At 43.4% G+C, this 288,358-nt stretch overlaps 1 protein-coding gene across 2 annotated transcripts; it reads left to right on the forward strand.

Moving 5' to 3' along the window:
• Positions 1-45,627: 45,627 nt before the first annotated feature.
• On the forward strand, positions 45,628-152,053 carry VCAN (versican). 2 transcript variants are annotated; one of them, XM_069751279.1, is made up of 15 exons: positions 45,628-45,803; positions 50,923-50,998; positions 73,875-74,252; positions 74,486-74,660; positions 75,433-75,560; positions 80,704-80,991; positions 87,098-89,491; positions 100,527-107,768; positions 108,394-108,510; positions 110,579-110,692; positions 121,670-121,828; positions 121,923-122,005; positions 146,927-147,071; positions 148,565-148,747; positions 150,453-152,053. In XM_069751279.1, exons 2-15 carry the CDS (start codon positions 50,929-50,931, stop codon positions 150,581-150,583), a joined length of 11,607 nt encoding a protein of 3,868 aa, XP_069607380.1. In that variant the 5' UTR covers positions 45,628-45,803; positions 50,923-50,928; the 3' UTR covers positions 150,584-152,053. The 2 variants fall into 2 exon arrangements, with proteins under 2 accessions (XP_069607380.1, XP_069607390.1); XM_069751289.1 differs by lacking the exon at positions 45,628-45,803 and adding an exon at positions 48,103-48,327.
• The last annotated feature ends 136,305 nt before the right edge of the window (positions 152,054-288,358 follow it).

A 288,358-nucleotide genomic window follows, 5' to 3' on the forward strand; every position in this document is an offset into this window, starting at 1 on the left:
TTTGTTATGTTCCTTTGTTGTTATTATTATTTATTGTTATATACGTTATCATTTCTTATGTATTATAATATGTGGAGCAATGATGAATTTATGTTTATTGATTAAGAGATGTTGTTCTATGAGGGTTTTTCCCTCTGTATGTGCTCCTTCATTTGGTTCCGGTTTTCTCCCGTTTACTCTGCCCTGTTATGTTCATGTAGACGCTGCCCCTGTAGTTTGCGGCCGCGGCGTTTCCGTCGCCATGGATACCGGATCACGTGGGCCCGCGTGTTTCCGGTTCCGGTTGGCGGCGTGTGCGCCGTGGTTGGCAACAGCCGCCGATGTCGGCGTCCTCGCTGCCGCATGGGGCTGTATCACGTGTTTTTACACGTGTTTCCGGCTCCGGCGGGTGGGGGTGGCTCCGTGGTCGGCGGCATATGCAGGTGCTGCGTCTCTGAATGTGCAGGTAATTATTTCTGGGTTGGCCTTATTAGAGAGTGTGTATATATAGATGGCTGTCTCTGTCTGTTCCCTGCGCCCCCTGAGGAAGGAGCCGGTCTGTGGCTCCGAAACGCGCGTTGGGGTGGGCTCTGGGTCCCCCGTTGCCAGGCATACCAGGTAATGTATGTCACTCTGTCCTGCTACATTGTTGGTGCCTAGTTGGATATCGGGTCATGGTACCAGCATTATAATTGTATGTATATACATACTTTGCCCATACTTATGGATTGATATCCTTTATTTTTGGAGTATGGTATGCTTTGTCTATGGGTGGGATCTTGGGCCCTTTGTTTTATGTATTATCACTTGAGTTCCTTTGTCCCCATACTTGTGTCCTTTGTATCTGTTCTGGTACACTTTTATTATTGCATATTAATAAAGTTATATTTTTATGGGATTTTTTCTGCATTTTTTTGTGGTGATTAGGATAACTGGTAGGTTCGCAGCTGTCCCTATATAGTCCTCGACATACATACATGGGGTACTTTTTTGTGTAGTCTATATTTACATAATTGCATATTCTATTTTCCCTGTATGTAAAATGCGAGTTACAACTCTATTATCTTTCAAATATCTATCAAATATTTAATCTACAGCAATTTATACAATGTGAAATTTTTAAGATTCGCACAATATTTTACCTATAGACTCTTCCCCTTAATTACCAAATAACTTCAAACTATCTAGCCTTTTTTGGTACAGCAGAAAACATAATATTGGGTTTGGCGCCATACAGACAAAACTATCCAAATAAATTTGGCTTCCTAAATATCAGCATTTGTGCAGATCACCTATACAGGAGAGGGTTGAATATTTGTTTGAAACATAATGAAAAAAATGTGCTTTTTCATTAGCTTGCTTATTATATTGTCTTACCACTGTTTACTATGTTTATTAAAATTTCTCATGTTGCTAAGTGCAAGTGAGGCTTACAATGACCTATCCCTCAATTTCCCCTATTAATAACTTTTGCCGCATGAACACTACATTGTTTGTAACCATAGCTACACAAAAAATAATCCATTATATACTACTCTGTTACTCATTCTGTACAGCATGATGTAATCTTCTCTTACTCTTTAATCTGAATTTCACTGTCATGGCTGAAGGGATATTATGACAATTCGCAGGACTAAAAGGGAAAGAATTGCAACAGTCCATGAAATGGATACCAACTATATATAACTATAGTTTTGTATTATACATTTTCTTTTCTTACATGTATACTTAAATATATACAGAGAGTAATCATGCTCTTTACATTTTTGGAACTTCCTTTCAAGCAAATAAAGAGAACAGCGGCTATTCGGCTATGTCCCCATTGACAGTGACGTGTGATGGGGCCCGTATTGCAGGACATTTATGGAATATCCTGTTGTAATGTTTGACATGAGATCAACCCTATAAAGGAAAAAAATTGTGGTCAGTAGGTTCACACCAATGTCTGTGACACATCTTGACTTGTAACCAGCAGTTAGATCTCTTTCTAACATTTTTCTTCAAGAGTTGCTACAAGATTTTATAGTTGTCTAGGAGTACATTACGTTGCCAGAGCACAATGGTGGGAAGTGTGGTCATAGGAGTAGGCCGATTAGCTCTTTTAAAGAAATCCTGTCAGCACGATTTTACAAGTTAAGGTATAGGCATGGCCATAATAATCCCTAAAGATTAAATTGATACCTTTAGGGAAGAAATCTGCATGGTGGTTCTTTAATCAGCATTTGACGTTTTGGTTTAATAAGCTTTAGGTGCGTAGGGATGGGACTGTGGGTAGGGTCTTCAGCTCCTTCCTGCCCCTGCCACTCCACCTGCCTCTCGTGTCTGCTTTCTGTTTGTAAGTTTGCGTCGGCGCTGTCTTATCCCCCGGTGGCACTTGTGCAGATTAGGGTTGAGCGAAATGGATTGGACAAATTAAAAAATCGCTGACTTTCGGCAAAGTCGGGTTTCATGTAACCCGACCCGATCCTAGTGTGGGTTCGGCCATGAGGTCGGCGATCTTCGAGCAAAAGTCGCGTTTCATATGATGCGTTCAGCGCCATTTTTTAGCCAATGAAGGAGGACGCAGAGTGTGGGCAGCGTGATGACATAGGTCTCGGTCCCCACCATCTTAGAGAAGGGCATGACAGTGATTGGCTTGCTTTCTGTGGCGTCACAGGGGCTATAAAGGGTCGTGCACGCCGACCGCCATCTTACTTCTGCCAATCGTAGCATAGGGAGAGTTTGCCGCAGCTTCATCAGAAGAAGGGATATAGTTAGGGAGGGAAGATTAAGCCCCGAAACTGCTTGTGCTGTAGCGATTTCTACTGTCCAACACCACCATTTATTTGCAGGGACAGTGGAGGCTATATTTTTGTGCATCAGCTCTGTAGCTTATTAGGCTGCCTTATATGGCTCCCTGATAGCTGCATTGCTGTTTGTACGCCGCTGTGCAAACCAACTGCTTTTTTAAAAGCAAAAATCCTGTTGCTCCTTTCTGCACAGTTATCTTGTTTATTTGTCCACACTTTTGTGTGCAGCAGTCCTTTTTATTACTGCCATACTTGTCCTGAGATCATTGTAGGGAGATTGAAATTGTACTACAGTCCTTGTATTTTTTCATATATCTTCCAGCCACTTTCTGCCACTTACATTGTGTTGTTTTAGGAACAGAGCCTGAGGTTTAGTTTAGTCTCCCCCCAAAAAAAAGTGAGATTCAAATTATCACAAAGTGGATATTTTTCAGTCCTGTTAGTTTGTGGTATATCAGCCAGCCACTTTCTGCCACTTACATTCTGTTGTTTTATGCACAGGGCCTGAGGTTTGGTTTAGTCTCCCCCCCAAAAAAGTGAGATTCAAATTATCACAAAGTGGGTACACTGCAGTCCTGTTAGTTTGTGTTATATCAGCCAGCCACTTTCTGCCACTTACATTGTGTTGTTTTAGGAACAGGGCCTGAGGTTTGGCTTAGTCTCCCCCCAAAAAAAGTGAGATTCAAATTATCACAATGTGGATATATTTCAGTCCTGTTAGTTTGTAGGATATCAGCCAGCCACTTTCTGCCACTTACATTGTGTTGTTATATACACTGGGCCTAAGTTGTGGTTCAGTCTCCCCCCAAAAAAGGGGAGATTCAAATTCTCACAAAGTGGATATACTTCTGTCCTGTTAGTTTGTCGTATATCAGCCAGCCACTTTCTGCCACTTAGATTGCGTTGTTATATACACTGGGCCTAAGTTGTGGTTCAGTCTCCCCCCAAAAAAGGGGAGATTCAAATTCTCACAAAGTGGATATACTTCTGTCCTGTTTGTCGTATATCAGCGAGCCACTTTCAGCCACTTACATTGTGTTGTTTTTGCACAGGGCCTGATTTTTTGTTTAGTCTCCCCCAAAAAATGGGAGATTTAAAATCTCAACACGTTTATATACACCTTCTACCTTGTTTTACAGTACCATATAACGGTTGTTATTTTGTTTAGATGAGGAAGTCAGGTGGAAGAGGCCGTGGGCGGTGGTTGCGAGCTGGTACTGATGGTGGTGGTGCATCTGGTGGTAGTGGCAAAAGCACAATAGCACCTAAGGCTGGAGATGTTGAGCCAGCGTCATAGTCTGGCTACACAAGGCCTTGAAGGCTCCCTGGGAGTTGGAAAACGGCTTTTAAAGTCGGAGCAGCAGGAAAAACTTTTGGCTTTCCTTGCTGACTCAGCCTCTAGCTCTTTCGCCTCCTCTTCAGAAAGTTCCAAATATAAAAGCAGCGAGTCGTCAGTGGATGCTCCGGGTCAGGGACAAGACGTTTCCTTGTGTCCTTCACCCAAACCAAAAGTGAAGGATGCGTCAGGCAACACTACAGGTTACTCCATGGAGCTCTTTACACATACCGTGCCTGGGTTAGAGAGGGAAATTGTTAACTGCCCATTACAAGATGAATCAGACATGGAGTGCACTGATGCACAGCCACAGCTAGATTAGATGCTAGATGCTGTTCCATTGACTCAGATCACTACATTGCCCTCCCAGTGTACTGAGCCAGAATCTGACCCTGATGAGACTATGGTGCCCGGTCCTGAACGCTATAGGACCTTACAAGGTGACACAGAGGAAGGTGCACATGATATTGAAGAGGAGGTGATAGGTGACCCAGTTGTTAACCCAGATTAGCAGCCATTGGGGGAAGAGGGTGCCGCTGCCAGTAGCTCAGAAGCGGAGGAGGATGATCCGCAGCAGCCATTTTCATCGCAACAGCTGTCATCTGGCAGGCCCGTATCAGGCCAAAAACGTTTGTCAAAAACAAAAACAGTTTTAGGACAGCGTGGCCATCCGGTGAAAGTAGCACAGCCTGAAAAGGTATTCCATAGTAGGAAGAGTGCAGTGTGGCAATTTTTTAACCGAGATCTGAATGATCAGTCCAAAGTTATCTGTAAGACATTTAGCAGAGGGAAGAATCTTCAAAATTTAAATGCAACGTGCATGCTTAGATATTTAACCAGCATGCACTTGCACGCCTGGACTAACTACCAAACGTAGTCAGAATGAAGGTAGTCAGCAACGCTACATTGCTTCCCTCACTGTAAGCCCACCGTTTAGGACACCACCAGCATCAAATGTGGAGGTATCGTCGCAGGGCCAAAGCAGTTAGGGAATCACAAGGTTATTGGTAGGAAACACTGTATGTAGGCCAACATTGAGAATACCATCACCAACCCTCTCTCAATCAGCAATGTCCACCACCACCACCGCTAGTTCCACCATATGCACCTCTCCAGTCCAGCTGACCCTACAAGAGACTCTCGTTAGGAAAAGAAAGTACTCATCCTCTTATCCGCGCACACAGAGTTTGAACGCCCACATTGCTAGACTAATCTCGTTAGAGATGATGCCCTACCGGTTGGTTGAAAGCGAAGCTTTCAAAGCCCTGATGGCCTATGCAGTACCATGCTATGACCTACCCAGTCGACACTTCTTTGCGAGAAAAGCCATCCCAGCCCTCCACCAGCATGTCAAAGACCGCATTGTCCATGCACTGAGGCAATCATTCAGTAGAAAGGTGCACCTGACAACAAATGCATGGACCAGTAGGCATAGCCAGGGACATTACGTGTCCATCACGGCACACTGGGTTAATGTGGTGGATGCAGGGTCCACAGGGGACAGCCATAGTGGGACAGTTCTGCCTAGCCCACGGTCTAGGAAACCATTGGCTGTAGGCGTTCGCCACCCCTCCTCCTCCTCCAGAAGCGAAAGCTCGTCCACAGAGCGCAGTCGCACAAGCACTCCATCCGCAGCTGCCAGTGTTGCACACGAGGTGTCCCATTATGGAACAGCTAGTGGTAAGCACCAGCAGGCTGTGTTAGAAATGAAGTGTTTGGGCGACAACAGACACACCGCGGAAGTACTGGCCGAATACTTGCAGCAAGAAACTCAGTCATGGCTGGGCAGTGTACATCTTGAGGCAGGCAAGGTAGTCAGTGATAACGGAAGGAATTTTATGGCTGCCATAGCCCTTTCAGAACTGAAACACATACCTTGCCTGGCTCACACCTTGAACCTGGTGGTGCAGTGCTTCCTCAAAAATTATCCGGAGTTACCAGCCCTGCTCCTGAAGGTGCGAAGACTTTGCTCGCACATCTGCCGGTCGCCTGTACACTCCAGCCGTTTGCTGAACTATCAGCGATCACTGAATCTTCCCCAGCACCGCCTAATAATCGACATTGCAACAAGGTGGAACTCCACACTGCACATGCTTCAGAGGCTGTGCGAACAGAGGCGTGCTGTAATTAATTTGTGGGAGGATACACATACACAGGCATGCAGTTGGATGGCAGACATGGAGTTGTCTGGTGTGCAGTGGTCGAAGCTCCAAGACCTCTGTCAAGTCCTTCAGTGTTTTGAGGAATGCACACGGCTGGTAAGTGCAGACGACGCCTTCATAAGCATGAGCATCCCACTAATGCGTCTGCTGATGCAAAGTTTGATGCACATTAAGGAGCTGCGTCTGCAGCCAAGAAGGAGGGAAGCCTTGATGACAGTCAGCCATTGTCTGCTCAGGGAACTCTCCTGGACGAGGTGGTTGATGAAGAGGAGGAGGAGGATGATGGAGATGAATATTTATGGGAGGAGGATGCTTAACAGGGGGCAATAGAAACTGGTGGCGTTGCAAGGTCAGGTACAGGGTTTTTGCGGGACACAAGTGATGTTGATTTGCAAGAAAGTGCTCCTGAACCCAGCACAAGCAGTGAATTGACACCTGGAACATTGGCTCACATGGCTGAGTATGCCTTGCATATCCTAAAAAGGGACCCTCGCATTATCAAAATGATGACCGATGACGATTACTGGTTGGCCTGCCTCATGGATCCACGATATAACAGAAAATGACAAAATATCATGCCACATGAGAACCTTGAGCAAATATTGGCTACCAAACAAACAACTCTTATAGACCGTTTGGTTCAGGCATAGGGGGCAACATGGCAGAGGTGTTAGAGGTGCACAATTCCGAAGTGGCGTTGGACAGAGGGGTTTTATGACTAGGTTGTGGAGTGATTTCGCAATGACCGCTGACACGACAGGTAGTGCTGCATCGATTCAAAGTGACAGGAGACAGCATTTGTCCAGTATGGTAACGAACTACTTTTCCTCCCTTATCAATGTTCTCCCTCACAGGTCATTCCCCTCTGATTACTGGGCATCTAAAATAGACACCTGGCCTGAATTGGCAAAATATGCATTACAGGAGCTCGCTTGCCCTGCTGGTAGTGTGCGATCAGAAAGAATCTTCAGTGCTGCTGGTTCAATACTGACCGAAAAAAGGACACGTCTGGCTACCCAGAATGTTGATGATCTAACCTTTATTAAAATGAACCAATCATGGATTTCAAATTATTTTGCCCCACCTTCTCCTGCTGACACGTAGCTTGCCTGAAAAATGTCTTGCTTTTGGCCTCCTCTTACTGACTTCTCCAATTCCGCCATTTGCAGCTGCTGAATGTCCACCAGAGGCCATTTTTATACCTCCCTAAATGGGCTGACTCCCCCCACAGAGCCGTAGTCACCACCTGGCGCAAGCACCTGTGCGAGTGCGGTTTGCCTGGACACGTGGGTGTGCCCACTCTTGGGCGACGGCACTGGCACAGGGTCCCTCATAGTACAATGAAGTGTCTCTGACGGTGGTGGTGCACAACCAACGTCAGACACACGGTCGAAATATGAGGGGCCCTGTGCCAGTACCGCCACCCACGAGAGAGTGTTCCCCCCAGCTCGAACAGTGCTCTACCACTTGCAATACTTACCTCTCCCTGCTCCACCACTTGCAATACTTACCTCTCCCTGCTCCACCACTGTGTAGTTTGTGCTGTTAAATCCTTCAATGGCACTGCCAATACAAATTTGTTGAAATGATAGATGATAGTTAAAATATACAGGGGCCATGGCCTCCATTTACACCAGTTAATACTTTGCGCCTACTACCACTGTCTGCTACTCAGCAGAGGAGCCCACCCCAGTACCTAGCTATGCCGCCTGTTTAGTCCTGTTACCAATTTTGAACTGCATTTAGCCTACTTTATTATTTGGGCCTACTAACTGTATAATCGCCACTCATTACAGTTGTCCTCCACTGAACAAAGCTATGCCGCCTGTTTAGTCCTGTTACCAATTTTGAACTGCATTTAGCCTCCTTTTTTATTGTGGGCCTACAAACTGTGTCTGCGCCACTCATTACAGTTGTCCTCCACTGAACAAAGCTATGCCGCCTGTTTAGTCCTGTTACAAATTTTGAACTGCTTTTAGCCTACTTTTGTATTTGGGCCTACTAACTGTGTCTGCACCACTCATTACAGTTGTCCTCCACTGAACAAAGCTAGGCCACCTGCTTAGTCCTGTTACCAATTTTGAACTGCATTTAGCCTACTTTTTTATTTTGGGCCTACTAACTGTGTTTCCTCCTCATCCTGCCCATTGCCCAGCCACTGCTAGATGAGTCTGCTCGTACATTGACCCAGACCACTACATTTCCCTTGCACTCTACACAGCCAGAATCTGACCCGGATGAAAGTCAGGTTCCCTTTCCTGCATACTATACCACCTTACATGGGGACAAAGAGGAAGGTGCAGATGAAAGTGCAGGTTCCTTCATCAGGTGGGGGGGGCATACTCGTTGGCGACGTCACTGGCACAGGGCCCCTCATAGTACGCAAAAGTGTCTCTGGCAGTGGGAGGTGCCACCCGCCGTCAAACACACCGCCGTACTATGAGGGACCCTGTGCTAGTGCCAAGTGCCAATGAGTGGACCCTCCCTGCTTGCTCAGTATCACAGCACTTGCAAAGTTGAAATACTTACCTCTCCCTGCTGCCTTGACGAATTCCACATTTCCTGGGCCCACGAAAATCTTGAGCCAGCCCTACCCCCCACTACTTTAGCCAAATGACCCCCTGTTTTCAATGCCTAACTATTATTATAAAGTAAATTAAGATTGACAAGCTTAAGAAATAAGAATTGATGTTTTTGGCATTAAAATGGACACTGTAGGTGTCCTCCACTCATTGCCGACTTTGATTCCCCATTGACTTGCATTGGGATTCGTGTTTCGGTTGGCCCCCGACTTTTCGCAGTAATCAGCCGATTTCGCCCGACCCGACTTTTGACAAAGTTGGGTTTCGCGAAACCCGACTCGATCCTAAAAAAGTAAAAGTCGCTCAACTCTAGTGCAGATTGATCTCCTGGCAGTTTTCAGTAAAATGCCACCATTGGCGGCACTAACGCAGATTGAGAACTTGGCTCATTTAAATCTCTAAAGGATGTCACTGAGCTGAGATTATAATTTGAGCATGCACTGCCAAAGGTGAATTTTTTTATCAAAGCCCACCAGGAGATCAATCTGCAAATGTTTCAAGAAGGGGCCAGTTCACTCACAAAGCAGTGACTTTTCATAGAGACACTAGAAGCAGGTGGAGAGGCCGAGATTAGAGCCAAAGACTCTACCCACAGTCCAAGCCCTATTTACCCAAAGCTTATTATTCCAAAATTTCAAATGCTGATTAAAGAATAACCACAACATGGATTTCTTTACTAATGGTACCCATTGAATCTGTATAACAGCGCTATTATGGTCATGCCTTTAGTTTAACCCCTTCATGACATGAGCCATACATATAGGGCTCATGTCGGGTTTCCTGCTTTGATATGGGCTCCGGCACTGAGCCCACATCTTTCCTGACACATGTCAGTTGTTTTGAACAGTTGACATGTGCCCGGACCAGCCATGGGTGGAATTGCGATCCACCCGTGGCTGTTAACACATTAAATGTCACTGTCAAACTCTGACAGTGGCATTTAACATGTGCTATTGGTAACCGCGCCGGTAATCGTCACGTGATTGTGAGTCACCGATGGGTGGGCATGACAACCAGAGGTCTCTTGCACACCTCTATGTTTGTCTCTGCTGGATTGCTATAACCACTTCCCAATGGTCAGCGTTCATAGCAAGTGAATAATTCTGCTACATTCAGGTGATCTGATCATCACCCGAAATGTAGCAGAGCCGATCAGGTTAAGGGCGGTTTCCCATGTCCAGATATTTCCGGTACTGGAAAAATTGGTACCGGAGATATCCGTGTCCATGTGCTCACGTGGTACATCCATGTAACACAAGTGCAGCAGACGTGTGCCGCCTGTGTGTCGCATCAGGACCACACGGACGGCCACCAGGAAGCAGCACTACAGTAAGCGCTGTTCCCATGTGTGTGGTGCTGAAGCAGGCTGTGATCCACTCTCCCCTGCTCAGCTGAAAACAGCTCGAGCAGGGGAGAAGAGATGAAAGAAAACCCAATGTGCGGTCCCCCCTATAATTTCCATCCAACACAGCAAAACTCACAGGTGTGGGCTGCTATTCTCAGGCTGGTATTAGATGCACCAATTCTGGAGCTTTGCCCAGTTCTTCCCACTTCCCTGTGGCATTGGCATATGGGGTAAATAGGGGTTAATGTCACCTTGCTATTGTAAGGTGACATTAAGCTGGCTTAGTAATGGAGACACCTATCCATTACTAATCCCACAGTTGAGAAAGAGTTAATAAAACACACACACAAGAAGAAAAAAATATTTTAATTAAATAATGAAACACACAGGTTTTTAATTTCTTTATTGTATGCTCCATCCAAGCGAAGCCCTCGTTTTCCTGTAAACAATTTCAAAATAAAAAGCAACAATATTCTATACCTGTCCGCCGTACAGTCAAGTCCCATGCTGTAAATCCATCTCAAGGGGTTAACTAGTTTACAACCGGGAGCGCTGCCAATTCGGCTGCTCCCGGCTGTAAACGACTGGGGAATTAATGAAATGCAGGGGGTAGAGTTTCAGTGACTAGTGTTGTCGTCACCAAAGCTGCGCCCCCCTGGCGGCATGCTGAATGTGCGTTGGAAACATATGAGGAGATCCAGGATATGGCAAGGTCTTTGATGCCAAAGGAAGAGAGGATCTGTAGTAGGAGGCACTGGTCAATTGTGTCAAAAGCAGAGGACAGATCTAGAAGGAGGAGTACAGAGTATTGTCAGTTAGCTTTGGCTGTAAGTAGGTCATTAGTAATTTTGGTCAGGGCAGTCTCAGTGGAATGATGAGGATGGAAACCAGATTGTAGATTCTCAAAGTGCAGGTTAGATGAGAGGTGGGAGGAAAGTTCAGCGTGGACGTGCTGCTCCAGGAGTTTGGAAGGGAATGGGAGCAGCAATATTGGGCGATAGCTGGACAGAGTGGTTGGGCGGAGGGTTGGCTTTTTAAGGATAGGCGTGATTGAGGCATGTTTGAAAGCAGAAGGGAAGGTACCAGATGTTAGTGATAGGTTGAAGAGATGGGTTAAGGATGGGATAAGTGTGGTGGTGAGGTTGGGGAGGAGGTGTGATAGGATGGGGTCTAGTGCACAAGTGGTGAGGTGAGATTTGGAGAGGAGACAATTAAGCTCCCCTTCTGTGATGTTGGAGAGGGAGGCTATGGGGAAGGGCATTGGTCTGGTATACAAAGGAGTTGTGATGGTTGAATAATAAAGACCTGCCTTGTTTGGTTGATCTTATTTTTGAAGTGTGTGGCAAAGTCCTGAAGTGTGTGGCAAAGTCCTTAGCAGAGATGAGGGAGGTTGGAGAGGGCAGTGGTGGGTGGAGGAGGGAGTTAAAAGTTTTGAATAACTGTTTGGGGTTTTAGGATAGGGAAGACACAAGGGTTATGAAGTATGCCTGTTTAGCAGAGGTGAGGGCAGATTTGGAAGCGAGTGATTCTTGTGTGAGGGCAGTGAAATCATCTTGTGAATTTGTTTTCTACCAACGTGCTCTGCAACCCTGGAAACTTACCGGAGCTTTTTAGTGATGTTATTGTGCCAGGATTGTCTATTGATACGTCACACTCTGCCATGAACGAAAGGGCGACCGTGTCAATAGCTCATGCAAGAGTGGCATTGTAGAAAGCAGTGGCACTGTCTGGGTTGTCGAGTGTGGATATGGATACCAGTGCTAGAATAGAATCAGAGAGCGTGTGGGTGTCTAGATGTGTGAGGTTTCTATGGGGCTGTGCATGTTGCTGGACATGGGTGACAGGTGAGGAAAGGGATTAGAAAGTGAGTAGATGGTGGTCAGATAAAGGGAGAGGGGAGGTTGTGAAGTTAGATAGAGAGCAGAGACGGGTGAATATCAGGTCTAATGTTTGTCCGTCTGTGTGGGTGGCTCAGTAGGACTACTGAATAAGTCCAAAAGATGAAGTAGGGGACAGGAGTTTGGAGGCTGTTGACTGAAAGGTATCAGTAGGGATGTTGAAGTCACCCATAATGATAGTGGGAATGTCAGTGGAAAGAAAGTAAAGAAGCTAGGTAGAGAATCAGTCAATAAACGCAGTGGCCGGGCCCGGAAGTCGGTATATGATGGCCACTTGGAGGTTGGAGTGAGAGTAGATGCAGACAGAGTGGACTTCAAAAGAGGGGAGGATAAGGGAGGGTAGAAGTGGGATTGGGTTAAAGCTGCAGTTAGTAGAAAGGAGAAGACCCACTCCTCCACCAAGTCTGTTGCCAGGGTGAGGAGATTGGGTGAAGTGGAGGCTGCCGTAACACAGTGCAGCAGGGGAGGCAGTGTCGGAGGGTGTCAGACATGTTTCTGAGAGGCCAAGGAAGGCAAGATTATGAGAGAGAAAGAGGTCATGAATCGTATGAAGCTTATTGCAGATGGAGTGGGCAGTCCAGAGTGCTCCAAAGAGAAGGAGCAAGGGGGGAGGGCGTCAAGGTCACAGGTTTTACATTGGAGAGATTGTGGTAGTTCATATTAGATAGGGAGGGGTAGGAGGGGAAATTAATGGGAAGTATTAGCTGTGGGGGTTAAGGATTGGGAGATATGTCGCCAGCAGTTAGGAGAAGCAGGGAGAAGGAGAGCAGGTGGGAGAAAGAGAGTGGCCAGCTTGTTTTATGTTTTATTAGGAGAGATCTGAGGTTGAGGATCAGGTCAGCAGAGGATGTCAGGTGGGGAGGAAAGAGGGAATGGGAGATGATTATTTGGTTAGAGGGTGCTGGGGTTTGTGAATAGCAAAGGAGAGTGAGGATTAGTGGTGCAAACACTGTAAGGGCATATGTAAACATGGTGAAGGAGTAAGATGGGTTAATAGAAGAGCTTGGTCGCTTGGTCCAAGTAACATGAAGTGCTTACTCGGCAGACATACCCAAAAGAGACATACATTGTGTGGGGTCCTGAATCCTGCCGTGACTAACTGCCGTTAAATTAACTGCAGCTTCTGGATACTTAACTGCAGGTATACTTTGCTGCAGGGATGCGTGCTTGCACCCCACACGCATGTACCCCTTAAAATGCTACAAAATTTAGCAGAGCAGAGGATCAGGTGAGAGGGATTGTGGGAACAGGTTTGGCATAAATTAGCAGCTGGCCAGCACACCAGGGATTGCACTTTTTTTGCAATTTCACCGCACTTGGAATTTTTTCCTGTTGTGCAGTACACAAAATGTTAAAACCAATGGTGCCGTTGAAAAGCACAACTAGTCCCACAATAAACAAGCCCTCACATGGTCATATTGACGGAAAAATAAAAAAGCTATGGCTCTAGGAAAAAGGGCAGCAAAAAATAGAAACGCAAAACCCAAAAAGGGCTCCATCATGAAAGGGTTAACATGCAAACCTATGCTGACAAGTTCTATGTAACATGCGTTGTGACTTTGATTGCTGACAGGTTCGTACAGTAATAAGATTTTTCGATTATAAAATATATTTTTGAAAAATTACTGAGGCTTTAATACAAATATTACTAAGACTGTGGAGGTTAATAATGCTTCTCATTTTGTCTCCATGTGCAATACAAATTGTTCTACTGGCCAAAATAAAGGCATTGTAAACAAAAATGTAGACATGAATTTGATTAAAGTTTAGGTACTGGAGTTGGTCTACTGAAATACAGGTCCTTCTCAAAAAATTAGCATATAGTGTTAAATTTCATTATTTACCATAATGTAATGATTACAATTAAACTTTCATATATTATAGATTCATTATCCACCAGCTGAAATTTGTCAGGTCTTTTATTGTTTTAATACTTTTGGCATACAACTTCTGATAACCCAAAAAACCTGTCTCAATAAATTAGCATATTTCACCCATCCAATCAAATAAAAGTGTTTTTTAATAACAAACAAAAAAACCATCAAATAATAATGTTCAGTTATGCACTCAATACTTGGTCGGGAATCCTTTGGCAGAAATGACTGCTTCAATGCGGCGTGGCATGGAGGCAATCAGCCTGTGACACTGCTGAGATGTTATGGAGGCCCAGGATGCTTCAATAGCGGCCTTAAGCTCATCCAGAGTGTTGGGTCTTGCGTCTCTCAACTTTCTCTTCACAATATCCCACAGATTCTCTATGGGGTTCAGGTCAGGAGAGTTGGAAGGCCAATTGAGCACAGTAATACCATGGTCAGTAAACCATTTACCAGTGGTTTTGGCACTGTGAGCAGGTGCCAGGTCGTGCTGAAAAATGAAATCTTCATCTCCATAAAGCATTTCAGCCGATGGAAGCATGAAGTGCTCCAAAATCTCCTGATAGCTAGCTGCATTGACCCTGCCCTTGATGAAACACAGTGGACCAACACCAGCAGCTGACATGGCACCCCACACCATCACTGACTGTGGGTACTTGACACTGGACTTCAGGCATTTTGGCATTTCCTTTTCCCCAGTCTTCCTCCAGACTCTGGCACCTTGAATTCCGAATGACATGCAAAATTTGCTTTCATCAGAAAAAAGTACTTGGGACCACTTAGCAACAGTCCAGTGCTGCTTCTCTGTAGCCCAGGTCAGGCGCCTCTGCCGCTGTTTATGGTTCAAAAGTGGCTTTACCTGGGGAATGCGGCACCTGTAGCCCATTTCCTGCACACGCCTGTGCATGGTGGCTCTGGATGTTTCCACACCAGACTCAGTCCACTGCTTCCTCAGGTTCCCCAAGGTCTGGAATCGGTCCTTCTCCACAATCTTCCTCAGGGTCCGGTCTCCTCTTCTCGTTGTACAGCGTTTTCTGCCACATTGTTTCCTTCCAACAGACTTACCATTGAGGTGCCTTGATACAGCACTCTGGGAACAGCCTATTTGTTGAGAAATTTCTTTCTGGGTCTTACCCTCTTGCTTGAGGGTGTCAATGATGGCCTTCTTGACATCTGTCAGGTCGCTAGTCTTACCCATGATGGGGGTTTTGAGTAATGAACCAGGCAGGGAGTTTATAAAAGCCTCAGGTATCTTTTGCATGTGTTTAGAGTTAATTAGTTGATTCAGAAGATTAGGGTAATAGGTCGTTTAGAGAACCTTTTCTTGATATGCTAATTTATTGAGACAGGTTTTTTGGGTTATCAGGAGTTGTATGCCAAAATCATCAGTATTAAAACAATAAAAAACCTGACAAATTTCAGTTGGTGGATAATGAATCTATAATATATGAAAGTTTAATTGTAATCATTACATTATGGTAAATAATGAAATTTAACACTATATGCTAATTTTTTGAGAAGGACCTGTACATGCGCCAGATTGCTGCCTCAATATGCCTTTTTTACATTCCTTGTGCCTCATTTATTAGGTGTATTTACACATATTTTTGATACACATTACCCTCACCTACTGTATCCTCACCCATCCCTTGTAGATTGTGAGCCTTCGCGGGCAGGGTCCTCTCTCCTCCTGTACCAGTTATGACTTGTATTGTTTAAGATTATTGTACTTGTTTTTATTATGTATACCCCTCCTCACATGTAAAGCGCCATGGAATAAATGGCGCTATAACAATAAATAATAATAATAATAATAACAGAGTGTTAATGGTGGACCAATGTAAGCCAACTAACAGATGCTGTAGATGATGAAAATTTTGTCAGTTTTCTGCTGTCAAAAAAGTCACTTACTTTGTGGCACCCAATTTTTATGCAAAATTGTGTAACTTTTTGCTGTTTTCTGCTAGTTTAGCCGCTGTTGAAAAGTGAGTTTAAAAGACCAAGTGGAAACATCTCCTTAAAGGTTTTAAGGCAAGGTTGAAAGCTATCTCCTATCCACAGAATAGGGGGTAACTTACTAATCATTGGAGGTCTTACCAACGAGGGATTTGCAGAATCCTGTCTAAATGAAGCCGCAGTTGGGCGTTCCGTCCATTATCACCGACGTCTTCTGATATAGCTGAGTACAATGCACAGTTATCTTTGACAATGAATGACGCTGTGGTATGCGTGATCAACTGCTGCTTCACTCAAATGGGACACTATGAAACCCAAATTTTGGGATTGCTGGGATCCCATCGGTGAGACCCCCAGCGATCAGCAAGTTATAAATAACCCTGTGAATAGATGGTAACTTTGAAACTTTGTACAATCCTTTAAATTCCACTGTAGCAAATATATACCTCAGGTACGGGCTATACATTGTTTAATTTGGTGATATGGAAATATTCGTACGTTTCAGAAATGAGGCAAAAGAAAATTCTGTAAAAAAAAGTGTAATAAATAAGAATGTTCTACGACTTAGTGCTGCTTATTAAAGGCAGATACAATATGCTGCCAATTTCTCGTGACTTCCCTACTGTAAAAATTGTCTGACCTTAAACTAGGTCTTAACTATGGAAAGTATGAGATCTCTTAGTCATTTTGTAGGAAAATCCCTATCATCATGTTTCTGGGTTTGTTTTATTCAGCTTTATAGCTAATACAATGAGTCAAAGAGGAAGGTCTCGTAGACTAAGAATAGAGTCACCTTGCACAATCATTTTTCAGTAATGTACTTATCGGAAACAGAAAGTGTACTAAGCGTAATATCTGGCATGGTCATTTTGAAAAACCTTATCCACCCTAACAAAACAATATACTTTGTCTTGACATTAGCCTAACAATTTCAACATGTGCTGACTATAGGTACTACTGTCTATGCGTGTCAGTGTTCTAGTGAAAGTGACCAAATCAAATGTGGGACAACCCCATCAATATGTCCTAAAAGGACACATGGATGTTCTAGAGGGTGTGCTCCATCTATTATCTTTACTTTAAAAGGTACGATTAGAGTTGAGCCAAAAGAGTCACAGGACCCTGGTTCAACAGCAATGTTGTTAGTTTATCGCCACCAGACCAGAGCCCTATAAACCTTTTCCTACCTACCTCCTCCTCTGAAAGTAGGCATGGCGTGACATCATGCGTTCACCACACGAAAACAATTACTTTGTGGTGGGCCTGTTAATCATAAGAGGAGTTGCCAGTAGATAGGACAAGTTTTACAGAGCTCTGGTCCAGCTGTCACACTCGGACTACCAGGGCTGATGCACCAAGTTCCCGCAAAATCTTTTTGTTAAAATAGGCATGATTATGTATTACACAGCTGCTTCCTTTAGTATATATTCCACTCTGAAGGGGTTTGCTTATGGGATTGACTGAACTACTCCGACAAACTTTAGAGTAGCTCAGTGGTTAGTACTGTTGCTTTGCAGCGCTGGGGTCCTTGGCTCAAATCCCACCAATGACAATATCTGCAAGGAGTTTATATGTTCTCCCCATGTTTGTGTGGGTTTCCTCTGGGTACTCCAGTTTCCACCCACATTCCAAAAGTAGGAAATTTAGTGTTAGGCGACAGGATTCTCCCACTGCTCGGGATAGATCCCAAGCTTTATCTGCCTCTGCGGTCTCCCTTTCGGGCTTTGCCGCTGTGTGTGCTGCTCAGCATAGACATCGGTCCCAGCATCTTGCTCAGGCTCGAGATATCTGTTTGGTTGCTGCTGGCTCCCCAGCCAAGTCTAAGGTAACTAGGGATAGGCACCTGCGGCTTGACGCTCTGGAGTCTAAGTCCAGAGATCACCTTACTGAGCATACCCGTAATGTGGCAGCTTTTCATTGGTGATTGATAGTGTGCTGCCCTGGTGACATGGCAGTTCTGTATTGGCCCACAGACGTTGCCTTGGTCGACTGGCATGAGTGTTTGGGGTGGAGCCTAAGGTATAAAAGACCCCCAGCGGCACATGCGGGTACGCTAGTAGCATTAATGTGTGACTATGTTAGTGGAAATCCTACCACTCTGTCTGCATGTGTTGTATGTTTGCCTAGCTGTGGGACTGTACACGTAAGCAGGCAGCTAGCGTCAGTGGGGGCAATTAGCCACTTGGCTTAGCATTTGTTTCTTACATTTGTGTGGTTAGCACAGTAAAGTTACAGAGCAAGCTCCACCCTTAGTCAGGGACGGGGGTTATACTCAGCCTCTGTTTCGTTTCTGTGTGCAATTGACAAGGTACGGTTGCAGTGCGAGTTCTCTTCTTGTGCTTGTCCTTTGACGTTAAACAGGACATGGCACTTAGTACTTGTTTGTACTGTTACTTTCCTGTTGTGTAACTGAGCTTGAAACTCAGTGTGCATAAGTATTCGCTCGCTGTGTGTTCCGTCATTGCTCACTAGCAGCAGTTTAACATCTCCGCACAGTGGACCCCGGGTTGCGATTGCACATTATTATTTATTTCATTTAGTGCAATCCACCAACCCTAACATTTAGATTGTGAGCCCCAACGGGGACAGCGATGCTAAAGTCTGTGAAGTGCTGTGGAAAAAGGTTGACTCAACACCCTGCATTGAATATTTCTCTGAAAACATGCTAACAAAATCACCCCTGCCTTCAGTTTACATAATTTAGCATCTCATCAGTGAAATACATTAAAGGCAGCCATACATATTACATGAACATTGGTCGTACACACCAACCATCTAATGTGCACAGTATAGAGGTCTCCTGACCATGAACCAATGGCAAACACTGGAAGAAAGTAGAATTTGGCATGCTGGATTTCTACTTGTCTGATCTTTGTCTTCTCATAGTAGGTATGTAGCCACACGGAGCGTTTGGCAGCTGAATAATCCACTCTCCCCATTGTCAACATATGCACAGCTGAGAATTTCAGGAGGAATAAACAATGAAAACATCTAAAAAGCATACCTGCATGAAACGTAATGTGATTTCCTGATACATTATTGTGCAGTTGATTTTGAATAAAAGATCAGAAATTATTTAATTTGCGAAAATGCCTATATACTTATAAGAAACTAGATGGTGGCCCGATTCTAACGCATCGGGTATTCTAGAATATGTATGTATGTATATAGCAGCCACATAGTATATAGCACAGGCCACGTAGCAAACAGTATATAACACAGCCCACGCAGTATATAACATTGCCCAAGCAGTATATAACATTGCCCACGTAGTATATAACACTGCCCACGTAGTATATAGCAGCAACGTAGTATATAACACTGCCCATGTAGTATATAGCAGCCATGCAGTATATAACACTGCCCACATAGTATATAGCACAGCCCACGCAGTATATAACACAGCCCATGCAGTATATAGCACAGCCCACGCAGTATATAACACAGGCCATGCAGTATATAACACTATATAGCACAGCCCACGCAGTATATAACACAGGCCATGCAGTATATAACACTATATAGCATAGCCCACGTAGTATATTGCCCAGTCACATAGTATATAACACAGCCATGTAGTATGTAGCACAGCCACGTAGTATATAACACAGCCACGTAGTATATAACACAGCCATGTAGTATCTTGTCCAGCCACGTAGTATATAGCACAGCCCACGTAGTATATTGCCCAGCCACATAGTATATTGCACAGACACGTAGTATATTGGCCAGCCACATACCATATTGCCCAGCCACATACTATATTGCCCAGCCACGTAGTATATTGCATAGACACGTAGTATACAGCACAGACACGTAGTATATTGCCCAGCCACGTAGTATATAGCCCAGACACGTAGTATATAGCACAGAAACATAGTATATAGCACAGACACATAGTATATAGCACAGACACGTAGTATATAGCATAGATACGTAGTATATTGCACAGCCACATAATATATTGTACAGCCATGTAGTATATAGCACAGACACGTAGTATATAGCACAGATACGTAGTATATTGCCCAGCAACGTAGTATATTGCCCAGCCACATAGTATATTGCACAGACACGTAGTATATTGGCCAGCCACATACCATATTGCCCAGCCACATACTATATTGCCCAGCCACGTAGTATATTGCATAGACACGTAGTATACAGCACAGACACGTAGTATATTGCCCAGCCACGTAGTATATAGCCCAGACACGTAGTATATAGCACAGAAACATAGTATATAGCACAGACACATAGTATATAGCACAGACACGTAGTATATAGCATAGATACGTAGTATATTGCACAGCCACATAATATATTGTACAGCCATGTAGTATATAGCACAGACACGTAGTATATAGCACAGATACGTAGTATATTGCCCAGCAACGTAGTATATTGCCCAGCCACATAGTATATTGCACAGACACATAGTATATAGCACAGAGACGTTGTATATAACACAGCCCATGCAGTATTTAACACAGGTCACGCAGTATATTGCCCAGCCACATAGTATATTGCACAGCCTCGTACTATATTGCAAAGCCACTTAATATATAGCATAGCCATATAGTATATAGCACAGAGACGTTGTATATAACACAGCCCATGCAGTATATAACACAGGTCACATAGTATATAACAATGCCCATGCAGTATCTAACACAGCCCACGTAGTATATAGCAATGTGGGCACCATATCCCTGTTAAAAAAAGAATTAAAATAAAAAATAGTTATATACTCACCCTCCGTCAGCCCCCTGGATCCAGGCGAGGTGTTTACCAATGCTGCTCGCGACACTCTGGTCTAAAGAGTGCATTGCGGTCTCGCGAGATGATGATGTAGCGGTCTCACGAGACCGCAATGCATGGACCGGTCATCGGAGCGTCTCAAGGAGCGGGAAAGGCATCGGTTGGATCCGGGGGCCCACGGAAGTTGAGTATATAATGATTTTTTATTTTTTTGATTATTTTTAACATTAGATCTTTTTACTATTGATGCCGCGTAGGCAGCATCAATAGTAAAAAGTTGGTCACATAGGGTTAATAGCAGCATTAACGGACTGCGTTAGCCGTGGCATAACGCGGTCCGTTAATGCTGCCATTAACCCTGTGTGAGCGCTGACTGGGGGGGAGTATGGAGCGGGCACTGATGGCTGGGGAGTAGGGAGGTACTAGTTCTTGGCCGGACTGTACCCGTCGCTGATTGGTCACGGCCGTACGGCCGCGACCAATCAGCAACGCGGGATTTCCGGGACAGACAGACAGACGGAAGTGACCCTTAGACAATTATATAGTAGATATTGCTATTTATAGCTGGGCATGTGATGGACATATAAAAATATGTTACAACTTGTCACTTATTGTAATACAGAATTGTTACCATTATAATTTAATAAAAATGTGTCCTTACTAATAATATTAATTGTATTGTTTTTATGTTTTATTGATACTTCTACAATTGGAATAATTTATTTATGCTTTTCTTAATTGAATGACTTAATTTATTTTTAACTGCTAATTAAATTAAAATTGGATAAATTGATTATTTATGAATTAAAAAATCACTGGAAATTGTGAAATGTAAATATTAAAATGTATGGACTGAAATCACATGAAAGAAAGACCCATTCATACAATCTGGTAGGATAACTTGTCAAGAAAATGATTAGCATGTATTGGCATGTATGGTATTTTTTTTAACAAACTGCCAATTAAGCCTAACAATTACATTGCTGCATGCATGATTGGAATGGGAGTGCAAACCCATCTGCAGTCCTCGGCTTTGGCTGCTTCATGTCATTGAATGAGAATATGAATGAATGGCTATGTGAGTATATGGGTATAAATTGGAGTATGAGTGTAAGAATTAATTATTATATAAGAGTATGTATTGACATGTATATGAAGTAATAATTATATTATTGTATATGTGTTTGAATGAGTGAGTACATGAGTGTCTCTATAAATGAGTGTATAAGTGGATGAATTAATGTGCACATGGAGTGTGTACTAATGGGAGTGTTAACGAGTATATGGAATAGGTATGTATGGGATATTGGGTGTATGAGTGGATGAATTCATGGATATATGGTGTACATGTGAATGGGTGTATGAATGAATAAATTAATGGGCATATGGAGTATTTATGAAGGCATGTATGAGTTTATGAATGAATGTTCAAATGAGTATGTGTATAAATTGGTGACTTAGAATAAATGAGTATATACAGTAAGAGTATGTATTGATGTGTATAAGAGTTAACAAATATATGAGGACATGTATGAATAGGTATATCAGCATATATGAGTGGGTGTAAAAGTGTTTGAATGAATGCACGAGTGTCTGTATAAATGAGTGTATGAATTAATCTGTATATGAGCATCTATAATATAACGCTGGGAGCGTCACTCTGTCCGAAGCTTTTATAGACTGCGCAGGGGCGACACTCCTAGCGTTACATTATAGAGTGTCTGGAAAAAAAAAATGGCGCAATTTGTTACTTACGCCATTCCTTTCCGCCGCCATTTTCTTCGTCCTCCTGCTGCCGGGATCGGGGCCTGCGCAGTCCGCGCTTTCCGGCGCCATTTTCTTGAAGACACACTGCAGTCCGCGCTTTCCGGTGCCATTTTCTTGAAGACACACTGCAGTTTGTCTTCAAGAAAATGGCGCCGAAAAGCGCGGACTGCGCAGGCGCCGATCCCGGCAGCAGGAGGACGAAGAAAATGGCGGCGGAAAGGAATGGCGTAAGTAACAAATTGCTGTGGCATGAAGTGCCACACAGCATAATCAGGGCGCAAATATGTGCACAGTGTCCCCCTGCTCCCGACCCCCTGCTCCCGGCAGTCCACGCCTTCCGGCACCATTTTTTTTTCCTGACACTCTATAATGTAACGCTAGGCGCCGATCCCAGCAGCAGGAGGACGAAGAAAATGGCGGCGGAAAGGAATCAGGTGGCGCAAGTAATAAATTGCTGTGGCATGAAGCTGTGGCACTTCATGCCACAGCAATTTGTTACTTACGCCACCTGATTCCTTTCCGCCATTTTCTTGGACCTGCTCCCGGAATCAGCAACTGCGCAGACGCCGATTCCGGCAGCAGGAGGACCAAGAAAATGGCAGCGGAACAGAATCAGGTAGCGTGTGCACAGGATCCCGCCCTCATTACGCTGTGGCACTTCATGCCACAGCGATTTCTTAATTTTAGGCCCCCTGACTCCGGGCCATGAATTTCTCCCTGCTCCCGCAATCGGCGCATGCGCAGTCTGCACTTTCCGGCGCCATTTTGTTGGAAACCTCAGTGTGTCTTCAAGAAAATGGCGCCGGAAAGCGCAGACTGCGCAGGCGCCAATTCCTGAAGCAGCAGCAGTGTACGGTGCATATAATATGGAGCATCTTATGGGGGCCATAAACCTTTATGGAGCAGTGTATGGGGCATATACTATGGAGCATCTTATGGGGGCCATAAACCTTTATGGAGCAGTGTATGGGACATATACTATAGAGCATCTTATGGGGTCATAAACCTTTATGGAGCAGTGTACGGGGCATATACTATGGAGCATCTTATGGGGGCCATAAACCTTTATGGAGCAGTGTACGGGGCATATACTATGGAGCATCTTATGGGGCCATCAACCTTTATGGAGCAGTGTACAGGGCATATACTATGGAGCATCTTATGGGGGCCATAAACCTTTATGGAGCAGCGTATGGGGCATATGGATGGGAGCAGCAAATTAAAGAACGGTGGTGCAGGATGGGAGCAGCACATGACAGAACGGGGGCGCAGGATGGGAGCAGCACATGACAGAATAGAGCAGCACGTGACAGAATAGGGCAGCACATGACAGAACAGGGGAGCAGGATGCCAGAAGCATATGACAGACCGGGGGTGCAGGATGGAAGCAGCACATGACAGAATGGGGGAGCAGGATGGGAGCAGCACATGACAGAACGGGGGCGCAGGATGGCAGCAGCACATGACAGAACGGGGGCGCAGGATGGCAGCAGCACATGACAGAACGTGGGTACAGGATGGAAGCAGCACATGACAGAACGGGGGCGCAGGATGGGAGCAGCACATGACAGGATGGGGGCGCAGGATGGGAGCAGGAAATGACAGAATGGAGGTGCAGGATGGGTGCAGCACATGTCAGAATGAAGGCGAAGGATGGGTGCAGTACATGTCAGAATGGGGTTGCAGGATGGGAGCAGCACATGTCAGAATGGGGCGCAGGATGGGAGCAGCACATGACAGAATGGGGGCGCAGGATGGAGCAGCACATGACAGGATGGGGGCGCAGGATGGAGCAGCACATGACAGGATGGGGTCGCAGGATGGAGCAGTTCATGACAGGATGGGGGCAGAACATGACCGGATGGGGACGCAGGATGGAGCAGCACATGACAGGATGGGGGCGCAGGATGGAGCAGCACATGACAGGATGGGACGCAGGATGGAGCAGCACATGACAGGATGGGGTCGCAGGATGGAGCAGCTCATGATAGGATGGGGCAGCACATGACCGGATGGGGACGCAGGATGGAGAAGCACATGACAGGATGGGGGCGCAGGATGGAGCAGCACATGGCAGGATGGGGGCGCAGGATGGAGCAGCACATGACAGGATGGGGGCGCAGGATGGAGCAGCTCATGACAGGATGGGGACGCAGGATGGAGCAGCACATGACAGGATAGGAACGCAGGATGGAGCAGCACATACCAGGATGGAGGCCGTATACCAATATACAGTGGGGCAAAAAAGTATTTAGTCAGTCAGCAATAGTGCAAGTTCCACCACTTAACCCCTTCATGACCCAGCCTATTTTGACCTTAAAGACCTTGCCGTTTTTTGCAATTCTGACCAGTGTCCCTTTATGAGGTAATAACTCAGGAACGCTTCAACGGATCCTAGCGGTTCTGAGATTATTTTTTTGTGACATATTGGGCTTCATGTTAGTGGTAAATTTAGGTCAATAAATTATGCGTTTATTTGTGATAAAAACGGAAATTTGGCGAAAATTTTGAAAATTTCGCAATTTTCACATTTTGAATTTTTATTCTGTTAAACCAGAGAGATATGTGACACAAAATAGTTAATAAATAACATTTCCCACATGTTTACTTTACATCAGCACAATTTTGGAAACAACATTTTTTTTTGCTAGGAAGTTATAAGGGTTAAAATTTGACCAGCGATTTCTCATTTTTACAACGAAATTTACAAAACCATTTTTTTTAGGGACCACCTCACATTTGAAGTCAGTTTAAGGGGTCTATATATGGCTGAAAATACCCAAAAGTGACACCATTCTAAAAACTGCACCCCTCAAGGTACTCAAAACCACATTCAAGAAGTTTATTAACCCTTCAGGTGCTTCACAGCAGCAGAAGCAACATGGAAGGAAAAAATGAACATTTAACTTTTTAGTCACAAAAATTATTTTTAGCAACAACTTTTTTATTTTCCCAATGGTAAAAGGAGAAACTGAACCACGAAAGTTGTTGTCCAATTTGTCCTGAGTACGCTGATACCTCATATGTGGGGGTAAACCACTGTTTGGGCACACGGCAGGGCTTGGAAGGGAAGGAGCGCCATTTGACTTTTTGAATCAAAAATTGGCTCCACTCTTTAGCGGACACCATGTCACGTTTGGAGAGCCCCCGTGTGCCTAAAAATTGGAGCTCCCCCACAAGTGACCCCATTTTGGAAACAAGACGCCCCAAGGAACTTATCTAGATGCATAGTGAGCACTTTGAACCCCCAGGTGCTTCACAAATTGATCCATAAAAATGAAAAAGTACTTTTTTTTCACAAAAAAATTCTTTTAGCCTCAATTTTTTCATTTTCACATGGGCAACAGGATAAAATGGATCCTAAAATGTGTTGGGCAATTTCTCCTGAGTACACCAATACCTCACATGTGGGGGTAAACCACTGTTTGGGCACATGGTAAGGCTCGGAAGGGAAGGAGCGCCATTTGACTTTTTGAATGAAAAATTATTTCCATCGTTAGCGGACACCATGTCGCGTTTGGATAGCTCCTGTGTGCCTAAACATTGGCGCTCCCCCACAAGTGACCCCATTTTGGAAACTAGACCCCCCAAGGAACTTATTTAGATGCCTAGTGAGCACTTTAAACCCTCAGGTGCTTCACAAATTGATCTGTAAAAATGAAAAAGTACTTTTTTTTCACAAAAAAATTCTTTTCGCCTCAATTTTTTCATTTTCACATGGGCAGTAGGATAAAATGGATCATAAAATTTGTTGGGCACTTTCTCCCGAGTACGCCGATACCTCATATGTGGGGTAAACCACTGTTTGGGCACTCGGCAGGGCTCGGAAGGGAAGACGCGCCATTTGACTTTTTGAATGGAAAATTAGGTCCAATTGTTAGCGGACACCATGTCGCGTTTGGAAAGCACCTGTGTGCCTAAACATTGGAGCTCCCCCACAAGTGACCCCATTTTGGAAACTAGACCCCCCAAGGAACTTATCTAAATGCATATTGAGCACTTTAAACCCCCAGGGGCTTCACAGAAGTTTATAATGCAGAGCCATGAAAATAAAAAATAATTTTTCTTTCCTCAAAAATGATTTTTTAGCCTGGAATTTCCTATTTTGCCAAGGATAATAGGAGAAATTGGACCCCAAATATTGTTGTCCAGTTTGTCCTGAGTAGGCTGATACCCCATATGTGGGGGTAAACCACTGTTTGGGCGCACGGCAGGGCTCGGAAGGGATGGCACGCCATTTGGCTTTTTAAATGGAAAATTAGCTCCAATCATTAGCGGACACCATGTCACGTTTGGAGAGCCCCTGTGTGCCTAAACATTGGAGATCCCCCAGAAATGACCCCATTTTGGAAACTAGACCCCCAAAGGAACTAATCTAGATGTGTGGTGAGGACTTTGAACCCCCAAGTGCTTCACAGAAGTTTATAACGCAGAGCCATGAAAATAAAAAAAAAAATTATTTTCTCAAAAATGATCTTTTAGCCTGCAATTTTTTATTTTCCCAAGGGTAACAGGAGAAATTTGACCCCAAAAGTTGTTGTCCAGTTTCTCTTGAGTACGCTGATACCCCATATGTGGGGGTAAATCAGTGTTTGGGCACATGCCGGGGCTCAGAAGTGAAGTAGTGACGTTTTGAAATGCAGACTTTGATGGAATGCTCTGTGGGCGTCACGTTGCGTTTGCAGAGCCCCTGATGTGGCTTAACAGTAGAAACCCCCCACAAGTGACCCCATTTTGGAAACTAGACCCCCAAAAGGAACTTATCTAGATGTGTGGTGAGCACTTTGAACCCCCAAGTGCTTCATAGAAAATTATCATGCAGAGCCGTGAAAATAATAAATACGTTTTCTTTCCTCAAAAATAATTATTTAGCTCAGAATTTTTTAATTTTCCCAAGGGTAACAGGAGAAATTTGACCCCAATATTTGTTGTCCAGTTTCTCCTGAGTACGGTGATACCCCATATGTGGGGGTAAACTACTGTTTGGGCACATGCCGGGGCTCGGAATTGAAGTAGTGACGTTTTGAAATGCAGACTTTGATGGAGTGCTCTGCGGGCGTCACGTTGCGTTTGCAGAGCCCCTGATGTGCCTAAACAGTAGAAACCCCCCACAAGTGACCCCATTTTGGAAACTAGACCCCGAAAGGAACTTATCTAGATGTGTGGTGAGCACTTTGAACCCCCAAGTGCTTCATAGAAGTTTATAATGCAGAGCCGTGAAAATAATAAATACGTTTTCTTTCCTCAAAAATAATTATTTAGCCCAGAATTTTTTATTTTCCCAAGGGTTACAGGAGAAATTGGACCCCAAAAGTTGTTGTCCAGTTTCTCCTGAGTACGCTGATACCCCATGTGTGGGGGTAAACCACTGTTTGGGCACACGTCGGGGCTCAGAAGGGAAGTACCCTAATCACAACCCTAATCACAACCCTAATTCCAACCCTAAGGCTATGTGCCCACGTTGCGGATTCGTGTGAGATATTTCCGCACCATTTTTGAAAAATCCGCGGGTAAAAGGCACTGCGTTTTACCTGCGGATTTTCCGCGGATTTCCAGTGTTTTTTGTGCGGATTTCACCTGCGGATTCCTATTGAGGAACAGGTGTAAAACGCTGCGGAATCCGCACAAAGAATTGACATGCTGCGGAAAATACAACGCAGCGTTTCCGCGCACAGCGGATTTGGTTTTTCATATGTTTACATGGTACTGTACACCTGATGGAACACTGCTGCGAATCCGCAGCGGCCAATCCACAGCCAAATCCGCACCGTGTGCACATAGCCTAATTCTAAAGGTATGTGCACATGCTGCGGAAAAGCAGCAGTTTCCCATAAGCTTACAGTTCAATGTAAACCTACGGGAAACAAAAATCGCTGTACACATGCTGCGGAAAAACTGCACGGAAACGCAGCGGTTTACATTCCGCAGCATGTCACTTCTTTGTGTGGATTCCGCAGCGGTTTTACAACTGCTCCAATAGAAAATCGCAATTGTAAAACCGCAGTGAAATGTGCAGAAAAAACGCGGTAAATCCGCCATAAATCCGCAGCGGTTTAGCACTGCGGATTTATCAAATCTGCAGTGGAAAAATCCGCAGAGGACCAGAATACGTGTGCACATACCGAAACCCTAACCCTAGCCCTAGCCCTAACCCTACCCCTAACCCTAGCCCTAACCCTACCCCTAACCCTAACCCTACCCCTAACCCTAACCCTACCCCTAACCCTAACCCTACCCCTAAACCTACCCCTAACCATATTCTAACATTAGTGGAAAAAAAAAAATTTCTTTATTTTTTTATTGTCCCTACCTATGGGGGTGACAAAGGGGGGGGGGTCATTTATTATTTTTTTATTTTGATCACTGAGATATAATCTATCTCAGTGATCAAAATGCACTTTGGAACGAATCTGCCAGCCGGCAGATTCGGCGGGCGTACTGCGCATGCGCCCACCATTTTGGAAGATGGCGGCGCCCAGGAAGAAGACGGACGGGACCCCGGCAGGATCGGTAAGTATGATAGGGTGAGGGGGGACCACGGGGGGGGGACCACGGGGGGGGGATCGGAGCGCGGGGGGGGGGAATCGGAGCGCGGCAGGCGTGGAACGGAGCACGGGGGGGCTGGAACGGAGCACGGGGGGGCTGGAACGGAGCACGGGGGGGTGGAACGGAGCACGGGGGGGTGGAATGGAGCACGGGGGGGTGGATCGGAGTGCAGGGGGGGTGATTGGAGCACGGGGGGAGCGGACAAGAGCACGGGGGGGAGCGGAGCACTGGACGGAGGGGAGCCGGAGCAGTGTACCGGCCAGATCGGAGGGCTGGGGGGGCGATCGGTGGGGTGGGGTGGGGGCACACTAGTATTTCCAGCCATGGCCGATGATATTGCAGCATCGGCCATGGCTGGATTGTAATATTTCACCCGTTATAATGGGTGAAATATTACAAATCGCTCTGATTGGCAGTTTCACTTTCAACAGCCAATCAGAGCGATCGTAGCCACGAGGGGGTGAAGCCACCCCCCCTGGGCTAAACTACCACTCCCCCTGTCCCTGCAGATCGGGTGAAATGGGAGTTAACCCTTTCACCCGGCCTGCAGGGACGCGATCTTTCCATGACGCCACATAGGCGTCATGGGTCGGATTGGCACCGACTTTCATGACGCCTACGTGGCGTCATGGGTCGGGAAGGGGTTAAAAAGATGAGAGGCGTCTGTAATTTACATCATAGGTAGACCTCAACTATGGGAGACAAACTGAGACAAAAAAATCCAGAAAATCACATTGTCTGTTTTTTTAACCTTTTTTTTGCATGTTATGGTGGAAAATAAGTATTTGGTCAGAAACAAACAATCAAGATTTCTGGCTCTCACAGACCTGTAACTTCTTCTTTAAGAGTCTCCTCTTTCCTCCACTCATTACCTGTAGTAATGGCACCTGTTTAAACTTGTTATCAGTATAAAAAGACACCTGTGCACACCCTCAAACAGTCTGACTCCAAACTCCACTATGGTGAAGACCAAAGAGCTGTCAAAGGACACCAGAAACAAAATTGTAGCCCTGCACCAGGCTGGGAAGACTGAATCTGCAATAGCCAACCAGCTTGGAGTGAAGAAATCAACAGTGGGAGCAATAATTAGAAAATGGAAGATATACAAGACCACTGATAATCTCCCTCGATCTGGGGCTCCACGCAAAATCCCACCCCGTGGGGTCAGAATGATCACAAGAACGGTGAGCAAAAATCCCAGAACCACGCGGGGGGACCTAGTGAATGAACTGCAGAGAGCTGGGACCAATGTAACAAGGCCTACCATAAGTAACACACTACGCCACCATGGACTCAGATCCTGCAGTGCCAGACGTGTCCCACTGCTTAAGCCAGTACATGTCCAGGCCCGTCTGAAGTTTGCTAGAGAGCATTTGGATGATCCAGAGGAGTTTTGGGAGAATGTCCTATGGTCTGATGAAACCAAACTGGAACTGTTTGATAGAAACACAACTTGTCGTGTTTGGAGGAAAAAGAATACTGAGTTGCATCCATCAAACACCATACCTACTGTAAAGCATGGTGGTGGAAACATCATGCTTTGGGGCTGTTTCTCTGCAAAGGGGCCAGGACGACTGATCCGGGTACATGAAAGAATGAATGGGGCCATGTATCGTGAGATTTTGAGTGCAAACCTCCTTCCATCAGCAAGGGCATTGAAGATGAAACGTGGCTGGGTCTTTCAACATGACAATGATCCAAAGCACACCGCCAGAGCAACGAAGGAGTGGCTTCGTAAGAAGCATTTCAAGGTCCTGGAGTGGCCTAGCCAGTCTCCAGATCTCAACCCTATAGAAAACCTTTGGAGGGAGTTGAAAGTCCGTGTTGCCAAGCGAAAAGCCAAAAACATCACTGCTCTAGAGGAGATCTGCATGGAGGAATGGGCCAACATACCAACAACAGTGTGTGGCAACCTTGTGAAGACTTACAGAAAACGTTTGACCTCTGTCATTGCCAACAAAGGATATATTACAAAGTATTGAGATGAAATTTTGTTTCTGACCAAATACTTATTTTCCACCATAATATGCAAATAAAATGTTAAAAAAACAGACAATGTGATTTTCTGGATTTTTTTTTCTCAGTTTGTCTCCCATAGTTGAGGTCTACCTATGATGTAAATTACAGACGCCTCTCATCTTTTTAAGTGGTGGAACTTGCACTATTGCTGACTGACTAAATACTTTTTTGCCCCACTGTAAATGCTCGCCACCCGGGCGTAGAACGGGTTCAATAGCTAGTATATGAATAAGTGTATAAGAATTTGAATGGATGAGTGCTTGAGTGTCTATATAAATGGGTATTTGAGTGTGTGAATTAATGGGCATATGGAGAATGTATGAGAATATATGAATGGGCGTATGAATATATGAATTAATGGGTATATGGAATATGTAAAAATAAGTGTATAAATGTATGAATTAATAGAAATTTGGACTATATATGAATGGGTGAATGAGTGGAAAAATTATTGACTGTACGGAGTATATATGAATGGGTGAATGAATGTATGAGTTAATGGGTAATGTGGTATGTATGAATCAGTGAATAAGTTACGGTAATTTGCATTTAGAGTTTGTATGAATGGGTGTATAAGTGTATGAATTATTGGATATCTGGAGTATATATGAATGTGTGTATGAATGAATAGTTATAAAAAAGTATGTATGAATGGGTGTGTGTATGAATAGTCGGTATGTAAAAGTATATATGTATAGATTTATGGGTGTATGAATAAATGGGTATATACTCGTCATGTATGCAGCAATCCAGCTGTGTAAGACCTTAATAACTGAAAGACAAATGTAACAAAATAACAAAAAGATAAAAAGAACACTACATCAAGTCCTAGTACCATTTTATTTTGTAATACCTATATTGTCCCCAAATCCACTATCAATCATGTCACTTGTCAGTCACCAAACCCCTCAGCCGGTGATAATTGAATAAACAGACCATCTTCTTGGGTGTCCAGCCAGGTTGATTGCAGAGCTGCTGAATGTCGTTAATGCCACAGACAGATAGCATGTGGCCGGATTTAGTTGTACAGTGATTTAAGTTGCTTAGTATGAGTGATGTGGTTATACTTTACATTTTATTGTTCCTGACAGTTACCACAACTGAAGAAAAATAATGTCTCTTTCTGTGATCACAAGGAGGACAGGAATGCTCTTGTAGAAGACTGGAGAGAGCTTAGTTACCAGAGGTCTTCTTATTATGATTGATCTATAGTTCTATAAAAAGCATGTGCTGTCAAATCAAGCTTCGATATGCTTCTGACCCCTAAAAATTGATTCTAAGAAAGTAAAAAAACAAACATTTTGCACCTTTCTTGTGACTATCAGTCACCAGGATCCACTACTGCTTCCTGATGGCAATGTGTCTCCATTACTATGCAAATCTACCATGCAATCACAGGATGCAGCAGTGACAGCACAATTAATGCCATTTTTTAGGCCATTTAATTACTTGTAGTAAAAATGTCTATTCTATGGGTACCTTCACACTGAGCGACTTTAGAAAGATAACGATAGCGATCCGTGACGTTGCAGCCTCATGGATAGCGATATCGTTGTGTTTGACACGCAGCAGCGATCTGGATCCTGCTGTGACATCGTTGGTCGGAGCTAGAAGGCCAGCACCTTATTTTGTCGCTGGATCACCCGCTGACATCGCTGAATCGGCGTGTGTGATGCCGATTCAGCGATGTCTTCACTTGTAACCAAGGTAAACATCGGGTTACTAAGCGCAGGGCCGCACTTAGTAACCTGATATTTACCCTGGTTACCATTGTAAATATAAAAAAAAACACTACATACTTACATTCCGGTGTCTGTCGCGTCCCCCGGCGTCAGCTTCCCTGCACTGTGTCAGCGCCGGCTGGCCGTAAAGCAGAGCACAGCGGTGACGTCACCGCTCTGCTTTACGGCCGGCGCTTAAACAGTGCAGGGAAGCTGAAGGCGGGGGACGCGACAGACACGGAAGGTAAGTATGTAGTGTTTGTTTTTTTTTACATTTACAATGGTAACCAGGGTAAACATCGGGTTACTAAGCGCGGCCCTGCGCTTAGTAACCCAATGTTTACCCTGGTTACCAGGGGAGTTCGGCATGTGTCTGTGTGACAGCTCTCCAGCGACCACACAACGACGAAACAGCGACGCTGCAGCGATCAGCATCATTGTCTATATCGTTGCAGCGTCGCTTAATGTGACGGTACCTTATGTCTCTGAATGTGTTTTTTGCAGCATGTGCATGAATTTCTACATTCAGCAGAATTTTCTGCAACTGTGAATATTTCCCTTAACATGATTTTTAAGAGTTGAAATCCTGTGCATGTACAGATCTGAGAAATTGTCACTGGGAGAGAAGGGCATTGAAGATACACGGAGTATATATGTAAAAGAATATGTAAACTATACTCCCACCCCAAAAAACCACAACTAACATACGGTATGAACTGTTTAGAACAGAACATAATTTGTAACAGATCACATTTACTTTCACTAAATCTGTCAATCTTTTTTATTTTTGTTTACCAATTCTCAAAGTTTAATGTAACAAAGACTGACCAATGAAATCAATGGAGGCGCAAACAGAATATGTATGATGGAAAACAAAAACACAGACACTTGGGGGAACTAATTATTATTATTATTTATTTATATAGCACCATTGATTCCATGGTGCTCTACATGAGAAAGGGTTACATACAAATTACAGACTAATCAATCTACTATGAAAAACTAGTTTAGGAAGGTCATATATGTTTGTTCAATTCAGGGAGAACTCCTTAAAAGGGGTATTCTTATTACAAACATTTATTAAATATTCTTAGGATATGTCTTAAAGGGAATGTGTCTCTAAGATCAACCCTCCTAAGCCAGCTATATGGATATACTGGTCATTGGAAGCTGAATAAAATGATACCTTAATATCCGTGATCTGATATCTTATTCCTAAGAAATTCGTGTTTTTCTTATATATAAATTAGCTCTTCCAGGCTCTGGGCAGGACGTTGCCTGGAAGATAACTCTGCCTCCACAGCTTGTTTTACATAAAAGAGAGTTACCAGTGTGAGACAAGGAACTAACACAGAACATTAGAAATTAACTTTGTCTTCTTGCAATCACATTTTGCTTCTCTCTGAGCTCTGTTGTATTGCAAAATATTACAGCCCTGTCTGCCTGTGAGCTGGAAGCTGAAGCTGAGAGGAACCTGCAGATGGGTCAGGTATAATCACACTCAGCTCTGCAGTGAAATCGGGAGAGCAGAGGGCGGCCATTACACATCACACTGGTAACACTGATAACCATTACACGTTACACATCACACTGATAACACTGGTAGCCACTACAGATCATAAAGGTAACTGCCTCTTCTTGTAAAACAAGCTCTGGAGGCAGAGTTATCTTTCAGGCAGTGTCCTCCCCATAGACTGGAAGAGGTCATTTTCATAAAGTGCTGAAAGATGATTTCTCAACAAGGCATCTGATATGAGACATACAGGTATCACTCTAATCAGTAGTGTATAGCCTCTGTATGACTATATTCATAGTTTAGATAGGTCAAATGTGGTGACAGATTCCCTTTAAATATACATAAACCCTATTTGCATTTTTTAGCCCACAACAAGAAAGAAGTGGAGAAGTGGCCACGTTTGTACATTGCTTCCTTGAAGTATATGAGATTTATAGACAAGCAATGCTCTCTTAACTCTTAATGGCATTAGTCTTGGGGGTCAATTAATGAAGTATGACATTTATATAGTTAACATATGGTGACTGCAGACTTGAAGTACAACAACGTATAGCAATTGATCAGGATGCAGTCTTTGGCATGAACAAGGTCTGGAAAAGCAGAGTCATCAGTCTTGCTACCAAATTAAAGTTGGTCAGCACAATTGTCTTCTCAATAGCAACACACAGATGCAAGATATGGACAATCAAGATGACTGAGAGGAACAAAATGTGAACTTTGGTGCTGGAGGAGAAATTAACGGATTCCATGGACAGTGACAATCACCAACAGAGACATCTTGAATCAAGGCAAACCAAAATTGTCACTGGAAGCTAAGATGACCAATCAAAAATTAGCGTATTTTGGCCACAAGAAGAGGACGGTCAGGAACCTAATGGAACAATACCATCAAGAGTGACATGGGACTGACCATTGCACACTGAAAAAAAACAGGGTGGGATAGGACTGCCTGGCAAGCGATGATTGATAGATTGATAAGAGAGAGAGATAATGAATATGCTGAATATTTTTATGATGGGAATATCCCTTTAAAATAGTAGAAAGGTCAATTTTAGTGTCTCATATGCATATTTGAGGCTATTGAGTTTGAGGCAGAATTCTCATGGCTGGACAGGACATTTAGGCTCATACTCAGACCATGAATGTTAGATACGTGAAGCCAACCTTGTTGAAAACTATTAACCCCTTAACAACCACCAATATGCCTTTTAATGGCGGCAGTTATGGGTACTTATACCTCAGCGCAAATTTTAAATGGCGCTGAGAAATAAGTGTATAGCGCCCCCAGAGTCGAAATTTCTCTTGGGTCTCAACTACCTCCGGTGTCCCTGCATCTCCCTGTGAAGTCACCTGAGCCAATGGCATATTCTTCTGGGAGAAAATTACGAGCACATGTGCAGTGCACCCACCGAGATCTGCCGGCCTATTGGTTCATTTTCATCACTGCGATAGACTATCACAGTGATCAAGATAAAAAAGGATAAATCAAACCCCCCATTTATCACCCCCTTAGGTAAAAAACATAAAATAATTTTTTTTTTTAATTTCCATTTTTCCATTAGGGTTAGAGTTGAGCTAAAGTGAGTTGGGCTAAAGTTAGGGTTAAGCATGGGCTAAAATTAGGATTAGGGTTGGGCTAGGGTTAGGGTTGGGCTAGGGTTAGGGTTGAGCTAAAGTTAGGGTTGGGCTAGGGTTAGGATTGTGGTTATGGTTGGGGTTACGGTTAGGGGCGGGATTAGGGTTAGAGGTGTATTAGGGTTAGGTTTGTGGTTAGGGTTATGGTTAGGGTTGGGATTTGGGTTAGGGGTGTGTTGGGGTTATGGTTGAAGTTAGAGTTGTGGGATTTCCACTGTTAAGGTACATCAGGGGGTCTCCAAACGCAACATGGCGCCACCATTGATTCCAGCCAATTTTACGTTCAAAAAGTCAAATGGTGCTCCCTCCCTTCTGAGCCCTGCTATGTTCCCAAACAGTGGCATTTCCCCACATACGGGGTATCGGCGTACTCAGCAGAAATTGCACAACAAATTTTGTGGACCTTTTTCTCCTGATACCCTTGTAAAAATAAAAAAAATCGGTTCCAAATTTATTTTTTTGTGAAAAAAGTAAAATGTTAATTTTTTCCTTCCACATTGCTTCAGTTCTCGTGAAGCACCTAAAGGGTTAATAAACTTCTTTAATGTGCTTTTGCGCACGTTGAGGGGTGCAGTTTATAGAATGGTGTCACTTATGAGTATTATTATATTGACCCCCCCAAACTCACTTCAAATGTGAGGTGGTCCCTAAAAAATGGCTTTGTAAATATTGTTGGAAAAATGAGAAATTGCTGGTCAATTTTAACCCTTATAATGTCCTAACAGAAAAAAATATGTTTCCAAAATTGCGCTGATGTAAAGTAGCCATGTGGGAAATGTTATTATTAACTGTTTTGTTTCACCACTCTCTGATTTAAATGTACTAAAATAAAAAGTTTGAAAATTGACAAATTTTCAACATTTTTGCCAAATTTCCATTTTTTTCATAAATAAACGCAAGTTATATCAAAGAAATTTTACCACTATTATGAAGTACACTGTGTCATGAAAAAAACAGTCTGAGAATCAGTGGGATCCATTGAAGCGTTCCAGAGTTATAACTGTATAAAGTGACACTGGTCAGAATTGTAAAAATTGGCTTGGTCATTAAGTACAAAATTGGCTCTGTCGCTAAGGCCGGTTTCACGCATGCGACAAATACGGCCGAGTCTTGCATGTTAACACCCGGCATTGCCGCCATCACTCAGGAGCGGAGCGTGCGGCCGCATAGCAATACATGCAGCCACACTCTCTGCTCATGAGTGATGGCAGCAATGCCGGGTATTAACATGCGAGACTCGGCCATATTTCTTGCATGTGTGATCCCGGCCTAAGGCTAGGTTCACATTGTGTTAATGGGTTAACGCTAGCGGACTCCGTTACATGGCGAAATTAACACCATGCAATGGATCCGTTAGCGCACCCATTGACGGCAATGTGCTAACGGATCTCTAGCGCATTGCTAGCGCATGCCATTTTCGGCACGCGCTAGCGATGTCCCGTTAGTTTCGGACGGACCGCGGACGCTGCTTGCAGCGTCCGAGTTCCGTTCCTTGCTAGCGCAGATCGGGTATCTGCGCTAGCGGTATTGGCAAACGCGATCCCTTTTGAGACATTGCGTTATTTAGCGCAGTCCGTGGCGCTATGCGCCCTAACGCAATGTGAACCTAGCCTAAGGGGTTAATTTTTGTTTAGGTTTATCTGTGCATGATTATCTAGAGAGAATTGTGCTGTGACTTATATGGTCTAAAGAAATACTACTGCTACTGCTAATGATTACTTGATTATGGTAAGTTATCCAGATAATTGTAATTCCTGATACATTTTCCTTGTGGGTCACTTGGGTTTGAATGATTATCTCAAAGCATGGCTAAAAGATAATTAAAAAACGACAAACAGCAATGTCTTACAGTAGGAGAACGCGACATTATAGCACCTGGATGAAAGGCTTGCAGGTATTTTACTAAATTCTGAATGAATTTTTCGGGTAAGTAATGCTGCCAAGTTTTCGCAAACCTCGGTGTATGAGGCACCCACCTTTCCTTTCTGCCTGGGTCATTGTACTAGGCAGCCGCAGTTAATGGGAAGTAATTAGTGCTCAGGAGATACAATAGTGTTTGATTGATGTGACTGGATGACTTGATGCAAAACGGGAGACAGAGGAGACAAAACCCTGAGCTCAGGGTGTGTTGGGATTTGTGGAGAAGGGAGATTAACAGACAACAAAGGACATGAAGGGAAAGAGAGGGAAATGTTGAGGAGTCTGCTTTTCAGTGCGTTAACCCTTTAACTGCCTCCGTCATAAGTAACCTCGTCATTAATTAGCCATGTGACATATATAGGAATGGCCGCGGGACGCTGCATGGGGGAGCGATCTGTGTTCTGCCTCGGTAATACATTCAGTCGGTCTCTCTTTTCTCCGGCTAGTTTTAATTCATGGGGTTCCCTCAGCAGCAGGGGAGGGTACAGTTAATTGCTAGGTACAGTGAGAGCCAAGTGGCCTCTCTGGTCTTTTACAATGGAGAGGCAGCCTTCTGTTTTAAGATCTCTGCTGCATCCTTGTGTTCAGATGCAGGCCTAGCTCACACTGCTAATAAAGAGGAAAACTGGAGAGAGGGCTCGCTGAGCGGCACAGTCACCATTCGGGGAGGCGTCCGCACTTTCCTTATGTTCCTGGAGTAAAGTTTTCGGTTCATATTAATGGCACTTTAGTGATATAACAAATATTGTAGCCTTACATGTAAATATTCACATTAACTGTTCAAGGAGATACAATGTGGCCGGATCAGGAAACTCAAGATGTAGATAGACTAGGGATTGACAAAAAGCATACAGAGGACATTAACCAAATAACAAGAAGTTTTACGCGTTCTTTTCGTGCTCACTTTGTGATGATGTAAAACCACAGCACTTGCACGGCACTTTCCAATCAGCTGCTAAAGCTGCTAAAGTCCACTCTCCTCCTGTACCAGTTATGACTTGTATTGTTTAAGATTATTGTACTTGTTTTTATTATGTATACCCCTCCTCACATGTAAAGCGCCATGGAATAAATGGCGCTATTACAATAAATAATAATAATAACAATAATAATAATAATAATAATAATAAAGCTCCGCTTGTTGATATTTACTGAAAGGGAGAAATGCGGGTGTGCTGCGCTGCTGGTGAAGAACTCACGGGATACAGATGGATAAAATGTGTTTCTGGGTCGAATGGACCTCATCCTCAGAGGAACCGCAATCATAAAAATAAACTAACATGTATTGTGGTTCCCTTGAGGAAGAAGTCTGTTCAAGCTAGAAACACATGAATTCTTCACCTGCAGCGCAGCACACGCACATTTCTCCCTCTCGGTATATTTCATTCTTCAGTCATATGGGCTAGATACATAATAGATAATACAGGGTGGGCCATTTATAAAGTTGGATCCAAAATAGCCAACTTCAAAATGGCCTCCATGGTCATCACCCATCTTGAAAAGTTCCCCCCTCCCATATACTAATGTGCCACAAACGGTAAGTTGATATCACCAACCATTCCCATTTTATTTAGGTGTATCCATAGACATGGCTCACCCAGGTGTATCCATATAAATGGCCCACTCTGTGGATAGATAGGATAGATAGATGGTAGATGGATGATAGATGATAATCTTTATATATAGCGTCAACATATTCCGCAGCGCTTTACAGTTTAACAGTTCATACACAAGTCATAAGTAATAACATTAAAAATAAACCAATAATGCAAAATAAGACAATAGAGATAGATAAATAGAAGATAATAGATATGAGATAGATAGATGGATGGATGGATGGATGGATAGATAGATAGATAGATAGATAGATAGATAGATAGATAGATGCTAGATAGTAGCTGGATATAGATAGGATAGCTGATAGATAGATAATACAGGGTGGGCTATTTATATGGATACACCTTGGTGGGTCATTTATAACGTTAGATCCAAAATGGCCAACTTCAAAATGGCCACCATGGTCATCACCCATCTTGAAAAGTCCCCCCCTCCCTAATGTGCCACAAACAGGAAGTTCATATCACCAACCATTCCCATTTTAGTTGGGTGTATCCATATACATGGCCCACCCTGTAGATAGAGATAGATAATAGATAGATAGATAGATAGATAGATAGATAGATAGATAGATAGATAGATAGATAGATAGATATGGGATAGATAGATAGATAGATAGATAGATAGATAGATAGATAGATAATAGATATATAGATAGATAGATAGATAGATAATAGATAGATAGATAGATAGATAGATAGATAGATAGATAGATAATAGATATATAGATAGATCTGTAGATAGATAATAGATAGATAGATAGATAGATAGATAATAGATATATAGATAGATAGATAATAGATAGATAGATAGATAGATAATAGATACATAGATAGATCTGTAGATAGATAATAGATAGATAGATAGATAGATAGATAGATACATAGATAGATAGATAGATAGATAGATAGATAGATAGATAATAGATAGATCTGTAGATAGATAATAGATAGATCTGTAGATAGATAGATAGATAGATAGATAGATAATGGATAGGTGATAGATAATAATAGATAGAAAATAGATAATAGATAGATATTAGATAGATAGATCTGTAGATAGATCTGTAGATAGATCTGTAGATAGATAATAGATAGATAATAGATAGATAATAGATAGATAGATAGATAGATAATAGATAGATAGATAGATAGATAGATAGATAGATACATAGATAGATAGATAGATAGATAGATAGATAGATAGATAATAGATAGATCTGTAGATAGATAATAGATAGATCTGTAGATAGATAGATAGATAGATAGATAGATAGATAATAGATAGATCTGTAGATAGATCTGTAGATAGATCTGTAGATAGATAGATAGATAGATAGATAGATAGATCTGTAGATAGATCTGTAGATAGATAGATAGATAGATAGATAGATAGATAGATAGATAGATAGATAGATAGATCTGTAGATAGATCTGTAGATAGATAGATAGATAGATAGATAGATAGATAGATAGATAGATAGATAGATAGATAGATAGATAGATAGATAGATAGATAGATAGATAGATCTGTAGGTTGATCTGTAGACAGATAGATCTGTAGATAGATAGATAATAGATAGATCTGTAGATAGATCTGTAGATAGATCTGTAGATAGATAGATAGATAGATAGATCTGTAGATAGATCTGTAGATAGATAGATAGATAGATAGATAGATAGATAGATAGATAGATCTGTAGATAGATCTGTAGATAGATAGATAGATAGATAGATAGATAGATAGATAGATAATAGATAGATCTGTAGATAGATCTGTAGATAGATAGATAGATAGATAGATAGATAGATAGATAGATAGATAGATCTGTAGATAGATCTGTAGATAGATAGATAGATAGATAGATAGATAGATAATAGATAGATCTGTAGATAGATCTGTAGATAGATCTGTAGATAGATAGATAGATAGATAGATAGATCTGTAGGTTGATCTGTAGACAGATAGATCTGTAGATAGATAGATATAGACAGACAAATATGAGACTAATACAGTTACACGTGCCCTTGTTGTCTCCAGGGTATATTAGTGATTAGGAGCTTATCTGGATCTGTACAGATTTCCTCTGGTTCGGTTGCCCCCTATCTGCACACTCCACACCATCCATTGATTAACCTCTTGTATTCCATGGATCAATGGCCATTAGCTCAGCAATAAGACGACCAATGTCATCCTCTTATCTAAACTTTAAAGATAAGAATGTTTATTGAATGTCGTGGACATCACTGAGGGTCCAGGACAGACCCCATACTGTACATTTCCACAGAACGTGCGGATATTATCCGCCGCCTGCGCTTCCTAGCGCTCTGTATCTGCACAGACAGCGTGTGACGTCATTACACCTATTAATAGCGGTCACTTTCGCTTACATGACAGTTTAGACTATTTCGGGAATCAGGGCTGGCATTTTCCATTGTTATAATGGTGTGTGTGAGACTGGGAGAAGCTGGTGGTCTGTACTGTGTTCCAGTCAGAGACTGTGGGAAACCAGTTGGTGACAGAAATTCTACGTGGGAGGTCGCTGCCAGACCAGTCTCTGACATCTGTCAGAATCATTCATCCCTTAGATTTTCCTGCATCTTACCGTACTGGAAATAACTAAGGACTCAACATCAACAATATGTCATAGAATCAATTCTGCATTGTGTGTGATATTCACCAGAACCAAACTGTGCAGAGCTACTAACAAGGGAAGGAAGCCTTTACCTGTCCTATGTGTGTCCTCAAAACGTGTCAGTGGGGCAAAACCGCCAATTATTAACTGGTGTTTAGTAATATTGCTCTTCTCATTGGGGCCAAATGTATCTTTTAGGCCCCCCAGACTCCAGGGTCCAGAGGCAGCTGCAACCCCTGCGCCCGCTATAGTTACACCACTATTAGAAGTAAGACCCCACCAGGAAACTGGTCCTATCTTTTGTGGAATTTCCTGGCAGATTTAATTGATTTCAAAGCAATAAATGAAATCTGTGGCTGAACTCTGCACTAAAATCAGCAACAAAATCCACATTTAACAGAGGTATATTTCATTGCTGATTTTTAGGCTGGATTCACAGCACAATTTTTACATTGAGTGAACAGATACCCTTTTGGACAAATTGGTAGAAAATAATCAATGATTTAATATTTATTTTACTCACTTATATAGCGCCATCATATTCCGCAGCACTTTACAGACATCATCATCGCTGTCCCCATTGGGGCTCACAATGTAAATCCCCTATCAGTAGGTCTTTGGAATGTGGGAGGAAACCGTAGAACCTGTTGGAAACCCACGCAAACATGGGGAGTAGATACAAACTCCTTAAAGATGTTCAATGAGTCGTTAGTATAAAAACAGGCATTTAAATGTATCAATAACTGTATTTTGTTGTAAAGACCTCTTGTAACATCACTTGTCTGTCATATATCGCTCCCCCAATAACATTTATCAACACTTTGATAAGAGATTTGATCGCTGATAACTGATATTTCTTGCTGACGACTGCAGATATTTCCACTAGCCAACTGGATCTTCTTATATTTTAAGCACCATGGTGGCTCAGTGGTTAGCACTGCAGCCTTGCAGCACTGGGGCCTCGAGTTCTAATCCCACCAAGGACAACATCTGCAAGGAGTTTGCATGTTCTCCCTGTGTTCGCGTGGGTTTTCTCCAGATTCTTCCCACACTCCACATACTGATGGGGATCTAGATTGTGAGCCTCAATGGGGACAGCGAGGATGATGCTTATAAAGTGCTATATAAGTGGGCATACTAACATTACACAGAATAATCGCACATGTAGAAGATTCCTCACGGAATGAATGAGGAGCCTTCAGCCAACATCTGGAGCATCCACCTAATCTGCGATCATCTGTGACTCACGCTTTGGTAGTGTCTACTCCATTGTGCCGCAGGGCATAGAAGGATGACCACCAGACATTCCAAGGCTGTTTACTTCCAGGTATATGTGATCAGCACTGCTTGCCTAACCTTCCTGGTATAGGGCTGTAAGCAGGCACTGAATGCTTTACTATATGGGCCTGGGTGGGGGGATGAGCGGCTGTAACCACTGTCACTAAATCCATTTATTTGTTTACGCTGTTTTCACTCCAACAGGTGTGAACACAGCCAGGCTCCTAATTAAAGGGAATGGCTATACAAGGCCTGACTATAGCAGATAACACAATGCAGAGCTTCCCATCTCATCATGTGTATTGCCACCACAGTGGTCAGATCGCATCTTCAGGCTGAGATGAATGAATCCAAAGCGATTACACGACCGTCCTGGCTCCATTCCCAGTCTTCCCTCTGCGGTTACACAAAACTCTTTCTTCTACAAGATCATTGGTTTATCTAGGTGACAGCTGAAAAGACTCAGGTTTCATTAAAAACACATTAGGTGCATAGGAAAAATCATCCCATTCATCTATGTTTTCTAGCAGGAGGTGCTGCCTCAAAGAAATGCCAGAGCTATGCTGCCAGTAACTATAGCCGGCAGAGACAATCCGTACATCATGGGAATCTAGTCTTTGCCTCCCAATAGAAAGTGCACGCAGCCTCTATGGAAATGCTGAGAACCGACGGCTGCCAGGAGTTTTAATCACCAGATGTACGAAATTTGTAATACAATAATGTAGAAGCCAGAAGGGATGGGGGGGACATGCTCTTGGCTCCAGGTTGAGAGTTCTGGGCGTTTTCTTGGACTGTCACACAGGAGATGATAAAGAGGCTATCCCAAAAAAAGGGGTGAAGGGGATTCAGACGAAATGAGAATACCGAACAATCTTCATAAAAAAAACAAACAAAAAAAACGATAATTAAGAAATGTTTCGATCAGCGTCATTTCCGCTAAGCATCCTATAAATGATCGGTCGTAAAGAGCCGCGGATGTCTGCTGAACTCAATAACCATTATCTGATTTAATAATAATGGGCATGACACGTCTGATACACTTTCTGAATGAATCAATGGATCATATGGGGCGATTTTCATTTTAGAGTGTGAAAGAGGAGAGTGGAGAAAATTAGAGAAAGTAATAGAAACTTCACAATGATAAACAGTAATATTGGAAAATAAATATAAAAATAATATCAGTATTACTAATGTAAAAAATGAATATGTCTCTAGATATTGATATGATTGGATATAATAATAATAATAATAATAATCTTTTATAGCGCCAACATATTCTGCAGTGCTTTACAGTTTAATAGTTTATATATATATATATATATATATATATATATATATATATATATAACTGTTTCCTCTTCAGTCATAATAATATTTCCATTACACCAGCTTAGATTTATACTAATCTTCCATAATGAGAAGCATATATAGTTTAATATAAATATATATACATATATATATATACTATATATATATATATACTATAGCTATACTATATATATGCTATACTATACTATATATGGCGCAGTGGATAGCACAGCAGCCTTGCAGCACTGGGGTCCTGGGTTCAAATCCCTCCTAGGACATCTGCAAGGAGTTTGTATGTTCTCCCCGTGCTTGCGTGGGTTTCCTCCGGGTTCTCCAGTTTCCTCCCACATTCCAAAGACATACTGATAGGGAATCTAGATTGTGAGCCCCAATGGGGACAGTGATAATAATGTGTGCAACCTGTAAAGCTCTGCGGAATATGTTAGCGCTATATAAAAATAAAGATTATTATTATTACTATACGTATATAATGAAATTTACACACACACATATATATATATATATATATTTATTTACACATATATGGAAAATAGCAGCACAGTCCTAGTGTTTTGGAGCAATAATTCCACAAGCAGTCTGCCATGAAGCCTCCAAATGTAGAGAAGATAGATGGGAAGCCGCACTCCAATGGGAATTACTGGAGGACTTGGACTTTGTTCACACAGATCCCTGTGACGTCACGGCTCCTCACTGCTTGGTTACATATATATATATATATATATATATATATAGTCCAGCACATGTGCATCTTATTAGGAATGATTAGTGTCACTCTGCGCTGACCTGGTTACACATTCTTATGATTAAAGGGGGAAGCTAATGCTAGCTGTGAGGGGATGGAGCAGTGCAGGGTCTCTGTGGGGGGCTGGCATCTCCCGGGAGGTGAGTGAGCCCTCCTCTTACACCGAGGACCCTCCTTCCCACTGTGCTGACGGTGTAATGATATAATCATGAGGGGTGTCAGATCCCGCATTTGAACTTGCAGCCAAGCAGCAGACTGTGGTTCTTCTTTCCACCATCAGCTGCCACCTGGAGCCTGGGAGAGACCCCCAGCATCCCGAGCAGCAGCAGGACCCCTGGACTACATCCCTGCACGACCCTGGACTGGATGAGGCGCAGACACTGAGCACCTTGGAAGGTAACAGCGCCCTGTATTCCTGTGCAGTGAGGGGGGATAATACGAATCTGGGGGGACGGGGAGTGGGCTGGGAAGGGTTAAAGGCAGCATAGGGAGAACACTGACGGTTGCTTTCAACTTTTTTTTCTTCTCTATTGTTCTGTTGAACAAAGGACAATATGTCAAGGTGCCATAGAGATGTGTGAGAGGTTCTGGTCAATGTCTGGGCAGACCTGATAACTGGGAGGACTGGGAGGACTGGGAGGACTGGGCTGCTGTTCCTGGAAAGCTCAGTCCATAAGTCTAAAAGGATATATTAGAGAAAGCAACAGGGAGCACAGACAAGGGAATGGAGGGGTCAATGGACCAAGGGGTAAGTGCACCAAGCAGGGGGACACAGAGACTCTGGGGAGGGGAATGGGGACATCTTCACAGGGAGAGGAGGCTCTGGAGAAAGTGACTTGTACCCCTGCACTCACAAAGTTGCCATTGCTGCTGCCCCAGGAGTGCAGGGATGGGCAGTGGCTCTATGGAGTTTGCTACTCACCACGTTAACTATTGCTGCTCCGAATCCTCAGCTCCTGTCCCTGAGTACACGTCTTCTGGATCCCCCCACTCTGTGTACACATGCTGTGTGAACAATGCCCGATCCTTACAGGCAATATTGACTCCACAGATGTTACACTGTGTTGCTGCATTTCAATGGAGCCTTGTAAAGTAACGGGAGTCAATTGAAGTGGAGCATTTTTTTTTTCCGTTCTGTGTGACTTAAAGATTTACTAAAAAGAAAAGAAAAAAAGGATGTGCTAACAAAGAAAGTGAGCAGCTCTCTGAGTCCTGTGGATCGGGCTCATTTCTATGGGAGTCGCAGCGCTGTATTGTTCTGGATCAGCCCCTGGCACTGGGATGTCTAGGAATGCTGCTCTACTAAGGGGAGGCGCGACCTCTGCTGGACGAGACGAGAATTGCATTCCGCAGCATCATGCAGCAAAGCCATCCCGACACGAGGTTTTCACACACCCCCTTTGTGTCAGGCATCACTGAGCTCTTCTGTCTAGTGATCTGCACGATGGAAGTCAGTGCATGCCATTATTTTACTATTATTACACTATTGCATATTTATTATATTGTGCATATTAATTAGATGTAAGAGATCTTATGTTCCGCTCATTGGTGCTCTAAAAATAAATAATAGTGAGGCTGCGTCCCCTTGGAAGGGTCACGGGTCGGCAGACACTTGAATTGTAGAGCCGATGAATGTTATCGCATGCTGGGACTTGTAGTGCCACGTTTGCTGTAAGAATAGCCATGTGTGTGTGTTACCTTGATTTCGGCATCTGCGAACCATTAACTTTGGCGAGTAGCTGTGATTTAAGGCATGTTACATGCAGGGAGGAGCCCAGGAGTGTATATAGCATTAATCCCATTGAGGTTGATGTGATGAATGGTAAAGTAAGCAACATGACAGGGAAAGGCGACAGAGCGGAGGTGTCCTGTGAACGCAGGGGCCGGGTGGATGTGATTTCACCTCTGAGAAGATCAGGCTCACGTAACAAAAGCCAGCTGTCTCCATGAGCCACAGATAGGGCGGTGACTGGTGGGAGGGAGGCAGCGCTGGAGAACGGGGTCCATATCATCAGTCGCCACGTGGACTCATTCAATGTCTGCGGGGATCACCTCAGAAAAGATATCATCTGTTTTTACCAGCACTTTTTATTAAATGCCTCAAAAAGAGCCACGCATGGTGTCCCGTGAACTGAAAAGTGGTCTTCTGCTTCTAGGGGTCAGTACACTTAAAAGAAATCCGGTGAGGAGAAGGGGCGTTCTTCTCAAATAGGTGGTCTTCTTATTAACAAGTAGCCAGATGTGTTTCACCAAATGATGACAAATAACCTAGAAATGGTGGTCAGGAAAGAAGTCTGCGAATATTGGGAAACAGAGAAAGTGTTAACATTGCCCCTTTAGCTGCCTAGAGGACACATCAGACCACCAAGGGCACAGTGTGTGGGATCAGTTCCTTTAGAGAGGACACTCTCCTTGCCCCCAATATTCTCGCTTATTCAGCAATGTTGATGGAGCCAATTACCTATAGTGAGTTATTGTGTAACCAGAGTGTCGGGATCTTGCATTGGGGTCACTACCTTTGGAAATGCACAGACATGAAATGCCCATAGAAGTCCTCATCATCACCACCCACTTAGAGGAAACGACAGAGCTTGACAACTGCTTATTGTTAAAGACCACCAGTAAGCAGCTAAGGAGGGGGGTGTGTGAACGTGCAAACTTAAGGAGGAGGTTGCTAAGGGGAAAAAAAAGGATCAGAGCACTCTTCATCCTCTACAAGGAGAGGTAAGGATTAGACTGGGTCAGTGGAGCAGCGCCATTGATGACACTGCTTCCATAGCCTACAAAGAAATGGCTGTCACTTAAGGATCCTTAAACAGCCAATATGTAGGACACTCAATGAATGACCCTGACATCAAAGGCTTCAGTTGCATTTTACAGCTGGATTGAAAAGACATCGCTTATACTATAAAGACCAGAGGTAGGCAGACGATTGTTTCTTCAAAGCCCTCAATGTATTTGCCAAGAAGGCTTGAATGTTATCTGAGGGGCGCCATTGTTTGGACATAACTTTGGAACAGTGAAGAAGGTTTACCATCAATGCCCTTCTCAACCACCGATGTGGTATTCTATGGTAGGGCATCTGCTTTGGGTTTTATTCTTATATGTTCTTGTTAGGCTCAGTAGTGCTCCAAGTTTTGACTTTATAGCAAGTGGGGTAAATGTTAAAAATGTGTTTGTTCAGTATTCAGTTCCTATAATGCTTATTGTGCTATTTTAGATCATGCAAAAGGAAAGCACTCACAATATGTGTTGGGCGTCCCACTAGTTTTCATTGGCATGGCCTGATGGTGATAGCTTAGTACATTGTGTAATGAAGCGAATATACATTATATTATATACCACATATAGAATGTGATTTGGGGCATTCTGCCGGGTCCGCAGTAAGGGTGCTGGAGATGTCACTTTCTTTTGAGCTGCCCGGAACCGAAACCAATGATGGTGACCACAGATATCGCCATCGTCATAGAAAACCACTTCATGGATATCAAAATATTACACATGATCTGAATAGAGCTCAATGAATGTATTGATTTGTGGTACATAATTAGCCATATCTGAAGATGTGCAATAGGCACAGCACTCTAGATACATCCATCTTCTGGTTGGCGTTACAAATCACTCCACTTCACTTTTTACAACAGTTAGTTTAGTGTTTACTTTTATAAAATTATAAGAAAGTTGTAGTTTTGCGTCCTTGGCCCTTTTCTGCCCTAAGTTCAGCGATACTTCAGCTTTGGGATGACAAATTTAGGACAATCTGGTTGATAGAGGAGTGCAGCCTACTAACCCTTTAAAAAAGACTATGACTGTTGGGTAATATACCCAGCAACCAGTCTGTTCTATGGGGCTCTTGTCTTTAGCTGAAAGCTTCCTTTACACTATGGCGGCAGACGCGAATTCTGATTTTTAGTGATTAAACCATTCTTTTCCCTTATCAATTTATGCTATTCATGATCGTTTTCTTGGAAAAAATCAATTATACTCAATTTGCACCATAGAGCTCCCGCACATAACCATTTATTAATGGGAAATTCTCACCCTAGACATTTATGCTACTTTCCGTAACCCCATAGTCTTTCAATAGACAAGCAGGACCACCTGTCATTGGAGTTTGTGAACACAAAACATGGACCACTAGACTTCTGTTCTCCCAGTAGGTAATCAGGTATTTATGGCATATCCTGTGGATTAATGCTTAAAATGTTAATATCTCTTTATTACTATTGCCGGATACTTGGGACACAATGCTGAAGACACTAGTGGTAAAATGACCTAGTCTACGGACCTAGTCTACTCTATATCAGGCTTTACTTTGTGGGGGTTTGCTTCAGGAATTTGTAAAATGTAGAACATGATAGAGAAAGGGCAGCAAGTAGAGAAGAGACTTACTTGTCAAATTTTCCACCCAAGAGTCGGAATTAATCCTTTGTATGAAGAGTTTTTGCTGGAGAAAACTTTCTTGTAACTGTAGAGAGTCAGCAGAGAAGCACAAGTGATGACCATCCTAACTGCAGATGTGGTCCATAATGGAAAAGAAATGGCTCCAGCTTCTAGTGATGACCAAATTCATACCTCTCGTAAGGAAGACTTGGCTTTATGTTAATCTGATCTAGCCCTTAATGAAACCAACCACTTTTTTGTGTCACCTTTTCAATGTTTATTTTTCTATACCCATGGGGCCATAGTGGGCCATTTGCAGCAAGATCATTCATGAAGAAACAGGCAGTGGGACCATCCATCTACTGTCTTGGCTTGTCCATGTCCTTATGGGTACAATGCAATGCTACGTCTTTAGTTCTCTAGTTTAGGTGTAGCTTTTGATATAATAGTATCTCACTTTGCCGTTTATCAATTTTTTAAACGTTTCTGTCAAGAAAAAAGTATCTTTGTGTCCATAGGATTTGCATGAAGGATGGTAAAACACATTTTTTAATTAATCTTTTCAGTAATCCATGCCGGCCAATATGGTAGTATTTCTTTCCTTATGTGTTTTAATAAAGCAGTACAAAATGCATGTGAGTTCACTAATGATCTTTCATGGTACTTATATTATCATGTATACAGTTACAATCCAAAGTTAAGCTTGAAAAGCCATCATCCGGACACGAATCTTCTCCTATTATTATTGATGTTCTGTTTCACAAACTGTGATGCACTTACATACTTGGCCCAGTTTTTTTAATGAAATCAGCATCAATGGCCAGACTTACTCGAAACTTCGATTTTTTTCAAGGTGTTCCCTTTCCTCACATCTGTTTATTGTCAGCGAGCAGAACACGAGGTTCTCAGCCGTCCTCTCCCTTAGCTCACGTCTCTGACATCATCATGGGGAGCAGGCCAGAGCAGCTGATTGTCAAGAAGTCTAGGGCTCCCACAGACCGGTTATTGTGAGCGAGAAAATACATGCGCGCTCCGAGACAAAATAACTAAATTGTGCTTGTTTGTTACTGAAATGTCACATCTGGGACTTTGAGTCATTACTTAATTTAATTACATTTCTATTTCTTTCCAGGTCAATATGTTGTTAGATCTGAAATCTATCTTTTGGATATGCTCGGCATTCCATATTTCTAACGCATTCCGTGCAGGTAAGATTTTATCTTTTCACCAAAATGTTTTATAAATTACTAGATGGCAGCCCGATTCTAAAGAATCGGGAGTCTAGAATCCATATATACTTTATTTATTCAAATGTAAGAATAATACAATTAATAAATAATAGTAAGAAAGAACAAAAAATGGCTGCACTCACCAGCTCTTGACAATTCTTGTTATTTAAGGTACAGTTACACAGGATCCATGAACATGCTTATGAGGGGAGGGATGAAAGACATCAGACGACAACTTTGCGTGTTGTGGGCAGTGTCAGGTAGTAGGAAAATAGCCAGTTAATAATAGGCAATAGTTCTTTGCAGGAATGCAGATATTAATAAATAGGCAGTTTATATTGCAGAGAAATTGCTGGGCAATAATGGACAATGTCCTTATGTGGCAAATAATAGAGCAATATACCCAATGTGGCAAAGAAGAGGTTAATAAACGGCAGTCTCTCAGTATAACAGTCAGTGAATAATAGGCAGTATATGGAGAAAACACCAAACAAAAGTTCAAAATTGGTGTGAAAATGTCACTGAACCACTTCACAACTAAATATATATAGTTTTGGTAAATGGTATTATCATTTTTTTGACGAAATTCGGCAGGAGCTTGAAGAGCAACGTCACTGGGCCCGCCTCCACGCAGTAGAAACTTGCTGTGAGGTAAAAATTCAAAAATCACACCAAAATGGCGGGCGGAGTGTGTCACAGTACGGCACGTTTCTGATTGGTCGCTCGCAGCAGGCGGCAACCAATCAGACACTGGACACTGTTGACGTCACTTATCTCCGGACATTAGCTCCGGACATTAGCTCCGGACATTAGCTCCGGACATTAGCTCCGGACAGGAAGTTGGCACAAATTGCAGGAAGTAGTATTCTAGGCAATTATATATTAGATAGATCGGAATTTTTCCTAGGTCAATTTGGTGACTATCATAAAGTGGTCTGTGGCTATGGGACTCTTTGCTTTTACGTAACTTAAAATAATTTACAATCTCTACAAAAACCCCTTGTTTTTACAATTTCAAAGCCAGTAACAGGGAGGGTCTTGCTATGGACCACTGGAGCGGAAAGTGGGGCCCAATTTAGACTTTGTGGCATTACCGCTGTAGCTCTCCTGCCATCGGATGTGGGACAAGCTCTCTCTTTTGATTCTTCTTCCATTCATCCCATATGTTGCTGCAACATACTGGGTGCTTTGATTTTGTAAATAAATATAAACATTAATTTAAAGGGGGTTTCCGCCTTTTTTTTACTTAAATGTATGTATTTTTGGTTACAAAAAAATCATTTTTGAAATTGGGTTTCATTACAAATTTTGCACCGTTTATCTTTCACAGCCCCTGTGTTACACTGTGTATTGCTGCCTGCAGAATGGGTTAACTGGGAATCCATGCGGAAGCTCAATCTTAGGGTCCAGTGGGAGAGTTTCCAACTCTTTTATCTGATTTATGAACACAGACAACACCAAAGTTGAATGGGTAGGGTAATAAAGTGTCTGTAAAAGAAATATGGTGCAAAAAACATAAAATAACAAAACTGATTTAATTTAAAGAGAACATTTGGTGGATTACATCTGTACTGTAGGCTGTCCATACATATTAAATGAACACTGAATTTGGTAGGAACTTCTTACTGTCCATTGGGAATGGGAGCTTCACAACTCTTTCAATGGCAGATGTTGAAGGAATGAAGGATTGTTGTGTTAAGGTACCGTTACACTAAACGATTTACCAACGATCACGACCAGTGATACGACCTGGCCGTGATCGTTGGTAAGTCGTTGTGTGGTCGCTGGAGAGCTGTCACACAGACAGCTCTCCAGCGACCAACGATGCCGAAGTCACCGGGTAACTAGGGTAAACATCGGGTTACTAAGCGCAGGGCCATGCTTAGTAACCCGATATTTACCCTGGTTACCATTGTAAATGTAAAAAAAAAAAAAACACTACATACTCACATTCCGGTGTCTGTCACGTCCCCGGTGTCCGCTTCCCACACTGACTATCAGCGCCGGCCGGCCGTTAAGCAGAGCTCTGCTTTACGGCCGGCGCTGACACAGTCAGTGCGGGAAGCTGATGCAGGATAACGTAACAGACAACGGAATGTGAGTATGTAGTGTTTTTTTTTTTTTTTTAACTTTTACAATAGTAACCAGGGTAAATATCGGGTTACTAAGCGCGGCCCTGCGCTTAGTAACCTGATATTTACCCTGGATACCAGTGAACACATCGCTGGATCGGCGTCACACACGCCGATTCAGCGATGACAGCGGGTGATCAGCGACCAAAAAAAAGGTCCTGATCATTCCCAGCGACCAACGATCTCCCAGCAGGGGCCTGATCGTTGGTCGCTGCCACACATAACGATTTCGTTAACGATATCGTTGCTACATCACAAAAAAAAAAATATCGTTAAAGAAATCGTTATGTGTGACGGTACCTTTAGATTTCAACATGTCTGATCCTTTAGTTCTAAGAGGAGCTAAGCCGCCATCAGTGGTGTCAGCCAATCATTCTTGGTCAAGCCCAAAGTGCATTGCATGGGAAGGGCCAAGATTGAAGACGTATAGCCCCCTATTCATAGTAGAACCTCTAAGAATTCGTATATGACTTATAACTTACTATATGGCCATATAGCAGACTCCTTCCTGATAAGAACTCACTAGTTTTTCGTGGTAAAGATATTCTTTAAAATCATTGCTTGCTTCCTGAAGAGTATTGAGATCAGATTGGAAGGTGACGTATAAGTATATAACTAACTATAATATGCCATAAGCATACGTTGTTCTTTCAGTGCAGCTCATACATAATGTGACATTTGGAAAATTATTAAAATATGATATTTCTATAAGAATGTACAATAAGTAAAGTATTCCATGGCTTATGCTCTGGCACTTACTGTTACATTCATGCCAAGGAGAAAATGTTTCCTTGCTATCTGGAAAACTAAACTGATTGTTTGAGCGAGAGGTACTAGACACATTATTTCCAATTTTGAGTGTGTTATATATTTCCATTCTGGATTAAACACACAGAAGTTTTGTAAGAATTGAATTAGAACTCAGAAAGGTAAAAATTGCGGTGAACTTTGTATTCTCTTCTATATTCTTTGGTTAGAACTTTCTAGGAAGGAAAGGGAACATAAAGAAGTTGTCTATGTTGGAAATCCTACTTAGTAATCAGGAGGAAGTGAGCGGCCAGCCGCAGCTCTCACTCCCTCTTGATTATGTATCCGTCCGAAGACAGGGATAGTGGTGCCAGTGCTGATTGGGCGCCGGGACCACATGTCATAACAACCGCACATAAGTCCTGGGAACGCGAGAGCCTACACTCCTGGAACAGTGCCGCTACTAGAGGTGAATATAATTGTTGTAATTTTCATGGTGGCAAACAATCAGATTGAGAAGAGGTTGTCCTTGCAGTGGACAACCCCTTTAGGTACTCTAAATAAATAGAAAAGAACCAGAACAAAGAGATGCAGATTCAGATTAGTCTGAATACTGTTTTAGCAAAGTTTTTAAGATTCATGTACAAAGTAGTGCATCCAACAAGTAGAGTATTGGTCCGTGGCAGCTGATCACATCATGGCAAAAATTAGACCTGGAAACTCAAAATCTAGATGAGCCCAACAGTGTCTGGTTACCTAATGGCTGTGTAGAAATAAATGGAAATAAATATGATATACCCATAAGAGACACTTAGCAGTATAAATTCCATCTTATTGAAGCTGCATTAATGAGTTTAATTAACAAAGAAATATGAGTAAAATTGAGTGAATCCTAATAATCGTGTTCATATTTGTAGTACCGATTGAATTATCCATGCAAGAACCAAGCCTGTAATTCAATAATAGACAGAGGTCTAGTTAAAAGGACTAAGCATACCGATTTAACCACATCTATTAAATGAGCTACAATAATTCCTCAAATGCTGGATCGCGAGAACAATTACATTTGGCAGAAATGAAAGAAAAAGATCTGTTCAATAATTAAGCAACAGAGGATTGGGTAAAAAAAAGCAGTTCACAAAGGAGCTTAATGGGCCAAAAAATGTCTTTAGTTCTAATTAGGAAAAACAAAACACTTTTCTTAAAAAGGCAATTGTGAAATCGGGAAAATGAGAATGTGGTCAGGGAAAATGTATCATAATTATCTGGCAGCGAGATTCCTGCATCGGATTCCAAAGGGAAAATACTGTATACTGTTGTTATTCTGCGTTCTACGAATCTTCTCACTTTCTGACTTTACTAAAGTACAGCTTAAAAAACTTTTCAAACTTTTAGTCAATAATCAGTGGTTTGAGTAGTTCCTGGCAAGAATGTAATGCAAATTTCCATATGTATGGTTCTCACTGGTGGCATGGAGGGAACTCTTCTCTGCTTGCAACGTGTCATTAGAGATCTTGTTCCGGTAGATCATTTTTTTCTAATAAATGGTGCATGGGTTAAAAAGAAGCATTACTCTTGTCGGCAATTTCCTCACTGTTCCAGGTTGAGCCCTGCCAAGTGCCACAAAGGCTTCAATGGCTATCTGGGCTTGTCTTGATTTATAAGAAATGCCTGTTCCAATCTATGACCATGGTGTGGATTTGGCTCAGCTAGTGATTGGCTTCTCCTAGCATTTCCTGCATATTGAGATGATCAGGAAGTAGAAAGGGGGGAGTCCTGAGGAGCATTGGAATCAAGGTGGAGGGTGATCAGTTAGGAGAGTAGTGTTTTTTTTTCTTATTCTGAAACATTAATAAAAAATTACCTTCCTTACAACCACTTTAAGGCTTAGTGATCTCTCTCACAGACAGAAAGGTCCTACGTACATGTAACCATGGAGCCAATGATGGTATCTACTAGGTTGGCATGAACTATGAAAATCAATGACAAAAAAAAATTGGTATCAACTGTTATAAGCTGGTAAATTATTAGCAAAAGAAATAGGAGAAAATTGTGATTATCGTTCATGGTAGGAAGGCCTTTAATGTCAGATGATGACGTGATTCGCTCTTACAGAGCATATGGTCAACATTTAGGCAGGCACAAAGCATATACTAGAAAAAAGCAGACTTTTAATGACCAATGTTAAGGAAGTATTGACCTTATTGGTGAATTCACAGCCGGTATAGTAATGGTTTTTCTTACGAATTGTTCTGTCTCTGTAGTAGCCTGGTTCCTTTGTGTATTAATGAGAAGTACTGCATAAAAGGATTGTCAACTGCTCGATACTTACTTCTTTGATGTTTTTCAATGGCTGGTCCTCTTTTTGGGAACCCTACTGTGATCAACGAAACATTCAATTTGAATAGTGAGAAGACAATTGTTCCCTATGTTTTTTGAGATGTAAGGATAGAGTCTGTTTTGCTCAAGAATTAGATATATATGGTGTATTTTACATTTTCTGACATAAGATTTGTGTGATTGCCGTGATGTTATGAAATATTAAGCCAAGTAAACTTAATTATTGCATTACCTGCTTTGCCTACTACTCCAGAATAGGAGATTGAAAGGGCAAAGTTTCTCCTTGTAGAGAGTACCATGTCGGTGTAAGGAGTCTTATAAGCCAAGCAGTGTTTCTTTAAGGATTTAAATATGCAAATAGCCTCATAGCGAGGAAGAGGAAGGCAACTCTGGTGCCACCTATTGGGAGTAGCAGTCCTAAAAGTCAATATAGAACCTTTAAATGGTCTTCTTATCTTAGTCATGTGGCAAAGCACTTTACAGGGTCGAAATTGTCTCTACTACTCTGAGACCTATTTTCATATCTAAAATAGGAGATAAGCTTTGGCTTCAGTATCCATTTTATGTAAAGGGGTAGATGTCGTATTGCTATTACAATGATATTCTTGTTGGAATTAACAGATCTCTATGAGTGCTAAGCTTTCCTAACAAAGAAGATAAATCTAATCTTATCAGTGGAATTAAAGCTAGGATGGCTAAATTGATCTTTTTTATCACAAGCGCCATGCGATTTACAGGCTTAATTGCAAAACATTCAGCAGTTGTCAGATACATACTGGTCAGCTCAGTGTTGTCCATATAATCTTTCTGATAACAAGCAATCAGCACAATTAAACTGGCAATCCACACATGTCAAGCCATTTTGTCTGCAAGAAGACTTGGACACACAAATGATGAATCTTTCTTTTTCTTCTAACTGAAGCCAAAGCTTGAGACAAACTAACCATATGATTTGGTTTGATTCTAGTTGTAATTGTTGTAAGATATCAGTACAATATTGTCAAACTTATAATTGTCAGATCTCAAATGTGTTTCGACCTAGCAATTCTTATTTTTCATTAATTTATGGAAACTAAAAAAGTAACCATAATGCGATTGACCTTCCCAAGTACCTATCACAGGCATCTCCTACACAATAATTGGCTCAAAGTCCCAGCAGAAGACAATGCAATTTGGCTCTGAATTTGCTCTAAATGTTTAACTTTTTGCCACAGGAAAAGTGATTATGGATTAATCCACAAATAGCTTAGTGGACATTATCAATGATAAGTCCACAGCAAGGATTATTGTAGAATAAAAAATACATACTTGCACAAATTCTGCATAGATGAAGGGTAGACCCTCTGAAATGTTACCTCTGATGGGTCCTTGCCACAGAACCCTAGTCTAATACTACAAGTGTTCTCCCTTAATCATAAGAAAAATTGATCTAACCTTACTGATATTAAAAAAAGTTGTCTACTTCTTGGACAGTTCCTTGTTGTACCACACGCTTAAGTGAGTTATAACTTTGACAGTATAAAAAGTGTATACTCACCTCCCATGCTGGCACCGCTTCCACAATGTCGGCACTCTCTTTCCCTGTGGCTCCCATGCGGATTTTGTGACACACGACACCGGCGATTGATCAGAGCTGGCGTCACTGTCCCCGTCTTCGGATAAATTGAACATGAAGAGGAAGTCCAGGCTGCAGCTTATTTATGACTTCCTCTTCATGTTCAATTTGTCCGCAGGCGGGACAGTGACACCAGCGCTGATTGGGCACCAATTACATATGTCACAACAACCGCACGGTAGCCCCAGGGAGAACGAGTGCCGACACCCTGGGAAGGGTGCCGGCACTGGAGGTGAATATGAGCTTTTTTATTTTATCGGGGCCAAGCATGGGGTATGAGAAGTGGTTGTCCTAGTATTGGACAACCCCTTAAGGCACCTATCACAATTTTTAATCTGTTTATAAAGCTTTTGGCTCACATTGACCCTCACTGCCTTTACTGGTTTTGGCATTTTTGGGTCACTGCCCCCATACACATTAGATTAAAGTTATCCCAGTTTGCCAAAATTAATGGATTTGGCCAACAGATTAATATGTATGGGGGTCTCTAAGGCTTCTTTCACACTTCCGTCTTCCAAATCTGTACAGGATCCGTCAAGTTGTTGAAATGACAGATCCTGTGCAGATTGTGGAAAACATGTGCACTGGGCCTGTCTTTCTGACGGACCCGTCGAGGCTATGTGCAGCTGTTGTGTATGCATCTTCGCAGTGGTTTTCTGCTGTAAAAACGCATACACAACACAAACCAGGTTAAAAAAATAAAAAATCGCAGTATTCTCACCCACAGGCGTCCCACGTAGCGATGCTCCCGGCAGCTAGCGTTCCTAGTAATACATCGCAAAATCTCGCGAGAAGTCGCGGTCTCGTGAGATTTCGCAATGTATTACTAGGAACGCTAGCTGCCGGGAGCATCGGTGACACTACGTGGGATGCTGGTAGGTGAGAATATTGCGACTTTTTATTTTTTTAATTATTTTTCACATTATATTTTGTTACTATTGATGCTGCATGCTCAGTTTGAAAAGGCAGGACCCGTCGCTGGATTCCTGCTTTTCACAGTCAGCGACGCATCCTGCGCCCATAGGCTTCCATTGTAGCCAGTGACAAGCAGCGCAGAATGCGTCGCTGACCGATTTTCCGATGTGCAGAAAAAAACGTTCCTCTGAACATTTTCTCTGCCCGATGGACCGTTTTTTTTACACAGGATCCAGTGCACGACGGATGAAACGGATGGCCATCTGTCACAATCCGTCGCTAATGCAAGTCTTTGGGAAAATTCAGGATCCTGCTAATTTTTTTGCAGGATCCTGCATCCTCAAAAATCGACAGATTGTGACGGGAGCTGAAAGACGGAAGTGTGAAAGAGTCCTAAGGCTACTTTCACACTTACATCGATACGGGTCCATCGCTATGCGTCGGGCCGATGTACCGACGCACATTGTGAAATTTGTGCATGACATGGGTAGCAGATGCAGTTTTTCAACGCATCCGCTGCCCATTCTGAAGTCTGGGGAGGAGGGGGCGGAGTTTCGGTCGCGCATGAGCGGTAGAAAATGGCGGACGCAACGGACAAAAAACGTTCACTTGAACGCTTTTTCGTGCCGACAGTCCGCCAAAACATGGCAGATCCGTTGCACGACGGACGCGACGTGTGGCCATCCATCGCGATCCGTCGCTAATACAAGTCTATGGTAAAAAAACACATCCTGCGGGCAAATTTGGAGGATCTGTTTTTTTCCCAAAACAATGGATTGCGATGGATGCCAAATGACGCAAGTGTGAAAGTAGCCTAAGAGATGATATAGGGAGAGATACATATCTGGCATGTATGATTTTGGACTGTTGCTCCTTTTGTTCTAACAGAGATAAGGCACCGCTAAAGATGTCTGCCAGCTGCTCTTATAGCGAACACAGGAGTGCTTGCCATATTGTTTGCTTTTATGTATGAGAGCTTCGGGCGAGATAGTTGCTGTCCGAACCATCATCAACATGACACTTATGTAAAGTGTATTGTGGGGCTTTAGTGTTTAGTTTGAGCATTTCGTTAACATTCAATAGACATTATTGTTAATTCAGGTATGTGAAAGCGTTAAATGCTAGAGATTGATAACAGGCAGCTTCCTTTAATAAAGACTCTTTGTGTGTCTGTCATGAGTCTTATCTGTCTTTTACCTCAATTGCTATCTCTTATTGTTTCACAATGTCCTTGCCTTACAGCCATGGATTTCCTCTTAAATTGTGGCAGGTGTCATTATCCTAAAAGACAGGTCTTAGAGGAAACCTATCTTCATCTTATTTCGGATAAGAGTACTTATCTCTGGTCACTTAGCTTTCGAAAGGAAAATATACCAGTTTTGAAAACTAAAAATATATAACATATATAGCAAAGATCTCGGAAGATCTTGAATGTTCAATGTCTATCTAGCTTTTTATCCTTTGATGACCTCTTTGTTGAGAAGCAGCAGCAGACAGTTTGTATATTGTGGGGTTTTTAATTATTAAATTCTTGTAGATAATTGCAATGTCCTGAAATCCAGAACCATATCCACATGGATGTTGTAAAAAAAAAATCTGGTTTAGATTTGGTTACGGATATTCTTGAGTTCTTTCCAGACTTGGTAAAGAGATGGATGTTGACAGGTTAACTACTTTCTGAAGTTGGCACTAAAGAGTAAAAATGAGTGAATTCACTCGGATTCCCTCTTATTCGGCAAGCTATAGCCCTGATCGGTGCCCCAGCTGCATATGTCGCGGCTGTGTCACAGTCAACAAACAGGCTCTCCATGCATGTGTCATCATGACTGTGACACATGCAGCTGCGGTGTCAATCAGATGATTGGCCGGCGTGGTCTATAGCGGTGTTATCTATAGCGTGAGCTATAGCTTGCCGAATAAGAGGGAATCAGAGCAAATTCGCTCATCTCTACTAAAGCGATTATTTTCCTCCTAATGGAGAAGATGTAATTTGTATACTTTTCCCATGTAGTGTGTTGTGAATTCTGTTGTCGGGCTCCCTCCTGTGGTCATGAATGGTACTTCGGCTGGTTCTGTCCATGGACTTCCTCTGGTGGGTGTTTCTGAGTTTCCTTCCACAGGTGACGAGGTTAATTCGTTAGCTGGCTGCTCTATTTAACTCCACTTAGATCTTTGCTCCATGCCACCTGTCAATGTTCCAGTATTGGTCTAGTTCACTCCTGGATCGTTCTTGTGACCTGTCTTCCCAGCAGAAGCTAAGTTCCTGCTTGTATTTCTTTGGTTTGCTATTTTTCTGTCCAGCTTGCTATTTTTATTGTTGTCTTGCTTGCTGGAAGCTCTGGGACGCAGAGGGAGCGCCTCCGCACCGTGAGTCGGTGTGGAGGGTCTTTTTGTGCCGTCTGCGCGGTCTTTTTGTAGGTTTTTGTGCTGACCGCAAAGCAACCTTTCCTATCCTCGGTCTGTTCAGTAAGTCGGGCCTCACTTTGCTAAATCTATTTCATCTCTGTGTTTGTATTTTCATCTTTACTCACAGTCATTATATGTGGGGGGCTGCCTTTTCCTTTGGGGAATTTCTCTGAGGCAAGGTAGGCTTTATTTTTCTATCTTCAGGGCTAGCTAGTTCCTTAGGCTGTGCCGAGTTGCATAGGGAGCGTTAGGAGCAATCCACGGCTATTTCTAGTGTGTTTGATAGGATTAGGGATTGCGGTCAGCAGAGTTCCCACGTCCCAGAGCTCGTCCTATATTATCAGTAACTATCAGGTCATTCCGTGTGCTCTTAACCACCAGGTCCATTATTGTCCTGACCACCATGTCATAACAGTAGTGTTGGCTTGCAAGATGACTTACTTTAGCTATATAGCCATAATCAGATTGAGTCACCTACTAAACTCTTTAGGAAGAATACATAATTATAATTGATAGGAATAGTATGACATGTCATTCTGTGGCAACATAGAAAAAACAAAGGCCTGAGAATTTCTTTTTAACTTTCACCTGACCCTTTATTTAACTTCAAAATTGGGCCTGATTTTTATCCCAGATATTCCTAATTGCAATGCTGGAGCACATACTCATACAATTGCTTCATAAGTATAGGATTTTACGTGGATAAGCCAAAAGATAAAGTAATATATTTTCCATTTTGTGGATGATGAATATTCAAGCAGGACGCATAAAATATTACAGGGAATATGTCAGCAGGTTTCTGCTATATAATCTGACATTAGCTCGATGTAGGGACAGAGAGTCTGCTTCCAGAATGGAAGGTACCGTCACATTTAGCGACGCTGCAGCGATATAGACAACGATGCCGATCGCTGCAGCGTCGCTGTTTAGGTCGTTGTGTGGTCGCTGGAGAGCTGTCACACAGACAGCTCTCCAGCGACCAACGATGCCGAAGTCCCCGGGTAACCAGGGTAAACATCGGGCCGCGCTTAGTAACCCGATGTTTACCCTGGTTACCAGTGAACACATCGCTGGATCGGCGTCACACATGACGATTCAGTGATGACAGCGGGTGATCAGCGACCAAAAAAAAGGTCCTGATCATTCCCAGCGACCAACGATCTCCCAGCAGGGGCCTGATCGTTGGTTGCTGTCACGCATAACTATTTATTATTTAACGATATCATTGCTACATCACAAAAAGCAACGATATCGGTAACAAAATCGTTATGTGTGAAGGTACCTTTAGTTCACTTGGTGTAGCACTTATAATTACAGTTTTATCTGCTGCAGATCTATCAGCGCTCATTTATTGAGCTGAGTATAACACCGTTCACACCAATGCTAATCAGTCCTGGTTGAGTGGTTGGACTAGGATGTACGAGGCCAGTTGTCCTCTATTGATAATCCCCTTCTGATAAACTGATTGTATTAAAAGATCAAAACACAGTCTAGTAAGAGATAGATCACTGTAATCAGGGCCTCTGCTCCTATAGTGTGGTGCTCTCAGATTGCATAGCAAAAATCTGCTAACAGATTCTTAAAGAGGACCTTTCACCAAATGTTTTCATGTTAAACTGGACGCATAATGTAATAGTGGCTACAGAGTGGAATTAAACATTTCTTTTTTTAATTATTTTGCCTTTCCAATGCAGAGATATTAGTGATCAAAGTATTTGGAATAGAATGCGTTAACTTTTGTTAACCCAAGTGGGTGTTTTAGATATCAACTAATAGAGGGCGAAGAAGTACATGCCCGCAGTGAAAACACCAGTAGGTGCCAAATACTTTTTTTGATTGCTAATATGTCCACAACAGAGAGGATAAATTTATAAAAAAATCCAAGTTGTATTGTGCTCTGCAGCCACTCTTACATCTTGTGTCCAGTTCAATGGAAAATGTGGTGAAAGGTCCTCTTTAATAGGATTATACAGCACATGTACTATTTATTTTGGTGGCAAATATATATACGGACCCTAACCTAACCCATGACTAAAAAACCAAAACATGCCAACCATGCAGCTCCATTCATTTCCTGAAGTAGGAAGAATGGGGATCTCTGTACTAGTAGTCGGGGTTTCATGAACCATTGAAAAGGTGACAAATGCCTTTGGTTGGAAAACCTCTGTAAGACAAATTGCCACATTTTACAATAGGTGAATATGGTAGTTTAACAATTCCGATAAGTTTCAGGATTTATGGATCTTCCATGGAAAATTAAGTCAAATTCTAACAAGAAAACTCTCCATTTATTTTATAAGTAGCTAATGTCCTTCTGTTGACCCCAACGATGACTTTATAAAGGACCAAGAAAACTTGCAAGCTTTTTAATTCAATACAGCTCTCCCATAATGTTTTTTTATACGGATTTAGTGCTTGAATAGTCAGTGCCAACTTTCCTTTTCCATACATTGGAAACAGAGTTCAGAGTTTAAAGCTCTCTCTGAGTTACAGTCTTAGAGGTTTAAGGTGGGATCCACAGAAATGCATAGAAGTACGTTGCTCTGTAGTTAATCCTCACAGTAGCAGTTCAGGCCGTGTCTTTCTAGGACTAGTTAATGGTCACAAAGTTAAGATGAAGTGTGCAGATGGAATTTCAATTAGCTTGGTTTTCAATGATTTATAGAGAGTCTACTTCAAGTAATTGATCCCTCAGCACCTAATGCCTGTTTAACATCCTCCTCCTTACAGTATAGTAGCCCTTGCCACAATCCATCTGGTGAAAACACTGAGGCCTTTGTTCCCTTACTATTTATTACCTAAAAACGCCAAACTCCGGTTATGTTCCCGTTGGATGTACTCGCTCTCCTAAACTGCAAATGACAAATTGTTACATTCTGAAGTGTGAAAATTCAATTCCCAATTATTTGAAAATAGTGAACTGTTGTGTGTTTAGCTGGGGAAATTGAACCCTATCCAGCAAGAACACATTACTGGCATCACTTCTGAATTTCACAGAGCAATAAATATGTGTGAAAAGGATTTTTGATTAAACAGGGTAGAGATTAGTTAGACATGTTAATATAGACAACTATATCCTGTAAGAGAATAGTGTACATTTTTATAAGGCAAAACTTAGAAATTGTGAGGTGTGGGTCTTGGTATTTTAATTTATTATTGATCACAGGATTTTTTTAGAAAATTAAATAATTCAAGGTTTCTTTTTTTTAATCAACATTTGTAAGTATAGACGATCGTAAAGAAAATAGTTCATAGTAGTGTAGCTACCCTTCTCAATATATGAGACCACCATGAAGTTTCACCATGAAGTTTGGTAATATTAGTTAGTTAAAAAAATAAGTTCACAAATAAATAGCAATGATGGCGATAGGTCTGACCCTTAAAAGAGTTGTCCAGCAATATGGTGCCACTTTTGTCCATGGTTGTCTCTGGTATTGCAGCTTAGCCCATTTACTCTTCAGAAGAACATTGGTCAACCCTGGAGTTGGTGCGAATTGATTCCAGTTGGTTAGAATTGACCCGATGTAACAGGCCAGAATATACACTGTACCAAATTATGCCCGGGGTTAAAGTGGCCTAGGCCAGAGTATAACCCGGGTATATTCTAGCCTAGGCATTGGCAAAACTTGAAACTCATGGGCCCCGATGTGGAAGCGCCAACGGGGCCCCCAAATATTTTAAATGTTTAATAGCAATAGTCTTTTTCTATAGGCCAATGGGACTTTTAGGGCCCCCTAGGCTCCAGGGCCGGGTGCGATTGCAACCCCCTGCACCTGTTGTAGCCTGAGCCTAGATTAAACAATTCCCCTCCAAGCCCGAATATTGGTGTGTTTTTCCTGCTGTGGTTGTTCTACACAATGACTGCAAAGGCAGAAAGTAGGGTTACACTTCACTATGTGTTTGGAGGATTTGCATTACACTGACAGAAGATGGCACATGCTACATGTTAGGGCATGTTAGGTTAGGCTATGGGTTGAACTAGATGGACTTAAAGTCTTCCTTCAACCTTAATAACTATGTTACATCAGTGCATAGTTAATGTTATGTTGTATTGTAACTTGCTATGTATGTTTCTGTCTGCTCTCTATGATATGCACTCATTTCTCCAGTGTGAGTTCCTCTTCTATCCTGATAAGATATGCAAAGTGAGTTTGGGTGGGTGAGCAGAAAAACACACCAATATTTGGGCTTGGAGGGGCATAGTTTAGCATAGGCTAGAATATACCAGGAGTATAATTTGTCCTAGGCCAGAATATACCCTGGGTATACTCTGGCCTAGGCCACTTTAACCCCGGGCATAGTCTGGCCCAGGCTATTTTACACCCCCGGGGGGTATATTCTGGCATGAGGGGTATAATGTGGCCTAGGCCAGAATATACCCCGGGGTATATTTTGGCCACTTTTTGGCATAGACTGGGATGTTGTATATTCTGGCCTTTTACACCGGTCCATCTGTGAGATCAGTTGTCTGTAGTTAATGGATGGGAGCCCTAAGAGCCAACTCCTATAAAGCAGGATCCACGTTTCTTCTTGTGATTAGTCAGCCTGGTGTAATGTCACATGTTTGTAACACTGTAATGATGATGTCGCACCAGGGTTGCTAATCAAGAGAAAAACCGCAGACATTGGGAAATAGGACTTCTTTGTCAGAGCTCCTGTACAGCGGCCACGGGCTTAGCCCCAAAGAAGTTGATGGAACAGTAAATGAAGCATTAAGGAAAATTAAAATTAAATTTAATGACCCTCATTCTCAGAATTGCTGGGGATATACAAATAGTAGACTTGATGGCAAAGATTTATTCAAGTACAGAAAAATGTTGGAGTCTTCAATTAATCATTTGTTTGAATGTGTATTGATAAATATATATGGCAAAAAGTATGTTTAATTGACAGAACAAATGCATTGTAGGATAAGCATTTGAGTAACAATTTTTGATACTTAACCCAACAGTTTTTCATCATAAACATATAAAGAATATATTTATTGTGATTTTATCTGAAAACTATTTGGAAAAGCCAGAAATACTAAGCTAAGAATCCAAAACAGGTGGAATAACTTGTGATTAGTAACAAAAAATGTAAAAATTTCAAGAAAATGTACCACTTGTAGTGGTGTTCCAAAAAGGCTTAGCAGTGTGTACTTTTCATCTGAAACTAAGTGGTTTCTTAGGTCATTTTATAAATAAGTTGTTTATATGAATTACAATTCATATACAGGTTGGATTCAATCTCTGTGGCCAGATCTACCTTCATAAAGTCATAAGAATGGGTCACACTCTGGTGACTTCTATAACATCAAGAAAGTGTGAAGAATGAGCAATTATGAGCTATTTAATTAAAGCAATGTTTCATAAACTAGTCATTTGTCAGTTGCTAATTAAACGTAAAATGTTTTTCCTCTTTTATCTTTTGTGTTTTTTGGTAATTATACTCTTTTGTTGATAAGTAGAATGCAACCATTGCACTATGTTCAGCACAAACTCATTAAGTGACTGAATCACTTGCTCCTTATGATGGATAAATGTAGGAACTCTGTTACCCAGTTATTTTGGATCTCCACTATATCATGGTTACCAATATTACACAGTATGTATCGGAAGCCTACTTGCACTTGGTCATGTAAAGTAGTTGAACTGTTATGTGTCTCAAGTCCATCACGTAACAACAATTGTTCTTTAGTTCAAGACAATGAAAATCTTGCCTATCAATGTGAATACATTTATATCTTCTGAAAAGGTGTTCAAGAGAAAAATGTCTAGTACTTAATTAATTTTTGATTTATAATCCTTGTTATTAAGTAGCTTGAGGAATGTATGACTACGAAGCGATCTCTAATGGCATTTCTAGGAAATTGGTAACTTTCTGCTAAGTTTAATGGCTGGTAATACTGTAGACAGACGCATAGCTAGGCTTTTGGCTCAGGGGGGCGAAACTTCTCAGTAGGTCCCTAACCAGGTAAACTTGATTACAGCTGGTTAATGCACCCTAATCGTGGACTAATGGCTCCAACACTGTATGATGGACCCGCCATTGAAATCTCCACACTGTAAGATGGCCCCTAGATAGCCTCCATATAGCATAATACACCAGATAGTCCTCAATATAGTATAATACACTCCCCATAGGTTTCCATATAGTATAATGCACTCCCCATAGGTAGACTCTATATTGTTTAATGCACTCCCCATAGGCCTCCATATAGTATAATGCACTCCCCATAGGTCTCCATATAGTATAATGCACTCCCCATAGGCAGACTCTATGGTATAATGCACTTCACATAGGCAGACTCTATAGTGTAATGCAGTCCCTAATATAATGCACCCCACAGGCAGACTCTACAGTATAATGCAGCCTCTAATATAATGCACCCTCATAAGCAGCATTTATAGCATAATGCACCTCCATAGCCAGCCTCTATAGCATAATGCACCCCATAGGCAGCTTCTATAGAATAATGCACCCCTATAGGTAGCCTCTATAGCATAACGCACACCCATAGGCAGCATCTATAGCATAATGCACCCTCATAGGCAGCCTCTATAGCATAATGCACACCCATAGGCAGCTTCTGTAGCATAATGCACCTCCATAGGCAGCCTCTATAGCATAATGCACCCCCATAGGCAGCTTTTATAACATAATGCTCCCCTATAGGCAGCCTCTATAGCATAATGCGCACCCATAGGCTGCTTCTATAGCATAATGCACCCCCATAGGCAGCCTCTAAAGCATAATGCACCCCCATAGGCAGCTTCTATACCATAATGCACTCCACAATAGGCTGCCTCTATAATGTAATGCAGCCCCAATATAATGCACCCCCATAGGCAGCTCGATATCATAATGCAGCCCCATTGGCAGACTCTATAATATAATGCAGCCCCATAAAAAATAATCCCCTCTCTTCTTCTTAGTTCCTCCATTGCTCCAAGCTCCGGCTCATCTTCGCACCGTAGGCACCGAGTACTGACATCATCGTGCCCGCTGTCAGTGTCGGTGTTAAGAACGTCAGACAAAGACAGGGGGATGATGGGAGAGGGAGAGTAATGCTCCTTCTCTCATCAATGCGGTCAGCTGTATCAGCATATAACTTATACAGTTGAGCCTGTGATGATGGGCGGGGGCGCACTGCTGGTATGAGGGGCAAACTGCTGGAATCGGGCCCCTCCCTGCCTCCTCAGGGGCACCATAGTGGCCAGGTGTCAGAGCAGGGAGATCGATTCTCCCTGCTCTGCTGCAGAATGTAACTGTATTGGCACAATGTGCATGCAGCAGGCTGATACAGTTATAGTAGTGCAGCTCTGAGTGGGCCCCCTCAGAGTGCGAGGCCCAGTGGCAACCGACCCCTCTGCCCCTGGGTAGCAACGCTACTGACTGTAGGGCTTATGACATCCTTTCAAACAACTTTTCTAATGAAAATGAATTGTCTGATATTCACAAATAGCCTGATATCCAGCAACATGTATTTTTAAAAAATGTCTGATAATTGCAAAAAATAGTAAAAGGACTAATGTTTGCCTGTCCTGCTACTCCTGAGTCAAAGCTTCCCTGGATCCTTGCTGGTCTTTGTTCATCCTGCTTTAGTGATGTCAGTTGACATGAAATGTGATAGTTGCTTTCTATTAATGGCAATAGCCATGACCTCAGTGGTGTTGACATGTTACCCTTACAATTAATGATTGGTGAATGACCTCGATTAGATCAAAATTGGCTAGAACCACTGTTATCAGTTGGATGGGTCAATAACTAGTGAGTAATGGTGGCCTTATGCTTCTCAAATAGAATATGCCGGAGGTAACAAAAGTTAACCGTTTTGTTCTCTGGTAGTGGTGTCTGACAGTTGTTTTCTCTGCTTTCTCACATGAACATTCAGCCTAGCCAAATGTTCATGTGGGGAAGTCTGGATAAATAGCTGTCAGCCAAATGCTTAGCTACTGTCAACATAACACCTATTGGTCATTGGAGACTGGTAAACCTTAATGGTGGAAGACCAAGGGTCCGTGTACACTAGCCGACTGGCGGTACTTAACAACCACCAATCAGGTACTTATTTGACCACATTGAATGCATTCCCCTGTCCGATTAAATGATTTGGTGCAGGATTCTTAAACATGTCCTCGGAGCTTGTAGCGATGCTTGAGGTCTGTTTATCCCTTAGCAAGACAGTTTACAAACATTTTCTTTTCGTGTTACTCTATGCTACTTTGGCTTGGCAGTGCAGTTGATTTTTGCCTTTCGAAATGAAATAGACCCTGGCTGTCACATGTTGTGGTCAGGATTGTGAATATAAATCGAGTTTTATTGTTTTTATTGGCGTAATGTTATTCAACAGGGTAAGTATTTGACAGCTATTTCCTTGTTGTCAATGTGTGATACTGTGATTACAAAATGACACCATTAAGTTCCTAATGAAGTCTTTTATATTGTTCTCCCCCACTTAACATAGATATTATAGATAGCCACAGCCTATATACTGCTTTTTATGGAAATAACTCCAGCTATTGCAACAGTCCCTTACTAATGTTTATTAGGAGTCTCTAAGGAAGTCCTATTAAGGTTTCTACTTTGCCATTAATGCTTGGGAATTTCTAGCAGCCTCTCCAACAGACTGAAAGTGATTTATAAGCTGGTTTGGTTAGAAAAAAAATCAAATCCTCTCACTTAAAAAGAATTTAGTTTTTCATCAGCTTTAGCTAACAATAGCTTTTTATGCCAAACTGCATTGAACATTAAAATGAGACTCTTTTCTTTTGTTTCATGTAACTACATGGGCAATTCAATAGGGTTTACTTAGCAGATCCCTAACAATAATAACAGAAAACACATGTTTCGAGGATTTTCTTTTGTACTGAGTGTTTCATTTCCAAGTTTGGTTACAAATTGTTCAATAAAATGCATAAAATGTTTCAAGTTTTGTTCTGCCATTTCCTCCAGCTATGAAGGTAAACTGAGGGCAACAAAGTATCTTCAATACTGAGCCTCCCTAAGTGTCATGATGACAGACACCATTATCACAATGATCATGCTAAAAGCAATTGTGTCATTGTATCTGCCTTCAGGCTGTAAGATGCATACGTTCCATTTCTCCCTGTGCTACGTAATTACTAGTGAAATTGAACGCTTGTACAAAGCAACTCTCGTTGTAAATGTCTAGCCACCTCATAATCTTACATAGTAATGTGGAAAAATATTAAATCATTTGCAAGTGTTATACACACAGAGATGTTTTTCCTCCAAAATGTTTCATCACCCATTACTTTCCCAACTAAAAGAAATTCACATGTTGAATTTAAAGCTATATACATAATTGCCTAGCTTGCCAACTATTCCAAGAAATCCAGTAGGATCCTTGAAAAACGAAAACTCTTGGAATCTCATGAGTTAAAAGGTTGTCCAGGTGTCACCTAAATCCCAAAGAAACCTCTCACAAACAAATATTTCCAGACAATTACTCATACCTGATGCCAAAATGACCTATCATTAGAAGGAGCTGATTGTGCTTTCAAGGTGGGAATGGGGCGTCCATGTGTGTCATCAAGAGGTCACTGCTGATAATTTTTCTGAAACAGCCCAAAAAGTTTCAAATATTATTATATATCATAAGGTCTTAACAATCTTATCACTGTAATAGAGCAATGATTACACACATTTGTGGAAGTCTGTCTAAATCCAGTATCATCATAGGACAGATAAATAAGTAAAATGGACATATTGACCAAATGCGGAGTCTAAATATAAGCTTTACAGAATATTGATTCGCTAGAGCTGCTGCAGACCCGTGACACAACAATGACCCACCGGAAATAGCATTGCCTACATTACTTGAATGTTGCTGCAGGATGTTTTTATTTTTAATGGGATTCTGAAGGGATTAAAGGGACTCTGTCAGCAAAGAATGACTGCTCAAGTCAAATACAGATGCTCAGTGCATCATGTTGAGGCCAATCATTAAACTACACCTTCCCACCTGCCTCATTTTCACCTATCTCGGCCCAGAGAGCTAAGAGCTGTCAATCAAAGAAGAGGAAAGGTTGAAGATAGAGGGAAATCAATCAGGTATAAAGGTGTATTTAAATGTTTTGCTGCATCATGATGCACTGAACAGTGGTCCTTAGTTTTAACCATCATTTTCTGCTGAAAGAGTCCCTTTAAGCAGGGGTTTTCCAGTAGTGGACAACCCATTTAATGTAAATCATAAACAATAATTTACAGCATATATTCAGATTTTATTAAGATTCAAAAAGTAAAGCAGCTTTGCAAATACATTGTTCTTCTTTGTTGAGATTTTCCTGAGTCTCAGCCAACATGTTGAATGTTCGTAATTAATTATAGGAACCAGTCGACAAAAACTTGACAAACTCCTGTGTTCTCACGTTAGTCCTATAAGGCAATGCTTGTGTTGCATTACATTCCAGCAGAGTTATTTTATATCTGCTACATTTCAAAATATAATTCAATATATAGATATTAAGCCAGTGAGGAATTCTCAGCGATATTAGCCCGTAAACCTGGCTAATTGTGATTGTGGCCATAGATGATTAAAGAATTGTAACCATGTCATAATTTACAATTAATATTCAATTATACATCTGAAAAGTGAATCATTTTGTAAGTAAGATATTTATTGACTGTGAAATGAAGGACAAATTCTTCAGAAAAACTCCAGTTCTGTGCATCTCTATATAGTCTAAAAAGTAAAAAAAAAAAGCACGCTAAAAAAAATTAACATTGTTTGCATATCTGCTAATGTTGTGTTTTTGCATGAAACTTCTATTTCTCAGAGCTTTGCGGAGTAGTCCTATTATTTGCACATTACATTGTGGGTTTTGACTGTGATATCCCATTATTAAGTGTATTACTGAATAAGAAACATGGATAATTTGGAATATATTCCTTTACTCAGACGTGAGTGTGGAATAAATACCAAATTGATGCTTATATGTAACCAGGTGTTTTACATATCGTAGACAAGCACCAAAAGTCAAGGACTTGTATCAGTTTATCAAGTCACCAATCCTTCAGTGTAAGTTCATGTAGTTCGGAACATGAAATCCATCCATGGATGGTGAAGTGTACTGAGAAGCTAAAACTCAATGCTGCACATATAAAGATGCACAACACTCCTCACTGCAATGGTATCTCACGGCAGGTCTAATAATGGAAGGGTTCTCATTGCCCATGTTTATGGTCAGACATTTTATCATGCAAAGCCAACTTGAAATAGGCCAATTTATCAAACCTGTCCTTAGTAAATCAAAACTTAATGTGTCGAATTTGATTTGATAAAATAGAACAAGACATTAATGGCTGTCTTCAGAAACTTACCTTGAGTAGCTACACTTTTGGTAGCTGTTGGATTGATGCTTGTTCATCTGACAGATATCTTTTTCACTTCCCTAAACTTTTTTCAAGACCTCTATCATAAGCTTGCCTTCCTTTAGAACAAAAAGAATATGTGCCAAAATTTTCAACATTCCCAATTCTTCTTCCCCCATTATCATCAGTCTGGAAAGAGTCGAGAAGCCTCAATCTTTCATTTGAGTTTACTCCTACGTGTATGGGCAACTTTAGATTTAGGCTTCTATTAAATTGTGTTATTGCCTGTAGAATTGTCTTTTATTTCCAGAAACAATATCACACTTGGATGTTTCTGGGATTGCAAGACATCTCTGTTCAGATGAATAGAGCAGGGCTGCATTAACAGACATAGCTACTAGACAAAAATGGTGCTGTTTCTGGAAATAAAGCAGACACTCTTCGCTTATCCTAGGCAACGCCTTTAAATAGTATTGTATATTACGAAAATCCATATGAATTTTATACAGAGTTCACTTAAGGACAAGACATTGGCTGCTGGATATAGTTACAGACCCTGATAAAAAGCCTTGTAGCCACAAATTTCAGCTGGAAGATGATACAAATTGCTCTTGAAATATTTGTAGTATCATTGTTCTCCTGGAGGACTATTCTGGGTCCTGAGGCTACAAAGGAAATAATATTCACAAAGGTTTTGGTAGACAACAATAGAGATTATTGTTTTATGCACTTACACTGAGCAGAGTAGTTAAACCATTATCCAAATCACTTGGCAGTCCATACTTACTTCCTATACATTCCAGACAAATGTGATGTAATTTGTTGAAGCAAAGTAGAAAAATAATGAAACCACATTCTTTTGATTTGTAGAATATAAAGAACTTTATATGTAGATAATCTGGGGGTCATTTCAGATGGTTACTGCACATGCAACACAATTATGTTGTTGAGAATGTTCTGCTTTCTTTTGAATTTTTATAACTGCTTTACCCCACCAGTTGGTGATTACGGGCAATCATTTCTGATGTTCATTGACATTGCGATATTTCATTCTGTGTGGCCAGGAAAAAACATTCTTGAGGTTTGATGCTGAAACAAAAAAAATGTAAAATTGAGGAAAAGTAAGAGTTATCAAAAAATCTAAACTTTAATGTTGAGTAAATCATGCCACACAATGTAGCTTGTATTACAATGTTTGGTACTCAAGATTGGAAAGTATCTACTATTCTGTTTGCTCGATTGACCAGAAAAAAATGTGATTCAAGAGAAATAAACTTGATTAATCTCTTGAAAATCAATGACAAATTAATGATTTTATGATTAATGCAAGGATTTGTTTCTTTATTAGATTCTCACATAAATCTTTTTCGTATCTTTTCAGTTAAAGTGGAAAAAAGTCCTCCTGTCAAAGGAACCTTGTCCGGGAGAGTGACATTACCATGCTTCTTTTCAACGATACCTACACTACCACCAAGCTATAATATTACAAATGAATTTTTGCGGATAAAATGGACAAAAATCGAGAGAAGTCGAGATGGAAAAGATCCAAAGGAAACTACAGTTTTAGTTGCCCAGAGTGGTGGAATAAAAATTGGCCAAAGTTATAGAGGTAGAGTGTCTGTACCTAGTCATCCGGAAGACATTGGTGATGCTTCATTAACAATGGTGAAACTTCGGGCTAGTGATGCTGGTACTTATCGCTGCGAGGTGCTGTTTGGCATCGAAGATACTCAAGATACCATTTCTTTGGATGTTTCAGGTGAGGCTTGTAAGTCAATGAGTTCATGGAAAACATTGGACCGCATTTAGATGACATCTGAGTGTAGTCTGATTTTCACAAACTAACAAAATGGAGAAATTGACCTAATTCTCTAGCCTAAAATTCAACCATAGATTGGTAACATTTCCAATCAATCATGAATTATAAATCTTAAGATCCAAAAACACAGCAAACTCTGGTTGAAGTTACAATGTATTCATCTTATTTTGCAGGAGTCGTGTTTCACTATCGAGCATCAGTAGACAAATACATATTAAATTTTGAAGGTGCCCAAAAGGCATGTATTGAAAATGGTGCCCAAATTGCAACACCTGCACAACTAAGAGCGGCCTATGAAGATGGATTTGAGCAGTGTGATGCTGGCTGGCTCGCTGACCAAACTGTTAGGTAAAGTCTTACCTAAGTTGTAATTGTTAACTTTTTTTATTGCTTTCTATTGTATAATATATATTTTATCCCCATTCAAAGAATAATTAGATTGTGAGGATCAAAATGATAAAACTAAAACTTTTGTGTGAATTTTGAAGGCCTTCAAGTTCTTGTTTAGGAACAGATGGTATCTATGAGGTGGATTTCAGATCCCAAGGCAATGGTACCCAGGTGCTTGAGATCCTGAATTCTACAGGTCAAACAATATGAGAAACTTAAAGAGAGTATAATTTTTTGAATCCTATTTTGCTTCCTCAAAGAAACTGACCACAGATTTTTCTACTTCTAAGAGCCCTTAAAATCATATTTAATCAGTGTTGAAACAGTTGAACTGAGATAAATGGATCATCGGTTTAATGCGCAGACATGCTTGGTCCTCCAAAGAGTTGGTATTTGTAGGCGCTTTCTGCAGTTGTTATTTACTGAAGTCATGAAAGAGGCACTTATCTCTACTAAATAGGGTATTGCCCTTTAACTTAGAGATTCAAATTTTCTTCTTGGGAACTGGTTAGCTTTTGTTCTAATATGTTGGTTGTCTAAGTTTTTTCATAAGTAATATCGGCTATTGATAGATGCATAGTCACCTTAATGTTGGAGTTATTGTGTGATCTTTATTGTAAGGCTTACGATTTTTAACTGTAAAGTAAAAGAATAAAAATGAATGTAATACTGATGACAGCCAGTAACTACGAATTAAAAATAATATTTTCCTGTTGCTGTTTTCATTAAGGTATCCAATCCGTAATCCAAGAGCTGGCTGTTATGGTGACAAAAAAGGGAAAGAAGGAATAAGAACCTACGGAAGGCGTCCAGCTGACGAGAAATACGATGTGTACTGTTTTGTGGATGAACTAAATGGTGAGATTCTAGAATTGATTGCTTTATTTTAATTCTACAGTGATATGACGATCAGGAAATATATTTTCAGTTAATTAGACTTATGTAAAATGAGAATCGTCATTTGACCCAACCCGATACTTACAGTATGTGGTCAGTTCAGGCTTTTTTTTAAAGCAGACTGTGGTCTAGTAAACACTATTAAGGTTTGATGCTTTAAATACCACATTGTCATTGACTTTGTGAACAATTTTGGCTACGCTTTGGTAAAAAAAGTGCTTGCAATAAAAAGTCTATTTATTCTTCCCATTGAAAACACATTCATGCTCAGTTTCATCCAAAAAGTTACCAAATGTTATATCCAAAAGTTATTGGCATCTTAATAGAATCTTTACATTAATGTATTATCCTTTCAGACCAATATTAATCTAAGCTGGAGATTGTACATGTCCAAATAATATGCCAGATAACTGACGTAAGGTGCTTGACATGTGTCTGCCAATCACCACTCAACTTTAAAATACCAACTCCGACCAATTTAAACATTTCTAAGATGAGTTTGATATGTTCAAAATCTGGGTGTCCAAACTCCGCTTAAAAATACCAACTCAGACCAATTTAGGAATCTCTAAAATCAGTTTGATAAGTTTGAATTTTGAGTGTCTAAACTCAGCTTTACAATCTGAGTGTCTAAACTCAACTTAGGGTTCGCTCGCACTGGTGTATATTTTCTCATGCAAGAGAATCCGGGCCGATAATGCTAATGACATTCGGCTCACACTTTGATAGAGTGTCATCTGAGCGTGATCTGATTCCCTCACATGAAAGAATCATAGCACAGGTGTGGAGAAGATGGAGAACTTAATTTCTCCATCTTCTCCATTGTCTCTGTGAGTGTACATCGGACTGTACTCGGGTGACATCCGATTGCAGTCCGACTTTTCACACGCACCCATAAACTTATATGAGAGCGCATGATCCAAATACCAGAGCCACTCACAGCATGCTGAAATAGTTTTTTTCATGCTGCATCGGCATGGGAAAATAATCACAGATCTGCTCTGGCTCATAGTATAACATTGGGCCGAGTGCTATCTGATAAAACATCGACGCACTCAATGGTGAGTGAGCCATTGAGTGAGCCATTGTGAGTGAGCCCTTCATGTACCAACTGAGACTAATTTATTAATCTCTAAGATCAGTCTGATAGGTTTGAAATGTAAGTGTCTAAATTGAGCTTCACAAATCAGCTGTAGGAATATCTTTATATCTAAATCAGGTAGATTGAGTTTTCTTTAAAAAACACAAGTTGAAATTAGCACATCATTTTAGATAACATTTACTGGCATCATAGCATTCATCTTGACAATTAATACTGTCAGCTAATGCACATTGTCTAAAATTAGATTCTTCAGTGCTAGCATGAGGTCAAATGAGGTCGTACAGCTAAAATCCCTAATAAAAATATAAAGGACCTTGGGAAGTTGGCAGAACACTTCAGGGGTTTACTTTACATTTGACGGCTAAAAGCTTGTGCTAAAAAAATATATGGTGTATATAAATCTATTGTTATAGATGTAGGACATTTTTACTTTCTTTGCTTTGCCCAACAGAAAGTTATGGAAAAGTTTCTTTGTGGTTAAAGGAGTCATCCAATCTTTGAAAACAGTAGCAAATATTATAAAACAAAACATAAAATGTACTTATTTCTACAATTCCAATGTAATGTGTTTAATTACCTTTGTAAAAAAATGAAAAGCACCCTTTAATGGTACAAAATAACAAACAATACTCAAATCCATACTTCCCCAAATCCAGGGAAGAAGCTGTATCACTCCATGTTATCTTTGATTATCAGCGGCCTCAGTGGTCACATACCGTATTACTAGCATCACGATTCCCGTCGCTGAGCTGTGCGGCTGTAATGCTAGTAGAATAGCACATGACCACTGAAGCAACTGATTGACTGCCATGTTCATGAGCTGCTGCCTATAAAGGCTATGAGAGGCCATCTTGGCTTCTATGCTGGATCGGCAGGATTTATAGATTTGCTTTATGCATTATAATATTTGCCACTTTTTTCAAAGATTTTAACCACAAATAAACTTTTACATAACTTTCTGTTGGGCAAAGCAAAGAAAGTAAAAAAGTCCTACATCTATACCAATAGATTTATATACACTATATATTTTTTAGCTGTCAAATGTAATATAAGCCTCTCATGTGTAAGCACTATTGAGGAAATTCATCATATATCTTATGTCAATTTATTTTTTAAAGAGGGGGATGGAGTATATGTAACAAATTGGAAGAAATTATAGAAAAAGAATCTACTCCAACCCTAAGCTGGCATTGATTTCAGATTGTGACAGCCAGAAAGTCCAAAAATTAATCAAATTTATTAATATATTAATAAAAAGAGTAAGATGTGCCAAATTCATTAAGAGGTGTACACCCTCTTAATGAATTTGCCACATCTAACTCCATCTGACTTTTTTTTTAAATGACAGACGAAACACCAATCTTAATAATTTGGCTCCTATGTTTACATTCTCAACCAGTTTTCATAGACTACGACTTATAGTTGCTGGACTGATTTATTCATCTCCTTGGTAACAGACAACAAACAAAACTTGTGTAGTCTGATCCTGCCGTCATACTAATTTCTCTCTGTCCCCTAATTCTTTCTGATCAACACATTTTATTTTAGAAAAGACATACTTTAAAATCAAGTGACACACAGAAATATTCAGGGTATGCATCAGGGAACACCCGGTATTAGCATTGATCCTTAGTTAAAGCCCCGTTAGTTTGCCCAGGTCTTGTGTCGCAGATCTTGTTCACAGGTTTCAATAAAGGGAAAGAAAAGGAAAAGACTAGAGCTATAAACTGCAAGGCATGTTAGATTTTGCAAGCTGTCTATTTAATTTTCTCCTGGCATCATTAAACAGATGCATATATGCTTGGGGTTAAAGTGGGAAACTAAACAGGTGGGATAATATTAATAAGGAAACATGAAAGCAGAATCTAGCTCTGAGAGCTTACGGTTTGACAGACTTTTGAAGAACAGGCTAATAAGACAGCGTCTAGCACTTTCCAGTAAGATGATTCTGAATCAGCCTTTGTCTGGACCAGCAAGTCTGCCTCATAAGTCTAGGCTGTGGTATTTAATGGCCATAAAATAGGAACCGTACATAGTCAGGTGTTTTTCTTTCAATCCTAAAGTGCATATACACAGAACAGGAAAATCCTGTCAATTCTTCGAGTGCTGACTCCAACCTGGATGAGAAAGGCTGCCAAGGTTAACACACACTGCATTATGGTCTCTACCATAAACCTAGTCAAGGTTTCCATGTTCTGCTCTGCAATGACAGAGTTACAACATAAGCCACTGGTGTATATGTGTTTCTAGCATGATTGTATCATCCCGATTTTACCGAGTTCCTCATAGATCCAGCTATAAAAACATTCTGCACTAACTTTCTCCATTTTGCTTTCACTGATAGGCAGGAAGCCATAGCTCACTAATATCAAATATTTGATAATAAAAGGGTCAAAAAGTGTTTTAAGTAAATGTTATATAAATGTCGTAAAAATCTGCAGTAATCATAAGTTACAACATGATATCATAGTAAAAACATTCAATATATATGAAGTAAAAACACAATTCAGCTCAGTTAACAGTCTGACACATCATGGGCCTCAGTGAAACTACAGTCTATGTCATGACATCTTGGGTACAGAATAATTTGTGTCTAGATCTGATATATCCTAAGATGTATGGTCCAAGATGGTAGAAAGTATGCAAGTATGCATGTGATGGATGTCTCTGTGGATGACATCTGCTAGACCATCCATCAGACATTGACCATTGATAGTCTTTTACATTATATATTTTTTTATCGCATGGCTATGAAAGATGCCCCTGATGTATGCTATTCCTCAGCCATCAATAACCAAAAAACCAACAGGTTCCCTTAGTAAAAAAAGTAAATTCTTTAAATGTCTCGATATGTCATAAATGCATCATTGGGGCCCTCATTTTTTGAGGATGGGTCCACATAGTGTGATTTTAGGAATGAGGTGGTGGTTCTCCATCTGTGGCTCTCCTTTCATTTCTATTAGAGCTCTGAAAATGGCTCACAATTCCTGATAGTACACACCTGGACGCCATTTTTGAGTTGGATGCATCCATCTGACATTACTGGATCATTCTGTCGATATGCCACATAGAGAACACTAAAATAATATATATAATAAAGGATTTTATTTCCAACAGTTCTGGGACCATTCTAATTTCTTAAGGTAGAACAGATATTTATTACAATGGATTCAGTGAAAATTAGAACAATAAAAGTGAAAAATATTTAAAAGGTCAAATAAAGACGTGTTGGCTTGATGTTTAAGACTAGACAAAGCCTCTGTTTAACAGTGGTGCTGTTAAACAGAGGCTTTGTCTAGCATTGCCGCTCTGTGACTTTCATTTAATTGATGATGAGTTGCAATGCCGAAGGCAACCAATGGTCAAGAATGTTGAAGTTTCTAGGTAAAAAGTAGACTTTTTTTTAAACAAGCCATTTAATGTCCTTTTGTGCCTTCACTGGCAAGTAATGTCAGATACTTCTGAGACAATGGATTAAATACTGGACATAAAAAAGACATTTCTTATATTGCTGTGATAGCATACATCCATAATAAATTAAGAGTGTTAAGACAGTAGAGGCAGTTCATTAATAATCAAATTTTTCCTACTGATTCTTTTTGTCTGGATCTTCATTTCACGAGATGAAGGTGTAACCTGGCGTTCACACATGATTGAAGCTCTCATAGATACCATTAGTTCCTGGAGAAAATCCCTTACAAATAAAATACTTCATTGTTAGTGTATTTGCTGAGGATTTGGTTGCTTTTAGACATGGTTTATTAAAACATTAACGAGACATTGTAAGAGAAAGAAAAAGAAAATAACTTTTAGTTCTTGTTTAAATTTCAAAGTTTATTTAGATTATTCTGGAAACCAGCCTGTATTATGTGAAACTTATTTCCAAGTCTAGAACCTTGGTTTATATAAATTATAGCATGTGTAATGAATTTTGATCAAGTTTGATAGTTGTGAGGAAGGCCAATAATTGCTAATGAACTTATTAATCGTCTTTTTTATCAGGTGACCTATTCCACTTACCTAAAAAGGTGACATTTGAAGAAGCTAAAAAAGCTTGTGAGGAGAAGCAAGCAGTCATTGCCACAGTAGGCGACATATATGCTGCGTGGCGAAAAGGCTTCGACCAATGTGATTATGGTTGGCTTTCAGATGGCAGTGTTCGCTACCCAGTGTCTTTCGCAAGACCACAATGTGGAGGTGGACTGCTTGGTGTAAGGACTAAATATCGGTTTACCAACCAGACATACTTCCCTCGACCACAAGAAAAATATGATGTATACTGTGTTCAAGGTAGGTACACGTTTCAGCAAAGACTAGCCGACAACTATTGAAGGTGCATGGCTACCTTAATCTTGGTGAAAACTGACCAACAGAAGTCGGTGTAGAAAATATGAGGTAAACACTGCACTTAAAGTTTAATTACTGCAGTGAAGTTATGGTATTTCACAGTAAGTCAATAAGATTTAGGCTGTGTTTACACGTTCCGGTTTTTTAGCGGTTTTTCCCGCTAAAAACGCTATAAAACCGCAAAAAAACCGCATACAATAAGCATCCCATCATTTAGAATGAATTCCGCATGTTTTGTGCACATGATGCGTTTTTTTCCGCAAAAAAAAACGCATCAGGCACAAAATCCGGACATGCTCTATCTTTTTGCGTTTTTTTTGCGGATTTCCCACTCCAAAATGCATTGGGAAGTGTCCGGAAAAAAACGCGGCAAAACCGCGGCAAAACCGCGGCAAAAACGCATCAAAACCGCGGCAAAATCGCGGCAAAAACGCACGCGGTTTTCTTGCGGATTTCATGCAGAAAATGTCCGGAATTGTCAGGAATTTTCTGCATGAATTCCTGAACGTGTGCACATAGCCTTAGCCTCACTTTACAACCATCTCTTGATATGAACTTGCAATAGTATTTTCAGCCATACATCCCAGGAGCACATGCAGGAAAGCCATGGGAAACACCTTCTGAAGTAAGAGACATGTTTGTTTCTTATAATGTCTTAGACCCCATACCATTTGTATGATATGAGAGATATTCTCAAAGTAAAAAGAAATGCCTAGATAGCCAACAGCTGTATTAGAAGCTTCTATTCTTCATGGTGCTGTTGCTGACCTCAATGCTCCTCACAGTTTACAAGTCTTTGATCTTAAAGAATTTTATACTTACGGAAATGTTTACCTGGAAGCCAGAAGTTTTAGACAGTGTAAATAGTAAGTACAAAAAAGTATATATTTCCTTCTTGAATACTGATTAGATCACACATTTTTTTGAGAATGGGTCGGTATGAAGCTTGAACAATCGTTCAAACATACTCTTTTGTTCCATAATTTACACTAGCTATACTTAAGGCCTGTGATCCAGATGTTACAAGAAAGATGATGTCACCTTTTGCAGCTGTTAACAGTAAAAATCTTCTACTCCTCCCATGGTAATAAACGAATCCTATGACCTTTAATACCAGCGTTGGAAGTTTTCTTCAGCTTAAATGTTAGCAACAGAAACTAATACAAACCATTGTCCAGAAATTCTCATATATAGGTCAACTGCTAGAATAACTTAAGCCATAAATTAGATCACATGTGTCATTATTTTATATCTGTATTGCTATACGATTTACGTAATATGCTAATAAGTAATACATTTTTTATTAATGAAGGTACACATATTTTAACCATGCTTCTCCCTCTACTTCTATTGGTCCGGTACTAGATAATAAAATAATGTACATGATCTGCAATAGCCTTTCAGTTAGTTAGATTTATTTAGATGAAAAATAATGTAATTTTTCATAAATGTCCATGTTTGTCCTGAAGTATAGGTTAAGTCTATATAGATGATCATAGACAAAGGTTTCTGTCCTTGCTTCTCTTGTTGTTACAGGATGTAATATATAGAACCTATAAATGTAACTAAACAAGGATTTTCTGTCCATTTACAAACATTATTAAGGGTATGTCCCCATGGTCAATAATCAGCAGCGCTTTGGACACAGCACATGTTTGCTCCGTCCAAAGCGCTGACGGCTTTTGAACGGAAGTGATTCCACATGTCTTCATTGAAACATGGGGAATCACTGCCCCCAATACATTGTACAGGTAATATTTATCGCATGGAGACTGAGCATCTCCGCAAGATAAATAGACATGCTGCGGTCTGGAAAGACGCGCCGCATGTCCGTCTCCGCAGGGAAGCCGTGGGTGCCGGGGCACGCATAGTGGACATGGGATTTCTTGAAATCCCATCCACTATGCTGTAATATCTGGATGCTGCAGATGTACGCAGAGTCCAACCCTCAGCGTTTACTGTCCGTGGGAACGTACCCTACTCCACAGAGTAATCAAACTAAGCTTTTACTCATCCTCCAAGCAATACTCCAATCTTTGTTGATAAGCTGCAGTGGTGATGTTATGTAAGTGGTGCTGCAGTTGATCACTGAACTCAGCTGCTCATGCCGTCTACATCAGTAGGTCTGTTGAATTTAGTGATCATAATAATAGTATAATTGCTTAAGTTGGAGAGGAAAAAAAATGGGATTCAATAATACCATGAGATCAGAGTTTGGTCCGTTTATACAGTCAAACTACTCAGTTTTATGCATGAGTAAAACTTGCTTGAATCATTTGCAGTCTGATACATACAGGTCCTTCTCAAAAAATTAGCATATAGTGTTAAATTTCATTATTTACAATAATGTAATGATTACAATTAAACTTTCATATATTATAGATTCATTATCCACCAACTGAAATTTGTCAGGTCTTTTATTGTTTTAATACTGATGATTTTGGCATACAACTCCTGATAACCCAAAAAACCTGTCTCAATAAATTAGCATATCAAGAAAAGGTTCTCTAAACGACCTATTACCCTAATCTTCTGAATCAACTAATTAACTCTAAACACATGCAAAAGATACCTGAGGCTTTTATAAACTCCCTGCCTGGTTCATTACTCAAAACCCCCATCATGGGTAAGACTAGCGACCTGACAGATGTCAAGAAGGCCATCATTGACACCCTCAAGCAAGAGGGTAAGACCCAGAAAGAAATTTCTCAACAAATAGGCTGTTCCCAGAGTGCTGTATCAAGGCACCTCAATGGTAAGTCTGTTGGAAGGAAACAATGTGGCAGAAAACGCTGTACAACGAGAAGAGGAGACCGGACCCTGAGGAAGATTGTGGAGAAGGACCGATTCCAGACCTTGGGGAAACTGAGGAAGCAGTGGACTGAGTCTGGTGTGGAAACATCCAGAGCCACCGTGCACAGGCGTGTGCAGGAAATGGGCTACAGGTGCCGCATTCCCCAGGTAAAGCCACTTTTGAACCATAAACAGCGGCAGAGGCGCCTGACCTGGGCTACAGAGAAGCAGCACTGGACTGTTGCTAAGTGGTCCCAAGTACTTTTTTCTGATGAAAGCAAATTTTGCATGTCATTCGGAAATCAAGGTGCCAGAGTCTGGAGGAAGACTGGGGAGAAGGAAATGCCAAAATGCCTGAAGTCCAGTGTCAAGTACCCACAGTCAGTGATGGTGTGGGGTGCCATGTCAGCTGCTGGTGTTGGTCCACTGTGTTTCATCAAGGGCAGGGTCAATGCAGCTAGCTATCAGGAGATTTTGGAGCACTTCATGCTTCCATCGGCTGAAATGCTTTATGGAGATGAAGATTTCATTTTTCAGCACGACCTGGCACCTGCTCACAGTGCCAAAACCACTGGTAAATGGTTTACTGACCATGGTATTACTGTGCTCAATTGGCCTGCCAACTCTCCTGACCTGAACCCCATAGAGAATCTGTGGGATATTGTGAAGAGAAAGTTGAGAGACGCAAGACCCAACACTCTGGATGAGCTTAAGGCCGCTATTGAAGCATCCTGGGCCTCCATAACATCTCAGCAGTGTCACAGGCTGATTGCCTCCATGCCACGCCGCATTGAAGCAGTCATTTCTGCCAAAGGATTCCCGACCAAGTATTGAGTGCATAACTGAACATTATTATTTGTTGGTTTTTTTGTTTATTATTAAAAAACACTTTTATTTGATTGGATGGGTGAAATATGCTAATTTATTGAGACAGGTTTTTTGGGTTATCAGGAGTTGTATGCCAAAATCATCAGTATTAAAACAATAAAAGACCTGACAAATTTCAGTTGGTGGATAATGAATCTATAATATATGAAAGTTTAATTGTAATCATTACATTATGGTAAATAATGAAATTTAACACTATATGCTAATTTTTTGAGAAGGACCTGTAATTGTGAGATCTGTCTCGGGTCTAGCACTGTCGATCATATACGTACCCTTATCTGGGATCTAGCACCTTCAATTAATTTAAACATCTCTCCATTTGATTTGTTGCATCATGTGAAATATACTTTAAAAAAGCTCAGAGAAAAGGAATTTAGGACTGTCCGGTCTCTAAACAAACAGAGCATTTATTAGTATTCTTGAGCCATTACTTGTTCTATTGTTGAAAACCTTAAATCAGATAAAAAAATTTCCAGTAGACCATTATTCTAAGTCTATAGCTAGAAATAAACCTTTTTTCTTACAACTTTGAGTGACTGTAACACACACCCACATATTTTACAATCTTGTAATCACTCAATGACTTCACTCACATCTGGAATTGTGCAGGGAAACACTGACAAAAAATGGTGCCTGGTGATAGCAATATAGATTTCTACAATCATTTCTTAAAATTGATCAGATTTATAGATCTAAAAAGGTGTCAGACATTTAAAAAAATTCACAATGAAGGAATTCGTTTGCATGCAGTTAAAGTTAGTAGGAAAATAAGATCTTCAACCAGGTGAAGCAATATTTTCCACAGAATTTTTTTTGCGGTTTTCAAGACAATCCATTTCAGGAGTCCATATGGTTTTTCACAAGGTGTTCATATCTGACACTTTTTGAAGAGTTTCTTGATGAGGTTTGGAAGAGGATTTTGTTTCTTGCTTAACATTTTTTTCAGCCTTATGATTGACATTGTTAAGTTTCCAGTGGATTCCCTGAGGAATCTGCATAAAAATTGACATGTTTCTTAATTGTTTCCTCTCCAAGGTTTTCAAAACCTTGTTGGAAAATAATTTTGAAGCTTTTTTATGTTCCTTTTGAAATTGATTCATTTCAAAATCCTCATAATAAGCTTTGTGTGAACATACCCTCCAGATTTTTTTTTAATCATATTTTTGGCTAGACTTGTGGGGTAAAAATTTAGTTTACCAGAACAGGGTCAACATGGAGCTGCCCTACCCTGCTACACATCTACAGCAGGATTGTTAGCAGGCCATGTCAAATCGTGTGGTGCGTTCATGACTCACTTAGATATTAACATAGAACACAGAATACTTACTTGTCAGCCATATCACACAATGACAATACGACAAATAAACTGTTATGATAGACTGCGTAGAAGTTTCCTAAATTATCATGACTTTGGATATTAAGTCAACATGATCACAATACAGGAAATCCTTTACAACAGTGAATGTGTAGGCTTTAGGACCATATAGACCTTATAGGGAAACACCATACTGTCACCTGACCATCTTAAGTAGATATGTGTTACTTTTGCTTCTTTTAAACTTTTCCAAACGTTTCAAAAACCTTTCAAGAACTTTATCCATACCTTTACAATGTCCAACTCTTAGCATGTTCATGTAATATGGAATCAGCCTATAGATAGACACAACTTTATGAATAGTAAAATATCAGAAGGCAATCCTTAAAGCATTAAACAAATATGGCATCAGTTCATCAGTTCATCCAATTCTGATGGTTGGCATACAAAATAACGTACAGAAGATAACAGAGAGGTAGAGAGAACAAGAATACACATTTGTGTACTGTGTAGTTTTAAGCAAATGCTTTATAAAACATAATTGCATATTTGCTTAGTGAATATCAAGTTGGTATTTTCTTACCAAGTATATTGCAATGGAATTGTACCTTATGCTGAAACCTGAAATAACATCCACAACATTTATGGTACAACGAATTTATAGCACCCTGCAAAAATAAGCCAACAGAGATAGAAGTTGAAACAAAATAAGTCTATCTTTAAGCGGCACAGGTATTTACCACATGATTTGAGACAATTTACAAGAACAGGAAATTGCAGTTTAAATCTATGAAACGCAGTATAAAAGTATAATTGTTTGGCAATAACTCCTGAGAATAAGGAAGCCATTGAATATTGTATATATTTGGAGTAATATTTTGGCAAGCGGCCTTTACAAGCTACTGAAACAACATAGTAAAATCCAACTTTATTTCACATTTATTGTAAGACTTTCCACATTTTTTTTATAGGAATACATAGCAGGAAAGTCATATACGATAAACAGTATGATTATAATTTGTGTTTAATGAAGTTTTTGTTTTGGCTTCACAGATAAAAAAAATATCACAGAATCAGCTTCTGTGAGACTCATATTACCTACAGAAGTTATAACGCAAAGTACCATAAAGAAAATGGAAGTTCAACCAGTTAAGGTGACGCCAAAATCTACCATAACTACAACACAGGCTTCTGTAAAAGAGATGGTTGTGCAGTCTACTATACCAAGTTCTGTGCAGGAATCAAGCAGTCAACCAAGTGAGTCATCGACTGATTCAGAAAGAAGCCCCTTATTGTTTATACAAGAACAAACAACATTAAGTCCTGAGAATGTCAAAACAGAACAAGCTCCAGTTCAAAAGGAGGAGGATGCAAGTGTAAGGATAACCTCTCTTCCATCGGTTGTACAAACAGGAGTTCCAAAGGATACAGTGTCACCATCAAAAAGCACTATTGTAGAGAAAACTGTAGAAACTGAAAGGGTCCAGTCTACTGATGACATAAAAGATGTTCAGCCAACATCTGAGGCAAGCAGTGTGTCTGCTCCAGAGTTTACAGGTAAAATTCATGTTGTAACATCAAAACCAGAAGACACTGCAGAAACTTTTAGCTCCATTACATTGACTAAAGAAGTCCTACACTTAAGTTCTCACTCTCCAAAAGAAACTATGGAAGCTAAAAGTGCAGAAATTATTCCAACAGTCATTATTCCACATGAGATTACTGAAGAAAAAGAAGAAACACCTGTCTCAACTATTTCCTATTCGAGTAGTTCTGAGTCCACCAGTGTATCACAGGAAAGTTCAGATGAGCGTAGCGTAACAACAAGAGATTCATTGACACCACAAGAACCTGAGGTTTCCAGTATACAACCTGAAATTGATGTATTTACAGTATTTAAGCTCTCCCCTGACACAAGTAAGCTAACCCCAGAAGAAGTTATCACACAATCTGCGAGAGAAACATCTACCAGAAAAGCCACAGAAACCCCAGATATGGACAAAGCCACCGTGTCAAAATATGTACACTCAACAGATAAACTTGTAGACAAATCAGTATTGACTTCTGAGTCAGAAACTTCAACTGACCAGATTTTAACTGAAAGAGTTTACACAACTAGCATACCAAAAGAGGTTCTCACCAAATCAGAAGAACCATTGCTAGTTGAGACAGTTGTTACTTCTTCACCAGATGTGTCTGAAACATCTGAAAAAAGTACTGATCAAACAATATCATCACTCCAGCTAAAAGATACTGTAACTGAAAAAGTTGCATCATCTCTTTCCCCACTTGATAAAACAGAAGGTTCAGGAATGATTGAAGAAGACACTAAGTCTAAACTGCCCGATTTAGACAAAACAGAAAAACCATTTTCAGTAGCTCCAAAACATGTAACTTCACAGGCTGCCATAGAAAAAGTTTCAGAAGAAGTAACTGTGGCACCTAAAGATATCCAGACATCCAAAATATCCATTGAATATGAGCCAAAATTAGAAAGTACAGAAACATATATTCTACCCACAGCATCTGAAATGTTATCAGAATCATCAGTTACAAAAGACAGTTTATCCTCAATTCAACCACTAGACTTGACCTCTGAAGGAAGTGGTCTAGATCAAGAAAGAGAAAGTGAATCAATCGTGACAGACAGAGAACAAGAAGTTACAGTGGGGCAGGAATTTGTCACTGTTATCCCTACAAAGAAACCTACTGAAGATGAAACATCACAAATCTCAAAAGAAATAACAGAATTGCCAGCTGCAGATTTGAAAAAGGACCAAAAGCAAGAGACAACCTCAACTCCTCATATCCCATCAGATATGAAAGGAAAAGAAGATGAAACCACAAAGCCTTCCATAGCTAGAAGTTCTGGCCCAAGTGACAGCGTTGCAACAAAAGAGGCTGTTACAGATTTGCAGCCAGAAGTAGAGCAATCATCAGAGGTGGAAGACAAAATTGTCAAACCAACAACACTTTCAGCACCAGAGCTTCCATCGTATCATGAATCTGTACTGTCTGCATCTGAAACTCCCACTATCTCAGAAGATGTATCTTACAGATTAGTTTTAACAGATGCTCCTTCATCTTCAGTGACAGATAAAATACTGTCAGGAGAAGATGCAACTACTGCCCCTCAGGAGGTTGTAGGTTCGCAAACAACATTATTACCTCCACCCATTAGTACTCAAAAACCAGTCATAATTTATTTGGAACCAGAAGAAGACACCAGTAAAGGAACAATAGTTATTGATGAATCAGTTTCTCCTGTGAAAACCTCAACTGAATATGATATGACAAGTAAAAAGACAGAAGAAATTGATACAGAATTTTTCACAAGTGCTGAGGAGCCGTGTTCTACAAGTGTTCCACCAACAGATTCTACTGAAGACAGTCTGAAGCCTGATCTTATCAAAATCATTGTTGTTGATGTTCCAGAAAACTACACAGGTACAATTTTTTCCACTTATATCTCTCTTGAAACAAAGGATGATTACCTAGATATGACTTTCTATTCAAAACCATAAATAACTACTATATTTTAATAGAGTAGTTTATTTCTGTAATTATATGATTGAGCACTACCTTCAAAGTAGTTGTCTGCAAATGATTTTTACATTGAGCAATAGGAAAAGCATGTTGACTATCACAATATCACTTGGTTAGGCTATGTTAAAATGTAGGAAGCTATGATTTTTTTATTAAAGCAACACCATGGTCAACTTGGACAGGACATTAGTTGAATGCTTCTTAGCTCTTGATTAATACGAACCTATGTTTATAGCTTTATCATTTATGTAGGTGCATGTTCTTATAGGGAAAAAAAATTCAAATTCCTAATGTGGCTGCTTTAAGCTAGGTTTAATGCAAATGAAGCAAATACTACAGAGTGAGCCATTTATATGGATACACTTGGGTGGGCCATGTATATGGATGCACCTAAATAAAATGGGGATGGTTGGTGATATCAACTTCCTGTTTGTGGCACATTAGTATATGGGAGAGGGAAAACTTTTCAAGATGGGTGGTGACCATGGCAGCCATTTTGAAGTTGGCCATTTTGGATTCTAACTTTATAAATGGCCCACCCAGGTGTATCCATATAAATGGCCCACCCTGTAAGCTTGGATGACATGGTTTTGTTTCGCATTGGCTATGTGTTTGATCAATGTACTGTGTAAATTTATGGTAGTATAAGAATTTTAAAGTAAAATATAGGATTTCTTGGAAGAACTTATGTCTATGCTATACAGAGGCACATGTTTTTTTTTGGCTTCTAGAGTAGGGCAGCTATGATACATTCTGCCTAACCCAGCAAGACATGGCAGCACATGAAACCCCCATGACTTTGTATTATGGATCTGCATGGGAGTTCGAGTTGGACATGATATCTGAAGGCTCCCTTGCAAAAATTTTGGTGGGAAAATACCATCAAGTGGTATTAATGGGGCCAGTCTGACTCTCCTCAGACAGATGAAATTGGGGAAAGTAGGATCGGCCATGTTGATTTTCAACGTCTTATCCATTTTCTTCCAGTAAATAGTCCACAACTAGAGTTGCCTTGTAGCAGCTTTCTCCCTTCCATCTATTTAAAAAAAAACAAGCATGATCGGGTGAGTCAACTGTGCATGCATATGATGGCTCTTAAGAGATAGCCATTTGGGAATGAGCTTTCAGCAGACAGCTTTCTAAGGTTATGGGCACTTTCAGAGTGTAATTAAGCATTTCAAAAAGAGTGCTGCTTTAGAAAGTTGTGATGTCCTTTTGCTTCTTTCAGTATTAAGCCAACATTTATTGTGCAAGATGACATAATAAATAAGTATATTTATAAGTATATAAAAGTATATATATAAAGCCAGTGCTAGCACCAAAACATATTTATATTTTCCCCTCAAATAACATATAAAGCATATCAATGTTATACTTCATGTTAATGATTTGACTGCTTGGACACCAACCAGTCTAAAGGAATAGGCTTATGGGTTATTATTCCTGGTGGTCTATGGGTAGGTAGTAACAGATAAGTTTGCATACATGTATAATTTGGGGGACTAGGGCCCCCCAGGGAACAGACATTAGAAATATGAGTAAGTGTAATTAAATGGAATACCCTTTTAAGTCTTCCAATTAGGAACATAACAGGTGATGAACAGGTTAAATAGCTGTTAAGTTGCAGAAAAGCTTTCACAATGCTGGGAGTTATGTTACTGGCATGCCTCTTATAGTCCTGGCGTCTAAGGGGTATTTAGAAACTTGTCACTACTGGATTTTACTGACTCCAACAACAGAATAGATTTCAGTGGGACACTGGATTGGATTTACAGCTTAGACAAAAACGTTCATAAAACGGTGTGAATAGAGCAATTCTTTACATTTCACGGTGGTATTGAAAATGCTTAACAAGCTGAAATCTCTTTTTATGAGATCACCCGTCTTATTTCACAAGTTAGGGGACTTCATTTTGATAGTTTCACCATATCTTACCCCACTTGTAGGCTTTCTTAGAGACACTGAAGTGTTGTCATTATACAAAATACAGTTCTTAGAATACCTAGACAATCCTTCCTGTCTTTTGAGAGTTGCCAAGGACACACATAATGTCTTAAACCATGATTACACACTTAAAGTATTCTGTAATGTCTTTTACACCATGAGAACATAGTATTCACCATTGTTTCTCTATTGCCGCAAGCAATGTAAGTGTTTTTATAAGTGTAAGGGTATGTTCACACTGTTTTTTTCCTATGGTCATTTCTGAAAGCTTAAAGATGCTCAAAAGACTGAACATAAAAACAACAAGTCATTTTTCCAAAGAAACTAATAGGAAGATGTATTATAGCGTTTTGTGAGTGGACCTGCTCAAAAATGCTGGAAACAAAAGCAGTGGGAACATATCCTAATACTCCTGAATTCAACAGCATGGCTTCTTACCCCATCACAAAATGTGCCTTATAGTGCATGCAGAGGGATTTGTAAAGCACTATAAGGGCTTGTGCATACGATTGATTTTATCAGACACGTGATAGCTGTGGACTTTTTAAATTCTTTGGGGCCGTGCACATGTCTGATTTTTTTCCTTGCACTATAAGGGCTTGTGCATACGATTGATTTTATCAGACAAGTGATAGCTGTGGACTTTTAAAATTCTTTGGGGTCGTGCACATGTCTGATTTTTTTTCTTGGACTAAAATTGGAAACATGTCCAATTTTGATCTGAGTGTTGGATGAAAATCTGGAATGCAAGACTATGGGTGCGTGAATAAAATCAAACCGCTTTCGGATGTCATCCGCGGGCGGTCTTATTTTCATGGACTGACAGAATGGAGACGATGGACATTAAAAAAGAATGAACATATGAACTGCAGTGTCAAAACGACTAGCTTTTCATATGCTTAGTCTTGTGTTATTTCTTTTTAAGCGTTCTACGCGTTAAAAAGTGTGAAGGGGCTAAAAGAAGTGACTTACCATTCGTCAGGGAACTTAAATGCCACAATTATTATATGTAAAATTTAAAAAAGCCACCACCCACTGATGGTAAAGCCATAGAAAATGACAAGAAAGACGGCAAAGAATATGCATGAAGAAAAACACTGTTTTGCTGAAGCGTCATGGGGGTACACTAGCGTCTATAAGATGTCGTGTGTAGAGTTGTGCGATTATGTTTGGAATATGAATTTGCCATATTCGAATGATTCCGAACATATTCGTTCATTTCTACTCCCATTGATTCCAATGATGTTCAGCTGTGTTAGGTGAATATTTCAAAAACAATATTCACCACCGATCATAATCGGAACCCAATTTTGAAAAATTTACTCAACTCTAGTCATGTGAACATAACCTTAACTTAGGCACATATATCTAAACTATTCATGCAAGTCTCCTTTTGTACTTTTTTTTAAACTAGATATAATGTTTTAACCATTGGTAAATGTTTAATTTTTTTAGGGGAAATCACAGTCAAGCTTAATATAGGCATAGCTGACATAAGGTCTGTCGGGGGCGTAAACATGTCGCCTTTCATCTCGCTTTCCCACAGTAGTGTTGGTACTTTTCATGCTTGAGATGCTTCATTTAATATTCATGCCCAGGTGAGGAGCTTCTCAAAAGCAATTACAGCACGTCCTAGCCATTAGCCTGGAGGATGGGAAATACAGATGTGAGCGCCCCTTTGAAATCAGAGACAAATTGTTTGACAGCTCTGACTGCTGTTTGCATTGAGCAACAGTTTACAGAAAGACATTATCACGGTTTACAGACCGCCATAGTTCAGTGACTCGACTTTGCTCTATATACTTCACACTTGTCAAGTCAAAGATCATGGTAATACACAGGAAAAACATATTGGACGAAATATATCAACAATTATATGTAGACATGTTCTATGAGTCATTTTCATACTGTTAGTACCCTAATGGTCACCTATTTTTGCTTTCTTAAATATATCACACACATTGATCCTCATTTATCAAAACCAACAGCAAAATGATCTTTGTTGATCATAGCAACCAATCAGAACTTATGTTTCATTTTTCAATGACAGAGTAAGAAATGAAAGCGGAGCTCTAATTGGTTGCTATGGGCAACAAAGATTGCTGATAGACAGGTTTGATAACTGATGCCCAGTATTACAACTTCAGAGCTGCTTAAACAATCACATTATGGCTTCTCATAAATATTACATATACGTATTTATCATATAAATGTCAGATATTATTTTGCATCATATCCTGCAGGCATTGGGGCATTTTTCTCCAGTGTTTCGCAAATCCACCAACAAAACTAATTTTTAAAAGACCATTTACAGATAATTATTGACTGTTTAAAAAATTGTGAATCAATCATAAGACAATTTCCATCTTCTAAACCTTTGCACTCAGTTGTGGGGAGGGGGGGGGGAGTCTTCGGCCAGGTGTGGAGAGTTATTAAAAGAGATTTCCACCAACGGAGACCATTTTTAAAAAGAAAAAATGTAGCTTAAAAGCATGTATTTTTGGCTAAAAAAGCTATTTTCTATTTAGGGTTCATAATACATTTTTTACTGGTTGCCTTCTGTAGCCTTTGTGTTCCGCAGGCTATTTCTTGCAGTAGAATGAGTTAAAGAAGCACTTCCATTAATATTTCTTTTCATTAAATGTGTGTATATGTCCATGTAATGAAGTGTAGTGTTATTCACTGCTCAAAAAAATAAGGGAACACTAAAATACCACATCCTAGATATCACTGAATGAAATATTCCAGTTGCAAATCTTTATTCATTACATAGTGGAATTTGTTAAGAACAAACATAAAAATGATCAATGTAAATCAAAATGAATGTCCCATGGAGATCTGGATTTGGAATGATACTCAAAATCAAAGTGGAAAATCAAATTACAGGCTGATCCAACTTCAGTGGAAATGCCTCAAGACAAGGAAATGATGTTCAGTTGTGTGTGTTGCCTCCATGTAGGCACATGTAGGGATATGACATCCCTTTAATGCCTGGACATGCTCCTGATGAGGCGACGGATGGTCTCCTGAGGGATCTCCTCCCAGACCTGGACTAAAGCATCCGCCAACTCCTGGACAGTCTGTGGTGCAACGTGACATTGGTGGATGGTGCGAGACCTGATGTCCCAGATGTGTTCAATCAGATTCAGGTCTGAGGAGCGGGCTGGCCAGTCCATAGCTTCATTGCCTTCATCTTGCAGGAACTGCTGACACACTCCAGCCACATGAGGTCCTGCATTAGGAGGAACCCAGGGCCAACCGCACTAGCATATGGTCTCACAAAGAGTCTGAGGATCTCATCTTGGTACCTAATGGCAGTCAGGCTACCTCTGGCGAGCACATGGAGGGCCGTGCGGCAATCAAAAAATGCTACCCCACACCATTACTGACCCACTGCCAAACCGGTCATGCTGAAGGATGTTGTAGGCAGATCGCTCTCCACGGCATCCCCAGACCCTGTCACGTCTGTCACATGTGCTCAGTGTGAACCTGCTTTTATCTGTGAAGAACACAGGGCGCCAGTGGCAAATTTACCAATTCTGGTGTTCTGTGACAAATGCCAAGCATCCTGCATGGTGTTGGGCTGTGAGCACAACCCCCATCTGTGGACGTCGGGCACTCAGACCATCCACTTTGATTTCACAGAAGTTTGATTTACTTGGAGTGATATTCTGTTGTTTAAGTGGTCCCTTTATTTTTTTGAGCAGTGTATGTACCCCCCTACCGTCGCTTTTTCTGTGGTTCAGCGCCATTCTATTCCTCTAACTCAGTGATGTCACCAGAACTCTATCTATCCTGCTCCCTCCATGCTCTATGCATTAGCTTGAAGTCTCTTTTACAATGATAGTGTATGGAGACTCGTTGTGACTTTCCATAGGCTTACAATGTAAAAGCCATTTCAGGGTCACACAGAGCGCAGTGTGACTCGGACAGCTTGCAGAGCAGTGATGTCACTGAGCAGCAGAGTAGAACAGCGCTAGGTCTCGGAGAGAACGGCGGTAAGTGAATATATTACTACACTCACATTACAGTACATACATAGATACACACATTTAATGAAAAAAAAATTAATGAGAGTGCATCTGTGGCCACACGTTCAGTATTTGGTCAGTATTTTACCTCAGTAGCCAAAACCAGGAGTGGAACAATCAGAGGAAAGTGTTATAGAAACACGTCACCACTTCTGCATTTATCACCCACTCCTGGTTTTGGCTTACAGATACTGATGTAAGATACTGAGCAAATACTGAACGTGTGAACCTGGACTTTTATAAGAATCAGTCATTACTTTTTTTCTGCTATTACTTGATAATTTAACCTTCTGAAGGGGCACACGAGAATACACCCAATAATTAGCAATGTGATCGTTTGAATAAGATGGTACTAGTCTGTCCAGGGTACAATAAAGTGCTTCCTAAGGTTATAGAGCCCCTATGGAAAACAGATGCCCATATGTGTTACATGTGCAGACACAGGTATCTGTTTCCCTTTCCAAGACAGTAAATCTATTTAAACCATTTTTTGTGGCAAGGGGCGTAATAGAAAAACATTATGCAAGAAGTGACTAAGGGTTACTGTGTTTTATGGGGGACAATCTGTGTATAAGCCAAACAGTTGGGAAATAATATAACGACTGCTCACACACTTTGTGTGTGATCATTAGACATTTTTTTCAGTCATGTTTAGTATCAGATTCAGGTTTAGTGATGATTTCAAGACTCAAAATCATACTCACTATTAGGGTTGAGCAAAACGGGTCGTCCATTTTCAGAAGTCGCCGACTTTTGGCAAGGTCGGGTTTCATGAAGCCCGACCCGACCCCTGTGTGGGGTCGGCCATGAGGTCGGTGATCTTCTGAATCTGGTATCGGAATTCCGATACCGAGTTCCGATATGTTTACAATATCGAAAATCGGTATCGGAATCCATATTTAAGTGTAAAAGAAAGAATTAAAATAACAAAAATATTGCTATACTCACCCTCTGACGCGCCCTGGTACTAACCGGCAGTCTTCCTTCCTTAGAATCAGTGCTTGAAAGACCTTCGGTGACGTCGCGGCTTGTGATTGGTCGCGCGACGGCCCATGTGACCGCTCACGCGACCAATCACAAGCCGCGACGTCACCGAAGGTCTTTCAAGCGCTGATTCTAAGGAAGGAAGACTGCCGGTTAGTACCAGGGTGCGTCAGAGGGTGAATATAGCAATATTTTTTATTTTAATTCTTTCTTTTACACTTAAATATGGATCGCAGGGCCTGAAGGAGAGTTTCCTCTCCTTCAGACCCTGGGAACCATAGTAACCCAATGCAATGCACTGGGTTTCGGGTTTCGGCCGACCCCGACTTTTTTATAGGATCGGCCGATTTCACTCGACCCGACTTTTGAGAAAGTCGGGTTTCGTGAAACCCCACCCGATCCTATAAAAGTAAAGGTCGCTCAACCCTACTCACTATATGTGGGTTAGGGTTTATGTGTGGTGCAAGGGCTAAAACATTTTCTTGATTGTGAATAGGTTAGAATAATTCTCAAAGGGTCCAGGTACAAATATTAAATTGGGCCAAAATTAGCTGTTTAGTTCTGCACTTTTTTGCTATTATGACATCAAGGTAGCGGCTCAAATGAGCAATGGCTATTACTATACAATGCCCAAAAGCGCTTGTTAAATATTAGCATTTAGAATATTTTCATGATATTTATGAATATCATAAATGCAATACAAACTAGCTGTAGTGTGTTACACAGCAGGAGAAGCTGAACAGATTGATCGATGAGACAAGACTCAGTATTTGGCCATGTTCACACATTCAGTATTTGGCTAGTATTTTACATCAGTAATTGTAAGCCAAAATCAGGAGAGGAACAAGCAGTGGAAAGTATAAAAGAAACACATCACCACTTGTAAATGCTCTTGAAAATGATTAATAGCTGCTGTAAAAAAAATTGATTCTATACAGAGTGCACATAGAAGACAAATGATTAACAAATCGTCTCACTTTTCTGGATGAAAATAGGACCAAGTTTATATCCTGTCGTGTGACCCTAGCCTAACTTGTATTTTATGCACTAAAATCCCTGCTCTTTCTGTGCACTCTGGTCCAGTTTTAATCAATTGTTTTCCCTGTTTTCATATTAGACTAATTTTGGCCACACCTGCCATTATTGACAGATCCGACTGACACTAATGTAAATGGGGTGCCGGCCAACTGGTCATCGGATGAGATATCGATTGGACATGTCCAACTTGTGCCAATCGCCTTGTCTTTCTGAAGATAAGCTTCTAGCAGAATTGTCTGTTGGTGACTTTCTCATAGAGAACACAGGTGACCAAGTGAGCACTCCTGTATATGGGAGAGATGGCTGATCGGCCACTGTTTGGATGACAGATATCTTAAGTGTAAATACAAAGATAACTGTCAATCACTTATTAAAACTGCTGACGGGACCTGAGTGCACAGACATGCTGCTGGCAGAAGGCACTGCATGCCCAAACTGACAGGTGCCCTTTAATGTCTTATCAAGTTATATATTATGGACTATGGATGTGCAATATTTGAATGGAACCTGTCATTTGATTCATGCTACCCAAATAACAATAGTGTACACAGATGCTTGGAATGGAATAGCGCAGAAGATACAGCGGTAACTTAACCAAAGATTGTTTAGTATTCTAAAACAGGAATTTGAATTATTCAGATACACAATTAAACAAGGTTAACTGATTATTAAAGACCAATAAAATGTTTTGCTATTTAATCATAAGTTACTTCTTTGGATAGAAGCAGCATTCACAGTTATAACCATTAAACCCTATTATGCAAAGCATTGAACATTTACAATACTGTAGATACAAGCTTCTCTAATTTGTCACTCGGTTCCATGGTGTGTCAGAGTCAGATATTTAATCGAGGCTATCGCTTACTTGGTCTTTCTGGAGGTAGTGACACATGCTGTCCAAGCCTTAATGATAGTCCATGCTAATACATTGTTAGGCTACAAGTCCCTTCTTGGTCGGTCACTTCTAGCACGCCTTGTGCTGGCTGCCTTTGTATTTTGAAGCATGACCCCGGTTCCCTTCGTACTGTACTCCTGTCTCTCACATTGCAGATCTCACAAATGTCCCTCTAACATAATCTTACTTCTCTTGTCTCCATTCTCGCTCACTTGGTTCTGGCTCTGATCACTTATCTCTGTTCCAGGTCTTTCAGTCTTTCGGTCTTTTACTTGGGTCTGGTCACTCGACTCTTTACTCCATTCTGGTCACTTGATTCTTTATTGGCGTCTGGTCACTCATAATGGCGGCTATAAACCAACCTCACTTTTCCATGCATCTGTTCTGCTACAGGTTCAGGCGCCGAGTCTTCCCCTTCACTGCCCTCCTGGTCCTTTTATAATTAATAACTGCACCACAGCTACCACCTGACCTGGTGTCTTTAAAATCTCTTTCCTCAGGGAACAGGTACTTCACTCTTCAGTTCCTAAAAATGTAATTCTCTCTGCTTTCTCTTTTCCTTTCATCTTTGACAAGCAGTTCGCTATGTTCACTTGCAGACACTCGGTTAGACATTTACTGTGTGAGTTTTCTCACTTGTTTATCTACTTACAATAGCATGAATGATACCTTGGCTGAACAGTTGCATCCAGTTTGTCTTTCTTTAAAATGCTTCAGTGTAGGGATAGAATATGTGCGTAGTGGTAGAATAAGCTAGTCTTGCGCCGTCCCCGGCGATCTTTTTCCTGCACCTGTCTGATTAATTGACAGATCTCTCCAGATGTACACACATGTGAGAGAGATGTCAGTCAACTAGAGTGGTGCAGGGGGGAAGCCACCCAGGGTCAGCACCTGATTAGTTTTATCTATAGCTCTGGCCAGATCTTTAAACTATGCTTTCTCTGAAGCACTGCAGAGATTTTCAATTTACTTTTATTTGTCCCATTCTGCATATTATACAAAGCTACATAGACTAAAGATCGCACATCTGTTGTTTATGACCTTACCAGAATCACCTTATGCCTCATGAATGCAGCAAATTAACTCCAATTAGATAAAAACAGCATTGATTTAAGGGAACAATGTTCTATAACATGCTTTATGATAGACTATGGGAATATGTTATCATTGTTGTTTTCCTGTGGAGTCTGTAAGAATCAGTGGCACACTGAGGCACACTAGGGTTGCCGTGATTTCTTGCAACTCTTTATTGATTGGTGCAGCACATATCCACATTGATGCTATGTGCACAAGCCTTAATGCAACATTTTTGGACTTCTGTATTGATAACCTTTTCTTTTGATGACTTATTATTAGGACACCACCAGCATCTTCATTGTTTACCATCTACATCTCTGTATATTGTCTAATGGTTGTGGCTGGTACTGCAGCTCCCTGTAGATTGACCTATTCAAGTCAATAGAATTGAGCTACAATATCAGGCATAGCCGTTACATGTACAGAGCTGAGCACAAGAAGAGTCCAGGGTTCTCATGGCCCCTTTAATCAGCTAACTTTTGAGAGTAACAAGAGTTCAACACTGAGATCAGATATTCATGAGTCATGACTTATTCTAAGGATAGGTCATTGGTATTTCAGCCCAGAAAAACTCTTTTTGGACACATTATGATATATCAAATAAAAGACTAGATGCTATTGGTCTGTAAAACTCTGGAACTCTGTTACATGCAATTAATATTTATTACAGTATGGTTATGGTTATTAATATTATTTATGACAAAATATGCAATTTAAAGTTAAAAAAGAAGTGAAACTATAAATATGTTCCTGTGTTACTAATTATTATGTAAATTATGAACCAAATATGTTGCAGACACCTCACTTCATTGTTTTACAATGTTGTCTGCTTTGCTACATTGTCCTCGTCTTTCGTGTTCATTCATAGTACATATCATGTTTCTTAACTTCATTAACTATATTTACAGTTCATTGGCAATAACACTGCCCCATCCACAAGCTAAAATCACTATTTGTTTTTCAACAGGACCAGTGGACCATCTTCTTCATAAATTGGGTATTTCAACACATAACATTACTGATGACTCCATTCAATATCCTTTCATAGAGATTTTACCACCAATTTCAAGTTCTGAGGAGGAGATGGACTGTGACAATTCTACTGCAGCTGCTACATCACCATCCTTAAAATTTATTAATGGAAAGCAAGAAATTACACCAGAATCAAAACTATCAAAAACAGAGGAGGCTAAAGGAGACCAGATTGAAAGTGTCACGCCCTCCTTAATTGCATCAGTTTCTCCGCTGAGTGATGTTACTGAGCAAAGTGTCTATCAGACAGACACACCAGAATTTACTTCTCTTGAATCGCAAGAACCTGAAGCAAGTGGCGATACGGAAGTTAAAATTAAAGACCTACCCACTACTCAGCCCATTTTAGAAGTTAAGAATTTAACATCACAAGAGCCCAAAACAATTTTTCAAACCAGTTCTACACAACAATTACCCATATTTCCAATAGATTCATCTGGTGATATAGAATCTGCTGTTTCTCCAAGTGTTAAACCAACCATTATCATTTCTGAGAGTACAGCAGAAATGTCTGTTAAGCCATCTCCAAGCTATGAACTTCACGAAATTGTAACACAAGGTTCAGTATCAATCCTACCTACAACAAACATTATGCTATCGGAGGATGCTTCAACTGTACTGGACTTACAAGCAGAACTAGGAGTTGCAACCACTGGTCCATTGAAAATTATACAAGATTCAACTGCATACCTTTTCCCAGAAGGTTCTGGTGATGAGATAGAGTTCATAACTAATGTGACAACTCCAGTGCAGGTATTTAAAGAGAGTGAAGAAAAAACAACAGAAGCAAAGATTATTGTGCCTCCAGAATCCCCTTCTCAGACCACTGCATCACCTTCTCAAGAAATTACAGAAACTAGTAGTGTAGTTACTGAAGGAGATGAAGAAGATAGCATTTCAACTAAAGCACAAGAAGCATTCCGACTTATTGATGACACTGAGGGGTCACCTGATGAGAAAGAGTCCATAACTAATGTGACAACTCCAGTGCAGGTATTTAAAGAGAGCGAAGAAAAAACAACAGATGAAGCAAAGATTATTGTGCCTCCAGAGTCCCCTTCTCAGACCACTGCATCACCTTCTCAAGAAATTACAGAAACTAGTAGTGTAGTTACTGAAAGAGGTGACGAAGACAGCATTTCAACTAAAGCACAAGAAACATTCCAACTTATTGATGATACTGAGGGGTCAGCTGATGAGATAGAGTCTATAACTAATGTGACAACTCCAGTGCAGGTACTTAAAGAGAGTGAAGAAAAAACAACAGAAGCAAAGATTATTGTGCCTCCAGAATCCCCTTCTCAGACCACTGCATCACCTTCTCAAGAAATTACAGAAACTAGTAGTGTAGTTACTGAAGGAGGTGAAGAAGATAGCATTTCAACTAAAGCACAAGAAACATTCCAACTTATTGATGACACTGAGGGGTCAGCTGATGAGGTAGAGTCCATAACTAATGTGACAACTCCAGTACATGTACTTAAAGAGAGTGTAGAAAAAACAACAGATGAAGCAAATATTATTGTTCCTCCAGAATCTCCTTCTCAGACCACTGCATCACCTTCTCAAGAAATTACAGAAACTAGTAGTGTAGTTACTGAAAGAGGTGAAGAAGATAGCATTTCAACTAAAGCACAAGAAACATTCCAACTTATTGATGACACTGAGGGGTCAGCTGATGAGATAAAGTCTATAATTAATGTGACAACTCCAGTGCAGGTACTTAAAGAGAGTGAAGAAAAAACAACAGATGAAGCAAAGATTATTGTTCCTCCAGAATCTCCTTCTCAGACCACTGCATCACCTTCTCAAGAAATTACAGAAACTAGTAGTGTAGTTACTGAAAGAGGTGAAGAAGACAGCATTTCAACTAAAGCACAAGAAACATTCCAACTTATTGATGACACTGAGGGGTCAGCTGATGAGATAGAGTCTATAATTAATGTGACAACTCCAGTGCAGGTACTTAAAGAGAGTGTAGAAAAAACAACAGATGAAGCAAAGATTATTGGGCCTCCAGAATCCCCTTCTCAGACCACTGCATCACCTTCTCAAGAAATTACAGAAACTAGTAGTGTAGTTACTGAAAGAGGTGAAGAAGACAGCATTTCAACTAAAGCACATGAAACATTCCAACTTACTGATGATACTGAGGGGTCAGCTGAAGTTTTTGCCACCAAAGACTCATCTACTTTAGATGTACATACTACTGAAACTAGTGATAAAGTAACAGTACCTACTTCTGTAGACACCATCATACCAGTGGAGAGCTCAGTTGATTCTGGTGCTGTTAGTGAATATGGAATAAGTACAACACCCAAAGTGAAGACAGAAAAGATTGGTACTGATTACACAGAGACATCTGCAGCAGAATTGAAGTCTACAGAAGATGATCAAAATATACCATTGACATTTACTGAAAGTAGCGATATACAAAAACCAGATTTACCTGGGGATAAAGTGACACTAACAGCCATCACAGATTCTTTTATTACAATAGCTGATCAGACTGTAGACTCACAATCTCAAAAACCTACAAGTGTACAGCAACTTTTTGATTCTGAAGCCTCCGGAGAGAAAGATGATGATATATTCACTACAATCACACCAACAGATGTCAAATCTGAATTTCCTGGTGAGCAAACTACAGAGAAGTCTGAACTGGTTGAGAAAGGGACTGAGACGGTACAAGAACCAGTTTCTACCCAAGTCCCATTTTATGAAAAACATATTTCTCCAGTGCCAACTGTAAAGGATGGTACATATGAAGTATTCGGATCTGGTGATATTGAATTAACTTCAACGAGTGTGGATGACTCCATAATATTTAGCACACCAAAAGCAAAACTCATTACAGGTGATCACATAGTGTCCTCTGTACAAGAGGTCACAAAAGATTCAGTGTCTGAAAAATTCAGCACTGTGTTCCCTTTTACAATTGAAGGTTCTGGAGAAGAACCTTCTGATTATACCCAAAATGAAATAGACTCTTCCCAACTGTATACAACAACAACATCTGTAGAGGAACCCAAAAAATTATCCTCACCTAAAACAACAGAAGACTTTTTTGGGTCTGGTCACACCGAATCAATCATTGATGTTATTTCAACAATGACACCAAAAGAACTTCATTATGAAATAGTGACGGAAAAGATACATGAATCAATATCTAGTTTACCATTATCACCTTCCACTGCAGAGTCTGAATCTTCTGAAAGAGTTAAAATAGAAGTCACATCATCAACTTATATTATTGAGACTAGAGATGCAATTGCTAGCACATCATCTTCATTCACAGAGGAAGGCTCAGGTGATGAAGAGAAGATGTCTACTGTTTCATTTATAACAAGATCTGAATTTAAAAAAAAATCAGAATTGGAAGATATTACTACAGTTTTGCCAGCCATAGAATTATCAAAGGGTGCAGGAGAATCAAAAACTGAATTTAAACCAGAAACTCCAACTGGAACACCACTATCAATTCAATTAAGCACAGAAGAGCCTAAAATATCTACACATGAAAGTTTAGAGTCAAAGTTTACACCTGTGTCCTCCATCAGTCCTCTAAAAGTGATCACAGAGGTTGCTTCTCAGCTAATAGCCACCTCTGAGTATGGCTCAGGAGGAGATGAGGATATATTGCTTACATCTTCAATTACTTCCTCAAGTACTGTGACATCAGAAAAGCTCAGTAAAGATGCCATTGATGTGCCAACTGAGGAATCCATAATAAGTTTAAAAACACAAACCAGCCATGCAACTCTAAAAGACATAGCAACTGCTGGCTTACCAGTTACTGATCTGGGCTCTGGAGACGCGCATGAGAGTTTTGCAACTTCATCTTCAAGTAAACCTGATACAGTTTTCTCAATTACAGACAACCAAGATTTACAAACAAAATCCCTCCAGTTAGAGAAAGAGATGGGCACATTGTCATCATTTATTGACTCTGGTTCTGGAGTCGAAGACAATTTGTTTAGTATAACTGCTCCTATTGGTGAAATAACACAGACCCAACAGCCACAGCTTTCGGATTCCCTTATTACAGAACATGTGAAAACATTAGAAACAGAGACATCAGAAGTAGAGATTAAAGGGAGTAGCATAATCACTGACCCTCCTGGAGTCATACCGGAACATAGCACTGTCTCAATACTTCAGAAAGTCATCAGTACCCAATTTGATGAATTAGGCTCTGGCGAACTGGAAAAGATTTCAAGTTCTGTACCAACATCATCCATTGTTTTTGAAGTACCATCTACAGTAAGCTATATAGCTAGTCCTGAAACTGTAGAAAGAATTCAGCTAACTTCTGAAGATTCTGAAAAATTACAACCTGACCAAACTTTAGAACCTCACATTACTACTGAAGCTACCAAGGTTTACATTGATGAAGGTCTTGAAACGTCAGATTATGCACCAAAGAAATTAGAAGCAACTGACTCACAAGTGATATTTGAAGGTTCAGGTATGGAATTAGAAACACACACAGATTCTTTTATTGCAACATTAGTTACAGAAGAACACATTGGTGTGACTTTGCCTTCACTAGAGACTGAATTTGACAGTGATTTGCAAGATTTAACCACAAAAACAGAAGGACCAGCATCACTGATCAGTCTTAGCCCAAGCACATCTCATTTATTAATAGATGAAACAAAATCATCTACAGAAGAAGTTTTGAAAACCAAGGTGGCAACAATATCTCCTATAGGTGTTGAAGATGAAAAGGAGTTCATGATTGGTACTGGTAAAACACCTAGCTCAGAGGTAATAGAAGAAAGTACTATTAGTAGCATATGGAGTCTATCCCAACCTAATGACTCCATTAGTGAAGTAGTTAGTTCTACACCCATTCCATCTGAATTTATTTTGGATGAGAAATCTAGCACACGATTTACAGAGGAACTTCCTTCATCAGCAGTTACTATAATTGAAGAGAACGTTTCCACTGAAAAATCTGATGTTGAAGGCTCTGGAGAAACATTTTCTGATATTCAAACACCTGTAACCAAACTGTACCCTGATTTAAAATCCCCTTCACCTGGAAAGGAAGATGAGCAAGGAAGTATCACATCTGATTCTTTGCGCTTGACTGATGACCAGTATCAAGAAAGTGCAGACGGAACAACATTTGATTCATTGTCCGCTACACAGTCCACAGATATTATTACATCATCACAAATTAAAGATATTACTGATGAGATTGGTACTCAAGAAACAGATGATCATGCTATTTCTACAACAGAAACTGTGGACAAATCTACAGATATATTTGTGCAATCCACAACTGAGCCACAACAGACTACAGAGCCATTTACAGAGCAAAGTTCTGGGCTTGACATATTTACTGAGGAACCTATTGCTGTTAAAGTTACTACCATAAGCTCAGCTAAAACAGATGCTGACACTGCTACCATATCTCCGGCGGCACTACAACCAGATCAGCTAATTCAACTTTCAACTCCTCAACAAACTGAGGTTCTCACACAAAAAGAGCAAAGCTCTGGAGATGATGCATTCACTGAGGAACCTAACATTGTTACACTAAGTTCAAGTAAAACAGTTGCTGACTCTACTACGATATCTCCAGAGACATCACAACCATATAATCTAATAGACATTTCAACTGCACAACAAACTGAAGTTCATACACAAAAAGCTTTTGAAGATGCCACATTTAAGGAGGTGACAGAAGGTGGCATCTCTGTCATGGAGTCTGGAAGAGTTACAAGTAAAGATGATGTCCTGCAACAGTCAACACAATTACCAATAAAGGAAAGTAGTGGTATCCAGTTCACGACATCTGGAACAGTTAGTTCTGACATCAAGAAAACTTTCACTATTCCTCTTATTGATTTATTTGAGGGTTCAACAGAGGGATCTGGCTCAGAACTAACTTCTAAAGCTACAGATGCCACCCACCAACCAATTAAACCAAGTGTATTTGCTTCTGCATCACCTGTACACACTCAAAGAGATGTCGTTGAATCAACAAGTTTGCCAAGTACAGAAATTCCAGAAACTGTTTCAGATAAAACATTTACTACATCCACAGTACTAATAATTGTTAGCAAAGATTTGGATGATGTGACAGTGACTAAATCACCTAAAACCGAAACCATATCTGAATCAGATATATATAAGCTTGAAGTAGATCAAGAAACAAAAGAAGCAGAGCAATATCTCACATCAACATCTAGTGAGGAAGCTAAGCAAGACAGGGTTCAACCTACCTCAAGTATTCTTTCTGTTGAGGACTTGAGTAAAAAAATTGAAGGCTTAACAGATGAGCTATATTCTACATCTACAATTACTGTCAAAGAAGACAAAGCACAATCTACATTAGGAATTTCATTAAGTTCCATTGATGTTCAGGATGTGACACTTGAGGAGAAAGTTGTCACAGATCAGCCAGACATTCAAATGTTATTGTCAGTTAGTCCAGAAGCCACCACTGAAATATTTAAAGATGAATTATTTAGCCCTGAATCTTCAACAAAAGATACTGATGTGATTGAAACCTCTAGGCAACCTCAGGTCAATGTAACAGACAGTACAGATGAAATTGTGACATCAAGTATTGATCTATCTGAGCTGGAAAGAATTGCGTCAGTAACCGAAGAGCCAAAAGCTCCCGTCACTGTCATTCTTGTGAATGGCGCATCAGAGTACACCGGAAAAATTATTCCAAGTACTTTACCTTCCTCTGGTTCTGGAACTGACCATGATGTATCAGGACAAGAAGCTAGTGCTGATATTACTGCTACTTACAAACCAAAAGGAATTGATTCAATTTATGCAACAGAAAGCCCACCAGAATCTTCTGATGTTACAGAGCAAATTGAAGCAGAATCCTCCAGTCCTTTATATGTTGTGGGAAGGGAAATTGTGTCTATTACGTCTGATATTTCTGAACCTACTGATGAACCAGATATTGAAATAGATCCCAAAGAAAGTGGCGAGCCTAGTCCTTCATTGTTAATTACATCTACAGAAAGTATTGAGGTAGACCCAGATACTGAGGATTCAACACCACAACTTCCTGTACAAACTGAAGAGGCTGAAATAGTGGAAACAGAAGATACTCCTTTTGAGAGAGTGACACCACTACCAGAGATTGATATCCAGATCTCCACTAGTAACAATGTTGATGAAACTGAACTTCGCATAACAAGTAAGACACTAGTATTTTATTTTATTCTTTTTCTAGCCCTTTAGGTACAGATTTAGAGCGTATTTTTTAGTATCCACAATTGTCCCTGCATGGGTGATTGTTCTTTAACTTATGTGTTATGTATATATATATATATATCTATATATATATATATATATAGATATATATAGATATATATATATATATCTATATCTATATATATATGTTTGTGTGTATGTGTGTGTACAGTATCCATCATTAATCATTATGTTTCGCACGAGGATGGTCTAATAATGTCAGTGCTGTCATTGTCATTGCTTGCATAGCTTTACTGGCAATGTTTCTCACTGGTCTTCATCCATATGTGCTCTTTTGTGTGTATATATTTATTTATGCATAATTAATCCAGCAATTGCATTTTTAAATTTATTCAGAATTATCTTCGCAGTCCAAATGGTAAAGTTGGGAATGAGTGACGTATCCATACATAATGAAAGAAAAACATAACTTCTGTTTATGGTCACCAATTGTTAATGTGAAACAATATTTGTATACAGCATATTTTATTTGATCAACATTGATAAACTTGTAAAAATTTTACTCTATAATGTATTACACTAATGATCCTGATATTGCCTCATTGCAGCCCAAGATCCTTGCAGGGTAAATCCTTGTCAGCAAGGAGGAACGTGCTATGCTCGTGGATCTTCCTCATATGTCTGCACATGTATGCCTGGATTCAGCGGAGAGCTTTGTGAAATTGGTATGTAAGAGATATAAATATTCATGTAAAGCTGCTTAGTGAGAAATTTTCAGAATCATTAAGGGAACCAGCCAAGAGTTTTAGGGTATGTGCCCACGATCAGTAAACGCTGCGGGTTGGAAGCTGCATACTTGTGCAGCATCCAACCGACAGCGGCCAGATGTTACAGCATAGTGGATGGGATTTCACCAATGGAGATGGACACCCGCAGAAATGAACATGTGGCACATCTCTCCAGACCGCAGCATGTCTTTTTCTCCCGTAGGAATGTATTGGATGCAGTGAATCCACACAGTTCAGTGAACACATGCGAATTCACCTGCGGTCACTGGATGGCAGCACTTTAGGCCTCTTTCACCCATCTGTTTTTAGAATCAGATACAATCTGTCGTTTTTAGAAAAAAAAAACGGATCCAGCAAATGTTGCTGCCGGATCTGTTTTTTTTCCCATAGACTTGTATTAGGGACAGATGTGACGGATGGCCTTCCATTTCATCCGTCGTTTGACGGATCCGTCGTAAAGTCATTGTCCGTCGGACGGAGACAACGTACATAGTAAAGTTTTTTGTGTACTTCAAAAAAACGCACAGCGACGGATCCTGCAGCGTCTGTTGTTGGCTATAATGGAAGCCTATGGGCGCAGGATCCACCGTCGCTGTCCGCATTGCAGTGTCGGATTCCATTTTTTGCAACCGAGCATGCCCAGAACCCATCTTTCCTTTCAGGAAAATCTCTCTCTCTCTCTCTCTCTCTCTCTCTCTCTCCCTCTCTCCCTCTCCAGAATTCTGTTTCTTTAAATTCCGGCTGCAACTACTTCAACGAATCCGTCAAAAAAGGGATCCAGTGCATCAGTTTTTTAAAATCGGCACAGGATCCGTCTTTTCAAGACGTTGACGGATTGTGACTGATTCTAAAAAACGGATGTGTGAAAGAGGCCTTAGACGCAGCAAACATGTGCTGCGTTCAAAACGCTGCCAAATCCTGATCATCTGCACATACCCTAAGGGTGAACAACTAATTACATTGTTAGGCAGGGCAGAAAATGGCAAGTTTTAAAATCTCCCTATATGTTCATGATAATATGGTTCTTAAGGGTGATCGGGACACAATCGTGTCTCCAGAAGACTACTTGATTTTGAAATTATTTGAAGTCACTCACTTTGCCCAAGGATTAATTTTTTGATTCTCAAAATATTTTACTTTATGTGCTCATGTACTATATTTATATGGCTGCTAGACTATTTGACTAATTACCGCTGATGGGACTTAGGAACCCTTATTTATCCATGTTGTCAAAAGATTTCTCCCTCCCACTAAAATCTATATAAATAAGATCACACAAATAGCACAAGACAGGGGTTAGAGTTAGATGCTCTTGATTCATTAAAATATGCACGCCTCTTTATGAATCTGGCAAATCTGCCGAGTGGCATCCGCCTCCATGCAGCACACCACACCACTGACTGGAGTAAGATTTGTGGCATAAGGAGTACCATTAACTCGTTATGAATTTGGTGAATTGTGGTGTCATACCTCCAATCTGCTCCAGCTTTGCCCATTATGGTAGAGCTGGGAGAAACAATAGGAATCGAAAAATGTGTAGATAACTACAACTAGCGCATACATTTTGAAACTTTTCAGAGCAATTTTAGCAAGAATTCTGGAGAAATTGCTTCGATGAATCAGAGGCCTTAGTGATAAACCAATATGCCCTCACCTTTTGATAGGACTCTGGAATACTAAACGGGATCACTTCTCATCTCTCTTTCTGCCTTCTCCTATTTCAGATTGAAGAAGGGAAATTCTGATAAAATTCTTAATGGGTCTACATGATCTGTGGGTATCCTAGTAGCCATTAACAATTCACTAGGAGCTGTTGATGCCAAATACCGCAAAGTGGTCTAGTTTGCGATGATGCTTAGATTTTTATAAAGAAATTACTTATGAGATGTCACTCTACCTGATATGTTCATTTTGAAGATATATTTTGGAGACTACCTTTTAGTCACCCAGAAATTGAGTTGGCCCTTCTGTACACTCCTTTCCTGACTCATCTTACTATCCACAGACATTGATGAATGCCAGTCGAACCCCTGCCGGAATGGAGCTGCTTGTATTGATGGTGTTAACTCATTCATGTGTGTCTGTCTTCCCAGCTACAGTGGAGCGCTTTGTGAGCAAGGTAAAATAATAAAATGGTTGACAAATATTTCATATCAGAAAACATTAAATATTATAGAAGTGGCAATAACTGGGGAATGTCCACCAGATGCCTCTAGTGGAAGCTACATAGTCACATCTGCTTCACTACTGGCTCCTTATATGTGGAGTAAAAAATGAGAACGTTTTATCAATATATGAAAGGTTTGGTTACAACAAATAAATTAATATTAGAAACATTTGTCTTTGGTGTTAGTTTCCAAGAACATCTGCTTTATCAGTGACATTTGGACACTTACAATCCACCCAGGACCCCTATCCCCTTATTTTGCCATAGATCATTTCCTAACACACTGTAAGATAATAATATTATTACAATTTCCCAATACGAAGTGCAATCCAATATTCCAGTGTCACCATATGGGCTGAGAGTGACAGCTACTCTCTGGAAAGAGAACGAACATCTTTATTCGATTTAACAAGTTTCACTTAATGGATAATTAGAGTTGATTAAGGAAGCGGACTTGGGCTATACTTTGTTTGAAGTTGCAGTGTGGTGGACCGGTCACATAAGAACAGCAGATGTTGAATCGTGCTAATAGCGAGGAATAAAATAGAAAACACATCTTATCCTGTAATATCACCAGTGACTTACATCGCCTAAGGGTCCAAATCTGCTCAAAAACCATAGCAACTCATTAAATATTTCTGCCTCTGAAGTTTGACCTCGGCAGTAAAAAGCTACAGTATGGGCTGAAGGTCATAATATTCTTATTGTTGTAGATTTCAGCCATACAAATAGCTGTTGCTTCAGGTGACAGCCTTCCCTCTTTGTATTATTGTTTTGCAAAGGTAGTTTTGGACATGATGATTATTAGCTTATGAATTTGTGTATTGCTATTTAGTCACATAAAAAAATATCTTGTTCTAAATAATTACTTCACAAGACAATCATGAGTATTCAACAGTAAACTAAACGGGAACAAAACCATGAGACATATTGTTAGGACTGGCGGAACGCACCAAGAGAGATGATATAGATGCGTTCGCAGTCCGGGGTCCACCGTGCAGGTGAAACCTGCTGCTAGGAAATGACAGACAATATGGCGGTATTCAAAAGTATACACGCGTGGGTTAAACCTCACCCAGCGTGAAGAAAGCGATCCTGTTGCGTCACAGGACCGCGGTACCGCACATAGAGCGCGAGCAAGTAGTCAGCGAACTAAACCCCAACAGGGATTGTAGTCCGATTAGACCCTTGCTGGCACTACACCGCTACTGGGTGTGAAATTAATTATATAATTAAGGCACCGAAGTGCGAACTGTGCCGTGCTGGCAGGCACCACTAAGCACCCAGACGTGGGTCAGGAAGCGCACACTGGCGCGTGGCACCGCACTGGCGGTCACAGCAGTAGACGCTGACACGTGTGTGACACGTTGAGTGATAAGTCGGGCGCTAGATAGCAACCATACTCCATACGCGAACAATCATACAATAGGGTAGGGGTATTTAAAGAACGACTTGCACTCACAACAAACACACGTATTAAATTGTACACTAGCGCATGGCCGTGCGGTCATGCGCAGTTTATATAGTTGCAGGACAGGAAGCGGCCACAGAAACTTTGCCCTTCCAAGACCTGCCAAGAGGACCAATAGAATGCGCTGCAGAGTCTGAGCACATGACCCTCGATCTCCAACGGGAGATCTTACCCTGGGCATGCTCAGTGTGCGCAGACAAGGACTTAGTCCCAGAGAAGTCCACTCGCTGCTGACCAGTATAGGCTTTACAGGCAGAAGCTGGAGAAGCAGCAGTAACTCTTCTCACAGAGTCAGACTGAGCGAGACGCTGGGATCGACGTCCCTGCTGAGCAGGCTCCACTGCGGCTGGAGGAGAATGGGAGACCGCAGCGGAGACGGATCGAGATTCCCCCTGTGCAGCAGAGGAAACTCGACTCCTAACATTACCCCCCCTCCTAGGGCCCCCCCTCCTTGGGCCTCGCTACGTTCGAAGGCAGCAATGAGCTGTGGGGCCCGAATGTTTTCAGCAGGCTCCCATGACCTGTTCTCTGGACCATAACCCTTCCAATCCACCAGATAGAACTTTTTGCCGCGTACCACCTTGCACCCCAAAATAGCGTTCACCTCGTAATCGTCCGTAGACGAACCCGATGTCCCGGCAGATGACTCGGAAGACCGGGACATGTATACGGGTTTCAAGAGGGACACATGAAAGGTGTCGGTGATACCCAAGCGTGGAGGAAGAGCCAGGCGGTAGACCACAGGATTAACCTGTTCGAGAACCTTGAAGGGACCCAAGTAGCGAGGCGCAAACTTAGTGGACTCAACTCGCAGCCTGATGTTACGGGCGGAGAGCCACACCAAGTCGCCAGGAGCAAAGGTCGGAGCGGGGCGCCGATGAACATCGGCGGAGGACCTCATTCTCTCCTTGGAAGCCCGAATGGCATCCTGAGTGCGATCCCAAATGTCCCCTTGCCTCCACAGCCCAGTCTGCCACCCTGGAATCGGCGGAAGACACGGGCATGGGCACAGGTACCCGCGGATGCTGACCATAGTTAAGGAGGAATGGGGTCTGTCCAGTGGAATCAGCTACAGCATTGTTAAGAGCAAACTCTGCCCACGGTAGCAAAGATGCCCAGTCATCTTGTTTAGCAGAGACAAAATGTCGCAGATATGTGACCAAGGTCTGGTTGGCTCTCTCCACCAACCCATTCGTCTCGGGATGATATGCCGAAGAGAGATTCAACTCGATACTGAGAAGGCGACAAAGCTCTCTCCAGAACCGAGATGCAAACTGGGGACCCCGGTCACTGACAATCTTGTCTGGCATACCGTGAAGATGGAAGATGTGTTTAACAAACAATGCTGCCAAGGCCCGTGCAGAAGGTAGCCGGGGAAGCGGCACCAAATGCACCATTTTAGAAAAATGGTCGGTGATAACCCAAATGACAGTACAGCCACGTGACTTGGGCAAACCCACCACAAAGTCCATCCCGACCATCTCCCAGGGCCAGTCTGCCACCGGCAGAGGGTATAACAACCCAGCTGGCCGTTGACGGAGAGACTTATTTTTGGCACAAGAGACACATGCCCGAACGTAGTCTCCAACGTCACGAACCATATGTGGCCACCAATACATTCTCGCCAACAACTCAGATGTCCTCTTTGCCCCAAAGTGTCCACCCACTCTGGACGAATGAGCCCACGAGAGAACCTCCGGACGCAAATTGATGGGGACAAAAGTCTTGCCCGGAGGCACAGACTCAATCGAAACCGAAGCTACGGTTCTCAGACTCTCTGAAGGGACAATGAGCCGAGGCTCGTCCTCCTCCTCCACAGTTGACACCAGGGAGCGAGAGAGAGCGTCAGCACGAATGTTCTTCTCCCCGGCGAGATAATGTAGAGTGAAGTGGAACCGGGAGAAAAACAAGGACCATCTGGCCTGACGAGAATTCAGCCGCTGGGCTGTCTGTAAATAGACCAAATTCTTGTGGTCCGTGAAGACTTGGAATGGGGACTGAGCACCCTCCAAGAGATGTCTCCATTCCGAAAAGGCCAACTTCATTGCCAGCAACTCCCTATCCCCGATGGAGTAATTTCTCTCCGCTGGTGAGAAGGTTTTTGAGAAGAAGAAGCATGGATGCTTCCGACCTTGAGCATCCTTTTGATAGAGGACTGCTCCTGCACCAACGGAAGAGGCATCCACCTCCATTAGGAATGGCTTATCCACATCGGGACGATGTAAGATGGGAGCGCTAGCAAAGTGGGACTTAATAGAAGTGAAGGCCTTGGAGACCTCTTCGGACCATGATTTAGGATTCGCTCCCTTCTTGGTGAGGGATACCAAGGGAGCTACCAGGGTTGAGAAGTGGGGGATGAACTGACGATAGTAATTTATGAACCCCATAAAGCGCTGCACCGCTTTCAGAGAATGGGGTTCCTGCCAGTCCATCACTGCCTGTAGTTTGGCAGGATCCATAGCCAATCCCTGGGCCGAGATGATGTAGCCCAGGAAAGGTAAAGACTCCTGCTCAAACATACACTTCTCCAATTTGGCATAGAGGAAGTTTGCCCGTAGGAGGTCGAAGACTTTGCAAACATCTCTCCGGTGGGAGTCAATATCTGGAGAGTAGATAAGAATATGATCCAGATAGACTACGACCGAGGTGGAAAGCATATCCCGGAAGATATCGTTCACAAAGTCTTGGAAAACGGCTGGGGCATTACAGAGCCCGAAGGGCATCACCAGATATTCATAGTGCCCATCCCTGGTGTTAAAGGCCGTCTTCCATTCGTCCCCCTCACGGATGCGAATCAGGTTGTAAGCACCCCGCAAATCTAATTTAGTAAATACCCTTGCTCCCCGAAGTCTATCGAATAACTCAGATATCAAGGGCAAAGGATACTTATTCTTAACGGTGATGGCGTTAAGACCCCTGTAGTCTATGCATGGGCGCAATTCCCCATTCTTCTTCTGCACGAAGAAGAACCCTGCCCCAGCAGGTGACACTGACTTCCTAATGAATCCTCTTGCCAGATTTTCCTGGATATACTATGACATTGCCTCCGTCTCCGGGAGAGATAGCGGATAAACTCGACCCCGGGGAGGCTCAGCACCAGGCAAGAGATCAATAGGACAGTCATAGGGGCGATGAGGCGGAAGGACCTCCGCCGCCTTTTTGGAGAACACGTCTGCATAAGACCAATACTGCTTGGGGAGAGAGGATAGATCTGCGGGTACCTCAGTAGTAGCAACCTGAACGCACTCCCTCTGACACCTACCTCCACAAGATTCACCCCAACCCAGAATTCTGCCTGAGGACCACTCAATATGAGGAGAGTGGTACCGTAGCCAAGGTATTCCCAACAGGACCTCATCAATTCCTCCCGGAATGACGAGCAGAGAAATTATCTCCTGATGAGATGGCGACATGGACAGAGTTAAAGGGATGGTCTGGTGTGTTATCTGTGAGGGCAATGTCGACCCATTCACCACTCGCACCGTTACTGGTTGAGCAAGCATAACCAGGGGTATTGCGTGACGTTGGGCAAAGGCAGAAGACATAAAATTGCCCTCCGCCCCAGAATCCACGCAGAGCTCTACCGAGTGGGAGAATGAGCCAATAGTAATTGTCCCCTTAAAGGACAACTTAGAGGCAAACGTCGCCGTGTCAAGTGTACCTCCACCTACTACCACTAGACGCTGACGTTTCCTCGACCGCTGAGGACATCTGGTGGCTAGATGTCCTGACTGCTGGCAAACATGACAGACCTTGAGTGCACAAGCGGTCCGGGACTTAGATCCTGCTTGTGACACTTCCCTGGCCTCATGTGACTCAGGAACCAGGGCCGGAAATTCCAGAGGTTTGGCGAAAGTAGGAGCCAGCCAAAACCTCTGCCTACACTGGGCTCGCTCTAACCTCCGCTCGTTAAAACGGAGGTCAATTCGAGTGGAGACAGTTATTAACTCCTCCAGTGTGGCAGGAATCTCCCTAGTGGCCAGAGCGTCCTTTACGTGGTCAGCCAAGCCCCTCCAAAATATGGGGATAAGAGCTTTATCCGACCAATCCAGCTCAGATGCTAAGGTGCGGAATTGGATGGCAAAATGACTGACCAAGGACTCACCCTGAGTTAATGCCAGCAATTGGAGCGCAGTATCATGGGTGACTTGAGGTCCTAAAAAGACCTGTTTCAGAGCGCTCAGAAACAGCGGAGCACTCTGCACCACATGATCGCCACGCTCCCACAGCGGCGTAGCCCATTCCAACGCCCTGTCCGACAATAGAGACAGAATAAATCCCACCTTAGCCCGCTCTGTGGGAAAACGTGTAGCCAGGAGCTCGAGGTGAATAGAGCACTGACTCACAAATCCCCTACAAAACTTGCTATCACCAGAAAATTTTTCTGGCAGCGGGAGGCGAGATAATGTCGGAACAGGGGTGGCAATGGACATAGTAGCTGCAGCCACGCTGGCAGCCTGTACAGCTACTGCAGTAACATCCACAGCTGAGGTCGCGCTCTCGAGAGCCGCCAACCTACCCTCCAGCTGCTGGATATGCCGCAGAGATTGCTGTTTGTCTGTCATCACTAGCCAGACCCTGGCGCTAGTGTAATGTTAGGACTGGCGGAACGCACCAAGAGAGATGATATAGATGCGTTCGCAGTCCGGGGTCCACCGTGCAGGTGAAACCTGCTGCTAGGAAATGACAGACAATATGGCGGTATTCAAAAGTATACACGCGTGGGTTAAACCTCACCCAGCGTGAAGAAAGCGATCCTGTTGCGTCACAGGACCGCGGTACCGCACATAGAGCGCGAGCAAGTAGTCAGCGAACTAAACCCCAACAGGGATTGTAGTCCGATTAGACCCTTGCTGGCACTACACCGCTACTGGGTGTGAAATTAATTATATAATTAAGGCACCGAAGTGCGAACTGTGCCGTGCTGGCAGGCACCACTAAGCACCCAGACGTGGGTCAGGAAGCGCACACTGGCGCGTGGCACCGCACTGGCGGTCACAGCAGTAGACGCTGACACGTGTGTGACACGTTGAGTGATAAGTCGGGCGCTATATAGCAACCATACTCCATACGCGAACAATCATACAATAGGGTAGGGGTATTTAAAGAACGACTTGCACTCACAACAAACACACGTATTAAATTGTACACTAGCGCATGGCCGTGCGGTCATGCGCAGTTTATATAGTTGCAGGACAGGAAGCGGCCACAGAAACTTTGCCCTTCCAAGACCTGCCAAGAGGACCAATAGAATGCGCTGCAGAGTCTGAGCACATGACCCTCGATCTCCAACGGGAGATCTTACCCTGGGCATGCTCAGTGTGCGCAGACAAGGACTTAGTCCCAGAGAAGTCCACTCGCTGCTGACCAGTATAGGCTTTACAGGCAGAAGCTGGAGAAGCAGCAGTAACTCTTCTCACAGAGTCAGACTGAGCGAGACGCTGGGATCGACGTCCCTGCTGAGCAGGCTCCACTGCGGCTGGAGGAGAATGGGAGACCGCAGCGGAAACGGATCGAGATTCCCCCTGTGCAGCAGAGGAAACTCGACTCCTAACACATATGACTTTCAACGTGACCAAAAAAATGTACATTTATTTTATTCACTTATAAAACAACATCAAATTCCACTGCTCTTTCCAGACATCCTCATCACAGTCCTCATTGGGGCTCACAATCTAAATTCCCTATCGGTATGTCTTTGGAGTGTGGGAGGACACCTATGCAAACATATAAACTCCTTGTAGATGTGGTCCTTGGTGAGATTTGCTAACCATTGAGTCACCATACTGCCCAATTAATGCCACTGGCATCATCTGACGCATTACCCATAGGCTCCTCTCCTGAAAAAGCACAATCAAAATGGCTTTTTTACTGGAAGGCTAGATAATTGAATAGGTTCCCAGGACAAATTATATTACATTGCAATTCAAGAAAGGTTAAGGTTTGGTTCACATTGCGTTAGTGCAATCCGTTTAGCACATACGCCAACGGAATGCGCTAACGCAATGTCCAAAAAGAGATTGCATTTAGCGATCCCGCTAGCGCAGATGCCCGATCTGCGCTAGCGAGAACAGACCGAAAAACGCTGCAAGCAGCGTTCGAGGTCCATCAGAAAACAACGGGACATCGCTAACGCATGCCAAAAATGCCATACATTAGCGATGCGTTAGTTACATTGCGGTCAATGGGTGCGCTAACGGATCTGTTACATTGCGTTAGTGGCGCTATGTAGCGGATCCCGTTAGCGGACTGCCACTAACGCAATGTGAACCCAGCTTAAGGGTGACCACATCTGTTAGATGGAAATTTCAATCAGTTGTGGTGCTAAATGCGACTATAGACAAAAGACTAGAGCACTCACAGGTAAGAAGAATGTGGCAACATTTGTCTTCAAGTTATGGCTAAGATATTTCCAGCAATCAGAAAGATTAAGATAATTTCCAGTACATTGTCCATATTGGCATGCCCTTTACATTAAAAGGAATCTGTCAGTAGGATTTCACACCCTGAATTATCTATATGGACATTTAGTTCTTTCAAAGACAAGTCCAGCAATATCTTTACATGGCCAGTCCATTCCTCCTTAACTGAGAAACCAGCGTTTGAATTAATATGCAAATGAGGCTGAAGTACTATGTAGATCTTAAGCCTCTGCCACTCCAGTTCAACTCCCCACCCAGCGCCACCTCTTCCTGCTTGATTGACAGCCTCAAAGCTGTAAGACTGGAGGCAATTTAACTGTCAGTGAAGCAGCTGTAGGCGGAGCTAGGTGGGGAATAGAGCTGGAGTGACAGAGGCTTCAGATCTATAAATAATGTTTCAGCCTCATTTGCATATCAATTCAAACACTGATTTCTCAGTAATAGAGGAATGGACTGGCCATGTAAAGGTATTCCTGAACTTGTCTTTGAAAGAGCAATATCACATATAAATAGTTTCTGGGAGAAAATCTACTGACAGATTCCCTTTAAGCAAATTTAATTAGTAAAATCAATGAGCATTTATGTAATGCACAGACTAGTGGACTACCAGAGTGAGAAACCTGACTACCCTTTTACTTTACTAATCCGTCATATAGGAATACAAGCGTCCAGCATGGCCGCTTCTGTAGATGGTTAGACATTTCCTATTTTATCACTCAGTAACAGAAATTTGGTTCCTTGTCTCTGGATTTAATTTTTCCTTTACTTGAGGACTCTGCAGTGGTTTGGAAATGGAGCAAGGCATCCTCAGCCAAATTTCCAATCTGCCAGACAAAATAAAGCTGTATTAGTGATGTAGACACTCTTGTCTGGCAGGAGACTACATTTTGCCGCGTCAGTCCTGAATTCGTTGGAATGAGGGAACTGCCAAGTAGATTGATCATGTACCACGTTGTACCACAGGATGGGTGTGGGTTAATACTCAGATTAACTTTTACTACTTGTAGTTTGGTCAAATTTCTGCATTTCGCATAAAACAATAAGTGTTTTACGTCTGTAAATCGCGCTCACACCTAGAATGATCTCATGCTGAAACCTAAGCAGGACCTAAATGGTAGGTATTTAACTTTCTATGATCATATAGCGATACATTTTTTATTTTTTGCAAAAATTCAGGACATAAATATCTGAAAATGAAATTATTTTGCTGTTCTGCATTTCCATTTATGTAGACTGCTTTCTGCATAAGGTGCCAAGTTTGCAGAATTTTCTTACACAGTCTCGGCTCAAAGTCCTCCCGTAGCAGATGGAGCTGCGCTGGCGAGTTTTAGTGCTATAGTTGCTCAATTGTACTGTGTAATCCATTACTTATCTGTACATAGGGAAAGAACGCAGGTGCAGGGAATATAATACTTTTCAGATTTGTGGAGCTAACCCCAATCGACTAGCACCAAGCAGCACTCTCAAACCTTTTGACAAGCCAGGTGTGACACAATATTTGTAACAAGCGTTAGACAAGTCATCTGATATCAGGTTCCAGAATTAGAAGGCACTTGTCACAGAACGCTCATTATGTTCTGTAGGATTTATGCGCAGTATCTGCACTATAGCCCGAGCTGGGATTCTTGTCCACTAAACCCCATACATACACCTAAAGGGGAACCGATGTTTTTTTTTTACTTTCATAAATCAAAGGTACACATATGATAGGTTACAAAGTTTCGTAATTTTAGCAGAGAAAAGTTGTTGCTTTTCTAATTCTATGGAGGGACGAGCTAGAGACAGACACATATTCTGCTGCAAGAATAGGGAAATCTACAGGGTATTCACAGATTTTGCCCAGAATTGAACATTTTGAGAATGAATGATCAGTCCAGGAGAAGAAATAAGCAAATTTAACATAATATATATTATGTTCTATTGATTAATGAAATAAATACAATGATGGGTACTCTAACCCCAGTGCAAAACTTATAACAGACCCACTCCCCAGTTACCAAGGGTCCTTTATAGTATAAGTCCCTTAAGACAAAGGGATCTTTTGGTTCCCTTTAGAGCCAAGAGTGCAGAAGCGACTACAATCTCTGCACCCTGTATACTTGTACTACTTTTATACTGTACGCATATATTTAGGGGTGTAACTGTACAAGGTGCAGAGGTTGCAATTCAGTCTGCGCTGTAGAACGTAGAGAAGATCAAAAGATCCCTCTATCCTACGTCACATTTATGCCCTGGAGTAGAAGGAAAGTTCTCATAGGATGGAAAATCTGTGGATTCAACCTGTGCATTAGTGAAATCAAAATCCGCACCGGACTGCAAATCTCATCCCTTTGCTGCAGATTTTTTTTGCATGGAAATTGAACTCTGTTGCATATTTTAAAATCCTAAGCAATCTCAATTTCTGTCACGCATTGCTCATTGACTCGTCAGATATTCACCATTGACTTTTAATTGGGAAGTAAACATCTGCAATAAATCTACAATAGAATATATTACGGCAAATGTTGCTGCTTATTACCTGCGATTTGCAGCAAAATTTGCAGGTGGAGAGATTAAAATTATTGATATTTTTTGTCTTCCTTTCATATTTTGCATGGAATTCTGCACCAAAATCTGCACTATTTAATGCAGAATTGTCTTGCATATTTTCATACAGATTTTGGGGATGATTTACTGGAAACTATGCGTACTTGTATGCATCTGCCCTAAAAGGCACCAAAACATCCCTTTCATCTTCTATAAAGAGACCAGTACTTTAAATGACCCATGTACTGTTGGGGGCAAAACTTTAGCGGTTGCAGGGTTTACTGTTGCATCCAGGGCCCTGGAGGCTAGTGGGGCCCAAAAGGACCCTATGACCCATATGAGAAGACCAATATAAATAAAGAGCCAGAATAGTTGTGAGACCTCCCGTTGGAGATTTGCTTTGAGGCCCATGAGGTTCAAGTACGTTTGGCATTTTATAGATCTGTGCAGGATCTTTGTAACTTCTTCATCCTCAAAGACAGTCATTTACAGTCATTTCACCCTCTTTAGACTCAGAAGTCTGTGACTATGGATGGCATAAATTCCAAGGCCACTGCTACAAATACTTTGCTCACCGGCGCACTTGGGATGCAGCCGAGAGAGAATGTCGTGTCCAAGGAGGCCATCTGACCAGCATCTTATCACAGGAGGAGCAAAACTTTGTGAACCGTAAGTACCAATGTTGAAGCAAAGTTGCTGTTGGTTCATGTCCTGTACAAACTTTTTGACAAATATTTTGCCATTCTCATCCTATTTCTCTAAGGTTTGGGTCATGACTACCAGTGGATTGGTCTAAATGATAAAATGTTCGAACACGATTTCCGCTGGACTGATGCCAGCACACTGGTGAGTGCCTGTCTACCTATGGTATTGTCTTTATGTGGCTAGAGACGTCCATTATTTATAGGGGATAGCATTTAATGTTGTAAATGATCGCTTGCGTATTTTAATAAAAACATGAAATGGATTGGAGACCCGGTATCTACAAAAAGGGATAGAAAACCTAAAAATGATTAAAATTGGAAGTTTTGGAAAAAAGCAACAAATATAGGGCCAATGATTTTCCTCGTTCTCCATTTATGATGTCATAAGCCTGGAATAGCTGCTTTCTGGCTGTATACAATTTCCTTCAAGCGCAAAGTATAATTCATTTAAATATATAAAGGATCATATTTACAGAGTAGAAATAGATTCATTATTAAATAAAAACTTACCAAAATAAAAAATCTTGAATTTGCCTTTCAGCAAGACCGTAAGGGCTCATTCAGACATCAGTGATTTTTTTCAAAGGCAAAAAAAACTGACCAATTTGAATCAATTTTTTTGATCAGATTTTCTTCAGTTTTTACCATCAGTGATTCATCAGTTTTTCTCACATGCAAAAAAAACTAATGAAAGTTTCTCAAGCTTCTGCTATCAAACAGTCAATGAACAGAACGTACCCGGATGGCATCTGAGTCTGATTTTTTCACAAACCTTTAGAGTTTGACCAGTGACTCCGATCAAAATTGGATATTTCTCTGTGTTTTGGCGCAGACCACTCAGAACATAAAACTGCATGGACATGTGAACAGCCCCACTGTCTATAATAGGCACAAGTTTTATCTGTGAAAGACACAGGTAAAACTCATATGTAAAAAACTGATGTCTGAATGAGTCCTAAGTAACAGTTTTTAACGAGGTTTACTCATCCTCATTTATATGCAACAGAAAATTTTCATCCGTATACTTATATATGTGGCTGAAAAAAAATTTGCCTTGGAAATAGGTGGAATGCTGCATATCGAAAACGAAAAAGCTGTCAGATTTAAAACCAATGTGTTACAAAACACATTGTCACTGTTTTTCTCATGTATTTTAATTGATACCTGCTTATCATAGACAGTAAGAGAGTCATTCCCAGAGTTCCACCAATGACATGGGTCTGATTTTTAATAATGAAGCCTTTCCAGCTTCACATTTCTGATATTCATTGCACGGGTACAGAGAGCGATGTATAGACCTGCCAGTGGTCTCCTGACCTGAATTCAACTACCTCATATAAGCCTATGAGGTTGCTGAATTTCGGCAAAGAGACCTGGACATTAGGGTTAGTAATTGGATCATGAATGTTAGACATGTGAAATTAGCCTTTGCCTTGAAAACCATGGCCAAAGTATTTTCGATTGAAATCTGTCTTAAAACATTACAATAAGTCGCAAAGTTTTTGCTCAACTTGAATTTGCGCAAAAATGTTGTGTTTTTTGGCATTTTCACAACACTTTCTATTAGCTATGCCAAATAGAGCGGAAATGGGGAGGGACAGGAGGCGGAATGGGAGCGTGATGCCACAGCTCTCCTAATTTATGACTGGAGTTAGATTTGTGGCGAGGTGGAAAACACCACTATTCAGACGCACCTGATTCATTAAGATGTGAGCGCCTCTTGTTGAATCAAGAGCATCAGACTCCAATATGCCGGCCTTGATGAATTGGGGCCAAAGACTACAACTACAATTACATTTGAATTGACAAACGGAACCTTAAACATCCATGATTTCTATGTACAGAGTTTGGGATCACTATGCTTTGAACGTACAAATGCAGCAAGTATGCTCGTTACTCGGGTTTCTCGGAGCATGCTCGGGTGGTCTCCGAGTATTTCAGCGAACTCAGAGATTTAGTTTATGTTGATGCAGCTGCATGATTTGCGGCTGCTAGACAGCTTGAATACATGTGGGGATTGCCCGCTTGTCAGGAGAAACCTGAGTAACAAGCACACTCGTTCATCACTAATTGCCGCATTAAACTGTATGTAATGACTTTCTAATTGTATTTTATCTATGCCAAAATTAACAAAAGAAGCAAAGAATATGTAATTTTTGCTGATATTGCTTACAAAGTGTATTTTATGAAGTTATGTACTGTCCATGTACACTTACAGGGACCTCAAGTATCAGGTGTGTTGAGGATTTATCGGGAGCTATTATTTGGCCATAGACCTGCGTTGTGAGATGACTTAATCTGCGGTGTGGTTAGAGCGTCTGTAGAGCCAAGGGCCACTTTTCCATAAACATTGTATCTAGGTATTTAACATTACATGGATCGGAGTATTTGTTATTCCAGAGTACAGTCGCTGGCAGAGGCCGCACATTGCACAATTCTAGCTGGTCTTCACAGCTCAGCATTTTGTCCATGTACTACATATCAGGCATGTTGCCACTCTGTCAGCCTCACTTAGAAACCAAACTCTAGATATTTGGAAAGGACACAAACTTGAGGTTTGGACATCGTTCAGTTTAATTACTTGCCTAGCTACAGTGAAAGTTACTCAACATCTCCACAAAACAGATGATTGTGTCCAGCAAGACAGAGACCTGAGAATAAGACAATTATGGGATTATAGAGAAAATGTTTATTGATTTTTTTTAAAGGTTTTCATTTCTTATATGTTGTATTAGGGCAGCTGCATAGTGCTTTATCAAAGATAAGCCAGTTGTAACTTGCTGTTTTTGGGAGCAGCTACAAGCCATGAAATGTCTCAATGTGCCAATCATTGGGTATGAAGAAGCGTCACCACCACACTTCCTGACTTTGTATTTTGTTGTTGCTAGATTTGCAGGGCTGCATGTAATATAACCTCTCTCAGATCTGTAAAAGGGGAGATTTCTCAGTTATTTATTCAGTCAGTGAAGGTCCTGAACCTGACACCACCGACATCAGTGACTGTATCTCGTGCGGAGGCACACACTGTAGATGTATGACAAATGTATCAAGCCTGCAACATACAGCATAAGTATTTTCTGCTATTGGACCTGGTTCCAGTTGCAGCAGTTCATCCCTTAGATGCCGCAGTCAATCGTGACAAAGATTTAAGGAGTTGGCATTGGATATGTACATTCTGACACTCATCAGCCTCCTACTAAAGGCCCCTATATCTACTGTATATCTGCCATGTTTGTAGGCTTGTGGATTGGCATCATAGCAGATCACTTAGTCTATACTTCAGCATTGTATTGCAGTTGGTGATGAGCGAGTGTGCTCGTTACTCGAGATTTCCGAGCATGCTCGGTTGTTCTCCGAGTATCTTGGGCGTGCTCATAGATTATGCTTGAGTCCCCCCAGCTGCATTATTTGCAGCTGCTAGACAGCCTGAATACATGTGGGAATTCCCTAACAAACGGACAATCCCTGCATGTGTTCAGGTTGTCTAGCAGCTGCAAATCATGCAGCTGTGGGGACACAAACAAAATCTCTGAGCAAGGCCAAAATACTCGGAGAACACCCGAGCATGCTCGAAAATCTCGAGTAACGAGCACACTCGCTCATCACTAATTGCAGTCTATTTTCATGTGTAGGTTCGAGTCCCTAATGGGGACTAAGAAAAATAATATTTTTTTTATTAACCCCTTTCTGACATGGGACGTACTATCCCGTCGAGGTGGGGTGGGCCCCCATGACCATGGACGGGATAGTACGTCCAGCGCGATCGGCGGCGCTCACGGGGGGAGCGCCGCCGATCGCGGCCGGGTGTCAGCTGTTTATCGCAGCTGACATCCGGCACTATGTGCCAGGAGCGGTCACGGACCGCCTCCGGCACATTAACCCCTGGCACACCGCGATCAAAGATGATCACGATGTGCCGGCGGTATAGGGAAGCTTCCCGCAGGGAGGGGGCTCCCTGCGGGCTTCCCTGAGCCCCCCGCAGCAACGCGATGTGATCGCGTTGCTGCGAGGGTCTCACCTCCCTCCCTGCTCCCTCCAGCCCCGGATCCAAGATGGCCGCGGATCCGGGTCCTGCAGGGAGGGAGGTGGCTTCACAGAGCCTGCTCAGAGCAGGCACTGTGAAGCCTGCAGCGATGCATGTCAGATCAGTGATCTGACAGAGTGCTGTGCACACTGTCAGATCACTGATCTGTGATGTCCCCCCCTGGGACAATGTAAAAAAGTAAAAAAAATTTTTTCAAAATGTGTAAAAAAAAAATAAAAAAAAATATTCCTAAATAATGAAAAAAAAAAAAATATATTATTCCCCTAAATACATTTCTTTATCTAAATAAAAAAAACAAACAATAAAAGTACACATATTTAGTATCGCCGTGTCCGTAACGGCCCGACCTATAAAACTGGCCCACTAGTTAACCCCTTCAGTAAACACCGTAAGAAAAAAAAAAAAAAAACGAGGCAAAAAACAACTCTTTATTATCATACCGCCGAACAAAAAGTGGAATAACACGCGATCAAAAAGACAGATATAAATAACCATGGTACCGCTGAAAGAGTAATCTTGTCCTGCAAAAAACGAGCCGCCATACAGCATCATCAGCAAAAAAAAAAAAAAGTTATAGTCCTGAGAATAAAACGATGCAAAAATAATTATTTTTTCTATAAAATAGTTTTTATCGTATAAAAGCGCCAAAACATTAAAAAATGATATAAATGAGGTGTCGCTGTAATCGTACTGACCTGAAGAATAAAACTGCTTTATCAATTTTACCAAACGCGGAACGGTATAAACGCCTCCCCCAAAAGAAATTCATGAATAGCTGGTTTTTGGTCATTCTGCCTCGCAAAAATCGGAATAAAAAGCGATCAAAAAATGTAACGTGCCCGAAAATGTTACCAATAAAAACGTCAACTCGTCCCGCAAAAAACAAGACCTCACATGACTCTGTGAACCAAAATATGGAAAAATTATAGCTCTCAAAATGTGGTAACGCAAAAAATATTTTTTGCAATAAAAAGCGTCTTTCAGTGTGTGACGGCTGCCAATCATAAAAATCCGCTAAAAAACCCGCTATAAAAGTAAATCAAACCCCCCTTCATCACCCCCTTAGTTAGGGAAAAATTAAAAAAATGTATTTATTTCCATTTTTCCATTAGGGTTAGGGCTAGGGTTAGGGCTAGGGCTAGGGTTTGGGCTAGGGTTAGGGCTAGGGTTAGGGCTAGGGCTAGGGTTAGGGTTAGGGTTAGGGCTAGGGTTAGGGCTAGGGTTAGGGCTAGGGTTAGGGTTAGGGCTAGGGTTAGGGCTAGGGTTATGGCTAGGGCTAGGGTTAGGGCTATGGTTAGGGCTAGGGTTAAGGCTACAGTTAGGGTTGGGGCAAAAGTTAGGGTTAGGGCTATGGATAGGGCTAGGGTTAGGGCTACAGTTTGGGTTGGGGCTAAAGTTAGGGTTGGGGCTAGGGTTAAGGCTACAGTTAGGGTTGGGGCTAAAGTTACGGTTAGGATTGGGGCTAAAGTTACAGTTAGGGTTTAGATTACATTTACAGTTGGGAATAGGGTTGGGATTAGGGTTAGGGGTGTGTCAGGGTTAGAGGTGTGGTTAGGGTTACTGTTGGGATTAGGGTTAGGGGTGTGTTTGGATTAGGGTTTCAGTTATAATTGGGGGGTTTCCACTGTTTAGGCACATCAGGGGCTCTCCAAACGCGACATGGCGTCCGATCTCAATTCCAGCCAATTCTGCGTTGAAAAAGTAAAACAATGCTCCTTCCCTTCCGAGCTCTCCCGTGTGCCCAAACAGGGGTTTACCCCAACATATGGGGTATCAGCGTACTCAGGACAAATAGGACAACAACTTTTGGGGTCCAATTTCTCCTGTTAACCTTGGGAAAATACATAACTGGGGGCTAAAAAATAATTTTTGTGGGAAAAAAAAAAGATTTTTTATTTTCACGGCTCTGCGTTATAAACTGTAGTGAAACACTTGGGGGTTCAAAGTTCTCACAACACATCTAGATAAGTTCCATGGGGGTCTAGTTTCCAATATGGGGTCACTTGTGGGGGATTTCTACTGTTTAGGTACATTAGGGGTTCTGCAAACGCAATGTGATGCCTGCAGACCATTCCATCTAAGTCTGCATTCCAAATGGCACTCCTTCCCTTCCGAGCCCTCCCATGCGCCCAAACGGTGGTTCCCCCCAACATATGGGGTATCAGCGTACTCAGGACAAATTGGACAACAACTTTTGGGGTCAAATTTCTCCTCTTACCCTCGGGAAAATACAAAACTGGGGGCTAAAAAATAATTTTTGGGGGAAAGATTTTTTTTTTCAATTTTCACGGCTCTGCGTTACAAACTGTAGTGAAACACTTGGGGGTTCAAAGCTCTCAAAACACATCTAGATGAGTTCCTTAGGGGGTCTAGTTTCCAAAATGGTGTCACTTGTGGGGGGTTTCTACTGTTTCGGTACATTAGGGGCTCTGCAAATGCAATGTGACACCTGCAGACCATTCCATCTAAGCCTGCATTCCAAATGGAGCTCCTTCCCTTCCAAGCCCTCCCATGCGCCCAAACAGTGGTTCCCCCCCACATATGTGGTATCAGCGCACTCAGAACAAATTGGACAACAAATTTTGGGGTCCAATTTCTCCTGTTACCCTCGGGAAAATACAAAACTGGGGGCTAAAAAATAATTTTTGTGGGAAACAATTTTTGTTTTATTTTTACGGCTCTCCATTATAAACTTCTGTGAAGCCCTTGGTGGGTCAAAGTGCTCACCACACATGTAGATAAGTTCCTTAGGGGGTCTACTTTCCAAAATGGTGTCACTTGTGGGGGGTTTCTACTGTTTAGGTACATTAGGGGCTCTGCAAACGCAATGTGACACCTGCAGACCATTCCATCTAAGTCTGCATTCAAATGGCACTCCTTTCCTTCCGAACCCTCCCATGCGCCCAAACAGTGGTTCCCCCCACATATGGTGTATCATCGCACTCAGGACAAATTGGGCAACAAATGTTGGGGTCCACTTTCTCCTGTTACCCTCGGGAAAATACAAAACTGGGGGCTAAAAAAATAATTTTTGTGGGAAAAATTTTTTGTTTTATTTTTACGGCTCTGCATTATAAACTTCTGTGAAGCACTTGGTGGGTCAAAGTGCTCACCACACATCTAGATAAGTTCCTTAGGGGGTCTACTTTCCAAAATGGTGTTACTTGGGGGTTTCAATGTTTAGGCACATCAGTGGCTCTCCAAACGCAACATGGCGTCCCATCTCAATTCCTGTCAATTTTGCATTGAAAAGTCAAACGGCGCTCCTTCCCTTCCGAGCTCTCCCATCCGCCCAAACAGTGGTTTACCCCCACATATGGGGTATCAGCGTACTCAGGACAAATTGTACAACAACTTTTGGGGTCCAATTTCTCCTCTCACCCTTGGGAAAATAAAAAATAGGGGGCGGAAAGTTAATTTTTGTGAAAAAATATGATTTTTTATTTTTACGGTTCTACATTATAAACTTCTGTGAAGCACTTGGTGGGTCAAAGTGCTCACCACACATTTAGATAAGTTCCTTAAGGGGTCTACTTTCCAAAATGGTGTCACTTGTGGGGGGTTTCAATGTTTAGGCACATCAGGGGCTCTCCAAACGAAACATGGCGTCCCATCTCAATTCCAGTCAAGTTTGCATTGAAAAGTCAAATGGCGCTCCTTCGCTTCCGAGCTCTGCCATGCGCCCAAACAGTTGTTTACCCCCACATGTGGGATATTGTCGTGCTCAGGACAAATTGTACAACAATGTTTGGGGTCTATTTTCTCCTGTTACCCTTGGTAAAATTAAACAAATTGGAGCTGAATTAAATTTTTTGTGAAAAAAAGTTAAATGTTCATTTTTATTTAAACATTCAAAAAATTCCTGTGAAGCACCAGAAGGGTTAATAAACTTCTTGAATATGGTTTTGAGCACCTTGAAGGATGTAGTTTTTAGAATGGTGTCACACTTGGGTATTTTCTATCATATAGACCCCTCAAAATGACTTCAAATGAGATGTGGTCCCTAAAATAAAATGGTGTTGTAGAAATGAGAAATTGCTGGTAAACTTTTAACCCTTATAACTCCCTAACAAAAAAAAATTTTGGTTCCAAAATTGTACTGATGTAAAGTAGACATGTGGGAAATGTTACTTATTAAGTATTTTGTGTGACATATCTCTGTGATTTAATTGCATAAAAATCCAAAGTTGGAAAATTGCGAAATTTTCAAAATTTTCGCCATATTTCCATTTTTTTTACAAATAAACGCAGGTAATATCAAAGAAATTTTACCATTTTCATGAAGTACAATATGTCACGAGAAAACTATGTCAGAATCACTGGGATCCGTTGAAGCGTTCCAGAGTTATAACCTCACAAAGGGACAGTGGTCAGAATTGTAAAAATTGGCCCGGTCATTAACGTGCAAACCACCCTTGGGGGTAAAGGGGTTAAAAGAAATATATAAAAATTCATATAATTTCAATTTTTCCCAGAACATAAATACAATCTGACAAATTCAAAAATCCACATACTAGGTATCACTGTGTGTATAACTGTCCAAACTAATAACATACAATCATTTTTATCTCATACGATTATTTCTGAAATGAAAATATAATTGGAATAGTGGAACTATTGTATTTTTGCATTCCCCCCAAAAAAATTAAAAAGAAATCAGGAAGTTATCTGGACCCCAAAATGGTAATGAAAAAACTGAAGCATGTGTCACAAAAAAACAAATCACATAGACCTGGAGCAGGCATCACTTTTACTGAGCCAGAAATGTGTTCAGAACAGTGGCTTCAATCTTTTGGTACTTGACATAAAGATTAATTACTCACTAGGGGGCGACAATGAGCACAAGACAAAGCACAGCCCAGGTTAAAACGGATTTGAATTCTGGGTCCCTCATTGAAGATATAAATATCTAATAATTTAGATTAGAGATTGGTGAATACAACATGTAATTAGCCAATTTTATACAATTATTATACTCATTTGTAGAACAGTGTGATATACACAATGTATTTTTGTACTGGCTGGACCCAAGTCACACACTCGCAGAGGTCATGCAAAGAGCTATTCACAATACTTGGAAAATGGCTGGTGATAATTGGCACTGTGCGCAGTGGTGAGGTCACTGCTATAATGTTAGATTAGCCTCCTATCAGGAGGCTGTTTCTTGTCCTACATCACATTGTCTATGGCTCAGCTTATAGGAAGGAAGTGTGCGGGCTGAAGATTAGCTGATGACGTGGAGCCGCACAAAGCAATGCAAGCAAGTTACAACTAGAGATTCTCTCCTATTCTTCCATTACTCCCGTGTTGAGGCTCCTCTTGTCTGTGGGTGCTCTGATTCTAGGAGATTTCCCTGCAGTAAACCTCTTCTTGCTTTTAGAGAAGGTTAATTACAGGGAATAGATGCGATTTATGCAGGAATTAACTTGTTATAAGAGAAATCTACAACCACTTAATACTGAAAGGGATTTATTCTAGCTTATAAATAATACAATTATTTTCCCATCGTATAAACTATTGTAATCTTCAGCACTCTGCTACTTCTCTTCTCTGGATTGTTTGTCTTTTTTATGCATATTACTATAGTTTACCATTATGAATAATATCTTCATGAGTTAGTACAGAGGGTAATGTGCACTTTGAACAACCTTACACACTTTCTGTACACTAGAAGGACATGTAAAGGTAATAGATGGGGTTCCTCACAAATAATAGATCTTACTTAGAAGAACCATCCCTTCATCTCATAGGTTATTGGGGGTTCCTCACAAATAATAGCTCTCACGTAGAAGAACCATCCCTTCATCTCATAGGTTATTGGAGGTTCCTCACAAATAGTAGCTCTCACGTAGAAGAACCATCCCTTCATCTCATCGGTTGTGTGTAATACTTTGAGCACTGGCGTACATAGACAGAAGAGGGCCCCTGTGCAAGAACAATACATGGGCTCTTTACAGTCCAATAGCTCATGATAATGCACAATCCCACCTGCTTTGGCCCCCTTACCTCTTGGGCCCTTGAGTTGCACCACAGGTTGCACCAATGATATGTCGACCCTTGACATCGAGTAGAAGCTTGACTAGCAGCTTCCCTTTGAGGTTTTCAGTGGTTTGATCTGCCTGCAATTAGTTATTCCCTGATGGACCCTTCAAGCCAGGGCTCCCACTAGGAATTTCAGGGCCCCATACTGGCAAAATTTTCGGGGCCCTGCTTGAGACTCCACCCAGGCTCCACCTCTCGCCCAGGTCCCACTGCCCTCTCTTGCAAAAACTCCACTTCTGCACCACATCCTCACCAATCACACATTTTACAGTTTTTATCACCACATACATGGCCAACAGCTTTTGTTTTGGCCAAAAGATTTTTTAATCCACCACTAAGACAAGGTAGACTCTTCTGGCCAGACTCTACTCTACTGTAACTTACTAAACATTTGTTAAAATGCCCAATACAATTTAGCTATATTTTTATTTATTTTTCAATTTTTAAATGACCAATAATATCACAAACAAGGAAAAATACCGCCACACCATGATCAGACACCATATTATTACCACATAGTGACCTATAATACCACATAGAAGAAACAAATACTGCCACACCATGTCCAGATCACATATTACCACCACATGGTGACCAATAATAATAATAATCTTTATTTTTATATAGCGCTAACATATTCCGCAGCGCTTTACATTTTGCACACATTATCATCACTGTCCCCGATGGGGCTCACAATCTAAATTCCCTATCAGTATGTCTTTGGAATGTGGGAGGAAACCGGAGTGCCCGGAGGAAACCCACGCAAACACGGAGAGAACATACAAGCTCTTTGCAGATGTTGTCCTTGTTGGGGTTTGAACCCAGGACTCCAGCGCTGCAAGGCTGCAGTGCTAACCACTGTGCCACCGTGCCGCCCGTACCACATACAAAGGACAACTACCACCATACCATGACCAGACCACATATTACCACCACAGTGACCAAATAATAGCACATACAAAGGACAAATACCGCCACACCTTGGCCGGACAACATATTACCACCGCATAGTGACTGAATACTGCAATACTGATCATTAATAAAAAAACACAATAATATCACCATAAGTGCCATTATACACAGGAGATCTGTACTTAGTATGCAGTGTCTGTGTACAGGTAACACACTAACTCACCAGTGACATCTCTTGGTGAAGTCCTTCAGCCTCGCTTTCCATCTTCATCCAGCACAGACCGCCATCACTTCTTCCAGCCAGGGCTCATCTCTGCACGAAATAACATAGTTATCTAGAGCTCCGCTTGCAGAACACATTGCTTAATTTTTTTCCCGACTTCTATACTACACCAGATGAAGAAAAAAAGGCGACCTAGTGTTGCTCTGCACAGTAACAGGACCACCCCCCAATTTAAAACAGTATCCTCAAAAAATAAAATAAATAGATCACAGGATGCGCAGGATTGGCGCATAGCAAATGTGGTGCCAATATTCAAAAAGGGCTCTAAAAGTGAACCTGGAAATTATAGGCCAGTAAGTCTAACCTCTCTTGTTGGTAAAATATTTGAAGGGTTTCTGAGGGATGTTATTCTGGATTATCTCAATGAGAATAACTGTTTAACTCCATATCAGCATGGGTTTATGAGAAATCGCTCCTGTCAAACCAATCTAATCAGTTTTTATGAAGAGGTAAGCTATAGGCTGGACCACGGTGATTCATTGGACGTGGTATATCTCGATTTTTCCAAAGCGTTTGATACCGTGCCGCACAAGAGGTTGGTACACAAAATGAGAATGCTTGGTCTGGGGGAAAATGTGTGTAAATGGGTTAGTAACTGGCTTAGTGATAGAAAGCAGAGGGTGGTTATAAATGGTATAGTCTCTAACTGGGTCGCTGTGACCAGTGGGGTACCGCAGGGGTCAGTATTGGGACCTGTTCTCTTCAACATATTCATTAATGATCTGGTAGAAGGTTTACACAGTAAAATATCGATATTTGCAGATGATACAAAACTATGTAAAGCAGTTAATACAAGAGAAGATAGTATTCTGCTACAGATGGATCTGGATAAGTTGGAAACTTGGGCTGAAAGGTGGCAGATGAGGTTTAACAATGATAAATGTAAGGTTATACACATGGGAAGAAGGAATCAATATCACCATTACACACTGAATGGGAAACCACTGGGTAAATCTGACAGGGAGAAGGACTTGGGGATCCTAGTTAATGATAAACTTACCTGGAGCAGCCAGTGCCAGGCAGCAGCTGCCAAGGCAAACAGGATCATGGGGTGCATTAAAAGAGGTCTGGATACACATGAAGAGAGCATTATACTGCCTCTGTACAAATCCCTAGTTAGACCGCACATGGAGTACTGTGTCCAGTTTTGGTCACCGGTGCTCAGGAAGGATATAATGGAACTAGAGAGAGTACAAAGGAGGGCAACAAAATTAATAAAGGGGATGGGAGAACTACAATACCCAGATAGATTAGCGAAATTAGGATTATTTAGTCTAGAAAAAAGACGACTGAGGGGCGATCTAATAACCATGTATAAGTATATAAGGGGACAATACAAATATCTCGCTGAGGATCTGTTTATACCAAGGAAGGTGACGGGCACAAGGGGGCATTCTTTGCGTCTGGAGGAGAGAAGGTTTTTCCACCAACATAGAAGAGGATTCTTTACTGTTAGGGCAGTGAGAATCTGGAATTGCTTGCCTGAGGAGGTGGTGATGGCGAACTCAGCCGAGGGGTTCAAGAGAGGCCTGGATGTCTTCCTGGAGCAGAACAATATTGTATCATACAATTAGGTTCTGTAGAAGGACGTAGATCTGGGGATTTATTATGATGGAATATAGGCTGAACTGGATGGACAAATGTCTTTTTTCGGCCTTACTAACTATGTTACTATGTTACTATGCAGTAATAATATCCCTTAATTAGCCCCTATGGTAATAATATCCGCATCCTGGCTCCGTGTATCTCATTCCTGGCTCCAGTCATATGTTCTCCCATCCTGCCCTTATTAGTATCCATTCTTCCCCATATGATCTCCCCATCCTGCCCCATCTGTCCCATGATCCTGACCCATCTGTCCCATTATCCTGCCGCCCCATCTGTCTCCATCGTATCCATCCTGCCCCGTGATCCTGCACCATGATCCTGCCCCATCTGTCTCCATCCTGCCCCATCTGTCTCCATCCTGTCTCACATCCTGCCCCCCTGTGTCTCACATTCTGCCCTGTGTCTCACATTCTACCCCATGTCTCACATTCTGCCCCCTGTCTCACATCCTGCCCCCCCTGTCTCACATCCTGCCCCCGTCTCACATCCTGCCCCATCTCACATCCTGCCCCTCTGTCTCACATCCTGCCCCGTGTCTCACATTCTGCCCCCTGTGTCACAAATTCTGCCCCTGTGTCTCACATTCTGCCCCCGTGTCTCACATCCTGCCCGGTCTCACATCCTGCCCCCCTGTCTCACATCCTGCCCCGTGTCTCACATTCTGCCCCGTGTCTCACATCCTGCCCGTCTCACATTCTGCCCCCTGTGTCACAAATTCTGCCCCCTGTGTCTCACATCCTGCCCCCTGTCACAAATTCTGCCCGTGTCTCACAGCCTGCCCCCTGTCACAAATTCTGCCCGTGTCTCACATCCTGCCACCTATCACACATTCTGACCCCCTGTGTAGTTTCCATACCTGCCCCCTGTGTCTCACATTCTGCCCCGTGTCACACATTCTGTCCCCCTGTGTTGTTTTCATTCCTGCCCCCTGTTGTTTTCATTCCTGCCCCCTTGTGGTGTTTCCATTCCTGCCCCCAGTGTTTACATTCCTGCCCCCTTGATTTCATTCCTGCCCCCAGTGTTTCCATTCTTGCCCCCAGTGTTTCCATTCCTACCCCCAGTGTTTTCATTCCTGCCCCCAGTGTTTCCATTCCTGCCCCCCAGTGTTGCCATTCCTGCCCCCTGTGGTGATTCCATTCCTTCCCCCTGTGTTTTTATTCCTGCCCCCAGTGTTTCCATTCCTGCCCCCCAGTGTTTTCATTCCTGCCCCCTGTGTTCTTTTCATTCCTGCCCCTGTGTCCTCCATCTTTCCCTCCTGTCTTTATCATGCCCCTGGCTTGCCGCATTCAGTAAAAAAAAAAAAAAAAAAAAAACCTTACCTTGCCGCTGTCCAGTGCCGACATCCATCCCGGGCATTTCAGCGCAGACTCGCCGGCGAATGACGATGACGTCATATGCCGGCGACGTGCGTGCTGATGTCAGCTGCCAGCCTCCGATTGGCTGGCGGCTTTAACTGTTGCCTTGCGGGCCCTGAAGGCAACAGGGGACACTGAACCTACATCTCAGATGCAGGTTCAGTGTACTGTCAGAAGCCTGCCGCTGGGGCCCGGGCCCGATGGGCAGATGAGACGGGGCCCGATACGGGCCCCCTCTGCCCGCCGGGCCCCATACGCCAGTCAGGGCAGTAATGCCCTGATGGCGGCCGTGCTTCCAGCTGTGGACAATCCCTTCTTATCGTCAATACACTTAGTACTTTTGTGCAAAACAACCTATAATGATATTGAATAACACAAATCTAGATTTCATTGTTTCATCAGTTGATGAAGAATCTAAAAAGTATTAAATCTTAAAAGAAACCAAAGTCATATGGCTGCATTATTCTTCCACCAACCATGGCACTTATATGCCAAAAAAAGTTCATTTTGAACATCAAATCAAGCAAGAGAAAGAAAATGGGACTGTAATGATTTATATGGCTATGATATGCCATCAGTGATTAATCACTGTTAGGTAGACTATAGTGCTGGTTCGACCAACAGCTTTAAATGGAAAGTGTCATCTGAATCATGCTGCCCAAACTGCGTACATCATGATTCAGAGCCTGACTGCAGGCAGATGTATGGTATTTCTCACTATAATGCTCATGTATTTAAGAGAAAATACTGTTGGAAGATCTGACTAGGGACAATATCCGGGCAAGAGACTAGTCTGGGTCTGTCCGGCATCTCCATAGTGAGAGATCTGTCAATGACTTGCAGCACACTGGTGTTAGTGACAATTTAGCCACTTTTCCAGCTGAATATAAATACAGTGGGTGAAATAAGTATTGAACACGTTGCCAATTTTCTAATTAAATATATTTCTAATGGTGCTATTGACATCAAATTCTCATCAGATGTCGGTACCAACCCACCCAATTGACACAGGCAAAGAAATAAAGCCACAGATTCCATAAATCAGGTTATATGTAATAATGAAAAATGACACAGGGAATAAGTATTGAACACACTCAAATTTATTTACTACTTTATACAAAAACCTTTGTTGGTGATGACAGATTCAAGACACCTCTTGTATGGAGAAACTAGTCACAGGCATTGCTCAGGTGTGATTTTGGCCCATTCTTCCATACAAATACTTCTTCAAATCCAGAAGGTTCTATGGCTCCTTCTATGATCTCTGAGCTTTAGTACCTTCCATTAATTTTCTGTTGGATTCAGGTCAGATGATTGGCTCAGATAACACATAAATGGGATATCATTACACAAATAGTGTAGTGAAATACCTAACTTGACATTGTTGGTCAATGGCTGGAGCAATATTAAGCTACCTTAATGCTGATGATGGGAATATGATGTTAGAAAATGATCTACTGTTTGATTCTGGTTTTTATAATAAATATTTTTTAGTATTATTTTTTGTAATCAATCTGCATTCAAAAAAAATCTTGCAATTGTCACACTGGCCACTGGGACTATTTTAAACTCTAATAACCTGTCCATGCCGGAAATCTCCATGTATCTCAGCAGCTGCAGCTTGACTCAAACCATACTTTTTGTGTATCAGCATCCAATGTGCACAGGTCATTTTTTTAGGAACATTGCAACAACATCTATTGTAAATGGTGAATCCTGTGTTATCAGCTGTGTATAGTCGAGTTACCTGTCATTGTATGTCTCCTGTCTGTTATGATAATGAGGCTTCTGAAAAATCTTTTTTATAGAACAGGAAGTATGATTGTAAAACTGTCCAAGTGGCTAGTGTGAAAATTGTAAGAATTAAAATTTTTTTTTACACAAAATATGATATAAGAATGGCTGTTTATTTTTCAGAAGATACATGGAACTCAAAAACCTAATTTAAACAGTAGGTCAAGTAAACTAATAGTAAACGAGTGCATTTAAAACTCCTATTAACTAAATAATACTAGTACTTGCTGTTAAAGTAAAAATATGATTTTTTTTATTTTTTTTCGGCAAAGTTATTTGTTTTCCTTCAGCTCTCATAATCCGAAATGAAAACACTTCATAGCCTGAGACTGCTCCCGTCTTTAAAATGAAGCTATAAAGTGAAACAAATAGCTCATGCAGTAATATATCACATTGCTATACTTAGCGCCCATATTTCCGAAAGAAAACAAAATAAAAATAACTTAAAATTCCTAAATACATGTCTATTAATAAGGGGCTAACTGTGAGAATGAACTTCTGGACCTTCCAAAGCCAGACAGGCATTGGGAAACATCACCACCTAGTGGCAGCCTGCTTTTATTGCACTTCAGTTACAAAGACCGGTCTGTTGCTATAATTACTGTACACCTAGTTGTCCGCTCGTTAGTCTTCACATATTAAGATGTAGACATTAATTCAGGTCTTTAACATTAATTAAATACCGTAGTTTTAATAAATAGGCATCGGCATGTAGAATAGCTATGTCGGAAATGTCTCTACTAGTTATAGGCCATCGCGCAGAATATGCTGTTGGCAAAAAATGATAGTTACAGATTTCCCTTATCTACAGTGAGGTCGGTGGAAACAAGGTTTTAATTCCAGAGAAAGGTTAGGACTGTCCCGGTTGGGTCACCTTGTCGCGGTGGGAAGGCTTTCACAATTCATTGGATCAAAATAGTGGTGACTAAGTCCCCTATGTTATAGACATGTACTAGGACCATTTACTTACATCAAGTATATGCTCATTTTGTTTTTTTTTTCTTGGGTTTTGTCAGCAATATGGCCACAGGTTGAAAGTTCACATTGCACAAATATCAACCCATTCTGCGGCTCATTTGATTAGTTCCAGATTTAGTAGAATGGAATTTTTCATTTTGTTCATTAAGGTAATGCTATAGATATACCTGCAGTGCTCTAGCAAAGCAACGGGATATATCATGAATTATCAACATATTGCGCCCAAAAATCAAACTCAACAAGTCCTGGATTAAAATAAAAACAAATGTAAGGTGTGTGTGGAGTTTGGTCTCCGGAAAGCTTTCAGTTTATTGTTAATGCGGCGCTGATAAAGACTGGGGGAGGGGGATAGTGTTGGATTGTTGCCTTGATTTAAGGGTCTTGTGCTCCCTTAAATAGTAAATATATATTTTGCCTTAATGGGGCAAATTATTTGGTAGCACTATTAGGTCTGGTCCCCTGACTGTCTCCACACGTGACTGAAGCCGCCTGCATATGGGTTTCATTAATCTGATGAGGTCCATTATAATGCACATCTTTACAATTTGCTAATGAATCAGGACTAGTCGGGTGGGAAGTCTCTGCCCCTGGCTTGTATCATATAATCACACCTCCCTGTGAGAGATTGACAGCCTCCATAATAGTCCTACTGTATGCTGCCGTCATTTCCATGGTAAGTAGAAGATCCGAGGCAGGACCAGCCCAGCAAAGAGACGCTCCCCTGGGCTAGTCCTGATTCATTATTATATGTGACGCTGTAAGTTCAATTTTATAAACATTTTTTATAGTCTTTTCGGACTAAAGAGATCTGCACCCATCCAGCTATAAAAGCAGTTGGGGACAGACAGGGACGCCGACACAGGTTCCCTTTAAGGACTTATTGAATAAAGGGGTTCACTAGATTTTAAAAACTCATTTAGCAGTACCATATCAGGAATTTCTTGGCTAAGAGACCAGCATCAATTGTTCAGGACCTTTATTTGTGATGATTGAGCAGTGAAATACTCGAGTGCGCGATTTGAGTAGCATAATCGAGGCGAATGTGAAACTCGAGCGTTTTTCCGGAGGACGGACCTCTCTCTCTCCTCGGAGTTCTAAAGCTGACAAATAGCCCGGCTGACATAGGAGTCCCTGCGGAGCGGGGAAAACCTCTCTTCATTGCTGCGCAGATAATTCAAACGAGCTTCTTATGGGCACCCGAGCACCCGAGCACCTTGTGATACTGCTTGATACTCGATAGAGCACCCCGATGGTTGAGCGAGTATCAAGCAATGCCGAGCACAGTCGCCCATCACAAGTCTGGAGGCGCTTCAGGGAAACTGAACACTTGCTGAAGTTGGGAGGACTCTCAGTGTAAAGCTGTTCATCAGAAAGGCGGACATCCCCTTTAAGCATTTCTCTGATATATTTCTGCATAGCTGAGCGCTGGTGCCAGTGTCCTGTAGCATATTTCTTTCACAGACGTTTATAGACTATTTCTTCTGCCGAACCCCGCCGTAGCCTTATATGGCATGTGAAATGTAATCAAGTCCGACTTACTATTTATATTACCCCACAAACGATCTCAATGGCCACTAGACATCTGTACACAAAAGAAAACCTTTATAAACTGCCTTTCTTCTCCGCACATTTTATTGCTGATGAGCTCAGAATCCAAGTCATCATCTACCTGACAGCCACCATGACATGTATGTTCTCCGTGCACAGTCTTGGTAATAGTGTTTACATGTTATTATTATTATTGTTATTATTATTATTATTATTTATTGTTATAGCACCATTTATTCCATGGTGCTTTACATGTAAGGAGGGGTATACATAATAAAAACAAGTACAATAATCTTAAACAATACAAGTCATAACTGGTACAGGAGGAGAGAGGACCCTGCCCGCGAAGGCTCACAATCTACAAGGGATGGGTGAGAATACAGTAGGTGAGGATAGAGCTGGTCATGCAGCGGTTTGGTCAATCGGTGGTTACTGCAGGTTGTAGGCTTGTCTGAAGAGGTGGGTCTTCAGGCTCTTTTTGTAGGTTTCGATGGTAGGCGAGAGTCTGATATGTTGTGGTAGAGGGTTCCAGAATAGGGGTGATACGCGAGAGAAATCTTGTATACGATTGTGGGAAGAGGAGATAAGAGGGGAGTAGAGAAGGAGATCTTGTGAGGATCGGAGGTTGCGTGTAGGTAAGTACCGGGAGACGAAGTCACAGATGTATGGAGGAGACAGGTTGTGGATGGCTTTGTATGTCATGGTTAGGGTTTTGAACTGGAGTCTCTGGGCAATGTGGAGCCAGTGAAGGGATTTACAGAGGGGAGAATCTGGGGAATAGCGGGGGGACAGGTGGATTAATTGGGCAGCAGAGTTTAGAATAGATTGGAGGGGTGCAAGAGTGTTCGAGGGGAGGCCATAGAGCAGGAGGTTGCAGTAGTCAAGGCGAGAGATGATGAGGGCATGGACTAGAGTTTTTGCAGTTTCTTGGTTGAGGAATGAGCGGATTCGTGAAATATTTTTGAGTTGAAGTCGGCAGGAAGTGGAAAGGGCTTGGATATGTGGTTTGAAGGAGAGATCAGCGTCAAGGATTACCCCGAGGCAGCGAGCTTGTGGGATTATTTATTACGTTTTGAGAGGCGGAATCCTTATATATGGGGAACATTCACCCGTAACAGATTTGCTGCTGAAGATTCCTGCAAATCTGCTTCAGTGGTCATTTATAAAGATGGCAAGTCATGGCTGGAGGTCAATATGCAAAGCCTGCGGATACAAAAGATGTTCTGGCATGAGAAGGGATTGGCAATGTGAGTTTAGTGTGTGTGTGTGTGTGTGGGGGGGGTTTAGCTGTACTCAGATAATCCACATCAAAATTGACAATATAAGATTTGTCTGTAGATTTTGACTTCCGCATTGAGGTCAACAGGAAAGGTGCATAATAAATTCCAGCTCATATGTCAACACAAACTGACATTTAATAATCCGCACCGCTGTCCATTTCTGTCTGGAGCATGTTAAGATCTCAATCACTTGTTTCCTACCTGTGGATTTTCACAAGAGGCAATTTGCATATTTAATGTCCCAGAGGATCATGCATGGCGTATATAAGTCTCCTCACTCTGACATGACATGCCAGGCCTGGTTTGTCACTCTCCACAAGATGAAACATTACTTTTTAGATCCCAGTCTTAAGCCTCTCACCTAACCAAGTCAGATCTCAGACTTTGCACTGAGGATGGGCATCACCCCGTAACATCATGTCTGCAATTTGAGATTTCGGTATGGTTTTTATCCTAAGCCATGTGGCCAGGCTAGTTATAGGAGTGGTAATGACTTTTAGGATTTCTACTTCCAATAGGTGGCACTAGAGTTCTGAAGAGGCAATTTGCATACTTAATTTCCCAGAGGAGCATTGCGTGGCATATAAGTCTCTTCACTCTGACATGCCAGGCCTGGCTTGTCACTCTCCACAATGAGAACTGCTAACCCTTTGATCCCACTTAGAAGTTTAAAATCCTCACTTACGTCCTGTGTGACCATGGCCTAAATATATTTGCCTTTACATTTCTCAGTTCATTGTTTTCTGGCAAGAACATAAGGTGAATAAATGTGACATAAGTAATGTATATTTTATGGAGCTGCTAACTTGTAAAAACCTTCATGTAGAACACAACTTTCTTGTTCACTTATTTAATATGTTTAGGCATTTGAACTTCGACCAGACGTTTTATGTATTGTACACCATTCTCCACAAGGTGGCACTGTTCTACTCACAGAAAGTTTCGGATCTAGGGATTTTGCAAATAACATGAGGTTTGCAGCATGTAAAAACTCTGTAAATGTCTGATATTTATATATCAGGGAACATATAATTATTCTAATGCAATATAGGGCTTTACAGTATATTAAAAGGAGTAGACAAAATGGCATTCACTATGTACAGTATTAGCATTTGAATGATACATTTACTTGACCTTTTAAATGCCAGTCACTACTGGTGACTGGTGGGAGCGTTGCAATTATGCTCAGTATGGAAAAACTGTAGTGTCCTATTTTGGACCGGCAGAGGATATTTAACTCTTTACATTTTATACCTCAGTAGCATGACTGCAATCTAAGGGGTAACAAGGAGACTTATATTCGCCATGCATGCTCCTCTGGGAAAATAAATATGCAAATTGCCTCTTCAGAGACTAGAACTTTGGTGCAATCTATTGGAAGAAATAATCCTAAAAGTCAATATCGACTGTTTAACTAGATTTGGATTTTAAGTCATGCGACAAGGCTCACTAAATGGATGATATTGACTTGTAGGATTGCTACTTCCACTAGGTGGCGCTAGAGTTTTAGTCCTCTTTCTCTCTGAAGAGGCAGTTTGCATAGTATCACTGTAGTCTTTTTTTAACCTGAAAAAGGAGCTGAGTCCTCCACCTGATATGTGAAAAAACCCTTAGTACTTTCATGATCAGATTTACCGATCCTAAGCTTTCCCTATAGGGCTTTCAAATATCCATTTATCTCTAATTAGGCAGCTGCCAACAATATAAATTATTCATTGTCAGGTTAGATCCAGTTTACTGGGTCATTATGTTATTCACTAAACCTGGGCAAGGAAGACATATGGTATAGATACCAATAAACCCAGACAGACCTTACGTCACTTTTGGTTTCCTTTGTACTTTTCTTCAAGTTTATACCTAGTAACAAACAATGCTGTAATTTCAAGGGCAAACATGATCAAATGAAGCAGTTCCTGGAGCTCGCCCAGAATGGCGATCAATGCTTTCAGCTGCCAGACATCTAATCTCTAACAGTAAATGCAAGAAGTACCATTTAATCTTCAGCATGCACTCCATGCCTCAATATTACATTTTCTGACGTATTTCAATAACTGAGCCACGGCATTGACATCTAAGGAATTCCAATAACTTTATGCCTGAAGACTGAATATGCTGAATCAAGGAGAATTTATTATGATAAAAGTCCTGTTTTGGAGAATATTTCTGGCCGAATCTCTAGAACTGTCATATTGAAAAATTATGTAAAAAAATGACACAGAGGATAAATAATGATGGACATTGAGATGTCGGCAGGATCTTCTCTCTCTCCTGTAGAGTGTAAGCCCTTATGGTCAACAAGATCCTCATTCTCTCTCTTTCTTAGAGTATAAGCCCTTATGGTCAGCGGATCCTCACTCTTTCTCTTTCTTAGAGTATAAGCCCTTATGGTCAGCAGGGTCCTCATTCCCTCTCTCCTATGGAGTGTAAGTTCTTATGATTAGCAGGGTACTCTCTCTCTCTACTGTAGAGTGTAAGTTCTTATGGTCAGCAGGGTACTCTCTCTCTCTACTGTAGAGTGTAAGTGCTTATGGTCAGCAGGATACTGCCTCTCTCTCTTGTAGAGTGCAAGCTCTTATGATCTGCAGGGTCTTCTCTTTCTCTTCTGTAAAATGTAAGCTCTTATGATCTGCAGGGTCTTCTCTCTCTCTTCTGTAGAGTGTAAGCTCTTATGGTCTGCAGGATCTTCTCTCTCTTGTAGAGTTCAAGCTTTTATGATCAGCTGAGTCCTCTTTCTCTTCTGTAGAGTGTAAGTTCTTATGATCAGAAGGGTACTCTCTCTCTACTGTAGAGTGTAAGCGCTTATGGTCAGCAGGATACTGCCTCTCTCTCTTGTAGAGTGCAAGCTCTTATGATCTGCAGGGTCTGCTCTCTTTTGTAGAATGCAAGCTATTATCATCAGCGGGGTCCTCACTCTCTTCTGTAGAGTGTAAGCCCTTATGGTCAACGGATCCTCACTCTTTCTCTTTCTTAGAGTGTAAGCCCTTATGGATAGCAGGGTCCTCATTCTCTCTCTCCTATAGAGTGTAAGTTCTTATGATTAGCAGGGTACTCTCTCTCTACTGTAGAGTGTAAGCGCTTATGGCCAGCAGGGTACTCTCTCTCTCTACTGTAGAGTGTGAGCTCTTATGGTCAGCAGGGTACTCTCTCTCTACTGTAAAGTGTAAGTGCTTATGGTCAGCAGGATACTGCCTCTCTCTCTTGTAGAGTGCAAGCTCTTATGATCTGCAGGGTCCTCTCTCTCTCTTCTGTAGAGTGTAACCTCTTATGGTCTGCAGGATCTTCTCTCTCGTAGAGTTCAAGCTTTTATGATCAGCTGAGTCCTCTTTCTCTTCTGTAGAGTGTAAGTTCTTATGATCTGCAGGGTCTTCTCTCTCTCTCTTCTGTAGAGTGTAAGCCCTTATGATCTGCAGGGTCTGCTCTCTTTTGTAGAGTGCAAGCTATTATCATCAGTGGGGTCCTCACTCTCTTCTGTAGAGTGTAAGCCCTTATGTCAGCATGGTCTTCACCGTCTCTCTTCTGTATAGCGTTAGCTCTTATGGTCAGCAGGGTCTTCTCTCTCTTGTAGAGTGTAAACTCATATAATCAGCGTGATCCTCTCTCCTCTCTCTTTCTGTAGAGTGTAAACCCTTATGGTCAGCAGGGTCATCTCTCTCTCTTCTGTAGTGTGTAAGCTCTTATGGTCAGCAGGGACTTATCTCTTCTCTACCCCAGGTGTATCTTCTGAGCAATTACAAGCTTTTCAGTTTTAAGATTTGTACTAACCTATCTGCCACAAATCCAAAATTTAGGGAAAATTCTGAGAAGCCAATGAATTTGAATTGCAAGTGGTCTGCTCATCTCTAGTATAGAATATACTGGAGTGCTACAAATTATTATTTTGCTTCTGTGAACTCTTCCAGTAAAAATCTGAAGGATTACATACTTATAGTTTGTGTGTAAACAGGGCCTAAGTCCTTCAACACCTAAAAACTCCTAAAGAAGTGACCTGACCATTCTTCAGGCCACTACCATGGCTCACTGTCATATATAGTAGTAAACAAAAGAAACGGTGGGAGCAAAGCGAAAAACTACAGAAAACATGCCAATAAAAGATCCTTTAGGAAAAACCCCACCGGCATTTTCCTAAAGCATCTTCTACTTGAAGAACTTGAAGATTATGCCGAAAACACGTGTTGTGCTCATACAAAAAAATCCTTCCTTAGCCCCTAATTGCATTTATGTAGATCATGGGATCGATGCCCCCACATGTTCCAGTAACCGTAAACTAATTACTTTTTTAATGTAGTATTATACTTAAGAGTGGTTATATAAGTATATTACCATGTATTTATTTTCTTTTATTATTTTCCAAAATATTATTTTCTAAATAGGTTTATTTGCCTACCACTATTTCTAGACGTTGGTATTTACCCTCAAATGTGTCGGAATGAAATATTTATATCTGTAACAGTACAAATATTCATCTATTTATAATCCACCACAACATATTTGTGGCAGACATGCAAATTTCTATAAAAAATGATGACCCTTTTGGGTTCCCGTGTGAGTCATAAAACCAATGGCAATGTAATCCTGAAGCCTTGAAGTTAATACATATATATATATATATATATATATATATATATATATATATATATATAAATGTATATATACAGCACTTGTGCAATTATCTCTTTGAAATCATGGCACAGTATTGTGGTATCGGGCAGTGAGCCAAGCTGCTGAGAGAAGATTAAAAATGTACAAAAAAAAAGAATAGAAAGTGAACTTGTTCTTGTAAAGCTTTTTGGCATTGACCTTGAGAAAAACTAAAGTCGTTAAGCCAAGATAAAGGTGTTTGATGATGTAATTAGCTGTGAGGTCATAAAATGCCACTCTTGGAGATGTTGAGAAAACACAGAAATGTTGGAGCTCACTGATTTTTAACCTTATAAGTAAAACAGGGAAGAGAAAAATAAATATCTGTATTTTGTATTGAAGCCTTTGCCGCCCCAGTCATTAGCCTGGCAGATGTTATGAATTTTGAAGAGTTTCCATGTGGACTGTTAATCCAAAATATAAGATAGATGGTGTGGATTATTATAGTAACAGCAAACAACTTCCTCATAAAATACAAAAAATACATTTTGAAAATAATTGAACTGTGAAAAAAAATACATTAATCACATAAAAAAATGTCAAAGTAAACATTTTTCTTTCTCTTTTTAAAATCTTTCAGCAATATGAAAACTGGAGGCCAAACCAGCCAGACAGCTTCTTTTCTGCTGGTGAAGATTGTGTTGTCATTATTTGGCACGAGAATGGACAGTGGAATGATGTGCCCTGCAATTATCATCTCACGTACACTTGCAAGAAGGGAACAGGTATTTTTTAGATTACACTTTAGCAAATTATGTTTTTAGATGTGTTAGGCTATTTGGTTTTGAAGGACTCTACTATTGGGTACCAGGGTTCCTTTTTCTCAGAGTTAGGGCTCTGTTGCTTTTCTCATAATCTGAGACCTTGATTCCAGAAATGTGTCACTTGTTGGTCTGCTTGCTGTCACTTTGAAACAATCCTTTTATCTGCTGTAGATCTAGCAGTGCTCTGAATGCTGAGCCCTGTATAATTCCGGTCATACTGCTGCTAGGCAGTTTTCTTCTACTCCCGCGTTGCTAAAATACCACTCTAGCAGGGTTTTTTTTATCACCTTCCTCTTTTATTGGTGCCGCTCCAGTCAATTTTCTGAAGGTTGTGACCTGCCGGATTAATCCGGAACCGAAAGTTACATCTCAATGTAAGTCTATGAGAGCCAGAACAAGGCTCTCATGAACTTACATTGAGAGCTTTGACAGTTACCTTTGACGTTCGGTCAGCCAGTCAGAAGTTGGGATCACAAGATGACGGCTCAGGACTGGAGCGGCACCAGGAAGAGCTGAAGAAAGCAGCAGGTAAGTATAATACTGTACTAGGGTCACTGAACCAAGATCAGTTGCACCACTCCATCACTGAATTTTTTTTAAAAAAAAGTCCTGAAGTGGTGCTTTAACAAAAAAATAAAAATACATGTTTCTAAAAATATTTACAGTTGAGCACTTTATCTTTTTGACTGCAAGAATTAGAGGTACTGGTAATATCATAATACCAAAGTGAAATCTTGAGTTGTCATCACTAGATTGTAAAACCACAAAAAACGGGTCCGAAAAAACAATTTAGTAGGGAATCAACCTCCTACCTAAGGGTCCATTTATATGGAATGACCGGCAGCCATATAAGATCGTCGATCTCTAAATATTTACTCATCGGCGGTCGCTTAACAGCCAGTTTACGAAGAGGTGAAAGATGTGCTCTTCAGCAGAGAGGCTCTACAGCAAAGATACAACCCTCCATGATGGAAACTTTAGGAAAATTGAAGGGTATTAAATAATTCTGTGAAATTTTGATTTTTACCAAATTCTCCAACTAACTTGCGAAAAATGTACTGAAACTATGATTTTTGAAACTGCTTTGTATGTGTAATATAGGTAGTCTCATAAAATATTTAAGTGATAGTGAAATAATGAGGTGGTTTGCCAGCTACGTTATTCATTTCTCTTTTTTTTCTGCGGTTTAAAGCCAACATTTAAACTTATGAACTTCTCCGCAGCGCTGGGAGATAATTGCTTTTGCTGAGACGTTTATCTTTATTTTAGCAAACAATTAAGTTGTGGCTGGCTGACAAGTACAGCATTGAATTAGGAAGGAGGATAACAAGTTCACACTATGATTTTTCTAGACTCTTGAAGCTTGTCAGATTTACCTACATGCAGAAAAACGTTTTGTAAAGTTTAGTGCAAACGGTGCGCAGTAACCCATACCTGGTCATTTATTATTTTAGTTGCCTGTGGACAGCCTCCTCTTGTTGAAAATGCTAAGGCATTTGGAAAATCTAAACCAAGATATGAAATAAATTCCCTGATTCGATACCACTGCCAAGATGGCTTTATTCAACGGCATATGCCAACTATTCGTTGCAGAGGGGATGGAAGGTGGGATTTACCTAAAGTCACATGCATGAAACGTAAGTATAGAGATTAAAAAATTAACTACCGTGGTTATATTTCATTTTATAAAACATTAAAGCTTAAAGTTGATTCACATCCAAAGGTAAATCAAAGCAATGTAGACTATACCAAGTTTGCAGATACTTTTGTGGGCTTATCAAGACAATTAAGTTTTAAGGTGGATCCTTATTTTAGCCAACATTGTATTAACTGACTAAAAGGAGATATAGCTTAGTTCCAGAGGAAAACTTCGAGTTGGGTAGCTTCCAAAAATTCTTCACCTAGCTACAGCCTAAAACTGAACTATGTTATACTCATTTAAGTACAGCCAGTTTATTGGCTACATATTTGAAAAATGATTAGTTATAAGTAATTTAGATCAATTGATTTTTTTAGTGAGACAGCTGCTGGCCAAACAATCAGCTAAACCATTGGCCATCAGCTATCTAATGTCTATAGGGGGGAGCTGTATAAGGCCTCCTGACTTTACCATGACAGATGAAGTTTGGGAACATAATGGTCAGGTAGTTTTATTTCAATTTTCCATATCGAAAAAATTGAAAAACAGCGGCACTCACCAGTTTGCTGAAATAAACGTCTTTAACGTGCCTTCAGTCCACAATGCGGATTATTTTAGACACATGCCAGGTTATAGCGAGGGAGCGGGGAGTGCAAGAGGACGACTGCCGTTTTGTGCAATCAGCACTTCTACGGGTCCATGTCATGGACATGGAAAATGGGATTGTCACTGTTTCTTAAGCTGAGCACCGGAATCCAGTTGCTTTTTGGCTAAACCGCATGTGGGTGGAATCACAGGATTAAACACGGAAAAATAAGGGGCTGATGGTGGAAGTTAGTTTCCTCTTGCCATTCCATCTTTCTACGTTGTCTACATAGTTTTATTTCAATCACCCACGTGTTTTGTTCTTCAGGAGATAGCCAATTATAAGAAGTGTTTGGCAGCACCTTTCTCCTAAATCAGGATTGAAAACACTGAAAACACATAAATTCTGTCTGAGTATTGATATGTGTAGTGACGTGGATAAAGTAACCTTTTATTTGAACAAGCTGACAACTATCACATGTGTATGATCAGATGCTTTAGCTGATAAAATGCATAAATGCATTTTTGAGTTGTTCAAATTGATCACAGCTATTGCAATCATACATGACTGTAACCTTCTGTGAAGACTTTAGCTTAAGTTCGAAGTAATGGGTTAATATAAGTAGAACATTAATATTCGATCTGATATAGAAATAATTATTTTGGAATTTCATTTTCCATTTTCTCAATTGGGAAAATTGTCTGTGTGATAGGTTATAGTCCTTTATTGAGACAAATGAGGGAGTTTTAGCTGATTTGCTCATCTCTAGCTCTGCTCTGGGCTATAAATGTATCACTTTCTAACATGTGAAAATATCTCACCAGAAATATTTTAGCGAGAACTACTAAACTTCATAAAAGGGGTTGGCTCAAGAAGATAACACCTTGATAAAATGAAACCCATGTGAGGATCAGTGAACTCCTTTGAAAACCATTACATTTTCCCCAAGTGACCATGCATATAAACCTTGATAAGTGTATAGACTTCATTGATCATAAGTACTTCCGGAGAGACAATCCCAAATAATCTCATGTTTGTCTGTATTTGTACGATATAAATGATATTTCTTTATAATATTTCTTAACATACATAACATAATTCTTTCTTATATTCTTAGCTTCCATGTACCAAAGGACTTACTCCAAGAAATATTACTACAAATTTAGCCCTCCAGAGATGAGGACTCCACTAAACGCTCCAAAACATCTTCACCGTTGGAGCAGGACTTGGCAGGATTCCCCACGTTGAATGCACAGGACTTCTTTTGAATGGACATCATATCTGCCAAAGTCCTAACAACAGTGCCTTTCTTTTGAATTCCAAGAAGCATTATCTAACTGATCCAATAATGGATGTTTTGGACAATGGCGTAACTCAAGCAACAAAAGAAAACAAGAACATTTTTTAAACAAATGTACAACTTATAGGGAACTAAACCCCATGTAAGCGTAATATCCAGCCTACTAGAAATTGTACTTCTAGTATGAAATGTAGTTTTATTTCACCAAGGCAAGCAAACAAAGTAATGCAAGCTTATGTTAATATTTCAGCTGCTTGACCCTAGCTCCGATGACCTTCGTAAGACCTTTGTAAATAAGATGATTTAAATATGTTTTCTAATCATGTATATAGAACTGAAGTAGTCATACTAAAGTCAGGCGTATTTAATAACTGCAATACAGCTTAACTGTTAGCTCACTAATTAAAGCCAACACTAGTTGATAAAGCCAGAAAAAATAAATAAAATTAAAACAAAAAAACTCAGTGCCACTAAAGGACTTTTCTGTAGGTGCATTATTAGGAAACCTGTGCCATATAACATTATTGTTTTCTTGTGTTGTGGAAAAAAAAAAGAAAAAAAATATACGCGGGGAACATAATTTCCACAACTCTTTTTTTAACATTTTTTTTTGTTCATCCTTGACCACTCGGCAATTTGGATTTGTTGGATGAATTATTTTCATAGTTTAATTTCTTTAATTTTCTTGGAGGGAATTTTCTAATGTTAATCCAACTAAAGAAAGAAATTTGTAAAGTTCATTGATACAAACTTAGACCTGACATATGCGCGCCCTATTTGCATCCGGTTCTACGTAAAGATTGCATCATTTTATTTGATGCAAGTTTTATAAATGATGTCTAGACTGCTGCACAAAGAGATGCAACACAGGTAAAGTGAGCTACGTCGGTTCTGAATTTGTAGCACATGACTCGCGCCTACAGTAGTTGGAGACTTTCGTTATTTTCACCAAAAAAATGGGAATTTCTCTCATTGTCTTCAACTACACTAAATTAGCATAGATTCAAGGTGCGTTCTACAATTTTTGTAAAAAATAAATATGAAAATAAAAAATAAAAAAGGTGAATAATTTTGTATATATAATCATTTTTAGGTCTTTTTTAAATGAAATTATGAATGTTTATTGATGAATGCGGCAGCTGTGAAGCGTTCAGACATAAATGTAGGAAGCCATACTGATTTAGCTTTTAGGGTGCTTCCGTGCCATGCATGCCGAACATGATCTAAGCATCAGTATGTCATCTCCTGTTTTAATGAGCAAGTTGAATATATTTCAAGTTACTGTAAGTTTACAAATTAAGACATCAGGACGCCTGCTCACTTGAAATACGTATAGGCTATTCCTATTATTATAGGCAGTCCGGAACTGACATATCATCTTTAGGTATTTGCAATTGTGGTATAATTACCTAAAATGTAAAAAAAAAAAAGCAAAAAAAAAAAATATATGTATACATTATACATTATATATTGGACATACATTAAATTATCTGCGTTTAAAGATCCCTTCATAGGTATTTATCATTGAATGAAAGTGTACATTTTACCTATACAAATGTTTAAGAAGCCATTTTGTGGTCTGCTCCATTATTTAATACAATATATGCATTTTTTTTTTTTTTTTACCGATATTGACTCTGGATACAACACATTCCTGTTAAAGGTCTATAAAATGGCTGCCTTTACTTTGTGTATGTGATAATTGCACTTTAAATAAGATAAATGATCAACATCGAGCAAAGAGTCGGTAATGTCATCATAAAGGAATGTATTGAGCTATGTAATATATGCATTGTGTGCATGCTTTAACATAGGCATGTCTCAGAGTTAGAAGTGAAATGTATGTTAAAGAAACAAATGTTCAAAAGTGAAATATTAGAAAATTCTAAATTTCACTACTAGGGGGAGATATGACTCACTGGACGCTCCCCTGGAAAAATGATTTTATTATTTATTGCAATAAGCCAATTCATTGAAGATTTGGCGATTGCTCTAAGGCTGGAAGATAGCCACTCCATAAAGTAAAATGTTCATAGTATGGCTTCTCGGCATACAGTCCGTATTACTTGTAGTGTGATTGATGCATTCCTCTGACTGCTGCACCTTGTGTTATCATACTTTGTACTTGACAGCAATGCACCACAGTGTTGACCTGTATGTTTTTCTACTATTACAATGCACACAATACTTTTTTTCTGTATTTATATTATAACTTGTATAGTATATAATGTGAACCTTTGGGTATTTGTGAATGAAAGTCTAAACCTTTGTAACTTTTTATATCTGCTTCTGTTTCACCAAAGAAACCTTGTTTGTTTGCTAGTCTATGGTTTATAGTGTTTTTATTTATTCCATTTTAAGACGTTTCTGAATAGAACAATGTGTAATTCTAAATAACGAAGACCAATAAACACTCAAATGTCCAAGTGTCTTGTGCAGGTACTATAGGCCTGTACACTTGCCACAGGTTTTCCACTCTGGGAGAAAAGCATAATTAAGAGCCTTGTACTGGTCTTAAAGAAACATCTTAAGGTTGGTGCAGACGGCCGCATTATCGGTCCAAGTGCGATCCGACAAAACATTGGATCGTACCCGGACCAATGTTAGTTTATGGGCCCACGCAAATATCCAATTTTGGACAAACTCTGTCCAAGGAAAAAAAAATCACTGCATGTCCGAGTTGAATCCGATATTTAAATCGCACTTTGTCGATGCAAGTCAGTGCATGGAAACCATCGGACTGCACCTTGGTGACTTCTGAGTGTGCTGCGATTTGTGCGCAATGCAACAACGGAAAAGATGGAGAATTTTTTTCTCCATCTTTTCCTCATCCGAGAGAATCAGATCACACTATGCTGACTCTCTGGTCAAACTCTGATCATAGTGTCATTTGCATTATCAGCCCAATTATCTCTGATGAGAGAATATACGGCCGTCGGCACCTGCCCTTACATAGAAAATAAATACACAAAAAATTACAGCAATTCTTCTCCTAACCTCCTGATTTAATGTAACTATTTTGTTTGCAATTGCAATCAAAATGTTCAAATATCCTAAGACTTCTCATTTTGTCAGAGGGGATAGCCCGTTTTCCTCTTCTTCTTACAATCCTGTATCTAGCTGTAAGACAAGTAGATGCAGAAGGAGCCTCCCCTCATTGCTCTGTCTGCAATAGGAGAGCAGTAGGAGGAGAAAAGTTAAACCCTGTTTGATGTCTAGATAATTATTTAAATGATGAATGATGCCATCATAACTCACGACTAGCTAACAATATCAGATAGGTGTTTATTTTGGATGAGAATAATTAAAGAAATGGTTCAATAGTTGCATTTTAACGTCAATCATCATGCGCCATGTTCAAACAGACAGTATTTTCATTGTTCAAATCCAGGAGCTTGAGCTGGGCACTACCACGTACTGGCGACTACCATGTCCTGGTGACTACAATGTACTGGTGACTACAACGCACTGGAGCAGGTTAAATGGTGATTCAAAAAAGCAACTAAAACTATAGTACGATGTTTTAACCCATCCCGGGTCTCAATCATTAAGTCGCTGTAAGAAAAAAGACAATATGTGAGAATAAAGACAAATAACATGAAACAAGCAACACAATACTTAATAGAAATATACTGAAAAAAAGGCTCAATGTTGTAGGGCAAAAAGAAGATATAATCTTTATTTTTATATAGCGCTAACATAATCGGCAGCGCTTTACAGGTTGCACACATTATCATCACTGTCCCCGATGGGGCTCACAATCTAGAATCCATATCAGTATGTCTTTGGAATGTGGGAGGAAACCGGAGAACCCGGAGGAAACCCACGCAAACACGGAGAGAACACACAAACTCTTTGCAGATGTTGTCCTGGGTGGGATTAGAACCCAGGACCCCAGCGCTGCAAGGCTGCTGTGCTAACCACTGCGCCACCATGCTGCAACCGCATACAAAAAAATATAAAAGAAAAAAAGACTGATAAAATAAAAATGGAAACAGTGGTTGTCCACTATTGTGATTGGTTTGAGAAAAATATATCTCTAGGGTAGGTCTAAATGATGTGGAAAAAGTTTGAACAAAGAGTAAAACTGTAGTGGTAGGCTATATACAGTTATATGAAAAAGTTTGGGCACCCCTATTAATCTTAAGCTTAATGTTTTATAAAAATTGTTTTTTTTGCAACAGCTATTTCAGTTTCATTTATCTAATAACTGTTGGACACAGTAATGTTTCTGCCTTGAAATGAGGTTTATTGTACTAACAGAAAATGTGCAATCTGCATTCAAACAAAATTTGACAGGTGCATAAGTATGGGCACCCTTATCATTTTTTTGTTTTAAATACTCCTACCTACTTTAAACTGACTTACTAAAGCACTTTTTTGGTTTTCTAACCTCATTGAGCTTCGAACTTCATAGCCAGGTGTATGCAATCATGAGAAAAGCTACTTAAAGTGGCCACTTGCAAGTTGTTCTCCTGTTTGACTCTCCTCTGAAGAGTGGCATCATGGGCTCCTCAAAACAACTGTCTAATAATCTGAAAACAAAGATTATTTAACATAGTTGTTCAGGGAAGGATACAAAAAGCTGTCTCAGAGATTTAACCTGTCAATTTCCACTGTGAGGAACATAGTAAGGAAATGGAAGAACACAGGTACAGTTCTTGTTAAGGCCAGAAGTGGCAGGCCAAGAAAAACATCAGAAAGGCAGAGAAGAAGAATGATGAGATCAGTCAAGGACAATCCTCAGACCACCTCCGGAGAGCTGCAGCATCAACTTGCTGCAGATGGTGTCACTGTGCATCGGTCAACTATACAACGCACTTTGCACAAGGAGAAGCTGTATGGGAGAGTGATGCGAAAGAAGCCGTTTCTGCAAGCACGCCACAAACAGAGTCGGCTGAGGTATGCAAAAGCACATTTGGAGAAGCCAATTTCTTTTTGGAAGAAGGTCCTGTGGAGTGATGAAACCAAGATTGAGTTGCTTGGTCATACAAAAAGGCGTTATGCATGGCGGCCAAAAAGCACAGCATTCCAAGAAAAACACTTGCTACCTGTTGTGAATTCTGTGGCAGAGCTCCCTCCTGTGGTCACAAGTGGTACTTCGGCTGATTCTCTCTGGGAGATTCCGTTTGTGGAGGAAACTGGTACTGCTGCTTCTGAGTTTCCTCCCTCAGGTGATCTGGTGAGGTCGTTAGGTGCTTCTCTACTTAACCCCACCTAATGCTTTGATTCATGCTTCCTGTCAATGTTCCAGTGTTGGACTTGTGTTTCTCTGGATCATTCCTGTGGCCTGCTGCTCTGCATAGCTAAGTGCTTCTTTGCTATTTGTTGCTATTTTTTCTGTCCAGCTTGTCTATTTGTTTTGCTGGAAGCTCTGGGACGCAAAGGGTGTACCTCCGTGCCGTTAGTTCGGTACGGAGGGTCTTTTTGCCCCTTTGCGTGGTTTTCTTTAGGGTTTTGTGTAGACCGCAAAGTTATCTTTCCTATCCTCGTTCTGTCTAGAATATCGGGCCTCACTTTGCTGAATCTATTTCATCCCTACGTTTGTTTTTTCATCTTACTCACAGTCATTATATGTGGGGGGCTGCCTTTTCCTTTGGGGTATTTCTCTGAGGCAAGGTAGGCTTATTTTTTCTATCTTCAGGCTAGTTAGTTTCTCAGGCTGTGCCGAGTTGCATAGGTAGCGTTAGGCGCAATCCACGGCTGCCTCTAGTTGTGTTTGGAGAGGATCAGGGATTGCGGTCTGCAGAGTTCCCACATCTCAGAGCTCGTTCTATTATTTTGGGTTACTGTCAGATCACTGTATGTGCTCTGACCTCCATGTCCATTGTGATACTGAATTGCCTCTCACAACAGTACAGGAAGCCAAAAGTACTAATGATTCTCAATAGAGGGAAAAAAGAAGTTCTGAGACCATTTTTTTTTCTTGGCTTTGTGTTTTGTCTTTTTTTTCCCCTAGACATTTGGGTGGTTCAGTACACAGGTGTAGCGATGAACATTAGAAGTCTGTCTTCATTTGTGGATCAGATCTCGGCAAGAGTACAAAAGATTCAAGACACTATTGATCAGAAATCTATGTTAGAACCAAGAATTCCTATTCCTGATTTGTTTTTTGGAGATAGAACTAAGTTTCTGAGTTTCAAAAATAATTGTAAGTTATTTCTGGCCTTGAAACCTCGTTCCTCTGGTGATCCAGTTCAACAGGTTTTGATTATTATTTCTTTTTTGCGCGGCGACCCTCAGGACTGGGCATTTTCTCTTGCGCCAGGAGATCCTGCATTGAGTAATATCAATGCGTTTTTCCTGGCGCTCGGATTGCTGTACGATGAGCCTAATTCAGTGGATCAGGCAGAAAAGAATTTGCTGGCTCTTTGTCAGGGTCAGGATGAGATAGAGGTATATTGCCAGAAATTTAGAAAATGGTCAGTGCTCACTCAATGGAATGAATCTGCGCTGGCAGCTATGTTCAGAAAGGGTCTCTCTGAAGCCCTTAAGGATGTCATGGTGGGATTTCCTATGCCTGCTGGTTTGAATGAGTCTATGTCTTTGGCTATTCAGATCGGTCGACGCTTGCATGAGCGTAAATCTGTGCACCATTTGGCGGTATTACCTGAGCTTAAACCTGAGCCTATGCAGTGCGATAGGACTTTGACCAGAGTTGAACGGCAAGAACACATACGTCTGAATGGGCTGTGTTTCTACTGTGGTGATTCCACTCATGCCATCTCTGATTGTCCTAAGCGCACTAAGCGGTTCGCTAGGTCTGCCACCATTGGTACGGTACAGTCAAAATTTCTTCTGTCCGTTACCTTGATCTGCTCTTTGTCATCAAATTCTGTCATGGCGTTTGTGGATTCAGGCGCTGCTCTGAATTTGATGGACTTGGAATATGCTAAGCGTTGTGGGTTTTTCTTGGAGCCCTTGCAGTGTCCTATTCCATTGAGAGGTATTGATGCTACGCCTTTGGCCAAGAATAAGCCTCAATACTGGACCCAGCTGACCATGTGCATGGCTCCTGCACATCAGGAGGATATTCGCTTTCTGGTGTTGCATAATCTGCATGATGTGGTCGTGTTGGGGTTGCCATGGCTACAAGCCCATAATCCAGTATTGGATTGGAAATCCATGTCAGTGTCCAGCTGGGGTTGTCAGGGGTTACATGGTGATGTTCCATTTTTGTCAATTTCGTCATCCACCCCTTCTGAGGTTCCAGAGTTCTTGTCTGATTACCGGGATGTATTTGATGAGCCCAAGTCCGATGCCCTACCTCCGCATAGGGATTGTGATTGTGCTATCAATTTGATTCCTGGTGGTAAATTCCCAAAAGGTCGACTGTTTAATTTATCCGTGCCTGAGCACACCGCTATGCGCAGTTATGTGAAGGAATCCCTGGAGAAGGGGCATATTCGCCCGTCATCGTCGCCATTAGGAGCAGGGTTCTTTTTTGTAGCCAAAAAGGATGGTTCGCTGAGACCTTGTATAGATTATCGCCTTCTTAATAAGATCACTGTTAAATTTCAGTACCCCTTGCCTTTGTTATCTGATTTGTTTGCTCGGATTAAGGGGGCTAGTTGGTTCACCAAGATTGATCTTCGTGGTGCGTATAATCTGGTGCGAATCAGGCGAGGCGATGAATGGAAAACTGCATTTAATACGCCCGAGGGTCATTTTGAGTATCTAGCGATGCCATTCGGACTTGCCAATGCTCCATCAGTGTTTCAGTCCTTTATGCATGACATCTTCCGAGAGTACCTGGATAAATTCCTGATTGTGTACTTGGATGACATTTTGATCTTCTCGGATGATTGGGAGTCTCATGTGATACAGGTCAGAACGGTTTTTCAGGTCCTGCGTGCTAACTCTTTGTTTGTGAAGGGATCAAAGTGTCTCTTTGGTGTGCAGAAGGTTTCATTTTTGGGGTTCATCTTTTCCCCTTCTACTATCGAGATGGATCCTGTTAAGGTCCAAGCCATCCATGATTGGACTCAGCCGACATCTCTGAAAAGTCTGCAAAAGTTCCTGGGCTTTGCTAATTTTTATCGTCGCTTCATCTGCAATTTTTCTAGTATTGCCAAACCATTGACCGATTTGACCAAGAAGGGTGCTGATTTGGTCAATTGGTCTTCTGCTGCTGTGGAAGCTTTTCAAGAGTTGAAGCGTCGTTTTTCTTCTGCCCCTGTGTTGTGTCAACCTGATGTTTCTCTTCCGTTCCAGGTCGAGGTTGATGCTTCTGAGATTGGAGCAGGGGCTGTTTTGTCGCAGAGAGGTTCTGATTGTTCAGTGATGAAACCATGCGCTTTTTTTTCCAGGAAGTTTTCGCCTGCTGAGCGGAATTATGATGTGGGCAACCGAGAGTTGCTGGCCATGAAGTGGGCATTCGAGGAGTGGCGTCATTGGCTTGAAGGAGCTAAGCATCGCGTGGTGGTATTGACTGATCATAAGAACCTGACTTATCTCGAGTCTGCTAAGCGTTTGAATCCTAGACAGGCTCGTTGGTCGCTGTTTTTCGCCCGTTTTGACTTTGTGATTTCGTACCTTCCGGGCTCTAAAAATGTGAAGGCGGATGCTCTGTCTAGGAGTTTTGTGCCCGACTCTCCGGGTTTATCTGAGCCGGCGGGTATCCTCAAGGAAGGAGTAATTGTGTCTGCCATCTCCCCTGATTAGCGGCGGGTGCTGCAAAAATTTCAGGCTAATAAACCTGATCGTTGTCCAGCGGAGAAACTGTTTGTCCCGGATAGGTGGACAAATAAAGTGATCTCTGAGGTTCATTGTTCGGTGTTGGCTGGTCATCCTGGAATCTTTGGTACCAGAGAGTTAGTGGCTAGATCCTTTTGGTGGCCGTCTCTGTCGCGGGATGTGCGTTCTTTTGTGCAGTCCTGTGGGATTTGTGCTCTGGCTAAGCCCTGCTGTTCTCGTGCCAGTGGGTTGCTTTTGCCCTTGCCGGTCCCGAAGAGACCTTGGACACATATCTCTATGGATTTTATTTCAGATCTTCCCGTCTCTCAAAAGATGTCAGTCATTTGGGTGGTCTGTGATCGCTTTTCTAAGATGGTCCATCTGGTACCCTTGTCCAAGTTGCCTTCCTCCTCTGATTTGGTGCCATTGTTCTTCCAACATGTGGTTCGTTTGCATGGCATTCCAGAGAACATCGTTTCTGACAGAGGTTCCCAGTTTGTTTCGAGGTTTTGGCGGGCCTTTTGTGGTAGGATGGGCATTGACTTGTCTTTTTCCTCGGCTTTTTCATCCTCAGACTAATGGCCAGACCGAACGAACCAATCAGACCTTGGAAACCTATCTGAGATGCTTTGTTTCTGCCAATCAGGATGACTGGGTGTCCTTTTTGCCTTTGGCTGAGTTCGCCCTTAATAATCGGGCCAGCTCGGCTACCTTGGTTTCGCCATTTTTCTGCAATTCTGGGTTCCATCCTCGTTTCTCTTCAGGACAGGTTGAGTCTTCGGACTGTCCTGGTGTGGATACTGTGGTGGACAGGTTGTAGCAGATTTGGACTCATGTAGTGGACAATTTGACCTTGTCCCAGGAGAAGGCTCAACGTTTCGCTAATCGCAGACGCCGTGTGGGTCCCCGACTTCGTGTTGGGGATCTGGTTTGGTTATCTTCTCGTCATATTCCTATGAAGGTTTCCTCTCCGAAGTTTAAACCTCGTTTCATTGGTCCTTATAGGATTTCTGAGGTTGTTAATCCTGTGTCTTTTCGTCTGACCCTCCCAGATTCTTTTTTCATACATAACGTCTTCCATAGGTCATTGTTGTGGAGATACGTGGCACCTATGGTTCCATCTGTTGACCCTCCTGCCCCGGTTTTGGTGGAGGGGGAATTGGAGTATATTGTGGAGAAGATTTTGGATTCTCGTGTTTCAAGACGGAAACTCCAGTATCTGGTTAAATGGAAGGGTTATGCTCAGGAGGATAATTCCTGGGTTTTTGCCTCTGATGTCCATGCTCCCGATCTTGTTCGTGCCTTTCATGTGGCTCATCCTGGTCGGCCTGGGGGCTCTGGTGAGGGTTCGGTGACCCCTCCTCAAGGGGGGGGTACTGTTGTGAATTCTGTGGCAGAGCTCCCTCCTGTGGTCACAAGTAGTACTTCAGCTGATTCTCTCTGGGAGCTTCCGTTTGTGGAGGAAACTGGTACTGCTGCTTCTGAGTTTCCTCCCTCAGGTGATCTGGTGAGGTCGTTAGGTGCTTCTCTACTTAACCCCACCTAATGCTTTGATTCATGCTTCCTGTCAATGTTCCAGTGTTGGACTTGTGTTTCTCTGGATCATTCCTGTGGCCTGCTGCTCTGCATAGCTAAGTGCTTCTTTGCTATTTGTTGCTATTTTTTCTGTCCAGCTTGTCTATTTGTTTTGCTGGAAGCTCTGGGACGCAAAGGGTGTACCTCCGTGCCGTTAGTTCGGTACGGAGGGTCTTTTTGCCCCTTTGCGTGGTTTTCTTTAGGGTTTTGTGTAGACCGCAAAGTTATCTTTCCTATCCTCGTTCTGTCTAGAATATCGGGCCTCACTTTGCTGAATCTATTTCATCCCTACGTTTCTTTTTTCATCTTACTCACAGTCATTATATGTGGGGGGCTGCCTTTTCCTTTGGGGTATTTCTCTGAGGCAAGGTAGGCTTATTTTTTCTATCTTCAGGCTAGTTAGTTTCTCAGGCTGTGCCGAGTTGCATAGGTAGCGTTAGGCGCAATCCACGGCTGCCTCTAGTTGTGTTTGGAGAGGATCAGGGATTGCGGTCTGCAGAGTTCCCACGTCTCAGAGCTCGTTCTATTATTTTGGGTTATTGTCAGATCACTGTATGTGCTCTGACCTCCATGTCCATTGTGATACTGAATTGCCTCTCACAACAGCTACCCACAGTAAAATTTGGTGGAGGTTCCATCATGCTTTGGGGCTGTGTGGCCAATGCCGGCACCGGGAATCTTGTTAAGGTTGAGGGACGCATAGATTCCTCTCAGTATCAGCAGATTCTTGACAATAATGTTCATGAATCAGTGACAAAGTTGGAGTTACGCAGGGGATGGATCTTTCAGCAAGACAATGATCAAAAACACCACTCTAAATCTACTCAGGCATTCATGCAGAGGAACAATTACACTGTTCTGGAATAGCCATCCCAGTCCCCAGACCTGAATATCATTGAACATCTGTGGGATCATTTGAAAAGGGCTGTCCATGCTCGGCGACCATCAAACTTAACTGAACTGTAATTGTTTTGTAAAGAGGAATGGTCAAAAATACCTTCATCCAGGATCCAGGAACTGATTAAAAGCTACAGGAAGCCACTAGAGGCTGTTATTTTTGCAAAAGGAGGATCTACTAATAGTGTTGAGCATTCCGATACCGCAAGTATCGGGTATCGGCCGATACTTGCGGTATCGGAATTCCGATACCGAGATCCGATACTTTTGTGGTATCGGGTATCGATATCGGATACATAGAGATGTGTAAAATAAAGAATTAAAATAAAAAATATTGATATATTTACCTCTCCGGCGGCCCCTGGACTCAGCGTGGGTAACCGGCAGGCTTCGTTGTTCAAAATCAGCGCTTTTAGGACCTGAGAATCACGTCCCGGCTTCTGATTGGTCGCGGGCCGCCCATGTGACCGCCACGCGACCAATCACAAGCCGCGACGTCATTCGCAGGTCCTTAACGCGCTCATTTTTTAAAAATGAGCACGTTAATGGCTTTCAAAGACGTAGCGGCTTGTGATTGGTCGCGTGGCCGCGACCAATCACAAGCCGCGACGTCACCGCAAGCTATTAACGCGCTCATTTTTAAAAATGAGCGCGTTAATGGCTTTCAAAGACGTAGCGGCTTGTGATTGGTCGCGGCCACGCGACCAATCACAAGCCGCTACGTCTTTGAAAGTCATTAACGCGCTCATTTTTAAAAATGAGCGCGTTAATAGCTTGCGGTGACGTCGCGGCTTGTGATTGGTCGCGTGGCCGCGACCAATCACAAGCCGCTACGTCTTTGAAAGTCATTACCGCGCTCATTTTTAAAAAATGCGCGCGTTAAGGACCTGCGAATGACGTCACGGCTTGTGATTGGTCGCGTGGCGGTCACATGGGCGGCCCACGACCAATCAGAAGCCGGGACGTGATTCTCAGGTCCTAAAAGCGCTGATTTTGAACAAAGAAGCCTGCCGGTTACACGCGCTGAGTTCAGGGGCCGCCGGAGAGGTAAATATATCAATATTTTTTATTTTAATTCTTTATTTTACACATCCCTATGGATCCCAGGGCCTGAAGGAGAGTTTAATAGGGGTGCCCAAACTTTTTCATATAACTGTATGCTGGATACCTAGGTGGCACCCAAGGCACACACATGCTGCGCTAATTCTTTGGAATGCACTTCCCAGGTTACCTGATGATTAAGATTAAAAACTGGGATGGGTCGAAACGTCGTACTACAGTTTTAGTCACTTTTTTGTACCACCATTTAACCTGCTCCCTTGAATATTGCTTTTGTTTATGGACTTAAAGAACCTTTTTCACCATGAACTCAGGAGTGTGGGGTGAATTTTGATCTTCTAGTACCAGGGGCTTTACAGCCCATTCCACCAGCACCTCACTTCTCGACAGTGTGCACACTAATATTCACCCTATTGCAACGTACTGTAGACTACAATGAATGGGCACCACAATGGTAGTTTGCAATTTTACACTCAATAACATCCACTGCTGAGTCTCGCCATATGGCTAAGCAATGCTGTACATATGAGGCATTTCGACTTTCAGCAAAATTGTGGGACAAATTTTGATGCTGTTGTTTCCCATTTCCCAGTGTGAAAATGTAAAATTTGGGTCTAACGCAAAAATTTTTGTGGTAAAAATGTGATTATTTTTTCTTCAGTGCTCAATGGTTTTAAATTATGTGACACACCTGTGGTGTCAATAATATCAATGCATGTGTGGATGAATTCATTGAGAGGTGTAGTTTGTAAAATGGGGTCACTTATTGGGTTCGCTACTATTTTGGCACCTCAGGGGCTCCACCAATGTGACATGGCTCCCTCATACCAGTGCAGCAAAATCTGAACTTGGGGCTTCTTCCCTTTGCACTGTGCCTCAAAAGTAGTTTTCGGCTACATATGGGGTATTGGTGTACTCAGGATCAATTGCACAACAAATTTTGTTGTCCATTTTCCTGTTAACCTTGTAAAAATAAAAAAAAAATGGGGGTGAAAGAATATTTTTTCTGGGGAAAAATAGATTTTTTTTAAATCTTCACTGCTCAACATAATAAACTTCCATGAAGCACCTGAGAGTTCAAAGGACTAACCTCACATCTAGATAAGTTCCTTCAGGAGTCTAGTTTGTAAAATGGGGTTACTTGTGAGAGGTTTCCAACCTTTAGGCACATCAAGGGCTCTCAACATGGCGTTCGCTAATGATTCCAGCAAATTTTGCATTCAAAAAGTCAAATGGCGCTCTTTCCCTTCCGAGTCCTGCCGTGTGCATACTCAGGAGAAATTGCATAACAAATTGTATGGTGCATTTTCTCCTGTTAGGGAGATACGTTAACGGGCTGCTGTTAACGCAAGTGCCGTTATTGCAGCCCGCTAGAGCAGATAGAGTATCTGCTAGCTCTATCTGCGATAGCGGTGACGGACCCGGAAACGCTGCAGCCCGCGTCTCGGGGTCCGTCACTCAATGACGGCACATCACTAGCGCACGCCTATTGTGAGCGTGCGCTAGCGATGTGTCCGACATTGCTTTCAATGGCGGCTTTAACGGACTACGTTACACCGCATTATACCGTGGTGTAAAGTAGTCCGTTTAACGGACCACCATAACGCAACGTGAACCTGGCCTTACACTTGCGAAAAAAATGGGGCTAAAGAACATTTTTGTGAGTAAAATTAGATTTTTATTTTTATTACTCAACATAGTAAACTTCTGTAAAGCATTCGGTGTACTCATCACACACTTGGAGTGCTCACCTGATATGCTCAACACAGATCTAGATAAGTTTCCTGAGTGGTCAAGTTTCCAAAATGGAGTCATTTGTTGGGGGTTTTCACTGTTTATGCACATTAGTGACTCTCCAAGAGTGACATGGCAGCACATCAGTGACTCTCCAAGAGTGACATGGCATCCGCTAATGATTCCAGCAAATTTTGAATAAAAAAAGGGCTTCTTCCCTCCTGAGCCCTTCCGTGCACCAAAACAGTAGCTTTTCCCCACATATGGGGTGTTGGTGTACTCTGGAGAAATTGAACAACAAATTTTACAGTATAATTTTTCCTATTACTCCTGTAAAAATACAACATTTGGGGCTAAAAAATATTTTTGCGTGAAAAATTAGATTTTTTTTATTTTCACGGCTCAAGCCTATAAAGTTATGTAAAGCACCTGTGGGTTAAGAGTGTTCACCACACATCTAGATAAGTTCCCTGAGGGATCTAGTTTCCAAAATGGTGTCACTTGTGAGTGGCTTCTACTGTTTAGACACATCTGTGGCTCTTCAAATGCGACATGGCATACGCTAATTATTCCAGCAAATTCTACATTCAAAAGGACTAAATGGCACTGCTTCCCTTCCGAGCGTTGTTGTGTGCCCAAACAGTGGTTTTCTTCCACATATGGGGTATAGGTGTACTCAGGAGAAATTACATATCATATTTTGGGGTCCATTTTTTTCCTGATACCCTTGAAAAAATAAAAAATGTTAGTCTAAAGTAAAATTTTTGTGAAAAAAAGTTAAGTGTAATTTTTTTCCCATTTCAGTTTCCTTTAATTCCTGTGAAGTACCTGAAAGGTTAATACACTTCTCGAATGTAGTTTTAAACACATTTAAGGGTGAAGTTTTTAGAATACTGCCACTTTTGGTATTATCTGTTGTATAAGCCTCTCAAAATCACTTCAAATGTCATGTGGTCCATAAAATAATGGTTTTGTAATTTTTTTCAGAAAAATGAGAAATTGCTGGTCTACTTTTAACTCGTATAATTTCCTAATGAAAAAAAAATTAGGTTTCAAAAATTCTGCTGATGTAAAGTAGACATGTGGGAAATGTTATTTATCAACTATTTTGTGAGAGATAACTCTTTGATATACCGTATATACTCGAGTATAAGCCGACCCGAGTATAAGCCGACCCCCCTAATTTTGCCATAAAAAACTGGGAAAACTTATTGACTCGAGTATAAGCCTAGGGTGGAAAATGCAGTAGCTACTCGTAAATTTAAAAAATAAAAATAGATGCTCCATACCGTTCATTATTGCCCCATAGATGCTCCATATAAAGCTGTGCCACATATAATGCTCTGCACCGTTCATTATGGCCTCATAGATGCTCCTTATAAAGCTGTGCCATATATATATTGCTCTGCACCATTGATTATGGCCCCATAGATGCTCCTTATAAAGCTGTGCCCCATATACGGTATATTGCTCTGCACCGTTGATTATGGCCCCATAGATGCTCCTTATAAAGCTGTGCCCCATATACAGTATATTGCTCTGCACCGTTCATTATTTCCCCATAGATGCTCCTTATAAAGCTGTGCCATATATAATGCTCTGCACCGTTCTTTATGGCCCCATAGATGCTCCTTATAAAGCTGTGCCATATATAATGCTCTGCACCGTACTTTTTGGCCCCATAGATGCTCCTTATAAAGCTGTGCCATATATAATGCTCTGCACCGTACTTTTTGGCCCCATAGATGCTCCTTATATAATGCTGTGCCATATATAATGCTCTGCACCGTTCTTTATGGCCCCATAGATGCTCCATAGAAAGCTGTGCCCCATATATAATGCTCTGCACAGTTCATTATTTCCCCATAGATGCTCCTTATAAAGCTGTGACATATATAATGCTCTGCACCGTTCTTTATGGCCCCATAGATGCTCCTTATATAATGCTGTGCCATATATAATGCTCTGCACCGTTCTTTATGGCCCCATAGATGCTCCTTATATAATGCTGTGCCATATATAATGCTCTGCACTGTACTTTTTGGCCCCATAGATGCTCCTTATATAATGCTGTGCCATATATAATGCTCTGCACCGTTCTTTATGGCCCCATAGATGCTCCTTATATAATGCTGTGCCATATATAATGCTCTGCACCGTTCTTTATGGCCCCATAGATGTTCCTTATATAATGCTGCTGGTGCTGCCATAAAAAAAAAAAAAATCACATACCTCTCTTGCTCAGGACGCCGGCGCTTTCAATATTTACGTGCTCCTCGTGCGGCTCCGTCTCCAGCACTGACGCTCAGCAGAGGGCGCGCACTGACTACGTCACAGCGCCCTCTAACCTGAGCGTCACTGCTAGAGGACGCTGCAGACGGAGCCGCACCGGAGCGAGGAGCAGGTAATTATAGCGCTGCGCTCCCCTTACCTGCTGCGGCGCGGTCCCTGCAGCCCCTGGCTTCCCCGGCGCTGCAGCTTCTTCCTGTAATTGAGCGGTCACAGTTACCGATCATTTACAGCAATGAATATGCGGCTCCTCCCCTATGGGAGGTGGAGCCGCCTATTCATTTCTGTAATGAGTGGTGCCATGTGACCACTCAGTACAGGAAGAATCTGCAGCGCCGGAGAAGCCAGGGACTGCAGGGACCGCGCCGCAGCAGGTAAGTATAACTACACAGCCCCCGCTCCCCCTCACCTGCCGACCCCCGGGTATATGACTCGAGTATAAGCCGAGAGGGGGACTTTCAGCCCAAAAAAGTGGGCTGAAAATCTCGGCTTATACTCGAGTATATACGGTAATAGCATAAAAATGAAAAATTAGGCTGTTGAAGGGGGTAGTACCCATGGAGCTTCTCAGGCTATTAACATCAGCTCACAGCTGCATACTTAGCCTTTACTCACTATTAAAATAAGGGAGCCCCCCAAAAAAGATGTGGGGTTCCCCTAGAATTAATAACCAGCAGACAGCTGCGGGTTGATATTAATAGCCTAGGAAGGGGCCATGGATAGTGCCCCCTCTGGCTAAAAACAGCAGCACTCAGCCGCCCCAAAAAAGGTGCATCTCTAAAATGCTCCAATTTCGTCAGTTAGCCTCTCTCTTCCAACTTGCCCTGTAGCAGTGACAAGTGGGGTAATAGTTAAGGGGGTTGATGTCACCGTCAAGCCCCGAGGTTAGTAGTAGTAGTAGTACTATTGGAGAGGCATCAGCAAGACACCCCTATTACTAACCCCCATAGCCAAATTGTTAAGAAAACATAGACACCCAGTAAAAAATCCTTTAATTGAAATAAAGACACAGACTCCTTTAATATTCTTAATTAAACCATACTTACAACCACATCTAATTCCTGCAAATCCCTCAATTTTCTGTAATAAAATGTAAATAGTGATGTGCTCTCCAATACTCGTTACTCGCACGAGTATCACTATGGTCGGTAGAGTTAACGACTTTGTCAAAAGTCGGGTCGGGTGAATTCGGCCGATTATTGCAAAAATTCGGGGGTTGACCGAAGCACGAAACCCAATGCAAGTCAATGGGAAATCAAAGTCAGCAGTGAGTGGAGGACAGGAAAACACCTACAGTGCCCATTTTAATGCCAAAAACATCAATTCTTATTTCTTAAGCTTGTCAATTTTAATTTACTTTATAATAATAGTTAGGCATTGAAAACAGGGGGTCATTTGGCTAAAGTTGTGGGGGGGGGGGGGGGGGTAGGGCTGGCTCAAGATTTTCATGGGCCCAGGAAATGCGGAATACGTCACGGCGGTGGAGCAGGGAGAGGTAAGTATTTCAACTTTGCAAGTGCTGTGATTCTGACCAAGCAGGGGGGGCCACTAGTTGGCACTGGCACGTGGCCCCTCATAGTACGGCGGTGTGTTTGACGGCGGGTGGCGCCTCTCACTGCCAGAGACACTTTTGCGTACTATGAGGGGCCCTGTGCCAGTGCCAATGAGTATGCCCCCACCTGATGAAGGAACCTGCACTTTCATCTGCACCTTTCCCTTTGTCCCCGTGTAAGGTGGTATAGTATGCGGGAAGGAGAACCTGACTTTCAGCAGGATCAGGTTCTGGCTGTGTAGAGTGCAAGGGGAATTTAGTGGTCTGGGTCAATGTACCAGCAGACTCATCTAGCAGTGGCTGGGCAATGGGTAGGATAAGGAGGAAACACAGATATAGGCCCAAAGAATAAAGTGGGCTAAATGCAGTTCAAAATTGGTAACAGTAGTACACAAGTGGCATTGCTTTGTTCTGTGGAGGAGGACAACTGTAATGAGTGGCGCAGACAGACTTAGTAGGTCCAAAATAAAAAAGTAGGGTAAATGCAGTTCAAAATTGGTAACAGGAGTACACAGGCGGCATTGCTTTGTTCAGCGGAGGACAACTGTAATGAGAGGCTGACACAGTTAGTAGGCCCAAAAAAGTAAGTAGGCTAAATGCAGTTCAAAATTGCTAACAGGACTAAACTGGCGGCATTGCTTTGTTCAGCGGAGGACAACTGTAATGAGAGGCTGACACAGTTAGTAGGCCCAAAAAAGTAAGTAGGCTAAATGCAGTTCAAAATTGCTAACAGGACTAAACTGGCGGCATTGCTTTGTTCAGTGGAGGGCAACTGTAATGAGAGGCTGACACAGTTAGTAGGCCCAAAAAAGTAAGTAGGCTAAATGCAGTTCAAAATTGCTAACAGGACTAAACTGGCGGCATTGCTGTGTGCAGCGGAGGACAACTGTAATGAGAGGCTGACACAGTTAGTAGGCCCAAAAAAGTAAGTATGCTAAATGCAATTCAAAATTGGTAACAGGACTAAACTGGCGGCATTGCTTTGTTCAGCGGAGGACAACTGTAATGACTGGCTGACACAGTTAGTAGGCCCAAATAATAAAGTGGGATAAATGTCTGCCAAAAAATTGTTCATAAATAAACAGGTGACATAACTAGGTACAGGGGTGGGCTCCTCTGCTGAGTAGCAGACAGTGGTAGTTGGTGCAAAGTATTAACTGGTCTAAATGGAGGCCAGGGCCCCTGTATATTTTAACTATCATCTATCATTTCAACAAATTTGTATTGGCAGTGCCAATGAAGGATTTAACAGCACAGACTACACAGTGGTGGAGCAGGGAGAGGTAAGTATTGAAAGTGGTAGAGCACTGTTCGACCTGGGGGGGAACACTCTCGTGGGCGATGGTACTGGCACAGGGCCCCTCATATTACGATGGTGTGTCTGACGTTGGTTGTGCACCACCACCATCAGAGACACTTCATTGTACTATGAGGGACCCTGTGCCAGTGCCATCGCCCAAGAGTGGGCATACCCACCTGTCCAGGCAAACGGCACTCGCACGGGTGCTTGTGCCAAGTGGTGACCATGGCCCTGTGGGGGGAGTCAGTCCATTTAGGGAGGTATAAAAATGGCCTATGGTGGACATTCAGCAGCTGCAAATGGAGGAATTGGAGCAGTCAGTAAGAGGAGGCTAAAAGCAGGACATTTTTAAGGCAAGCTACGTGTCAGCAGGGGAATGTGGGGCAAAATAATTTGAAATCCATGATTGGTTCATTTTAATGAAGGTTAGATCTTGAACATTTCGGGTAGCCATACGTGTCCTTTTTTGGTCAGTATTGAACCAGCAGCAGTGAAGACTCTTTCTGATAGCACACTAGCAGTGGGGCAAGCGAGCTCCTGTAATGCATTTTCTGCCATTTCAGGCCAAGTGTCTATTTTAGATGCCCAGTAATCAAAGGGGAATGACCTGTGAGGGAGAACATCGATAAGGGAGGAAAAATAGTTGGTAACTATACTGGACAAATGCTGTCTCCTGTCACTTTCAATTGATGCAGCAATACCTGTCGTGTCTGCGGTCATTGCGAAATCACTCCTCAACCTGGTCATAAAACCCCTCTGTCCAATGCCACTTCGGATTGTGCACCTCTAACACCTCTGCCATGTTGCCCCCTACAGCTCGTGTGAGAACCATCACCACCTCTGTGTGCTGGAAATGCATGAACCAAACGGTCTACAAGAGTTGCTTGTTTGGTAGCCAATATTTGCTCAAGGTTCTCATGTGGCATGATATTTTGTAATTTTCCTTTGTATCGTGGATTCAGGAGGCAGGCCAACCAGGTATCGTCATCGGTCATGATTTTCATAATGCCGGGGTCCCTTTTTAGGATACACAAGGCATACTCTGCCATGTGGGCCAATGTTCCAGGTGTCAATTCACTGCTTGTGATGGGTTGAGGAGCACTTTCTTGCAAATCAACATCACTTGTGGCCCGTAAAAACCCTGTACCTGACCTTGCAATGCCACCAGTTTCTATTGCCCCCTGAGAAGCATCCTCCTCCCATAAATATTCATCCCCATCATCCTCCTCCTCCTCCTCTTCGTCCGCCACCTCATCCAGGAGAGTTCCCTGACCAGACAATGGCTGACTGTCATCAAGGGTTCCCTCCTCTTCATCTGCAGACGGCTGCTCCTTGATGTGCGTCAAACTTTGCATCAGCAGACGCATTAGTGGGATGCTCATGCTTATGATGGCGTTGTCTGCACTTACCAGCCATGTGCATTCCTCAAAACACTGAAGGACTTGACAGAGGTCTTGTAACTTCGACCACTGCACAACAGACAACTCCATGTCTGCCATCCAACTGCCTGCCCGTGTATGTGTATCCTCCCACAAATTAATTACAGCACGCCTCTGTTCGCACAGCCTCTGAACCATGTGCAGTGTGGAGTTCCACCTTGTTGCAACGTCGATTATTAGGTGGTGCTGGGGAAGATTCAGCGATCGCTGATGGTTCAGCATACGGCTGGAGTGTACGGGCAATCGGCGGATGTGCGAGCAAAGTCTTTGCACCTTCAGGAGCAGTGCTGGTAACGCCGGATAATTTTTCAGGAAGCACTGCACCACCAGGTTCAAGGTGTGAGCCAGGCAAGGTATGTGTTTCAGTTCTGAAAGGGATATGGCAGCCATAAAATTCCTTCCGTTATCACTGACTACCTTGCCTGCCTCAAGATGTACACTGCCCAGCCATGACTGAGCTTCTTGCTGCAAGTACTCGGCCAGTACTTCCGGGGTGTGTCTGTTGTCCCCCAAATACTTCATTTCTAACACAGCCTGCTGACGCTTATTACTAGCTGTTCGATAATGGGACACCTCGTGTGCAACACTGGCAGCTGCAGATGGAGTTGTCGTGCGACTGCACTCTGTGGACGAGCTTTCGCTTCTGGAGGAGGAGGAGGAGGAGGAGGGGTGGCGAATGCCTACAGCCAACTGTTTCCTAGACCGTGGGTCAGGCAGAACTGTGCCACTATAGCTGTCCCCTGTGGACCCTGCATCCACCACATTAACCCAGTGTGCCATGATGGACACGTAACATCCCTGGCCATGCCTACTGGTCCATGCATCTGTTTTGAGGTGCACCTTTCTACTGACTAATTGCCTCAGTGCATGGACAATGCGGTCTTTGACATGCTGATGGAGGGCTGGGATGGCTTTTCTCACAAAGAAGTGTCGACTGGGTAGGTCATAGCGTGGTACTGCGTAGGCCATCAGGGCTTTGAAAGCTTCGCTTTCAACCAAACGGTAGGGCATCATCTCTAACGAGATTAGTCTAGCAATGTGGGCGTTCAAACCCTGTGTATATTGATGAGAGGATGAGTACTTTCTTTTCCTAATGAGAGTCTCTTGTAGGGTGATCTGGACTGGAGAGCTGCATATGGTGGAAGTGGCGGTGTTGGTGGTGGTGGACATGGCGGATTGAGAGAGGGTTGGTGATGGTATTCTCGATGTTGGCCTACATACAGTGTTTCCTACCAATAACCTTGTGATTCCCTGACTGCTTTGGCCTTGCGACGATACCTCCACATTCGCAGCTGGTGGTGTCTTAACTGGTGGGCTTACAGTGAAGGAAGCAATGTAGTGTTGCTGACTACCTTCTTTCTGAGCAGGTGCATCAATGGTATGGGACGCTTGGTAGTTAGTCCAGGCTTGCAAGTGCATGCTGGTTAAATGTCTAAGCATGCACGTTGTATTTAAATTTTGAAGATTCTTCCCTCTGCTAAAGGTCTTTGAGCATTTCTTACAGATAACTTTGGACTGATCATTCGGATCTCGGTTAAAAAATTGCCACACCGCACTCTTCCTACTATGGAATACCTTTTCAGGCATTGCACGCTGTGCTACTTTAACTGGATGGCCACGCTGTCCTAAAACTATTTTCGTTTTTGACAAACGTTTTTGGCCTGATACGGGCCTGCCAGATGACAGCTTTTGCAATGTAGATGGCTGCTGCGGATCATCCTCCTCCGCTTCTGAGCTACTGGCAGCGGCACCCTCTTCCCCCAATGGCTGCCAATCTGGGTCAACAACTGGGTCATCTATCACCTTCTCTTCAATGTCATGTGCACCTTCCTCTGTGTCACCGTGTAAGGTGATATAGCGTTCGGGAAGGGGCACCATATTCTCATCTGGGTCAGATTCTGGCTCAGTACACTGCGAGGGCAATGTAGTGATCTGATTCAATGGAACAGCATTATAATCTACCTACAGCTGTGCATCAGTGCACTCCATGTCCGATTCATCTTGTAATGGGCAGTTAACAATTTCCCTCTCTAACCCAGGCACGGTATGTGTAAAGAGCTCCATGGAGTAACCTGTAGTGTTGCCTGACGCATCCTTCACTTTTGGTTTGGGTGAAGGACACAAGGAAAAGTCTTGTTCCTGACCGGGAGCATCCACTGACGACTCACTGCTTTTATATTTAGAACTTTCTGAAGAGGAGGCGAAAGAGCTAGAGGCTGAGTCAGCGAGGAAAGCCAAAACTTTTTCCTGCTGCTCCGGCTTTAAACACCGTTTTCCTACTCCCAGATAAGGGAGTCTTCGAGGCCTTGTGTAGCCAGACTATGACGCTGGCTCAACACCTCCAGCCTTATTTGCTATTGTGCTTTTGCCACTACCACCAGATGCACCACCACCACCACCACCATCAGTACCAGCTCGCAACCACCGTCCACGGCCTCTTCGACCTGACTTCCTAATTTTTTGGAAAATCTAACCAAAATAACAACCATTATATGGTACTGTAAAACACGGTAGAAGGCGTATATAAACGTGTTGAGATTTTAAATCTCCCTTTTTTGGGGGTAGACTAAACAAAAAATCAGGCCCTGTGCAAAAAACAACATAATGTAAGTGGCTGAAAGAGGCTGGCTGATATACGACAAACTAACAGGACAGAAGTATATTCATTTTGTGAGAATTTGAATCTCCCCTTTTTTTGGGGAGACTGAACCACAACTTAGGCCCAGTGTATATAACAACGCAATCTAAGTGGCAGAAAGTGGCTGGCTGATATACGACAAACTGACAGGACAGAAGTGCATCCACTTTGTGAGAATTTGAATCTCCCTCTTTTTTTTGGGAGACTGAACCACAACTTAGGCCCAGTGTATAAGTGTATATAACAACGCAATCTAAGTGGCAGAAAGTGGCTGGCTGATATACCACAAATAGTGTTGAGCGATACCTTCCGATATCGGAAAGTATCGGTATCGGATTGGATCGGCCGATATTCAAAAAATATCAGATATCGCCGATGCCGATACCCGATACCAATGCAAGTCAATGGGACGAAAATATCGGAATTAAAATAAACCCTTTCTTTCCTTGTAGGTTCATTCTACATGAAGGAAAACAACTAAGAATAATGTAGGATGTATTTGGGGAGGTGGCGGAGACATTAAAGGCATAGAGGTTTAGCCCAATCAAATAGAATAGCAGGAATTTTATTTTTTTTAAGACGTTCGGAGTTACAAAGATATTGACTATAAAACACAAAAAACCGGAGTAAGAAAATCCCAGAGCACATGTTTACCAATATATAAACTTTATTAACAATAAGAAACAATACCATTAAAATGTATCAAATGCCATCATAGCACATATAACACAGGAGAACATTCAAATGGAGAGCCCATAGGTATACCAGTAGGGCAGGCAAGTCCAGTTGTCCCAAAGAGATGGGCATGTGTAGATATCAAATTTCAAATGGACTGGGCGCATGTAGAGGGGTTAAACCCCATAGTAACAATGAGTAAAGCAAATAAATCTGCATAAATGTACCCCTACAATGAGCCACAGTCAGGTCACAGATTATGGTAACTTACCCATATCAGAGGCAAGAGGACTCTCCCCGCTCGACTGGCAGCCAGTCGAGCGGGGAGAGTCCTCTTGCCTCTGATATGGGTAAGTTACCATAATCTGTGACCTGACTGTGGCTCATTGTAGAGGTACATTTATGCAGATTTATTTGCTTTACTCATTGTTACTATGGGGTTTAACCCCTCTACATGCGCCCAGTCCATTTGAAATTTGATATCTACACATGCCCATCTCTTTGGGACAACTGGACTTCCCTGCCCTACTGGTATACCTATGGGCTCTCCATTTGAATTTTCTCCTGTGTTATATGTGCTATGATGGCATTTGATACATTTTAATGGTATTGTTTCTTATTGTTAATAGAGTTTATATATTGGTAAACATGTGCTCTGGGATTTTCTTACTCCGGTTTTTTGTGTTTTATATGCTTTGGAGTTTCCCTACCTACCATTGTGGTGTGGTTTATGATAGCGGGGGAGTGGTATTTGTATGCTCCCAGCCATTTAAATGTGATAAGTCTGGTGGTATTTGTATAGAAAGATATTGACTATGTTAAGATTTTTTTTATTTTGTCAAATATTGATGTTTCACTACTTCCACGCCCTTCACCTTTTTTTTTTACTTCTCCCACACTTTCTTCTTCATCATCATCACCTTATTCATCTTCTTCTTCAACTTCTACCTATTATTTTTTTTGTTACATTCTTCATATTCTTTTTATTAAACTATTATTCTTCTTCATATTCTACTTCATCATATTCTTATTTGTGGCATTCCTGTAGTTGTTATCTATAAAAGTTTGAAGATTACACCTTCCATTCTGCCTGTCACAAAAGAATTACATTTGTCCGCGTTCAGTTTGGCCTGCAGCATCAGGCTTTATCCAGGGGAACCACGAGGAGGAACGGACTCACCCCCATACACTGCTTAGTCTTCTTCTGCTTATAATTTAGATAATATCTTTTGCTCTGATATTTAGTGTTATGCTTAATGTTCTTCTGCTCTTTGTTCTGCAGCCTCTTGTTTTTCTGCTTCTTCGTCTTCCATGTCGTCGTCTCCAGGGTCGTCGTCTCCGGGGTCGTCGTCGTCGTCATCGGGGTGGTCTTCAGTGTCATCGTCTCCAGGGTCGTCGTCATCTCAGTGGTTGTCGTCTCTGGTATCGTCGTCATCTTAGGGGTGGTCTTCCGGGTCGTTGTCTTTAGGGTCTTGAACTTGGAAATGTAGCGGAAGGTACAAGAAGGCTGAGAAAATGCCGAGAACCAGCTGATGGAACTGGAACTCGGATGGCTACCCGAAGGTCCAAGAGCCAATGGAACTACCGACCAGCTGATGTTACTGGAACCCAGTTACTAAGCAGGAGGTACTCGTGCCAGAAAGCACTACCAAGGACCACCTGATGTTGGTGGTACTCGGATACCCAGAAGGAGGCACCTAAGCCAAAGGCTCTGCCCGGAACCAGCTGACGGTACTGGAACCAGGATGGGGAGCAGAAGGTACAAGAGCCAATGGAACTACCGAGGACCAGCTGACGGTACTGGAACCCGGATGGGTAGCCGAAGGTCCAAGAGCCAATGGAACTACCGAGGACCAGCTGACGATACTGGAACCCGGTTACTAAGCAGGAGGTACCTGTGCCTGAAAGCACTACCAAGGACCACCTGAAGTTGGTGGAACTCGGATACCCAGAAGGAGGCACCTAAGCCAAAGGCACTACCCGGAACCAGCTGACGGTACTTAAACCAGGATGGGGACCTATTCAAGATTGTCTTCCCAGAGCCCCAACTAGCGGTGTTGGAGCAAAGGGTCAGCAGTGGGAGCAGAGTGTAGGCAGAAGCCTGCACTGGAGGCAGCTTTGTGTCTGAGTGGTGCTTGCAGGACACATTGCCGGCTACACAGCAGGGGAACAGCTGGCTTTGCTGAACCCCACTGACACATTGGCAGGTGTTTTTCTCTGTGCAGCCAGCACTTTCGGGCACCAACTGGTGGTGTTAGAGCCCAGGGTCAGCAGGAGGAGCAGAGGAGCAGAGTGTAGGCCAAAGCCTGCACTGGCGGCAGCTTTGTGTCTGCATGGCGTTTGCAGGACACGTTGCCGGCTACACAGCAAGGGAACAGCTGGCTTTGCTGAACCCCACTGACACATTGGCGGGTGTTTTTCTCTGTGCAGCCAGCACTTTCGGGCACCAACTGGCGGTGTTAGAGCCCAGGGTCAGCAGGAGGAGCAGACGGAGCAGAGTGTAGGCCAAAGACTGCACTGGAGGCAGTTTTAGGTCTGTTGTGTCTGCGTGGCGTTTGCAGGACACAATGCCGGCTACAGAGCAGGGGAACAGCTGGCATTGCTGAACCCCACTGGCACATTGGCGGGTGTTTTTCTCTGTGCAGTCAGCACTTCTGGGCACCAACTGGCGGTGTTAGAGCCCAGGGTCAGCAGGAGTAGCAGAGGAGCAGAGTGTAGGCCGAAGCCTGCACTGGCGGCAGCTTGGTGTCTGCATGGCATTTGCAGGACACATTGCCGGCTACACAGCAGGGGAACAGCTGGTGTTGCTGAACCCCACTGACACATTGGCGGGTGTTTTTCTCTGTGCAGCCAGCACTTCGAGGCACCAACTGGTGGTGTTAGAGCCCAGGGTCAGCAGGAGGAGCAGAGTGTAGGCCGAAGCCTGCACTGGCGGCAGCTTGGTGTCTGCATGGCATTTGCAGGACACATTGCCGGCTACACAGCAGGGGAACAGCTGGTGTTGCTGAACCCCACTGACACATTGGCGGGTGTTTTTCTCTGTGCAGCCAGCACTTCCGGGCACCAACTGGTGGTGTTAGAGCCCAGGGTCAGCAGGAGGAGCAGAGGAGCAGAGTGTAGGTCGAAGCCTGCACTGGCAGCAGCTTTGTGTCTGTGTGGCGGTTGCAGGACACGTTGCCGGCTACATAGCAGGGGAACAGCTGGCATTGCTGAACCCCACTGACACATTGACGGGTGTTTTTCTCTTTGCAGCCAGCACTTCTGGGCACCAACTGGCGGTGTTAGAGCCCAGGGTCAGCAGGAGGAGCAGAGGGAGCAGAGTGTAGGCCGAAGCCTGCACTGGAGGCAGTTTTAGGTCTGTTGTGTCTGCGTGGCGTTTGCAGGACACGATGCCGGATGCACAGCAGGGGAACAGCTGGCGTTGCTGAACCCCACTGACACATTGGCGGGTGTTTTTCTCTGTGCAGCCAGCACTTCCGTGCACCAACTGGCGGTGTTGGAGCCCAGGGTCTGCAGGAGTAGCAGAGTGTAGGCCGAAGCCTAATTGAACCAATTTTAAAGGGAACCTTTAAACCCCCCTCAGGTGTTACAAACTAGAAGAGCCACCTTGTGCAGCAGTAATGCTGCACAAGTCAAAGGTTGCTCTTTTAATTTTGTTCCTTGCACACGCTCAATGAAACACGTATAAAAGTTAGCCCCTTATACAGTCAAAGTGTCTTGGAGGCGGGAGTTTCCTTCTTAATGAGACGCAGCACAGCTGTCAAAAATACCACCTTGGTGCTGGGCGCGGCCTCCTGGGCATCGCTTTTTGCTGTACAGGAGTCTGCGCTGTTATGTTATCCCTTGGCCATGCGCTGTTAGTGCTGCCCGTCTTCTGACATCATTTGATGTCGGCCGGTGCGGTTCGCCATGCCCATGAATCCCAGCCCCGCAGTGTCTTTTCATTTATTCACACTGCGGGCCTGGGATTAATGGCCTTGTGCAGTAAATATGTTCGCCTCTCACTCATGTCCTTACACCTGCTTCAGACTGTGCGGCGTCAGCTGATCCCTTAGACCTAATACTATCTAATAGACCTGACAGAATAACAAATCTGCAGGTGGTCGGGCATTTAGGAAATAGCGACCACAATATTGTGCAGTTTCACCTGTCTTTCACTAGGGGGACTTGTCAGGGAGTCACAAAAACATTGAACTTTAGGAAGGCAAAGTTTGAACAGCTTAGAGATGCCCTTAATCTGGTAGACTGGGACAATATCCTCAGAAATAAGAATACAGATAATAAATGGGAAATGTTTAAGAACATCCTAAATAGGCAGTGTAAGCGGTTTATACCTTGTGGGAATAAAAGGACTAGAAATAGGAAAAACCCAATGTGGCTAAACAAAGAAGTAAGACAGGCAATTAACAGTAAAAAGAAAGCATTTGCACTACTAAAGCAGGATGGTACCATTGAAGCTCTAAAAAAGTATAGGGAGAAAAATACTTTATCTAAAAAACTAATTAAAGCTGCCAAAAAGGAAACAGAGAAGCACATTGCTAAGGAGAGTAAAACTAATCCCAAACTGTTCTTCAACTATATCAATAGTAAAAGAATAAAAACTGAAAATGTAGGCCCCTTAAAAAATAGTGAGGAAAGAATGGTTGTAGATGACGAGGAAAAAGCTAACATATTAAACACCTTCTTCTCCACGGTATTCACGGTGGAAAATGAAATGCTAGGTGAAATCCCAAGAAACAATGAAAACCCTATATTAAGGGTCACCAATCTAACCCAAGAAGAGGTGCGAAACCGGCTAAATAAGATTAAAATAGATAAATCTCCGGGTCCGGATGGCATACACCCACGAGTACTAAGAGAACTAAGTAATGTAATAGATAAACCATTATTTCTTATTTTTAGTGACTCTATAGCGACAGGGTCTGTTCCGCAGGACTGGCGCATAGCAAATGTGGTGCCAATATTCAAAAAGGGCTCTAAAAGTGAACCTGGAAATTATAGGCCAGTAAGTCTAACCTCTATTGTTGGTAAAATATTTGAAGGGTTTCTGAGGGATGTTATTCTGGATTATCTCAATGAGAATAACTGTTTAACTCCATATCAGCATGGGTTTATGAGAAATCGCTCCTGTCAAACCAATCTAATCAGTTTTTATGAAGAGGTAAGCTATAGGCTGGACCACGGTGAGTCATTGGACGTGGTATATCTCGATTTTTCCAAAGCATTTGATACCGTGCCGCACAAGAGGTTGGTACACAAAATGAGAATGCTTGGTCTGGGGGAACATGTGTGTAAATGGGTTAGTAACTGGCTTAGTGATAGAAAGCAGAGGGTGGTTATAAATGGTATAGTCTCTAACTGGGTCGCTGTGACCAGTGGGGTACCGCAGGGGTCAGTATTGGGACCTGTTCTCTTCAACATATTCATTAATGATCTGGTAAAAGGTTTACACAGTAAAATATCGATATTTGCAGATGATACAAAACTATGTAAAGCAGTTAATACAAGAGAAGATAGTATTCTGCTACAGATGGATCTGGATAAGTTGGAAACTTGGGCTGAAAGGTGGCAGATGAGGTTTAACAATGATAAATGTAAGGTTATACACATGGGAAGAGGGAATCAATATCACCATTACACACTGAACGGGAAACCACTGGGTAAATCTGACAGGGAGAAGGACTTGGGGATCCTAGTTAATGATAAACTTACCTGGAGCAGCCAGTGCCAGGCAGCAGCTGCCAAGGCAAACAGGATCATGGGGTGCATTAAAAGAGGTCTGGATACACATGATGAGAGCATTATACTGCCTCTGTACAAATCCCTAGTTAGACCGCACATGGAGTACTGTGTCCAGTTTTGGGCACCGGTGCTCAGGAAGGATATAATGGAACTAGAGAGAGTACAAAGGAGGGCAACAAAATTAATAAAGGGGATGGGAGAACTACAATACCCAGATAGATTAGCGAAATTAGGATTATTTAGTCTAGAAAAAAGACGACTGAGGGGCGATCTAATAACCATGTATAAGTATATAAGGGGACAATACAAATATCTCGCTGAGGATCTGTTTATACCAAGGAAGGTGACGGGCACAAGGGGGCATTCTTTGCGTCTGGAGGAGAGAAGGTTTTTCCACCAACATAGAAGAGGATTCTTTACTGTTAGGGCAGTGAGAATCTGGAATTGCTTGCCTGAGGAGGTGGTGATGGCGAACTCAGTTGAGGGGTTCAAGAGAGGCCTGGATGTCTTCCTGGAGCAGAACAATATTGTATCATACAATTATTAGGTTCTGTAGAAGGACGTAGATCTGGGTATTTATTATGATGGAATATAGGCTGAACTGGATGGACAAATGTCTTTTTTCGGCCTTACTAACTATGTTACTATGTTACTATGTTATCTGAAGAAGGCGGAAGGAGATGAGTGACAGTCGAAGATATGCACTGCTCATGCCCATCAATTACACCCTCGCAGTCCAAATAAATCAGACACCGAGGGGCATTGTGTCGGGCAGGGCGGCCGCAGAGGTGCAGCCAGCCAACCAATGATGTCAGAAGACGGGCAGCGCTACCAAGGGGACGGTTTAATGGTCTCAGGGAACACATTTTATACGTGTTGAGTTCGACGTGTGCAAGGAGAATAACTTAATGAGCCACCTTGTACAAATGCAGTATTACTGCTGTACAAGGTGGCTGTTATACATACAAACGCCTGGGGGGGACAGGTTCCTTTTAATTTCAGTTGTTGTGTCTGCGTGGCGTTTGCAGGACACGATGCCGGCTACACAGCAGGGGATCAGCTGGCGTTGTTGAACCCCACTGACACATTGGCTGGTGTTTTTCTCTGTGCAGCTAGCACTTCCGGGCACCAACTGGCAGTGTTAGAGCCCAGGGTCAGCAGGAGGAGCAGAGGAGCAGAGTGTAGGCCGAAGCCTGCACTGGCGGCAGCTTTGTGTCTGCGTGGCGTTTGCAGGACACGTTGCCGGCAACACAGCAGGGGAACAGCTGGTGTTGCTGAAACCGACTGACACATTGGCGGGTGTTTTTCTCTGTGCAGCCAGCACTTCCAGGCACCAACTGGCGGTGTTAGAGCCCAGGGTCAGCAGGAGGAGTAGAGGGAGCAGAGTGTAGGCCGAAGCCTGCACTGGAGGCAGTTTGAGGTCTGTTGTGTCTGCGTGGCGTTTGCAGGACACGATGCCGGCTACACAGCAGGGGAACAGCTGGCATTGCTGAACCCCACTGACACATTGGCGGGTGTTTTTCTCTGTGCAGCCAGCACTTCAGGGCACCAACTGGTGGTGTTAGAGCCCAGGGTCTGCAGGAGGAGCAGAGTGTAGGCCGAAGCCTACTTTGAGCAAGTTGAAAGGGAACCTTTAACCCCCCAGGCGTTTATTGCTGAAAGAAACAAATTGTGCATCACAAATGCTGCAAAAGGAAAAGGTGGCTCTTTTAATTATGCTCCTTGCAAACGCGGAACTAAACACTTGTAAAATGTGTCCCCTGAAACCGTGAAATCGGCCCAGATGTGGGACTTTCCTTCATGGTTGGGTGCAGCACCGACGTTATTCCTACCCCCCTTGGCGGCATGTGCCGCATCCTCAGCGTTGTTGGAATCTGTCTCTGAGCCGGCGCTGTTATGCTCAACCTCGGTCATGCACAGTTAGCACTGCCCGTCTTCTGACATCACTTGGTGTCAGGCGGGCTGTGCCTGTGCGGTCGCGCTGCCCGTGATCCCACCTCGCTGTGTTGTCTAATGTAATCCCACTGCCGGCCTGGGATCCATGGGCATGCGCAGTGCATATCCTCGCCTCACACTCCCCTCCTTCCGGCTTCTTCAGACTGTGCGGCGTCACGGCCGTGGCATGCTATTAGGGATCAGCTGACGCTGCACATTCTGAAGAAGCCGGAAGGAGGGGAGTGTGAGGCAAGGATATGCACTGCACATGACCATGGATCCCAGGCCCACAGTGGGATTACATTAGACGACACAGCGAGGTGGGATCACGGCAGTACGACCGCACAGGCCCAGTCCACCTGACACCAAATGATGACACAAGATGGGCAGCGCAAACAGCGCACGGCCAAGGTTGAACATAACAGCGCCGGCTCGGTGACAGATTCCAACAACGCTGAGGAAGCGGCGCACGCCGCCAAGGGGCTAGGAATAACGTCTGTGCTGCACCCTACCACGAAGGAAAGTCCCACCTCCGGGACGGTTTCACGGTATCAGTGGACACACTTTATAAGTGTTAAGTTCTGCGTGTGCAAGGAGCTAAACTAAAAGAGGTACCTTTTCTTTGTGCAGCATTACTGCTGCACAAGATGGCTCTTTCAGTAACAAATGCCTGGGGGGGACAGGTTCCCTTAAATTTCAATTATTGTGCCAGCGTGGCGGTCGCAGGACACATTGCCGGCTACACAGCTGAGGATCAGCTGACGTTACTGGAACCCAATAACACTGAGTCTTATGTTTTGACTGTGCAGATGGCACTTCTGAGCCTCAACTGGCGGTGTTGGAGCCCAGGAATTACAGTTCAGGTGTTAGAAAGATGAACACAACAGGAGACCTGGATACTGTAGACACCCAATTATTTAATCAGGAAGAGGAGTGGCAAATTCCTGCGAGATCCAGGCCTGGTTCATTTTCAGAAAAGTAAGCCGGTCAACGTTATCGAAGGATAGTCGCATGCGACGGTCTGTTAGTACACCACCTGCGGCACTAAAGACGTGTTCCGATAATACACTAGCCACAGGGCAAGCCAGCACCTCCAATGCATACTGGCTTAGCTCTGGCCATGTATCCAGCTTAGAGACCCAAAACTTGAAAGGGGAAGAGCCATCTGGGAGTACAGTAAGAGCGCAAGACACAGAAAACATATGAAAAAACCAGAGCTTTTAAATTCCAAAACATAACCAAAAATGCTACAAAAAAATAAATAAACTAGTGTAAGGCAAGAAAGGGGTGTATAAAAATGTATAACTTTATTATAGTACAAATATTATAGCCAAACACACAAGTACAAATCATAAAAAAAAAAAACTGGACAGGTCTACAGAATGATGATACAAACTGGCAGGGGCCGGCAATACAATAGAACAGAGGCGCTCACAAATATACAGTTAGGTCCATATATATTTGGACATAGACAACATTTTTGTAATTTTGGTTATAAACATTACCACAATGAATTTTAAACAAAACAATTCAGATGCAGTTGAAGTTCAGACTTTCAGCTTTCATTTGAGGGTATCCACATTAAAACTAGACGAAGGGTTTGGGAGTTTCAGCTCCTTAACATGTGCCACCCTGTTTTTAAAGGGACCAAAAGTAATTGGACAATTGACTCCAAGGCTATTTCATGGACAGGTGTGTGCAATCCCTTCGTTATGTAGTTCTCAATTAAGCAGATAAAAGGCCTGGAATTGATTTCAGGAATGGTGCTTGCATTTGGAAGGTTTTGCTGTGAAGTAAACATGCGGTCAAAGGAGCTCTCCATGCAGGTGAAACAAGCCATCCTTAAGCTGCGGAAAAACAGAAAAAACCCATCCGAGAATTTGCTACAATATTAGGAGTGGCAAAATCTACAGTTTGGTACATCCTGAGAAGGAAAGAAAGCACTGGTGAACTCATCAATGCAAAAAGACCTAGGCACCCACGGAAGACAACAGTGATGGATGATCGCAGAATAATCTCCATGGTGAAGAGAAACCCCTTCACAACAGCTAACCAAGTGAACAACACTCTCCAGGAGGTAGGCGTATCAATATCCAAATCTACCATAAAGAGAAGACTGCATGAAAGTAAATACAGAGGGTTCACTGCACGGTGCAAGCCACTTATAAGCATCAAGAATAAAAAGGCTAGACTGGACTTTGCTAAAAAACATCTAAAAAAGCCAGCACAGTTCTGGAAGAACATTCTTTGGATAGATGAAACCAAGATCAACCTCTACCAGAATGATGGAAAGAGAAAAGTAAGGCAAAGACGTGGTACAGCTCATGATCCAAAGCATACCACATCATCTGTAAAACACGGCGGAGGCAGTGTGATGGCTTGGGCATGCATGGCTGCCAGTGGCACTGGGTCACTAGTGTTTATTGATGATGTGACACAGGACAGAAGCAGCCGAATGAATTCTGAGGTATTCAGAGCCATACTGTGTGCTCAGATCCAGCCAAATGCAGCCAAACTGATTGGTCATCATTTCATACTACAGATGTACAATGACCCAAAACATAAAGCCAAAGCAACCCAGGAGTTTATTAAAGCAAGGAAGTGGAATATTCTTGAATGGCCAAGTCAGTCACCTGATCTCAACCCAATTGAGCATGCATTTAACTTGTTAAAGACTAATCTTCAGACAGAAAGGCCCACAAACAAACAGCAACTGAAAGCCACAGCAGTGAAGGACTGGCAGAGCATCAAAAAGGAGGAAACACAGCGTCTGATGATGTCCATGAGTTCAAGACTTCAGGCAGTCATTGCCAACAAAGGGTTTTTAACCAAGTACTAGAAATGAACATTTTAGTTACAATTATTGAATCTGTCCAATTACTTTTGGTCCCTTTAAAAACAGGGTGGCACATGTTAAGGAGCTGAAACTCCTAAACCCTTCATCCATTTTTAAGGTGGATGCCCTCAAATAAAAGCTGAAAGTCTGATCTTTAACTGCATCTGCAATGTTTTGTTTAAAATTTATTGTGGTAATGTCTATAACCAAAATTACAAAAATGTTGTCTATGTCCAAATATATATGGACCTAACTGTATGATAAGTCTACATACCAAAAAATGCACAATAAATATAAAGGCAGAATGTCATATCACATGGCATGTATGGAGGACAGAGCAACCTAATGGAAATCCACTAAGATAAATGGGGATAGAGTACACCACATATCACAGGCAAAAAGTGACCAGGATGTGAGTGGGAAGTAACATGTAATAACCCAGCCACATTATAATAAAGCTGACAGTGCAACGCCAAAAGTACATAGGGATGAAATGATAGGCATATCTTACCCGTCGACGCCGTGACCCACCGCACAGATACCCCAACGCGCGTTTTCCTGCTGCTTTTTCAAGGGGCAGTGTGATAGTGTGCCAAACCAGAGCCTTATATAGTCCCATGTGCAATCCTAAACCAAGCACCATTTATCTTAGTGGATTTCCATTAGGTTGCTCTGTCCTCCATACATGCCATGTGATATGACATTCTGCCTTTATATTTATTGTGCATTTTTTGGTATGTAGACTTATCATATATTTGTGAACGCCTCTGTTCTATTGGATTGCCGGCCCCTGCCAGTTTGTATCATCATTCTGTAGACCTGTCCAGTTTTTTTTTTTTTATGTTTTGTACTTGTGTTTTTGGCTTTAATATTTGTACTATAAAAAAGTTATACATTTTTATACACCCCTTTCTTGCCTTACACTAGTTTATTTATTTTTTGTAGCATTTTTGGTTATGTTTTGGAATTTAAAAGCTCTGGTTTTTTCATATGTTTTCTATAGTTCTAGTGGAGCTTTCCTCTAAATATGGTCATACTATATCAGTTCTGGTATGTTATCACAAGAGCGCAAGACATGTAGTCTGTCACCATCTGACGGAACCATTGCCTCCTGCTGATTGGAGCCGCCGGTGATGGTGTAGACTAGGGTTTAGCGAAACCCTCATTTTCTTAAGTCGCCGACTTTTGGCAAAGTCGGGTTTCATGAAACCCGACCCGATCCCTGTGTGGGGTCGGCCATGCAGTACGCGACTTTTGCGCCAAAGTCGCGTTTCAATGACGCGAAAAGCGCCATTTCTCAGCCAATGAAGGTGGACGCAGAGTGTGGGCGGCGTGATGACATAGGTCTCAGTCCCCACCATCTTAGAGAAGGGCATTGCAGTGATTGGCTTGCTTTCTGCAGCGTCACAGGGGCTATAAAGGGGCGTTCCCACCGACCGCCATCTTACTGCTGCTGATCTGAGCATAGGGAGAGGTTGCTGCCGCTTCGTCAGAAGCAGGGATAGCGTTAGGCAGGGTACATTAACCCCCAAACCGCTTGTGCTGTAGCGATTTCCACTGTCCAACACCACCTTTTCTTAGCAGGGACAATGGAGGCTAGATTTTTTCTTCCTCAGCGCTGTAGCTCATTGGGCTGCCCTAGAAGGCTCCCTGATAGCTGCATTGCTGTTTGTACACCGCTGTGCAAACCAACTGCTTTTTTCAAAGCACAAATCCTGTTGCTCCTTCCTTTCTGCACAGCTATCTTGTTTGTTTGTCCACACTTTTGACTTTTTTGTGCAGCAGTCCACTCCTTGTTATTGCTGCCTGCCATACTTTGCTGAGATTACTGCAGGGAGATAGTAATTGTAGGACAGTCCCTTTTTTTTTTTGTTTCGTTATATCTCTTCAAGCCACTTTCTGCCACAGAAAATATACTCTAATACAGTGGCCCAGATTTATTCACTAGTCTCCCTGAAGAAGAAAAAAAAAAAGGGTGCAGATTAAAATTGGCAAATCTGTATCAGTGGCAGTCCTGTGTGTGGCATCTGTGTCTCATTTTCTGGCACAGAAAACATACAGTCTAAGGCCGGGATCACACATGCGAGAAACACGTCCGTGTCTCGCATGTGAAGTCCAAGCCCTGGCGCCGGCACTTCGGAGCGGAGCATGCGGCCGCATAGGAACACATGGAGCCGCACGCTCCGCTCTGGAGTGACGGCGCCAGAGCTTGGATATCACATGCGAGACAAGGACGTGTTTCTCGCATGTGTGATCACGGCCTAACTATGGGCATGATTTCTTGCCAATTCTCCCATAAATAAAAAAAAAATAGTGGGAGATTAAGATTGGCATTTCTGCTTCAGTGCCACTCCTGTGTGTGCCACCAGTCTTAAGTTTTGTGCCACATTAAACCTAGTGTGTAATACTGGGCCAGATTTATTTTAAATTCTCCCTGAAAAAAATAAATAGTGGGAGATTAACATTGGCATTTCTGCTTCAGTGCCACTCCTGTGTGTGCCACCTGTCTCAAATTTTGTGCCACATTAAACCTAGTGTGTAATACTGGGCCAGATTTCTTTTAAATTCTCCCTGAAAAAAAAAATAGTGGGAGATTAAGATTTGCAATTCTGCCTCATTGCCAGTGCTGTGTGTGGCATCTGTCTCTAATTTTGTGCCACAGAACATATACTGTATAAGAGTGGGCCACATTTCTTCAATATTCTCCCAGAAAAAATAAAAAGGGGGAGATTTTTATTGGTAGTGTCTGCATCAGCGTCAGTCCTGTTAGTGGCATATCTGCCTCTGAAGCTGTGTACTGTTATACATTGGGCCTGATTTTTCCTGCAGTCTCACCCACCTATAAAGGGATATATAAATCCAACAGAAGTTTGAGTTCACCTTGTAACTGGTTTTACAGTAACAAATACCGTTAGTTTGGTTATGTTTTTCAAACAATGAGGAAGTCTGGTGGAAGAGGTTGTGGCCGTGGGCGGTCATTGCCAGCTGGTAATGATGGTAGTGGTGGTGGAGCATCAGGTGGTCGTGGGAAAAGCAATATAGCACCTAAGTCTCGAGTTGTTGAGCCAGGTTCGTCGTCTGGCTACACAAGGCCTCGAACGCTCCCTTTTCTGGGAGTAGGAAAACCGCTTTTAAAGCCGGAGCAGCAAAAACAAGTTTTGGCTTTCCTTGCTGACTCAGCCTCTAGCTCTTTTGCCTCCTCTTCTGAAACTGCTAAATGTAAAAGCAGCGTGTCATTAGTGGATGTTCACGGTCAGGGACAAGTCGCTTCCTTGTCTTCTTCACCAAGAACAGAGAAGGATGCGTCAGGCGACACAACGGGTTACTCCATGGAGCTCTTTACACATACCGTCCCTGGCTTAGAAAGTGAAACAGTTAACAGGCCATGCCCATTACAAGTTGAATCGGACATGGAGTGCACAGATGCACAGCCACAGCCAGATTACTATGCTGTTTCTTTGACACAGACCAGAACATTGCCCTCGCAGTGTACTGTGTTGTGAATTCTGTGGTCAAGCTCCCCCCTGTGGTCATGAGTGGTACTTCGGCTGGTTCTGTCTATGAGCTTCCTCTGGTGGATGTGAGTGGGGCTGCGGCTTCTGAGTTTCCTTCCTCAGGTGACGAGGTTAAGTCGTTAGGTGCTGCTCTATTTAACTCCACCTAGTTCTTTGTTCCTGGCCTCCAGTCAATGTTCCAGTGTTGGCCTTGCTCTCTCCTGGATCGTTCTTGTGGCCTGTCTACCCTGCATAAGCTAAGTTTTGCTGGTGTTACTTTTGTTTGCTATTTTTTCTGTCCAGCTTGCTATATTGGTTTTTCTTGCTTGCTGGAAGCTCTGAGACGCAGAGGGAGCACCTCCGTACCGTTAGTCGGTGCGGAGGGTCTTTTTGCGCCCTCTGCGTGGTTGTTTGTAGGTTTTTGTGCTGATTGCAAAGCTATCTTTCCTATCCTCGGTCTATTCAGTAAGTCGGGCCTCACTTTGCTAAAATCTATTTCATCTCTGTGTTTGTATTTTCATCTTTACTCACAGTCATTATATGTGGGGGGCTGCCTTTTCCTTTGGGGAATTTCTCTGAGGCAAGGTAGGCTTATCTTTCTATCTTCAGGGCTAGCTAGTTTCTCAGGCTGTGCCCGAGGCGCCTAGGTCTGGTCAGGAGCGCTCCACGGCTACCTCTAGTGTGGTATGATAGGATTAGGGATTGCGGTCAGCAGAGTTCCCACGTCTCAGAGCTCGTCCTATGTTATTAGTAACTATCAGGTCACCTTGTGTGCTCTTAACCACTAGGTCCATTGTGGTTCTGAATCACCAGTTCATAACAGTACTGGAGGCCCAAAGTACTAATGCTTCTCAATAGAGGGAAAAGAGAAGTTCTGAGACCATTTTTTTTCTCTGCACTGTGTTTTGTCTTTCTTTTCCCCTAGACATTTGGGTGGTTCAGGACACAGGTGTAGTGATGGACATTAAAGGTCTGTCTTCTTGTGTGGATCATCTCACCGCAAGAGTACAAAATATTCAAGACTTTGTGGTTCAGAATTCTATGTTAGAACCGAGAATTCCTATTCCTGATTTGTTTTCTGGAGATAGAGCTAAGTTTCTGAGTTTCAAAAATAATTGTAAACTGTTTGTGGCTTTGAAACCCCGCTCCTCTGGTGACCCAGTTCAACAAGTTAAGATCATCATTTCTTTTTTACGTGGCGACCCTCAAGACTGGGCATTTTCCCTTGCGCCAGGAGATCCTGCATTATGTAATATTGATGCATTTTTTCTGGCGCTCGGATTGCTTTATGATGAACCTAATTCAGTGGATCAGGCAGAGAAAAATTTGCTGGCTCTGTGTCAGGGTCAGGATGAGTTAGAGATATATTGTCAGAAGTTTAGGAAGTGGTCTGTGCTCACTCAATGGAATGAATGTGCGCTGGCAGCAATTTTCAGAACAAGAATGGATGTTTTTGCCATTAAAATGGGCACTGTAGGTGTTTTCCTGGCCTCCACTCACTGCCGACTATGCTCCCCCATTGACTTGCATTGGGTTTTTCCACTCGACTCGACTTTTGAGATAGTCGGGTTTCGCGAAACCCGACTCGACCCTAAAAAACTAAGTCGCTCAACCCTAGTGTAGACATTTGGGGTGGGCACAAAAAACTGCCACAGTTGGGCCATACTGGTCTTGCCTTGGGCAGAGGCACTGCTTCTGCTCCCTCTTTGTGCAGAGCCTCCTCCACTGCCTCGACGCACTGAGCTGCTTTGTAAAGCACTAGCAGCACTGCTCTCAGTTGGACTGGAGAAGATGATGGAATTCACCAGTGTGTCTTGGTACTCCCGCATTTTACGCTCCCGAGTCAACGGTGTGATGAGGCTTTGTACGTTGTCCCGGTAGCGAGGATCGAGGAGGGTGTACACCCAATAATCAGCCATGTTGAGAATGTGGGCGATGCGGCGGTCGTTTCGCAGGCACTGCAGCATGTAATCAACCATGTGTTGCAGACTGCCAACTGGCCAAAAAACGCTGTCCCCTGCTTGAGGCGTGATCTCTGCCCGTTCTTCATCACCCCACCCTCGCTGTACACATTGACGACTGGACAATTGTGTAACTCCCTCCTCTGGACAGACGTCTTCCTCCTCCATTGACTCCTCCTCATCCTCCTCACAAAGTGTCCCCTGCCTACGCCTTTGTGAGGAACCACATGGCGCTGACTGTCCAGAAGCTGATGGAAATGGTGACTCCTCATCCTCCACCTCTTCCACAACATCATCTCTTAGCGCTTGCAGTGTTTGTTGTTGCAAAACCTTGCAGACGTCCTTCATAGTGGCCCACTCTGTGGTTGTGAAGTCTGAACGGCGCGGAGTGCGACTTCTTTGCGCCTGATGCAGCTGGTACTCCATTACTGCTTCTTGCTGCTCACACAACCGCTCCAACATATGTATCGTGGAATTCCACCTGGTAGGTAGGTCACATATGATGCGATGTTCCGGAAGGCGAAATCGGCGCTGCAGAGCTGCAATGCGCAATCTTGCCGTGCTGGAACGCCGCAAGTGAGCACACTCTAGGCGGACCTTGTGCAGCAGTGCATCAAGATCTGGATAGTCCCTCAGAAAACTCTGCACAACCAAATTGAGCACATGTGCCAGACATGGGATGTGAGTGAGTTTGCTAAGGGCCAAAGCTGCCACCAGATTATGGCCATTGTCACACACTTCCATGCCTGGCTGGAGATTCGCACAAACCACACATCGCTCTCCTGCTTGATGGCATTCCAGAGCTCCTGCGCCGTGTGGCTTCGATTCCCCAAAGAAATTAATTTCAAGACGGCCTGTTGATGTTTGGCCATGGCTGTGCTCATGTCGGTCGTATCAGGTAAACGTTCACTGGTCCATGTGGAGGTGGACTGTGATGGCTCCTGCAGCGATGATTCTGAGGAACTTGTGTATGAGGAGGAGTCAATGCGTACAGACTGGATTCCTGCAATCCTTGGAGTGGGCAGGACATGTCCTGCACCACTCGCACGATCTGTACCCAGCTCAACAACATTAACCCAATGGGCAGTGAGGGAAAGGTATTGCCCCTGTCCATGTTGACTGGTCCACGCATCGGTGGTGAGGTGGACCTTGCTACTGACGGTGTTCAGTAGCGCGTGTTTTATGTGTCCCTCCACATGCTTGTGCAGGGCAGGGACAGCTTGCCTGCTGAAAAAGCGGCTGGGCACATTGTACTGTGGGACTGCCAATGCCATCAAGTCACGGAAGCTGTCAGTCTCCACCAGCCTGAATGAGAGCATTTCAAGGGACAGTAATTTTGCAATGCCAGCATTCAGAGCCTGTGCTCGGGGGTGGTTTGCCGAGAATGGCCGCCTTTTCTCCCATGCCTGTACTACCGATGGCTGTAGACTGGGATGGGAGTGTGAGGATGACTGGGAACGTGGTGCTGTGGGTGGAATTACAGTGGGTCTCTGGACAACAGTGCCAGCGGTTCTTCCATGGCAATCCTGGGAGGAAGCCGAACCAGCTGTGTGTGATCTGGAGGAAGAGGCAACCTGAGCTGAAGAGGTGGTAGCTGCCGCTGTTGGTTGGCCTAGGTCTTCAGTGTGTTTTTGTAACTCCACCGTGTGGCTGGTCCGCACATGTTTCCACATATTTGTGGTATTGAGGTTGCTGACACTTTTCCCTCTTTTGACTTTCTGATTACACAGCTTGCATTTGACAAAGCAAATGTCATCTGCAACTGTGTCAAAAAAGGACCAGTCTTGGGAGCACCCTTTTTGGCTTTTGGAAGAGACATGCTCCTAACGGGTGCCGAAGTGGAGGCTACAGGATCTGCAGTCTTCCCCCTCCCTCTCCCTCTTTGGCCCGTTTGGGGAATCTCTTCCTCAGAGCTGCTCCCACCACCTTCCTGTACCTCACACCACGATGGGTCAAGGACCTCATCATCTACACTACCCTCTGCCACCAACTGCTCCTCCTGGGTAGTCTCGGCAGCACAGTATGCACCAGAAAGTGGCACCTGAGTCTCATCATCAGATGCGTACTGCGGTGTGGTGACCGGAGGCACTGGCCCACCCGCCTCTTCAGAGTCAGAGAGACAAAGCTGTTGGGCATCACTGCACACTGCCTCTTCTTCCATTTCTCCAATGCTGCTTGGCTGTTTCCAAGCCAAGAGATTCAGAGAACAGAAGTAGAGACGGCTCCTGTCCTGGGCTCTCTGACTGCCTGGGCAATTTGGCAAGTGGTGAAGAGACAGATGGGTGCTCTCCAGTGCTCTGTGCCTGAGAGGATGTGGCACTAATTGAAGTCGATGCTTTAGCTGCCATCCATCCGACAACGGCTTCAATTCTTCAATTTGATCTTCACGCAGCAGCGGTGTACGGCGCTCTCCTACAAAGCTGCGCATGAAGGACTGTTCCCTGCTGAAACTGGGTGATGATGAGTCACCGGTGCCCGCAGCAGGCACAGAATCACCACGTCCTCTCCCTGCTCCGCGCCAATGCCCACGTGCCTTACTCACTGCCCTCTTCATCTTGGTTGACAGATAAAGATAAGCAGAAAAGTACTAAGGGCTTAGTGTGCTTATTCCTGAACAACTCCTAACAGGTATAAGAAACACTAATTTTCTAAAGTGTGGACTAGACTTTAATATGAGCTAATGTGGCCTACACAACTGTAAACTAGTGTGTTTGGTGAACTTTATTATTATTTTTTTTGGGGGGGCAGATCTGACTACAGAGCGAGTTGCACTCACACGGAGACCGTGCAGACAGCTGTAAACGGCACTGCAAGGCCCAAAAAACCTCCTCTATGTTATCCTTTGTAGTGTTTTTCCACAATTTAGCTGGATACGGGTGGAAAGCCACTAATAGGAAATTTTTGAAAAAATGTGCAGCAGGCTGCACTATTAGCAAAAAAGGACAATGTATTTTACGGTATGAGTCAGTAACGCACCCTGAGCTAAATACAACCGGCTGTGGCTGCACACAGACTACAGGGCGAGCTGCACTCACACGGAGACTGTGCAGACAGCCGTAAACGGCGCTACAAGGCCCAAAAAACCTCCTCGGTGTTATCCTATGTAGTGTTTTTTTTTACTATTTAGCTGGATACGGGTGGAAAGCCACTAATAGGAAATATGTGAAAAAAATGTGCAGCAGGCTGCACTAATAGCAAAAAAGGACAATGGATAGAACAGTATGAGGCAGTGTGAACCACCCTGAGCTGAATACAACCGGCTGTGGCTGCACACAGACTACAGAGTGAGCTGCACTCACACACACACAGAGACCATGCAGACCGCTGTGAAAACAGCGCTGCAAGGCAAAAGCAAGGTTCTCACGCAGCGGTTGCTAAATTAGCCTGGGAAAAGCGCAATGAAGCAAATCGCTATCTCAAATGGCCCTCAGTCAGAACACAGCATCCTGTCCCTAATTGAATTCACAGCAGAGTGAGCCCAAAATGGCGGCAGCATTTTTTATAGTGCATCATGACATCATTACAGCAGCCAATCACAGCCTTGCCAGTAGTTACGTGCCCACCATGCTGAACAGGATGTGCCCACACTTGTAATCATTCCTCATTGGCTGAATTCGTGCATTTTGAATTCTGGGAACTTCCGATTCCGGTATCCGATAGGCGGTAAATATCGGAACTCGGTATCGGAATTCCGATACCGCAAATATCGGCCAATACCCGATACTTGCGGCATCGGAATGCTCAAAACTAACCACAAACAAACAGGACTGAAATATATCCACTTTGTGTTAATTTAAATCTCACTTTTTTGGGGGGAGACTAAACCAAACCTCAGGCCCTGTGCATAAAACAACACAATGTAAGTGGCAGAAAGTGGCTGGCTGATATATGAAAAAATACAAGGACTGTAATAAAATTTCAATCTCCCTACAATGATTTTAGGACAAGTATGGCAGCAATAAAAAGGACTGCTGCACACAAAAGTGTGGACAAAGAAACAAGATAACTGTGCAGAAAGGAGCAACAGGATTTTTGCTTTTAAAAAAGCAGTTGGTTTGCACAGCGGGGTGCAAACAGCAATGCAGCTATCAGGGAGTGCAATAAGGCAGCCTAATAAGCTACAGAGCTGATGCACAAAAATATAGCCTCCACTGTCCCTGCAAACAAATGGTGGTGTTGGACAGTAGAAATCGCTACAGCACAAGCAGTTTCGGGGCTTAATCTTCCCTCCCTAACTATATCCCTTCTTCTGATGCAGCTGCAGCAACCTCTCCCTATGCTAAGATCAGCAGAAGTAAGATGCGGTCGGCGTGCATGCCCCTTTATAGCCCATGTGATGCCGCAGAAAGCAAGCCAATCACTGTCATGCTCTTTTCTAAGATGGTGGGGACTGAGACCTATGTCAGCACGCTGCCCACACTCTGCGTCCTCCTTCATTGGCTGAAAAATGGCACTGAACGCGTCATACGAAACGCAACTTTGGCACGATCCCACACTAGGATCGGGTTAGGTTTCATAAAACCCGACTTTGCCGAAAGTCAGCGAATTTTGAATTTGTCCGATCCGTTTCGCTCAACCCTACTCACTACACATGCTGTTGACTAAGAGACTGATTGAAACGAACCCCCGTTAAGGGACAGATCTCCTTACCGCCCATTTGCAAAAAAGTCTGTACGGAGTGGGGCGTGTGCGCTAGGCATACGTCAGTTCACCGGCAGCACAAAAGAATTGCAGCGCTTTGGGACAGGAGGCTAGGATTAGGGCAAGTGATATCTAAGGGGGGATTGTGATGGAAATATATATATCATGTAGATCTCACTTGCATGTATACTCTTTTATACTCATATATACTCACAGCTATTATATACATTATAATCAATGGCTTAAAATGGCTGACATAAACTGATATAAGCCAGACAGGCTGTATGGGGTTTTCCAGGCAAAAGCAGAAAACGCCAGATGTATTAAGTGCTGATCAGATGTCTCAACTTTGTCCTAGATGCAGAGAGCTACATTTTAGTTGCTTAATCAGCATTCAAATGTGCATTAATCACAATATTCCATATATATTTAGATAACCAATAACAGAGAAGCTAGACAATATGGTAATTAACTAACCACCCCTAACCACCTCCTTTCTATATGCGATTATAAAATGTATGTACAATAAATCATCAGTATTGATGGAATGCTTTTCTGTCACAATGGTGTACAGTCCATTCTTGATGAGCGCTCAAAATACTCAGTCTTATTGGGAACAGCAGCAGCACACACAGGGATAGATTAATCCAACCCAAATTTCCATAACAATGACAAAGAAGATATGCTCCAAACAATTTTATAATTAGATGTCCCTTACTGTGTGACATTAGGAACAGAAGAATTTTGGGGGCCTGTCCATGAGGCCTGTATAGCATTGACTACAAGCTCAAACTATTTCTAAATCACATGTCCCCTGCTGTATGACATTAGTATCAGAAGAAAGAATTGTTTAAGTGTGGAGGAGGGCTGGATGACAAAGAAGATATGCTCCAAACACTTTTTTCATTAGATGTCCCCTTCTGTATTACGTTAGTAACAGAAGAAGTTTTTGTGCCTCTCGATGAGGAATGTACAACATCGACTACATTTTTCTTGGCCTGTGGATGAGGCTTGTATAACATTGACTAGATGCAACAAGCAATTTCTAAGCTAAATGTCTCCTACTGTATGACATTAGTAACAGAAGAAAGAATTGTTAAAGTGTGGATGAGGACTGGATAACAAAGAAGATATGCTGCAAATAATTTTTTAATTAGCTGTCCCCTACTGTATGACGTTAGTAACAGAAGAATTTTTGGAGGGCCTGTCAATGAGGCCTGTATAACATTGACTACATGCTCCAAACAATTTAAAAGTGAGATGTCCACTACTGTATTACCTTAGTAACAAAATAATTTTTTGGGCCTGTTGATGAGGCCTGTATAATATCAACTAGATGCTCAAAACAATTTCAAACTGAGATCTCCCCTTCTGTATCACGCTAGTAACAGAAAAAAATATTTTTAGTGTGGATGAGGCCTGTATAATCTAGAAGATTGTCCGTGGCATTGGAATGCCCTCTTTCCTACAGTTGTTGCTGGTACGGTCCAGGTTTGCCACAGAAATACGGCCAACGTGTAGAAAGATGAGCTGATCAGGAAAAGGGCCAGGAATGGGAATGTAAAACAGGATCAATAACAGGACGACTATGGGACGTATGAGATCCAGGATCCAGCCTACAACGATTAGTCATTTACCCAACACTAACTACCAGAGAGCGTTTGATGCTCGTCAGAAAATAGGAGTAACAGATGCATGTCTCAAGCTTGGCTTAAAAGATGCATGTGAGAAATTGATTGAATGCCAAAGATGCACATAATCTAGAAGATATGCTCAAAACTATTTCAAATTCAGATCTCAGCTGCTGTATCATGCCTGCAAAAAAATTTGTTAATGTGCACAGCTCTGCACACAGAGCAATTTCAATGCCACTAAATGACAAGGTTGGATATAGCAGCTGTATCACATTTAGCAACAGAAAAAAAATATTTTAATGTGCGTGAGGTCTGCAGACAGCTTCATATCACCACCACCACCACCACAAAATTACAATGTGGGATATGGCGGGCTGTATCACGTTTTGCAACAGAAAAAATCATTTATTTTTTTAATGTGCATTAGGTCTGCAGACTGTGGAATTTCACCTCCGCTAAATACCAATTCATATCACCGCCAAAAAATTACAATGTGTGAAACGGCGGACTTTATCACGTTTACCAACAGAAAAAAATATATAATTTAATGTGCGTGAGGTCAGCAGACAGCTTCATATCACCGCCACAAAATGACCACTTGGGATACAGCGGGCTGTATCACGTATTGCAACAGAAAAAAATATTACTTTTTTATTTTCATGAGATATGCAGACTGTGGGATTTCACCTCCACTAAATATCAATATGAGATATAGCATGGTGAATTCACAACAGCTCAAATAACAGAACAATGTCACCACACCACTAAATGATAAAGAGGGATATGGCATGCTGTTTCACATTTAGCTAGTGAAAAATAAGATTTAGAATACTATACTCATGCATGGAGCACAATAGAAGCATTGCACAACATACTTGTATGAAATGTGTCCTGCTGTCTTTGTCTGTTGACTTCAGTAATGGCAAAAAAGTGCTGGAATGTTGATTTCAAAGCCACACAGAATACTACCTAGCTAAACTATCTGAGTAAGAAACAACCGCCTAGCTAACTTCCTAAAATCTAGCTGCTAACACTGCCAGCATCAGGACAGAGCAGCCTCTCTGTGTTGTTACAGATGTATTTATATGGAGAGGGACATGTGATTTCAGCAGACATTGACTCAAGCCGTTGTGTCAGGACATTGTGGGTGTTTCCTGAGCCCTGATTGGCTAGTCGTAATTTGCACACATAAAGTTACGAAAAAAAGTTACTGGTTATAAGCCACCTCCCCTCATCAAACACGTGCCCCACACTCACGACACATCACCATTATCGTAGCAAAAGTGCTGAAAATACTTTTGCGTCAACGCTAATATTTTCCTGCACTTTTTACCAAATGTTTCCGATTTTTCATGATTCTCAGTGTTGAGACCTATTCTCTTCAACATATTAATGATCTGGTAGAAGGTTTACACAGTAAAATATCGATATTTCAAGATAATACAAAACTATGTAAAGCAGTCAATACAAGAGAAGATAGTATTCTGCTACAGATGGATCTTGATAAGTTTGAAACTTGGGCCTAAAGGTGGCAGATGCAGTTTAGCAATGATAAATATAATGTTATACACATGGGAAGAAGGAATCAATATCACCATTACAAACTGAACAGGAAACCACTGGGTAAATCTGACATGGAGAAGGACTTGGAGATCCTAGTTAATGATAAACTTACCTGAAGCAGTCAGTGCAAGGCAGCGGCTGCCAAGGCAAACAGGATCATGGGGTGCATTAAAAGAGGTCTGGATACACGTCATGAGAGCATTATACTGCCTCTGTACAAATCTTTGGTTAGACCGTACATGGAGTACTGTGTACACTTTTGGGCACCAGTGCTCAGGAATGATATAATGGAAATAAAGCTAGTTCAAAGGAGGGCAACAAAATTAATATAGGTGATGTGGGAACAGTACCCAGAGAGATTAGCAAAATTAGAATTATTTAGTCTAGAAAAAAGATGACTGAGGGGCGATCTAATAACCATGTATAAGTATCTAAGGGGGCAATTTATTATTATTTTTATTATTTATTTATATAGCACCATTAATTCCATGGTGCTGTAGATTAGACGGGGTTGCATCAAATTACAAATATCACTTACAGTAAACAAAACTTTCAATGACAGACTGGTACAGGGGAGAGGACCCTGCCCTTGCGGGCTTACATTCTACAGGATTATGGGGAAAGGGACAGTAGGTCGAGTGTTGCAGTAGCTCTTATTATTATTGTTATTTATTATTATAGCGCCATTTAGTCCTTTGCGCTTTACATGTGAAGAGGGTTATACATAATAAAACCAAGTACAATAATCTTGCACAATACAAGTCACTAATGGTACAAGAGGAGAGAGGACCCTGCCCGTGATGGCTCACAATCTACAAGGGATGGGTGAGCATGCAGAAGGTGAGGGTAGAGCTGGTCGTTCAGCGGTTTGGTCGATCGGTGGTTGCTGCAGGTTGTAGGCTTGTTGGAAGAGGTGGGTCTTCATGTTCTTTTTGAAGGTTTCGATAGTAGGTGAGAGTCTGATGTGTTGTGGTAGAGAGTTCCAGACTAGGGGTGATGCGCGAGAGAAATCTTGTATGCGATTGTGGGAAGAGGAGATAAGAGGGAGTAGAGAAGGAGATCTTGTGAGGATCAGAGGTTGCGTGCAGGAAAGTACGGGGAGACGAGGTCACAGATGTATGGAGGAGACAGGTTGTGGATGGCTTTGTATGTCATGGTTAGGCTTTTGTACTGGAGTCTCTGGGTAATGGGGAGCCAGTGAAGGGATTGACAGAGGGGAGAGGCCGGGGAATAGCGGGGGGACAGGTGGATTAGTTGGGCAGCAGAGTTTAGAATAGATTGGATGGGTGCGATAGTGTTAGAGGGAAGGCCACAGAGCAGGAGGTTACAGTAGTCGATGCGAGAGATGATGAGGGCATGAACTAGGGTTTTTGCAGATTCTTGGTTTAGGAATGTACAGATCCGAATATTTTTGAGTTGAAAGCGGCAGGAAGTGAAAAGGACTTGAATATGTTGAATATGTGGTTTGAAAGAGATCAGTTTCAAGGATTACCCCAAGACAGTGAGCTTGTTGGACTGGGGAGAGTGGGCAGCCATTTACTGTAATGGATAGGTTTGTTGAGGGGGTCGCGTGAGATGGGGGAAAGACTATGAATTCTGTTTTGTCCATGTTAAGTTTTAGAAATCTAGCGGTGAAGAAGGATGAAATAGCGGACAGACAATGAGGGATTCTGGTTAGTAGGGTGGTTGTCATGATCCCAATGGCAGGGGATCACTAAAGGACAAGCACAGATACAAACAAGCTCTAGGGCGATGGAACCTGAGCTGACCGCGACCCTGAACCTAACACACAAATAAAAGTAGCCGGGGAACGTGCCTACGATGATCCTAGACGTCTCGCTCCAGCCGAAGATCTAACTTCCCCTATTAGAAGAAACACAGACCTCTCTTGCCTCCAGAGAAATCCCCCACAGAAATAGCAGCCCCCCACATATAATGACGGTGAAATGAGAGGAAAGCACATACGCAGTATGAAAACAGTTTCAGCAAAATGAGGCCCGCTAAAGCTAGATAGCAGAGGATACAAAAGTGAACTGCGCGGTCAGCGAAAAACCCTTCAAAAAACCATCCTGAAATTACTTGAACTCATGTGCCAACTCATGGTACATGAGGAGCAATTTCAGCCCACTAGAGCAACCAGCAGCAAGAATCACATATCTGCAGGCTGGACTAAAAACCAAATAAAGCAAAACACCAAAACAGGAAAATCCAAACTTAGCTTGACCAGAAGGTTCTAGGAGCAGAGAGCAGAGGTAACAAGACACACTGGATACATTGATAACCGGCGAGGAAATGCCAGCAAAGCCAGGTTAAATAGGAAACTCCCATATCCTGATGGAACAGGTGGAACCCAGAGACCCAGGAAAGACAAGTCACCCAGTACCATCAGTAACCACCAGAGGGAGCCCAAAAACAGAACTCACAACAGTACCCCCCCCTTGAGGAGGGGTCACCGAACCCTCACGAGAACCACCAGGGCGACCAGGATGAGCCCTATGAAAAGCGCGAACCAAATCATCAGCATGAACATCCGAGGCAACCACCCAAGAATTATCCTCCTGACCATAACCCTTCCACTTGACCAAATACTGGAGTTTCCGTCTGGAAACACGAGAATCCAAGATCTTCTCCACAACATACTCCAATTCTCCCTCCACCAGCACTGGAGCAGGAGGCTCAAGCGAAGGAACAACAGGTACCTCATACTTCCGCAACAACGACCGATGGAACACATTATGAATAGCAAACGATGCCGGGAGATCCAAACGAAACGACACAGGGTTAAGAATTTCCAAGATCCTATAGGGACCGATGAACCGAGGCTTGAACTTAGGAGAAGAGACCTTCATAGGAACAAAACGAGAAGACAACCACACCAAGTCACCAACAAGAAGTCGAGGACCCACGCGGCGACGGCGATTAGCAAACTGCTGAGCCTTCTCCTGGGACAACTTCAAATTGTCCACCACATGACTCCAAATCCGATGCAACCTATCCACCACCATGTCCACTCCAGGACAATCAGAAGGTTCCACCTGACCAGAGGAAAAACGAGGATGAAACCCCGAATTACAAAAGAAAGGAGAAACCAAGGTAGCAGAACTAGCCCGATTATTAAGGGCAAACTCGGCCAGCGGCAAAAAGGTAACCCAGTCATCCTGATCAGCAGAAACAAAACACCTTAAATAAGTTTCCAAGGTCTGATTAGTTCGTTCAGTCTGGCCATTCATCTGAGGATGGAATGCAGACGAAAAGGACAAATCAATGCCCATCTTAGCACAGAACGTCCGCCAAAATCTAGACACAAACTGGGATCCCCTGTCAGAAACGATGTTCTCAGGAATCCCATGCAAACGAACCACATTCTGAAAAAACAGAGGGACCAACTCAGAGGAGGAAGGCAACTTAGGCAAGGGTACCAGATGAACCATTTTAGAAAAGCGATCACACACAACCCAGATGACGGACATTTTTTGAGAGACAGGGAGATCCGAAATAAAGTCCATGGAAATGTGCGTCCAAGGCCTCTTCGGGATAGGCAAAGGTGACAACAATCCACTGGCCCGAGAACAGCAAGGCTTAGCCCGAGCACAAACCTCACAAGACTGCACAAAAGAACGCACATCCCTCGACAAGGAAGGCCACCAAAAAGACCTGGCCACCAAGTCTCTAGTACCAAATATTCCAGGATGACCTGCCAACGCAGAAGAATGGACCTCGGAGATGACTCTACTGGTCCAATTATCCGGAACAAACAGTCTCTCAGGCGGACAACGATCAGGTTTACCCGCCTGAAACTCCTGCAAAGCACGTCGCAAGTCTGGGGAGACAGCAGACAAAATCACCCCATCCCTAAGGATACCAGAGGGCTCAGAATTTCCAAGGGAGTCAGGCACAAAACTCCTAGAAAGAGCATCCGCCTTCACATTCTTTGAACCTGGCAGGTATGAAACCACAAAATTGAAACGAGAGAAAAACAGTGACCAACGAGCCTGTCTAGGATTCAGACGCCTGGCAGACTCAAGGTAAATCAAATTTTTGTGATCAGTCAAGACCACCACACGATGTCTAGCACCCTCTAGCCAATGACGCCACTCCTCAAATGCCCACTTCATGGCCAAAAGTTCCCGATTACCAACATCATAATTCCGCTCAGCCGGCGAAAACTTTCTAGAAAAAAACGCGCATGGCTTCATCACTGAGCCATCGGAGCTTCTCTGTGACAAAACCGCCCCCGCTCCAATCTCGGAAGCATCAACCTCAACCTGAAAAGGGAGCGAAACATCTGGCTGACGCAACACAGGAGCAGAAGAAAACCGGCGCTTAAGTTCCTGAAAGGCCTCCACAGCCGCAGGAGACCAATTAGCAACATCAGCACCCTTCTTAGTCAAATCCGTCAAAGGCTTAACAACACTAGAAAAATTAGTTATAAAACGACGATAGAAATTAGCAAAGCCCAAGAACTTCTGTAGACTCTTAAGAGATGTAGGCTGCGTCCAGTCACAAATAGCCTGAACCTTGACGGGATCCATCTCAATAGTAGAAGGGGAAAAAATATACCCCAAGAAAGAAATCTTCTGGACTCCAAAGAGACACTTTGAGCCTTTTACAAACAAGGAATTGGCCCGCAGGACCTGAAACACCTTCCTGACCTGCTGAACATGAGACTCCCAGTCATCAGAAAAAACCAAAATATCATCCAAATACACAATCATAAATTTATCCAGATATTCACGGAAAATATCGTGCATAAAGGACTGGAAGACTGAAGGAGCATTAGAAAGTCCAAAAGGCATTACCAAATACTCAAAATGGCCCTCAGGCGTATTAAATGCGGTTTTCCACTCATCACCTTGCTTTATTCGTATAAGATTATACGCACCCCGAAGATCAATCTTAGTGAACCATTTAGCCCCCTTAATGCGAGCAAACAAATCAGTCAACAATGGCAAAGGATACTGATATTTTACGGTAATCTTATTCAAAAGACGATAATCTATACAAGGCCTCAAGGAACCATCTTTTTTGGCCACGAAAAAAAAACCTGCTCCCAAAGGGGACAAAGATGGACGGATATGTCCCTTTTCCAAGGACTCCTTAACATAATCCCGCATAGCAGTATGCTCTGGCACTGACAGATTGAACAAACGACCTTTAGGAAATTTACTGCCTGGAATTAAATTTATAGCACAATCGCAATCCCTGTGAGGAGGAAGCGAACTGAGCTTAGGCTCCTCAAAAACATCCCGATAGTCAGACAAAAACACAGGAATCTCAGAAGGAGTAGATGAAGCGATAGAAATCGGAGGTGCATCATCATGAACCCCCTGACAACACCAGCTTAACACAGACATTGATTTCCAGTCAAGGACTGGATTATGAGTTTGTAACCATGGCAGACCAAGTACTAGAACATCATGCAAATTATACAGTACCAGGAAGCGAATCACCTCCTGATGAACGGGAGTCATACGCATGGTCACTTGTGTCCAGTACTGAGGTTTATTCATAGCCAAAGGTGTAGAGTCAATTCCCTTCAAAGGAATAGGGACTTCCAGAGGCTCCAGACTAAACCCACAGCGATTGGCAAATGACCAATCCATAAGACTCAGGGCAGCGCCTGAATCCACATAGGCATCGACGGAAATGGATGATAATGAACAAATCAGAGTCACAGACAGAATGAACTTAGACTGTAAAGTACTAATGGCAACAGGCTTATCAACCTTTTTTGTGCGTTTAGAGCATGCTGATATAACATGAGCTGAATCACCACAATAAAAGCACAACCCTTTTTTCCGCCTATACTTTTGCCGTTCACTTCTGGACTGAATTCTATCACATTGCATTATCTCAGGTGACGGTTCAGACGACACCGCCAAATGATGCACAGGTTTGCGCTCCCGTAAACACCGATCAATCTGAACAGCCATAGTCATAGACTCATTCAGACCAGCAGGCGCAGGGAACCCCACCATAACATCTTTAATGGCCTCAGAAAGGCCATCTCTGAACTTTGCAGCCAGAGCGCACTCATTCCACTGAGTAAGCACCGACCACTTCCGAAATTTTTGACAATAAATTTCTGCTTCATCTTGCCCCTGAGAGAGGGCCAACAAAGCTTTTTCAGCCTGAATCTCTTGGTTAGGTTCCTCATAGAGCAAACCCAATGCCAGAAAAAACGCATCCGCATTAAGCAACGCAGGGTCCCCTGGTGCCAATGCAAATGCCCAATCCTGAGGGTCACCCCGCAGGAAAGATATAATTATCTTGACTTGCTGAGCAGGGTCTCCAGAGGAGCGAGATTTCAAAGAAAGAAACAACTTGCAATTGTTCCTAAAATTCAGAAAACGAGATCTATCTCCAGAAAAAAACTCTGGGACAGGAATTCTAGGTTCAGACATAGGAGCATGTACAACAAAATCCTGTATATTTTGAACCTTAGTGGCAAGATTATTCAGGCTGGAAGCCAAACTCTGGACGTCCATGATAAACAGCTGGGATCAGAGCCATTCAAAGATTAAGAGGAGGAGGAAGTAGCCAGGCTGCAATAAGGCTAGGCAGCAAACTCTGAGGGAAAGAGAAAGAAAAAAAAAAAAAAGCTTCCTCAGACTACTTATCCTCCTACTTCAGCCAATACAATTAACACTTTGTGGGCCGGTTATACTGTCATGATCCCAATGGCAGGGGATCACTAAAGGACAAGCACAGATACAAACAAGCTCTAGGGCGATGGAACCTGAGCTGACCGCGACCCTGAACCTAACACACAAATAAAAGTAGCCGGGGAACGTGCCTACGATGATCCTAGACGTCTCGCTCCAGCCGAAGATCTAACTTCCCCTATTAGAAGAAACACAGACCTCTCTTGCCTCCAGAGAAATCCCCCACAGAAATAGCAGCCCCCCACATATAATGACGGTGAAATGAGAGGAAAGCACATACGCAGTATGAAAACAGTTTCAGCAAAATGAGGCCCGCTAAAGCTAGATAGCAGAGGATACAAAAGTGAACTGCGCGGTCAGCGAAAAACCCTTCAAAAAACCATCCTGAAATTACTTGAACTCATGTGCCAACTCATGGTACATGAGGAGCAATTTCAGCCCACTAGAGCAACCAGCAGCAAGAATCACATATCTGCAGGCTGGACTAAAAACCAAATAAAGCAAAACACCAAAACAGGAAAATCCAAACTTAGCTTTACCAGAAGGTTCTAGGAGCAGAGAGCAGAGGTAACAAGACACACTGGATACATTGATAACCGGCGAGGAAATGCCAGCAAAGCCAGGTTAAATAGGAAACTCCCATATCCTGATGGAACAGGTGGAACCCAGAGACCCAGGAAAGACAAGTCACCCAGTACCATCAGTAACCACCAGAGGGAGCCCAAAAACAGAACTCACAACAGGTGGTGATATCTGGTCCAGGGATGTTAATCTGTGTGTCATCAGCATAGAGATGATACTGAAAGTCGTGCGATTCTATGAGCTGTCCCAGGTCAATGGTGTAGATGGAGAAGAGCAGGGGCCCGAGAACTGAACCTTGCAGGACTCCGACAGATAGGGGGCGAGGTGAGGAGGTGGTGTGTGAGTGGAAGATGCTGAATGTCCGGTCAGTTAGGTATGACGAGATCCAGGATAGGGCCAAGTCTGTGATGCCAAGACAATACAAATATCTCTCCGAGGATCTGTTTATTCCAAGGAAGGTGACGGTAACAAGGGAGCATTCTCTACATCTGGAGGAGAGAAGGTTTGTCCACCAACATGGAAGAGGATTCTTTACTGTTAGGGCAGTGAGAATCTGGAGTTCCTTGCCTGAGGAGGTGGTAAAGGCAAACTCAGTCAAGGGGTTTGAGAGGCCTGGATGTCTTCCTGGAGCGTAACAATGACAGGAGTATAGGCTGAACTGAATGGACAAATGTCTTTTTTCAGCCTTACTAATTGTGTTATGTTACTTTGTTATAAAATTTGTTTCCGATCACGAATCTGAATGTGTTATATTTGTGCCAAATTTATGTTTGGCAATTGTTTTCCGAACAAATTCGCTCATCACTAGTGATGTCCTCTTAAAGTTTCAGGATATACAGGCTCACAACCTTTCCCTTAGCTAAAGACACATAAAAGTAGTATGGTATATTTAGAATTTGTAGTTTTGTGAAAGTTTGAAAGCATTTGTGCAAATTATTATAAAAGCAGAAAACTGTCAGATGAGTGTCTCATTTTCTTTAACTGCCTGCAAAGGGAATGTCTGACATATTGCCAAGGAACACATTCATGTACATAGTTATCTCTAATGTGCAGTAAGAGTTTTGTCAAAATTCTGTGCATGAAAAAGGTCGTCAAAGCTCTGTAACAACTTGTGACAATCAATTAACTCCTCTGAAACAAAACCATTTGCTTCATGTACCCTCGTAAAGCATAAAAGTTTTCACTTTCTTCTTAAAGTAAAACTTATTTTGTGTTTTTGTTATACAAAGTATAAGCACATGAGGTGCCTGTGTTATCAGCTTGATCAAAAACATCAGAAGGGCAGAATTTAGAGCACTGAGGCTTGCTGTTTAACAGTTTTGTGTCCCTGTACAAATCTATTGTTGGTAGTGTTGAGCGATGCCTTCCAATATCCGGAAATATCGTATCGGATTGGATGGGACCGATACCGCAAAAATATCGGATAATGTCGATTCCGATACCGGAAACCAATGCAAGTCAATGGGACACAAATATTGGAATTAAAATAAACCCTTTCTTACCTTGTAGATTAATTCTACATGAAGGAAAACAACTAAGAATAAAGTAGAATGTATTGGGGGAGGTGGAGGAGACATTAAAGGCATAGAGGTTTAGCCCAATCAAATGGAATAGCAGGAATTAATTTTTTTTAAGACGTTCGGAGTTACAAAGATATTGACTATGTTAAGCTTTTTTTATATTTTGTCAGATATTTATGTTTCACTACTTCCATGCTCTTCACCTTCTTTTTTACTTCTCCCACAATTTCTCCTTCATCATCCTCAGCAGCAGCATCTTTTTCATCAACTTCTTCTTCACCTTATTCATCTTCTTCTTCTTCACCTTCTTCCTATTATTCATTTTTTACATTCTTCATATTCTTCTTATTCAACTATTATGCTTCTTCATATTCTACTTCTTCATCTTCTTCATATTCTTCTTCTACATCATATTCTTATTTGTGACAGGCATTAATGTAGTTGTTATCTATAAAAGTTTTAAGATTACACCTTCCTTTCTGCCTGTCACAATAGATTTACAACAGGATTTGTCCGCGTTCAGTTTTGCCTGCAGCAGCAGGGTTTTTCCAGGGGCACCACGAGGAGGAACGGACTCACCCGTTCCGCGGCCGAAGTTACCAAAAACCCACAGTCCTACAGGGGAGCTTGTCCTATTGGCACTACAGAACCAGCCTACATTGCCAGATCCCGCAGCCCACATAGGAAGCACCTAGACTGCAGGCACCATAGATTCGGCTAACCCGACCGCAACATGACAGGACAACGTATTGGAGGTAAAGTGACCTTGACACTACCCGGAAACAGCTGGCGTGCTGGAACCAGGCTGGGCAGGAGAGACTACTCGTACCAAAGACACTTCTGAGCAGCAACTGGCGGTGTTGGAGCCCAGGGTAAATGCTAGAAACAGAGTGTAGGCAGAGGCCTAATTGGAGCAAGTTTAATATCTGTAGTAGTGTGAATCTGGAGGGAGCATGCGAAATTGCCGGACACACAGCAGGGGATCAGCTGACGTTACTGAACCCCAATAACACTGGAGCATGTGTTGACTGTGCAGACGACACTTCTGAACAGCAACTGGCGGTGTTGGAGCCCAGGGTCAATGCTAGAAACAAAGTGGAGGCAGAGGCCTAATGGGAGCGAGTATAATATCTGTAGTAGTGTGAGTGTGGAGATAGCAGGAGAAATTGCCGGATACACAGCAGGGGATCAGCTGACATTACTGAACCCCAATAACACTGGAGCATGTGTTGATAGTGCAGACGGCACTTCTGAGCAGCAACTGGCGGTGTTGGAGCCCAGGGATTACAGGAGAAACAGAATGTAGCCAGAGGCCTAATTGGAGCAAGTTTAATATCTGTAGTAGTGTGAATCTGGAGGGAGCAGGAGAAATTGCCGGATACACAGCAGGGGATCAGCTGACGTTGCTGAACCCCAATTACACTGGAGCATGTGTTGACTGTGCAGATGGCACTTCTGAGCAGCAACTGGCGGTGTTGGAGCCCAGGGATTACAGTTCTGGTGGTAGAAACATGAACACAACAGGAGACCTGGATATTATTGCCAAACAATTATTTAATCTGGAAGAGGACTGGCAAATTTCTGCGAGATCTAGGCCTTGATCATTTTCAGAAAAGTAAGCTGGTCAAGTTATCGGAGGATAGTTGCATGCAACGGTCTGTTAGTAAACCACCTGCGGCACTAAAGACGCGTTCTGATAATACAATAGCAGCAGGGCAAGCCAGCACCTCCAATGCATACTGGCAAAGCTCTGGCCATGTATCCAGCTTAGAGACCCAAAAGGGGAGGGGAAAGGGGAAAGAGCCATGTGAGAGAACACTGAGAGGGCAAGACATTTAGTCTGTCACCATCTGACGGAAACGTTTGCTCCTGCTGACTGGAGCCATCTGTGATGGTGTAGACATTTGTGTCGGGGACACAAAACTTTGCCACATTTGGGCCATACTGGTCTTGCCTTGGGCTGAGGCGCTACTTCTGCTCCCTCTTTGTGCAGAGCCTAATTCACTGCCTCGATGCACTGAGCTGCTTTGTAAAGCACTAGCAGCACTGCTCTCGGTTGGAATGGAGAACATGATGGAATGCACCAGTTTGTCTTGGTACTCCCGCATTTTACGCTCCCAGTTCAACGTTGTTATGAGGCTTTGTAAGTTGTCCCGGTAGTGAGGATCTAGGAGGGTGTACACCCAATAATCAGTCGTGTTGAGAATGTGGGTGATGCGGCGGTCATTTCTCAGGCACTGCAGCATGAAATCAACCATGTGCTGCAGACTGCCAACTGGCCAAGAAATGCTGTCCCCTGCTTGAGGCGTCATCTCTGCCTGCTCTGCATCACCCCACCCTCGCTCTACATACTGACTACTAGAGCATTGTGTACCTCCCTCCTCTGGACAGATGTCTTCCTCCTCCAGTGACTCCTCCTCATCCTCCTCACAAAGTGTCCCCTGCCTAGGCTTTTGTGAGGAACCACATTGCGCAGACTGTCCAGAAGCAAATGGCATTTGTGACTCCTCATCCTCCACCTCTTCCACAACCTCCTCCCTTAGGACTTGCAGTGTTTTTTCAAGCAGGCAGATAAGGGGATAGTCATGCTGGCAAGTGCTCTCGCCATCTGCGTGGAATCATCGAAGGCATGCAAAGCGTGGCAGATGTCCTTCATAGAGGCCCACTCAGTGGTGGTGAAGTGTGAATGGCACGCAGTGTGACATGTTTGCGCCTGATGCAGCTGGTACTACTGCTGCTTGCTGCTCACACCACCGCTCCAACATATGTAAAGTTGAATTCCACATGGTGGGTAGGTCACATATAATGCGATGTTCCGGGAAGGCGGAATCAGCGCTGCAGAGCTGCAATGCACGATCTTGCCATGCTGGAACGCCGCAAGTGAGCGCACTCTAGGCAGACCTTGTGCAGCAGTGCATAAAGATCTGGATTGTCCCCCAAAAAAGTCTGCATGACCAAGTTGAGCACATGTGCCAGACATGGGATATGAGTGAGTTTGCCTAGGCCCAGAGCTGCCATCAGATTTCGGCCATTGTCACACACTTCCATGCCTGGCTGGAGATTCGCTGGCACAAACCACACGTTGCTCTCCTGCTTGATGGCATTCCAGAACTCCTGTGCTGTGTGTTTTTGATTCCCCAAAGAAATTAATTTCAATACAGCCTGTTGACATTTGGCCACAGCTGTGTTCATATCGGTCGTAACAGGTAAGCGTTCACGGGTCCATGTGGAAGTAGACTGTGACGGCTCCTGCAGCGCTGATTCAGAGGAACTGGAGTATGAGGAGGAGTCAATATGTACAGACTGGATTCCTGCAATTCTTGGAGTTGGCAGAACAAGTACAACGCCACTCTCAAGATCTGTACCTTGCTCCACAACATTTACCCAATGGGCAGTGAGGGAAAGGTATCATCCCTGTCCATGGTTGCTGGTCCACGCATCAGTGGTCAGGTAAACCTAGCTACTGATGGCGTTGAGTAGTGCATGTTTAATTTTTTCCTCCACATGCTTTTGCAGGGCAGGGACAGCTTGCCTGCTGAAATAAAAGTGGCTGGGCACATTGTACTGTGGAACTGCCAATGCCATGAAGTTAAGAAAGGTATCAGTCTCCACCAGCCTGAATTAGAGAATTTCATGGGACAGTTGTTTTGCAATGCCAGCATTCAGAGCCTGTGCTCGGGGGTGTTTTGCCGAGTATGGGTGCCTTTTCTCCCATGCCTGTGCTACCAATAGCTGTAGACTGGCCTGGGAGAGTGAGGATGACAGGGAACGTGGTGCTGTGGGTGGAATTACACTGTATCTCTGTACCACAGTGCCAGAGGTTCTTCCATGGCGATCCTGTGAGGAATCCGAACCAGCTGTGTGTGAGCTGGAGGAAGAGGCTACAACACGAGCTGAAGAGGTGGCAGGTGGCACTGTAGGTTGCCTAGGTCTTCAGTGTGTCTTTGTAACTCCACCACGTGCTTGGTCCGCACATGTTTCCACATTTTTGTGGTATTGAGCTTGCTGACACTTTTCCCTCTCTTCACTTTCTGATTACACAGCTTGCATTTGACAAAGCAAATGTCATCTGCAACTGTCAAAAAAGGACCAGGCACTGCAAGTCTTGGGAGCGCCCATTTTGGGTTTTGGAAGAGGCATGCTCCTAATGGGTGCCGAAGTGGAGGCTACAGGCAACCCAGTCTGACCCCTCCCTCTCCCTTCTTTTTGGGCCATTCGGGGAATCTCTTAGTCAGAGCTGCTCCCACCACCTTCTTGTACCTCACGCCATAATGGGTCAAGGACCTCATCATCTACACTGCCCGCTTCCAACAACTGCTTCTCCTGGGTAGTCTCAGCAGCACAGTACGCACCAGAAAGTGGCACCTGAGTCTCATCATCAGATGCATACTGAGGTGTGCTGACCATAGGCACTAGCCCACCCTCCTCTTCAGATTCAGAGAGACAAAGCTGTTGGGCATCACTGCATATTGCCTCTTCTTCAATTTCTCGAATGCTGCTTGGCTGGCCCCCTCTTTCCAAGCCAAGAGATTCAGAGAACAGAAGTAGGGATGGCTCCTGTCCACGGCTCTCTGACTGCCTGGGCAATTTGCAGGTGGTGAAGAGACAGATGGGTGCTCTTCAGTGCTCTGGACCTGAGAGGATGTAGCACTAATTGAAGTCGATGCGTTAGCTGCCATCATCCGACAACTGCTTCAATTTGTTCCTCCCGCAGCAGTGGGGTACGGCGAGCTCCTACAAAGCTGCGCATAAAGGACTGTTCCATGGTAAAACTGGGGGATGCTGAGTCACCGGTGCCCGCAGCAGGCACAGAATCCCCATGTCCTCTCCCTGCAGAAACTCCACGCCCACTTGCCTTACTCCCTGCCTTCTTCATCTTGGTAGACTGATAAAGGGCGTAGTGTGCTTATTCCTGAACAGCTGCTAACAGGCTAAAAGGTATCAGAAACACTAATTTTATAAAGTGTGGACTAGACTTTAATATGAGCTATTGTGGCCTACACAACTGTAAAGTGGAGTGTTTGGTTAACTTTATTTTGGGTTTTTTTTAACAAAAAGAAAGGATGTGTTCAAAGATGTCAAACCGATAGTATCACAAACTTTTTGTAGCTATTACAATGCAGGAAGGTAACCTACAATGCAATAGATGAGGCTCCAAAAAATAGGCTAATACTAATCTGGCTGGGGCTGCAGGGCACAAGGCTGCAGAAAGGCTCCTCTATCTACTCCGAACTACAACCAGATATGGCTGCAGAACACACTACTGCGTGAGCTGCACTCACACACAGAGACCTCGCAGACAGCCATGAACAGCGCTGCAAGGCTGCAGAAAAGCTCCTCTATCTACTCCTATATAGTGTTTGCACGCAATGTAGTTGGATGCGGATGGAAACACGCTTATAGGAGAAATCAGGAAAAATGTGCAGCAGCACTAATGCAAAAAAGGACAATGTAACAGTATGAGGCAGTGACGCACGGTGAGTGGACTACAACCTGATGTGGCTGCAGAACACACTACAGCGTGAGCTGCACTCACACACAGAGACCTCACAGACAGCTGTGAACAGCGCTGCAAGGCAAAAAAAAGCTTCTCACACAGCGGTTGCTAAAGTAGCCTAGGTAAAGCACAATGAAGCAAATCGCTATCTCAAACTGTCCCTCAGTCAGAAAAGCAGCGTCCTGTCCCTAACTGAAATCACAGCAGAGTGAACCCAAAATGGTGGCGGCGGCCTTTATAGTGCATCATGACATCATTTCAGCAGCCAATCACAGCCATGCCATTAGTTACATGCCTAACATGCATAACAGGATGTGCCCACACTTCTTAGGATTCCTCATTGGCTGAATTAAATTAAACTGGCTCATTGCATTATGGGAACTTCCGATTCCAGTATTCGATATTGCAAAAGTATCGGAACTCCGATACCGCGAATATCGGCCGATACCCGATATTGCAGTATTGGAATGCTCAACACTAATTGTTGGTGCTTGGTTGCATTTATATTTCATATCCAATACTGTTTTGAAAACTGTTCTACAATGTGCTTGCATGATGTAAGAAAATATATTTCTGATGGTTCATACAAAAATAGTTTTTTATAATAAAGTTTTCAAAAAAGTGCAAAAGAAAGATAAAATGGTAAAAACAATATAACCTAAAACTTTAATTTCAGCTCATTTGATGTATCAGGAATATTGGTAAATGGTGTCAGAATTTTCCTGTCAACCATCTATTAGAGCGTCTATGTCATTATCATTAGTGATGAGCGAACGTTCATCAATCCCAAATTCGGCATGAACATGCACATTCAGATTCATGTTCGGATTCCTGAGCTTTTTTCCCCAAAATTGGCAAAAGTTGGTGAAACATCGGTAGATGACCGATTTCACTAAGATCACTTTTATGCATCTGTGTTTCCGGTACCAGTACAGACCCCAAAATGTCCTGCACATGTGCACACATGACACAAGGATGACATCCCTGTGTAATCAATGTGACATGCACGAACACCTGGAAATCAGCGGTACTGTTCTCATCACTGTCCCCTGCTCATGTTACAATTAGTGTTGAGCGATACCGTCCGATACTTGAAAGTATCGGTATCGGATAGTATCGGCCGATACCCGAAAAATATCGGATATCGCCGATACCGATATCCGATACCAATACAAGTCAATGGGACATCAAGTATCGGAATGTATCCTCATGGATCCCAGGGTCTGAAGGAGAGGAAACTCTCCTTCAGGCCCTGGGATCCATATTAAAGTGTAAAATAAAGAATTAAAATAAAAAATATTGTTATATTCACCTCTCCGGCGGCCCCTGGACATCAGCGGGAGGATCCGGCGTCCGGCACGGCTTCTTTCTTCAAAATGCGCGCCTTTAGGACCTGTGGAATGACGTCCCGGCTTCTGATTGGTCGCGTGCCGCCCATGTGACCGCCACGCGACCAATCAGAAGCCGCGACGTCATTCCTAAGGCGCTCATTCTAGGACTTTAGCTGAGGAATGACGTCGCGGCTTCTGATTGGTCGCGTGGCGGTCACATGGGCGGCACGCGACCAATCAGAAGCCGGGACGTCATACCACAGGTCCTAAAGGCGCGCATTTTGAAGAAAGAAGCCGTGCCGGACGCCGGATCCTCCCGCTGATGTCCAGGGGCCGCCGGAGAGGTGAATATAACAATATTTTTTATTTTAATTCTTTATTTTACACTTCCGATACCGATACCCGATATCACAAAAATATCGGATCTCGGTATCGGAATTCCGATACCGCAAGTATCGGCCGATACCCGATACTTGCGGTATCGGAATGCTCAACACTAGTTACAATCAGCGCTAGCAGGGGACAGTCTTAAGAGCAGTATTCAACTGTTAACAGCGAGAGCAGGTGGCAGCTGATGGGAGTATTCATCAGCCGCCACCTGTGCTATAAATAAATATAAGAAAAAAATTAAATGGGGTTTCCCTGTATTTTTGATAACCAACCAGGCAAAACTGACAGCTGCTGGCTGCAACCGTCAGCTGTCAGCGTTAGCAAGGTTGGTTATCAAGAGAAGGAAGGGGTCCCCACTCTGTATTTTTTAATTATTTAAATAAATAATAAAAGAAAATGGAATGGGTCCCCTCCATTTTTGACATCCAGCCCAAGCTAAAGCAGACAGCTGGTAGATGGTATTCTCATGCTGGTAAGGGGCCATGGATATTTCATTCCCACCAGCCTAAAAATAGCAGCCCGCAGTCACCCCAGAAAAGGTACATCTATTAGATGCACCAATTCTGGAGCTTTACAGGCTTTTCCCACTTGTCCTGTGGTGGTGGCAAATGGGGTTCATATTTGTGGGGTTGATGTGATGTCACCTTTGTATTGTCCAGTGAATAGAGATGAGCAGATATTTCAATGTTCGGCTTGGATTACATTCTCTGAATTTGCAATATTTGAAAATGTATTTGTCGGATATTCACCGAACATAACCGAATGCCACTCAAGTTAATGGGACCAAAAGCTGCCAAAACACATCAAATGAGGGACAGACACCAGGAAAGTGGGTTCAATGCTTCCACAGTACAAATTTTAGCATGGCAAGGCAGCAGTCAGCCATGCATGAGGTATCGTGGTCTGGGACAGCATTTACAGCTTTCAACTGAAAGTCAAAGTAAGACGTGGTGGGTGAAGGATCGGTGTGGGCCTGCTGAGACATGATACCACATTCAACAGCTCAAGCGGCTTTCATACTGAGTCACACTCAGGAGGCACAAATATCAGTTTCGTAGACTACCATTGTCAGAAAAATCTAAGGATAGTAGTAACACCGGTTGTTGATTCAAATGAAGTGGAGGCCTGACGGTCTCAGAGGTCTACTGCTATAGGCAACACGCATGAAGGAGACTCAACCTGAGTCTACACATTTACAAAAATTTGTGGCAGACACCACCAAAGTGGCATCAATTTCACTGCAGTATAGATAGTATAATATGGACAGAAAGGTCTTTCACTACACTCAACCAAGCAGAAGATCACCCAGCCAGGTGTGTTCACATTTGCGAAAATTATTGGCAGACACCACCAAAGAGGCATCAATTTCACCACAGTATAGATAGTATAATATGGGCCGATAGGTCTTCCACTGCACTCATCCCAGCAGATGGACACCCAACCAGGAGTTTTCAAGTTTCAAAAGGTGAGGGCCTGACACCACCGAAGTGACATAAATTTCACTTAAGTAGAAATAGTGTAATAGGGACCAACAAGTCTTCCACTACAGCCAACCCATCAGAGGTAGACCAACCATGACTGTTCACATTTCCACAAATTTGTTTTAACTACTGCTGCTGCTACTAATGTTTTGGCATTGACGAATTGAAGTGCCGGACGTTGAAAATCTAGAGCTGCGATGCTCACTGTGTGCTTCACTGCTGTCTTGGGGAAAACCTCACTTAAGGATGTGTAAAAGCGAGTTTTGATACTCCAGCATTTGTAGGTCCCTTTCCATGGTGGGATGCATCTGGCAAAATTTGGTTTTAAACCAAGCCCATGCTGTGTTGGTGGCTGGGTAACTCTGATGCTTGTTTCCAATGTACCCTCCCGGCAAACATGAACAACAAAGAAAGGATGATTATCCTCTTCAGTTCCTGACAGTTGCTTGCCCATCACATCTTCCTCCTCCATTTGTTCCTTGGATCTTGCACCTTCACTAACCTTTTTTCTGCTATGACCAGCCCCCATCGGTTGAAGTAATCCACCCTCACTTGGCACCCACCTGTGTGACAACAGTCTGGAACTTTTAGACCATGTTATCCCTTCTGCATCCTCCTCTGCTTCCTCCTCTTCGTCTGCGACCACCACCTCCTCCCGTAGGCTATTGAAAGTCTGCTCCAGCATATAGATGTCCGGAATAGCGATGCTGATGATGATGTCATCAGCATTAACCATCTTAGTTGCCATTTCAACGGTGCAGAAGGGTGCAACACGTGATGTTGTTTGTGACATGCTGATGTAGCATATACACAGCTTTCTTAGAAAAGTAAAGGTGACTGGGCAACTGGTACTGGGGGACTGTGACAACAATCAGCTAACAGAAACTATCTGTATCTACCAGGCAGAAAGGCAGCATTTCCCTGGCCAACAGATTGGAAATGGTAGAGTTCAACCTCTTAGCTTTGTCGTGCGTAGGAGGAAACAATCTTTTACGTTACCACAACTGTGGTATCGTGGGCTGGCTCCAGTGCTGAGAGAAGGTGGAGTATGGCGAACCGACCGAATACCACAGGTGACGTCAAGAATATCCTCATTTCAATAACCCCTTTAATGACATTTCCTTTAATTTGGACTCCCAGGTCCACGGACCAGGCCGCTGCCACTGTGACTTCCCCTTTAATGACCACCGGACCCGGTACCAAGTACCCCTAAGCCCTGGCGGGCACTCCAGGGATGTTACAGTGGATTGTGAAAATTGTGGTGTGCTTGTTCTCTGATATCAAATACAACAGACATGTCCGCTTCCGTTACAGCTGACGGTTGGATGTCAGTCAGCTTGTAAACCTGAGGGTCTGAGACCTGCATCTAAATAGTTGGCATGGTAACAGAGGAGGAGGAAGAAGCAGCAAATGTGATTGATGGGGCCGCTGATGGTTGTTGAGGCCCGCCCGTTCGCATTTTAGTGCAGTGGGATTCCCAGTGTAATACATGTTGATTGCGCACGTGAAGGTTCATACATTGTAGTAGTCAAATTATTGCACTTTTAACTCTACTCAATTTTTTTGCAAATTTGTCAGATTACATGAGTTGGCTCATCCTTTGCAGTGACGTCCACTCGAGCACATGCTCTTTATGGTGTTCATCAACAAAGTGCACCACTGCGTGTCTACCAAAGAAAGGTAGTGGAGTAGTCCATCCAGTAACAGAACTTGTCAGTTGTCTTTGCATAGGATGTGACGTTTCACTAGTGTTGTCAGAAACATTACATCCTACCCCACAAACACCTTGCACACCAAGCCTAATCCCCCTTCCACCATGACCTCGCTTTTTCCCAGTCATGTTGTTCAGATAGTGTGGTAGGAGCACAGTATTATCAACAAAAAATAGATTTTAAACTCTGCACCAGCTCTGCAAACAGCTGAATTTCAGTAAATGACAGGTGAACTATGGTGTGCGGAATCGCGTTAGTCACAGAAGAAGGAATTGTTTGAGTGTGGATGAGGCCTGTATGACAAAGAAGATTTACTACTAACAATTTGAAAGTGAGATGTCCCCTACTGTATGACGTTAGTAACTGAAGAATTTGTTTTGGACCTGTGGATGAGGCCTCTATAACATAGAATAGATGCTACAAAGAATTTGAAAGTGAGATGTCCTCGACTGTACATTAGTAATACAAGAATTTTTTGGGGCCCTGTGGATCCGGCCTCTATTACAGACTAGATGCTACAAACAATTTGAAAGTGAGATGTCCCCTATTGTACCACATTAGTAGCAGAAGAATTTTTTGGAGCCTGTGGATCCGGCCTCTATAACAGACTAGATGCTAGTCTCATGCCATGCACTATCCTCCCTCTCCCATTGCATCTAGCTAACTCTCTGACTTTGTATCATTCACAGAAGAAGATGTAATCAGGCTCCTTGCATCTTGTCGCTCGACCACTTACATCAGTGACCCCATTCTTTCACATCTCCTCCAGTCCCTTTCCCCTGCTGTCACCACTCACCTAACAAAAAATTCAACCTTTCTCTCTCTTCTGGTATCTTTCCCCCCCTCATTTAAGCTTGCCATCATAAATCCATTACTTAAAAAACCATCCTTTGACCAAAACTGTGCCGATAACTATAGACCTGTCTCTAATCTTCCCTTCATCTTTAAACTCTTGCAACGCCTGGTCCTCTCCCGTCTTATCCACTATCCCTCAGATAACGCTCTTCTCAACCCTCTACAATCCCGTTTCTGCTCTTTACACTCTAATGAAACAGCCCTTACTAAAGTCTTTAATGATCTACTAACAGCTATATCTAATGGTCAAGCAGTCCTCCTCCTGTTCCTCCTTGCACAAAGGCTGAGGTAGCGGTCCTGCTGCATGGTTGTTGCCCTCCTATGGCCCCTTCCACATCTCCTGGTGTACTTGTCTGTCTCCTGGTAACGCCTCCAGCCTCTGAACACTACGCTGACAGACACAGCAAGCCTTCTTGCCACAGCCCGCATTGATGTGCCATCCTGGATGAGCTGCACTACCTGAGCCACTTGTGTGGGTTGTAAAGTCCGTCTCATGCTACAATGAGTTTGAAAGCACAACCAACTTTCAAAAGTGACTAAAACATCAGCCAGAAAGCATTGGTACTGAGATTTGGTCTGTGGTCCCCACCTGCAGAACCACTCCTTTATTGAGTGTGTCTTGATAATTGCCAATAATTTCCATCTGTTGTCTATTCCATTTGCACAACAGCATGTGAAATTGATTGTAAAAGAGTGTTGCTTCCTAAGTGGACAGTTTTATTTCACTGAAGTTTGTTTTATTTGGAGTTATATTCTGTTTAAGTGTTCCCTTTATTTTTTTGAGCTGTGTATATTGGAAAGATAGCTAGATAGATAGAAAGATAGATTAAAAGGTGGCAATATAGGAGACATGAACAGATAGATTTATAGATGTCAGTGTTGAATACTGTTAGTAGTAGGTGTGTGTAAAATTTGGGACCTGTATGTATTTAATAATAGAATGTGTTCACGGAAAAAACTGGTGTGGGCTCCCGTGCAATTTTCTGCACCAGAAAGGGAAAAACAGTAACTGAGGACAGATATCAAAAGCCTAGAGAGGGACCATGGTTATTGCCCCCCCCAGGCTAAAAACATCTGCCCCCAGCCACCCCACAAAAGGTGCATCTGTAAGATGCGCCATTTATGGCACTTAGCCTCTCATCCCACTGCTCTGTGGCAGAGACATATGGGGTAATAAGGGGTTAATGTCACCTTTGTATTGTAAGGTGACATTAAGCTGGCTTAGTAATGGAGAGGTGTAAATAAGATCCATTACTAATCCTATAGTTTGTAAAGGGTTAAATAAACACACATGCCAAATAAAGTCTTTAATGAAATAAAACACTAAACACTGTTTGACCATTTTACTGTTACAGGTATTACATGTACGATATGATACGATACACTTTATTGATCCCGGGGGGAAATTACGGTATTACAGCAGCAATACAAGCAGCAGTGAATAAAATATTTGGACACAAATCTTGCACAGGTATACCAACATTACATAACAAATAAATGTGGGTGGTTCAGGTATATAAATCACTGTTAATTGACAATAGTAAACCAACAATAAGTCATTGTTGTCTACCACCCTTAGGAAATTATTGTACATCCCCATAGCAGTAGGTACAAATGATTTCCTGAATTTCTCCTTCTTGCACCTTAGTAGGATTAGCCATGAAGCCATCGATCTCCTGTAAAAATTAATAAAAACCTCAGCAATATACCCATACCTGTCCGGCGTACAGTCAGCCCCATGCCATAATCCATATTTGGAGTACAGTATATACAGAGTATATATATATATGGAGTTTATAACTGAGAGCAGTGCTAATCAGCTGGCATTTTCCCATGCTAAAGAGTTCATATGAGTTCAGGCAGGGAGTGCAGCTTTGATGACGTCACCGCTAGTCTCTGAAGCTCCACTCCCTGCATTTCATTCATTCCCCAATAGTTTCCAACCAGGACGGTCGCATTAGCAGTGCTTCTGGTTGTAAACTGTATATACCCCAGATATGATTACGGCGTGGAACTGACTGTACACCGGAGAGGTATGGGTATATTGTTGTTTTTTTAATTTACATTTTTTTCAGGAGATCGATGGCTTCGTATGGATTACCTGTAACAATAAAATGGTCAAAGAGTGTTTAGTGTTTTATGTCATAAAAATACTTTATTCTGTATGTGTGTGTTTATTTAACCCTTTACAAACTATAGGATTAGTAATGGATAGGTGTTTTATTCTATACAAAAGTGACATTAACCCCTTATTACCCCATATGCCAAAGCTACAGGGCAGTGGGAAGAGAGAGGCTAAGTACCAGAATTGACGCATCTTACACATCTTTTCTGGTGTGGTTGGGGCAGATGTTTTTAGCCAGAGGGGGCAATAACCAGTGTCCCTCTCTAGGTTATTAACATCTGTGCTTAGTCACTGGCTTTCCCTCTTTGGCACAGAAAATTGTGTGGGAGCCTTTTTTCCGTGAATACATTATTTTATTAAATACATACAGGTCCCAAGCTTTACACGCACATACTAGTAACAGTATTACACACTGACATATGTAAATCTAACTGTTCTGAAATGGTGTACTATATGGAAACCATGTCTCCTATCCTGTCAGCTTCTGTAATGATTTTGTAGAAGCCGACAAATGAATTATCGTCTATTCTACTATCTATCTCTGTATGAAATATAAAGATACTGTATACATATATACTGTATATGTGTGCTTTCTATGTGTATACACCATGTTCCAAATTATTATGCAAATTATATTTTTCTCGGATTTTCCTAATTGGTCGGTGCAAATGACAGTCAGTCTAATAAAAGTAATCACCCATTAGAGTATACATCGAATTTTATTGAAGAAACCTCCCAATCATAACAGTATAATCTCCAAAATGAGTAAAAACTCAAAATGCACTTTTTCCAAATTATTAGGTACCGTAGAATTTCTAAAGATTTGATATGTTTTAAAGAACTGAAAATGCTCATTTGTTGAATTTGCAGCATTAGGAGGTCACATTCACTGAACAAAAAAGCTATTTAACTCCAAAACATCCTAACAGGCCAAGTTACATGTTAACACAGGAACCTTTCTTTGATATCACCTTCACAATTCTTGCATCAATTGAACTTGTGAGTTTTTGGAGAGTTTCTGCTTGTATTTCTTAGCATGAAGTAAGACTAGCCTCCCAGAGCCGCTGTTTTGATGTGAATTGCCTCCCACCCTCATAATCTTGTGCTGGATGATACTCCAAAGGTTCTCTATAGGGTTGAGGTCAGGGGAAGATGGTGGCCACACCATGAGTTTATCTCCTTTTATGCCCATAGCAGCCAATGACTCAGAGGTATTCTTTGCAGCATGAGATGGTGCATTGTCATGCATGAAGATGATTTTGCTCCTGAAGGCACGTTTCTGCTTTTTATGCCATGGAAGAAAGTTGTCAGTCAGAAACTCTATATACTTTGCAGAGGTCATTTTCACACCTTCAGGAACCTTAAAGGGCCCTACCAGCTGTTTCTCCATGATTCTGGCCAAAAACATGACTCCTCCACCTCCTTACTGATGTCACAGCCCTGTTGGGACATGGTGGCCATCCACCAACCATCCACTACTCCATCCATCTGGACCATCCAGGGTTGCTCGACACTCATCAGTAAACAAGACTGTTTGAAAATTAGTCTTCATGTACAATGCCTTGCGAAAGTATTTGGCCCCTTGAAACTTTTCAACCTTTTCCCACATATCATGCTTCAAACATAAAGATACCAAATATAAACTTTTGGTGAAGAATCAACAAGTGGAACACAATTGTGAAGTTGAACGAAATTTATTAGCTATTTTAAATTTTTGTGGAAATTCAAAAACTGAAAAGTGGGGCGTGCAATATTATTCAGCCCCTTTACTTTCAGTGCAGCAAACTCACTCCAGAAGTTCATTGTTGATCTCTGAATGATCCAATGTTGTTCTAAATGCCTAATGATTACACACAGGTGGATTATATTTATCATCAAGTCTCCGCATAAATGCACCTGCTCTGTGATAGTCTCAGTGTTCTGTTTGAAGCACAGAGAGCATCATGAAGACCAAGGAACACAACAGGCAGGTCTGTGGTACTGATGTGGAGAAGTTTAAAACCAGATTTGGATGCAAAATGATTTCCAAAACTTTAAATTATCCCAAGGACCACTGTGCAAGCGATCATTTTGAAATGGAAGGAGTATGATACCACTGTCAATCTACCAAGACCCGGCCGTCCCTCTAAACTTTCATCTCAAGCAAGGAGAAGACTGATCAGAGATGCAGCCAAGAGGCCCTGATCACTCTGGATGAACTGCAGAGATCTACAGCTGAGGTCAGATAGTCTGTCCATAGGACAACAATCAGTTGTACACTGCACAAATCTGGCCTTTATGAAAGAGTGGCAAGAAGAAAGCCATTTCTCAAAGATATCCATAAAAAGAGTTGTTTAAAGTTTGCAGCAATCCACCTGGGAGACACACCAAACACGTGGAAGAAGGTGCTCTGGTCAGATGAAACCAAAATCGAACTTTTTGGCAACAATGCTAAACGATATGTTTGGCATAAAGGCAACACAGCTCATCCCCCTGAACACACCATCTCCACTGCTAAACATGGTGGCGGCAGCATTCATGGTTTGGGCCTACTTTTCTTCAGCAGGGACAGGGAAGATGGTTAAAATTGATGGGAAGATGGATGGAGCCAAATATAGGTCCATTCTTGAAGAAAACCTGTTGGAGTCTGCAAAAGACCTGAGACTGCGACGGAGATTTGTCATCCAACAAGACAATGATCCCAAACATAAAGCAAAATCTACAATGGAATGGTTCACAAATAAACGTATCCAGGTGTTAGAATGGCCAAGTCAAATTCCAGACTTCAATTCAATCGAGAATCTGTGGAAAGAGCTGAAAACTGCTGTTCACAAACTATCTCCATCAAACCTCACTGAGCTCGAGCTGTTTGCCAAGGAAGGATGGGTAAGAATTTCAGTCTCTTGATGTACAAAACTGATATAAACATACCCCAAGCAACTTGCAGCTGTAATTGCAGCAAAAGGTGGCGCAACAAAGTATTAAGTTAAAGGGGCCAAATAATATTGCATGCCCTACTTTTCAGTTTTTGAATTTCCACAAAAAAATTTAACATAACCAATAAATTTCGTTCAACTTCACAATTGTGTTCCACTTGTTGTTGATTCTTCACCAAAAAATTACATTTGGTATCTTTATGTTTGAAGCATGATATGCGGGAAAAGGTTGATAAGTTCCAGGAGGCCGAATACTTTCGCAAGGCACTGTATGTCTGGGCCCACTGCAACCGTTCTGCTTGTGAACAGTTTAGGGGTGGTTGAATAGTAGGTTTATGAACCAAAGCAAGCCTTTGAAGGATCCTACACTTTGAGGTTCAAGGGACTCCAGAGCCATCAGAAGCTTCAAATATCTGTTTGCTGGTTTGCAATGGCTTTTTCGCCGCTGCTCTCTCAATCCGATGAACTTGCCTGGCAGAAACCTTCCTCATTATGCCTTTATCAGCACGAACATGTCTGTGCTCAGATTCAGCCACAAATCTCTTAACAGTATGATGATCACGCTTGAGTTTTTGGGAAATATCTAATGTTTTCATCCCTTGACCAAGGCATTACACTATTTGATGCTTTTCGGCAGCAGAGAGCTACTTTTTCATTCCCATGTTACTTGAAAACTGTGGCATGCTTAATAATGTAGAGCATCATTTTTAAGTAGTTTTCCTTTAATTAGAATCACCTGGAAAACTAATTATCACATGTGTTTAAGATTGATTTCAGTGATCCATTGAGCCCTGAGACACAATAACAGCAATGAGTTTATTTGAAAAGCAAATCAATTAAATCATTATGACACTTAAATCCAATTTGCGTAATAATTTGGAACACAGTGTATATCTATTCTATTCTTAACATGTCAGTGTGATTTTACTGTACGTCGGACATGAATTGCCGGCTTTTCAAAGGACACCGAGTGCTGCGCAATTTTTTTCTCACACCCATTGACTTGCATTTCCGAGTCTCGTCTGAGATATGCAGCAAATCTCGAGATATAGTGTGAGTTGCAGCGGCGCAAACGTATAGAGTGACTTGTATTGCTGCAGATTTAGACAACAACCACTTTATTGTCGGAGTATAGATATATACCGTAGTTCTGGATAAATCCACGCAAAACGAGTCTTAAAGAAACCAGATGGTGTATTTAATAGGGATAATATGTGGAAATACACAAAGTATAGAGGTATACAAAAATATTGCACTTAGCCCGTGATCCTGAGGGAGTAGTCTCCTAGGTAAATATGTATATATACTTCAGTTAAAAAAAATACTAGAAGAGTATAGATAAGCTACTAGTAGCAATAAGTAACAATATGCCCAAAACGTGGCCACCTAGTAATAATCGAGCTTAGATAAATGCCTACAGCATAGTAACAATAAATTGCACCATGTAAATAAGACAATGATAGATAGGTCTTATCAAATAAGTCTCTAAAGGTTCATAGTCTGGATAACAGAGTCCGTAATCCTTATTGGGTAGAGATGTCTCTGAGTCTGGTGGAAGACTTAAAATGTCATAGAAAAAAAAAGTTAAAATAAAAAAAGTAAGAGAAGCAGCCCAGGCTGGTAGCAGTGCTTCAGTAGATGAGGTAGTGCGGCGTGCTACAGACAGATTAACCGGGTCGGAAATCTGCTGTGCAACACCGCCTGTTACCTTAGTTGGAGCTCTTGTCTTGCATGAGACCGCTGTTCCTTCATCGGCGATGCAGGCGGTGGAGATGTCCGACGTCCTGTGTTGCTTGGTGAGTCCCGGCTTCTGGCTGTGTTCACTGCTTCCTCGCGATGCGCGATGAACGGAGCAGGACCTGCCATGACGTCATCGGTCACGTGGAGCCGCGGGATAGTCTGGAGTTGAGCATTGAGAAAGTACGGATCGCAAAAAGGACCAATATCCTACACGTTTCGGAAAGAGCGCTTTCCTTCATCTCGAGATATGCTGTGATTTTTTCTCAGTCCGAATTCGGCAGAGAAAAAAATCGCAAATTAGATGTCACCCATTGAATAACATTGGTCCGAGTGCAATCCGATTTTTATCGGATTGCACTAGTCCATTTTTCTCACATGTGAGTATGAGCCCTTAGAATGCTATACTCGTGCATTTTCTGGGGACCTCAGTAATGGCAAAAAAAAAAATAATTGCTGGAAGGTCGATTTCACAGCCAGACAGAATACTACCTACTGTAGCTAAGCTATCTGAGTAAGAAACAACCGCCTACCTAAAATCTAGCTGCTAATACTGCCAACATCAGGAGCAGCCTCTCTGCGCTGTTACAGTGTCAAAATGGCGCTAAAATAAAATGTCCATTCATTATATTGAGAGGGACATGTTATTTCAGCAGCCAATGACAAGCCGTTATGTCAGGATATTGTAGATGTATCCTGCGACCTGATTGGCTAGACGCTATACAGTGGGGCAAAAAAGTATTTAGTCAATCAGCAATAGTGCAAGTTCCACCACTTAAAAAGATGAGAGGCGTCTGTAATTTACATCATAGGTAGACCTCAACTATGGGAGACAAACCTGAGAAAAAAAAATCCAGAAAATCACATTGTCTTTTTTTTTACATTTTATTTGTATATTATGGTGGAAAATAAGTATTTGGTCAGATACAAACAATCAAGATTTCTGGCTCTCACAGACCTGTAACTTCTTCTTTAAGAGTCTCCTCTTTCCTCCACTCATTACCTGTAGTAATGGCACCTGTTTAAACTTGTTATCAGTATAAAAAGACACCTGTGCACACCCTCAAACAGTCTGACTCCAAACTCCACTATGGTGAAGACCAAAGAGCTGTCACAGGACACCAGAAACAAAATTGTAGCACTGCACCAGGCTGGGAATACTGAATCTGCAATAGCCAACCAGCTTGGAGTGAAAAAATCAACAGTGGGAGCAATAATTAGAAAATGGAAGACATACAAGACCACTGATAATCTCCCTCGATCTGGGGCTCCTGTTATGATAAGGTAATTCAGTACCACAATGGACATAGAGGTCAGAGCACATACAGTGACCTGACAATAACCCAAAAACATTGAACGAGCTCTGAGACGTGGGAACTCTGCTGACCGCAATCCCTAATCCTCTCCAACCACACTAGAGGCAGCCGTGGATTGCGCCTAACGCTCCCTATGCAACTCGGCACAGCCTGAGAAACTAGCTAGCCTGAAGATAGAAAATAAGCCTACCTTGCCTCAGAGAAATACCCCAAAGGAAAAGGCAGCCCCCACATATAATGACTGTGAGTTAAGATGAAAAGACAAACGTAGAGATGAAATAGATTTAGCAAAGTGAGGCCCGACTTTCTGAACAGAGCGAGGATAGGAAAGGTAACTTTGCGGTCAACACAAAACCCTACAAAAACCACGCAAAGGGGGCAAAAAGACCCTCCGTACCGAACTAACGGCACGGAGGTACACCCTCTGCGTCCCAGAGCTTCCAGCAAGCAGGAAAAAACAAATATACAAGCTGGACAGAAAAAACAGCAAACAAAATAGCAAAGCAGAACTTAGCTATGCAGAGCAACAGGCCACTGGAACGATCCAGGAGGAAACAGGTCCAATACTAGAACATTGACTGGAGGCCAGGATCAAAGCACTAGGTGGAGTTAAATAGAGCAGCACCTAACGACTTCACCACATCACCTGAGGAAGGAAACTCAGAAGCCGCAGTACCACTTTCCTCCACCAACGGAAGCTCACAGAGAGAATCAGCCGAAGTACCACTTGTTACCACAGGAGGGAGCTCTGCCACAGAATTCACAACAGTACCCCTTCTTGAGGAGGGGTCACCGAACCCTCACCAGAGCCCCCAGGACGACCAGGATGAGCCATATGAAAGGCACAAACAAGATCGGGAGCATGGACATCAGAGGCAAAGACCCAGGAATTATCTTCCTGAGCATAACCCTTCCACTTAACCAGATACTGGAGTTTCCGTCTTGAAACACGAGAATCCAAAATCTTCTCCACAATATACTCCAACTCCCCCTCCACCAAAACCGGGGCAGGAGGATCAACAGATGGAACCATAGGTGCCACGTATCTCCGCAACAATGACCTATGGAATACGTTATGTATGGAAAAAGAATCTGGAAGGGTCAGACGAAAAGACACAGGATTAAGAACCTCAGAAATCCTATACGGACCAATGAAACGAGGTTTAAACTTAGGAGAGGAAACCTTCATAGGAATATGACGAGAAGATAACCAAACCAAATCCCCAACACGAAGTCGGGGACCCACACAGCGTCTGCGATTAGCGAAACGTTGAGCCTTCTCCTGGGACAAGGTCAAATTGTCCACTACATGAGTCCAAATCTGCTGCAACCTATCCACACCAGGACAGTCCGAAGACTCAACCTGCCCTGAAGAGAAACGAGGATTGAACCCAGAGTTGCAGAAAAACGGCGAAACCAAGGTAGCCGAGCTGGCCCGATTATTTAGGGCGAACTCAGCCAAAGGCAAAAAGGACACCCAGTCATCCTGATCAGCAGAAACAAAGCATCTCAGATATGTTTCCAAGGTCTGATTGGTTCGTTCGGTCTGGCCATTAGTCTGAGGATGGAAAGCCGAGGAAAAAGACAAGTCAATGCCCATCCTACCACAAAAGGCTTGCCAAAACCTCGAAACAAACTGGGAACCTCTGTCAGAAACAATATTCTCTGGAATGCCATGTAAACGAACCACATGCTGGAAGAACAATGGCACCAAATCAGAGGAGGAAGGTAATTTAGACAAGGGTACCAAATGGACCATCTTAGAGAAGCGATCACAGACCACCCAAATGACTGACATCTTTTGAGAGACGAGAAGATCTGAAATAAAATCCATAGAGATATGTGTCCAAGGCCTCTTCGGGACCGGCAAGGGCAGAAGCAACCCACTGGCACGAGAACAGCAGGGCTTAGCCCGAGCACAAATCCCACAGGACTGCACAAACGAACGCACATCCCGCGACAGAGATGGCCACCAAAAGGATCTAGCCACTAACTCTCTGGTACCAAAGATTCCAGGATGACCAGCCAACACCGAACAATGAACCTCAGAGATAACTTTATTCGTCCACCTATCAGGGACAAACAGTTTCTCCGCTGGGCAACGATCAGGTTTATTAGCCTGAAATTTTTGCAGCACCCGCCGCAAATCAGGGGAGATGGCAGACACAATTACTCCCTCTTTGAGGATACCCGCCGGCTCAGATAAACCCGGAGAGTCGGGCACAAAACTCCTAGACAGAGCATCCGCCTTCACATTTTTAGAGCCCGGAAGGTACGAAATCACAAAGTCAAAACCGGCAAAAAACAGCGACCAACGAGCCTGTCTAGGATTCAACCGCTTGGCAGACTCGAGGTAAGTCAAGTTCTTATGATCAGTCAAGACCACCACGCGATGCCTAGCTCCTTCAAGCCAATGACACCACTCCTCGAATGCCCACTTCATGGCCAGCAACTCTCGATTGCCCACATCATAATTTCGCTCAGCAGGCGAAAACTTCCTGGAAAAGAAGGCGCATGGTTTCATCACCGAGCAATCAGAACTTCTCTGCGACAAAACAGCTCCTGCTCCAATCTCAGAAGCATCAACCTCGACCTGGAATGGAAGTGAAACATCTGGTTGACACAACACAGGGGCAGAAGAAAAACGACGCTTCAACTCTTGAAAAGCTTCCACAGCAGCAGAAGACCAATTGACCACATCAGCACCCTTCTTGGTCAAATCGGTCAATGGTTTAGCAATACTAGAAAAATTGCAGATGAAGCGAAGATAAAAATTAGCAAAGCCCAGGAACTTTTGCAGACTTTTCAGAGATGTCGGCTGAGTCCAATCATGGATGGCTTGGACCTTAACAGGGTCCATCTCGATAGTAGAAGGGGAAAAGATGAACCCCAAAAATGAAACCTTCTGAACACCAAAGAGACACTTTGATCCCTTCACAAACAAAGAATTAGCACGCAGGACCTGAAACACCATTCTGACCTGCTTCACATGAGACTCCCAATCATCCGAGAAGATCAAAATGTCATCCAAGTACACAATCAGGAATTTATCCAGGTACTCTCGGAAGATGTCATGCATAAAGGACTGAAACACTGATGGAGCATTGGCAAGTCCGAATGGCATAACTAGATACTCAAAATGACCCTCGGGCGTATTAAATGCAGTTTTCCATTCATCGCCTCGCTTAATAAGCACAAGATTATACGCACCACGAAGATCTATCTTGGTGAACCAACTAGCCCCCTTAATCCGAGCAAACAAATCAGATAACAACGGCAAGGGGTACTGAAATTTAACCGTGATCTTATTTAGAAGGCGGTAATCTATACAAGGTCTCAGCGAACCATCCTTCTTGGCTACATAAAAGAACCCTGCTCCTAATGGCGACGATGACGGGCGAATATGCCCCTTCTCCAAGGACTCCTTCACATAACTCCGCATAGCGGCGTGCTCAGGCACAGATAAATTAAACAGTTGACCTTTTGGGAATTTACTACCAGGAATCAAATCGATAGCACAATCACAATCCCTATGCGGAGGTAGGGTATCGGACTTGGGCTCATCAAATACATCCCGGTAATCAGACAAGAACTCTGGAACCTCAGAAGGGGTGGATGACGAAATAGTCAGAAATGGAACATCACCATGTACCCCCTGACAACCCCAGCTGGACACAGACATGGATTTCCAATCTAATACTGGATTATGGACTTGTAGCTATGGCAACCCCAACACGACCACATCATGCAGATTATGCAACACCAGAAAGCGAATATCCTCCTGATGTGCAGGAGCCATGCACATGGTCAGCTGGGTCCAGTACTGAGGCTTATTCTTGGCCAAAGGCGTAGCATCAATTCCTCTCAATGGAATAGGACACTGCAAGGGCTCCAAGAAAAACCCACAACGCCTAGCATACTCCAAGTCCATCAAATTCAGGGCAGCGCTTGAATCCACAAATGCCATGACAGAATACGATGACAAAGAGCAGATCAAGGTAACGGACAGAAGAAATTTTGACTGTACCGTACCAATGGTGGCAGACCTAGCGAACCGCTTAGTGCGCTTAGGACAATCAGAGATAGCATGAGTGGAATCACCACAGTAGAAACACAGCCCATTCAGACGTCTGTGTTCTTGCCGTTCAACTCTGGTCAAAGTCCTATCGCACTGCATAGGCTCAGGTTTAAGCTCAGGTAATACCGCCAAATGGTGCACAGATTTATGCTCACGCAAGCGTCGACCGATCTGAATGGCCAAAGACATAGACTCATTCAGACCAGCAGGCATAGGAAATCCCACCATGACATCCTTAAGGGCTTCAGAGAGACCCTTTCTGAAAATAGCTGCGAGCGCACCTTCATTCCATTGAGTGAGTACGGACCACTTTCTAAATTTCTGACAATATACCTCTATCTCATCCTGACCCTGACACAGAGCCAGCAAATTTTTCTCTGCCTGATCCACTGAATTAGGTTCATCGTACAGCAATCCAAGAGCCAGGAAAAACGCATCGATATTACTCAATGCAGGATCTCCTGACGCAAGAGAAAATGCCCAGTCCTGAGGGTCGCCACGCAAAAAAGAAATAATGATCCTAACTTGTTGAACTGGGTCACCAGAGGAGCGAGGTTTCAAAGCCAGAAATAGTTTACAATTATTTTTGAAACTCAGAAATTTAGTTCTATCTCCAAAAAACAAATCAGGAATAGGAATTCTCGGTTCTAACATAGAATTCTGAATCACAAAGTCTTGAATATTTTGTACTCTTGCCGTGAGCTGATCCACACATGAAGACAGACCTTTAATGTCCATCGCTACACCTGTGTCCTGAACCACCCAAATGTCTAGGGGAAAAAAAGGCAAAACACAGTGCAGAGAAAAAAAAATGGTCTCAGAACTTCTTTTTTCCCTCTATTGAGAATCATTAGTACTTTGGGCCTCCAGTACTGTTATGATAAGGTAATTCAGTACCACAATGGACATAGAGGTCAGAGCACATACAGTGACCTGACAATAACCCAAAAACATTGAACGAGCTCTGAGACGTGGGAACTCTGCTGACCGCAATCCCTTATCCTCTCCAACCACACTGGAGGCAGCCGTGGATTGTGCCTAACGCTCCCTATGCAACTCGGCACAGCCTGAGAAACTAGCTAGCCTGAAGATAGAAAATAAGCCTACCTTGCCTCAGAGAAATACCCCAAAGGAAAAGGCAGCCCCCACATATAATGACTGTGAGTTAAGATGAAAAGACAAACGTAGAGATGAAATAGATTTAGCAAAGTGAGGCCCGACTTTCTGAACAGAGCGAGGATAGGAAAGGTAACTTTGCGGTCAACACAAAACCCTACAAAAACCACGCAAAGGGGGCAAAAAGACCCTCCGTACCGAACTAACGGCACGGAGGTACACCCTCTGCGTCCCAGAGCTTCCAGCAAGCAGGAAAAAACAAATATACAAGCTGGACAGAAAAAACAGCAAACAAAATAGCAAAGCAGAACTTAGCTATGCAGAGCAGCAGGCCACTGGAACGATCCAGGAGGAAACAGGTCCAATACTAGAACATTGACTGGAGGCCAGGATCAAAGCACTAGGTGGAGTTAAATAGAGCAGCACCTAACGACTTCACCACATCACCTGAGGAAGGAAACTCAGAAGCCGCAGTACCACTTTCCTCCACCAACGGAAGCTCACAGAGAGAATCAGCCGAAGTACCGCTTGTGACCACAGGAGGGAGCTCTGCCACAGAATTCACAACAGGCTCCACGCAAAATCCCACCCCGTGGGGTCAGAATAATCACAAGAATGGTGATCAAAAATCCCAGAACCACGCGGGGGGACCTAGTGAATGAACTGCAGAGAGCTGGGACCAATGTAACAAGGCCTACCATAAGTAACACACTACGCCACCATGGACTCAGATCCTGCAGTGCCAGACGTGTTCCACTGCTTAAGCCAGTACATGTCCGGGCCTGTCTGAAGTTTGCTAGAGAGCATTTGGATGATCCAGAGGAGTTTTGGGAGAATGTCCTATGGTCTGATGAAACCAAACTGGAACTGTTTGGTAGAAACACAACTTGTCGTGTTTGGAGGAAAAAGAATACTGAGTTGCATCCATCAAACACCATACCTACTGTAAAGCATGGTGGTGGAAACATCATGCTTTGGGGCTGTTTCTCTGCAAAGGGGCCAGGACGACTGATCCGGGTACATGAAAGAATGAATGGGGCCATGTATCGTGAGATTTTGAGTGCAAACCTCCTTCCATCAGCAAGGGCATTGAAGATGAAATGTGGCTGGGTCTTTCAACATGACAATGATCCAAAGCACACCGCAAGGGCAACGAAGGAGTGGCTTCGTAAGAAGCATTTCAAGGTCCTGGAGTGGCCTAGCCAGTCTCCAGATCTCAACCCTATAGAAAACCTTTGGAGGGAGTTGAAAGTCTGTGTTGCTAAGCAAAAAGCCAAAAACATCACTACTCTAGAGGAGATCTGCATGGAGGAATGGGCCAACATACCAACAACAGTGTGTGGCAACCTATTGAAGACTTACAGAAAATGTTTGACCTCTGTCATTGCCAACAAAGGATATATTACAAAGTATTGAGATGAAATTTTGTTTCTGACCAAATACTTATTTTCCACCATAATATGCAAATAAAATGTTAAAAAAACAGACAATGTGATTTTCTGGATTTTTTTTTTCTCAGTTTGTCTCCCATAGTTGAGGTCTACCTATGATGTAAATTACAGACGCCTCTCATCTTTTTAAGTGGTGGAACTTGCACCATTGCTGACTGACTAAATACTTTTTTGCCCCACTGTACGTGCACATAAAGTTAGAAAAATAATTACTGTTTACAATCACGATGTGCCTCTGAGCTCTGAAAACCCCCTCCCCTCATCAAACTCGTGCCCCATGCTCATGATACAACATCATTATTGTAGCGAAAAATACTTTTGTGGCTGCGCAAATATTCCTGCACTTTTTAAAAAATGTGTCCGATTTTTCCCGATTTTATAAAATGTTACTTATGTTTCAGATCACAAATCCGAATGTGTCATATTCATGTCGAATTTATGTTTGGCGCTCATTTTCCGAACAAATTCGCTCATCACTACCAGTGACATCAAGCCCACAGATTAGTATTGAAGAGGCATCTATTGGATGCCCATAAATTACTAATCCTATAGTTATATTTTAAAAACACACACTCAGAATAAAGTCCTTTAATTTACAGAATGACCCAGACTCTTTTAATGAATCTAAATTAAACCATGCTCACATCATCGCCAAGTCCACAGAAGCCAATGTCTCCTGTAACAGAATTAAAATAATGAACCACAATATTCCTTACCTGTCCGTCATTCTGTCTCTTGCCGTAATCCATGTCTGAGGAAAACCTGTACGGTGCCAACATACAACCGTCCAGGATGAGAACCACTAAAGAATGACCTGTTGCTCTTGATAACCAGCCTTGCTGAAGCTGGCAGCTGAGGGTTGCAGCCCGCAGCTGTCAGTTTTACCTGGCTGGTTATCAAAAATACAGGGGAACCCCATGTCATTTTTTGGAGGTCCTTTATTTTAGTAACAAGGAAAGGCTAATTATACTGCTTTTAGCTGATATTAATAGCCTGGGAACCTTTATGAGTATTGTCTCTTTACCAGAATATTTACATCAGGCTCCAGCCATCAGCTTTCCCTCTGCTAATTATGAAAAGTTGTGGGCTGCTATTTTTAGGCTGATGCGGCAAATATCCATGGCCTCTTACCAGCCGCCAAGTGTCAGCTTCATTTGGCTGGTTGTCAAAAATGATGGGGAATCACACTGTTTTTTAAAAATTATTTATTTACATAATTTAAAAAATACAGTGTGAGGATCCCTCTATTCTGGATAACCAGCCTTGCTAATGCAGACAGCAAGGAGTTTCAGCCCGCAGCTGTTAGTTTTGCCTGCCTGGTTATCAAAAATACAGGGAAACTCACTTCAATTTTTTTTAAATTACTTATTTATATGCCATTTTTCCTGGAGTGTGGCCCCTAAATTTAGCTGTTTTTGCAGCTTTTTGGCCCCACTGAAGGTGTTGTTTATGTGTTTGATTTTGCCTTTCATTGAAGTCAATGGGGTGTTGGTATGTTTGTTGAACTGTTTGGAGAACATCGGGACGTTCATCGATCCGAACCAAATCTTGAAAGGTTCGCTGATCTCTAATTATCATCTGACAATAGTTGGGGTGCTAAAAATTACACAGGGTTTCACATGCAGGGGCATTGGACATATCTGGGACACAAATCCAGGTAAATACAGTATTTTTTTCTACACCCAAATTTATTTTTGAGTCCTAGCTTGAACTTCCCACAGAGGTTGCTGTAGCAGTACAGTACAGAATTTTAACATAGTAAACTTTTGTTGTGGCAGTAGATCTAGGGGATTTATTGCAATATTAAATTATAGGTACATTTTTCCATCAGACACAACCACTAACACCTGAACTATCCTAAATCAAAAAACACAGCCAACAGAAAATTTAGTGTAAGGGGCCCTAAACCATATATGAACCAGAGACAGAACTTCTCTTCCCCATTAAAATATTATATTCTATTAAATACAAGGGAACCATAGGGCCAGACCAAAGAAGTTTCACAGATCAAGGGACAATAAATAATTCTATTGATGTCTTAGCTCAATAAGGGGAGGGGAATGGAAGGGGATATATCTTAATCTAACCCAAAATTTAGTTTTTTTTCTGTCTCTTATTGATATACCATCCTAAAGCAAACATTACTGTAATCACATTAAATTATTAAATGCTAACCAGTAAATGACCATAGACATTCAGAACTATTAGATGAAAACTCATAACCACTATTATTATTTACCTCTTCTTCACCTTAAGCCACCAGAGAATTTGAATTTTAATGGCAAAAAGATTCTGGACCGTCAGAAGCATGACGGAAACACTGTCACTAATCTCAAAATCACCATGTAAAAGCGAATGATGTAATTAATTAAAAACTTGAACATTTGAGTTGGATATAATGATGTTGATATCTCGCATAAAATTCTGTAGTATCTTTGACTCTTGAAGAACGCTGATGAGATGGGATGGTAGCACAAAGGGTTTGGCATTCGAAGTTGAAATTTCCTGCTATAATATCAGGGTCAACCCAAAGTCAAGAAGGTGTTGCGGTGTTTCATCTTGCCACCACTTACAATTCACCCGACGACAGTCTTGTTCCTTCCAGTTAGACTTTTTTTTAATGAGTTTTCCACTGCTTTGATACTGATGATGACCTATCCTATTCAAAAACTGCAGCTCCTTTCTTGTTCAACTGAACAGGAGTGAATTGCTGCTCTTGGCAGTGGCCTCTAAAAAGTGTACAGAGCTGAGCTGATCTGCTTTGTATATTGTTACATTTGGCATCTGGACCTGATAACAACTGATCAGTGGTATCAGCCACCATGATCTGATGTTGATGACCTATGAAAAAATCGGTCATCAACTTCAAAGTTGTAGAGAAACCTTTAAAGATCTGCTCCTCTATGATCTCTGGTAAACTGGTGTTGAATTGACATAATGTTATTAAAGCGGTACCTACTTCAGTAGTTCAATCTGTTATTGTGGTTAATGAGTTACTTGACCTTCTTTTCTATGAAAAACTTCTTGCATTAGTTTATGACATGTTAAGATCGTGGTTGGCTTAGTGACATTTGCTATCCTTAATAGCACTGTATACCATACTATATGTACCATATGCTACTATATGGCCATACGGCACATAGTTAGTCCCAGCTATTAATTTTTATCACAACGCTGATGCCAACAAGCCAATGACCCCTTTCAGTTGATTGCTGGTGCTGATAGGTAGAGATACCAATACTTCATATGGTTGGATACTTCCAGTGGGTCAGAAAAGAGTGTGTTCAAGAACACCTCAATCTGGCACTTCTTTAATGGCTTACCTGGATTGAAAATGCATTAGATTTTTTTCTAAGGTTGGATAAGCCCTTTAAAATATATACCGTTAATAAAAGTATACCTTTGATATTGAAAAGTATGCTTTAAATACAAATATAAAATAGATAGTACTTTTCAGTATGACATCTTAGAAAGAATCTGTGAGTAAGATTAATCCCTCAAACCGCATGCAAATTTTTCAATGCTAATTACATTGACACATTTATATCTTCTATCTATGGCTGTATGCTCAAGAATGCAGCATGTTAATTCATCATAAGCAATGAAACGTTAAGTATTTTTAGCATCACAGAGCACTTTATGAGCTTTTGCCTCCTAAGGTTGCTTCCCCACCTACCACTAGCCTCTTTAGCATGTTTGGTAGCACAATGACTGATTTACTTGCTTAATGTCTCATGCCACACAGACAATGAGCTAGTGGCTGGTGCTAGGGAGGGAACGAAGCTTGGGAAGCAGTAGTTCAGGAAGTGCTCTTTCACAACCAGATAACTTAATGCCACAGTCGCATATGAATTAAAACTCAGATTTTTCTAGAATTCAGTAACAGATAGAGGATAAACCTTGCATAACATTCTGAATTCCCAGAGGAGTCTATTGAACCATTTTGAGTTCTGCAATGCAAATACAGCCATTTTAATGTCCAAGTGACCTCAACTTATCCAGCTGGGGAAAAAAATGATGGAAAGTGGTGGTAACAAACAACCTATTTAACAAAACACAGCAGAGTTATGCTTTCTAGGCTACTTATATTATATAAAAGGTCCAAAGTATCTCTTTTTGGGGACAGATACCTGAACTTTCTGTTTTTCATACACAGGTGATTGCAATGGAAAAAGCCATGCTCTTTTCACATAATTGGTTTGTGAGCAGGTGGCGGGATGCAGTGACGGACAGGAGGCAGAGCAAGTGTTAACAATTTTAATTAACACTGAATTACTCCTCACAGGAAGATAAATGGTTAATGGGGGACAGACAGTTAAAAACGTGAATAGTATGCAGGGTTAAAGAACAGTGGAAAAGGTGGTCAACTTATCCTGTCAGTCGTTTCCTAGGATGTTTTCGACCACAAAGCAGGTGACGGCGCCCACAACGGCTGGAGCGGCGCTTGTCCAATGAAGTCCTGAAGGCAACAATGATCTATCTTCTGGCGGCAGCAGTAAGTGTCCGGTACCTTCCGCTTAGCCCCTAGTCCAGATACTGCTGTGGCCGGGGAAGCATGGGCCACTGCACTTTCTGAGCTCATCGTGGTCCAGAAGATATACACTAAGGAATTGGGGCGCAGATGGCAGTCCTGCACCTGGTCTCTCTTACTCTGCCTGTTTCTGCATGCGCTGAGGCTGTATACCCTAAGCCACACTCCCTGCTTCCACCTGCAATGATTGGTTCGATCCCTTAAGCTTTCCCTCGGACAACAGAGGAGGCAGCCCTGGCAGTTCCGGAACCGATATAGAACAGGTTTCAGCGGCACAGTCCCTCTTCTTACAGGTTGCAAAAATGATCCATTTGAGAAGGGTAAAGACTAAGAGCCTACCAGTTTTCTAAATGAATAAGTAGTTGCTTTTTCACAAGCCATCCCAAAAGTATCCCTTTAATCAGGGAGTTAAATTAGGCGTCAACAACAGGTTTTCTGATCATAAAATGATTAGACAATTACAAAGCATTTATATAATGCACTTCAAAAATTATCCTTGTTTTTAAGGAAGAGAAAAGCGGAGCTCAATTTTTAAAAAGATATATCATGTTATCACCAAGCCTTTCCAAAAATGTTTTGGGAGCTGTTTCAGCTGTACTCAATAGAGTACATTTCATAGCTTCAATATTACAGTGTAACACTATGAAACACAATGGACAGCAAGGAAATGTTTTACTAGCATGGATGTGAGTCTGCAGCAGTAACAGAGTAGTAAATAGAAATGGGCAGGCAAGGAGATTAGTGGCCATTTAGGGCCAGCAATGGCAGCAACAATAATAGTCTACCACCATGAAACATAGTGACCAGCCAGGAGATATGCGTGACTGTGCAGTCATTGCCACAGGAGCAGCATGGTAGAGTGTTAAGGCAGGGTACACAAGAAGATGTGTGGCAGGTTAGGGCCAGCAGTTGCAGCTGGAGATGAGTGGATTTGACAAAATTCTTGGGTCTCTCCAGACCCCAATGGAAAATAAATGTAAGGCCGAGGTCACACCTAATGACTTGAAATACATGCAGCTGAACATTCCAGTTCTGAGTGCCAGGTATTGGTGTGAGAGACTCGTGTGAGTTTCTCGCATTGCACATGCAAGCAGGGCCAGTGTTAGCGGCAGGCAGACCAGGCAGGCAGACCAGGCAGCTGCCTAGGGCCCCCGCTCCCACAGGGACCCCAAGCCAGTGGCATGCTGCTAATAGTGGCACATCACTCAGCTGCTATGGGGCCAGTGGGTCAGGGGGGCCCACCTGGCACCAGCGCTGACTCCCCTGCCACATTAAAGGGCCACTGTCACCCCCTTCAGCCGTTATAAACTAAAAGAGCCACCTCGTGCAGCAGTAATGCTGCATTCTAACAAGGTGGCTCTTTTAGTTTTTGGTTCATGTATTCTGAAAATAAAGCATTTTGAAACTTATCCAAAATACCTCTCTTTATCCATGGAGGCGGGTCCTCACTCCCCAGCTTGAACCGCTACTCTGCTGTCACTCAAATCTTCAGGGGCTTTCGGCGCCACCCCTCCACTCTGTTTTCGCTTCAAAACCGGCGCCTGCGCTGTGTACTACTGTGTTGTGCAGGCGCAGTAAGCTCTGGCCATCTGACGTCCCAGCCAGGCTTGCAGACTGCGCCTGTGCGGGCAGTGCGGCCACCCACCTTGGGAATCCCTGCCCTGCAGTGTGTTATGCATTATGCACAGTGCGGGGCTGGGATTCCTGGGCATGCGCACTGCAGGTGTCAGCCTGTCACCCATGTCCCCCGCCTTACAGTGTCTGTATATTCAGCCGATCGTGCAGGAATTTTGCATGGTTGGTTCTTTCCCGGCGATTGCTAGGAGCACCCATGATCAGCTGAATATACAGACGCTGTAAGGCGGGGGACCTGGGTGACAGGCTGACACACGCAGTGCGCATGCCCAGGAATCCTAGCCCCGCACTGTGCATAATGCATAACACACTGTGGGGCAGGGATTCTCAAGGTGGGTGGCCGCACTGCCTGCACAGGCGCAGTCTGCAAGCCTGGCTGGGACGTCACACGGCCAGAGCTTACTGCGCCTGCACAAAAAAGTAGTACACAGCGCAGGCGCCGGTTTTGAAGTGAAAACAGCGTGGAGGGGGCGGCGCCAAAAGCCCCTGAAGATTTGAGTGACGGCAGAGTAGCGGTTCAAACTGGGGAGTGAGGACCCGCCTCCATGGACAAAGACAGGTATTTTGGATACGTTTCAAAACGCTTTATTTTGGGAATACATGAACCAAAAACTAAAAGAACCACCTTGTTAGAATGCAGCATTACTGCTGCACAAGGTGGCTCTTTTAGTTTATAACGGCTGGAGGGTGGGAGACAGTGGCCCTTTAAACTAAAGTGGCGTCTATGACGTCGGTACAATTCAAAGCAATGATGGAGGAGAGAGCATCAGATGATGCACCCTCTCCCATCATTCCCCTCTGCCTCTAACACTGCTGGTGCATGATGACATCGCTTCATCACGCACCCACTGTGTGCCGGGCTGTTGTGAATTCTGCTTTTGGGCTCCCTCCGGTGGCTGTAGGTGGTAATGCAGTTGTCCCTGGCCTGCAGTCCTGGACAGGTGTATCTGCTGATTGAAAATCTGACTGGGGTATTTAGGTTTGCAGGACTCATTAGTCCTTGCCAGTTGTCAATGTTTCTTTGGAAGTGTTTGATCACTTTCTGGCTTCTCCTGCTTAGCTGCCAATTCAGCAAAGATAAGTGTCTGTATTTTTTTCTGTGGCACACATGCAGTGTGCTTATATTCTGTGCTATTCATTTGTTTTTCACTTGTCCAGCTTAGACTGTGTCAGTGTTTTTTCAGTTTTGTTGGATTGTCTGGAGTTGCAGATATACACTCCACATCTTTAGTTAGATGATGGAGTTTTTGTATTTTCTGCTGTGGATATTTTTTGAAGGATTTTTAATACTGACCGCTTAGTATCCTGTCCTATTCTTTCCTATTTAGCTAGTGTGGCCTCATTTGCTAAATCCTGTTTCCTGCCTGTGTGTGTCTTTTCCTCTACTACTCACAGTCATTATTTGTGGGGGGCTGCCTGTTCTTTGGGGTTCTGCTCTGAGGCAAGATAGTATTCCTATTTCCATCTATAGGGGTATTTAGTCCTCCGGCTGTGTCGAGGTGTCTAGGTTTTGTTAGGCACACCCCACGGCTACTTCTAGTTGCGTTGTTAAGATCAGGGTTTGCGGTCAGTATAGTTACCACCTACTCCAGGGAAAGTTTTCATGCTGCTCCCAGGTCACCTGATCATAACACCGCAACTAGAAGTAGCCGTGGGGTGTGCCTAACAAAACCTAGACACCTCGACACAGCCGGAGGACTAAATACCCCTATAGATGGAAATAGGAATATTATCTTGCCTCAGAGCAGAACCCCAAAGAACAGGCAGCCCCCCACAAATAATGACTGTGAGTAGTAGAGGAAAAGACACACGCAGGCAGGAAACAGGATTTAGCAAATGAGGCCACACTAGCTAAATAGGAAAGAATAGGACAGGATACTAAGCGGTCAGTATTAAAAATCCTTCAAAAGATATCCACAGCAGAAAATACAAAAACTCCACTATCTAACTAAAGATGTGGAGTGTATATCTGCAACTCCAGAGAATCCAACAAGACTGAGAAAACACTGACACAGTCTAAGCTGGACAAGAGAAAAACAAATGAATAGCACAGAATATAAGCACACTGCATGTGTGCCACAGAAAAAGATACAGACACTTATCTTTGCTGAATTGGCAGCTAAGCAGGAGAAGCCAGAAAGTGATCCAACACTTCCAAAGAAACATTGACAACTGGCAAGGACTAATGAGTCCTGCAAACCTAAATACCCCAGTCAGATTTGCAATCAGCAGATACACCTGTCCAGGACTGCAGGCCAGGGACAACTGCATTACCACCTACAGCCACCGGAGGGAGCCCAAAAGCAGAATTCACAACACCGGGCCCAGGCAGTGCAGCATCTGTAGAGGTGATGGCGGTCGCCATATTAGCACAGCCTGTGGTGGCTGCAGGGACCGGGAACTGGTGGCTCCAGAGCTGGTGGGGGGTGTGTGGACCGAGCCGCCCAGGAGGGGGATGCCACATTGGTCAGCGGTCTGGAGGATCCGGGGATAAACATGGAGGTGTACAGGACCGGCAGAAGTGAAATGTCTGCTGCCTGTGTGTCACCGTCCTCGGCCCCCATCATCCCCAGCATCCTGTTACACCAGCCCCGTTTCCTCCATGCTCTGCCCTTGCTCCCTGCTCTCCCATACACCATGTCCTTGTAGGTCCCCAGGTTCATGTCATTGTGTGCCTCCGGGCCCCCGTACCCACCTTGTCCCTCCTCCCATGGTCCCCCAATGCTCCCCATCTCCCATGCCATGAGTCATCCCGCAACCCCCATGCATCCCTGCCCCTTGTCCCCTTGTGACCCGTCTGTCCTTCTCTCACGTCTCCCCTGCATCCCCTTGTTCCCCATCTCTCTTGTCCCCTTTCTCACAGTGTGTCCCCATCTACCCTGTCCTCCCTCTCCCCATCGTCCCCTATCCCCGTCTTCCTGAACATCCCTATCTACTCTGCCCTCGGAGTCCCCTTGTGTCCTCTTGTGCCTGTTTCCCTTGCCCCCTAGTTCCCATGTGTCCCCTTGTGCCCTTCTCCCCTTCCTCCTAGTCCCCATGAGTCCCCTTCTGCTTGTGTCCCTTGTCCCCATGTGTCCCCTTGTGTCAGTCTCCCTTGCCCACTAGTCCATGTGTCCCCTTGTGCCTGTCACCCTTGTCCCCTTGTGCTTGTCTCTTGTTCCTGTGTGTCCCCTTGTGTCAGTCTCCCTTGCCCACTAGTCCCCGTGTGTCCCCTTGTGTTAGTCTCCCTTGTCCCCTTGTCAGTCTCCCTTGCCCACTAGTCCCTATGTGTCCCTTTGTGTCAGTCTCCTTGCCCACTTGTCCCCATGTGTCCCCTTGTTCTCAACTTTCCTGCCTCTTGGCCACATGTGTCCCTTTGCGCCTGTCTTCCTTGCTCCCTAGCCCCCTGTGTCACTCTTGTGCCTGTCTTCCCTAGCCCCCTTGTGTCCTTCTCCCCTGCCCCCTAGTCACTGTTTGCCCGTGTCTTTCTCACTGCCCCTGTATGGAGGGGTTGCATTATACTTTTGTGGGGGGTCTGCATTATACTATATGTGTGCTGCATTATACTGTATCGAGGACTGTGGGGAATACATTATACTATATGAAGATCTATGGGGTGCATTATGCTATGGGGAGTGAATTGTAATACATGGATGACTATGGCACTGCATTTTACTATATGAAGCACTATGAGGAGTGCATTATACTATATGGAGCACTATGAGGAGTGTATTACACTATATGGAGGACTTAGGAGTGTATTATACTATATGGAGCACTATGAGGAGTGTATTATGCTATATGGAGCACTATGAGGAGTGTATTATACTATTTGGAGCACTATGAGCAGTGTGTTATACTATATGGAGGACTGAAGAGTGTATTGTACTATATGGAGGACTGAGGAATGTATTATACTATATGGAGGACTGAGGAGTGTATTATACTATATGGAGGACTGAGCAGTGTATTTTAATGTATGGAGGACTATGAGGAGTGCATAATACTATATGGAGGACTGAGGAGTGTATTATACTATATGGAGGACTATGAGGGGTGCATTATACTATATGGAGCACTATGAGCAGTGTGTTATACTATATGGAGCACTGAGGAGTGTATTGTTCTATATGGAGGACTGAGGAATCTATTATACATTATGGAGGACTGAGGAGTGTATTATACTATATGGGGCACTATGAGGAGTGTATTATGCTATATGGAGCACTATGAGGAGTGTATTATACTATATGGAGGACTGAGCAGTGTATTTTAATATATGGAGGACAATAAGGAGTGCATTATACTATATGGAGTACTATGAGGAGTGTATTATACTTTATGGGGAACTATGAGGAGTGTATTATACTATATGGAGCACTATGAGCAGTGTGTTATAGTATATGGAGCACTATGATGAGTGAATTATACTACATGGGGCACTATGAGAAGTGTATTTTGCTATATGGAGCACTATGAGGAGTGTATTATACTATATGGAGGACTGAGCAGTGTATTTTAATATATGGAGAACTATAAGTAGTGTATTATGCTATATGGACCACTATGAGGAGTGTATTATACTATATGGAGGACTGAGCAGTGTATTTTAATATATGGAGAAATATGAGGAGTGTATTATACTATATGGAGGACAGAGGAGTGTATAATACTATATGGAGGACTATGGGGAGTGTATTATACTATATGGAGGACTAGGGTAGTGTATTATACTATATGGAGGACTATGGGGAGTGTATTATACTATATGGAGAACTATGGGTTGTATATTTTACTATATGGAGGACTATGGGGCACATTATATTATATGAAGGACTATGGGGTGTGCATTTTACAATATGGAGGACTGTGGTGCACATTATAGTATGTGGAGAACTATGGGGTGTATTATACTAAACAAGCAAAATGCTGCATATTCATCGAGTGATTGGATTGTTTATGCCAGAGCAAAACTCTTTGTTCTCAGCAGCACATCGCTGATGTAAACTGTAAATGTGCTGCTGCTGATAACATGATACTGTATGGAGACAGATTGATCTACTAGTGATCGTTCTGTTCCCATCATTTTTTCTCAGTTGGTGTAAAGAGGCCGGGAAACAAGCATCGAGCGACTTAATATTGTCGATAACACTTGTTTAGCGGCCTGAACTCAGCGCACGTAAATACAACAGAAATGCTTCTGTGTGATGTGCAATATGTCAGCATTTGGGGTCCCATTTTAAACATTTGCCTAGGGCCCCATTTTGCCTAAAACTGGCTCTGCACGCAAGTGCGACCCCATCCTAAGAGTTAGAGAATTAAGAGTATAGAAAGAAATTTGTGAGTATTGATGCTGATGCTGATGACAATGACAAAGCACTACTTGTGTGTGCAGAGTAGTTACCAAAAACATAATCTCTGCTCATTTTGCTGATCAGTTTGCTTTCCGCACATGAAAAGGTGGTGCCATTTCATGTGCTGACAGATGGATGGAGTTCCCAATCGAAGTGTGCCAAGATGTGCTCTGCTTATTTTCCAACAATACAACTCACAGACTGGTCTGCTGGCAAAGCAGAAAAGAATTCCCACATATGAGATGCCCACATATAGGACTCGCTACCACCGCAATCTTTTAGGCGCTATAGAGTCTCGTACACAAACAAAAGTCACAACATCACCTGCTCCAGAGCAGACTGCAGAAAATAACAGATGTTACCAGAGACCCTGCTTTAACCACATACAGTTAGGGCCAGAAATATTTGGACAGTGACACAAGTTTTGTTATTTTAGCTGTTTACAAAAACATGTTCAGAAATACAATTATATATATAATATGGGCTGAAAGTGCACACTCCCAGCTGCAATATGATAGTTTCCACATCCAAATCGGAGAAAGGGTTTAGGAATCATAGCTCTGTAATGCATAGCGTCCTCTTTTTCAAGGGACCAAAAGTAATTGGACAATGGACTCTAAGGGCTGCAATTAACTCTGAAGGCATCTCCCTCGTTAACCTGTAATCAATGAAGTAGTTAAAAGGTCAGGGGTGGATTCCAGGTGTGTGGTTTTGCATTTGGTAGCTGTTGCTGTGAGCAGACAACATGCGGTCAAAGGAACTCTCAATTGAGGTGAAGCAGAACATCCTGAGGCTGAAAAAAAAGAAAAAATCCATCAGAGAGATAGCAGACATGCTTGGAGTAGCAAAATCAACAGTTGGGTACATTCTGAGAAAAAAGGAATTGACTGGTGAGCTTGGGAACTCAAAAAGGCCTGGGCGTCCACGGATGACAACAGTAGTGGATGATCGCCGCATACTTAATTTGGTGAAGAAGAACCCGTTCACAACATCAACTGAAGTCCAGAACACTCTCAGTGAAGTAGGTGTATCTGTCTCTAAGTCAACAGTAAAGAGAAGACTCCATGACAGTAAATACAAAGGGTTCACATCTAGATGCAAACCATTCATCAATACCAAAAATAGACAGGCCAGAGTTAAATTTGCAGAAAAACACCTCAAGAAGCCAGCTCAGTTCTGGAAAAGTATTCTATGGACAGATGAGACAAAGATCAACCTGTACCAGAATGATGGGAAGAAAAAAGTTTGGAGAAGAAAGGGAACGGCACATGATCCAAGGCACACCACATCCTCTGTAAAACATGGTGGAGGCAACGTGATGGCATGGGCATGCATGGCTTTCAATGGCACTGGGTCACTTGTGTTTATTGATGACATAAGAGCAGACAAGAGTAGCCGGATGAATTCTGAAGTGTACCGGGATATACTTTCAGCCCAGATTCAGCCAAATACTGCAAAGTTGATTGGACGGCGCTTCATAGTACAGATGGACAATGACCCCAAGCATACATCCAAAGCTACCCAGGAGTTCATGAGTGCCAAAAAGTGGAACATTCTGCAATGGCCAAGTCAATCTCCAGATCTAAACCCAATTGAGCATGCATTTCACTTGCTCAAATCCAGACTTAAGACGGAAAGACCCACAAACAAGCAAGACCTGAAGGCTGCGGCTGTAAAGGCCTGGCAAAGCATTAAGAAGGAGGAAACCCAGCGTTTGGTGATGTCCATGGGTTCCAGACTTAAGGCAGTGATTGCCTCCAAAGGATTTGCAACAAAATATTGAAAATAAAAATATTTTGTTTGGGTTATGTTTATTTGTCCAATTACTTTTGACCTCCTAAAATGTGGAGTGTTTGTAAAGAAATGTGTACAATTCCTACATTTTCTATCAGATATTTTTGTTCAACCCTTCAAATTAAACGTTACAATCTGCACGTGAATTCTGTTGTAGAGGTTTCATTTCAAATCCAATGTGGTGGCATGCAGAGCCCAAATCGAGAAAATTGTGTCACTGTCCAAATATTTCTGGCCCTAACTGTATCATACAGTGGGGCAAAAAAGTATTTAGTCAGTCAGCAATAGTGCAAGTTCCACCACTTAAAAAGATGAGAGGCATCTGTAATTTACATCATAGGTAGACCTCAACTATGGGAGACAAACTGAGAAAAAAAAAAAACAGAAAATCACATTGTCTGTTTTTTTTATCATTTTATTTGCATATTATGGTGGAAAATAAGTATTTGGTCAGAAACAAACAATCAAGATTTCTGGCTCTCACAGACCTGTAACTTCTTCTTTAAGAGTCTCCTCTTTCCTCCACTCATTACCTGTAGTAATGGCACCTGTTTAAACTTGTTATCAGTATAAAAAGACACCTGTGCACACCCTCAAACAGTCTGACTCCAAACTCCACTATGGTGAAGACCAAAGAGCTGTCAAAGGACACCAGAAACAAAATTGTAGCCCTGCACCAGGCTGGGAAGACTGAATCTGCAATAGCCAACCAGCTTGGAGTGAAGAAATCAACAGTGGGAGCAATAATTAGAAAATGGAAGACATACAAGACCACTGATAATCTCCCTCGATCTGGGGCTCCACGCAAAATCCCACCCCGTGGGGTCAGAATGATCACAAGAACGGTGAGCAAAAATCCCAGAACCACACGGGGGGACCTAGTGAATGAACTGCAGAGAGCTGGGACCAATGTAACAAGGCCTACCATAAGTAACACACTACGCCACCATGGACTCAGATCCTGCAGTGCCAGACATGTCCCACTGCTTAAGCCAGTACATGTCCGGGCCCATCTGAAGTTTGCTAGAGAGCATTTGGATGATCCAGAGGAGTTTTGGGAGAATGTCCTATGGTCTGATGAAACCAAACTGGAACTGTTTGGTAGAAACACAACTTGTCGTGTTTGGAGGAAAAAGAATACTGAGTTGCATCCATCAAACACCATACCTACTGTAAAGCATGGTGGTGGAAACATCATGCTTTGGGGCTGTTTCTCTGCAAAGGGGCCAGGACGACTGATCCGGGTACATGAAAGAATGAATGGGGCCATGTATCGTGAGATTTTGAGTGCAAACCTCCTTCCATCAGCAAGGGCATTGAAGATGAAACGTGGCTGGGTCTTTCAACATGACAATGATCCAAAGCACACCGCCAGGGCAATGAAGGAGTGGCTTCGTAAGAAGCATTTCAAGGTCCTGGAGTGGCCTAGCCAGTCTCCAGATCTCAACCCTATAGAAAACTTTTGGAGGGAGTTGAAAATCCGTGTTGCCAAGCGAAAAGCCAAAAACATCACTGCTCTAGAGGAGATCTGCATGGAGGAATGGGCCAACATACCAACAACAGTGTGTGGCAACCTTGTGAAGACTTACAGAAAACGTTTGACCTCTGTCATTGCCAACAAAGGATATATTACAAAGTTTTGAGATGAAATTTTGTTTCTGACCAAATACTTATTTTCCACCATAATATGCAAATAAAATGTTAAAAAAACAGAAAATGTGATTTTCTGGATTTTTTTTTCTCAGTTTGTCTCCCATAGTTGAGGTTTACCGATGATGTAAATTACAGACGCCTCTCATCTTTTTAAGTGGTGGAACTTGCACTATTGCTGACTGACTAAATACTTTTTTGCCCCACTGTATGTGCTGTTTATTGCTGAGGCCAATAGCTTTGTCCTCTGGTGACATCACCTCCTCAGTACTTGCGAGTTCCCTAGTAGTACACAAGAATATCTGACTATACATGTATTAGGCTCTTTCCTATTGCTATGTTGTGCGCTAAAATGTCTTTCCTTGGCTGTCCCCTGTCTTCTAAACTGGCTGTGACAGGCCCCTATAATTGGCTGGGCTAGACCATGTCAACTAATTTCTGCAGACCATTAGGGGTAAGCCTGCACAGCCGTGCCTGGCATAGTTAGCACTCTTAGGCTGGAGTCCCACTAGCGAATCACATCCAATGCGAGAGCATTGGACACGATATGCTAATGACACGTGGCTCCAGCTCTGCTATGAGCGTGATCTGTGCTCCAATCCTCTCTCGCATGAGAGGATCACAGCACAGCCACGGAGAAGACAGAGAAATTCATTTCTGCATCTCCTCTGCTGCCGGCATTGACGAGAATCGCTGTGCAGTTGGGTGATATCCGAGTGCAGTGCGATGTTTCACACAGACACACACACACACCTGTAGATTAATATGGGTGTGTGCGATCCGAATTTTGCATGCAATTGTAAAAAGATGCAATTTTTTCCTGTCTGATCGCGATTCAATTGGAACAGGAAAAAAACGCAATTGAGAACAACATAAATTGGTATGAATGCAAACCAATTTTTAATTCGGATTGTGTTTGTACAATTTAATCCCAAGTGGGAGCGACCCCTTACTGAGTCCTCAGTCTTTTTGCCGATCCTCCTGAATCAAATCACAGAGTATTTGGATTTGCATAGAACCATGAATTTCAGGAAATTCAACTGAAATTTATCCTCCGTTGAACAATCAATTTACCTTTCAAAACCTTCATTTTGTTGGGGGGGGGGGGGTTATTGTTATTGACAGATTCCCTTTAAACATATTTACCATTATCACATTTTCACAGCAAGTTATGTTAAATATGAAGAATCAGAGGACTGTAATTTGCTATGGTCTATGTTGTAAATATAAAGTCATCATAGCAGTATGTTAATAATATCATCGTAAATAGCAAAGCTGAAGACTACATAATAGGTCGAGTAAAAAGCCTCTATGTACGATAGCAAATAGAATAATAGTGAAATCCTGAATTCAATAATTTCTGGCATGTTCTATTTATTAGTTTGTGATTTTCCAGTCTTAGAAATATGTGTAAATGCCAGTGGACTTTAGCACGACAGCCTTGATGGAGCTCAACTTTTACAACTCTCCGTGAAAAAGATGCTACTGAAATGGAATAATATATTGTTTTGTTCTCCGTTACTAAACACATGGATGCTCTTAGCTCGAGGACAAAATGTGCTTAATATGTCATACAGTTATGGTGTTTTATCTGGAAACGTAGGAAAGACATTTTTATGATGTAGTAAAATAAAGCAATAAAGTTTTATGAAAATCAGATATTTAAAATTTACCATCAGAGCTAATTAAGGGATATTATGACATAATTGTAATTTGTATTGATTAAATGATCAGAAATTAAAACATCCACGATCTTGAAGAACATTCGACAAGTGATAATACAGTGAACGCAAACACTTACAGGAACTTCTTCATTAACACCGCCAGCTGCTTATATTTTGCACAAAAACAAAAAATATATGAACTCAAAAATACCATAGGATTAAAACATTAAAACAGTAGCTGTGGCTGTTTTCCAAGGGCTAATGCAGATAAGCTCATACATTTCTCTCACCGGCATACACATCAGAAGCCATTTAGTTGCTTGCTCAACACACATTGATGACTATTTTTTTTTTTGCATTTTACACAATCAATTATGAAGACTCAGAAAGAAGTATAAGCAATGCAATCTTATATGCCCAAATGACGGCTTCCTTTTAAAATGATATACTTGGTAAATTGATAATTTATTATCACTTACTTTGAACTGAACAGTTGTCGATTTTTATTAAAAAAAGAGGACTCCTCTAGATTCTCATTGCAGCACATTTCTAAAACTATCCGTGATTTAACTTTTGTTTTGTACCTAAAAAATTCACCTTTTCTTGAATTATTATTTGTAAATTTGGGAAATAGCAAATTTTCTTAAAGTAAGTAAGTCCACCAAGGACAACATCTGCAAAGAGTTTGTATGTTCTCCGCATGTTAACCATGTATAAGTATATAAGGGGACAATACAAATATCTCGCTGAGGATCTGTTTATACCAAGGAAGGTGACGGGCACAAGGGGGCATTCTTTGCGTCTGGAGGAGAGAAGGTTTTTCCACCAACATAGAAGAGGATTCTTTACTGTTAGGGCAGTGAGAATCTGGAATTGCTTGCCTGAGGAGGTGGTGATGGCGAACTCAGTCGAGGGGTTCAAGAGAGGCCTGGATGTCTTCCTGGAGCAGAACAATATTGTATCATACAATTATTAGGTTCTGTAGAAGGACGTAGATCTGGGGATTTATTCTGATGGAATATAGGCTGAACTGGATGGACAAATGTCTTTTTTCGGCCTTACTATGTTACTATGTTACTATGTTTGCGTGGGTTTACTTCGGATAATCCGGTTTCCTCCCACATTCCAAAGACATACTGATAGGAAATTTAGATTGTGAGCCCCAATGGGGACAGTGATGATAATGTATGTAAAGTGCTGTGGAATACGATAGTGCTATGTAAGCAATGCATAATAAATAAAAATAATTTTTGTCTGTAAATACCATTGCAGGTATCATTTTAGGGTAGCTGTCAAACAAGTGCCATGTACCTCGTACCAGATTGCCAGGAAATAATTTACTGGCTTTTCAATTATGAGTCAGATGAGCTAGGTATTGTCATTGGTGGAAAGGCCGCCCTGACTCTGATCGAAAGGCAGCCTTGTGCTGTGGAGTCCATGAAGAAGTTATAATAACTGGCAGTGCCAGGAAGTGCTTACAGTAATGGTGAAACTGTGTGCACTGTAGGTAAAAAGGGCATACCACCTCACATTTACTGAAACTCCTTAGTATTCTCAACCATTACAATACTTCATGGCCCTCATACAATATAATACCCCCCAAAATGCCACTTCTACTAACAATGTGACCACACAACACTCTCCACATATGCAGTATCATGACCACAAAGCACTCCAGCAAACTATCATGCCTCCACATTGCTCCCAATGCAGTATCATGCTGTCAAATATACTGTTCCCCTACTGAAGCCTCCTAGTGTTCCTTCCCACTACAATACCGCTTTCATGGCTTCTATAAAATATAATACCCTTTCCACAATTTCACCACAAAATACCCCCACATATACAGTGTGATGACCCCACAGTACCCCAACACAGAATGATGGTGCCACAATACCCCCTCAACACAGTTGTACATTCCATATTAATAAATAAATACAGTATAAGATAAACAACCTAAAAATATAAAAAATATACATTTATTTATTTAATTACACATATGCGAGTAGATAAAAAAGTTATACACATAGAGATTGCACATTGGAAGGTGCACAAAACCAAGCAGAAGGAATCAGTACAACGTAAGTACAAAATAAATATGTATAGAACTGTGTACTATTAAACATATAAAATGCTTCAAAAGTACCATGAGCAAGTTTTTGAGATTAGAGATGAGCGAATCTTTTGAATTTAGAATTTACCAACTTTGCAGAATTTTTATTTTTTGCTTGCGGTGAATATACTTGAGTCAATTTCACTTGAAAGCCTGTAATTGCTCAGAAGATTCACATGGGGAGAGAGGAGAGAGACAGAGATAACCTTGCTGACCATAAGAAATTACATTTTACAGGCAAGACAGAGAGGACCCCACTGCCCATAAAAGCTTTCACTTTGCAAGAGAGTGAGAAAACTCCACTGACCATAAGAGCTTACACTTTATAAGAGAGAGAGCGAGAACCCCACTAAGCATAAGAGGCTACACTCTACAGTAGAGAGGGAGAGAACCCCACTGACCATAAGAGGTTACACTCTACAGTGGAGAGGGAGAGAACCCCACTGACCATAAGAGGTTACACTCTACAGTAGAGAGGGAGAGAACCACACTGACCATAAGAGGTTACACTCTACAGTAGAGAGGGAGAGAACTCCACTAAGCATAAGAGGTTACACTCTACAGTGGAGAGAGAGAGAACCCCACTAAGCATAAGAGGTTACACTCTACAGTAGAGAGAGAGAACCCCACTAAGCATAAGAGGTTACACTCTACAGTAGAGAGGGAGAGAACCCCACTAAGCATAAGAGGTTGCACTCTACAGTAGAGAGGGAGAGAACCCCACTGACCATAAGAGGTTACACTCTACAGTAGAGAGGGAGAGAACCCCACTGAGCATAAGATTGTTACACTCTACAGTAGAGAGGGAGAGAACCCCACTAAGCATAAGAGGTTACACTCTACAGTAGAGAGGGAGAGAACCCCACTAAGCATAAGAGGTTACACTCTACAGTAGAGAGGAAGAGAACCCCACTAAGCATAAGAGGTTACACTCTACAGTAGAGAGGGAGAGAACCCCACTGACCATAAGAGGTTACACTCTACAGTAGAGAGGGAGAGAACCCCACTGACTATAAGAGGTTACACTCTACAGTAAAGAGGGAGAGAACTCCACTAAGCATAAGAGGTTACACTCTACAGTAGAGAGGTGACTTATCCAGTGCATCAGGATATTAAAAATGATTCTGCAAAACATGATTCGGTGCCTCAGAATGTGCAAGGAGCAAAAAGTGGTGACAGGTTCCCATTAATCTATCATAGCTGAAAGGCATTATGGGGATACCCCAGCGGCAATGCAAAAGATGTTTGCCTGCTCTGTAATGCTTCACTAATGTGGGAAATGATGTTAGCCAAGTTTTTCCGGAGATTTGACCCAAACTCGATCCTTTGGGCTGTCACTCACGCTGGTCAGGTCATATGGGCGTGGTGACAGCGCTGTTTCTCCCCCAGATCTCCGTTGGTGGCGTAGTGGTGTGCGCATGTCCAAGTGGCGAATCCACTGCGCAGCTTCAAGGAAAATTGCGCGATCTGCGCTATTCAGCCGTTTATCGGTGGGCGAGGCCATCTTTGTGAGGCCGCGTGTGCGCAGATGGTTCTTCTCGGCTTCCTGGGGCTTCAGGAAAATGGCCGCAGGATGCCGCGCATGCGCAGATGGCGATCTCGACGGCCATTTTCCTGAAGCTGAGTTTGCATCTCAGCTGCAGGAAAATGGCCGCCGCGATCGCCATCTGCGCACGCGCGGCATCACAAAGATGGCCGCGCCCACCAATAAAAGGCTGAATAGCGCAGATTGCGCTATTTTCCTTGAAGCTGCGCAGTGGATTCGCCACTTGGACATGCGCACACCACTACGCCACCAACAGAGATCTGGGGGAGAAACAGCGCTGTCACCACGCCCATATGACCTGACCAGCGTGAGTGACAGCCCAAAACGGCGACTTTACAAAGGTATTTCGGCAGCATAGGTGGGGAATAAAGGCTCCAAAATACACTAATGTAAAGCCCAGCTCTGCCCCTATTTAACGTTATTTTTAGCTCTTCTTGAAAAAACGGGGTGACAGGTTCCCTTTAAGCACCCGACTTAGTGAGCCAAATGCCTGGGTCCATAATTGATGCCAGCGGGTGACACCATTACCTTTTTCCCTGTGCTGGGTGCTTGGCAATGCTCTGTTCATGACACTGACACAGGTGCCTCCTGCCCTGCATCTAGAATAAGATATCGTAGGCACTACTAAGTATGTGGTGCTCAAGTAGGTACCCAAGCCGTATAAAGTTATTCATAAACTTGGCACACACAAAGTGAATGCAGTGAAAATTTAATGAGGTAAAGTACATACAGTAGACGTTTCGGTCTGTTTAGACCTTCATCAATGTACCTTACTTACGTACAGTACTTGTGGGTATAAAGGTCATATACAGACCAAAACGTCTACTGTATGTACTTTACCTTATTACATTTGTACTGCATTCACTTTGGCTGTGCCAAATTTATCTATATCCTGCAATGCATCTGTCCTTGCACATTCTGAGGGACTATCATCAGGCACTTCCACATCCTTGTCTCAGAACAGCATTAAAGGGAACCTGGCACCACTTTTTTGCTCTATCAGCTAAAAATATAATTTAATTACTTGTCAGGTATGCATTCCACATCTACATTTGAAACCCCCTGACACCCGATGCATCGCCCATAAAAACCTTTTTAATTTGTCCCCCGCTATTTGTTAATCTGTTCAGTCCAGTCCGATGGGCGTTGCCTCTGCCGATACCGATATCCGATACCAATACAAGTCAATGGGACATCAAGTATCGGAATGTATCCTGATGGTTCCCAGGGTCTGAAGGAGAGGAAACTCTCCTTCAGGCCCTGGGATCCATAGTGAGGTGTAAAATATAGAATTAAAATAAAAAATATTGATATGCTCACCTCTCCGGCGGCCCCTGGACATCACTCTGGTAACCGGCCGGCTTCTTTGTTTAAAATGAGCGCGTTTAGGACCTGCGAATGACGTCGCGGCTTCTGATTGGAGTTTAGTGACGTATCGGAATTCCGATACCGAGATCCGATACTTTTGTGGTATCGGGTATCGGTATCAGATCAATAGGGATGTGTAAAATAAGGAATTAAAATAAAAAATATTGATATGCTCACCTCTCTGGCGGCCCCTGGACATTACGCTGGTAACCGGCCGGCTTCTTTGTTTAAAATGAGCGCGTTTAGGACCTGCGAATGACGTTGCGGCTTCTGATTGGTCGCGTGCCGCTCATGTGACCGCCACGCGACCAATCAGAAGCCGTGACGTCATTCGCAGGTCCTTAATTCCTAGAATTAGGAGTTTAGTGAATGAGAATGACGTCGCGGCTTCTGATTGGTCGCGTGGCGGTCACATGAGCGGCACGCGACCAATCAGAAGCCGCGACGTCATTCGCAGGTCCTAAACGCGCTCATTTTAAACAAAGAAGCCGGCCGGTTACCAGCGTAATGTCCAGGGGCCGCCAGAGAGGTGAGCATATCAATATTTTTTATTTTAATTCTTTATTTTACACATCCCTATTGATCTGATACCGATACCCGATACCACAAAAGTATCGGATCTCGGTATCGGAATTCCGATACCGCAAGTATCGGCCGATACCCGATACTTGCGGTATCGGAATGCTCAACACTAATTAAGACATGAGATAGGGAGACACTACCCAGCCCAGTTTCGTCTCATCTGCTCAGCGTGGATTGGGTAACAATAAGGAGATGAAGGCTGAAGAGGAACAGGAGCTGGTTGCTAGCGCAACAGAGACTAGTACCCACACAAGCTTCATCCCGTCTCTCCTATGTGAATAGGCTGAGGATGGGAATGAGGAGGAAAAGAAGGAGATGGAGAGTCATCGTCATGTGGAGACAGGAAAGTGTTGGCTGTAGGGAGCTTGGCACATATGGTCGACTTTATGCACCGTTGGCTTTTCTGTGACTCTTGTGTTATGCTCATCTTGCTAAAAAAAGACTACTGGTTGCTCACCCTACTACACCCATGCTACAAGGAACTATGCATATCTCCTTCCTGAGGCGGAGAGGTCTTTTTAAATGGTGCTATACCAGAAGGCCATTGTGACAAATACTGTATGTTGAAAAAAATCCCAATGGACAACAATAGCGGCAGGAGGCAAGCTTCTTTGCCCAACCAAGGAGGATAGGCAAGGGAGACACACCAGGTATAGCAAAGGCAAGGATACATTATCAAAGCCTGAGACAATATCATGACACTCTCACAGCATCCAGGCCCTGATCACCTGATAAAAATGAGACAAAAAAAATTAAAAACCTTTTTTTAATTTTCTTGATTTTAGAATATTTATTGCTTATTGTTTCGTTATTTTTGTTCATGATTTCGTATTTTTGCAAATTTTAATCACCATCTTTTGTTCCCTTTTAACTCTCTTTATTGTGTTTTAAATGTATCTACCTGGGCAAAATAGAGCACCTTTACTGTTATATCTCACCCACTGGCAAAAGAAAAAAAAATCTTTTTGAGAATTTTTTCTTTGTTTTTAGTTGTTTTTCTTTCATCAGACTCACTACACCTTACCTTGCATTTAATTGTTGGAAGTTTACATTTTCCTCATATAATTCTCCCATCCCTAGTCACAACTAGAGATAAGTCCTGGGGGGTTCAAATCCCGCCAAGAACAACATCTCCAAGTAGTTTGTATGTTCTCCTTGGGTTTGCATGGGTTTCCTCCGGGTACGTCAGTTTCATCCCATATTCCAAAGACCTATTGATAGGGAATATAGATTTTGAGCCCCATCGGGGACAGTGATGATAATGTGTGCAAACTGTAAAGCGCTGCAGAATATGTTAGAGCTATATAAAAGATTATTATTATTATTAGTGAACTTGGAAACAATTTGTCAATCTCAAATTCAACACGAATGCAGCACATTTGGATTCCTGTTTGGATTCCTCAGCATTTTTGTTCAAAGTTGGCAAAACTCGGTCACAGTTTGGTAAATGATCACATTTCCTATAATAATTTTGTTAGGACTTTGGCTAGGATAGTGGTTCTGTATGATGAGTGGCAGGGACATGTTTTATGACGGGTGGGGGTGTGTATAGGTCAGAGGATCGTAGGAGAGTAGTTTTTTTTAGTATGTACATTTGGCCAAAGTCACATTTTCCTCTTCATACAAAAGCTTGTTTTGCTGGAACCATTTTCTCAGTGTAACAGCACGGAGAAGCCGCTCCTGCTGCTGCTGCTGCAAGTTGTCATACAGTTAGATAGGAACCTGTTCTGTGTGAAATCGACCTTCCAGCACCTAACAAGTTTGTGCTAATAGTGTTGTGCAGGCCGGAGTCCACATTACCTACTTAAAATCTTTTGGGCTAATACTGTGTTGCAGTCAGGACTCAGGAGTCCCCATTTGCTAATCTAAATAGTTAAGAATAATATTGGTGCTCAGCCAGGAGGTCCCATTTGCTAATCAAAATCGTGAGGGCTAATAATGTTGTGCAGGCCGGAGTCCACATTTCTTACTCAAAATCATTTGGGCTAATATTGTGCTGCAGTCAGGACTCAGGAAGCCCGTTTAATAATCAAAATTATTAGGGATAATATTGGGGTGCTGGGTTACCATGCTGTTAGATCCATGAAACAAGAGTAAATGTTGCCAGATTCTTCCCCCTGGAAAGGGACACACACAAGCTGGAGTATTGAAACACGCTTGTAGACAATCTTAAGAGTGGTTTTCCCCAAGACGGCAATGAAGTACACAGTGTGTATTGCAGTTATGGACTTCCAACCCCAGGAACATCAAACCGTCAATGCAAAAACATTTGCAGCAGCAGCAGTGTGTGAAAATCAGACTGCACTGAGATGTCATCCGAGTGCAGTCCTATTGGAATACCTGGGGTTGACCCGCAGATCCACGACAATGAACCTCCCAAGGGTGAGGTGACCAGGTAGACCACCCCCTATACAGGGAGCGTTAGGAGCAGACCCAAGGGAGACTATTGCTGCAGAAGCTGGAACCCGGAGACAGGTAGTAAGAGGTACAAAATAGAGAAGCTAGGCATAGGATGGACAGAGCGGGGTAAGATGAAGTACAATTAAGTAAGAGCTGGGTACAAACGAGATCAAAGGAGCACTGTGAAGGGGAAGACACAAAGGAAGCAGGACAGAGACACCAGACTAACAGAGTACAGAGAGGACACTGGGAGGACTGGACTGGACGAGGAGACAAAAAAGCCTGGGAGAGACAGAAAAGCTGAACTGGCTGGACAGAGTGGAGACTCAAAACAGGCAGTGCAAAGACAAAGGTGGACCTGAGTCACAGAAGCACAAATGACAGACAGGCAAGGAGCAGAGGTAGGAATCTCCTTATATACATGGAGTGCTGGAGAACTTCTGGGTCACGGTCCTCCAGGATCACAGAGAGGAGATACAGAGCGCCTGTAAATCAGAAAGAGGAAGTGCTGGAGTGGGGGGTGCGCGCACCCGACGAGAACCAGGGAGCGGAGAAGAATGAAGGAGAGGACGCGCGCCTGCAGGAGGAGCGCGCCGCAGCGGGTAAGAATAAGCAGAAGGAGTGGCTGTTAGACAGTGTAAGTGGCATAAGCAATTTCTGTGAGTTGTTTCACACATTTTTTAGACTAGCCTGAGCACCAGCAGAGCAGAATACATGTCTGACACATTGTGATCGACTGGAGAAGATGGTAAAAGAGTATCTCGAGCTCAATATCAATTCCATCTGGGAGAATTTAGACCCTGTTGCATTTTGGTCTTCAAAAATAGAAGAGTGGCCTGAGATCACCTGTCACGCCTTGGAGGTTTGCCAAGCAGAGCAGCCAGCGTTTTCCCAGAACGTGTCTTCAGCACTGCTGGTAGTTGCCTGTAGGATAAGTGCATTTGGCTGTCCCCTGAAAGTTTAGACCACCTAACTTTCAGCAAAATGAACAAGTGATGGAGCTCCAATTACTTTTTCACGCCAGTCGCAGACTTGGTACATGAGGTGATGGTGTCTTTTTTAGTGTCATGCATTGATCTCGCATTATTGCAGTCTGTGACACCTTTGTTGTGACTTCTGTGCCTGCTTTTGCTACTACTGTTGATGATGCTACAAAATATTTTTTAAAATAACGAGACGTTGGGTCTGCATCTGTTGGGTTGCCTGAAGTGGAGGGTGTGTCAGAGCCCCATTATACTATTTATACAGGCATGAGACGTAACTAGGGCTGGTCTTCACTTCTGTATACTACATATGATGTCTACATCTTCATCTCATTCTGCCGGGTTCTATATTCCTATTCCTATTCATAAAGTAGTCTATGGAGCGGTGACTTATGATAGATTACATCATCTGACGTGCATTACTCCTGCATGATAATGATAACAGAAAGCTACAGTAGACCTGGACACGCGTCTCTCTAATCTCAATATTGTTCATTTGTCTTCATGTTAGAAATTAACAAATAATGACAGTGCCAAAATGAAAAGTTAGAAAAAAATGAATATATCATTATGTAGAAAATATCCAACATTCACTAAAATCCATTATTTTGCATCTCCATATAAACGATGATATATAACCATCACAGTCGAATTAATTATTTACAGTCCAATAAAGTGGTCATATTAAACAACACTATCTAACCAAGCAAAAATTCACCCTGGTGCTGACGTCTAATACCAAGCTACATACACACTGAGGCATAACAATTATACATTTTGTTCGAAAATAAGGTGTTACTAAGAGGTTATATAGGAACTTCTGAGATTTAAAGGGACTCTGTCACCTGAATTTGGAGGGAACAATCTTCAGCCATAGGGGCGGGGTTTTCGGGTGTTTGATTCACCCTTTCCTTACCCGCTGGCTGCATGCTGGCTGCAATATTGGATTGAAGTTCATTCTCTGTCCTCCATAGTACACGCCTGTGCAAGGCAAGATTGCACCTTGTGCAGGCGTGTACTACGGAGGACAGAGAATGAACTTCAATCCAATATTGCAGCCAGCATGCAGCCAGCGGGTAAGGAAAGGGTGAATCAAACACCCGAAAACCCCGCCTCTATGGCTGAAGATTGTTCCCTCCAAATTCAGGTGACAGAGTCCCTTTAAGGTAGGTCACCAGCCTACAACATCATTGAGCAAGGATGAGAACAGATTGGCAGCACAATTTATGGATTAAAAAAAAATGCTCTACTTTTAAATTTTTTTACACAACAAAGTGTCTGAGAGGCTGTGCTCTGTTCACACATTGCAGTTTGCATGCTGGTTTAGATTTTTATGTTCTTGGAAGTTTTAATGCATAAATTTAGTGCCGCTTATTGTTTAAAAAATATTTAACATCGAACTATAAAAATTATAATCAGTTTGTTTCTTCTTGCCAGATGCTGAACTGCCCATCATTGCCAAGCACAGGCAAAACCAGTAGCACAGCTACCGAGGGGGGTGGTAGAGGGTGTAGTCGCCTAGCACTCAGAGGAGCCCACCCACAGCTCTGCAGACGAGTTCTGACTGGAAGAAGCTGTCATGTCAGTTTGAGCCAGATGTAAAAGATGTAAAAGAGAATGACTGCATCAGAAAGAAAGTCAGCTGAAAGTCACCATCTAAAACTGTACTGTAATCATGTGTATGTCCTGCTGCACTGGTATTTACTAGGGATGAGTGAATGTGCTCGATGATACTTGATATCACTCCATGCATCCAAAAATACAACAAGAGAAAGCTATAGCCTTAAAATAGTAAACATACTTTATTTCAATCAAAAGAGATAAAAAGACATTATCATAAAGGTAGATATAAAAAGAGCTATGCGGATACACAGTGCAAATGGTATAATCGCCCCAGACTAAGACCAGGCAATGTCATGGGTCATTAGGTACAGGGTATAGTCAAGAGCGTACAGACGCTTCTAGAGGCTAGTAAAGTGCTAATGTGCTTTAGTGCAGCGATTCTATATGTCAAAAGGAAGGCTGATAGGAAGAGGATTGCAGGTTAGTACATGTATTAATATATCCTAGTGGATGGTGTGACCTAACTACGTTACCAGCAATGAAGCAAATGCTGCTATAGCAAACTGACGTGGTGACCCAAAGTGGATAAGGCACAGTGGCCGGGACACATTACCTGTAGCCGTGGAGCGATTCCCCGACGCGCGTTTCGCGTGTAGCTTTAACGAGGGGTAAGGTCCAGAGAGGAGTTACCGGCTTATATCATGTATGGACATAATGGCAGCGGCTGAGGCGGCGCTTCCGCCGGGGGGATCCGCAGACGTCATCGGGCCTCGGCGTCATGCGGCGGCGCTCCTCCCCGCTCGACGCGTCAGAGCGGGGAGGCAGCACCGCATCACAATAGACGCGTTGCCCCGGCAACGCCCAAGCAGGACGCCCAGCGGGAGCGTACACCGCTGCAGAGGCGGGTTCAGCAGGTACTGGTGTGTACAGCGGACAACTGCCAGGGGCTAAGAGGAAGGTAACTATGCTCTATGTCTGATGAAAATCTGTGAGTGAAAGGCGTGTATAGGGGTCCATGAAGGGCCTATGGATAATAAGAGAACAAGTGTACTAATGGGGAAGCAGTGGAAGGGGAAGGTGTGTGATGTGGGCAGGGGCTGCTCCAGGGAAAATGGGAAAGGGATAAAGGGGAAAGGTGTATATGGAGGCAAAAGTTGCGCCTAAAAAAAACCTGCCAATTTTAGAAAGCAGAAAATATATATATATATATATATATATATCAGTGTATAAAGGAAAGAAACGCCTCAGCCGCTGCCAATATGTCCATACATGATATAAGCCGGTAACTCCTCTCTGCACCTTACCCCTCGTTAAAGCTACACGCGAAACGCGCGTCGGGGAATCGCTCCACGGCTACAGGTAATGTGTCCCGGCCACTGTGCCTTATCCACTTTGGGTCACCACGTCAGTTTGCTATAGCAGCATTTGCTTAATTGCTGGTAACAAAGTTAGGTCACACCATCCACTAGGATATATTAATACATGTACTAACCTGCAATCCTCTTCCTATCAGCCTTCCTTTTGACATATAGAATTGCTGCACTAAAGCACATTAGCACTTTACTAGCCTCTAGAAGCGTCTGTACGCTCTTGACTATACCCTGTACCTAATGACCCATGACATTGCCTGGTCTTAGTCTGGGGCGATTATACCATTTGCACTGTGTATCCGCATAGCTCTTTTTATATCTACCTTTATGATAATGTCTTTTTATCTCTTTTGATTGAAATAAAGTATGTTTACTATTTTAAGGCTATAGCTTTCTCTTGTTCTATTTTTGGATGCATTTATCTTTCGTTAAAGCTGCCTTCCCTAGGCATGTACTTTTTCTGAGGTTATTGATATCACTCTAGTATATGGGTGCTTGGATATGCTCAGCACTCAGCAAGTATTAACTGGTGCTCAATTTCAAAATCGAATACCCGTCCCACATGTTTTTCACCTGTTACACAGCCAATAAGCATGCGGGGATTGCCTGCAAGTCATTTTAATGCCCCGTCCATTTTAATAGTGGCATTACTGTGATTGGCTGGCCGTATGACATGATCAGGGGCTATAAAATCACAGGCACCAGCAGGCTCAGCACAATGGCGCCATTGCACAGCTCTATGACCGTTCTTAATGGAGTGCTTATCCAGGCATGTGTGAACAGTTTAACGAATCAGAGTCCTGCAGTGTTGATACTGGTACTGAAGATGAACCATCATACTAACAGTCCATGTAAGGGCTAATTTTTACTGTTTGCATCAGATACATTTTGCATTTAGATTAGGAAGGGAGACAGAGTTGCAAGATGAGGAAGAGTCGATGAATACACTCTGTAGGCAGTGATTAGGGCTTTGCAGTACGCTGCTAAATACACTGTTCAAAACAATAAAGGGAACACTAAAATACCACATCCTAGATATTGCTGAATTAAATATACCAATTGCAAATATTTATTCTTTACATAATGGCATGTGTTGAGAACAATAAAACATAAAAATGATCAGTGTAAATCAGAATCAATATCCCATTGATGTCTGGATTTGGAATGATACTCAAAACCAAACTGGAAAATCAAATTACAGGCTGGTCCAACTTCAGTGGAAATGCCTCAAGACAAGAAAATTATGATCTGTAATGGGTGTGGCTTCCACATGCCTGTATGTCCTCCTTACAATGCCTGAGCATGCTTCTGATGAAGCGGCGAATGTTCTCCTGAAAGATCTCCTCCCAGACCTTGAGTAAAGCATCAGTTGACTCTTGCAGTTTGTGGTGTATGGAACAAGACATGCTATCCCAGATGTGATAATATGGAATCAGGTCTGAGGAACCGTCAGGCCTGTCCATAGCATCAATGCCTTCATCATGCAGGAACTGCTGACACACATCAGAGACATGAGGCCTAGCATTATCATGCATCAGAAGGAACCCAGGGCCCACTGCACCTGCACATGGTCTCACGATGGGTCTGAGGATTTCATCCCGGTACCTAATGGCAGTCAGAGTACCTCTGGCTAGCACATGGAGGATTGTGCGGCCCTCCAAAGAAATGCCTCATCAGACCTTTACTGTCCCACTTGCAAACTGGTCATGCTGAAGGATGTTACAGGCAGCAGAATGTTCTCCACAGCGTTTCCAGACTCTGACACATCTGTCACATGTGCTCAGTGTGAACCTGCTCTCATATGTGAAGATCACAGGGTGCCTGTCAGGACCAGCTACCTGATGGGCAGTCACCAGGGACAGCACAGGAGGCTAGCCTGGACATCTGGTGCCAAAGACAGCTTGTGACACTGAGGAGCTGTGAACGAGAGCGGTAGCATTGGCGCTGGAGGGGCTAGCTGCTCTCTAGAGAAGGTAACCAACAGTTATTCCTGCTAAAGGATGCACCAAACTATACAGCACAATAATTTGGAGACTAACCAAAAAAGAATCTTACTGTATCCAAATCTTTAAGGATAAAGACTTGTTATACACAAAAATGCAATATAAACATACTGTATAAGCAAACACGTATTTCTGAACGGTAGTAGAAAACTTTATTAATTTGTATAAAAACAAAGATTTAAAAAGTAGCCAACAGTGCTAGGGTGAGCCAAAGAAACAGAAGAGGCATCACCATAGGGTGGGTAGATTAATTACAAAGGTAAGTATAACAAACTGCACGACAATATGACATTATATGGATCATAGATACAGGGGTGCAAAGTAGATTACAGGCTGAATATAACCTTTATATTTGAACCAAAAGAGAACCCCTGGTACTAAGATCCCTAAATCCCCAATGCTTATGTAGGATAATATATGCATAGGTTATAGTTTCCGGGGTTAAAAATGAGTTAAAGGCTATATATGTGATCTCCGGTCCTCCCAAGACCTCCTTCTCTCCTCCACACTTATTCGCTCCTCATCCAATCGCCTCCAAGACTTCTCCCGAATATCCCCCATCCTCTGGAACTCTCTGCCCCAACACGTCCGACTATCAACCACAGTCGGATCCTTCAGACGGAACCTGAAAACTCATCTCTTCAGGAAAGCCTACAGCCTGCACTGACACCGCTGCTGCCTCATCACTATCGAAGCTACCGCCTCACCAACACCGGAGCTACCGCCTCACCAACACCGGAGCTACCGCCTCACCAACACCGGAGCTCCTGCAACCCTCAACCTACTGTCTCCTTCCCCATAACCCTGTAGAATGTAAGCCCGCAAGGGCAGGGTCCTCGCCCCTCTGTATCAGTCCGTCATTGTTAGTTTGTTTACTGTATGTGATATTTGTAACTTGTATGTAACCCCTTCTCATGTACAGCACCATGGAATCAATGGTGCTATATAAATAAATAATAATAACAATAATAATATATACACAATAGTGCCATTGTATAAACCGAAAACGGCCCCTGATGTTGAAATACATAAATCCTCAGTACTAGTGTTGAGCGATACCTTCCGATATCGGAAAGTATCGGTATCGGTTGGGATCGGCCGATATTCAAAAAATATCGGATATCGCCGATACCGATACCCGATCCCAATGCAAGTCAATGGGACCAAAATATCGGAATTAAAATAAACCCTTTCTTTCCGTGTAGGTTCATTCTACATCAAGGAAAACAACTAAGAATAATGTAGGATGTATTGTGGGAGGTGGCGGAGACATTAAAGGCAATGAGGTTTAGCCCAATCAAATAGAATAGCATGTTTTTTTTTTTTTTAAAGACGTTCGGAGTGAAAAAGATATTGAGTATGTAAATTTTTTTTTATTTTGTCAGATATTAATGTTTCACTATTCCACGCCCTTCCCCTTCTTTTTTTTCTTTTCTTTTTTTACTTTTCCCACACTTTCATCTTCATCATCATCAGCATCTTTGACATCAACTTCTTCTTCACCTTATTCATCTTCTTCTTCATCTTCTACCTATTTTTTTTTTTTTATTACATTCTTCATATTCATTTTATTCAACTATTATTATTCTTCCTATTCTACATATTCTTTTTAGTCCACTGTTATTATTCTTCCTATTCTACTTCTTCATCATATTCTCATTTGTGACAGGCATTCCCATAGTTGTTATCTATAAAAGTTGGAAGATTACACCTTCCGTTCTGCCAGTCACAAAAGTTACATTTGTCCGCGTTCAGTTTGGCCTGCAGCATCAGGCTTTATCCAGGGGCACCACGAGGAGGAACGGACTCACCCCCATACACTGCTTAGTCTTCTTCTGCATATAATTTAGATAATATCTTTTGCTCTGATATTAAGTCTTATGCTTAATGTTCTTCTGCTCTTTGTTCTGCAGCCTCTTGTTCTTCTGCTTCTCGGTCTTCCATGTCGTCGTCTCCAGGGTCGTCGTCTCCAGTGTCGTCATCTCCGCCGTCGTCGTCTCAGCCGTCGTCGTCTCCGCCGTCGTCGTCTCCGCCGTCGTCATCGGGGTGGTCTTCCGGGTCGTCGTCGTCGTCATCGGGGTGGTCTTCCGGGTCGTCGTCATCGGGGTGGTCTTGCGGGTCGTCGACTTTAGGGTCTTAAACTTGGAAATGTAGCAGAAGGTACAAGAAGGCTGAGAAAATGCCAAGAACCAGCTGATGGAACTGGAACTCGGATGGCTACCCGAAGGTTCAAGAGCCTATGGAACTACCGAGGACCAGCTGACGTTACTGGAACCCGGTTACTAAGCAGGAGGTACCCGTGCTAAAAAGCACTACCAAGGACCGCCTGGCGTTGGCGGAACTCGGATACCCAGAAGGAGGCACCTAAGCCAAAGGCTCTGCCCGGAACCAGCTGACGTTACTGGAACCAGGATGGGGAGCAGAAGGTACAAGAGCAAAAGACACTGCCGAGAACCAGCTGATGGTACTGGAACCCGGATGGGTAGCCGAAGGTCCAAGAGCCAATGGAACTACCGAGGACCAGCTGTCGTTACTGGAACCCGGTTATTAAGCAGGAGGTACCCGTGCCTGAAAGCACTACCAAGGACCACCTGACGTTGGTGGAACTTGGATACCCAGAAGGAGGCACCTAAGCCAAAGGCTCTGCCCGGAACCAGCTGACGGTACTGGAACCAGGATGGGGAGCAGAAGGTACAAGAGCAAAAGACACTGCCGAGAACCAGCTGACGGTGCTGGAACCAGGTGGTGGACCCGAAGGCCCACAGGAGAGGAGAGAACAGCTAGGCCGCGAGGCAGCCGCAGTTACCGAACCCCAACAGTCCAACAGGGGGAGCTGGGCCTACTGGCACTACAGAACCAGCCTTGACTACCAGTTCACGCAGCCCACATAGGAAGCTCCTAATCTGGAGGCACCCTGGAGTTGGCTAACCCGACCGCACCACGACGGGGCAAGCATAGGCGTCTCAGCGAGCTTGACACAACCCGGAAACAGCTGACGGTGCTGAAACCAGGCTTGGCACGAGGGAGTACCTGTGACAAGAACACTGCCGAGAACCAGCTGGCGGTGCTGGAACCCAGATGCGTTGCCCCAGTGTGCAAGAGCCAATAGCACGACCGAGGACCAGCTGGCGGTGCTGGAACCCGGTTACTAAGCTGTAGGTGCCCACGCTTAAAAGCACTACCAAGGACCGCCTGACGTTGGCGGAACTCGGATACCCAGGAGGAGGCACCTAAGCCAAAGGCTCGGCCTGGAACCAGCTGACGGTGCTGGAACCAGGTGGTGGACCCCAAGGCCCACAGGAGAGGAGAGAACAGCTAGGCCGCGAGGCAGCCGCAGTTACCGAACCCCAACAGTCCTACAGGGGGAGCTGGGCCTACTGGCACTACAGAACCAGCCTTGACTACCAGTTCACGCAGCCCACATAGGAAGCTCCTAAACTGGAGGCACCCTGGAGTTGGCTAACCCGACCGCACCACGACGGGGCAAGCATAGGCGTCTCAGCGAGCTTGACACAACCCGGAAACAGCTGACGGTGCTGAAACCAGGCTTGGCACGAGGGAGTACCTGTGACAAGAACACTGCCGAGAACCAGCTGGCGGTGCTGGAACCCAGATGCGTTGCCCCAGTGTGCAAGAGCCAATGGCACGACCGAGGACCAGCTGGCGGTGCTGGAACCCGGTTACTAAGCTGTAGGTGCCCGCGCTTAAAAGCACTACCAAGGACCGCCTGACGTTGGCGGAACTCAGATACCCAGGAGGAGGCACCTAAGCCAAAGGCTCGGCCTGGAACCAGCTGACGGTGCTGGAACCAGGTGGTGGACCCCAAGGCCCACAGGAGAGGAGAGAACAGCTAGGCCGCGAGGCAGCCGCAGTTACCGAACCCCAACAGTCCTACAGGGGGAGCTGGGCCTACTGGCACTACAGAACCAGCCTTGACTACCAGTTCACGCAGCCCACATAGGAAGCTCCTAAACTGGAGGCACCCTGGAGTTGGCTAACCCGACCGCACCACGACGGGGCAAGCATAGGCGTCTCAGTGAGCTTGACACAACCCGGAAACAGCTGACGGTGCTGAAACCAGGCTTGGCACGAGGGAGTACCTGTGACAAGAACACTGCCGAGAACCAGCTGGCGGTGCTGGAACCCAGATGCGTTGCCCCAGTGTGCAAGAGCCAATGGCACGACCGAGGACCAGCTGGCGGTGCTGGAACCCGGTTACTAAGCTGTAGGTGCCCACGCTTAAAAGCACTACCAAGGACCGCCTGACGTTGGCGGAACTCGGATACCCAGGAGGAGGCACCTAAGCCAAAGGCTCGGCCTGGAACCAGCTGACGGTGCTGGAACCAGGTGGTGGACCCCAAGGCCCACAGGAGAGGAGAGAACAGCTAGGCCGCGAGGCAGCCGCAGTTACCGAACCCCAACAGTCCTACAGGGGGAGCTGGGCCTACTGGCACTACAGAACCAGCCTTGACTACTAGTTCACGCAGCCCACATAGGAAGCTCCTAAACTGGAGGCACCCTGGAGTTGGCTAACCCGACTGCAACACGACGGGGCAAACATAGGCGTCTCAGCGAGTTTGACACACCCCGGAAACAGCTGACGGTGCTGAAACCAGGTTTGGCATGAGGGAGTACCTGTGATAAAAACACTGCCGAGAACCAGCTGGCGGTGCTGGAACCCAGATGCGTTGCCCCAGTGTGCAAGAGCCAATGGCACGACCGAGGACCAGCTGGCGGTGCTGGAACCCGGTTACTAAGCTGTAGGTGCCCACGCTTAAAAGCACTACCAAGGACCGCCTGACGTTGGCGGAACTCGGATACCCAGGAGGAGGCACCTAAGCCAAAGGCTCGGCCTGGAACCAGCTGACGGTGCTGGAACCAGGTGGTGGACCCCAAGGCCCACAGGAGAGGAGAGAACAGCTAGGCCGCGAGGCAGCCGCAGTTACCGAACCCCAACAGTCCTACAGGGGGAGCTGGGCCTACTGGCACTACAGAACCAGCCTTGACTACCAGTTCACGCAGCCCACATAGGAAGCTCCTAAACTGGAGGCACCCTGGAGTTGGCTAACCCGACCGCACCACGACGGGGCAAGCATAGGTGTCTCAGCGAGCTTGACACAACCCGGAAACAGCTGACGGTGCTGAAACCAGGCTTGGCACGAGGGAGTACCTGTGACAAGAACACTGCCGAGAACCAGCTGGCGGTGCTGGAACCCAGATGCGTTGCCCCAGTGTGCAAGAGCCAATGGCACGACCGAGGACCAGCTGGCGGTGCTGGAACCCGGTTACTAAGCTGTAGGTGCCCGCGCTTAAAAGCACTACCAAGGACCGCCTGACATTGGCGGAACTCGGATACCCAGGAGGAGGCACCTAAGCCAAAGGCTCGGCCTGGAACCAGCTGACGGTGCTGGAACCAGGTGGTGGACCCCAAGGCCCACTGGAGAGGAGAGAACAGCTAGGCCGCGAGGCAGCCGCAGTTACCGAACCCCAACAGTCCTACAGGGGGAGCTGGGCCTACTGGCACTACAGAACCAGCCTTGACTACCAGTTCACGCAGCCCACATAGGAAGCTCCTAAACTGGAGGCACCCTGGAGTTGGCTAACCCGACCGCACCACGACGGGGCAAGCATAGGCGTCTCAGCGAGCTTGACACAACCCGGAAACAGCTGACGGTGCTGAAACCAGGCTTGGCACGAGGGAGTACCTGTGACAAGAACACTGTCGAGAACCAGCTGGCGGTGCTGGAACCCAGATGCGTTGCCCCAGTGTGCAAGAGCCAATGGCACGACCGAGGACCAGCTGGCGGTGCTGGAACCCGGTTACTACGCTGTAGGTGCCCGCGCTTAAAAGCACTACCAAGGACCGCCTGACGTTGGCGGAACTCGGATACCCAGGAGGAGGCACCTAAGCCAAAGGCTCGGCCTGGAACCAGCTGACGGTGCTGGAACCAGGTGGTGGACCCCAAGGCCCACAGGAGAGGAGAGAACAGCTAGGCCGCGAGGCAGCCGCAGTTACCGAACCCCAACAGTCCTACAGGGGGAGCTGGGCCTACTGGCACTACAGAACCAGCCTTGACTACCAGTTCACGCAGCCCACATAGGAAGCTCCTAAACTGGAGGCACCCTGGAGTTGGCTAACCCGACTGCAACACGACGGGGCAAACATAGGCGTCTCAGCGAGTTTGACACACCCCGGAAACAGCTGACGGTGCTGAAACCAGGTTTGGCACGAGGGAGTACCTGTGACAAAAACACTGCCGAGAACCAGCTGGCGGTGCTGGAACCCAGATGCGTTGCCTATTAAAGATTGTCTTCCTAGAGCCCCAACTAGCGGTGTTGGAGCTAAGGGTAAGCAGGGGGAGCAGAGTGTAGGCCGAAGCCTGCACTGGAGGCAGCTTTGTGTCTGCGTTGCGTTTGCAGGACACTTTGCCGGCTACACAGTGGGGGAACAGCTGGCGTTGCTGAACCCCACTAACACAATGGCGTGTGTTTTTCTCTGTGCAGCTAGCACTTGCGGTCAAAAACTAGCGATGTTAGAGCCCGTGTTGAAGCAGGAGGAGGAGGAGAGGAGCAGAGTGTAGGCCGAAGCCTATTTGAACCAATTTCAAAGGAAACCTTTAACCCCCCCTCAGGTGTTACAAAGTACAAGAGACACACCTTGTGCAGTATTAATGCTGCACAAGTGAAAGGTTGCTCTATTAATTTGTCTACTTGCACACGCTGAATGAAAGACGTACACAATTTAGCCCATTCTACAGTCAAACTGTAGTGGATGCGTGACTTGGCTTTTTAAGGAGACGCAGCACAGGTGTCCCAAATAACGCCTTGGTGCTTGGCGCAGCTTCCTGAGCATTGTTATTTGCTGTACAGGAGTCTGCGCTCTTGTGTTATCCCTTGGCAATGCCCTGTTAGAGCTGCCCGTCTTATGACCTCATTTCATGTTGGCCGGTGCGGTTAACGATGGCCATAAATCCCAGACCCACAGTGCCTTTTCATAAAGTCACACTGCGGTGCTGTGATTCGTGGCCTTGAGCAGTAAATATTTTGGCCGCTCACAAACGTCCTTACACCTGCTTCAGACTGGGCGGCCTCTGCTGATCCCTTCTCGCATGCCGCGGCCATGAGGCTGCAAAGTCTGAAGAAGGCGGAAGGAGATGAGTTAAGACAGGTGAAGATATGCACTGCTCGTGCCCATCAATCACACCCTCGCAGTCAAAATAAGACAACGAGGAGCATTGTTTCAGGCAGGGCGGACGCACAGGCGCAACAAGCCAACCAATGATGTCAGAAGACGGGAAGCGCAACCAAGGGGGGTGCTGCGTATCATTAGAAAGGAAAGTCACACCTCAGGGACAGTGGAATGGTCTCAATGAGACACATTTTGTACGTTTTGAGTTCCACGTGGGCAAGGACAAAAAGTCAGCCACCTTGTACAAATGCAGCAGTACTGCTGTACAAGGTGGCTGTTATACATAGAAACACCTGGGGGTGGGGGGCAGGCTCCCTTCAATTTCAGTTCATGTGCCTGCGTGGCGTTTGCAGGACACGTTGCCAGCTACACAGCAGGGGAACAGCTGGCGGTGCTGAACCCCACTAACACATTGGCTGGTGTTTTTCTCTGTGCAGCTAGCATGTCCGGGCAGAAACTGGCGTTGTTTGAGCCCAGGGTCAGCAGGAGGAGGAGAGGAGCAAAGTGTAGACCGAAGCCTGCACTGGTGGCAGCTTTTGGTCAGTTGTGCCAGCGTGGCTTGTGCTGGACACGATGCCGACTACACAGCAGGGGAACAGCTGGCGGTGCTGAACCCCACTAACACATTGGCTGGTGTTTTTCTCTGTGCAGCTAGCATGTCCGGGCAGAAACTGGCGTTGTTTGAGCCCAGGGTCAGCAGGAGGAGGAGAGGAGCAAAGTGTAGGCCGAAGCCTGCACTGGTGGCAGCTTTTGTTCTGTTGTGCCAGCGTGGCTTGTGCTGGACACGTTGCCGACTACACAGCAGGGGAACAACTGGCGTTGCTGAACCCCACTAACACATTGACTGGTGTTTTTCTCTGTGCAGCTAGCATGTCCGGGCAGAAACTGGCGTTGTTTGAGCCCAGGGTCAGCAGGAGGAGGAGAGGAGCAAAGTGTAGGCCGAAGCCTGCACTGGTGGCAGCTTTTGTTCTGTTGTGCCAGCGTGGCTTGTGCTGGACACGTTGCCGACTACACAGCAGGGGAACAGCTGGCGTTGCTGAACCCCACTAACACATTGACTGGTGTTTTTCTCTGTGCAGCTAGCAGTTCCGGGCAAAAACTAGCGGTGTTTGAGCCCAGGGTCAGCAGGAGGAGTAGAGGAGCAGAGTGTAGGCCGAAGCCTAGTTGAACCAATTTCAAAGGTTACCTTTAACCCCCCCCTCAGATGTTGCAAGGTACAAGAGCCACACCTTGAACAGCATTAATGATGCACAAGTCAAAGGTTGCTCTATTTAATTTTGCTCCTTGCACACGCTGAATTAAACACGTACACTATTTAGCCCATTATACTGTCAAACAGTAGTGGAGGCGTGACTACTAGTCTTTTTAAGGAGACGCAGCACAGGTGTACAAATTTACACCTAGGTGCTGTGCGCAGATTCCTTACCGTTGTTATTTGCAGTACAGGAAACTGCGCTCTTGTGTTATCCCTTGGCAATACCCTGTTAGTGCAGGCCGTCTCATGACCTCATTTCATGTTGGCCGGTGCGGTTAACGATGGCCATAAATCCCAGACCCACAGTGGCTTTTCCTAAAGTCACACTGCGGTGCTGGGATTCGTGGCCTTGTGCAGTAAATATGTTCGCCGCTCACACATGTCCTTACACCTGCTTCAGACTGGGCGGCCTCAGCTGATCCCTTATCGCATGCCGCGGCCATGAGGCCGCACAGTCAGAAGAAGGCGGAAGGAGGGGAGTGAAGACAGGGGAACATATGCACTGCTCGTGCCCATCAATCACACCCTTGCAGTCAAAATATATGAGACAACGGGGGGCGTTGTGTCGGGCAGGGGGGACGCACAGGCACAGCCAGCCAACCAATGATGTCAGGAGACGGGCAGCGCTAACAATGGGGGTGCTGCGTGTCATTAAAAAGGAAAGTCACACCTCAGGGACATTGTAATGGTCTGTAATGAGACACATTTTGTACTTGTTGAGTTCCACGTGTGCAAGGAGAAAAAGTCAGCCACCTTGTACAAATGCAGCAGTACTGCTGTACAAGGTGGCTGTTATACATAGAAACACCTGGGGGGGTGGGGGGCAGGCTCCCTTCAATTTCAGTTCATGTGCCTGCATGGCGTTTGCAGGACACGTTGCCAGCTACACAGCAGGGGAACAGCTGGCGGTGCTGAACCCCACTAACACATTGGCTGGTGTTTTTCTGTGTGCAGCTAGCATGTCCGGGCAGAAACTGGCATTGTTTGAGCCCAGGGTCAGCAGGAGGAGGAGAGGAGCAAAGTGTAGGCCGAAGCCTGCACTGGTGGCAGCTTTTGGTCAGTTGTGCCAGCGTGGCTTGTGCTGGACACGATGCCGACTACACAGCAGGGGAACAGCTGGCGGTGCTGAACCCCACTAACACATTGGCTGGTGTTTCTCTCTGTGCAGCTAGCATGTCCGGGCAGAAACTGGCGTTGTTTGAGCCCGGGGTCAGCAGGAGGAGGAGAGGAGCAGAGTGTAGGCCGAAGCCTGCACTGGTGGCAGCTTTTGGTCGGTTGTGCCAGCGTGGCTTGTGCTGGACACGATGCCGACTACACAGCAGGGGAACAGCTGGCGGTGCTGAACCCCACTAACACATTGGCTGGTGTTTCTCTCTGTGCAGCTAGCATGTCCGGGCAGAAACTGGCGGTGTTTGAGCCCGGGGTCAGCAGGAGGAGGAGAGGAGCAGAGTGTAGGCCGAAGCCTGCACTGGTGGCAGCTTTTGGTCGGTTGTGCCAGCGTGGCTTGTGCTGGACACGATGCCAACTACACAGCAGGGGAACAGCTGGCGGTGCTGAACCCCACTAACACATTGACTGGTGTTTTTCTCTGTGCAGCTAGCAGTTCCGGGCAGAAACTAGCGGTGTTTGAGCCCAGGGTCAGCAGGAGGAGTAGAGGAGCAGAGTGTAGGCCGAAGCCTAGTTGAACCAATTTCAAAGGTTACCTTTAACCCCCCTCTCAGGTGTTGCAAGGTACAAGAGCCACACCTTGAACAGCATTAATGATGCACAAGTCAAAGGTTGCTCTATTTAATTTTGCTCCTTGCACACGCTGAATTAAACACGTACACTATTTAGCCCATTATACTGTCAAACAGTAGTGGAGGCGTGACTACTAGTCTTTTTAAGGAGACGCAGCACAGGTGTACAAATTTACACCTAGGTGCTGTGCGCAGATTCCTTACCGTTGTTATTTGCAGTACAGGAAACTGCGCTCTTGTGTTATCCCTTGGCAATACCCTGTTAGTGCAGGCCGTCTCATGACCTCATTTCATGTTGGCCGGTGCGGTTAACGATGGCCATAAATCCCAGACCCACAGTGGCTTTTCCTAAAGTCACACTGCGGTGCTGGGATTCGTGGCCTTGTGCAGTAAATATGTTCGCCGCTCACACATGTCCTTACACCTGCTTCAGACTGGGCGGCCTCAGCTGATCCCTTATCGCATGCCGCGGCCATGAGGCCGCACAGTCAGAAGAAGGCGGAAGGAGGGGAGTGAAGACAGGGGAATATATGCACTGCTCGTGCCCATCAATCACACCCTCGCAGTCAAAATATATGAGACAACGGGGGGCGTTGTGTCGGGCAGGGGGGACGCACAGGCACAGCCAGCCAACCAATGATGTCAGGAGACGGGCAGCGCTAACAATGGGGGTGCTGCGTGTCATTAAAAAGGAAAGTCACACCTCAGGGACATTGTAATGGTCTGTAATGAGACACATTTTGTACTTGTTGAGTTCCACGTGTGCAAGGAGAAAAAGTCAGCCACCTTGTACAAATGCAGCAGTACTGCTGTACAAGGTGGCTGTTATACATAGAAACACCTGGGGGGGTGGGGGGCAGGCTCCCTTCAATTTCAGTTCATGTGCCTGCGTGGCGTTTGCAGGACACGTTGCCAGCTACACAGCAGGGGAACAGCTGGCGGTGCTGAACCCCACTAACACATTGGCTGGTGTTTTTCTCTGTGCAGCTAGCATGTCCGGGCAGAAACTGGCGTTGTTTGAGCCCAGGGTCAGCAGGAGGAGGAGAGGAGCAAAGTGTAGGCCGAAGCCTGCACTGGTGGCAGCTTTTGTTCTGTTGTGCCAGCGTGGCTTGTGCTGGACACGTTGCCGACTACACAGCAGGGGAACAGCTGGCGTTGCTGAACCCCACTAACACATTGACTGGTGTTTTTCTCTGTGCAGCTAGCAGTTCCGGGCAAAAACTAGCGGTGTTTGAGCCCAGGGTCAGCAGGAGGAGTAGAGGAGCAGAGTGTAGGCCGAAGCCTAGTTGAACCAATTTCAAAGGTTACCTTTAACCCCCCCCTCAGGTGTTGCAAGGTACAAGAGCCACACCTTGAACAGCATTAATGATGCACAAGTCAAAGGTTGCTCTATTTAATTTTGCTCCTTGCACACGCTGAATAAAACACGTACACTATTTAGCCCATTATACTGTCAAACAGTAGTGGAGGCGTGACTACTAGTCTTTTTAAGGAGATGCAGCACAGGTGTCAAAATTTGCACCTAGCTACTGGGCGCAGATTCCTGAGCGTTGTTATTTGCTGTACAGGAGTCTGCGCTATTGGGATCCCTTGGCCATGCGCTGTGAGCGCTTCCTGTCTTCTGACCTCATTTAATGTCGGCCGTTACGGTTAGCGATGGACATGAATCCCAGACCCACAGTGTGTTTTCAAAAAATCACACTGCGTCGCTGGGATTCGTGGCCTTGTTCAGTAAATATGTTTGACGCTCACACATGTCCTTACACCTGCTTCAGACTGGGCGGCCTCATCTGATCCCTTATCGCCTGCCGCGGCCATGAGGACACCCAGTCTGAAGAAGGCGGAAGGAGATGAGTGAACACAGGCAAACATATGCACTGCACATGCCCATCAATCACACCCTCGCTGTTCAAAAAAATAAGACACCGAGGGGCGTTGTTTCGAGCAGGGCAGACGCACAGGCGCAGCCAGCTAACCAATGATGTCAAAAGACGGGCAGCGCTAACAAGGGTGGTGCTGCGTATCATTAGAAAGGAAAGTCACACCTCAGGGACAGTGGAATGGTCTCAATGAGACACATTTTGTACGTGTTGAGTTCCACGTGGGCAAGGAGAAAAAGTCAGCCACCTTGTACAAATGCAGCAGTACTGCTGTACAAGGTGGCTGTTTTACATAGAAACACCTGGGGGTGGGGGGCAGGCTCCCTTCAATTTCAGTTCATGTGCCTGCGTGGCGTTTGCAGGTCACGTTGCAAGCTACACAGCAGGGGAACAGCTGGCGGTGCTGAACCCCACTGACACATTGACTGGTGTTTTTCTCTGTGCAGCTCGCATGTCCGGGCAAAAACTGGCGGTGTTACAGCCCAGGGTCAGCAGGAGGAGGAGAGGAGCAATGTGTAGGCCGAAGCCTGCACTGGTGGCACCTTTTGGTCAGTTGTGCCAGCGTGGCTTGTGCTGGACACGATGCCGGCTACACAGTGGGGGAACAGCTGGCGGTGCTGAACCCCACTAACACATTGGCTGGTGTTTTTCTCTGTGCAGCTAGCACTTCCGGGCAGAAACTGGCGGTGTTTGAGCCCAGGGTCAGCAGGAGGAGGAGAGGAGCAGAGTGTAGGCCGAAGCCTGCACTGGTGGCAGCTTTTGGTCAGTTGTGCCAGCGTGGCTTGTGCTGGACACGATGCCGACTACACAGCAGGGGAACAGCTGGCGGTGCTGAACCTCACTAACACATTGACTGGTGTTTTTCTCTGTGCAGCTAGCAGTTCCGGGCAAAAACTAGCGGTGTTTGAGCCCAGGGTCAGCAGGAGAGGAGCAGAGTGTAGGCCGAAGCCTAGTTGAACCAATTTCAAAGGTTACCTTTAACCCCCCTCAGGTGTTGCAAGGTACAAGAGCCACACCTTGTGCAGCATTAATGCTGCACAAGTAAAAGGTTGCTCTATTTGTTTTGCTCCTTGCACATGCTGACTAAAACACGTACACTATTTAGCCCATTATACTGTCAAACAGTTGTGGAGGCGTGACTTGTCTTCTTAAGGAGACGCAGCACAGGTGTCAAAATTTGCACCTAGCTACTGGGCGCAGATTCCTGAGCGTTGTTATTTGCTGTACAGGAGTCTGCGCTATTGTGATCCCTTGGCCATGCGCTGTGAGCGCTTCCTGTCTTCTGACCTCATTTCATTTCGGCCGTTGCGGTTAGCGATGGACATGAATCCCAGACCCACAGTGTGTTTTCAAAAAATCACACTGCGTGGCTGGGATTCGTGGCCTTGTGCAGTAAATAGGTTTGCCGCTTACACATGTCCTTACACCTGCTCCAGACTGGGCGGCCTCAGCTGATCCCTTATCGCCTACCACGGCCAGGAGGCCGCACAGTCTGAAGAAGGCGGAAGGAGATGAGTTAAGACAGGCGAACATATGCACTGCTCGTGCCCATAAACCACACCCTCGCTGACAAAATAAATATGACAACGAGGGGCGTTGTTTCTAGCAGGGCGGATGCACAGGCGCAGCCAGCTAACCATGATGAAAAAAGACGGGAAACGCTACCAAGGGGGGTGCTGCGTATCATTAGAAAGGAAAGTCACACCTCAGGGACAGTGGAATGGTCTCAATGAGACACATTTTGTACGTGTTGAGTTCCACGTGGGCAAGGAGAAAAAGTCAGCCACCTTGTACAAATGCAGCAGTACTGCTGTACTAGGTGGCTGTTATACATAGAAACACCTGGGGGGGTTGGGCCAGGTTCCCTTTAATTTCAGTTCATGTGCCTGCGTGGCGTTTGCAGGTCACGTTGCCGGCTACACAGCAGGGGAACAGCTGGCGTTGCTGAACCCCACTAACACATTGGCTGGTGTTTTTCTCTGTGCAGCTAGCACTTCCGGGCAAAAACTAGCGGTGTTTGAGCCCAGGGTCAGCAGGAGGAGGAGAGGAGCAGAGTGTAGGCCGAAGCCTGCACTGGTGGCAGCTTTTGTTCTGTTGTGGCAGCGTGGCTTGTGCTGGACACGTTGCCGACTACACAGCAGGGGAACAGCTGGCGGTGCTGAACCCCACTGACACATCACCTAGTGTTTTTTCTGTGTAGACAACACTTCCAGGTGGCAACTGACAGTGTTGAAACCCAGGGAATCAAAGAGGAGCAGAGTGTAGGCCGAAGCCTGCAGTGGAGCAAGTTGAAAGGGAACCTTTACTCCCCCCCCCCCCAGGCATTTGTTGCTGAAAGAGCCATCTTGTACAGCAGTAATACTGCACATGGAAAATGGTGGCTCCGAAAATTATGCTCCTTGCAAACGCTGAAGTACACACTCATATAATGTGTCCCCTCACACCGTCAAACCATCCCGGAAGTGGGACTTTCCTTTGTAATGTGACACAGCACAGCCGTCATTCCAACCCCCTTGGTGCCGGGCGCCACCTCCTCAACGTTGTTTGGTTCTGTCACGGAGCCCGCGCTGTAATGTTATCCCTTGGCCATGCACAGTTAGCGGTGCCCGTCTTCTGACATCATGTAGGTGTCAGGCTGGCAGTGCCTGTGCGTCCAAGCTGCCCGAGATCCAACCTTGCAGTGTAATCTAATGTAGTCCCACTGCGGGCCAGGGATCCATGGGCATGCGCAGTGCATATCATCGCCTCTCACTCACCTCCTTCCTGCCTCTTCAGACTGTGCGGCGTCACGGCCGTGGCATGCTATTAGGGATCAGCTGACGCCGCCTAGTCTGAAGAAGCGTGAAGAAGGGGAGTGAGAGGCTAGTATATGCACTGCGCATGGCCATGGATACCAGGCCCACTGTGGGATCACATTAGACGACACTGCGAGGTGTGATTTCGGGCAGCGTGGACGCACAGGCGCAGCCAGGACGACAACAAATGATGTCAGAGGACGGGCAGCGCAAACTGTGCATGGCCAAGGGATAACATAACAGCGCAGGGTCCATGACGGAATCAAACAACGCTAAGGAGGCAGCGCACGGTGCCAAGGGGGTAGCAATGACGGCTGTGCTGCGTCACATTACAAAGGAAAGTCCCACCTCCGGGACGGTTGGACGGTGTGAGGGGACACATTACATGAGTGTGTAGTTCAGCGTTTGCAAGGAGCATAATTTCAAGAGCGACCTTTCCCTTGTGCAGTATTAGTGCTGCACATGGTGGCTCTTTCAGTAACAAACGCCTAGGGGGGGGGGAGACAGGTCCCCTTACATTTTAGTTGTGCCAGCGTGGCGGTCGCATGACACGTTGCCGGATACACAGCTGGGGATCAGCTGACGTTACTGAACCCCAATAACAGAGGAGCGACTGTTGACTGTGCACACAGCACTTCCAGGCACCATCTGGCGGTGTTAGAGCCCAGGGACAGCAGGAGGAGCAGATTGGAGGTATTGCCGCACACACAGCTGGGGATCAGCTGACGTTACTGAACCCCAATAACAGAGGAGCGACTGTTGACTGTGCACACAGCACTTCCAGGCACCAACTGGCGGTGTTAGAGCCCAGGGACAGCAGGAGGAGCAGATTGGAGGTATTGCCGCACACACAGCTGGGGATCAGCTGACGTTACTGAACCCCAATAACAGAGGAGCGACTGTTGACTGTGCACACAGCACTTCCAGGCACCAACTGGCGGTGTTAGAGCCCAGGGACAGCAGGAGGAGCAGATTGGAGGTATTGCCGCACACACAGCTGGGGATCAGCTGAAGTTACTGAACCCCAATAACAGAGGAGCGACTGTTGACTGTGCACACAGCACTTCCAGGCACCAACTGGCGGTGTTAGAGCCCAGGGACAGCAGGAGGAGCAGAGGAACAGAGTGTAGGCCGAAGCCTGATTGGAGCAAGTTGAAAGGAAACCTTTAACCCCCCCCCCCAAGACGTTTGTAGCTGAAAGAGCCATCTTGTGCAGCACTAAGGATGCAAAAGGAAAAAGTTGCTCTGTTAATTATGCTCCTTGCAAACACCGAAGTAAACACTAAAAATGTGTCCCTTTATACCGTTAAACCGTTCCGGAGGTGCGAATTTCCTTCGTAATGGGACACAGCACAGCTGTCATTCCTATCCCCTTGATGCCGTGCGCTGCCTCCTCAGCGTTGTTTTAAGCTGTCACGGAGCCTGCGCTGTTCTGTTAGCCCTTGGCCATGCCCAATTAGCGCTGCCTGTCTTCTGACATAATTTGGTGTCAGGCTGTCAGTGCCTGTGCGTCCACGCTGCTCCAGATCCCACCTCGCAGTCTCGTCTAACGTAATCCCACTGCGGGCCTTGGAACCATGGGCATGCACAGTGCATAACCTCGACTCTCACTCCCCTCCTTCCCTCTTCTTCAGACTGTGCGGTGTCACGGCCGTGGCATGCTAGGGATCAGCTGACGGCGCACAGTCTAAAGAAGGCGGAGGGAAATGAGCGAGAGCCCGAGGGGAAGATATGCACTGCGCATGCCCATGGATCCAAGGCCCGCAGTGTGACTCAATCAGAAGACACTGCGAGGCAGGATCTCGGGCAGCGCGGCCGCACAGGCGCAGCCAGCCTGACACCAAATTATGTCAGAAGACAGGCAGCGCAAATAGGGCATGCCCAAGGGATAACAGAACAGCTCAGGCTCCGTGACAGCTTAAAACAACGCTGAGGAGGCAGCGCATGGCACCAAGGGGGTAGGAATGATGGCTGTGCTGCGTCACATTACGAAGGAAAGTCCCAGCTCCGGGACGGTATAACGGTATCAGTGAACACATTTTATAAGTGTTAAGTTCTGCGTGTGCAAAGAGCTAAAAAAAAAGAGCTACCTTTTCCTTGTGCAGCATTACTGCTGCACAAGATGGCTCTTTCAGTAACAAACGACGGGGGGGGGGACAGGTTCCCTTACATTTAGGTTGTTGTGCCAGCGTGGCGGTCGCAGGACACATTGCCGGCTACACAGCTGGGGATCAGCTGACGTTACTGAAACCCAATAACACTGGGTCGTATGTTTTTACTGTGCAGCCTGCACTTCTGAGCCGCAACTGGCGGTGTTGGAGCCCAGGAATAGCAGTTCAGGTGGTAGAAAGATGAACACAGCAGGAGACCTGGATGACACCCAATTACTTAATCAGGCAGAGGAGTGGCAAATTCCTGCGAGATCCAGGCCTGGTTCATTTTCAGGAAAGTAAGCCGGTCAACGTTATCGGAGGATAGTCGCATGCGACGGTCTGTTAGTACACCACCTGCGGCACTAAAGACACGTTCCGATAAGACACTAGCCGCAGGGCAAGCCAGCACCTCCAATGCATACTGGCTTAGCTCTGGCCATGTATCCAGCTTAGAGACCCAAAACTTGAACAGGGAAGAGCCGTCTGGGAGTACAGTAAGAGGGCAAGCCATGTAGTCTGTCACCATCTGACGGAACCGTTGCCTCCTGCTGACTGGAGCCGCCGGTGATGGTGTAGACATTTGGGGCGGGCACACAAAAGTGTGACAGAGTTGTGCCATACTGGGCTTGCCTTGGGCAGAGGCACTGCTTCTGCTCCCTCTTTGGGCAGAGCCTCCCCCACTGCCTCGACGCACTGAGCTGCTTTGTAAAGCACTAGCAGCACTCCTCTCAGTTGGACAGGAGAAGATGATGGAATTCACCAGTGTGTCGTGGTACTTCCGCAATTTACGCTCCCGGGTCAACGCAGGGATGAGGTTTTGGACGTTGTCCCGGTAGCGAGGATCGAGGAGGGTGAACACCCAATAATCAGGCATGTTGAGAATGTGGTCGATGCGGCGGTCGTTTCTCAGGCACTGCAGCATGAAATCCACCATGTGCTGCAGAGTGCCAACTGGCCCAGAAACGCTGTCCCCTGCTTGAGACATGATCTCTGCCCGCTCGTCATCACCCCACCCTCGCTGTACACACTGACCACTGGACAATTGTGTCGCTCCCTCCTCTGGACGGAGATCTTCCTCCTCCATTGACTCCTCCTCATCCTCCTCACAAATTGGCCCCTGCGTACCCCTTTGTGAGGAACCACGTGGCGCTGACTCTCCAGAAGCTGATGGAAAAGGTGACTCCTCATCCTCCACCTCTTCCACCACATCATCCCTTAACCCTTGCAAAGTTTGCTGAAGCAGGCAGATAAGGGGGACAGTCATGCTGACTAGTGCATCATCTGCACTTGCCATCCGCATGGAATAATCAAAAGGACGCAAAACCTGGCAGACGTCCTTCATAGTGGCCCACTCTGTGGTTGTGAAGTCTGATCGGCGCTGACTGCGACTTCTTTGCGCCTGATGCAGCTGGTGCTCCATAACTGCTTGCTGCTGCTCACACAACCGCTCCAACATATGTAACGTGGAATTCCACCGGGTAGGTAGGTCACATATGATGCGGTGTTCCGGAAGGCGGAATCGGCGCTGCAGAGCAGCAATGCGGGATCTGGCCAAGCTGGAACGCCGCAAGTGAGCACACTCTAGGCGGACCTTGTGCAGCAGGGCATCAAGATCCGGATAGTCCCTCAGAAAACTCTGCACAACCAAATTGAGCACATGTGCCAGACATGGGATGTGAGTGAGGTTGCCAAGGGCCAAAGCTGCCACCAGATTTCGGCCATTGTCACACACTACCATGCCTGGCTGGAGATTCGCTGGCAGTAACCACACATCGCTCTCCTGCTTGATGGCATTCCAGAGCTCCTGCGCTGTGTGGCTTCGATGCCCCAATGAAACTAGTTTCAAGACGGCCTGCTGACGTTTGGCCACGGCTGTGCTCATGTCGGTCATAGGTAAACGTTCACGGGTCCATGTGGAGGTGGACTGTGACGGATCCTGCAGAGAGGAATCAGAGGAACTGGTGTAAGAGGAGGAGTCGATGCGTACAGACTGGATTCCTGCAATCCTTGGAGTGGGCAGGACACGTCCTGCGCCACTCGCACGATCTGTACCTGGCTCAAAAACATTAACCCAATGGGCAGTGAGGGAAACATATCGCCCCTGTCCATGCTGACTGGTCCACGCATCGGTGGTGAGGTGGACCTTGCTACTGACGGCGTTCAGTAGCGCATGTTTTATGTTTGCCTCAACATGCCTGTGCAGGGCAGGGACAGCCTGCCTGCTGAAGTAAAAGCGGCTGGGCACCTTGTACTGTGGGACTGCCAATGCCATCAAGTCACGGAAGCTGTCAGTCTCCACCAGCCTGAACGAGAGCATTTCCAGGGACAACAGTTTGGCAATGCCTGCATTCAGAGCCTGTGCTCGGGGGTGGTTGGCCGAGAATGCCCGCCTTTTCTCCCATGCCTGGACTACCGATGGCTGTAGAGTAGACTGGGAGTGTGAGGATGACTGGGAAGGTGGTGCTGTGGGTGGAATTACACTAGGTCTCTGGACAACAGTGGAGGAAGAGGCAACACGAGATGAAGAGGTGGTAGCTGCCGCTGTTGGTTGGCCTACGTCTTCACTGTGTTTCTGTAACTCCACCGCGTGCCTGTTCCGCACATGTTTCCACATATTTGTGGTATTGAGGTTGCTGACACTTTTACCTCTTTTTACTTTCTGATGACACAGCTTGCATTTGACAAAACAAATGTCATCTGCAACTGTGTCAAAAAAGGACCAGGCACTGCAAGTCTTGGGAGCGCCCTTTTTGGCTTTGGAAAGAGACAGGCTCCTAACGGGTGCCAAAGTGGAGGCTACAGGCTCCGCAGTCTTCCCCCTCCCTCTCCCTCTTTGGCCCGTAAGGGGAAGCTCTTCCTCAGAGCTGCTCCCACCACCTTCCTGTTCCTCACGCCACGATGGGTCAAGGACCTCATCATCTCCACTACCCTCTGCCACCAACTGCTCCTCCTGGGTAGTCTCGGCAGCACAGTACGCATCAGAAAGCGGCACCTGAGTTTCATCATCAGATGCGTACTGCGCTGTGGTCACCGGAGGCACTGGCCCACCTGCCTCTTCAGAGTCAGAGAGATAAAGCTTTTGGGCATCACTGCACACTGCCTCTTCTTCCATTTCTCCAATGCTGCTTGGCTGGCCCCCTGTTTCCAAGCCAAGAGATTCAGAGAACAGAAGTAGAGACGGCTCCTGTCCTGGGCTCTCTGACTGCCTGGCCAATTTGGCAGGTGGTGAAGAGACAGATGGCTGCTCTCCAGTGCTCTGTGCCTGAGAGGATGTGGCACTAACTGAAGTCGATGCCGAGGCGTTAGCTGCCATCCACCCGACAACGGTTTCAATTTGGTCTTCACGTAGCAGCGGTGCACGGCGCTCTCCGACAAAGCTGCGCATGAAGGACTGTTCCCTGCTGAAACTGAGTGACGACGAGTCACCGGCGCCCGCAGCAGGCACAGAATCACCACGTCCTCTCCCTGCTCCTCTCCCTGCTCCGCGCCCACGCCCACGTGCCTTACTCCCTGCCCTCTTCATCTTGGTTGACAGATAAAGATAAGCAGAAAAGTACTAAGGCCTTAGTGTGCTTATTCCTGAAATGCTCCTCCTAACAGGTGTAAGAAACACTAATGTTGTAAATTGTGGACTAAACTTTATTATTTTTCAAATGTGGCCTACACAAGTGTTAAGTTGTGTTTGGTGAACTTAACTTTTTTTTGGTGCAGATCGGGCTACAGAGCTAGTTTAAATCACACGGAGACCGTGCAGACAGCCGTAAACGGCGCTGCAAGGCCAAAAAACCCTCCTCTCGGTTATCCTATATAGTGTTTTTCCACTATTTAGCTGGATACGAGTGGAAAGACACTAATAGGAATTTTTTTTTTCAAATTTTAAACTGGCTGCACTATTTGAAAAAAAGGAAATTGTTTTTCAAGGTATGAGGCAGTAACGCACCCTGAGCTGAATCCAACCGGCTATGGCTGCACACAGACTACAGGGCGAGCTGCGCTCACACAGAGACCGTGCAGACAGCCGTAAACGGCGCTGCAAGGCCAAAAAACCCTCCTCTAGGTTATCCTATATAGTGTTTTTCCACTATTTAGCTGGATACGAGTGGAAAGACCCTAATAGGAATTTTTTTTTTTCAAATTTTAAACAGGCTGCACTATTTGAAAAAAGTAAAATTTTTCTCAAGGTATGAGCCAGTAACGAACCCTGAGCTGAATCCAACCGGCTATGGCTGCAGACAGACTACAGGGCGAGCTGGGCTCACACGGAGACCGTGCAGACAGCCGTAAACGGCGCTGCAAGGCCAAAAAAACCTCCTCTAGGTTATCCTATATAGTGTTTTTCCACTATTTAGCTGGATACGAGTGGAAAGACACTAATAGGAATTTTTTTTTTCAAATTTTAAACTGGCTGCACTATTTGAAAAAAAGGAAATTGTTTTTCAAGGTATGAGGCAGTAACGCACCCTGAGCTGAATCCAACCGGCTATGGCTGCACACAGACTACAGGGCGAGCTGCGCTCACACAGAGACCGTGCAGACAGCCGTAAACGGCGCTGCAAGGCCAAAAAACCCTCCTCTAGGTTATCCTATATAGTGTTTTTCCACTATTTAGCTGGATATGAGTGGAAAGACACTAATAGGAATTTTTGTTTTTCAAATTTTAAACAGGCTGCACTATTTGAAAAAAAGTAAAATTTTTCTCTAGGTATGAGCCAGTAACGAACCCTGAGCTGAATCCAACCGGCTATGGCTGCACACAGACTACAGGGCGAGCTGGGCTCACACGGAGACCGTGCAGACAGCCGTAAACGGCGCTGCAAGGCCAAAAAACCCTCCTCTAGGTTATCCTATATAGTGTTTTTCCACTATTTAGCTGGATACGAGTGGAAAGACACTAATAGGAATTTTTTTTTTTCAAATTTTAAACAGGCTGCACTATTTGAAAAAAAGTAAAATTTTTCTCAAGGTATGAGCCAGTAACGAACCCTGAGCTGAATCCAACCGGCTATGGCTGCACACAGACTACAGGGCGAGCTGGGCTCACACGGAGACCGTGCAGACAGCCGTAAACGGCGCTGCAAGGCCCAAAAACCCCCCTCTAGGTTATCCTATGTAGTGTTTTTCCACAATAGAGCTGGAGACTGGTGGAAAAACACTAATAGGTAATTTGAGAAAAAATGTGCAGCAGGCTGCACTAAGAGCAAAAAAGGACAACTGTGTGAGGCAGTGTGAACCCCCCCTGAGCTGAATACAACCGGGTATATGGCTGCACACAGACTACAGAGTGAGCTGCACACACACACACACACACAGAGACCTTGCAGAACGCTGTTAAAACAGTGCTGCAAGGCAAGAGCAAGGTGAACAGTGAAGAACACACAGCGTTTTGCTAAATTAGCCTTTGGAAAGGAAAATAAAGCAATTAGCTAGCTCGACTGGCCCTCAGTTAGAACACAGCGTCCTGTCCCTAACTGAAATCACAGCAGAGTGAGCGCAAAATGGCGGCAGCGTTTTTTATAGTGCAGAGTAACATCATTTCAGCAGCCAATCCAAGCCTTGCCAGTACTTACATGCCCACCATGCTAAACAGGATGTGCCCACACTTCCAATCATTCCTCATTGGCTGCTGCGTTCAGTTTGAATTCTGGGAACTTCCGATTCCGGTATCCGATACGCGGGAAGTATCGGAATTCGGTATCGGAATTCCGATACCGCAAATATCGGCCGATACCCGATACTTGCGGTATCGGAATGCTCAACACTACTCAGTACCTTAAGCAAAATAGTCTATGCAGTAAAGTGCACAATCAATACGAACATACCTTACCAGCACCCAAATGGCGATGCCATAGCCCCTATGCGCATTTCGGTGACGTGCCTTCGTCTTTGGCTCACCCTAGCACTGTTGGCTACTTTTTATAGCTTTGTTTTTATACAAATTAATAAAGCTCTCTAGAGAAGGCAGACGTGCTCTTAGGAGTCAAGTTCCTGCCGCTGCACAGGGGGAATCTCAAACCATGTTCGCTGCGGACTTCCATTCTCCTCCAGCCACAGTGGAGCCTGCTCAGCAGAGACGTCGGTCCCAGCGTCTGGCTCAAGCTGATACTGTGCGCTTGATTACTGCTGCCTTTCCACGGTCTGACTTTGTAGCCAGTACTGATCAGCAGCGAAAAGGCATTTCAGGGACAAAGTCCTGCTATCCCATACTGAGCATGCCCACAGGACGACCTCCCATTGGAGGTCGGGGGTCACATGCTCAGGTCCTGTAGCAGCTCCTATTGAACCACTACGAAGGTCCTTGAGTGCTACAGCTATAAAAGGTTTGCATGGCCGCACGGCCATGTATAAATCTGTATTTGTGTGTGTGTGGATGTATGCCTGTTCTGGTGAAGCTCCGAATCATTCCCATCCCTAGAGTTGTTGAATGCTCGCAAGTGTTCTAGCTGTCTAGTGCCAGATCGTGCCATCCAACACCAGGCACAAAATATACTGCGTCTATCCTGCAGTGACCACCTCTGTGGTACTGTACGCACTCTGTGCGACTATCTTTAGTGTCTCCTGACAATCCGTCAGTGTAGGGTGGGAACTCCCGTTTGAGCCCAGCATCTGACTCAGGTCATCCTCAGGCGTGGGCTCAAAAGTCACCGAGGGTCAGAGCGGGATCAACCACCAGCATAGTGGGGGTGATTTGCAGGGATCCCACTAGCATCCATTTGCTACGCCCTGTGAATGCTAACAGGGCACAGCATTATCTTTAACATCGGTGACTCTGTGAAGCAACAGAGTTCACTCTTATACAGACCGGGTGACGGAACCCGTGTCTATTCAGGCGTAGTACCGCCATATAGTGTCACCATTTACTAGCAGCAGGTTCCACTCCTGCACAGTGGACACTCCCAAAAAGTGTTGAATTTTTTTTCTGTATTTAATTACTCATCCATATACTTTTACATGCTCTGTGGTACATTTCTGTACTATACAACACCCCAAAAAAGCATTGAAAAATGTTTCTGCATTCAATTACTCATCCGTGTAATATTGCATGCTATGTGGTACATTTTGGTGCTATATAACATTCCAAAAAAAGGTTGAAATTTTTTTTTGTATTCAATTACTGATCCATTAAGTATTGCGTGCTCTGTGGTACATTTTTGTGTTATATAACAGTACCAAAAAAGTGTTGACAATTTTTTCTGTATTCAATTACTCACTCAGAGAGTATTACATGCCTTGCTGTACATTTCGATGTTATGTAACACTCCTAGAAAGCGTTGAAACATTTTTCTGGATTCAGTTGCTCATCCATAGAGTATTATGTGCTCTGTGGTATATAACAGTTCAAAAAAGCTTTCAAAACTTTTTCTGTATTCAAATACTTGTCCATAGAGTATCAACCCCTTCACCCCTGAAGCCTGTTTTCACTTTCCATGACCAGGACAATTTTTACAATTCTGACCAGTGTCACTTTATGAAGTCATAACTCTGGATCGCTTCAATGGATCCCACTGATTCTGAGACTGTTTTCTTGTGACATATTGTAATTCATGATAATGGTAAAATTTATTTGATATAACTTGCATTTATTTGTGAAAGAAACAGAAATTTGTCGAAAGTTTTGAAAACTTCGAAATTTTATGCCTTTACATCAGAGAGTCATATTACACAATAGTTAATAAATAATATTTCCCACATGTCTACTTTACATCAGCACAATTTTTGAAACAATTTTTTTGTTAGGAAGTTGTAAGGGTTAAAATTTGACCAGCTAT

This window comes from Ranitomeya imitator, chromosome 1, assembly GCF_032444005.1.
Source record: "Ranitomeya imitator isolate aRanImi1 chromosome 1, aRanImi1.pri, whole genome shotgun sequence".
Lineage (NCBI taxonomy): Eukaryota > Metazoa > Chordata > Amphibia > Anura > Dendrobatidae > Ranitomeya > Ranitomeya imitator.

Excerpts from the sequence above, each read along its gene's own strand:
- VCAN (XM_069751279.1), top strand. The coding sequence starts at position 50,929 with ATGTTGTTAGATCTGAAATCTATCTTTTGGATATGCTCGGCATTCCAT. Across the intron at positions 110,693-121,669 it reads TGGAGCGCTTTGTGAGCAAG|ACTCAGAAGTCTGTGACTAT; the intron begins GTAAAATAATAA and ends CACCCTCTTTAG. Across the intron at positions 147,072-148,564 it reads CACTTGCAAGAAGGGAACAG|TTGCCTGTGGACAGCCTCCT; the intron begins GTATTTTTTAGA and ends TTATTATTTTAG.